At 42.9% G+C, this 288,358-nt stretch overlaps 1 protein-coding gene and 1 non-coding gene across 2 annotated transcripts; one reads left to right on the forward strand and one right to left on the reverse strand.

Annotated features, from left to right (window-relative positions):
• Positions 1-12,702: 12,702 nt before the first annotated feature.
• On the reverse strand, positions 12,703-156,264 carry SFMBT1 (Scm like with four mbt domains 1). The gene is made up of 21 exons (XM_054978469.1): positions 156,205-156,264; positions 76,612-76,765; positions 71,017-71,111; positions 63,101-63,341; positions 62,677-62,765; positions 61,412-61,658; positions 59,938-60,035; positions 57,777-57,878; positions 52,157-52,307; positions 51,420-51,502; positions 49,542-49,668; positions 36,190-36,303; positions 34,773-34,815; positions 31,084-31,148; positions 29,302-29,441; positions 25,157-25,266; positions 24,878-25,053; positions 21,002-21,180; positions 20,671-20,916; positions 17,953-18,081; positions 12,703-17,318 (listed from the first exon to the last, which is right to left on the reverse strand). The coding sequence occupies exons 2-21, from the start codon at positions 76,637-76,639 to the stop codon at positions 17,178-17,180; spliced, it is 2,604 nt and encodes an 867-aa protein (XP_054834444.1). The 5' UTR covers positions 76,640-76,765; positions 156,205-156,264; the 3' UTR covers positions 12,703-17,177.
• A 29,663-nt stretch (positions 156,265-185,927) lies between these two features.
• LOC129329486 (U6 spliceosomal RNA) lies at positions 185,928-186,029 on the forward strand. The gene has a single exon (XR_008596979.1). It is a non-coding gene; the product is annotated as a U6 spliceosomal RNA (small nuclear RNA).
• Positions 186,030-288,358: the final 102,329 nt, after the last annotated feature.

Here is a 288,358-nt window from a genome sequence, read left to right on the forward strand (position 1 = left end):
ATGAAGAGAACTTGATTCTCGAAAGCTTATGCTATAATAAAATTGGTTAGTCTTAAAGGTGCTACTGGACTCTTTTTGATTTCTAAGGTAAGACAATATTTCTACCTGGTAGATCAGGGGGAAGCAAATCTCAAGCTCTTGCATGTATTATCTCACTACTACAGAAAAGGCTGAGCTAACACATCAGGCACAATCTGGCTTTCTGAATCTACTATCTGACCTTAAGTTGAAAGGAGGTGTGCTGTGTATGTTTACAAATAGTATATCCAGATAAACCCAACATTGTCATGGACCAGATAATGGTTTCTTCCTGGGTAAAAGTTGCATGAACTTAGGCTTTGTTCCTCTTTTCTGTACTAACAAATGAACTGTAAGCCCAAGGCAGGATACAGAATATATAAAGAAAGAATCTGTTAGGAATTCAGTTTTAATTTAAGCTTCAGCACTGAGATATTTCTGCACAGGAAGAGTAGGGAGAATGGAAGATGCCCATGAGCCTGAGAATAGTTCTCTATTCAGAAATAAGGGCCTGGTTAGAATACCTTTGTCCCAAAACCGCAGACTAGTATAACAGTCATTACAGAACATGCTCATTGTCCTTGGACAATTAAAAGGCTTAGTTTAATTGATAAGTAATGGTGTACAGGTTTTTATATATAACCATTCCATTTTCAGGCACTTTTTTTGGTTCCCCACCCCCCCTCCAAAAAGCCAGAAGGCTGAACCTACTTGAGAGTACAACAGCCATTTAACCAGAGGCTGTTAAGAACAAGCAATGGTATTTAATGTTAGTGCTTCCATTTTGTAAGTCACTGTGAGAACTTCTAAAGCTGAAAATATATTAAAAAGCCCAATATATAAACAAGATAATTGGCAATTTGTGGTGCTGTAATATCTGTCTGGGGAGGGGGGAATTGCAAGTTGAAAATGTTGATATTCACAAAAATACCCACCATCCAATAAATGCAGCCTGATCACAGTGTGACTCTGGTAAAATTAAACATGTTGCGCAGGCTCAGAATCTCATATAAACAGTGCTGCAACCCTTGCAAAGTAGCTATTCTTGCTTAGTTTGCATACCAGAGATCTATAGCCTTTGCAGGGATGTACTAAAATGAATGACAGGATTGCCCATTGAAAATAATGGGAGAGGCTTGAATGCCCATTGGAAATAAAGGGAACCTGGAATGCCCATTGACTTGCATGGGCCCCATTGAAACACATTTGAGCAAAAAAAAGGTGCAAAGAAAACGTGGAATGGATTTTGAAGGAAAGTCTCTCGGCCCAGATAGACTGTTCAGGGACTGGATTGACAGTCCCTGAGTGCCATGATGACCCCTGGGTGTGACAGAAGGGGTCTAGGACTGGAATGACAGGCCCCTGACTGAAATGACGGACCCTGGGTGTGACAGAAGGGCCCAGGGACTGGAATGACGGCCCCTGGGTGTGACAGAAGGGCCCTGGGACTGGAATGACAGGCCCCAAACTGGAATGACAGCCCCTGGGTGTGACAGAAGGGCCTTGGGACTGGAATGACAGGCCCCTGACTGGAATAACGGCCCCTGGCTGTGACAGAAGGGCTCAGGGACTGGAATGACCGGCCCCTGACTGGAATGACGGCCCCTGGGTGTGACAGAAGGGCCCTGGGACTGGAATGATAGGTCCCTGACTGGAATGACGGCCCCTGTGTGTGACAGAATGGCCCTGGGACTGGAGTGACAGGCCCCTGACTGGAATGACGCACCCTCGGTGTGACAGAAGGGCCCAGGGACTGGAATGACACCCCCTGGCTGTGACAGAAGGGCCCTGGGACTGGAATGATGGCCCCTGGGGGTGATAGTGTCAGACTATGGCATTTCAGTTGGCTAGAGTCTACCTTCCTCCCTTCTGCAAGAAGACAAGGTCTTTTTGATTTCAAAATGTTTTATTAGAAAGATAGCATTCAGGCCCAGGTGTCCACATTCCAGGACCAAGCAGATCCTGGCTGAGCAAAGCTTTGTTAGGAATGAGATACAAAATGAAAGTTGTTACACATCAAACCCTCAGAGCCCAGCCTCCCCCCCAGAGTTCACATAGCAGGAAACTTCTCGGTGAGAACTCAGGGGCCCTTGGGTGTGACAGAAGGGCTCGGGGACAGGAATGACCAGCTCCTGACTGGATTGTTCTGGGAGTGGAATGACATGCCCCTGAGTGGAATAATGGTCTCTTGTCAGTCATTCCAGTCTCACTGAGACACAGTATGAGGTTAATACAATCAGTATTAATTAAGTACATTTCAGTACAATACCCAGGGCTCATTTTGAGGAGGAATGCACCGGAACGCCATTCCGGTAGTTCCCCCAAGTAAGGTGACCTCGCCCACGTGAATTTATAAGGTTTTGGGCCATTTAGGCCTCGATTGGGGCCAAAACGGCCACAATCGGGGCCAAACTAGCCCTGATCGGGTCGGTGCCAGGTGGAGGAAGCATCCCCCACTCGGCACCAACCCGGTCTGGTCTGTTTCAGTCCCGAAACGGGCCGAAATGGGCCCAAAATGGCCTTTGTCAGCCATTTGGGGCAGTTTTGGTCTGGATTGGTTCCGTTCCAGCCCAGATCGGGGCCGAAATGGCCAGGACTGGGTCAGAGTCGGGCGAGGGAAGTCTCCCCTGCCGGAACGGGTAAAAAATGGTCATTTTGGGCCCGTTTGGGCCCGGATTGGGGCCAAAATGGCCAGGATTGAGTCGGTGCCGGGTGAGGGAAGCCTCCCCCACCCTGCACCGACCCTGTCCCAGTCATTTCGGCCCCGATCCGGGCCAAAACGGGCCCAAAATGGCCATTGTCGGCCATTTGGAGCAATTTCTGCCTGGATTGGGGCCAGAACAGCCTAGATCGAGGCCAAGACAGCCCTGATCGGGACATTGCCAGGTGAAGGAAGTTTCCTACGCCCGGTATGGACATGGTCCTGGCCATTTTGGCCCCAGTCCTGGCCGAAACGGACCCAAAATGGCAATTTTTTTGATGTTTTGGGCTCGTTTTGGCCCTGGATTGGGGCCAAGGGGGCCTGGACTGGGTCAGTGCTGGGCAGGGGAGGGTTCCCCCACTTGACTCCAACCAGATTCTGTCCTTTCCGGCCCTGATCCTGGTCCAAAAGGCCCAAAATGGCCACTTTCAGCCAATTGGGCTATTTTCTGCCGGGATCAGGGCCAGAACTGCCGGGATCTGGTCAGGGCCAGGTGGGGGTACCCTCCCCTGGTCAGCACTGATCTGGTACAGGCTGTTTCGGCTGTGATCTGGGCCCAAAAGGAGCCCAAAATGCAATTTATGGCCCTTTGGGGCCCTTTTTAGCTGGGGTCAGGACCAAAACTGCCAGGATTGGGTTGGTGCCTGTTGGGGGACCCCTCCTCTCCTGGCATCAATCCATTCTGAGCCATTTTGGGTCTGATCCAGCCAAAACATGCCCCAAATGTGGGCAAAACGGCCCTGATCGGGCCACTGCCAGCTGGGGGAACACTTCCCCATCTGGCAGCAGCCGAATCCTGGCCATTTTGGCCCGATCAAGGGGTGTGGGATATGTTAATGAGTTATGCTAATGAGTTCCTGCAGTTCTTTTTCTACAGATGGTTCCCCGACAATACCATAAGGCTAACATATACATGTTTAAAGACATAGCATTAGTAAGGCTCCAAGACATAGTCTGGCACACCAGGGGCCATCATTCCAGTCAGGGGCCTGTCATTCCAGTCCCAGAGCCCTTCTGGCACATCCAGGGGCCATCATTCCAGTCAGGGGCCTGTCATTCCAGTCCAAGACCCCTTCCGGCACACCCAGGGGCCTGTTATTCCAGTCTGAGACCCCTTCTGTCACACCCAGGGGCTGTCATTCCAGTCAGGGGCCTGTCATTCCAGTCCTAGACCCCTTCTGGCACACCCAGGGGCCGTCATTCCAGCGTGGGGCCTGTCATTCCAGTCCCAGGGCCCTTCTGTCACACCCGAGGGTCGTCATTCCAGTCAGGGGCCTGTCATTCCAGTCCCCGAGCCCTCCTGTCACACCCAGGGGCCGTCATTCCAGTCAGGGGCCTGTCATTCCAGTCCCAGACCCCTTCTGTCACACCCAGGGGCCGTCATTCCAGTCAGGGGCCTGTCATTCCAGGCCCAGACCCCTTCTGGCACACCCAGGGGCCGTCATTCCAGCGTGGGGCCTGTCATTCCAGTCCCAGGGCCCTTCTGTCACACCCAGGGGCTGTCATTCCAGTCAGGGGCCTGTCATTCTAGGCCCAGACCCCTTCTGGCACACCCAGTGGCCGTCATTCCAGCGTGGGGCCTGTCATTCCAGTCCCAGACCCCTTTTGTCACACCGAAGGGCCGTCATTCCAGTGTGGGGCCTGTCTTTCCAGTCCTAGACCCCTTCTGTCACACCCAGGGGCCGTCAATGCACTCAGGGGCCTGTCAATCCAGTCTCAGAACAGTATATCTGGGCCCAGACACTTTCCTTTAAAATCCATTCCACGTTTTCTTTGCACCTTTTTTTTGCTCTAATGTGTTTCAATGGAGCCCATGCAAGTCAATGGGCATTCCAGGTTCCCATTATTTCCAATGGGCGTTCAAGCCTCTCCCATTATTTTCAATGGGCAATCCTGTCATTCGTTTTAGTATATCCTGCCCTTGCAGTCTCCCTAAGCATGCAAAACTCAGGTTTTAGGATAGTTTAAACAAGATGCTGATTTCATGCATAGTTACATAGGGAAATTTTGCCTTACCAGCATCATGTTTAAGTTAGGCCTAACTGAAACAACCTATCTCCCAAAAAAACTGGAAAAATCAAAAAGAATCCAGCAGCACCTTTAAGACTAACCAATTTTATTGTAGCAATTTTTTTTTTGATTTTGCTACTACAGACTAACACGGCAAACTCCTTTGAAACTTTACACAAGCAAACTGATCCCCACATCAAAAGGAGCTGTTTGCATCTCCATATCAAAGGAGTTGTTTACATCCCTCCTCTCCTCCTCCCCTCCCCTCCCCTCCTCTATATTTGACCAGTTTCTTTCTGCCCTCCGTGCATCTGACGAAGAGAACTGTGATTCTCGAAAGCTTATGCTACAATAAAATTGGTTAGTCTTAAAGGTGCTGCTGGACTGTTTTTGATTTTGGTACTACAGACTAACACGGCTAACTCCTCTGGATCCAAAAAACTGGGTAATCCACCTCGAGACTCATTGCGAATGGTGGGACTGTAAATAAATTCTTTACTGCACATTCAAGGTATTGCCATATCAGATTCTTTGTCAACCCTGCTGCTATGGCTTCAAGAAGATCCTTCTCCTAGTGCTTGGAAGCAGTTCGTAGACTGCCCCCCAGCCCCATGCTCATATGGACTTCTCTCTGATTAATTTAACAGCACTGGTCCTAATAAAGTCTTTCAGTGATCGGGATGCTTGAAGAACTTGATTGCCAACATCTTTTAGTTGATGCTAACCGTGTTTGTTTTCCTGTGTATTTGGGCTTCATGCTTTCATCTCCATTTAACTTTAGTAATCACTTATTTTCTCTTATGGTTCCCATCTATTGAAGGCTTTTCTCATTGGCTCATTTTAATGTGCTCCCTTTGGGAAAGGTTCATGGCAAGTGTGCAAAGATCCCCTGGGAGCAGAGACAATGCATAAGTGGAGCCCAGATACTGGCATCAATATTTTACTACTTTTTCATGTGAGTCTTACACTAAACACAGTTTCTTTGCTGTTCTGTGGATCTCCCCCCTTTTAAACATTCTTTAGGATAACTATAGAAAGGTTATGGAACCTGTTGCTAAATATGTTTAGTGGTTCTGAGCATTCGTGCAAAAGTACAGTAATGGCTAGGATAGATTTCAGTTTTAGTCTCATTTTTAACATACCAAATGTTTAAACGTGGTTTTGTATGTATTAACTCTTTTTCTATTAATATATTTTAAATTATACACAACTTTATAGTCTCCTTGTGTAATAGAGACTTGGTGGCTACATTTTGAGAGTCCAATGACAAATGGACTTTTTGGAAATTTTTCTTGAATAAACTGAGCTGAACTTAAATCTTTACCACATTCAGTAAAGAGACTCCAACTGTTGCCAATCAACAACTCATCTTACTATCCACACATCAGCATAAATTAGCAACATTCTGAGCTGTCATCTAGTAATGGACAGACAAGAATGGCTGTGCATGCCTATAAACTCTTGTCTGCCAGTGAATTTTCATGGTTCACGAAAGCCTGTGGTTGATGGAAACTCTCTTGCAGCTTTGACATAAAAGAAGAGCCCACATCTTTCTAGAATTAATATAGCATGTAAGGTCAAGGGAACACCTAACTAAAAGTCTGAACTGTAAGACAAGATTAGACAAGATATGTAACCAGAATGGGGTTCATGGAGAGGGCCTTCTCCTTAATAGCTTTATGAAACATAATGGGAAACCAGTAAAAGGCATGGTGTACTTGCCAGTGAAAGGAACCTGCCATATTGATGATGTAATGGTGCAAAACATGCAGCTATAAGCCTGCTTCTGAACACGTTTTTATCAACAATACTGATACTCTGACAGCTATTAAAAGAGATTGTCTCAGTCTAGGGTGGGGAAGAAACCAAAATCTTGTTTTCATTAGCAAATGTTGAATTGTGCTATGGCAGCACTCCCAGCAAATTGAACCCACAACTTAAAAGAGTTTATGCATCTTGGAGTTTTTCCAGCCTTTGCTGTGCAAACACAAAGGCTCCTGATGACATTACACCTGCTAGAAAATCGTGAACTTGACATCTCACCTTGTTTTCACCATATGGTAAACATTCCGTTCTAGTGACTTATATACACATTTTACAGTCTGCAAGGTGTTGGATTTTTTAAATAGAGAATGTTAAAAGTGAGAGACAGAAACATACAAGAGTGAATACAACCTACACATGTATGATTTAGTATTTACCTTTGCACTCTGCTGATGATAAAATATTTGCTGCAATGTCCAACTCAGTTAAGGCATATAAATCTGTGAGCTAATATTTGGCTTGCTGATTGATACGAGGCAAAAGCTTACCAGATGGTTCTGTATCAGTTATGTGGAAATCAACTCGGAGTCAGTGGCTTTTTGAGTGGCTGAGTTACAAAGTAAAAGGTGAAGACATACATGATGAAATAACACAGGAAAAGAGCATCTGGGGGAGATGGCATTTGGCAGATACGGAGATTGAGGGTCCAACTAGAATCTTTCAGTCTACATCTGGGTTGGGAAACTGGTCTGAAACTCTGGATGGCTACTGTTTACAGGCAGGTGTGAAAACATCACCATGTCTTTGATTTGTTAACAGCTTTCTATGGGACCATGGAGTGGCAGCCTCTGGAGGTTCAGAACCCTAAACTTGGATTGTTTAATCTACCTTGGGGTCCACATGGGTGAACCCTGAAGAAGTGCAATCCCGGTGTGGTGTGTGTGTGTTAAGTGAGATGGGAGACCGTGTGTGACTCACACAAGGAGCTATGTCAAAAAGAGTCCAGTAGCACCTTTAAGACTAACCAATTTTATTTTATTGTAGCATAAGCTTTCGAGAATCAAGTTCTCTTCATCAGATGCCTGATCCGAATCTGATCCGAATCTTCATCTGATGAAGAGAACTTGATTCTCAAAAGCTTATGCTACAATAAAATAAAATTGGTTAGTCTTAAAGGTGCTACTGGACTCTTTTTGATTTTGCTACTACAGACTAACACGGCTAACTCCTCTGGATCTATGAACAAGGAGCTATGTACTCTCCCACCCCTCTCAGCTGGAACCAGAAGCCACGGAACCTATAAGACACTTTTAGCTAGCAGATGTTTCCCATTTCCCATTTCCTTCTCTTAGATTGCATGCTTCATTGTATTCCTGTATTTTGCATTAGGGATTGTGCCTAGTAGATAATAATTTAGTTGTAGAAGCTGTATTTTGATTCCTGCTACAACATGCCCTAAATATTCATGATGCTACTGAGAGTAAAAAAAAAAACCCTGCATGGCTATTTCCTCCCAGGCAGTTACAGACCAGATAGCAGAGATCCCAGAGGCTGTGGTGGCACTTGCAAGGTAATCTCGTGTAAATGACAACAAGGTTTTTAATGTATGGAGGACATTGTATCAACACACATTTGCAGCATTTGGAGGTATTTGTTTTCGGGCCAGAAAACAAGTTGTTAAGACTATGGAAAATGTACGTATGTAGAATTATAGGCCTTTCAGGACTACTTTAATGTATGACATGTCAGGCCCTTTTTAAAAATGCCTGTCTCAGTCGCTTGGATGAGAATTTTGTCTTTTATCTGATTACCAAATGACCTGTCATATTTGTCTGGGCAAAGATCCCAGAATAAGACAATGCTTTTCTAGAGGCTTGAGCAGAGCCTGGGGTGCTGGGATGGTCAAAAAATCAGTAAGCAAGAGGATTTCCAAACTGTGCCCACCTCTAGTCAGGAGACAAGGTCTATTATGTCTCCCTCTCTCTCTGCTCTATGTTCTTTTCTAAATGAGTTTAAGGAACGGTGGTATAAAATCTCTCAGCTGACTGTTCCAATTAAATAATAAGTGGCCAACTCATTCTTTTATTATAGTGCTCTTGAGAACTGGTGAGTTTATTGCAATCTGATATTGTAAAAAGTTAGCATTGAGATTAAGTATCAAAATAAGATGCGTTAGAATTTCGAGTTTCTGGAGAATTTATTTTCTTGGGTTGAGGAATCTGTGGCATTGCTGAAATAAAATTGTTAAATAGTACTTGAACTGTGTCTTCTTCCTTTTACATGGGATTTTGTATCTTTTAGGCTAAGGATAAAAGATCTCCTTTAAATGTAAGTTAACATACCAGTTAACAAAGTCATGTAACCACTTCCACATCAATTAGAATGTTTGTCTTCACTAAACAATATTTTCCCGCATACAGAAAATACAAAAGTGAACATAAGAAGAGACCTGCTGGATCAGACCAGTAGTCCATCTAGTCCATCATCTTGTTTCACACAGGGAGGGCCAACAACAGGGCATGGAGTCTGAGACCTTCCCCTGATGTCTCCTGACACTGGTACTCAGAGGTTTACTGCCTCTGAATATGGTTGTTCCCTTTAGTCATCAAGGCTAGTAGCCACACTTGTTGAGCAAAGAAGTAGCAAATGAGGTGTTATTAACTTTTCATCACTAGTGACGGCAATTAGATACAAAGATTCACAAAACGTATTTGCTAAATAATTTGAGCATTGAATGAAATGACAAGACTCGAGAGTATAAGTGAATATATACAGTCAGATCATCTAGTTTTGTCTCAGCTGAATGTTTGAAGTGGCTCTCCAGTCTTTCCGAGCCTTGTGTTATGAATATAACTAGAACTGTAGAAGAACAGTTGCTGGATTTGACCAAAAAGATCATAGAAGATGTTCTTGCACATAGAAACAGGGCTAGCCCAGCCCTATCACTAGATATGCCATGAAGGGAAACGAGAGTCCCAGAATAGAACAACCTTGGAGAGGGGCACAAAACAGAGAAGGAACACAGTAGTATGGCCTTGTATAGATTAGAGAAGCCATCTAACCCATATCAATATATACAACTATCAACAATGTCCATGGGAAAAAATACAACAGGCTCTAGAAAAGTGATTCGGAGGGCCCCTTCCCGGTGGCAAGCAGGCACTTCTCAGCAGCCTGGAGCCAGAATGAGAGGGCACTGAGGGGAGGCGTGGGGAGGAATGCTCAGGCTGTGGATTTGGCAGGCCCCCTCCTGGCAATGTGCCTGCGCCTCCTCTCAAGTCCTCACCTCAGCGCCTTCCCACTCTGGTCTCCAGGCTGCTGCGAAGTGCCTGCTTGCTGCCGGGAGGAGTGCTCAGGCCGTCGATTTGCTGGCCCGTCTTGCAGAAGCAAGTGGGCACTTCGTGGTGTCCCTCAGACCAGAGCGGGGGGGGCACTGAGGGGAGGAGTGCTAAGGCCGTCTATTTTGTGCACCCCCTCCTGGCAGCAAGCAGGCGCTTCGTAGCGGCCTCAAGGCCAGACTGTGCTTACGCCAGGATAAAGAGCGAGTCATTGCCAATATGGCTAGCCTTTTCTATATAAAAGATGTGTGGAAGCTCAGGTGCAGATAGAGTCTGAGAATGGTAGGAATGTCTAACTTCACAGAGGTTATAATTCAAGGATGGGTGTATTTGTGGGTGGCCAAAAGATATTTATGATGTTTGAGAAACTTGTAATCATTAATTTTTCATAGACTTTGTTAAGATAAAATGTAGCAATAACTAAGTTTTTATATACTATGAGAAGATTTTCAAATAGAAATAGCCTTGTCTGGTGTTTGAAGTTATAAGATAATGAGTTAGCCAAATCAAAGAGAGTCCAGTAGCACCTTTAAGACTAACCAACTTTATTGTATCATAAGCTTTTGAGAATCACAGTTCTCTTCGTCAGATGCATCTGACAAAGAGAACTGTGGTTCTATACTGAGTAGCAAACATAAAAGACTATGGTGAACCTCTTGCCAGGAATTAAATTATTTGATATAAAAAAGCTAAATAGATTCTTGGAGCTTCTTAAGTGCATGCCTATATCTGAATCAGGCCTCACCAGAGACATCCAGGACACTTGGCTGCCTGAGCCTCCTAGAAGTGGAGATGCCAAGGACTGAAGGAAGGTTTTTCAGCATGTGCTGTACCTTGGGCCCAGTGGCATGAAGGATGGGGGGAAGGTAGGAATAATATACTCTACTATGGTACAAAGAAAAGCCTTCAACTTTAAGGTGTTTACAAATAAAAACTGTGATTTCTGCAAGTTGCAAGCTCTAAAGAAATACATGTCACTACAGCTCTAATTTTCTGTTTTGTGGGGCACTGATGGTAAATTCTGTCTCCCCCACTTGATTACTAGTGGCTGCCATCAAGGAAAATGATTGCTTTGAAGTCAAACTGATGCTTTATCTATGATGCTGTTTTACATATGGAAGTCATCAGCCACTTGCTGCAGTCATAAATAAAGCAGCTTTGATCATTCCGCCTTGAGTGACACTGACTTTTCTAAGAGTAACTGCAAAAAATGGAGCTCTGTTCTCTTTGCTAAAACAAGACCAAGAGTTCCTTGTGATAGACCACGAATTGTTAGTATCTAAAATTAGAATAAAACTGAAGACAAATGAGGTTCCACTCCCCCTAAAGGATCAGATTTGTAGCTTGAAGGTGCTGCTGGACCTGGGCCTCTTGTTGGATAAAGAGGTGGCAGTGGTTGCCAGGGTACTTTTTACCAGCTTCAGCTGGTGTAGTACATGCCCTGGTAACATCTAGATTAGATTACTGCAATGTGTTGTATGTGGGGATGCCCTTGAAGACTGTCTTGAAGCTACAGTTGGTACAGAATGCTGCAGGCTAAATACTGGCTGGAGTGGGTTGTAGGGACCATTTCAGTCCAATCTTGTTCCATCTACACGGGCTCCCAATTTCATTCCATGCCCAATTAAAGGTGCTGGTATTGAGCTTTAAATTCCTATACAGCCTGGGACCAGCATACTTTGAGGACTGCCTTCTCCCATATGAAACTACCAATTCAATCTTTAGAGGCCCTGCTTCAGGTGCCCCCATCATGTGAAGCTAAATAGGTGGCAATCCAAGAAAGGACCTTCTGTCTTGGCAGCAAAACACTGGAACTCCCTCCCCAGAGAGATTAGTCTGTTCCCCTCTATTCCTATCTTCCACCAGCAAGTGAAAACTTTTTTATTTTCTTTGGCATACCCCCAATAACTGTTATTGCCTCTCCTCCCTATTCTTCATGTTATGTCTTTATTGAATTGTTTTAATACTATTTTAAATGTCGTTTTAAATTGTTTTTAGTGTTTAAATATTTGTTGCCTTGGGGTATGGTTAGAAAGATGGCATACAAATGTTTTTTAAAAACAAAAACACTAAAAATCATAGTGCCAAAATATAATTAAATACTATTCCTGAAGATTTTAAAGACCATGTAAAGTACAGGTGTGCATTACTGAAGTTCAATTGAATGTGAACCAGAAAAAACTAGATTGAAACCAAAGATATTATCAAGGAAGAATGCACTAAGACTGTAGCAAAAAACAAACACACAACCCCCCAAAGCCTCGATGACTAATGAAACTTCTTAAAATTGCTAAATGCAGATAAGAAGCAAAAGTAAAAGATGACAGAATCAGAATTCTAAATGCAGCTTTTCAGTGACTTGCACAGAGACAAAGAGCACAATTATCATAACCAGTGCAAAGAGACAGAAGACAACCAAAGAAGAACAGCAGACCTGTTCCACAAGACTGAAGAAATCAAAGGAAATTCAAACCACAGCTAGGAATGTTGAAAGATAAACACAGAAACACACTATCTGATCAGGACAACATATTTACATGGAAATACAGTGAATGATAGTTTTGTTTTTCTGCCAAAAGTTATGACTGCCTTTAGATAAACTGAATATTTGTGGTTTTCAATAACCAAAGTAAAATTCTAACCATCAGTGGTTAATTTGCAAGCAAATATTTGGGCATAAGTAGTCTGTAAGCATAGTTACCTGTCTGAGGCTTATTTTACATTGGATGCTTGTTGCTGAAGATGGGACAATTTTAAAATATTTGGAGCTTCCATCTTTGGACACGCAGGTACTTATTTGTGACTACAGTAGTCCACTCTTTCTCACTCACAAACAACAATATTCAACTTATTGACACAAAAGGAAGCCGGTAGCAATTTGAGTGTTTTTAATTTTCTTACAACCACTTAAAACGGTCATGAAGTACCACAAAATTATGTACATTTTTACAGAAAAAACCAAGCAAAATAATGTAAGATATTTTAAAACCTTTTGATACACCTATCCAGCAAAAGAGCAAGTTTGCATGTGCATATTCCTCCTTTTTTTATATTTTACTTTTTAAAGCACGCATCTCTCTCTCTCTCTCTCTCTCTCTCTCAAAATCAAGGAAAAATACAGCAAGCAAGAGGGGCAACACAATATACATTTTAAAATTCTTTTTTAAAAAAGAACAAAGCAGGGAAAGTGCATGTCCAATGAGCTATTACAACAAGCAGATCTACATATATGCTGGCAGTATCTGCCCTAGGGGCTCTTCCAAGAGATTTCTGATTGTCTGTAAAACATCAACAGAATTGATTTAGAGGAGGATGGAAAAAATGGGTGATGTGTGTATATGACAGTGAAACAGGATTGTAGCAGATGACGGCAGATATGAAGACTCAACAGATATATTAAAAGAAACTGTTCCAGGAGCTTTTCCAGGTGATGGCTAAAGTGACAACCTCTTTACTGAAACTCATTTTTAAATTAATTCTACCCAGTCACTCAGTCCCAGCTGTCCCATACTACTGTGCATTTGATGCCATGACTCTTGGGGGGGTCAGGAAGAAGCAACTTGTGGCCTTCTATAACATTTGGCTCCTTATTGCTGATGTTTGATTAATCAAATAGACTGCAGTATGAGGACTGTCAGTGTTTTCTGATGAGCAGGTAGGTACAATGGAATAGCTACTGTACTAACAGCCTCACCTGTTTTGGTAGTTTTTAGATAGGATATAGAAAGCAATTGATGCTAGTGGTATTCACTAAACAACCTCTCTGCCATAAACAGAACCAGTGTGTGTGTGTGTGTGTATGAGGGAGGGATAACTGCATGCATACAGTTAGCACCACTGCTCAAAATCCATCCTAATCTTTCCCCCATGATGCTGCCTCAAAAACAAGATCTCATTGAATGATTTGATAAAAGTTAAAATGTCAGCACAAGTTCCTAGCAAGCAAGCTGATAAGGTTTTCAGGCAAAGGCAATTCCTTTGTGCTTAGCAAATCTTGGGTATTTTGAAAACTTTCACAGTAGACAACAATCCTAGACAAAGTTGAAAATTGCTAAGATCTGCTTTATATAAAACGCTGATCTCTGGTAGATTGACATTTGGCAACACATCTTGTGTGAAATTAATAAAACTTCATCGTATTTATAGAGAGGCAGAGGCAAATACGCACACTGCCTGTTCTGCAGTTAAACGTTTCAATTTGGCATATTTATGAAATATTCTTCTCATGTACTATTAAACTCCTTTGAGCTCATTAGCCTTTGGTGAATAATGCATACAAAATCTCTGCACATTGTATGAAAAAGGTGTGCTAGATTCAGTAAGTAAATGATACAATATATTGCTATTCATTTAGTAATTAACTATTTCTATCTTCTTGCAAAGCATTTATGTAATGGGGGCAGTTAAGGCTCCCTTTGATGGCTCAATCATCATACTAGGATTTAAATATGACATAGAAAGTTTAACAATGTCAAATTCTTTCCCCAAGAACCATCTTCTTCAAATCCAGAATTTGGTACAAGCTCTACAAGTTAGTTACTTATTTTCTTCCCCATCTGGTCTTTGAATATTTACTAAGCATTATAAAAGTGGTAACTATACCCAGAGAGGTAAGTCCAGGATCATATTAATTTTTATTAGTAATGTGAAACACTCTATGTTGCTTTAATATGGACCAATTTTATATGTTAATATTTTTCTAGCTGCTCAAGCAAATTGCAGTTTTCCAAAAAAAGCCAATCCTAAGGAAAACCTGCTTTATTGCCTATAAGTTACAGCAGTACGTAAGTATTTATTTTAATGGAGGTCTTCGTGTAGCAGGTAGGCCACAGAGACATGAAAATTATGTTTACCTTTCCCTGCTCTCTTCTTTGGGGGAAGGTATATTGCAGACCTTAAAGCCAATGGGGTGTGCAGGCACTCTCTCAGCGGGAGAATATCATTGGCACAGTAAAAATATACAATGTTATCTAACTTTGCAGACTTTCCCCCACTCCTCTACAATAATGCAAGAACCTTTTAAATGTCGTATCAGTACTAAGTCAGGTAAGACTCCAATTGAAACTATTTGGGCAATAAATGGAAAGAGATGAAGGGTTTGGTAGATGAAGTTACATTTTTACTGAAGTATGAGAATATTTCAAAAGTACTTAGGAACTGAATGCTTTGTAGATTGTGTCAAACCCTTTACACTCCAGCCCACAAGAATTGCCTCAAGAAATGCAGTATACAAGTACCCGTGTGTTGCATAGAAATGACTTATTAAAAGTAACAATGGAAAGCATCTCTCTTTTTGAAACTCCCTAAATGGATCCCACTGGGACCAAACTGCTAAAGCAAGACAGAAATATCAGCTTATAAATATATCCTGCATAGCCAGCTCCTACTCCACTGGCCTCAAAAACAGTTGACTTATTTACAGCAATGCATGAAGTATGAAAATTTTACTTAAAAAACTCTGAAAAATCTTTGACATAAAAGTTTCTACATATGGGCTTCTTATGATTTCTTTCAGATTATTTTTTGTCAAAAGATACCCAACAACTGCCCACTGAACAGAGCAAACGATACACTAAAGTTGAATGATGGGGAAAATTGATTTTTTTCCCTGTGCCAAATAGAGATGCTCAGAAACCAACCCACCTACCCATACACAAAGTGCATTTTTTATAATAAACCAACCAGCTGAATAGTACTAACTTCAATATACAAATACAGCTGCAAACTCAGCTTATGAGTTAATTTACATAGCCTTCCATGTACTAAATCTACTTTGGTTGAAACTTGGAAGTATGAAAGCTCTGGAGAATCATTCTGCAGCCACACTCTAGGATCTCATACTGATAGGAAAGTTCATTTTAAGGAAGGTTCTTTTAAGACACCTTCCTAAAGATAAGTATTTATGTATGTCCCCAGACAATCCCCAGAAACACAAGTTCCAACCTGTGAATCCCAAATATCCAGAGATCAAAGTGACCAGATATATTTCAAAGTTAGCATACATATAATAGGCAGAAGGGATAGCCCAGCAGAGAAAATGCAAAAACCTGGATCCTAATCAGTTTGAACCACTCTACGGAATTTGAAACCTACAATTCTTCATTAGTATGCAACAACCAAGAGTTGTTACAGTGGCAGGACGCTGTTTTATGGACAAAAAATTGCTGGGTTCTCTAAGAGCTACTCCAGTTTAAGTCCAATGATTTCAATGGGCTTAGACTGGAGTAATGCTTCTTAGGATTGCACTGTAAGAAGTCATGTGAATATTCATGGAACCCTATCTCCCAATGTGGACCCACAGTCATATGTATTGCATGAACTGTGCCACAATGGACATCACAAGTTATGTTCCATTATATCCTTAACTAGATAAGGGAAGAACCACTCTATCCATGCTTTTACAGGCCAACCATAATTATATGGAGAAACCCATAATATTTGACAATTGATATGAGCTCCACCTTTCTATTTATCCCTCCTCAACATATGCAAGGTCAGTTTTCAAACAAATGATTACAAGACAGAAAACTTAATCCCCGCATCGTTTCATTTTCCCTACAAAAACGTTAAAAATCTTTCCAAGGAGAACAAATTGCATTAATGAAGTTGTGTTTTTCTGCAGCTTTTTAGTTAAAAGCAGAACCATATGCTAACATTTAAATCCCCCCCCACACCTTTCATTCTGTGTCTTTAACAGCAGTGTGACTGGTAAAAATTCCGAGTATGACTGTCTCCACCACAGGAAAAACCATGCCCATAGCAGAGGCACAGAGCCTCTATCACAAGAAACAGAGTTGGTGTCCTGACTTCAGCAAAGCAGCTGTTGCATAGCCACACAGGTCCTTTTCCCTTGTAGTGCTTTCAGGCTGCAAAAGTAGAAAGCAACTTCCAAAGCCCGAATGTGGTTTTTCATATCAAAGCTTTTGGCCACCCCACTTACCTTGACAATAAGCTTTCCTTTTAAAGTCTCTTTAAGACAAAACTACAACAGTTCTATGACTGCTAAGGAAAAGGAGATTTCCACCAATTTTTATCTTCTTGCACATGCTATCAGTTTGGCTCTTTCCAGACCATTACTAAAAATAATATTTCTCCCCTCAGAGGAGAGATGTCAAACCACCTTTATTTCTTAAAAGAAAAAGCTCTGGAACAAGCAACATTTGTGAAGATAGATAGGATTGCATTAACATCCAGGAGTCTTTTTCCTTCTCTCAAAGTGCAAGGCTCCAAATGTCAGTTTATAAACAGTTTCCATGAGATCTTTCTTGGCTTCCCCTGCTGAAACAAGAGCAGGAGACTGCAGTTGTGCTTCAAAAAATGGATTTCAACTTGCTGCCTCTCCATCCTTAGTTAGCAAACTGCTGGTAAAAGGCAAATTTGACTCTTTCAATGTGATGGCAAAGTTTAATTGCTGGGCCAAGCTTCAAGTCCATGCACTCCTGAACAGTAGGAAGAGTAAGTAGTAGAAGTGCCTGCCCATCTATTTCCTGCCGACAAATACAAAGAGAGTCAGAATTAGTTGTATTTCTCTAATTTACTGTTCTGTTTTCAACCTCTAGTATACTGTATTTTCTCAAACTTTAAAAAAAAAAGTACAGTACCAGTCTGAACTGAACTGGAAATACATTCTTCATGATGCACTGAGCAATGTTAAATCAAAAAGAGTCCAGTAGCACCTTTAAGACTAACCAATTTTATTGTAGCATAAGCTTTCAAGAATCAAGTTCTCTTCGTCAGATGCATGGTACAGAAACGAAGAGAACTTGATTCTCGAAAGCTTATGCTACAATAAAATTGGTTAGTCGTAAAGGTGCTACTGGACTCTTTTTGATTTTGCTACCACAGACTAACATGGCTAACTCCTCTGCATCTATGAGCAATGTTAAATTTGTCATGCAACTGAAACTTAACAAACCAGCTTTCAAAATATTGAGCAATGTAAAAAATATTGAGCGATATAATATATATAAATTAGCATAAATGTAGGAATCATAAAGGTCAGATATTTGCCATGATAGAATATCACTGGGATAGATACTATTCCCTTTCTTTTCAGCAAGAGAACCTCGTTTCATCTGCTTAAATGGCAATTATCATTAATGAACATAGATAACATACTACCTGATCAAGAAATATTCTAGCTAATGGAGCACAGTCTGTGGATTTGAGGAACCGCACAACATCAGCCACGCTCCATTCCAAAGGATTGCTATCCAGTTGCAGCTTTTCACCAACTTCTATCTTGATTTCCTGTCACACAAACCCCAAACACAAAGTAAAAATATTACATATACCCTGCTCTTTGTTCCACCACAAACCATATGTATTACTGTGTCCCACACCACGAATCAAGATTTTCTGTTCCTAGTGCCAACAGTTTTGAACACAGAGGTAAGAACACTGACTAAACTCAGACAAGAAATGTGGTCCATGTACTCCAATACAAAATTCTAAAGAATTTCGGCTTTTACAAGAGTAAGAAAGATGTATATCTTGTTCTTGCAGCACAAAATTGTACGACAAATCAATATTATTTTGAGGACCACCACAAAACCAAGCAACTAGAAGCAGTTCACAGGAATGTTCCTATTTTTTGCACTTAGCAAAATCTTTTAACTTTCCAGTATCACACATCCTACTCATCACAATATTGTGTGCACTGCTTAGTGTTTCTCATCCACTTTTGCAGAATCAAGATTCTTTCCCTAGTTTATCTTTTTTTCTGGTGCTTGGTAATATATTGCAAGGTGTGTGACTTTATTTCTGCTTATTGATACTTTACTTGTATGGGAAAGCAAGCATATAATAATAATAATAATAATAATAATAATAATAATAATAATAATAATAATAATAATAATAATAATAATAATAATAATAATAATATCCTCTTTTTATTCTAGTAACTGTATATACCATACTGGTCAGATTATTGAACTAGGTGAACATTTACATATAGAAATTAGACATTGTACCATACTAGGGGTGTGCATTTCAAGTTTCCGATTCAGATAAAATACTCAAATTGGACTCCATTTGTAAAGATTTGGAAATCCCGAAACAAAGCTCCCCCGAAGCATTTGGGTTGCTTCGGGGCTGAGTTTAAAGGGCCTTTTCCCTGCCTCTTGCAAGTGGCAGGTCCCTTTAAACTATCAGCTGGCAGGCAGGGGGGGAATCACCCTGCCTGACAGCTTAAGTTTAAAGGGCCCCTTTCCTGCCGCTTGCAACTGTTAGGACCCTTTAAACACCCCAAACCCACAACCCCCAGCCCCCCTTACCTTGGCTCTGCTGCTGTGGTGGTGGAGGCGGTGGTGTGGCAGCGGCAGCTCCGGCCTTCCCAGCTGCCCAGCAGACCACGGAGGCAGCGGGGCGGTAGCGGCGGCTCTGGCCTGCCCTGTGGGGCAGCGCACTGCCGGATCCAGCCTTCTCAGCTGCCCTGTGGGCCACTGTGGACCTGGAGGACGTGGAGCGGCGGCTCCAGCCCTCCCCACTGCTCTGCTGGGCCGCACAGTGGCGGAGGATATGGAGAAGGCCCTTCCTGCCCCTCAAATGGCCACTGCGGTGGCCATTTGAGGGACAGGAGGGCTGGAGGAGGTGGCTCCAGCCTTCCCCGCTGCCCTGTGAGGTGGCTGTGTGCCCAGAGGAGGCGGCGCGGTGGCGGAGGCAACGGCTCCGGCCCACCCCACTGCCCTGCGGGGCTGTGCAGCAGCAGAAGAAGAGGTGGCGTAGCGGCTCCAGCCCTCCCCACTGCTCTGCAGGGCTGCACGGCGGTGGAGGATATGGAGAAGACCTTTCCTGCCCCTCAAATGGCCACTGTGGGTGCCATTTGAGGGGCAGGAAGGGCTGGAGGAGGAGGCTCCGGCCTTCCCCGCCACCTTGTGGGGCCGCTGCAGGCCCGGAGGCAGCGGCGCGGGTCCTGCAGGAGCCAGCTCCATGCTTCCCCGCTGCCCAGCTGATCGGCCTCCCCTCTCCCTGCCTGCCAGGTAAGTGGCGTGGGTGGGTGGGGTTTGCTCCAGGGGGGTGGGGGGTTTGCTCCTCCTCACTTCAGTATGCTCCAAATCTTTACGGAGCATACCGAAGCAAGCTAAATACCAGAATCCCAAAGTGGCGTGCCCACCCCTATGCCATACACACTGAAACAACGTTTGGGTTATGTACTATAAGCTGCAAGCTATTACTTTTAACCCTGCACAACAAATCACATTAAAGTGGTATCAAAATTCTTAGAATTTCTTATACATTATAAAAAAAGATTTAATATGGCTTTAATATTTTTAGAACATTTTAATATTAGCTGGAAGCTCAATTTCCCAGAAATGATTTTAAATAATCACCTATTCATTGTAAGCAAGAGAATTTAGGACAAGCACATTTAGATCTAACCTAATGCTCAGAGTCTTGCAATGAAGCAAGTGCCTCTAAGCGGGTACCAAGTATGCACGGCTACATGCAGCATGCACGCCTACGACACCCATGGAAAGTTCCCATTTCCATGGCACCCCTAGGGGAGACCAATCACAGAAAGTGGATGCGTGTGCATGTGTCCATCTTCAAAAGCAGTCTTAATATATAAGCAGAATACAGGCAAACAGTTGCGTTTATTTTGTTTCAAAAGACACCCTTAAACAGTTTTAATAATTCTACCTTGTCAGGAGAAATTATTTTGTACTTTTTGCTTCCACTATTATAACTAGAACTACATAAGTGTATATTGCCATTTCAAAATAAATGTTCAAGAAACCTCAACAGCAGAATGATCCAGTGAACAAACCCTATCTTTTTTAAAAATTAAAAAATGCACGTTGGTAAGGATTTTTTCTTTTTAAATGCCAGACATACCTTTGGTGTGGGAGGCTTATTTTCATCATCTGAGAAAGAGAAAGTACGTAGTTTCCTTTTCCGTCTATCCCGGTCCTGAGTCACAAAATGAGACCGCTCACTCTGTGTGGGTGAGGAGGATTGTGATTTCTTCTCTGAAAGTTCGGATTCTTCAAGCAGTTCATCTTGGTGATCCGAGACACTGTCTTCTGTTAAGGATTCTTCATCCACCTCTTCCTGGTCATCGTCCTCTTCACCTCCACTGCCCTGAAATAGTACATAAAACACATTCTGTTTTCAGCAAACCTATCCAGAAGACAATGTATTAAAATTCTCTCTTATGATGGCATACTTGGGGTGAGCCAGTTGGTGTGTTCTCCACAGATGTAGAGGATCGTTTCTTTTTATGAACAAAGAAATTTTTCCGCTTCTTTCTTTTCTTGCTTGACTTCTTCATGCTTGCTTCTGTGTTGCTGTGGAGTCCTGGTGGCCGGCCAATCCTTTTGTTTCTTCTTTTCCCATAGTAATGGGCTAAAAGAATTTAAAAGAAGAGATTCTTGCCATAAAACTTAGAAGTCATAATCAGGTCTTAGTCCATAGCATTAAGAGAGTTTAGAGACTTTGTTTACAAATAGGAATTATTTTAGCTATTTATATGTCCAGGCAATTTGATATTTAGAGGATAGTATCATCTCCTTTTAAAAAGGTATGACCAATAGCACAGTATATATTTAGCAATAATTTCACTAGCACAGTCATTCTTGGGGGAAGAGAGGGGATGCGAACCATTTTGATGTCAGTATTGGTACTTGGCATACAACAGTCAAGATGCAGGCTCCTTTTTCTGTGGGTTATGAACCCTGTGGAAGCGATGGAAGGGAGGAATAGGTCTGTGGTTGCTATGGTCTAGTCAGTTAAGCATAAAGATGAAGTAACACAACAGAGAAGGAGTGTGTAGAAGTAATGATGGAAAGACAGAGAGGGAGAAGGAAAAGAGGAGAGCAAGAGTGTGAGCATAGATAATACAGAAATAAAACTTGTCTGCTAGCAGAACAGGAAAGAAAAGACCTAGCATAGTGTAACACCAATGAAGCTTTTATCCTTTACAGCAGAGACAAAGGGAAGATCTAGTAAAGTTTGGCAGGGAGCATAGTTTCATAAATGCTTCACATATGCTTAACTAGAAATTGTAAATAGTATGGCTTTTCTTTTTAAATCAAGGGACCAGTTACTGTAATCTGGAAGGAGGCCTAAGCAGTCTATATATATAAAGACAAGTGTCCTGACTGACTCATCAATGCCCAGCCCAAACCCCTAGACCTAGAAACGTGAAATTTGGGGAGAACATTCCTTTTGTGATGTAGAGGCTCACTAAGAAGGGATTTTAAGAAATTCGCCCCCTAAGGGGGTAAAATGTGTTTTCCCATAGGGATACAGCTTCCCTGTGTGGCTGGCAGGCTGCAGCCTGCTTCTCCCCAACTCCCAACTGCCAGCTCGGCCACTCTTCCCTGATTGGGCTGGCTTTTCAAGGTCATTTGCATATGCGGCCTGATTGGGGGTCAGCCCAACATTCTAAACAGTTGCTAAGGGAGTCATTAAATGTGTCCTGAGCAGTGTTCCCGCTAATGTGAGCACGTGAGCAATTGCTCACAGATTCTGACTCCTCCGCTCACAGCTTCTCAGATGTAGCTCACAGATACTAACCCTCAGGCGGCCCCACCCTCCCAGTCAGCCAGCATCTGCAGGTGGGCCCTATAGGGATGGAGCAGGGATGGAGCCTCATCCCACTTCTCTCCTCCCTTCTGGCTGTGGCTGGTTTGGCCCCCAGGGTGTTGCCAGAGAGCGCCTCCAGCCACTGCTGGCTCTCTAGCTGGGGAACAGAGCAGAGTGATCGGGTCTGGTCTGACCCGTGCAGCCTGAAATCGCTAAGATCCCCTCAGCCCCAGAGAGCTGAGGAGAGGAGGTAGCACCTCAGCGGCCACCATGGTGAAGGCGTCATTTAACTTGGCCTTGGCGCAGAAGGAGGCTGAAGAAGTAAGCACTGACTCACAAAAGCTCATCTTGAAATAAATGTGCTAGTCTTTAAGGTGCCATTGCATGTCTGCTTTATTTTGCAGCAGCAGACTAATATAACTACCCCTTTGTAATCAACATGGACATATCCATTTTTATACAGAAGTATACTCTGATTTTTGTGGCCCTTTCACCTAATGGCTTTTATTGTTAAATTGTTTTGATTGTAATCAAAGCAATTTGATTGTAATTTTTTTTTTAAAGGAGGTGCACTCAAAACTTTAATGAAAGTTGTTGTTTCGGCTCACAAAGTAGATTTTTAGCTCACAACATTGCAAAGCTTAGAGGGAACATTGGTCCTGAGGTAAAATGCACCTCCCAGTCTTCCCTTAAAAGTTCACTAGGGTTGCCAATCTCCCTGTAGTGAGATTGGCAAGACCAGTTCTCCTGGAGAAAATGGCTGCTCTGAAGTGCGAATTCTATGGCATCATACCCCACTGAGGCCCCTCCCCTTCCTCAATCCACACCCTCTCCAGGCTCCACCCCCCAAATATTCAGGACTTTCCCAACTTGGACCTGGCAACCCTACCACCGCACCACCCCTCCCTCAGTCCAACTCCACCTCACACCTCTCACAGCCATCCTCTCTTACTGCCCCCAAGAAGCCTCCCAGCAGACGTTGTGCAAGATATATCGATGCTAAAAGGAGGAAGCAACTTAGAGATGCGGCAAAGAAATATGCACATCATACTCCTGTGGTGCACTGAGCAGCAGCGGCTAAGTACCAGCAAGTCCCGAGTCCAAGGGAAAGGTGACCATCTCTGCAGGCCTGGTCACAGTAATGACGACCCTAGCAGACATAACAGCCAAGATATACCCTGATATCACCACTATCACGGAGAAGTCCATGGACTGGCTGTGCAAGCATGCCATTCTGACTTCCAAGAACGACAAGGTTGCCATCATTAATGAAACACAACTTAACTGCCTCGAATGGGCAGAAATGGAGTACAGATCTGTGGACTAAGTGGTGCAAATGGATGACGCGGTCCACTACCCTGTGGAGTTCCTTAAAATGCTCAACCTTCCTGGCTTCCCAGACCACAAGCTTCTCCGCAAAGTGGGGATGCTGCTCCGGAACCTCAAACCAGTTCACAAGAAACATGAATAATCTATACTGGTATTCAGGCTATCTGAGCCCGTACACTCTAATTCAAACGCCCAGTACGCTTCCCTTCTCAACAGTTCTTTATTAAAGTCCACAGATCTATCTGCTTGCAAAACTTCTATAACTGAAAACCTGAACTGTCTCTCATTATCATTATGGTCCATAAAGTGCTGAGTTAGAGGTGCCTTAAGAGATCTAGTCCTAATCCTAGAGATGTGTTCTTGAATGCAGATCTTGACTGCGCGGCTAGTACTGCCTATATAAATACGGGGGCAGCTGTATATGTTGGATCTTGTCCTTGTAGGGAATGTTTCCCAACTAATACTGTATTTGTTAGAGGCATGTAACAGGCAGGGGCACTCTGTACCTTTAAATGTGTCTACGGGGAGTAGCTCCAGTTAGTTATAAGGGTTCAGTGTGAAGGTGACCAAGCATTATTTGCAGATGTGAATCTGAGTGCTGGGACGCAGTGAGTACATGAGGTGTGCGCGTGTGCGTGAGTGCGCATGTGCCCCGCCACAGGTGCCGGAAACCCTGGCGCCGCCTCTGCTAGTGAATATATAAAATCATCTTCAGCACATTCTCCCCCACAAGACATGAGAAACAAATTTTTATGATTGTAAAGAAACTGGGTGTTATTCTCAACTGCCCCATTCTTTCCCACAAAGATTGCTGATACATTCTTTTGGAGCAAATAATGAATTCCAACACTGAGATTAATGCAGCTCTTATGAAAGAATAGTAAGGACAATCATACTTCACAAGTGCTCTGTGCTACTAGTCTTAACTTTCTACAAACTCTTTGGATGAATATTGGACACAGGATCTTAAGGAATACTATTATAATCCTAGCATACTGCTTCTTCTGAAAAAATAAACTAAGGGGGATATGACTAAACCTAAGGACACACTGTATTTATTGCAAAATAAGTTTTGCAACCAGAATCAATGCACTTCTCAGTAGTTAAACCAAATTCCATTCATGGGATTTTCATGTGGATTTTTTTGGATCAATCAACAGATACAATAATCAATACTGTTACTCACTGTATTTGGTTTTAGTCAGAACAGAGCAGTTCTCTGAACACTTGTCTAGCACCATTTGGGGACCAAAGAGATTTGGACAACACTCCAGTTTGATACAGGTCTGCCTACAGAATTCTGCCACCCGATCAGCTGTTCTTACAACTTCCACTGTGGCACGATAACTCTTCCCTTTGTATCTGTAGCAAGAACAATATAAATATCATCAAGTGGATTCCTGGATCAATAAATCAATTAAAATAGATATTACAGAAGCATCAAGCTTTATAAACTTTAATTTACTTTGCTTTCAGGGTTTCTCCATATCCATGCCACGTAGCCTCCTCATCTAATTGTATTTCTCTAAGAACACGGCTGGGTTTATAAGCAGCGTTGATCAAGAGAGAGAGAACCTGAACAATGTAAAGGTAGAGAAAAACATAAAATGACTAGCCCAGAAAAAGATGCTTTTTAACATGGTTTAATATCTTAATTGATGAATTCTGCAAAATTAATGCTAACTACAGTCAGGAAAAAGAGGGCCACACCAGTAAGGTTCAGTAAGAAAAAAAGAAGAGCAGGGTGCAGTTGTAGAGCTGTTTATTAATTCTTTCAGATCCCTAATGCATTTTGCAAATAACTTCATCAGGGGAAACTAGTAAAGTAAAATTAAAAATTTTAGATAATAGAACCTCTGTTATATATACAACTCATACATCATACACAAGTACATACATAAAATACAAGAGCAATTTTAAAAAAACAAAATATTGGACAGACCTCAGTGTAATTTAACAGAAGCACCCGTGGTATCTCATTTCCTTGAACGTAATCACACTTCTACAGACATTTTAATTAATTTTAATTTTTGAAATGTGAACGTTTTATTATCTATTATTTTTAATTTTACTTTATTAGATACCGCAATGAAGCTATCTGCAAAACACATTGGGATATAAAAGGATAAATAAATAAGTTTTTAAGCATCACAATATTACGTTTATCTAGAAAACACTTTTGCCTTCTTTTAATCTCACGCATGTGCACTGGAAATATAAGAACCACGTTTCATTCCTTTTAGTTGCTAAAGCAAGAATAGTTGTGCAAAAGGTCTCTTCCAACACTACACAGTTAACTTCTTCTAGAACTAAATCCAACTTTAATTTCAAGCTAAAGTTGAACCTGATAGCAGAAGTAAGAAAAATAGCAATCCTACAGATTCTTGGTTTGATAGGGAATGTAGAGCTTTGAAAACTTGGCTACTTTATGTATATAGCTGACATCATTGTAAGATTTTGGCACTGCAAAATCTAAATACTGAATATACCATATGTAAATTGTGGCATGTTGCTACTCTTCTTCCTTCTGAGGAAATTTTGGTCCTCCCAATTTGTTGCTACTGCTTCTTGCTAAGGAAAAAACAGGGTAGCACTTACCTGTTGTAACTGTTGTTCACCAAGTGGTATTCTGTGCAGGCCCACATGGGCACTGTGCATGTACAGGCCCCACCATGGATGTTCCAAAGCTCCTAGAGGTGCGAGTCACGCTTTTTCGCACTTTCCCCACAGGCATGGCTATAAAAGATGGGGCAAGCATCTCCCTCCAGTTCTCTAAGCTACTGGTGTAGAAGAAAGGTAAGAAAAAGAGCACACAGTGGGAAAGGAGGGAGGGATGTGTGCCTGCACAGAAGACCACTAGATGAACAACAGTTACAGGTAAGTGCAATCCTGTTTTCATTGCCGTGTCTTCTGTGCAGTCCCACATGGGAGATTAACAAGCTAACTACCTGGGCATGAAGCTGTTTAATGGAAGAGACTCTTTAGGATGGCCTTGCCCATAGCTGTGTCCCTTCTGGAGTCTACATCAATGGCATAATGCTAGATGAATGTGGACAGCATAGACCAGATGGCCATCTTACACAATTCCACTCAAAGGATGCCCAAGTTGAAGGCTGATGAGGTGGACTGAGTCCTTGTAGAGTGAGCTCTTACATGAAATGGGCATGGTTGTTTAGATTGGTTATAACAATCCTTAATGAGCCAAGCTATCCAATTTGAAACGGTCCATGCAGTGGCCTTCAGTTCAGACCCTTTCTGGGCCCTTTTGGAAAGGAGCATTCCTTTTGGAAAGGTTCAGCCACTTCTGAGTGCAGAACCTTGAAGACTGGATCTGAAGAGATCAGAGCAGAGCAGGTCACCTCAATGTCCAGAGATCTCATCATCAGGACTAACTGCTCAGTGTACAAGTGTAGATCCTCACTTGAGGATACAGTAGAATTGTCAATAAGAAATTTCAATGGATAAGGTTCTAATGCAAGATCCTAGCTGACACTGGAATCATCATCAGAATGCATAGTGGCATTGAAGGCCCTAACTCGCATCTTATAGTGATGGAACCGAGGATCAGAGAGAAGACATGTCTTTCTTCAGTGGCAGCAAAGGAAGAACTTGGGGAGGGAACTGCTCACTCTGCCTTTTATAGCCGCACCTGGAGGGAAAAACATGCAAAAAGACTAGGCGAGCACCTCACGCCTCAAGAAGTTTTGGAACGCCTGTGGCTGGCCTGTGCATGCGCAGTTCCCATGTGGGACTACACAGAAGACATGACAATGAACTATCAGTATTTTTAAGAAGTATGTTCTTGGAATCCCAAGGCTTGAGCTGACAGTGAGATTTAGGGGCAGGCTACATGTATTATGCTTATGCCATAAACACTGGCTGGTATGATTAAGGGTTGCTTCACACATTTCCCCTACACAATTATTGCTCCCAGATAATTAAAATGGCAACATATTATCTATTTCTCCATGTGTACAGAAGATAAAACATGCAATTGTGTGTTGTGACAGCATGTACATTATTGCTACACAGAATGAATATCTGTATAGGAAAATAGTATGTTATGTGATCTATATAAAGAATTTTCTGAGGTAATCTGACATTAATCAACTGAATTCTTTCTCATATGATGTTTTGCTCAGAGATTTAATGGAATTCACATTGAGAAATCCACTTCAGGAAAACCTTTCTCCAACACAATCAAGATTATTTGTAGTTTTGGATCCCGAGGCTGAAAATTTAATTTAATTTAATGGATTTATACTCCGCCCTCCCCACATCAGCAGGCTCAGGGTGGAAATATAGCAAGCAATTTGTTTCTGCTACCCTCACCTGATTTTAATTTTTTAACATCCTTTAACCTAACACAGGCACATGAGAACATTTTATCACAAGTCAATACACGTTTTTGTACTTCCTTTGAATGCTGTATTGATTTACTTCTCATCTGTTGTTATCCAGATAAGAAGTGTTAAACAGAGAAAGGCAACTATGATAGTGCTTCATGTCAGGGCTTGTTGCTGCCGCTGCTGGGCGGGGCGCCAGCTGGGCTGGCCCTGATGTCAGAGGGGCACCAGGGATGCTGCAGGACCCTGCTCTGTGGAAGGAGGGGCGGTATACATCACCCAGACTCCCTCTTAGTCCACTCGCTGGCCTGCTCAACCTGGCCTGCTCACCCCCTGCGTCTTCCATCATCTCCTCCTCCCAGAACTCTCCTCCAGGCCTCCACTCTCGCACTGCTCTGCTCTCACTCCACACCATCACTCCTTACTCACACCTACCACCTCAGAGCTCTTCCTAGCCACCCTTTATAGGGTTTCCTTTCTCCGCCCCGCCCTCCTTCCAGGCTTGTTCCCTCTCCTGACTTGGCCCAGCTGTGCCTTCCCTCAGGTGTTTCCCTCCTATCACTAATCCCTTCTAGGCTTCCTTGCCTTGCTGGCAGGGTGGGGTTGAATGTTAGCCCTCCCCAGCTGAGGTCTCCTTGGCCTTGCTCACGAGGAGCTGCCCCAGTAGGCCTTTGAGCTGCTGAGCTTGCCTGGCCTTGCTCGCGAGGAGCTGCCCCAGCTGGCTTCTGCGCTGCTGAGCTTGCCTGGCATTGCTCGCGAGGAATTGCCCTGGCCAGCTTCTGGGCTGCCTGCTCATTGATGCTGGGCGGGGCTACCCATCTCCTCCCCCAGAATGCCTGTGGCAGCTCCACCTGGAGGGGCTTGGCTCCTAGCAACTCCTGAGCCAGGCTACTGTCCTCTAGCCGGGGTGTGGCTCTGGGCTGTAGTGGTTGCTTCTCCTCCTTGGCTGGTAAGGGCTCTGTTTGGGCTGCTGCTGGGTCCCTATTCCCCCTGCCTTGGCCCTTTTCCTCTGGCCTGCTTAGCCCCCTCTCTTCCCCCTGGAGGGTGGGACTAGCTGGTCTCTCCCTGCTCCCCCCAGCCCTCTGAGGCTTTGGCCTTTCGCCCCTATCCCCTGGAGTAGGCAGGTTCTGGACCTGGTTGCTGGCTGGGGTGGCAGGGCCGCTGCCTCCCAGTTGCCTCCCACTGTTCCCTCCTGGCAAGTCTGGGGGCTGGGACTCAGACCCCGGACACTTCAGACATAATTTTTTCCCCCAAATGCTCTTACCTCTTTAAGAACAAGGACACAATTCCCAGGTCCCACAGACTGTGGCAGTTCTGCGATTCTACCTTTATTAAGGTATGGCCCTGAGAAGCAGCGATGATTGAAGTAGATCTTTGGGCAGCAGTATTTACCATTAGTTACAACTGGAAAAGCAAAATTATATCAGAATCCCTTGTGTATACAAACAGTTTTGAGTATTAGCTTTTGAAGGTCATTCAAACCATATAAGGGAGAGTAACACACAGCAGCTTTTACACATATGCATCCTTATTACTGACAATTTCAAACCCATATTACACAGACCATAATACACGGTTTGGTGAATCATGGTTACTTCCACATGAGTGTTCTGATCTGGCCTGGGTCTGAAAGCATAGTGTGGTTTTGTTTCTTTTTGAGCTTCCATACAGCATCGTGGTGTACTTGTGTACCTTCCAACTTTCCCCTTGTTTTGCTGCAATCTTTCTTAAGCCTGTTTTACCACTATGTTTTTAGAAAGATCACAGTCAAAGTGCAACATGAGTATCATGTAGACAGGGAAGTATAGTGTTTTCCAAATCTCACCTTTATTGGTGTCATTTTCTCTGCTACAGCCCCCAGCCTCATGGCAAGCACTGCATGCCACCACACCCATTGGAGGGATTTAAGGAAGGGTCTTAAGCAGCAATCAGCAATTATCAATCAAGGGCGAAAAAAATGCAAAGCCCTCTGCTAGCACAGGCAGAACTATGAAAAGGAAATATGCCATGTGATTGCTCCACTGATGCATTCACAGCAGCAGTGAGAGCCCCATAGGTGTGCTGAAGCAGCCTGTTTTTGGCTTGGTGGTTTAAAAGTCATAAATGCCTGATCTTAAATATTGGTAACTTCATCTCTGCCTTGAAAACCAGTTATCTCACTGCAACATATATAGGTTAATGTTGAAGTAAAGCTTATAATTATATATTACTCTGTTTACAAAATAAGTCAGCATCCCTTGTAATGCAAGACAGTTATGGATACAGCAATAGTCATTTTATTCTAACTATGTTTGGGCCAACATGACTTTTTCTACCTCAATCCAGAGGTTTATAACTTGCATATAAAGAGACAGGATTAAATTGTCATCATGCTTCTCCATTTAAAAACCAATTAAATCTAAGAACGAGCAGCTCCCATTTGCGCAAAGCTTCCATTAGGCAGTGCCTCAGACACACATTTTTGCTGCATTGTAAACCATGCAATAAGCTGTTAGAAAGTGCAGAGATTGGTGTAGCTATTTCACCAGCAGTTGTACTTATTCAACATCCATTCAATGAACAGTTAAGCAAATGATTAGATTTCACCATCTGGCACAAATGGAATTCTACTGTCAAAGACTCTTATTTATAGAGTTGCCACAGTTATCTCCAAAACAGAAAGCAGTACCTCAATGAGAACTGAAAAAGTTCGTATTACAAGCAGGGAATGTGTGTTATGGAACAATCTATCCTAAACATAATGAAATCTCAGGAAGTGATGGAAGTGGATTAGATTAGATATATTTTTGTCTGGATCTACCATATTCTGAAAGCTTAAGCTCAGTTCCAGGGGGAAAAACCCCCAGTCTATTTCATTCACTTGCATCTACTGCTGCCCCATCTTTCATTACTGATCTTTAATGCTAAGTTATCTTCCTTTATAATGTGTGAAAAGTACTGCATTCCTAGATAAGATTTCAGGTCTATCCTTTCCCATTTGTAGACAGACAATTAGGCTATAATATACACTTCTTTTTTAGAAAAACACAGAATACACACTTCTTACCTGTGTCAGCTGAGTTCAATTCCTGGCTCTTTAGGCCCTCATGGACAGTCCTTGAAGACAATATTCTGACAAACAAGGAAATGGAAAGAAAAAGAGATGGTAGTGTTCACACTTGTGGCTTCATACTTTTCCCATACCTTTTTTGAAGCCACTGACACTGATATCTAACACACATACCTAATACACGAATTAATGCTCTCAAGGAATAACCTGAGAAATTGGGGTGGGGGAAGCAATGATCAAGCAAGCAAATATACAACAGAAATAGCAAGGTCAAAGCCTGCCATTGGTTCCTGCAAAAACTGAAGAAGATTAACAACTTAGATGCTCTACCACAGCCTATTTGTGCTCCAGGTACTTGCATTTCGACCCCAAACCATATGAGGCACAAGACTTGCTTATTTTAAAGATACACGTCTATGCAAGTATGCTTAGCACTGCAGCCAGAGAAAAGATCACACACTTGGGACGAAGTCATCCCAGAAGAGCAGGTGATTTCAACAAGACCACAGTACTTTGAAAGAGGGTTAACCTTCCATGGTTTTCACCAGACTTGTGAAATAGAATGGCATCTTCCAAATGAGTTAGACCTCAGTCTTTATTTTTCTCATACTTCTAGTTCTTCTGATCACAGTTTAATAACAGTTTCAAAGGCAACCCCCCCCCATATCTCTCTTGGGCATTTGGGACTTGAAAAAGGTATTAAATGAGAATATCCTCCCCTGTACAACTTCTAAACAACATATTGAAAATGTGCTCCCAGTCTGAGCTCTCCTTAAGACAGGAGGGCATTCGCACTGAAAAAAAGACTGAGAAATCCCGCTCCTCCTTCCTCTAGTTGAGCTACCAAGCAGCAAATAGAGATAGTACTGATTGTGTTCACTGCAGCTGACCTCCCAGCCAACCAAAGCCAGGGCAGTGTAGCAGAATGCCTTGCTGTGTATGGAACCATTTCTCTCATTTCTTTTCTAATGTCAATCTCACCAAAAAAGGTGCATCTTGAAATACCAGAACAATTGCACAAATATTTATGAGTAGAGATACCAGTTCAGCTTGGTGTAGTGGTTAAGAGTGCGGGACTCTAACCTGGAGACTCTAACCAAACTGGGTTTGGTTCCCCACTCCTTCACTTGAAGCCAGCTGGATGACCTTGTTGTTGCTGTTGTTATTCACAAAGAGAACTGAGGCTATCATACTTTGGTCACAAGTACGATAAGACAAGACTCTCTGGAAAAGTCAATAATGCTAGGAAAAGTAGAAGGCAGTAGGTAAAGAGAAAGACCTAAAACAAGATGGCTTGACTCAATAAGAGAAGCCACGTCCTCCAGTTTGCAGGATCTGAGCAAGTCTGTTAATAGGACATTTTGGAGGTCTTTCATTCATAGGGTTGCCATAGGTCAGAGGCAACTTGACAGCACATAATGCACACATCAATTCACAGGATAACTTCTTGATCTTCTTTGCTTAACAGCAGTAATGATACTTGCAGTATCATTCAGATATTAACAAAAATACTCCATTGATACATGTTGAAGTAAAGGTGGGAGCACCTAAGGCTGAATAACACCAAGCTTTTGTGTTCTGTCCGTTTCCCCAGCCATTACCAAATTATTATTGAGCATGGTGCTCCGTGGTATAAAATATGAGTGAAGCAGTGGAAACAAGATGTTGGCCCCATGCAAAGTGAAACCTGCTGTGTTTTATTTTTAATGACAGGCTTGCTTTCTTGTGGAGAACTGGAGAAAGGTCTGAGAAATCACATCAGTCTGATACACAGATTCCATTCCCCCAAATTCAAGTGCCAATTTGGGGTATACATTTTTCAAAGACTGACTACACTTAATAAAGTTTGCCTACTCCAAGAATTAGGAGTGTACAATTCAGTTTGGTATTTGGAATGAAAAAATGAATTTTAACTGATTCGGGAAAATCCAGATATTCTGGATCAAAATAATGAATACCAAATCAGTTTGGAATACCAAACTCTTGTTTTGCCAAATTAATTCCATAAAATTCGATAATAGGCTGGGCTGTTTCTTTGCAAAGAGACAGCAGTTCCTGCCTTTTTTGCAGAGGGTGTGTCATTTTTCATCCGAACTTCACCAAATTTTCAGGGGACCTACTCCTAACTGTCCTCTAAAGACCCCCTAAGGTACAGGAATACTGGATACCCAGGGACCAATTCTATGGGCTTCCAAAGAAGGTGCCTCCAGCCACTCCATTATTTCCTATAGGAAAAAAGTTAAAGATGACTCCCACTCCAGAAACACACTGAGGCAAGACTGCTATGGCCAAAGGACACTTCCAAATGCAACTTGAGCTCATCTCAGAAAAGGCCTAACAGAAGCAAACTGAAGCACAGGAATGGAATCTCTCCAGAACTAATGTGAAGCAAGAGGACTAATATCACAAAAGAGAAACACATCCTTTCCGCCCAAACCAAATTGAAGCAAGGGACGCTGCTGAAACTTACCCCAAAAGGCCCAGTGTTATTCACAGCAGCTAGGTACTGGGTTCAGCCAGAGGGGGCATACCACAGAACATAACCAAGTAGTACCCAGCCACAAGTACAAGGCATTCCTTTGCTTCAGTTTGCTTCCGTTAGGCTAAGTTGTAACAATGTCCCTTGCTTCAGTTTGGTTTGGGTGGAATGGCTGTGATTCTCTGGTCCCCTTGTTTCACTTTGATTCTGGAAGAATAGTTTTCCCCATAGGGAACAATGGAGAATGGCTGGGGGCACCTTTGGGGAACCCATAAAATTGGCCCCCAGGGTCCAATCTTTACGAAACGTGGGGGGGGGGGGGGGTCTTTAGAGGACGGTAGGTTCCCTGCAATTTGGTGAAGACTGGTTGAAAAATGACCCCCCACTCCCACTTATAGCTCCCAGACTGAGTTTCCCATAGGAAACAACGGCTGAATTTTACCAAATTTCTGCTATATTACCGAACCAATTGTTTTCCTCTGGTTCAGTATTCCCAGTTTGAATTTACTGATTTTTTTGGGAGGGGGTGCACACTGCTGCCTAGAATGTCAATCAGTTAACAGAAGCCTGTATTTGCCTCTGCTATGAGCATTAATAGGAGGAGCTCCACATTCTTGCCAACCTATGTTACACTCTGTCTATTCCACCCATGCACAAAAACTTGGAAGAACAGAGCTGATGTAGAACTAAACACACACATGTAGATGACCTTAGAGATTATGGTATTTCCCCTTCAAAAGAAAAAATTAAATGTAACTTCTCTTGCCAGTGCAGCAAATGTGTTTTCTCAACCTTTCCAACTCAAGATGCTTCTACAGGGGAGTGGAAGCTGGTAAAAGGCCCATCAGTGGTAATAATGGCGGGGAATTGGCACTGGATATGAGTGGGGAGATTCAGAAATTCGGATGTTCCTGCCCATACTGAGAGGAAATTCATTTTAACTCTGATATTTCCAGAAACGTCAGAGAAAACTAGGTTCTGGAAATATTGGAGCAAACCCTTGGAAATGATGGAAGGTGACAGAAGGAGCTCAGATGGAAGACAATGTTATGGGGATGCTCTGAAAAACCTTGCTTCTTTCTGAGAGCCAAAGCAGAGCACATCCACGGACTGAAAGCAGTCTAAATGTAACTGAACTCTTGAAAACTGACACTGATTTCAAGGTTTTCAAAAATGTGTAATAATAAGTGATAAGGTTAATGCTTACTGCTTTTCTGGTTGGACCACTGCAATTTTCTTCTCCTTGTTAACTGTAAACCAAGATAATCCATAATGAATAAATAAAACTAAGTTTATGACAGCTTTTACAGGACAACATTCTCTAAGAAAAAAAAATCACAGTATTTACTTGAGTGGGCTACACAGATCACAGACATGTTTGGCAATTGCCAAGAACATCCAAGAAGAACTGAGTGCCCCATCCCCACACTCATTTCATTCTGAGTGCACAAGATCTTCTTCTTGACCTATAACATGCACCTCTTTCAATTTCACTCCTAAAATGTACTACAATAATAGCTACAGTTTAAATGCACATGTTTATACACTGCACATCAAATGCTGCTGTTCTCTAAGCCAAAACAGTCTTTTGGTTTTGTTTTTACTTTCCTATTGTTGAGAAACTACTCCATCTTTTGGTTAGATTTGTATTACCACTTGAAATATCAAGGATTTTTCAGCCAAATCTTTGAGAAAAGTACAAGCAGTCATAATTTATTTTAACTGGTCTGGAATACCAACCTGTATACTAGTTTGTAGCACTCTGAACTCTTTCTTCAGTTCAGAATAGTTTCTGGAACAAACAGGCTAGCTTGTAAGAGCATGCACGTGAGTTTTTAATATGAAGTTCTTATTCTCTCACTATGGATCTATTTGATTGTGATGAAATTATACAGTCCACAAAGCGAGGAACTTTGCAAGTGCATGTGCAGAAGTTTTCTCTTAATCCTTTGTTTGCAAAACTCTTGTTATTCACAGTGCGAGGCTGACCAAGCTAAAATAATCTCTTTAATGTCAATCCCTTACTAATCTATGAATTCTCTTGAAATTCTTTGAGAATTTTGCTGCAACTGATCAAGCCGTCTTTTGTTTGTGAGCCTCTACTCTCTTTGGGAAAATGCTCTTCATCATGTTATGTTGCTCTTGTCCAATTCCAAAACACTACCTTGTACTGTTGTTGTTCTGAGAAGAGAGGGGAAAGCTGAATTCTACAATCCTAGTGGCATTGCCAACAGTTGCATGCGTACAGCGCTATCAGCATATATGTTACAATTTTATGAGCTGGAAGAGAACTCAAGGGAAAGGGTAACCTCCCCCCGCCCCCCAGCACTTCAAGAAAGCTCATAAATGCCAAACTGATTTCAAATCCATATGGCAAATTCACCTCAACACTAGTCTTTAGGGAGTTCCAGATTACCAACTAAAAATGTCCTGCAAACCAGCTTGCCGCACCTGCCTCCCTAAAAGCTTGCTCTTGTGTTATGATGTAGGGCTACACTATTTTTATCGCCATCAATACTTTGACTTACTAACATGTTCTCACAGTACTCTGAAGCACTATATCCTGATCAGTTCCATAATACATTCTATCCCATCTTGTATTAGAGTAATCATATTATTCATACCTACTCCTCTGCGAGGGGGAGTGAGCTGATATCCATTAGTTTCACACCAACCTACTGGAAATATATTCATAGATTCTACACTCACTATGCAGTCACGGGTTGGTGCTTTAGAACCTGTTAAAATAAAGAGCAAAATGTTACAAGAGCAGGGCTACCCAAATCTACTGATTATTGGGATTGGACACACATCAAAACATACAGCTGACTTAACATGTTATTTGTTATCTATTTCTTCATTGTATTGTCGAAGGCTTTCACGGCCGGAGAACGATGGTTGTTGTGGGTTTTCCGGGCTGTATAGCCGTGGTCTTGGCATTGTAGTTCCTGACGTTTCGCCAGCAGCTGTGGCTGGCATCTTCAGAGGTGTAGCACCAAAAAACAGAGATCTCTCAGTGTCACAGTGTGGAAAAGATGTTGGCAGGTCATTTATATCTACTCAGGAGGGGTGGGGTTGAGCTATATAATATAAATGACCTGCCAACATCTTTTCCACACTGTGACACTGAGAGATCTCTGTCTTTTGGTGCTACACCTCTGAAGATGCCAGCCACAGCTGCTGGCGAAACGTCAGGAACTACAATGCCAAGACCACGGCTATACAGCCCGGAAAACTCACAACAACCATATTTCTTCATTGTCTGTGACTGATCTTATTTTTTTTTCAATTTACACACACACACACACAAGTTGGCTGTATGTTCTGATGCAAGTCCAATCCTAACAATTTCCCAATATTTCATGTATAGTATGTAGACATAACATATTCCTATTATGGTATTACTGTTATACTAATTCTATATTAAATGTATCATAAATACATAATTAAGATTTATATAATGCTATCAGGACTCCAAACATGTCACATAAACTGGCTTATGGTACATTCATGGAAAGATTTCTGCTCTCAGAGCTGACTTTCTCACCTCCACTTTCCCACTGCGGCCCCAAATGCCCCCTCCACTCTGCAGTGTCTCAATGTTTACAACACTCCTGCAAATGCAACCATATTGCAGATGGGAGGGAGAAGGCTGAGGTCAAGAGAGAATGGCTTGCCTCAGGCCAATGATCAATGCTATTGAAAACCACAGAGACATTCAGGAGAATCAACAGAGTCATACTCCCTCTTTTCACTTCCTTTCACAGGTCATTCACCAGGGTGATCAAGGCCATTTCAATTCCATAACCAGGCCTAAAACAAGAATGGAAAGGATCTAAACACTTTGCTTCATCCAGGAAAGCTTGAAAGTGTCCAGCCACCACCTGTTCCATCGCCTTGCTTAAAAATGGAACATTAGAGACTGGTTGATAAAACAGAGTTGTGCTTACCGTAACTACTGTTCATTGACGTCTTCTGTGCAGACACACATGGGACTGCGCCTGCGCAGGCCTGCCGACCGGATTTTTCTTTTCTAGCAAACGTCCACTAGGGGGCGCACGTCCGACCCAATGCGCATGCGCGGCCGTTTCCCGCCCGAGCGACATTGGGCGACGTCGCCCCGTTTCCCCTCAGTTTCTCCTTTGCCGCCGAATGCCTTCACATTATCTGGAAGAACACAGCGGGGTAGGAGGGAGGGTTGTGTGTCTGCACAGAAGACGTCAATGAACAGTAGTTACGGTAAGCGCAACTCTGTTTTCACTGTCCGTCTTCTGTGCAGCCCCACATGGGAGACTCACAAGCCACTTACCCAGGAGGCGGGCATGTGTTCTCACTGAAAAAGAGACTGAAGCACTGCTTGACCCACAGCAGCCTCTTTCCTTTCCCACACATCTAGTGCGTAATGTTTAGCGAATGTGTCCGAAGACGACCACGTTGCAGCCCTGCAGATGTCTTGCAAGGGTACGCCCCTAAGGAAGGCCGCAGAAGCAGCCTGCGCTCTGGTGGAATGAGCTTTTAGTTCCAAAGGGCAAGGTAACTTAGCATGCGAGTAGCAGGCCCTAACAGTCTGAGTAACCCAGCGAGAAATTGACTGGGCTGTAGCAGCCTTTCCCTTTCTGGGCCCATAATAGCACACAAACAGTTGTTTGGCACTCTGAAACTGTGATGTACGTTGTAGGTAAAATAAAATAGCCCTTCTCACATCCAAGGAGTGTAAGGCCCTGTCAGGGCCACTGGAAGGGTCAGGAAAAAATATAGGTAGGACAATGTCCTGCGAGGTATGGAACTGAGTGGAGACTTTAGGCCTAAAACGAAGGTCCGGCCTGAGAACCACCTTATTTTGATGGACCTTCAAAAAGGGAGGATCCCACCTCAGGGCAGCAAGCTCGCTAACCCTGCGGGCAGAAGTAATGGCAATCAGGAAGGCCACTTTACAGGATAACCATTTTAAATCACAGGTAGCCAGTGGTTCGAAGGGTGATTTCATAAGCCCTGCCAACACTACCTGCAGTGACCATTGGGGAACAATTTCCTTGACTTGTGGAAACATATTATACAACCCTTTCAAAAAAGACTTCGACAAACTGTGGGAGAACACCGTCTTCCCATCTATTTTAGGGTGAAAGGCTGAAATGGCAGCCAAATAGACTTTAATAGAAGAATTAGAGAGTCCCCCGTCCTTTAGGGACAGGAGGAACTCAAACACAGAAGACAACTGGCAATCCCAAACATTAACTTCGTTGTCAGCAGCCCAGGCCTCAAAACGCTTCCATTTAGCTGCGTATGACCTGCGAGTGGTGTCCCTACGGGCATTCAGCAAAATTTCAGCTACCCTGACAGACATCCCCTCCGTCCCCGAATGTGCCAAGCAGTGAGGTTGAGTTTGGGTAGGTCGTGATACCAAACCCCCTCGTCGGACAGAAGGTCCGGGTTCAGTGTGAACCGATAATATAACCCCTGTGAAAGCTGCATGACATGTTGGAACCATGCTTGTCGGGGCCAGAAGGGCGCCACTAGAATTAAGTGCGGCCCATCCCTCTGGATCTTGCTGACGACCCGAGACAATAGTGGGAACGGGGGGAAGGCATAAAACAGGTGCCCTGTCCAGCGTATCTGGAACGCGTCCCCTAGGGAATGGCGGCCTAGCCCTCCCCTGGAGCAGAATTGCGGGGCCTTCTTGTTGGCCTCTGCCGCAAAGAGGTCCACGTCTGGAAACCCCCAGTCCGAAAAGATGGCGTTCAGGTAATTGTCTGCTACGGTCCATTCGTAGCTGTCGAATCGCATCCGACTCAGCTTGTCCGCGACGACATTGGTGGTGCCAGGGATATGGACCGCATGAATGGATATGCCCTTGTCCACGGCCCACTCCCAAATCCGAACGGCCTCTTCGCAAAGGGCCTTGGAAGTAGTGCCCCCTTGCTTGTTCAGGTAGAACATTGTGGTGCAATTGTCCGTGAGCACCTGAACGGGCTTCTGCTGCAGCATGTCTGCGAAGGCGATAAGGGCATAACGGACTGCTCTCAATTCTAGCAGGTTAATGTGATCTTCCCTCTCATGGGAAGACCAGACCCCATGTGCCCTAAGGGCACCACACTGGGCTCCCCATCCTATCGTGGAGGCATCAGTGGAGATTGTGATCTCGGTTTGGATGGACCCAAACGCAACACCCCCAAGGAGGTTAGTCTCATCAAGCCACCATCGTAAGGACCGGATAATCCCCCTGGGGATGGAATACCGCTTATTCTGGGAATCATGCTCAAAATCATGGACCGAGAGGAACCACAGCTGGAGAGGTCGCATGTGCAACCTGGCCATAGGGGTGACAGCTGTAGAAGAGGCCATGTGGCCCAGTAGCCTCTGGATAGCTGTTACGGATTGGAACCTGCATTTAGAAAAAAGGGTCACCATCCTGCCAATCTTTAAAGCACGCTCCCTGGGCAGAAAACCTCTGTTTACGTCACCATCCAATTCCATACTGATAAACAGTATTCTCCTGGACGGGGTAAGGTTAGACTTTTGTAAGTTAACCAAAAGTCATAATCTGGAGCAGGTGAGCATCACCGTATGAATCTGGGCCAGGAGTGCATTAGCAGAGGGTGCTGCTAGAAGCCAATCATCAAGGTAGGGATAGATGGTACAACCCTGTTCCCTCAAATAAGCCACTACAACAGCCATACATTTAGAAAAAACTCGTGGGGCTGTTGAGAGACCAAAGGGAAGCACCTGGTAATGGTAGGCTTTATTGTTACATAGAAACCTAAGGTACTTCCTATGATCAGGATGGATGGCAATATGGAAATATGCATCCTTGAGGTCCAGGACAGCGAACCACATGTCCTTGGGCATTAACTGGAGGACTGTGTTCAAGGTAAGCATCCTGAACCGCTTAACGAGAATGAATTTATTCAGTTCCCGTAGGTCCAAGATGGGTCGTACCCCTCCATCTTTCTTGTCTACCAGGAACATCCTGGAGTAAAAACCTAAGAGGGGGTCCTGAGGGAGAACCTCCTTCACAGCCCCCTTCTCTAGTAGTGCCACAACCTCAGCCTGTAAGTTATCAGAAGAGGATTGTACTGAGAGGTCAGGAAGAGACAACACTGGGTAAACATCAAACTGAATTTTATAGCCAACTTTAACGATATTAAGAACCCAACTATCAGAGGTAATCTCTGCCCATGCTGATGCAAACTGAACCAATCTGTTTCCAAACACGACAGACTGTTCGAATTCCAGTCAGAACTGCTTTGGTTGCGTTGCTGACTCTTTGGCATCGTGGGCTTGTTGACTGCGACGAGGGCGGTAGCTAGGCCTCCGGCGCTGAAAGGAACTTGCAGGAGGCTGGAATTGCCTGTAGGACCCATAACGTGGATACGGCTGGTATCGCTGTTGCCGTCCACGATAGCCCTGTGAAGAGCGATACTGAAAACGATTCTCGGATGGCCTGGTCGGGAGAATGCCGTAGGAACGGGCCGTCAGCCGATCTTTGCGCTTCTGCGAAAGGTAGTCATCCGTCTTAGACGAAAACAGGGACTGGCCTTCAAAGGGCAGATTCTCCACCTTATTTCGCGTCTCGACGGGTAGAGCAGTCGTGCGGAGCCACGAGTGCCTGCGGAGGACGATTGAGGAGGCCAATGTTCTCGCAGAGGCGTCGACGGTGTCGCGCCCAGCATTTATTTGCTGCCGAGACAGGCGCAAGGCTTCATCAAGAACCACCTTAGCCAACACCCTCTGGTCTGCAGGGAGCTTTTCCATAAAGGCCGCCATGCGGTTCCAAAGGAAAATTTGATATGCCCCCATGATGGCTGAATAGTTGGAGATTTTCAGCGTCAGGGCAGCAGAGGAATACAATTTTTTTCCCAACGAATCGAGCTTCCTGCTCTCCTTGTCAATGGGCACAGCATAAGACCCTTGTCGCTGACGGGTCTGCATCTCTTCCGTAATGAGAGAAGAAGGAGGTGGATGCGCAAAAAGGTATGCACAGACGTCATCCCGTGTCTTGTACAGAGCTTCCAGTTTGCGGGATGTCGGGTACACCGAAGCCGGCTTCTCACAGACGTTGTTAATGATTTCCACCAAGCCTTCGGTGAATGGGAAAGCAATGGTCGGAGGGTTCCCAGACTGGACATATTGTAAGATTTTATCCTTTGGCTTAGGGTCGACAGCCGATATCTCGATGTCGAGAGAACGGGCCATTCTGACCATCTGCTCAGAATAGAGCCGGTAGTCCTCAGAGGGCGATACCCGACCGGTCCCAATGATGATGTCATCTGGCGATGGGTCAGATGGAGGGCTGGGACTCGGGCCTTGGTAAGGTTCTGGATATTGGTAAGGCGACACGTGCCTGGGAGAACCATAGTGGGAGAACTCACTCCGAGTGTCACCCCAGTACTCCCTGCCAAACCATGGAGAGCTGGCATACAAGGAACCCTCTCTGTCATATCCACTCCGAGGGAGGTGATAAGGGCGGTCTTCCCTGTCCGCACAGTCACCAGCACGCCACGGCTGGGCAGCCCTTGGCGGAGCGTCGGGCAGGTCACCATCGTCATCACTGGAGTGGTGCAGTGGAGGCGACAGATGCGGCGACGGAGTCAAAGGCCTCTCCCAGAGGACCTCATCCGTTTGGACCGAAGCCGATTGACTGTGCTTCGATTTTTTCTTGGACTTCTTCTCGCCCTTGGCAGATGAAGCCTGATCCGCGCTTCGGTTCCGGTCCATCGGAGCCGGCGATGTGGGTAACGGATCCGATGTCTTCGGATCCGATCGGGCACTCGTCTTCGGAGCGAGGCTGGTGCGCGCCGACCCAACAATTTTTGGAGCCGATGACGTCGGAGCCGATGTCGGATCCGACGACTTAGGAACCGATCCAGCCGGGATGTTCGGTTCCGACGAAGTTCTCGGCACCTTCGGAGCCGGCGTGGCAGTCGGTTCCGACCTTGACGGGGACCTGGAACGGTGACGCTTCCAAGTCGGATCCGACTTCGAAGCCAAGTGCTTGCGACCCGACGTGGAACCCGTAGCTTCCCTCGGATCCGGGGTCTGGGGCCGGGCTTGTTGGGGTCTTTCTGGCGAGCGGGAACGCGAGGTGGCAGCGGTGCTTCGGACAGATCCCATCGCAGAGGGGGTTTCAGCCGTCCCACCAGCCGGTGATGGCCCCCCTGGGGTACCAGGGGCCCCCGACGCCCGCATAGCCCTTCTCCACAGCAGGGCGTTCAGCCTGTTCGCCCTCTCAGCCCTGGCCTTCGGGGTGAACCGTTGGCAGTGCTCACATTTTTCGATGATGTGCCCCTCTCCTAGGCACTCGAGACAAACGGAGTGACCATCCGTCCTTGTCATCTTCGTCGAACAGGTAGAACAACGCTTAAACAGCGACTTCTCCGACATTCTCTCACCGATAAAACAAGTTTCCTCACAGAGTTTCCTCACGAGCGGACAGCTAGATCTTTACCGGTCGGCGGCAAAGAAGAAACTGAGGGGAAAGGGGGCGACGTCGCCCAATGTCGCTCGGGCGGGAAACGGCCGCGCATGCGCATTGGGTCGGACGTGCGCCCCCTAGTGGACGTTTGCTAGAAAAGAAAAATCCGGTCGGCAGGCCTGCGCAGGCGCAGTCCCATGTGGGGCTGCACAGAAGACGGACAGTGAACTATTGAGATCTTCTGTGTCCAGGACAAGCTTCTTTAGAAATTGACATATCATAGCTTGTTTCAAGGCTGGAGCAACCACCCCCTCTCTCAATAGGCATTTACCTCTCAGATGCAGTTAGCCAACCCTATCCTTGCTGATTTAAGTAGCTGGAAGGACAAAGGTCATACACACAGGGGGTAGGCTTCAAACCGCCAATGATTCTGTCCACATCTCCAGACTAAATAAACTGTAAGGTATCCCAAACAACTGGACACACAAACACCATGTAATCCTGTCACTGCTAATATAGGTCCAAGTCTGAATGGATGAAAGAGATTTTATCTGCAAACTGCTGAGCAAAATGGCCACAGTGGGCCATCAAACAATCCATCTCCTCCTGCAGGCTAGATCTCAACACGGCTCTTATCACCTGGAACAGCTCCACTGACCTACACTATGCAGATGCAATGGTGGCAGAAAAGTGTTATTAGATATGTCATCAAACATTAATTTAATAAATTAACATTAACATCCCTTCAATCAATTTATTATTGAATACCTGTTTACATTTAATTCCAGTCAAAATATCACTATTTCCAAAGGGATTATTAAACCAATAACGGGTGCCAGTGTTTGTAGTACTTGTGTATATTTTTGGACTTTACATTACTTCATGGAATCTTACCAAATGTGCAAGTTATTTTTATCTAGTCTACAAAACAGGGACTTTCAATCCTTTCCATTTGAGAGCTAATCCTAGCTGTAGTTAAAAACTCATAATAATTTTTTTGACGTTTTGTAATTACTAGATCTTCTGCATATGGATCAGAAATTTTACTGGTGAAATAGATAAGCAGTGAGCAGCCATGGCTCAGATGCCAAGCATGCACAAGTCCCAGGTTCAATCCTTGGCATCTCCATTTAAAAACAACAGGTAGGAAGCGATGTTCTACCTGAAACCCTGGAAAGCTGCTGCCAGTTCTTGTGGGTCCCGTTTGCCTTACAACTAATTCTTAACAATGCAACTTCTCTAGGATTTATTTCCACTGTCCTCTTCCCATTAATAACAGTTGGATAGGAAAAACAAAGAGAACTGATCCCCTTAACATCCACTAAACAAAGAAACTTGGTTACTACCAATCTCTAATACTGCCCATAGATTTAACAGGGGAAGCATTAGAAGAGAACTCTCACTTATCCTGAAAGATTTAAGGACAATTCCAATGTACTGTCTGATGTTAAGCATGCCCCAAATATCTTTAACCGTACAATGTGAAGCATGTTTTATCCAAAGATTTACTTGTCCACCATCAGTTCCTGGGAAGCTATGGAGTAAGACTTCTTGAGCTCACAGGGCAAGATGGAGCATTTGTCCAGGGGCCTGCAACAGTGGTGAAGCTTCTGCTGTCTGTTGCTGTTGTACTATGTTAATTAGGGTAACTCACTTCCTGATGAGAGCAGCAGCAGCCTTGCAACATGTCTACATTCTCACCCTGCAATAACTCTTTCCATCACTGTGGGTCTAGCATCAGCAGCTATGCCTAGGGAACAGATTCTGGCAGCACATGGAACATACCAACCCAGACCACAGCCCCGGATCAGGGAACACAGATCTAGTCTGAGCTGCAAAAGGAGCACTGCTGTCTTCCTAAGGCAGCTGTAAAAATGCTTTCTACAACCTCAGTCTAGCCTAGAAGATGGCCCCCTACCCTGACACGGCCAATCTGGCTACTTAGATCCATACCATGGCAACATCAAGATCTGACTACTATAATGGACTGTACACAGGTTTCCCTCAAAGATAATTCGGAGATTCCAGTTGGTGCAGAATGCTGCAGCTTGTTTATTATCGGGAACTAGGAGAAGCATGAATATTACTCTCATTGTGCAGTCATGCCACTGGCTGCCTATTAGCTACAGCACTCAATTCAAGGTATTGGCTATCACATACAAAGCTCTTCATGGTCTTGATCCTGCATATCTACAGGACTGCCTCTCTCCCTCTGTTCCTCCATGGCAGCTCTGCTCATCTGAACAGGGCCTTCTGCAGGTGCTTCATTCCACATTAGCAAAATCAGCAACTGCTTGCACACATGCTTTCTCCTCACTCTATGGAACTGCTTACCTGAAGACATTAGGAAAGCTTTCACTCTCCTAGCTATACACAAATCATGCAAAACTGAATTATGCAAGAGGGCTTTTTACTCAGAAAGGAGGGATGTACTTTAGGGAGGTAGTCCCAAAGAGATGCATAAGTAAAGGGATATGGATTATAGATTTTATTTCTATGTACTCTCTGTTGCTGTAAGTATCATCTTACTGGCTAGTTTACACGTTGTTTAATATGTCAGTCTTAGAACTGCTTATGAGCTGTTTAGCATTTCTTCAACTTTGTTTTGGATACTTGCTACTTTTAAAACTTTGCAAATTTGCATTTATATATCAAATTCCATTGTTTATTGATATGTCTTTGAAACTGACTGTATTGACTCAAACTGCTTAATCCGCCTCAAGCCTCAGAGAGAAAGGCAGACTATAAATAATGCAAATAAATAAATAAAAAGGCAACATTAATCATTCCATTCTGCATATGGTATTGTATATGGAAATATTTATTTACATTAGTATAGTTTGTAAAGTGTAAGCAAACAATTTTATTTTATAATTTTGATTTATAAACCGCCAAACCCAAGTACACATAGCTCAGGGCAGTGAACAACATAATAATAAAAACATTCATAAAAAGGAAACAATTTAAATAATCCATGAGGTAGTGAACAAGGCTTTATAACTTTGGGTGTTTTTTTTCATTTTTGTGGTGTACACAGTATCTGCCATTACTCCACGAAAGTAGCTACTAGAAAAGAAACCTAAGGAAAGATAAAGCAATAGAGGAAGATAAGATTTGACATGCAGTATTTCAAAATTGTGTCTACATTTATTGTTTGCTATGTTTCCAAAGGAGTACCTTGTTCCCAAAATCCTCACAAAAATTTCACTAGTTGGATCCTAGCCTGGGTGAAACCAGTTGGGAGCTTTTCGGTTGCTGCCCATCCACCCCTCAGATTTTTGCCTGATTGGTTTCAAGTTTCAGGGTGGGCGGTATGTGGATAAGGCCATGCCCATGAGGTGTTCTGTTGCTTCTACAGCAGTTGAAACCTTCAGCACCTTCTTAGAATGGGCTGCTAAGGACCGCATGGGCGCTCTCACATTACTCATTACCTGGATGATTTCCTGATCACAAGACCCCCTGGGGGTTCAGCTTGTGCTGACCACATACACATTTTTCAGGGTTTAACTAATGATCTGGGCATCCCACTGGCCCAGGAAAAGACGGAGGGCCCTGCCACCTGTCTCATTTACCTGGGCATTGAGCTGGATTCTATGGCTGGGCTATCCCGCTTGACAAGCTGGACTGTCTGATAACATGCTTTCTGCCACGCTGTCCCGCCAAAAATGCATGCTCAGGGAGTTGCAGGCCATCATCGGCCATCTCAACTTCGCCTGCAGGGTTGTCTCCCTGGGGCAGGCTTTCTGTGCGAGGCTGGCACGCGCCACAGGGGGACCTCTCCCCCCATCATCACATCTACCTCACAAAGGGTATTAAAGAAGACCTCAGGGTGTGGCTCAACTTCCTCGCAGGTTTCAATGGGGTCTCCGTTTGGCAGGGTTCCTGGGACTTGGGGTCTGACCTTCAGGTTCACTCAGATGCTTCAGGCAGCCTTGGTTTTGAAGTGTATTTCAAAGGGCATTAGTGCGCTCAGCGATAGCCCTCCTCCTGGGCCGGGGCAGACATCCTCAGGGATCTCACCTTCCTTGAGCTATTCCCTATCTTACGTATGGCGGGAGCAACTAAAGGACAAGCGTGATTACCTTCTGGTGCGATAATCAGGCAGTGGTCCGGGTGCTCAACAGGCAGTCCTCTCGCTCTGAGCGGGTCATGCATCTTGTACACCATTTTGTTTTGGCTTGTCTCTCTGCTAACATTGTTTTCAGCCTGGCATGTAGCAGGTGTGGATAATGGAACTGCAGACACCTTGTCTCAATTCCAGATGGTGAGGTTCTTCAACCTGGTGCTGGCCGCTCAGCGCAACCTAGAAGACTTCCCAGAGGATCTTGGGCTCATTGGCAATACTCAGCAATGCATGGAGTACTTAAACTCTGTCGACCTGTTGACCCTTCGGGCCTACTCAGTGGTGGCTGAGTGCTTCCTGGCCTTAGCTTCCAGGGCTGGGGCTCCGCCACATGGCCTGCTTCACAGAATATGGTGCTGTGCTACTTGGCGCACCTATGGGAACTGGGGCGGGCTCCCAGAACTATGCGGTAGGATCTCACAGCCATTTCCTTCTTCCCTGATTCTTGTGACTGCTTCATGGCCAGGTGGGCCATTGAAGGCTGGAGGTAACTGGCACCCCTCCCACTGGACAAACAGCAGCCCATCACGCTGGCTATCCTATGAAACATCATGGGCCTAACCCTCAGAGTTTGCTGGTCCAACTTGGAGGCCCAGCTCTTTCACGTGGCCTTTTCACTGGCCTTCTTTGGAGCCCTCTGCATGGTGGAGCTAGTTGTGGGGTCTTGCCTGGACTTTTCTGGGTGGGCCTTGCAGAGGAGCGATGTCACCCTCTCATCCTGGGGGGTGCACATCAGGATCCACCGCACCAAGACTGGCCAACTGGGGCGAGGGACCCGTGTCTTTCTTCGCCCCTCCTCTGACTCTACCCTTTGCTGAGTAAAGGCCATCAAGGACTGGCTGTTCTCCGCCCCCATAGGGGCCCCCTCCTCCATGCTGATGCCTCCCGTCTTGCATTTTCAGTTCACGGCAGTTTTGCAGGCTTGCCTGTCAGCTGCTGGCCTCACTCCCTGGGATTTTGGCACCCACTACTTCAGGATTGGGGCAGCCACCGTGGCTGCAGATTGGGGCCTCCAGGCCTCACAGATTCAGGCCATTGGGCAATGGAGGTCAGGGCCTATCTCTCCTATGTGCACTTGGCGCCTGGTGGTGCTCACTAACGGTTCTTTTTTACTGTTCGGTTCTGGCAGGTCAGCATAAAGAAGTTTGGATCTGCAGGCACAGCATCGTCCACTGGGCTGGGGTCTACGCGGTGGCGTCTGTTTGGGGCAGGCATCTTGGCCTTGATGACCGCATCAGAATCACTTGGATCGGCATGCGGGGAATGCTGTGGGATTCGTTGTGCCCGATTGTCCTCTGCCATGTTCACCAACTGGGCCCCCCGATGAATTTGTCATCCAGCTTGGGGAGAACAACTTGGGCAAACGTGAGGGACCAGATTTAACGCACTCCATGATGGCGGACCTGGATCAATTGAAAGGACTCTTTCCTAAAATGTATTTCCTGTGCTCCGGAGGTGCTGTTGTCGTGGGGCACTGTGCCCAGAGAAGGTGGATGGGGGTCAGACAGAGACTTGCCAGGGCAATGGGACACTATATCCGAGCGGCAGGAGGCTCGCTGATTATGCACTCAGACATTTCCTTTCGAATTGAGGCATTGTTTCGCCCCGATGGTGTGCACCTGTCCAGCTGGGAACAAGACATTTGGCTGCAGAACATTTGCGACGGCCAACTGGATTGGCTAGTGTTAGGAGATTTGGCGGGAGCCATTTTGTGGCTCTTGTGGCAGTGTTACATTGGGATCCGATCTTTCTGGGGGGAGATGGGGCCTGCCTGCTCCGTCTCCCCAATTTTAGGGGATTCCCATAAGGGATCTTGGGAGTGAGTCATGCGGGCAGACCCAGCTCGTGGGGCTGCCAGGGCAGACTCACTCCCAGGTGGCAGGGGGACACTCAGGGGTGTGCATCCACGTGATACCCCTCAAACTGCCACTCCTGGGTTCCCCCCCACAGCAGGTATCTGTGGGGGCTGGAGTCATTGGCAGGCAGGCAGGTCAGCTGATGTTGGGATCCGATCCCTATGTGTCGCCAATGCTCTTATTACTGTAATCAACAAAGCTGTGGTCTTCCTTTAACTCCACCCATGGTGTCTGTGGTTTTTGTTCCGTCGCTGTGTTCTCCTCCCCTCCGCCGCCCCTCAACGCTGGTCAGCAAACTGCAACACTGGAATCAGCTCTAAGTAGTATGACAGGACCCCACAAATAGAACATAGACAGGTATATGGCAGAGTTCAAATATTCAATTGTCTTTTGTATGGATTTTACCAACACTGTTGATAGCAAATGGAGTCTAAGCACATGTGTTAATTCATATTCAATTTTACACATATTTCAGGACATGCACTTTACAGGTGATGATTTATGACAAACAAGGCAGTCGTGTTTACATGTCACTAAGGGAAGGCAAGCCGAATGTAAAATGTTTGTCCTCCTATAACAACTTACTTTCTAGCTGTAGCCAGAGATAGGAATCCTTCACCTTTGTAACAGTAGCAACACAAATTTCTTCTGGATCTTGTGAATTTACAGCTTCCAGTTTCATGTTCTCCTTAAAACCATGGTCGGAATTTAGCTACAAGAAGCAAAACGGGAGAACTTTAGGCAGAAAATGTGCTTTTATGAGCAGCTGACTCAAACGCTACTTCAAAAATTGGTCAGGATGACTTCAGTGTTATGTTCTAATAGGGTACTTACAGAATAATTAAAGATTAATATCTAAATTTCAATAACAGCACCTATCAAGAAGTGTGATCTAGAAGAGAATTTCAACTATGCTACCATATGACTTTGAAAAAATAGACACATTTTCAACAGGTTGCATGAGATACTGTGGATGAAAATTTAAAGATCATAGTATTTAAAATAAAAAATAGACAAAGGGATACACCATGTATAAGATGGCATAATATAGCATAACATGCTATAGGTGTAAAGACAGCCTATTTCTCACAGATAACCTTCAAGCTAAAAAAAAAAGTTTTCTATGTATAAAGCTCCAAGCTTTACAATTAAAATCGCTGAAGGCAAGAGCTCTCAGTCTACATTCCTGCCTTGATGCTATTTTAGAATTAAATAAATAAATAAAGATTCCCCATGACAGTCTCACTGTGTTCCTCCTCTGGGGTGAGTATGTATAGTGAAGTATAGGTCCCATTTGATTCAATAGATTTCTTAGAAAATGGATTTAGGAATGCTGCCTTCAATAAGCATTTACATCGGTTCCAGGTCTTCCAATCTAACAGCTCATTAGTTAGCTGTTTGCTGCATATAATCCAGCCACCTGTACATGCTTTTTTCATCTTGGTTATTTATTTTCAGTAGCACAACTGCTCTTTAATGACAATAATAAAGTAACCGAGGCACCAATCCCTGAGGATAGATAGGTCTCCCCAAGTTTTCCCTCTATGCAGCTTGACTCTTGCCTATAACTCTTGCGAGTGATCCCTGCTCTCCTATAGTCACTTGTGCCTGGCAGCGGGTCTTTCAGGCTTCTCTGGCATTACTTTGTGTCACCTCCAGTAGAATGCCTCTCTCCCTCTGGGCAGCTGTGCTCCTGTCTTCCTCCTCATTGCTTTGGGCTGGTTTTTGGAGGGGAGAGTACCAAATGCAAGACGCTGCCACCAATGAGCAGAGCAGTCTGGCCAAGATGGAGCCAGTCCCACTTCCATGCTATAGGGAGGGAAGGAAGGACGATTGACTTGTCCATTCCTCAGTCACCCTTTCTCTTCTGCTTCTTCCACTGCTGAAGCTACAAGAAGGAAGATATTTCATGAGGGCATGTGAACACACTGAGAGGAAAGGTGGCATGGTATATCTCAGTCTTATCATGCCTTAGAAACTAAACAGGGTTGGAACTTGGATGGGAGACTACCAAGAAAGACTCTGCAGAGGAAGGCAACAGCAAACCACCTCTGCTTCTCCTTTGCATTGAAAGTCCCTTGTTGGGGTCACTACAAGTCGACTGCGACTTGATGGCACATATACATACATATATGAATTCACCAGTGATTTAGTACAAAATTATATTTAAGAAGGAAAAGGCATTTTTTAATTTATGGAGGGGCAAAGGAAACTGAGTTTTCACCAACTGTATCATCAACAGTTTTACAGTCTTTTTTCCCCCAGCTGATTGCTTCAATAGCACACTGGACAAGGCTGCAATTGAAATGAAAACCAAAGAGGGAAAGTCATAAATCACAATATAAAAAAAGATGAGAAGACAATATACAGAACCCTAGAATAATAACTGAGTCAAAAAATTATGTCACTTTCAGGGAAAAAAACAACTACAGTAGAAACAACCATCACATGCTGAATGCTCACCAAGGGAAAACAGCTCTGGGGAGCAGCCTCAGCTCCACACTGCTTGAGATAGTCTGCCCAGTCAAAGTCTTGCCCAGGGTAGCCTATGAACAAACAAGCAAAATTATTCTTGAAGTGTAGCTTAAGTCCTCAAGACATCTTAACACCTTTATTTTCAAACTAGGTTTTTACTTAAAATCCAAACACACTACACAAAAGCACTTCAGATGATACATGTAGGGTAAAAAGAACGATTGCAAGAGGAGGAAGAAGCAAGCATACTGGTTCTGCCCCCTCCCCGTAGAACCCATGTGCATATAATCCATATTTACTCAGTCTCGGTCCTTTTGCATGGGAACACTATTTTTTTCAAATGTTCCTCATAATGGGGATGGAATGTATGCACATACACCATATATATTTGTGGGTGCCACATTCACATTCTGGCAATTTCATATGGGTTGGGCCAAACTAACTATTCCTGCTTTCACTCTACTCTCATTGTCACCCCCTGGTATGCATTATTTGGAGAGGGTTACAATGGTTTTATATGGTCTATGTGTACTATGTACACAATTTTATACGTACTAGGAAAAATACTATTATACAGTCTAGCGATTTAATACGGGTTGGATAGTATCTGCAACAGGGCAAGCAAGACAGAGATTTATCTTACAGGATATAGCATTTTTATGTATAAAGTGGATAATTTAAATGAGATCTGCTAATATGAGTACAGAAAGACTGCAGGTACATACCAGGTGGAGGACTGAGATGCAACCCATTCTTTAAACTCCATTGCACAGGAAAAATACCAGCACTGTTGACATGACAGATGTAAGACTGGCTTGTGGTACAATCAGGTCGCAAATCATCTATTTCTATCATAAAATATTTATCATTGAATACCTGCAAGAAAAAAAGAGAGATGATCTAGACAGTTTTATATAGGAGCAAGATAAATTTGCTATACTGGGGATCTGATCGAGCGACTCACAGAAACTAGGTTCTTGGATCTCACCCTACTCCAGTAATCTTTTCTGAAAGTTTATTCCCAGGATCCCAGGATCTGTGTGGACAAATAATATATAGGTCGAGAGAAGGGGGGAAATTGTTGTGCAGATGGAAGAGGCAGAACAGACTATTTGGTCCCATCTTGCAGGGGATGGGAACACAGAAAAATCCATGATCATCAGCTCCTTCCACTGATGGTTCTCTCTAGGTTCAACTCTAAGTTTGCTAAAGTTTTTATTTATTGCCCCAGAATCCAAAACACTCCTCTCAAAGTCTTGAGTTTGTACAACTGGATTTTTGACTTAAAACAACAACTACAGGTGGACTCCATGCCATACTACAGTCTTCTGTTGAAACTCTAGTCGCTTTCTAAAACATGTTGCTATGAGGGATGCGAGATGCTGTTAAAACATATGCTGAAATACTTGGAAGGGTGGTGGAATTCATTGTGCAGTTCTTTGTGCCCAACACTCAGCACTTGAAACATATTTTTCATTTTAAAAAAGGGAAGTCAAGAGGTCAAAACCATTTTACATTCTAAATATAGACAGAAGACAAAAGAAGTAAAAAACAAAAACTAAAGGCAAGCAAAATGTATGAACAATGTGATATTCAAGACAGTAAAAACACAGGATTATCAAATATAATTAAGTTTTAAAAACAAATGAAAAATTAAAGTAAGAAAAAATGAGAGGCAAGAACAGTGGAAAAATTTAAACACTTCATAGGAGAGGAAAAAGGGAAAGAATAGTGGCATGTTCAGGAGGTACATTCCAGGAGCTTGGAGAGAGAAAGTGAAAAAGAATGCTTGATGGCACAAGAGATCTTAGGCTTATCCAGAAGAGGAGTGAAGAAGAATAAAGAGGCCGGACTGGATCAATGAATCAAGGACAAAAGATAAGGACATGTCAAACCACTGAGAACCTTAAAAGGTTATGCTGAATAAAAAATTAGGAACCAGCAAAAAGATTTCTAGAGTCAAACTCTTACTACAAAATTGACTATAAAAATGCACAATTAAAATAAATTTCTATCAAAGTAAAAATTTTCCCTATGACTAGACAAAACCTAATTATGCAAAAATAAAGAGTAGGCACACTACACTAAATTTTTACATGACACATATTAATAATTCCATGGATTCCCACTACAACAACTGTACCTTTTCCTTTCAGAAATCAAGACAATTATAACAATTAACTGCTGGGGTTGATTGGCCTGAGGCCAGAAATGAATTACCTTCTTCACGATGGAGAAGGAAAGTTCAAAAAGATAGAGGCAGAAAATCAGAAAAAATCTGACAGATAAAATAACAGATACGTTATTTTATGTCAAAACAATAATATTGCAGAAGAAATAAGACAAAGAAAGAAGAGACCAGATAAAATAGAGCTTTGGCTAGGCAACCAGAATGGATTAACATTATTGACTACAGAATTCCTAGCTGCTACAGTGGTTTATTGCCAAGAAAATGATGTAAGAACTGTACATTTCTTCCGCACATACAATCATGATGATATTTACAGAGAAGTTAGATGACAGTTATTTTTATTTTTTAAAAGAGGAAAAGATATTTGGATACAATTTAAATTATGGTGAATGGTGCCCTCTTCTTTCTTGACACTTCTTGAGACTCTGAGGCATTTGTCTTCAAATCATCCCTGCTTTAAGAGGGAAACTACACGAGACACCCAGGCCTGTGTTGGGTCCCACAAGGTTCCCTGGGTAGTGTAGTCTTACAAAGAACAGCTGCTCAATGCAATTTGCCACCAGGGGAAGAGTGATGGGAGGGATTCACTCTCTGGCAAAAAGCCTTGACTCAGGTTTTCCTCCAGGAGCTTGGGATCGGGGGAGGGGGAAATGGGGATGTAACAGGAGACAAGGAATCCAGGGCGGCTTTTTTTCAAAAGAGAGAGAGAGGGAGAGAGAGAGAGAGAGAGAGAGAGAGAGAGAATCTGCAGTGTAATTCTCCACCGGGAAGAAGAGCAGTGGGGCCGGGATTCTCTCTCTCAAACAGCCACCCTGGATTTCCTGCCTCTTGTTATGTCTCCCCACCCCATCCCGAGCTTCCAGAGGAAAATCCGAGCCAAGTCTTTTTGCAAAAGAGAGAATCCCATTGCTCTTCCCCTGGCGGAGAATCCCATCAAGCAGCTGTTCTTTGTAAGATTACACTACCTAGGGAACATTGCAGGACCTGACACATGAATAACATGTGTCTGGCATCTTGTATAGTTTGGCTCTAAGTCTCAACTCACTTGCTCTATCTCCCACACTGCTGATCCCCAAATCTTTCTCATTTCCTCTATAGTTATCTCTGTTCATGCTCTTGTACAAAAGAAGAAACTGGAGCACAGAAAAAAGAGCTGATATGTCATCCTCTCCTCCTCCTTACCCACTTTATATCTGGTTTAGAAACACTACAACACCACCTCAACCCACACCAACTCTAGGAATCCTCAGTGCCCCTTCTCCACCTCTGATAACCATTAAGGTCTACCAGAATCCTTTCCCGCTCTTGCTTTCTTGCTTAAAATTCTGCCTCCTTCTTCAATGATAAAAACTGAAAATCATTCTCACCACCACAGTTTCCTGCTCCTCTAGCTCTCCCTTCTTCCTCTTCTAATCCTTTACTTCCCTGCCATCTCAACTTGATGAGCTGACTACCATACTAACCTTATCTCAGTATTTCCACAAGGAGAGGTTTTTCCTATGGTTCTCTCTCTCTACTGGGATCTCCCCGAGATCTTGGCCCTCTTATTTTTTCTCCACACTTCATCTTTAGATGACTTCATCAAATCCCACAGCTTTTACTATGGTATGTATGCTAAAGACACCTAGCTTTAGCTCATGCTGTAGCATAGTGATTAAGTGGCTAGGTTCCAAGCCAGTACTCTGCTGGTTTGACTCCCACTACTTGTTTACAAAACAAAAGAGGCTTCTTAAAGAGAGAGTAACTGTTCTCCGACACCCTACCACAAGCTCTCTCCAAGGTCAATATACTTTCATAAACTTGTTCTAGGTTTTTACTTTATAAACTATTTAATGTAAAGTGTTCTGTGCTCTTATTGTGCAATGCAAACAAGTTAATATATGCACTGAGCAGCAATTAGCAGTCTGCCCATACAGAAAAGCAACTGACCGAAATTCTTTACTTCACTATACATCCCACCATCCTAAACATCTCAAAAAGAATATCCCATATGGCCAATTCCTGTGGATCCGCAGGAATGCCACGTCTGAAATGGACTTTACAGAAGAGAGCAGGACTTTAATCAAAAACTTTCAAGTGAGGGGATATCCGCTGGACATAATTGAGAGAGCAAGGTGGAGAGCCACTGAAGTAAATAGAAGGGAATTATTGATGGTAAAAGAGAAAAAAGTTGAGTCAGTAATTCACTGGTCATTGGATTACACCCATATGGCTTCTAAAATCTCTCAGATTGTAAAATGACATTGGCACTTAATTTCACATTTACCTGGATGTCAGAGCCCTCCCAGGATAGGTTACAGAAAGACCAGAAGTTTAAGAGACAGACTAGTACATTCAGATATGAGAACAGAGAAAATGCAGAGAGAACTCCCAAGAGGTCACCATGAGTGTGGGCACTGCAGTGTATGCAGTTTGACACTCACTGGCAATACTATCACTTTAGAACAAGGGAGAATAGTAGTGACACTGAAGGCATTCTTCACGTGCAGCACACCAGGGGTGGTTTATTTAATTAAATGCCCCTGTGACTTGATTTATATAGGCAGCACGAATACAGTGGTCAGGATAAGAATCCAAGAACATCAATCCAAGGTAAGAAGAAAAGTAGAGGAGGCACCCTTGACTGCACACTTTTCACAGTGTAAACATACAGAGAAAGACTTAAGATTTATGATATTGGAAGTAGTAAGGGACAGAGAGTGAAGGATACCACCAAGACAGTTACCAAGGCATGAAATGTGGTGGATTAGCATTAGCACCAGAGGGGCTGAATCAGGAATGGGACCTCTCTTGTTATACTGGATAACATGGAATTGGCAAATTTACAAACAGCAACCAGGGCCCTTTTCACACTACATACCTGCTTCCGGAACATCACGTAACGTAGCGCAAAAACCGTGGAAGACAGCGTCTTCTCGCGAGAGTTTTGCGCAACATCGTGCAAAACTCTCGCAAGAAGACACTATCTTCTGCATTTTTTGCGTGATATTTCACAACATTCCAGGAGCAGGTAAGTAGTGTGAAAAGGGCACAGTAAAAAGATAAGTATAATTGAATGGCATGGCCCCTTTAAATGTGTGTATATATGTATTGCTGGTAGACACCTCCATTTTGTGGCAGTAGCAACAGTTTGAAAAGGAAGACAATTTGTCCAGTCATTAGAGAATGTGAACTCTGTACTGTGAGTAAAAACTTTGTAACAGGCTAAGAGCCTGTTTTTGCAGTTAATTGTCCTTGAAAAAGCTTGCGTGTGGGCACAGGTGAAAATCCCCAAAAAGCTAGCAGTTTGTCAGGCAGATTTTGCATCCCTCCCCCCCCCCACCCCTGCCCCGGGAGAGAGGGCTGGAAGAGGAAATTTAAAGCAACGAAGCTCTGTTTGTTTAATCCAGCAACTCTCAAGAGAAGGAAATCACTGGCAAGTGCAATTAGCAAAATGTGTGTTGGAACTGTTTGAAATTAACAAGCACCATATTGAAGGGAACTGTAGTTCAAAAGACTGCACTTTGAAAGAATTACCGGACTTCTTAGAAATTGATATTACTTACATGTTTATGGTTGCATATTTATTTGAATGTTATTGTGACAAGTGACATATATAAGAGGATTGTAACTTTGTGATTTGGTTGTAACTATTTCTGTAAACTATATTGAAATGTGATATTTATTAACTTGTTTGCATTGCACAATAAGAGCACAGAGCACTTTACATTAAACAGTTTATAAAAAGTATATTGATCTTGGAGAGAGCTTGTGGTAGGGCGTTGACTCCCACTACTGCCAGTAACACTGCAGGTGGCCTTCAAATTCAATGTATTCAAGATTGAATTCCTCGTCTTCCCTTCCCCCACATACTCCATTGACATTTCCACCACCCAACCTGGAGAACAAGATAATAGATCCAGCTTTATTTGAGATGTTTCTCTCTCTCTTGTTCCCCATATTCAGTCTGCCACCAAGTAAAGTAGTTTTTATCTTTATATCATAGCAAAAGTACTACCCTTTTCCTCTGCCTCCTCAGTGCAAATTCTTGCTCTAGCCATCCCTCACCTTGATTATGGTAACCTTCCCTTCTCAGGTCTCCCTTTGTCACACTTCTATAATTTCTACACTTCCTCTCTGTTCCTAGATTGAGTACGACTCATCCCTACTAGTACCTTTGTAACAGTAGCAGGTGCGATGATAAAAGGTGCTTCTGGGTCAATAGCCTCTAGCTTCATGTTCACAGAGAATGAGTGGATGCCAACAACAGGTTTGTCCTACAAATGACAAAGTATTAATTAGTCCTGATGTTTACTATATGGCTGTCAATAGCCTGGATAAAAAAATGTACTGCCCCTTTAATAAAGATTTAATGGGGGGAATTGACCAATTGGAAATGATTCAGGGCATGGAGATACTTAACATCACCTGGTAAATAACATCCCATTAAGTGTCTATTAAAGGGGCAGGACATTTTTTTCTCCAGGCCAGTTGGCAAGCCTAATTACCTAAAGTTTATTCCTCTTTTCAATGAAAGTTGTTCATAATAAAAAAAATCTCTGCTCAATGTATCTTCCACTGGTACAACAACAACAGCATGGTATTATCATTTAATAGTACAATAAGAGATTGACTAGTAATCTAGGAATATTTAAACTACTCCCCATTTATGTCAGTGGGCTTAAAAGTGTGTCATTCTGTTTAGGATTACACTGTCAGCAAATCACTGACAGGATTTATTTTCTTAATAAACTGGGAATGATATTCTGTTTTCATTTCAGTGGAACTGGAATGAATACCATGCTTTTTTATGTAGAATAATTTATCTAGAAATTTTCTCATCTAAAGTACAATAAGGACAATAGAAGCCCCTCAAAACGTTTGTCTTCCTCCAGGAAAGACAATTTAGTATTTTTTTCCAAATCCAGGAAGAAACTCCAGGCATTTGAAGATGGACAAAAACTGATGAGCTCTAAATCTCTAGCACTGAAATTACAAGTGTAGTGCCATTGCAGTCAACCTTCCTTTGTGATTCTGTCTCCTGCTTAAATTCCATTCTCATAGGGCTTCCCCTAATAACTATCTAGAAACTTCAGAATGTGGAGAGCAACTTATGACAAAATATGGGTTAATGGAAAACACATTATATTCATGCCACAGATTCGGTACTGGCCCCATTCTTGGTAAAAGTTAAGAAACAATTCTTTAAAGCAGTGGTGGGCAGAAGGTCAATCACTCTAAAAGTAGCTCTCTGCAATTCCTCCAGTGCTTCTATAACCAGTTTCTTATCCCTCCCTTTAAAGCTACCACAGCACCTTCTCTCATCTTTCTCTTTGGTGCATAGGAGGAATACACACACATATGCACACCTTTGTTCTAGGTGGGGAAATGATAGCTCCAGTATCCTTTCCCATTTGCAAAAGCATCTTTGCTAAGGATGGGGAAAGAGCATGCTATAGACTATTCCCCCCTGCATCAAAGCTGCTATTTGTCTCTTTCATTGAAAATGTAAGAGAGTTAACTGTACACTTTATCCCTACTGTACACTTTATCTGTACACTTTATCCCAGCAAGTTACAATTTGTGGTGGTGGTGGTGGTGGTGGTGGTGGTTTGTTTTGGGAAAACAGAAGAGGAAAGGCTTCCCTACCAGAATCATGCAGACTTGCTCTGACGTGCTGTACTTTTTGTACAAGTCACCATTTTGTGACTAGCTCCACCCACCAACCTGCCATTTTGTGACCAGTAATTTCTCAGTCTTTCCTAGAAATATAAAGCCTGCCCTTCCCTACATTACAGTATAGTAATGTATACTGGGGATTTATAGTTAGGCTACCATCTCCTGTGTCTCAGAACAATCTATTAGATTCACCAAGAGTGAACCTAACAGGACACTAACAGTGCAATCCTAACCAGAGTTACACCCTTTTAAGCCCACTGACTTCAATGGACTTGGAAAGATGTAACCCCACTTAGAATTATATTGTAAAAGTATGAAAGAAAAGCATTCTTGGTGGTTCCAATACTTTCTTACAGGCAAGGCATCTTTTGAAAGTGTTGTAAGTTGGTCTAGAGTTTGGTGAGTAGGCGGCACAGTTAATGTTTTTTTCTTTTTTGCTGATATTAATATATTATTTAATGTATATTTCAGGTAGTTACCCTTTGAGATTTAGTGGGCTAAATGGCCAATTAAATGAGCTTATATGATTACCTTTATTATTACTCAATGTTATTATTTTTTATTACTCAATTATTACTTTTTTGTATTTATTTAACTGTATAATTTGTTGTAAACGCTCACCCAAAATACTCCATTGAGAAGCACCAGGGGTCATACCTTAAATAAATCAGTGGGCACTAAAGATTCTTCTTCCTCCTCTTTTACTGTGGCTAGGATCTTCTGCCATTCTGCCTCAGTCTTGAAGTGCCTAAAAGCTTTAATGAAAGAACGGTATCTGTGTGAATGAAGGCAGGCCCCTAAACGATCAAATCTATCAACTGGTTATCACGTTAACATGGAAAGCAGAGCACTTTAGTAAGTGAATTAATTACACTCTTACACCACAGCTAAATCAATAGGCTGCAAATTGTTAGCAATGTTAAAAGTTATTCTATGCATGAGAAGACTTAAAGGTGTGAATTTCCTCCTCATCAATTTCCACTAGTTGCATTTTGGATAACTTTTAAATTGCAGACATATTGTGTTTTCCATTGTGATTCCCTTTTGCCAGTGCTTATGCTCAAACCTTCAATATATTTTTAAGCTTAGGAAAAATTAAGAACTAATTTTGAGATATTGGTTGCTCAGAATGGGTTAGGGTTGCGATGAGCAAAAAAGAATTGCTGTAAAGAAACCTTATGAAGAATCTCACGTGCACTGCTTCTGTAAAGCTTCAGATTGTTTCTTTAAGAGTATACACGTCCCAAGTGTTCTCAGAACATGTCAATCTGTATTCCAAATTATTCATAGGACAACAAAAGAACTGATCAATCCTGAGCATGAAGTATACTGATTTGCCTCAGTTCTCATGGTGGTGGTATAAAGGTAGAACCTTAAGTAAGCCTTGCATGAATTTCATTTGGTGTCCTACAAAGAAAGGGTGTCATAACCCCAAGACAGAAGATATATTAAGTTTTGACTGGACTGAGGGATTCTTGCAACTGAGATAATAAAACTGCTACTCAAGGCTTCCAAAAGGGGCGGGGGGACCATCAACACAAAGTCAAGGAAGTGGCTAGTACAAGTTACCTTTTAATGGTTCAGAGAACTTTGGCTTTAATTCAGAAAAGTTTAATCTATGTGTTTTGGGCCCTTCATGCTACTTTTCAAGTTTGTGGCTACCATACCCTATTGTATTCCATTTCTCATTGAATGTTCAAACTGCTGACCATATTATATTCTTGCTGTGATGTCCTAGTTACTGAAACATCCTAGTTATTGATTATATTGTATTCACTTGCATTACTTAATATGCCTTGGATCTCAGTCAGAAAGGCAGACTATTAATGAATTATAATAATAATAAACAATAATGCTTCTCTGCTCACCATTTTTCTCATAGTGAAAGATTTTGCATTATAGCACACTAAACACATAATCCCTTAAATCCTTTATTTGGATGTCAATATGCCTCAGTTCTAAGGCAAGGCATAATTTGATAAATTTACATGTTAAATCTGTTTTTGCTCCAAGCAAGTAACTCCTGTTAGCAAGGTTTGCAAAATAATTAGTATAAAAGCATTTAAAAATATAAAACTTCTCTCTTTAAAACTTGCAATTCTAATATTTGGCTGAAAATGTTGCTTTGTACCTAATGGAGGTTCAAGGATGTAACCCTGTTGAGTTGCCCAACCCACAGGATGGAGAAAGGGATCCAAATAGAACATCCACAAGTCATACTGATCCAAATCTCCAAGTCCTTCATAACGCAGTTTAAGCCTTCCACCAATATTTTCTACTACATTGACTATCCAAGCTCCTAGGGAATCCTTTAAGTGCTGACATTCTAGTCTTGAACCAGGTGCAATTAAATCCAAGGGATTCTTCCCTCTGTGGAGCTGTAGAGAAAAAAAGAAGTTACATCCTAGGTGTCCATACACCAGGCCTCAAGAGACAGTAAGACAAATATTCATCCCCATATTTCTTACTGAATTCTATGCAAACCTCTACCATAACTACTACTAGATCAGTTAAAACAGGTCAGTGGGAATTACAGCAAGGTATACTTTGTAGCAAGGAATCATTTTCTTTTTCATGATTCACAATACTGTAGCTTCCGCTCAAAAGCGTAAAAAGAAGTTCAGCCAAAGTGATGGTAAGTAACCTGTAATTCACATTGCATTAAGAATCCTCAGCTCTCTCCTTGTTTTCTTTTCAAGGAACTTTTCCCCAATTAAGGGCCAAGACAAATAAAAAATCTAAATCTATTTTGTCTGTAATGGAAAAAATATTTTCCCCACAATTTTTAAGGACCCATCCCCATGAGCATTATATGTACTTTGTAAGCTGTTACATCTTGCATTAATTCACATCAAGGTTAAAATTTCCCTTCTTTCCATCTTTTTGTTGCCGCAACCTACTGCAAATAAGGATATTGCTTCCACACAGTTTTGCACCAAAACTGGAACATCACCCCTGATCATCTACTTTCTAGATTTTCCCCTGCTTTGCTGCCATCTTTTTCCAAACTTGGCTTGACATGAACTTTTTTGAAAGAATGCAGTCAAAGTAGATGCGAAAGTGAGTATTTCTGAGGGTCCTTCCCACATTGGCTTACCTCAGTCTCCAGCAGCTATTTCCCCACCCCATTCCACTGGAAGCCTTTTTAAAAACTGGCAGTTGCTAGATTACTATAGCATAACAACATTATAATGAATTATTGCCAGAATCTACTGACTTCTCTGAATATTTGGCTTTCATTTTTTTAAAAAACCCAATCTTTTTGCTGCAGAAAGGTTGCATTTTCTTAATTTCTTATACCAATTCTATGTGTTGCATTATGCAATGACAAATGTAAAGTATAATATGAACAAAGATTTTTTTTACTGCTGCCAGCCGTTTATGCAAAACATTTACCCCTTCTAGAAGGTTGACAGGGGCACTACAAGCTCCCTTCAGAGTCTGCTGCAGAAATTCTTCTGGGTTAGAAATTTTATCCTTGATGCCTAAAATAAAGAAGAAAAAAATCAGCTATATTCTAATGATGCAGAAAAAAGGATGAGGTATATTTATCTTAAGAAGGTCAATAGCAGAGCTCATGTGTCTGTTCCCCATTCAAGTTAGTAATATCTGCACCGTTCAACGCAGGAAAGCAGCTGGGAACTGACAGAAGACATACAGATACTGCAGCAAAGTGACATTTGTGGAATCATGAGTGAGGTTTATGAGGAATGGAAGATAAAAGATTCTGAAAGAACTCTGAATAAGCTTAGATTCAATCAAAAGGTTTACCAAAAAGTTGTTTCATGGGCTTCTCTTATTCCTAAGGTAGGCTTTTTACCTTCAGGCACTCTGAGAGCCTTCTTGTTCTGCTCACACCAACCAATTGGGTGCAAGTCAGCTGTCATGATGTCACACCAGAAGTCAGCTTTGCGGTCCTCTCCATAACCATCATACCGTAGTAGCAGTAACTGCCCACAAGTCGTAATGATGGTGGCTACCCAGTATGTATCAGGGTCTGGCTTGACAGCAACCTCCAGTTTCATGCCAGGTGCAAAGCCATTTTGTAGGCTAGTATCAACCTATGAAAAGGGAACTCTCGTTACAATCTGAGCATCTTTGGACAGCACAGCAATATATGCTTAAAATACTAGACATGTATCATAAACAACTTTAGTTTTAAACAGGATGAACATGAACTAAGGATCAGTGTCTCTGGATCTAATTACAGTTAATGTCAACTCAACTCACAATGAGGTATCTTGGGATAAAATGATCACAAGTTTTGTATACAGTTGTTAGGAAACAAAGGTAATAGAAGAACCCAGTGAGTTTACTTCAGAAGAGCTGCTGTCAGCAAATTCAAGCAACGTTATCAGAAAGCACTAAATGAGAATCCAGAAGGATAACAAATGAAGATGCAAAAGAAACTTTTTTATAAACTGGTAACTAAAAGAGAATTATATAAATAGTAGAGTGGAAGAAAAAACATATAATAATGGGCTATGGCTTCCAAGTCAAAGTGAAAAAGACAAAAGTAAAGAGTGAGGGAAACCAGCAGTTTCAATCCTATTTCTAGACAGATGTGATTACTATATCCTTATAGCAGATTATTCCAGAATAAAGCAAACATAACTGATCACTGCCCATTATTTTTTTGGCCTCCACCAATTACACAGCCATGGCTAGGAAAACTAGTGAAGTCAGCAGCAGACCATGACAATAACCCTTCAGTTTCCCCCCCAGATGTTTATAGAAAGCAGAGGAGTCTGGAAAACATGGAAAAAATCAGCTCCATTCCTCATAAAAGAGGCCACTGTGTGTAGAAAACTGTACCCAGTCTACAATACCAGGCATACTAGAACAGATCACAAAATTCAATTTGTAAGCATCTAAAAAGATTGTGCTACTAAAAGCCAACAAGAATTTATTTGAAATGATATCACACTATTTATTACCTACTTTCAGATGACATTAACAAAGCCAATCAACCATATGTACATAAGTAACCAGACCATTTTAACCACATTTGTTTGCTTGGGGGTGGGGAAGAGGTAGAAGTAGTATAAATGTTTTCTACTTAAAAAGTTTTATCTTTGTGTAAAACATAAATAGTAAGCTTTAAAAACCTGAAAAACATTACTAACTCACACTCATTCTAATAATGAATTAGAGGATTGTGTGAATATCAGTAGAGCCGTGAAAGAGGGTTTCTAACAGACAGTGTAGGCATTTTAGAATATACATATGATTTGCAAGATGTGCAGAAAAGTATATTTAAGTTTTAAAAAGCAAATAGCTAATTAGATGCCCTGATAAGGACTGAACAGACAGATGGCTCCTGAAGAAGTGCAGAATTTTGAGCACCAGGTTAAAAAGAAAACCCTAAAAAGAAAAAAGGGGTGTGACGGATTGGTGTAATAGAGCCTCTAATAGCATCCTGGGAGTGTGAATCATGGTCACAAGATGTATGTACAAGATATATAAGATGTAAATCAAGAAGACCATAAACTCTGAAGGGCTTTGACATTGAAGTTAAAAAGATTTGAGGGGAGGGGATTATTGGAGTAGAAAGTATTTTCTCCAATCCTAATCAATTGTATCTTCTCCCGCTCTAGAAAAGTTTCTGAAGGTGTCAAGCTAACAGAGCCTCTAATTGTTTATCATATTCTAGAATGACTGAGAAATGGTAGGTGAAATTAGTGTTAGGTAGGATGCATGTCCAATTACTATTCTCCTCTAACTTTTTTGTATCCGTTCTCTATCCTCAGGTACTATAAGCAATTAGAGGCACTTTAAGAGAAAGTCCTCGGAGTACAGGAACAAATAATTAATTATGATTGGTGGGATTGGACAAAAAGCATTTCTGAGTGCTACATCATGACAGGAATGCACTTTTATCCCTCCCTCCTCTTGGGGTAAATCTGTTCAGATATGGAACCAGATTAATACACTATTGTTCAGCAGTTGATATTATAGCAAGAAGCTACTTCTTTTGTCCCAGAGCACAGAGGGAGGAGTGCCATTTTCAAATCTATTATTCCCTTCTGCAAATTCTCACAGGCCTCCAATATGTTCTAATTTTGACTTACCAAAACAAGTATTCCAATGTCACCAAAGCTTAACAGGAAAAACTTCCTGTTTGGTGAGTCTTTGGTGTAGTTTGCTGTAGTGGTTAAGAACGCGGGACTCTAATCTGGAGAGCCAGGTTTGATTCCCCACTCCTCCACTTGAAACCAGCTGGGTGACCTTGGGCTAGTAACAGTTCTCTGGAGCTTTCTCAGCCCCACCCACCTCACAGGGTGTTTTGTTGTGGGGATAATAATGGCATACTTTGTAAACCGCTCTGAGTGGGCATTAAGTTGTCCTGAAGGGTGGTATATAAATCGAATGTTATTATTATTATTTAAAAAAAACATAACACAGTAAATGCTTTATCCAGCACTTGATTATTCAGAACATTCAATTACCTAGTATCATGCAGACAGCAAGTGCCTCTCCTCAGCCACCTATATGGACAGGACTGATTCCAGCTCCACCTCTCCTAAGAGACAGCCAATGGGAATGGGCAGAATGCTGGGTCAACAACAGGCTCTAAATCTCATTGAGTGGAAAAAAGGAGGTTTCCAAAGTGCAGCAAAATCAAAGAACTGAAAGGATAAGGGTTAACTATTTTCGGGAATGGAGAGTTTGAGTGATAGGCTGCTTCCTCTTCTGTGATTGGTCAGTTCGAACCAGTCTGAAGGCAGTCAGTTGCTTTCTGACAGTTTTTGGAGTCAGGGAGTCTGACAAAAACCTTTAGAGTGAAAGGAGAAGACTCCTTTGCATTTACTGTAGTATTATTGTCCTGAAGAAGAATTCTATCTAAGAATTCAAAGTCTCTAAGTGTCAGCATAAGCTGAAGTATGCTTTACATAGACACCAGAGAACTGGGACTGTGTTTTTGCAAGAGTAATTGGGTAGTGGGTTGAGACTCCCATTGAAGCAAAAAAGAAGAGGGGTTGTATCTTCTGAGGAGAAGATTAATTCTGGCCCAGTTTTTTTGGGGGGGGGGAGGTTGGCTCTGAAGAGGACCCTGGGCCTGTTGTGAAGGGGAAAAGTTTTAGCCTACTCAGGTGCACAAAGGAAATGACTACTTCTGGAAAACCTGAACTGTTGTAGGAATTTTCCTGAAGAAACATTGTTGCTGTACCTAAATTACTAAGTAAAACACCTCTCACTGTTAAGAACCAAGAATATATGAAAATAAACTTCAAGGATACTATTTTGCCTTGTTACACGAAGTGTATTCTGTAATACCAGCAACATTTTATCTTTGCATTTCCATCCCCTGACTACACTTACTCAATCTCTGCCTGTTAAAAAAAGTTATTTCTTTTTTAATGTTATACAGTCTCTAGTGTCATTTCCAACAAAAAGGAAGAGGGCTTCTGCTTTTCTCAACAAGTTCCTGGACTGGGCTAAAAGCCAAAATTATATCTGCATGTCAGGGTGGGACAAACAGACTTTCTAAACCATAAATATTAACATGCTACTTGGGGCAGCTCAGTCAAAGCAGGGAGACCGAATTTTGGAGGGAAAATTTGCCCACATTTGATTTTCCAGAGCAGCATGAAAAGAGAGGTCAGACTACATTACAGTTTGTTCCTGAGAGAAAGGAGAAGGGGCCAAAGGAAACAACCACACAGAACCAAAGAGATGGTATGACAAGCGTGTGCAACATCAAATGTTCAAGGAAGGAAACGAGGAAACGAGGTCCTTACGCTATGACCAGTGATAGGGAACAAGCTCCAATCTCCTTGGGAAGGATTAAGATCAAAAAAAGACTAAGTGACGTGAACTATTTAATCTATACCAACAAGGAACAAGACAAGTGCAGAGTAATACATGCAAAATAAGTTAAAGAACTATTTTAACAGAGAGAGGTGGATGCTATATGCATGTGTAGAAAAGGGGGAGGAAGAAGAGGTAATCCCCATGTGGGATATACCAAACTCACCTGCGGAGGGAGTTATAAGAATGAAACCACATGTTATTCCATTGGAGCCTTATGCTCCAGATCTTAACTGTGACCAGAGAATAATATAGTCCATGTAACTGCTGAGATCTTGTCCAGGGGAAAAGAGGGGAAAGTCTTGGGAAATATGGGAAAGTTGTGATTCATGTGTTAATGTGATTATTTTATAGGAAAATTAAATGTGGTAATTATTGATGTATTGTCGAAGGCTTTCACGGCCGGAGAACGATGGTTGTTGTGGGTTTTCCGGGCTGTATTGCCGTGGTCTTGAAGACCACGGCAATACAGCCCGGAAAACCCACAACAACCATCGTGGTAATTATTGTAGGTAGAAATCTAAGGTAGAGAAATTTTTATACAGTGTGTGTTTATTGTGGTGTGTGTGTGTGTGTGTGTCTGCCTCAGCAGTTGCTGGATTTCTGACAACTCATGCTGCCAGCTGGTGCCATCCTTAGGACAGGGGGCCCACTTGTCTGCCTGCTGCATAGGATGGCTTTGTGATTGGAGGGGAGGGTCCCACCAGACATGGAAGCTGTTGCTATGGTGTTCCCAATAGGGTGGGGTTTGGTCCCTGTAGATTCCTCTGGGCAGAGGGCAGGACAGCTTGAGCATCTTGCACATTAGCTTACCAGCAATCTCCATTCCTCATTAGAGTAAAATATCAATGCTTTTACTGTGTCCCATTTCTGATATAGTCGTTCTTTCTCATGCATCATATTGCCACATGACTGGATGGTCCCAACTCAAATTAAAAAAATTCACTTCATGCCTAACCACTTGTTAATTCCTACCTAAAAACTACCTCTTCTTAGGAAAGAGTTCCATAAGAAGTACTCCTTGAAAGGGAAGTGTAGACCATTGAATGCAAAGGAAATCATAAAGAAGTTAAGAGTATGCAAATCTCTCTTCAAAGCATAAGCTAGGCTGGCATGCCTTTTTATTAGATTATTAGCTGGAAATACTTTTAATACATCTGCATACTGTCTACTAGTTTTCTTATTCCTTACTGGTAATTAGCGTGAAAGACTGGCTGACTTTTAAACTAATTATCAAATATGAATTATATATACATGTTTTACACTAAGACCATCACAAAAAAAGCAAGGATAGAAGTTCTTAATTACTGAATGTCTTTTTTACTTAAACCATCAGATTTGGGCACAGACATTCAACTGTTTCTTTAACATGGCATTAGCCATATCTCACTAACCTCTACCCTGTCACCATGGCCTTAGACATATTAATCATAAGGGAACTACATACTATTCAGACAGGACCCATACCTTTCAAAGCAGCATAGATGGTCAAAGTCAAATTTAACCTAAATTGACCACAAGGTAGTATACTTTAATTTTAGAGCACTAATAAAGGACATGGTGAAATATAAGGGAGAGGGAGAGAACTTATCTTTTGTAGCGTAAGCAAGTAAGGCTGGAATACTCAGATACAACATTCTTTCTTGTGCACAAATAGCACCCTCTTATGGTAGTTTGGCAAGCCTGCAACCGTATGAGGCTCTTTAGTTTTGTACCAATATATGTTTTCTTTTTTATTTGCTAGGACATCCACTGTGAAATTGTGGTTTAGTTGAAAAAATCCTAAATGATCAGGCACCCGAAATATGATTTCAGATCTGTTTCCAGTAATTATACGACATAATCATAAAACCAGCTTATTTAATTGATAAAAGTCTACATCAGAGGATTCTTATCCTCTTTTCCTGGGGTACATATGGCCGCACCGTTCAGCCCTAAGGTCAGCTGTGGGAACTATTTAAAATGTGGTGATAAAAGCAAACATTTATACAACTGCCTGATTCATTCTAATGTCATAGCATAATATAGTACAGAGAATTTTTTAGTAATAGGAAAAATAAACTGATTATTAAAAAAAAATTCAGAAAAAATCATTTTTAGGACTACAGTTGCATTAAAAGTTTTGGAAAATGTTAGCTTCCTCTGGTTAATTACATGCAAAGTGCAGTTTATATGGTACAACAAAAAGCGCTGATTTGTCCACATGGGAGAATCTTCTATACTTCTATATATATATATATATATAGAAGTATTGTGTACTTCTATAAGTACACAATAGACAAGTGCAGAAATAGATACTGAATAATTTGTGAGTACACAGAAATAATGCTCCAATTTGCTTAAATCTTTGAAGTGGCAGTTTAGCTGAGGAAAACTGCTAGTACATCTCCACAAGGACTTCACCCACTTTAATTTTTTTAAGCCCTATCCTGTTTCAGTAGCTCAGTGCCAGATATGCAGCTTTTTAAAAAAGCAAGCACAACGAACTGCCCAAATATTACCATTTCAATAACAATAAGATATAATCCAACAAGTTTGCAACATAATTCTAATAACTGTCCACTTCAAGAAAGTCCCATCTATTTGGTGTGGAATGCACATACCGCAGTGCATTATCGGTAGAGCTATAATCATCCATCTCATTTAAGATTGAGGCTTGTGGGAAGAATATTTTTGCTTCTTAAGCATAAGCTACTCTGACCTGGACAGCCCAGAATGGTCCAGGCTAGCCCAATCTTGTCAGAAGCTAATCAGGGTCAGCCCTGGTTAGTACTTGAAATGGAGACCACCAAGAAAGTCCAGGGCTGTGGCACAGAAGCAGGCAATGGCAAACCACCTCTGAACATCTCTTGCCTTCAAAACCCTACGAGGTCACCATAAGTTGGCTGCAACTTGATGGCACCTTACACAACTATGAGAGAAATGGTTCAGAAAACAAAGGCTAGGAAGAAACTTCAGAAAATATAATATAAGCCACAGCAAAACTATCAGTAACTTGGGTGGGAATTTCTACAGTACAATCAGATAAGCTGAGGGACAGCCCAGCTTCCTGGGTGTAACTACTCAAAGCCTGAAATTCAATCTGTGGGGACCAAAAAAAACCCCAGACAGACAGAAAGAACATTCTGTTTATGTGCAGAAGCTTATTCTACATTCTAAGCTACAGAAGATCTTTTTAAAGAAGCAACATTCAATTTGAGATGCATCCAAGCTTTATGAGCTAGGAAAATTCATATACCAAACTAGCTAATTACAAATTTTGGCATCATCCCTACACTTTGTTACATTATTAAAATCAATGCATCACCATGGAAACCCTAGAGCTATACTAACCACTAATCTAAGCAACAACAGTAGTATAATATCTTTATTAGGACTAAGAAAGTCACAAGCTAGCTTTGCTTCACAGCCCTCAGGCTAGACGCTAAACCAAAAAGGTGGGGGAGGGGGGCAGAAATCAGAGAGAAAGATGTTGCTGGTAAAGTGCATGATGAAAGCTCCATCCAAAATACATAATAATCTTAAAGTGTGCTCTGGAAAGCTCTTTGACTAATTAAGTTTATACCCAAAGCAAAAGATTTTAGGTTGCATCAAAGCATACTAGTGTAAGAAAAGCAACAGCCTTTCTCTCTTTTATATTTTCAAAGTCCATAGTTATGTGGTCTGTCTCTAGAACCAATAGTAACACAAGGATCCATTGCAAAGCAAACAGCAGAAGTAAATGTGCTCCACTAATGCTATTTCCTAGCAGCACATTTGATGACATTAAAGTCCAAAAGTAGAGTTGTGCTGCCCCCCACCAAGTGTTAGGGTTCTGAAGTGTTTGAAGTCAAAAGACTGTTTTGACAATATGGCTCCGTAGAGATGAGAGCTCAAAGGATGTATAAAAGAGAAATGGATGACTCTGATCAAATGCTTACTTACATGTTTAAATGAGCTATGAGGTGCTGCTAGTGCTCCCGTATCTTCCAAATACTCATCCCAACCGAATTCGGTTTCATCCACACCAGATCCTGCATCTACAATAAACCAAAACCAGGATAACATTCTTTAGTGAAGAAATGTATTTGAAATCCCTTAGATGTGAGGGAATTTTTCCACATTGTTTCTGAAGAACCAGAGAGCATATTAAGAATCAGTACATTAAGAAACCGTAGTAAATCTGACTCAACGATTCAACAAGATAAAATACACCCCCTCAAAAAATAAATAAAGACAAGTATATGCAGTAACAGCATTGTGTTAGGGAAGAAAAAGAGGTGCTTTTACAATACAGATGCTGATTAGGACTATGGATTGGATTTATACAAACTTGCTGAGTCATGGTTTGGCAATACAAAGAGTGTCTAATTTTTCTGTACTCCCTTCTTCCCACATGATGACAAATATCAGTTTCTTCTGCTTTAGCTGGTCACAGTTTTCTGACTCATCTAAACTGGCAAACTATAACTTGTCCCCAGCAAATGAGAATTACAATCCATGAGTTAGTTCTTATAGAACAGAGAACTGAGCAAGTTCATAAAACGGACTTTTGTTGCTTCTGCTTTCCCTCTACACCCTCCCCACCCCAACACTCCTGACAATCAGGAGCACTCACGAACAGCGTTGGATGCAGTATATGTGGCTGCAGACAGAAGACTGAATTAAAAGAAACTGTATCTTATGTAAGAAGTGTGGGTGGGTGGGACATATGTGAATTCCTTTCTGGCTGCAAGCTTTGTGCCACATCCCAGACTTTCAGGGATAACTTTGAGAAAGGGACACTGGAGGGTGACATAGCACAGGGGAAGGCCACAAAAATCACTTCCATGAAATTCCTAGATCAAGAGGGGCTGCAATAGTTAAAATCTTGTTTTAGAAAGTGAGCACAAACCATACTTTGCTAGTGTACATGTCAGAACAAGCTGTGATTTGTGCTGAAGATAAAATAACTACTTGAATCACAGCATGCAAGGGGCAGAGAAAAGAGCATGCAAGCATGAGACTCATTCTTGTAGTGTCAACCAAAGACAGTAGAAAGTCCAGTACCACCTTTAAGACTAACCAACTTTATTGTAGCATAAGCTTTCGAGAACCACAGCTCTCTTCCTCAGATGCAGTGATTCTCGAAAGCTTATGCCACAATGAAGTTGGTTAGTCTTAAAGGTGCTACTGGACTCTTTACTATTTTGCAACTACAGACTAATATGGCTAACTCCTCTGGAACCACAGACTGGGATCCACTGAAAATTGGCACTGATAGAAGAGATTTCTGTCAGGGAAGTACGACTGTCTCACCTCCCCCCTCCCACTGCAGCCCCAAATGCTGTCAAATTGCTGCCCGGGGGGGGGGGCAATACCCCCAGGAACAGCCTGAGTAGTGAGTGGGAGGGAACTGGCAAAAATACTCCCCTTTCACCTGTGTAAATCTGCTGAATCCAAACCGTGGTCTGGCTTAATGCCTGAACAAACTCTATGCCACCTGTACCAATACTACCAGTCAGCAGAAAGGTGAAATCTTGAATGCTGCTTCAGTGTGCTTAGCACCCAAGGGGACTTCTTCAGGGAAGGTTATTTAATGAGACAAAACACATGTCCCCACTACTCCACTTGAAGCCAGCTGGGTGACCTTGGGTGAGTCACAGCTCTTCTAGAGCTCTCTCAGCCCTACCCACCTCACAGGGTGTTTTGTTGTGGGGATAATAATGACATACTTTGTAAACCGCTCTGAGTGGGCATTAAGTTGTCTTGAAGGGTGGTATATAAATCGAATGTTGTTGTTGTTGTTATTATTCTCTCCATTGTTATACGGTCCTAAATGCTGTATAAAACCACAGAAAACTGACTCCAATTTCATCCAATTTAAAAAGATAGCATGAGACAACAGCAAAATGGACAGAAGAAATAGGAACATTCATATGAAGTTTGAGGTGGCAGACACTATGTAATTTCCAGATACATGAAGCTCCTAATTCTTCTCATTCACATTTAATTTGCAGCATATATCTATTACCAGTATGATACTGATTTAATGCCATACTGAATCAATCTTTGAAACAGAAATACAGCTCACTATACTCAATTGTGCTTTTTACTTTTTTTCTTTAATTATTTTATTAAAACAGAAAATAGCATTGAACTGTAGAAAGAATATCAAAAGCAGAATATATAACAGAATATTAAAACTACATAATATAACAGAAAGTTACATTAGAGATTAGATATATAACAGAATATTAAAACCACATATTTCTCCTCTCCATCTCCCAACTTATGTTAAAATACATTATACTCGACATTTTATGTTCAGTATTTTTTTAAAAAACTTTTCTTATCTTTCAGTCACATAGTCAAAAAAAACTTTTAAATTTTTCCTAAAATTTGCCTATTATACATATAATAGAGATCCAGTTTGGTGTAGTGGTCAAGAGCAGCAGGACTTTAATCTGGAGAACTGGGTTTGATTCCTCACTCCTCCACTTGAATCCAGCTGGGTGACCTTGGGTCAGTCACAGCTTTTCAGAGCTCTCTCAGCCTCATCCACTTCACAGGGTCATTGTTGTGAGGATTATAATAACACACTTTGTAAACCGCTCTGAGTGGGCGTTAAGTTGTCCTGAAGGGCAGTATATAAATCAAATGTTGTTGATAATTTAGCCACTGACACATAAACATACAATTTGTTCATCCATTCAGTCACGTCAGGACAAAGTTCAGCTTTCCATTTTGTTGCATATACTACTCTCGCTACTGTCACCATATATTTAAACAGTTCACTGTGTACTTTTGTAATATTACCTGGCATAATATCTACCAACCTATTTTTTGGATCTAGCAAAAAGAAAAGCTTTAATATCTTTTGTATCTCCATGTATTTTTATCCAATATTTTCTTGCTTTCTTGAAAGTCCACTGCATACGATAGAATGTTGTGTTCTTTACTTTCAAAGGCAGCAAGCAATGCTCTTAACTCCAATAATGTAACCTCCCAGCTGGGCTTCATGAGTCTGAGTCCCTGGGCAGTTTTATCCAGCTCAGATCCACTATTCAGATGTTCCAGTTACAATTTCAATTTGGTTATATAGTTTGTTTTTACAAATGACTGTATTCTTCTCTGTCACTCACATACTGTACTTACATAGTGCCTGGAGTGTGTTGAAGCATTATATGGGAAAGATGGAAGGTATTTTAGTTTATTATTTTTACAATATAACCAATCCACAGCCACTTAGGTAAGCCACAACTTTAGAAAAAATAAGATTCTTGCAAAATATTTTTGTAAAAAGAAATTAATATTTTTTTAAACACAGAGACAATTTAAAATGCCATGCTTATAAGTAACCTTTCCTTATCCTCAACTCCCAGATACTGCCTAATCAAAAGGTCTTACACAAACATTTTGACAGACCTCAGGAAAAAAGGAAGTTATGAACACTGTAACCTCCAAGAGGACAAAAGATGATAAAAGAGAAATATTCTCAACACACACTATTTTATTTCAGTTTATATGTCTTCATATAGAAGGATATGGGCAGAGTAGGTTCTCGTTACACACTTACAAACCCGAACTCTTATTTAAAAATATTTCTTCCAGCTCAAATGGTTTTGAGAGAGGCATAAAAATATGATGTAACAAATATTAAAGAATCACTAAGAGGAGATGGTCAGATTCTATGAAGGGATTTGTTGTTCTAGAAAACAAATTTAATATTCAAAGCAACCAAAATGTGAGAGAAACACATTATTAGAAAACCATGTTGCACTGTGCTTAGGAGATGTGAATTAATATATAATCAGGTCAACACATTTAATTCTGCACACAGTTTTCTGTTCTCCATGTCTGCATTTGTTATACTGCTTTGATAAATATATACATGTCTAGATGAGTATCAGGAAATTTAGTGTCAAGTATAAAACTCTATAGTAAGAAACTAAACTGCATCTTACTATGAGTAATATCTGACAAATAAATACTGGGTGGAGCTAGTTATTAAGCATGGTAGAACCATGAACAGCATGGTGTACTCAACTGTTTAAGGATGAACACTCTGTACTGTCGAAGGCTTTCACGGCCGGAGAACGATGGTTGTTGTGGGTTTTCCAGGCTGTATTGCCGTGGTCTTGGCATTGTAGTTTCTGACGTTTCGCCAGAAGCTGTGGCTGGCATCTTCAGAGGTGTAGCACCAAAAGACAGAGATCTCTCAGTGTCATTCACTGAGTGACACTGAGAGATCTCTGTCTTTTGGTGCTACACCTCTGAAGATGCCAGCCACAGCTGCTGGCGAAACGTCAGGAACTACAATGCCAAGACCACGGCAATACAGCCTGGAAAACCCACAACAACCATCGATGAACACTCTCTTTCATAAGAACAGAAGTAGACAGAAGTAGACAGAATGAAAGTCAAAATCCACCATTAATGAAACATCTTAATGCTTAGTGTGTCTAATTACAGCAGATTACATCACTCATATTAAATATATTGTAGTGTTACTTTTCTGCCAGCATATTTATTCCTTGAAAGAAACAGCTACATATGCTCACAATGAATAATTTTCATCAACTTTTCAGGTCACAGAATATGAAGTCACAATAAGCTTCAGCTACTTTTTATATGCTGAACTGAAGGTGTGCTTGTAGTCATAACAGAGGCATCACAAAATTTTAAGCTGTTAGGTACAATGCATCATCTATGCTGCATTCAATCAAAGATCTGTGATTAAGATTACATGTGTACAATGTACAAATTTTATTCCGAAAGTGATGCTACATATAAAGTGTGGACTTTAAAGAAGTGTATACAAATAAATGAAAGAGGGAACATATCGGGTCAAAACAATCTAGAATAGGCCTGCCCTTCGGACTGGTTAAAAGTTTAGTCAATTGATGAGCCAAATATATGAAAACGTATTTTTAAACCATTAACTTTATTAGAATAAAAAGATAAAATTGCTATGAGTTACTATAACTCTTTAACAATGTTAAGCAACATTTACATGTGAACTATTCGCTGAATTGATCTTGTCTTTGGCTCTTATCCTGGAATTCCAAGATCAGCTTACTATTACAAAATTTAAAAAATTAAAACAGAAATAAATCAAAGTTAATAGCTATTATTAAAATATTATAATACTGTTAAAAGGAGCCAGTTTCTAATGACAGTTGTGGCAGACAATCAACACAGTGGCCTTCTTGCCTTGACAATATTAACCAGCAAAACAATTGGTTAGACAAAACTGACACTAGAGGGGAAAGGATGGGGAAAGGTGGGAAACTTTGGATTCACTGCTAGCTAGTTGAATGGTGGTTTTGGGGGGCAGGGGGGAAGCTGTATGCATTACTGAGTGTACATGTAATGTAAGCAGCCATAAAGGATGAACATTCATCAAGAGAAATATCAGTAATAAACTGCCTGTATATGTAGTTCATTTTATCTTATGTACTTTTCACCAGTGGTTTATTCATGCCAAATTCACTTGTCCAGAATATATGAATAGCAGAGAAGATATTTGTTGAACCCCAGGCTCCATAACTGCAATACCTGTCTCCTGCTGCGGTTCTCCATTCATTTCCACAGCAATCTGGCTGTAATCCTTGGTAGTAGGAAGTTGCTGGAGCCGACTCAGTCACTGCCTTGATCTCATCTGTTCTCCACTCTTTGTTTCTATACGCTTCCAGTATACTTAAGAGAAAAACTGCCAAAAAAAATGCAACCATGTCATCTTCCATAAAACAAGATCCAGGAGAAAATAATGGCAAATATTTGACTAATTTTCCATTTTACTTACAGAAAATGTACCACTTTAACACAGTCTGGGAATATTGCTATATGAGGGCTTTGTTTAAAAAGTTGATGATTGCTTTATCATTCTCTTCTCTTGCCCTCCATTTAAAATTATCTTGCTTTATGGCACTCAAACAGGTTAACAATTAATTATCTCCTGTGCTATAAAAGTACCATAAGTCTGAGACATTATTTACAATAGTTATTATTTATAATAGCTTTAAGAAAAAATTAAGAAAAATGGCAACTTCCTTGATGTAGAGAATTTGCCTTCAGTGTTGTGTGTCAGACTGCATTTTTCTGTAACTGGGCTACAGTTACTGAGTGAACCAAACCACCGTAGGCCATAGCATTTGACTGTCCACTCATAATTTTCATTCAGCAAGATCTTTTAAAGCATCATGATCAACTAGTTTTAGGGGTATCATGGAATGGAGCCCCCCTCCCAAACTACTTGCTAAGATTGGGCAGCACATCATGTACTTGCCTATTAGGGTTACCAGCCTCCAGGTAATAGCTGGAGATCCCCCAGAAGTACAACTGGTCTCCTGGCCACAGAGATCAGTTCACCTGGAGAAAATGGCTACTTTGGGGGATGGACTCTATGGAATTATGCCATGCCAAGGTCCTTTCCCTCCCCAAACCCCTCTTTCTCCAGGTTTCTCCAGGTTTCACCCCCCATATCTCCAGGAATTTCCCAACTTGGAGCTGGAAACCCTACTGTTTATGTAGTGTGACTATCCAACATATGCCCTTGCCACTATAAAACACACAGTGTGCCTAATTAGGTAAGGCTAATGAGTATGCAGCTTTTCAGTTTAGAAAAAAATGCAGCTAAACGGGGGGACATGATAATAGTTAATAAAATTTACTCATGGGGCGTGGATAGAGAGAACTTTTTCTTCCTCACTTATAATACTAGAGGTACAATAAAGTTGATGGGCAATAGTCTGAGGACAGAATAAAGATAATACTTTGTTACTTAGTGAATAATTAAATTGTGGAATTCACCAGTGGACACAGTGATGGCCACAAGCATAGACAGCTTTAAAGGGGGATCAGACATATTTGTGGAGGATAGTGTCAGGAGGTTGGCATCTACCTTCCTCCCCCTGCCCCTTCCAGGGGAATGAGACAGCTGCAGTTTCTTTTCCCTTTCAGAGGATGTTTAGCCTGGAGTGCTGACAAATCGACCTTGAGTGCCTAGGTTCTCACAGGCCGAATGTCCAACCCCCAAGAAGAGGGGCCAGTACTTTAAACTACATGTACTACTGTTTGTTGATAATGTGTCATTCCTAACAACATCTTCATTATACCTTGAACTGGATTTTTATAAAAAATCTTCATTAAACCAACCAGTGGAGTATTTTGTAAAATATCTTGGCAGAGTCCTTACAGAGTTCCATCAAAAGCTAATAGTCAGGAATCGGATAACTAAAGGGAATCTCCACATCTAGAGGCCATAAACCTAGCCAATGCTAAGAAGCAATGTCAAGGAAGACCTCAATCTCTATGCCCCTTGTTGGCCCTCCAAAGACCAAAACTACATCCAAAACTACTGGATCAGATGGGACATTGGTCTGATCTGGGAGAGCTGCTCTTATGTTCTTACTGGGGCTTGGTTCTGAGCTAATTAGTTGTAAGCAAGCACAGGGTGCCATATTGTATAGTATCTGTGCTGTTCCCCAGTATGGAAGTTACGGTGAATTTGTAAGTACCTTAACTCTAGTATACTGTCCCTGCTTTTTCAAAAAAGAAAATCACTGAATTACATTCACCCTCTATGTTGTGATGGTGGCAAAACTTCATTTATTAAATTGTTGCCTTTCTATAGAAAGTACAACAGCAGAATATCTCTCTCGTTCAACATAAGAACTACAGTGAAAACGACCTTCAGAACTATTTGGGTGCTGAAAGACATCTTTTCCTAACACACAATGAGCTAATTTTAAAGGGTTTTAAGAAACTCTTATGGTGACAGTGCACCAATAAACCACTGGAACAGTTTTAAAAAACAAACCAAAAGAAAAATAACCTTTAAAAATAATCATATCCTCCAAACAGACTTTCCCCCTTACCACAGAGCTTCTCTTTGCTTTACTCACTAGTACTGTGCCTCTTCCATGCTGAATCAAGTATAGTTGTACTATAATTCAGGTGTGGTCATCTAAATACTTAAGCACAGGCACTCAAAAGCACAAGAAACAAATAACAATGCTGGATGCTGCTGACTGGCTGGGCACAAGACAGCTCTTGCTGGAATCAAAACTTAGTTTTTAAGGCGCTGCTAGACTTCTGTCTTATAGGGCATCCACTGGAAAAACTGGGAGAATGTTGCTCTAGACCTCCTGCTGACTAGTAGGAAATATATATGTCACAATATATTTTTAAAAATCAATATATTTAGGATTCTTCTCCTACAGATACACATGACCAGCAGCACTATCCTAAGCAAAATACACCCTTCTAAGTCCACTGAAGTCAATAAACTCAGAAAGGTATAACTCCGTGTAGGACTAAACTGCAGCAGTCCAAAATTGTTTCTCATCTGTTGCAGCACTGCTTGCACCTAAAAATATGATACTAATACCTTGAAATCAAAACACGTCTGAAATCTTGGACACAAGCAGCTCTTTGTATCACTTCAGCTACATTTTTCTATACAGGGCTGGGGTATCACTTTGCCTTGAATTTTTTTTCTGAGATAATTTAACTACCTAATTATCAACATAGTCAGTGATAACTGAATTCACACTTCAGGAAACTCGCTCCAGAGATCTGGCTGAATAGAGGGTAAATATGCAAAGTAAATACTTTAGTATTCATAAAAATTAACCTATCCCTCTTCAACAGCTAATTAACAGAAACCATACAGGATTCACAAGTGCCCAACAGTTGAATGAATGTTTTATTTTTGTTCTAAGACTCAATACAAACAATAAATTCACCTTGTCACCTATTTATGAATAACTATGATCACAAACAACTGAATGAAATTACAGGTTTCTTCATGAAAATATATCACACTGTGACAAGTTTATGGAATGATAATTAACCCCAATAAAATTGACTATATATGCCAAGACAGGTTAAAAAACCTCATATATTTATTCAGTGTTCATGCTAGTGTGCATATTCTTGTTGGGTAACAAATTAATTGCCAATTAATCAACTATAACAGGTAGAAACTTCAGCCTAGTGGAATTCATAGTGAGTATCAGATGGTTCCTGCAAGGATGTTAATATTCTCAAACCCAAAGGAATGGTTCCAGTGATCCACAGAAACAATGACCGTAGATTTTCCCCAAAGCCCCCCAACCCCCAGCTGTGCTTTCTAAGATGGTGCAGCTCCTAGCCCACTACTACTCAAAGCCGGTCTATGGTCCGGCTCCCTCAGCTGCCAGTCTGAACCGAGTTTGAGAAACAATAGTATAATTTAAAACTGAGACCAGAATTCCACAAAGAATAATTATCAGTTGATAAAGTCGACAGTAACATGTTTTCAGCCACACATCATATAATATTGATAATTATTCTATATACGTTTCACTTTAAACCTCCCCCCCCCCAAAAGCCCTAACTAAAGCATTTTCTGTGCATGAACAGCAAATACACCCTTTCCTTTTCACCTAGCACTGCAGCACAGCCACTGAGGCCAGAGTGGGCAGCACCATGGCAGGGCAAGCAACCACAGAACTACTCAGCACAGCAGCTCAGCAAGCCAAGCGGAGCCATCCTGAGCCACCCAGCACCATGGTGATGCCCGGGCACAGGGTGGATTTGATTTAAATCAAACTGATTTAAATCACGATTTAAATCACTAGTCATTAAGGCTTGATTTAAATCATAGTTTTCTACATAAAGACTAATTCTTGCTGGTATAACTTTAATATGCAAGTAGATGCCTGCCTTACCGATAGGTAAAGGAACTTCATTAAAGTATTCCCAAACTGGGTCTCTTTTACAGCCTGCTGCCATTATAGGTTTTTTCCTCCAAGGAAAGAATGTGATAAACCTCAGGTCATACATACAAAAGATCCAAAGACTTGTGCAGGATTGTGCTCAAAAAGTTTCACTTTCATTTTGTACTGCTTGCCCTTCCCTCCTCACACTTAGTTTCTTCTTGTGCAGATCTATTCCACTCCAAACAATCAGAAAAATATTGTTTCTATTCACTGAACTTCTTGAAACTTAGCACTGGAGGGGTTGATTCTGTCTTCATAGGTTTGTAGAACAATAGGATTAAGGTCTTTTTCTCAACTCTGTTCATGTTATAACATTTTTGCTGTGAAGAAGAGGCATGTGATCTCTGCTGAGCTGACACAAATTCAGTTTTGAGAACTGCAAAACCAAGCATCTGTGATAATATCTTGTAGGCAGAGAAACTGCCCAATAATCTTACAAAAACCTCTGGAAGAGCATGACATTGTGAATGGATTAATGGAATTTATTTACCAAAAAAATTAAACATATACAGCCTTATTCTACATAATTAAAAACTAATCTTTATTTCATGATGGAATAACCTTTGGATGGTAATATATTTTCCTCAAAAAGCATTATATTTAAAAAAATCCAATTTAAATCAAAAAAATCTGATTTAAATAAAAAATCCGATTTAAATTTTTAAAAAATCCAGTTTTTTAAAAAAATTTTTAAAAAATCATTGATTTTTATCCACCCTGCCCGGGCAGTATGAGCCATGACAGAACCACTCAAAGAAAGGTAAGGAATGGGGGATGTTTTGAAGGGAGGGAGGGAAAGGGTAGGAAGGGGGAAAGGGGGAGGGGAGAAAGGGTAGGAAAAGGTAAGTGTCTTTGAAAGGGAGGGGGTAAAGGGTCTTTGGGAGGTAACAAGAGAAACAGTGAAGGGGGCCTGAAGGGGCACAAGCAACAAGGAAGCATGGATGTGAGGACAGTAATAGGGAAGGGTAGAAGGGACAACTGAGGACACAATTATCTCTGCAATTTTGTTGTGGGGGCCCGCTGAATTTATACATGTTTATCATTTGGGACTCTGTCTGAACACCCACTGATCTGAGAATGTAAGTACTAATATTATAAATTTTAATGATTACTTTCTTTCCTACCCTGCTATATCCTTTAGAGACGAATGAGCACCCACACCTATACCCAAATAGACAATCTCAGCTTGCTCCATATCTATATATCAGTCCCTGGCATACTGGGGGAAAATGCCAGTCTGCCACATCATATAGTTTGAGAAGCAGTGTCCTAGCCAATGTAAAGGGGGCAAAAAGAAAAGGGAGAAAGCGTGGAAGATCCTGCTGACTTACTGGCATTAATCTAGCAGCAGCTGAAACCCATCAATGCTAACTTTCCAGCCCTCTCCTTCCTGCAGGTATTTAGGCTGGGTGGGGTCATAACCATGGGCCTTTGGAAATCTTTCCAGGGGGCTGAAAGGGCTACTTGTCAAGCAAACTACACCAAAATTGCAGAAAGCTGAGCCCTGCCTGTCTATCAAAGACCCCCAAGTTTTAAGTTAATTGGACTAAAGGGTACAGTTCTACAGGCCCCTGAACAAGCTTCCCTCAGCCGCTCTCCATTGTTTCCTATGGGGGAAAAAAATCCAAGTTTTTTTCCAGGACACAGGAAGCAAAACACAATAGCAAACAATGACCAACACCCCCCCCCTCCAATGAAAATAGAGTCAACAAAGACCAACAGAACCAATGTCAAGCCAGAGAATCCCACCACAACTAAACTGAAACAAGGGACACTGTTAAAAGCCCAACAGAACCAGTGTCATTCAAAGATCCCAGGCAAAACTAAGGGGCAATGCAAGCCCAATAGAACCAATATCAAACCAGAGAATCCCAAGCATCCCATCTAGTAAACTGGTAATACCAAGGCAGCAGCCAGACTTGGCAATGGCATATGGCAAACAAGAAATGCTGAAACAGACACATGCACAGTAATGCTGCCTCCATACCCCTCCTCTTGGGAAACCTTGCAAGGGCAGTGGTGGAGAATAGAACAAGCTGCTGTAGCCTTTAAAATGAGATACCTGGATATTCCCAAACATATCAGGATTATTTGGGACTAGCAACAAAGCCCGTTGTGGGAAAAAATACAACAGGGAAGGCGGGCAGGCAGGCATTCTCTCATCCTCCTCCGTCACTAATCCTGGCTGGATAAAGGTGGGGGGGGGGGGAGCAGGCATGGCCACCTCCTACGCACTTGATCCCAGCCAAGTGAAGGGGGGGATGAGCATTGCCACCTGCTCTGAGTCTGATCTCAGCTGAGTGAAAAAGGGGAGAGCATTGCCTCCTGCTTCACACCTGTTCCCAGCTGGGTGAAGAAGGGGTGGGCATTGCCTCCTGGTCTATGCATGAAGTGGTGAAGTGTGGGGGGGATTACTGCCTGCTCTGTGCCTGATTCCAGCAGTTTGAACAGGGGGAGGGCACTGCCTCTTGCTCCGCAACTGATTCTGGCTGGGGGAAGGCAGGGGGTAGGAACTGCTGCCACCTGCTCCGATCCTGATCCCTGCTGGGTGAAGTCGGGGCGGGGCAGGCATAACCTCCTGCTCTGCACCTGATCCAGGCTGGGAAAAGGGGGGACAAGCATTGCCTCATGTTCCGCACCTGATCCCAGCTGGGTGAGGGGGGGGGCGGGCACTGCCACCTACTCCGCTCCTAATTCCAGCAAGCAGAGGGCAAGCATTGCCACCTGCTCTGCTCCCGATCCTGGCTGGTGAAGGCAAGGGGCAGGCAATGCCACCTGCTCCATGCCTTACCCCGACCTGGTCTTCCCGCTGTGGCATGCTCTCTGGAGGTCTGGCTGCCTTGTCTGGGCTTCCCTCCACAGCAGTGCCCTCTGGAGGTGCACCAGGGTAGGAAGTGAGTTGTCTTGAATATGCTTAGCCTTTTATATAGTAGGATTGTAAATACCAGTTTATCCAGATATACCCGAATAAACCAGATATGCCCAAATAATACCAAATAGGTATTTGTGGAGTATATATTCAGCTTGGGAAAACCAAATGGCACACTCCTAGATACTTGCCTCCTCTGGGTGAGAAATTAAGTGATTCAAAAATTAGAGCATGGGTTTTTCCCCCATCCAGGGTACAGCTAAAGTAATCTATAGTGTTTTTCTATACATTGCGTATCTTTATAGAGCCAACCCCTCTCACAGCAAATAACTTAATTTCTTTGCAGAAAGTTACAACTTTATGTGTTTACCAAAATTTAGGGCACTAAATACAATAATATATACAGAAAATTCATACCACAATACTTTACTTCAATCTACTCAATTTTGCTCCATGTATTTTCAATGACACATGATGGGAATGATAACATAACCTCTAGATGGAAAGTTATATAATTATTGAACATTCCACAGAGACTAGAAAATGGAGTTTATTTTAGGTTCATTGGCTTGTTTTGTTTTTGAAAGTACAAAATGTATGAGACTGATAAATCTTAGTATTATTATATAGTTGTGCACTAAAAGTTAACATAAAAAAGCTGCTAACCAGAAAAAAAATTCAAATTGCTATTTAAACTGAGATCGGACTAGAGTCTGGAAAGAAGCCTGAAATGACAATTATTATGGTATCTATTCCCCAAACAGTCTGAATTTGTTCTACTAAATCACCTGTCTATGCCCTATTTGAATACTGCTTTTACAAAACAAAATAATATGCATTAGTAAAAAGAACTCCACTTGCTTGTAGAAGGGATATTTTAATGTTAGGCTATCATCTGGGAATCCCTTTGACTTGTTTAATTATTTAGAGAAGTTGACTCCTAGGCAAGAGAATAGAGTAAGAGACCTGGAAAATCTCTCTCTGCCTAGGTCAGTCTCTCTGCCTAGGACTGACTGGGGCACACATTGGCAACAGTACTATGTGTACTAAATATGAACAAACAAAACATTTATTCAAGTTAAGACTTTCCACTGCTGCAAAATACTTCTATTTATTGAAGATATGCATGTTACTTAGAAGTAAGTCCTATTGATTTCAATTTGTTACTCATTGACTTGGGAGTAAGTCCTATTGAGTTCAGTAGTTACTTCTGAGTAACATATATAATACTAGTGTGATACCCGTATTCGCTATGGTATTTAACTACTTTAAATCCAGTTATAATATAATAAAGTGGAGCATGTTGATGCCGAAAACCAATGAAGTGAATTTTGAAATGTAACATTTATTGAAGAGATTTTAAAAGAAAAGATTGTAGTGCAATAAATAAAGTGAAAAATATGTACAACCAGGTATGTTTTTCTACTGAAGGACCTCTTTGTAGACCACATCAGTGATTTTCCCCTCAGGTGATAGGATTCCCGGGCTGCTGGGTGAGATCACTCTGGAGCAGGCCATGTAGAACTGCCCACGTGAGAAGCAGTCCTCCCTCAAGTCAAACGACGTGCGTATTTCTTTGCCACATCTCTAAGTTACTTGCTCCTTTTAGCGTCGAGGTATCTTGCACGTCAGCCAGGAGGCTTCTTGGGGGCAGTAAGAAATGACGGCTCCAAGAGGAATGAGATGGAGTTGGACTGAGGGAGGGGTGGTGTGATGGGCACTTTGGCAGGTTCATGTGAGAGGTTTGCATCGAAATGGCCCCTAGAAAGGTCATGCAATATCTCCACATGGACATTTAAAAACTCAGTTGCCGTACTGACTTTTATATAAAATCCCTACTCAGGAGTCTGGTGCTGTCTTTCTTCAACTGTCGGCAATGTCCTTTACCTGATTTTTACCTCAGAAAACAGAGATCCTGACCAATCAGAGAGAGGGGGGTCCAAGCAGGCAGGAGCCTGCCAGCCACATAGAAAAGCCAGGCCCCACAGGGAGATTATGCTGTCAAGGAAGTGGAGTGGGATAGCAGATCTCGCATAAGTTGAAGGTCTTATGTTCACCTCTCCCCATGCATTCAGCTGCTGTACCTGCATATGCTACACACAGCTCAAACCAAAAAAAACCCTGCAAGACACCCGGTCTGACGCTTTCCTTTCCACTGCCTATCAAGGCGCAATGCATGCAAGGATTTCATCTTGTCTCATCAAGATGAGAAACAGCTGCTGCTGGGGTAGCGCAAGTGATTTTTATGGAAGAAATAGCAAAAGATGCCTTTAAAAGCCTCTCTGTCTCTCATGTCTTGAATAAACTTACTAAATCCCAATTTTTACCAAAAGACTAATGGCTTTTCATGTAGTACATACCAGTCTGGCCCCTTTCATGCTAATAGAACAGGGATTAACCAACAGAATGGTGACAAGGCAGCAAGATTCAAGAGTGCTGATTGGTTCATGTATTTATGATGTTAGAATTGCAAAGAGAGGAGGAGCCAGAATGTTCTGTGGCAGTTGACAAAGGCCCAGCAGTGGGAGAGGGAACAGAACAGCATGAATAAAAGTTTGCTATTTGGGAAAAGAACGTGTCCTAGTAAATGGGGCCGGACTGTAAACTGAGCTTTATCTGGGAACAAATCTCATGATATTTTTAATTTAAACCTTGTTTATTTATAAAATAAATATAAAACATGGAACCAATAGAGATCGTCCGAAAACTGTTTACTTAATAGTTCAGATGGTGATGCAATTTTACACTCCCTCTTAAAAATGATATTGAAAATATTTCATTAAAATTTTGGACTATGGAAAACACTGCAATAAATAATATAAATAGGACTGGTCAATTAACCAGAAAAAGATTAGCTTGGTTGGTGTTTTTAACAGCAGCTTGGCATGGAAGATGAAACTTTTCAGACAATGGAAATTAACATTATCATTTGTGAATGGCAGCAAATCAAGATACTGTTAAAAGTTCAAGTCTAAAGGCTGGTTGAAATGTTGGTAACACTAAGTGGTATTAAAAAGAAAAACTGGTGTTGGGGATAGCTCTTAAAACAGACCACAAAATAATCTAGCAAAAAACACACAGCTCATACAAGCACAAAATATTGCACCACAACCAAGAATTCTATTACTTTTAACTATTCAGCCCTGTGTTGTATTCTTTGAGTTCTGAGCAAACTGTTGTTGCAGAAAATACTTATTAGCATAATGGAAGATTTGTATTAACTTATCGTGAAGCTTCCTTTCTCGGTGGTCCGGGAGTGGAGCAGTCCTTACTTTTGGGATATAGCTCCTCCTCTCCAAAGGCAGGGTCAGTCAGCTGATTTTGATCCCAGAGGGGAGGGGCTTGTCCCTGGAATCACCAGTCTGTTCCCAAGCCCTGACTCCCCATCACGATACCAGACGGGAAAATAATAACTCCCCTCATTTTTTTTAATAGAAAGATCCTTCCCTTGAATCCACTGGGAGGAAGACTAACGTCCTAACTCTTCATCCAATCCTAGAAGCCACCCCGCAAGAAACTCAGGTGGGCAGGACTGCCCCACTCCTGGACCACCGAGAAAGGAAGCTTCACGGTAAGTGAATACAAATCTTCCATTCTCCGGTGATCCTAGGAGTGGGGCAGTCCTTACTTTTGGGAGATACAAGAGCAGTGTACCCCAGGGTGGGTAGTCCAGCTTCCAGGCCTAGAGGGTTTGTAGTAGTATCCTCCTGCTAAAGGTTGTCTCTGGGGAAGACAACTTATCTATCCTATATTTCTTGATGAGAGAATATACTGATTTCCATGTGACCACCTTATTGATCGTTTCTAACGACTAAAGGATTTATAGGCTGCCTGTGTCGCTGTTTCCCTTAGTGAGTGACATCTATGGGCATCTCCAGAACTCTGGCTTGACATGCCAGAATTATGTACCTTCTGTTTCACCTACTTAGCCAAGAAAAGGACACTCTGGGTCCCAAGAAGGACCTCCTGCAAACATACAACTAGCGTCCCAGACTTCTGGAACACTGTTTAGTCCTGCCCAAGTGGAATCTCACATCTCTACATATATCAAGGTAGTGAGATTTATTTATTTATTTATTCATTTTCTTGCCATGCTTTGGATTAGATTAGAAGGAGGGAAGTACTATCTTTCCTGTCCTATGAAAACATGAAGTTCACCTTTGGAAGAAAGTTGCTTTTGTTCATAATTTGCTCTACCATATTGGAGGAAAGGGCATGGCTCTCTATCTACTGCCAGTGCCATGCTTGAAAGATTCTTCAGGTTTTGAGACCATGTCTTTCTGGACCTGAAGGTTGCTATTAGCATCACTTCTGCACTTTACTGTGTGATCTTCTGAACAGCTCTATGCAATAGCTGTACTGTGGAAGACATACAGGATGTGTGAAGGCAGCTTGCTGCTCACATCATCTATCCCTATGGTTTGAGGGTTTCTTCTCCTTATGCCTTGTTGAAAACTGTGGTAGACCAGTTGGGGAATCTCTCTGGATAGCATCCATTCTGCTTGATTCATCACTCTCTGGCTTAGCCAGTCCACCTCAGAGTTGTCCTCTGTATAAACATATAGTGACCTGTGGGAAGATTCTGAGATTCCATCACACCATGTCTGAGTTCCAAAAGGTTTACACTGTTGATTATTTGTCCTTCAGCCAGATGTCCTATGCCATTCTTCCTTGGGATCCTTGGGTGTGGGAAAAGGCACCAGGTGGCACAGAATTGAATTCCACTGATCACATTATCCAACACCCACCTGTTTCTTACTACCAGTTGCCAAGGGTTTGCCAAACATTGTAAGTATCCCCCAAACACCATTGCACCTGCTGCCTTGGTGTGTATACACATTGAGTTCCCTTCTTTGGCCCTTTAGTATTCTGATTGGATTTGTTGAAGGAGAAGGTATTACTCTCCTCTCGATGGCTGGTCTACTTTCCTTTATTCAGAGTTTCTCCAGACAGGCTGATATCTTTGAAAAGAACCGCAGTTACTTTGGCTTTGGGGCAAATGGTCCATGTTCCAATTTCTAAGCTAAGTGTCATGTCTGGTTGCCTGAAAACCATGGTCCTTGTTGACCACAGCATAGCATATTGCCAGGGCTATTTTCCTAGTTTTGCTCTTTGGCAGGAGTTTACTGCTCACTGCAGCCAGGTCTGAGACACGAGAGAATGTGACTCTAGGAAGGAGTGGAGCTGTCACCAATGCTCTGAAGGATGTAGCAGAAACTTCCAATTTTCTGCGCATAGCCAGTTCAAACCACTTGATGCTGGAACCCTAGGTAGTCCGTCCTTGTCACCGGGCAGCACAGGATTAGACGGCAGGCTGGTTACCAGATCATCCACCAATGGCAGCTTGATCCTCTCAGTAACCCCTGGAACTAATGTATAAGACTTGGGGCGGGGGGGGGGGGGAATAAGAGTAGTTAGTTTTGCTAGAGTTTCCCTCTTAGACTTCTACAAGTATGAGAGACTACTGGAAGGGAATCCCTGATGGGGTTATTCCTGATTCTAGGGAAGAATCTCTCCAACCCCTTAGTCCTTAAGGGAGAAGACTCCAGGATCCTCATCAACTATGGGAACCTTCTAGGATACGGCTCCTAAGGAAGACCTGCTAGGGAATTTTCCCTTCTTTTAACAGCTCCCCTTTCTACTTGGCTGAGGGAGAAAAGTGGTAACTCAGGGTCTTCAGGTTTAAGGCTTAACCGAGATATGTGCTCTTAATAGCCCTTGCCTCCTCTTTAATCTGGGAAGGGGCACCCCTTTACCTATCTGGAGTCAGACCCCCATACTGGAATGCCTCCCTTGCCCATCTGAGAGTCTAGCCACTAGACTATTTATTGGTGTGCCCTCTTTAAATTCCTTATTTCCATCCTGGGCCATGCCAGTTCATTTGTTAAATAGTAACTATGGCTGAGACTGTGTAAATAGGGGACATGTAATTTCTTTCCCCTTAGAGGTGGAAAATGTAATCCAGTCATAGTTGCCTCTGCAACACTGGTCTTTTAGGGAGGTCTCTCATCCAATTGCTAACCAAGGCCAACCCTGCTGAGGTACTGAGATCTGATGAGATCTGGCTTGCCTGGACTGTGATATCACAGTCAGGGGCTGCGATAAGGTCAGAATCATCATTATTTCCCCAGAACTGCTAAGTAATTGAGACTTTTACCCAAGGTCAGCCACCGAGTTCAAGTAATTATGGGACTTGAACCAGCAGGGTAATGATTCATGGCCCAGCACTTAACCACAACATTACAGCAACTCATTTCAGGCTTCCTTGCCTGGTAGATGCAAACCCCAGACCTTCTCCCTTTCACTAGTCTCTTGAGACGCCTGGGAGTAGGCCAAGGCCTGGGAGTTGGGCAAGTTTAGGCTGCAGGCTTGTACTCTCTGAGGCCTGGAAGGAGGCTAGCCCTGCCTTTGCTGACTTACCACCAGCAGAAAATTTTCAAGGCATTCTTGCCTGACGGGTCCATGCCCTTGGGCTTTTTCTCTTTCACTGGCCTGTTGAGAGGCCCAGGAGGGACTGAGGCCTGGGAGTCTAGGCCACAGGCTTATGCTCTTTGAGGCCTGTGAGGTGGCTAGGCCTGCCTTTGCTGACGTTCTGCCAACAGAAATTTTCCCACCAAAAGGAGAAATGAAAGTGAAAGGGCACCTCACAAGTCCCGGCAGAAAGGAAAGAGAAATAAAGGAGGGCTCCCTTTTATTTAGGGCGAGCTGGCTCTGAGGCTTCTGCTACTCTTTTCTCCTCCCTCCTTCCTTTCGCTGCCCCCGTTACCCGCAGGTTCAGTCTTACTGCGGTTCAGTTGAGGCTGCCAGGGTTGGAGCAGGTCCTCTGCTGCTGCTGGAGGCTGCTCCTTCCAAGCCTGAGTGAGTTCCTGATAATATTGGTCTCTACAACAGGCTAACGGGGACTCAAACACCACACCCTCTGGCCGTCTGAGGGGGGGGTTCCTCACAACCCGAAGGTGGGGAACCTCGATGGAGTTTTGTGGTTGTGGCCGTGGAACCTAGGAGCAATCGAGGGCCATCGGCTCTAATGCTTGCCATCGATCTGAGCGAAATGGGGGTGGGATAGGCGGTAGGGCCTTTCCTTTCCCCTGTGAGCTCCACACTGCCTGCGGCCTCGGCCTCCCTGAGTACTGGGATCGCTGCACTCTGCAGAGTGTTGTCGAAGACGTCCTGCTTGGATGGCAGGGCCAGAAAGACTGGTGATTCCAGGGACAAGCCCCTCCCCTCTGGGATCAAAATCAGCTGACTGACCCTGCTTTCAGAGGAGGAGGAGCTATATCCCAAAAGTAAGGACTGCCCCACTCCTAGGACCATCGGAGAATGTATACATTATTAGCATAATGTATGGAAACTATCTGCTAACAGAGTTGTAAATTTGTTGGAAATTTTGAAGCCATCGGGCGGAGTGGGGGGAGGGAGTTCTTTTTAAACAACCCAGAAAATGGGAAGAAATTTAAATATGTACAATTTTCTTATCGATCCTAAACCTTATTCCTTTAACAACATAAAATGCATCATTTATAACTTACTCAGCATCTAAAATTGTACTATTTTGCATGTTTATAAAATGCCAAAATACAAATGTGTTAGTTTCCTACAAGCAAAACTGCAAATATAACAATACTAAAGTGAGAGCGCACATGTGTACACACACCAAACTGCTGCACTCCATGCAATCTTAGTTTTTACACTGAAGCGGCAGAGGAAAACTGGTTAATGTGTATTATTATTCACACTCATTATGGCATATTTATTAATTGTGGACAAAATTAGTCACATTTAAACAATGAACATATCCACGAAAATACTTGTATTGCCTTCTAAAGCTGATTGTTTTCCAGTCTGTGGGTGTTTGTATCACAGTCCTTTGAGCTGCAAACCGGGCTTTTTTTGAGCCGGAATGCACCAGAACACCGTTTTGGCACCTCCAGCAAACAGTCACGTGACTATTGGCCCCACCTCAGCTCCCAAAGACTCCTACTCCCCAGCCGCCTCATTAACCGATCTCTTCCCTGGCCTTTCTCTCCCTCTTTCCATTTCCTTCCTTCCTTCCTTCCTTCCTTCCTTCCTTCCTTCCTTCCTTCCTTCCTTCCTTCCTTAGTTCTTCCTCCCCGCAGCCGCCACTCAGCTGTTTGGTAGGCTCAGCGCTCTGGCCATGATGCGGGGCTACTCAGGGCATCTGGTTCCTCTCCCTCTTCCATGTCATCCTTCGTTCCTTTCTTTCCCTTCCTCCCCCCTTTCCATGTTTCTCCTTCCTTCGTTCCTTTCTTCCTCCTTTTTCCTTCCAGCAGCTGCCGCTCAGCTGTTTGGGGGGGGGGGTCTGCGCAGGGGCAGCGGGGCTACTCCGGGTGCTTGGTTCCCTCCTCCCACTTCTCTCCTCCTTTCGCACCCACTGTGGAACAGTGGGTCCATGGGCACATCGAGCAGCGCTGCTGTCCCTGCTTTCATCCCCCTCACCTAGCCCAGCCTGCCCTGGCCCTGACCCCCAGCCATAGACCCCAACACCATCATCAAGGCCCTGCGGGGCATAATGGATCCAGTGCCGCAGGAGGCAGCTGAGAGGCAGCTCAATGAGGTGGGAGTGACAGCAGCCTGGTCCAGCCTGGGAGCACAGCAATGGGTGTAGCTCCCGCTAGGAGGCTGGCCACGTGTTGTGAGAGCTGGTCTTAGACCTGAGAAGAGGGCAGGGGACTGGGAGGTAGCCTTGCCCGGGGGTGGCCATGTGGGGCTGGGGGGACAGCACGTGTGCAGTCAATCGTGTGAGGGGAGGGGACTAGAGTGGCATGGAGGGGATGATGGATGTCACCTCCAGGCTGGGAAAGCGCTTGGGGAGGGAAGGTGGAGAGAGGATGCTCCCGTTTCCTCCTCACCTTCCTTCTCACGGAAAGGGGGAAGACAAAGCGCCGTTGAAGTGACTTGGCTTTGTTTTTATTTATTTTGGTGGGGCGGGGAAAGAGGTAATTGTTGTTTTCTGAAGTTGCTGGAGTTTTGGGAGCTGAGGCTTAATGGCTGGCTAAGGAGGACATAATCAAATCATTAAAATGAGGAAAAGGAAAGTGGGAAGAAAGTCAAAGCCGGGGTGAGACAATGAGCTTCCCTCTCCTCTGCTTTGCATGGGATCCTTTCATCCCTTGCTTGCTTGTCATCTGCCTCACATGTTGGGGGGGGGCAGCTGCTTCTGTATGCACATGCACACTTCGGTGTGTTGACCTGAAGGTTGGTCAGTGTGACCGTTGGGAGCACCGGTTGGTGCCTAGCCTGTGTGTCTCTGGCAGCGGCATGTCCTGCTCAAATGGACGAGCCCTGGGCAAGGCTTTGCTGGGCTGCCCTTGCCGCCCTCAGTGCTTTGAATGAGGTGGAGAGCCTTCCGGGTGGAGGGCAGTCACTGGCCCTGCTGGACGCCTGTGGGAGGTGTGAGCCATGCCTCCATGACTAGATAACCTTGGACACAACCCTATGATTCTAATAAAGAGTTCACTCTCCAGTGTTACTTAACACTGAAATCTAGTCCAGTTGCATTGCTCATTGGTTGTCTTATGCTGTCTGATTATCTTGAAATCTGCCTTGAGTCTCAGTGAGAAAGTAAAGTAAATCAGCTGCATAAAGCATGTGGGGAGTGTCTATGGGCTACAGAAACATGGGCTGAGGTGAAACAGGGAGCAACAGATGGAAAGGCAGCAGGTATGCATAGATCACAGTCTGAGAGCTCAACTATGGGGGGGGGGAAGTGTTTGGGTCCTGTCTCAATGTCTCCATGATCTTAAAACTCTCCAGTGTGAAAAAACCTGTGAAAATAAGGCTGTCTCTCTGCAGAGCAGGAATACCATACAAGAAACTTGTGGGACTTTAAATATGGGATGTTGAGATTTTGTGTACTGCAAGGAAACTAGGATTGACAGCCATAGTTTAAGCATCCTGTGTTGGAATAAGCATCAAGCAGGAAATTTTAGCAATGTTTGGATTTTGAGCTACAGATCTTAATGATTCTTGGTCCGGTGTTAATTCTTACTTCACTTCTGAGCTATGCTGTTATCTACAGTACTGCTTCTGAAGCTGCTGGGGATGCTAGATCAGTATTCCAAAAGTAAAACCAGAATGGTGGTGTTTGTAGGCTGTGCCTCTGTTTTAAGGGATTACTGGAGAAAACTGTTGCATTTGGTGAGGTGCACAAAGGAACATCCCAGTAAATCATTCACAGGTATCTTAGGGGACCCTTGTGTCACCAACATATTAATGGCACCCAGTACCAATGCCTCAGACAATCTCATTCAAAAGCCTTTTAATAAAAGGGATTCTGTTTTTGGAAAAGGCATGCTAAAAACTTGCAAGTTGCTGCTCACAAAGCAAATTTCTGGCTCAATATATTGCACTACTTAGAGGGAACATTGCTGCCAGGTAAGGGGTAGGAAGGTGAGCAGGCCCAAATCGAGGGAGCGCTCGGAGGTAGCTGCGCCCTGCATGATGACACCACTTCCGGGAAGCGATGTCACTTCCGGGAAGCGATGTCACTTCCGGAAGTGACGCCATTGTTTGTTTCCAGGGGCGCGCAAGCTTTGCACGCCCAGGTAATAATAGAGTTCCACCACCTCTTTTCCCAGAAAAAAAGCCCTGGCTGCAAATAGTGGCCGAAGAGGCCAGGTCAAGAGGATAACAGATTCAGGACAGTGGCTTCTATATCAACCAAGTTAAAACACAGTCACCAGAGGAAGGTAAATCCACAAGCAAAGGCAGTGTGATGCGCCCCTCCGGAAAATGGCCAGCACCCTCTTGGTGCAGAAATGCACCTAGGATTTTAGGTGTTATCTATGTCTACAGGATACAAAGGAATTATTCTCCAATCTGGCAGATGGTCCTAACCTAAAATCTTCATATTATTTATTTTATTTGACTTATATCCCGCCCTCCCCACGAATGGGCTCAGGGCGGCTCACATCATAATTAAAACACAAACATAAACAGTACACATAGACTACAATAACTAACACATTTGGTATAAAAACAACAAACAGCAGCAAAGCAAGCAGTGCAAGCAGTCCCCTGGCAGCAGCCTTGTAGGCTGGAGCAGGCAAGGGGTGGGGCCGGGCAGATGGAAAAGCCCAGCCTTTGATTGAAGAAGCTCCCTTGGCAGCAGCAGCACCAGCAGTGCAGGCAGACCTCTGGCAGCAGCCTTTGTAGGCTGGAGCAGGCAAGGGGCGGGGTGGGGCAGATGGAAAAGCCCAGCCCTTGATGGAAGAAGCTCCCTTGGCAGCAGCAGCAGCAGCAGCAGTGCAGGCAGACCTCTGGCAACAGCCTTTGTAGGCTGGAGCAGGCAAGGGGCGGGGTGGGGCAGATGGAAAAGCCCAGCCCTTGATGGAAGAAGCTCCCTTGGCGGCAGCGGCAGCGGTATATATTTGAGCAATTCAAACCTTGCCTCAATAAGCATTTCATTCATTCCAAAAAAAAGAAAATATTCCCTAGAATTTTTTTCAGTGTCCCCCAATACTTCCAGTGGAAACTTTTACAAAATTTTTATTAAAATACAATACATAATCAGAACCAGTATACAGAGCAAATACCATGTCTACTTCACAATTTAAAAATGTATAGTTATAATTATTCCTTTCTTATCCATTCATTCTAACAGCATAGATATTTTAAAAAATTCAGCCAAATCTGTTGCCATATTTTGCCATCTAAATATTCTTAGGATTTTGAAGTGATTGATGATTGATAACAATTCTCACATCTTTAAGAACCACTCTAATTTGCCAAACAATGTCAGCTTTTTCCAATAATATGCAAATACCATTCTCACAAAGGTCAAAGCACATAGTACTGCTCTGGAATTTGTTGTTATGGTACTGACACCATTTAAGAAATAAATTTCAGGTTTCAAATTAAGGATCAATCCCCGTATCTCAAAAATAGTCTTTTTTATTGTTTTCCAATAAACTTGACCTCTTTCACCCCTCCCCCCGCCTCCCAGACCTTCACATCACTAGTTCTATAGCAGAAAATGATTATTCAACCTCAGGCAAATTCTCCAGGAAATGCTCATTTCCTATTATGCTTTTTCTGTTAAAGTATTTACAAATACAGTTTTAATACATGAACCTATATATGGAACCCTCCCTTTTAAAGTGTGCTTCAATTATTTTTTATACTGTTGTGATGGACTGCACTTTCCCCCCATCTGTGTTAAATAAACTATTTCATTATTTTTTAATTTAAAAATGCCTCCAATGCCATTTAAGTTGTTTAAGTCAAAAAGAGTGTCATAACGTAACTGTAATATGTGTAGGTTTGGCTATAGCCCCTTAGTTCTCAAAGTGTGAAGTGAAGGAACCGTGAGCTCCTCAACTAATAAAGTAGCTATGTTCAAAAAATATATCTCCAGCACTCAGATACATTTCAAAGGTTTCCATCATTATCATAGCAACATTATAAATCTGTCAGCTGTTCATGTAAATGTGAACTGCTTTGAGAAACCAGTACAATTATATATAAATATTGTAAATAAACTATTCATCAGTTCTGAAAGTATTTCTCCTTTTTTGGGCCAGGGTCTGAAAGCTGTTATTTATAAACTTTTCAATTAAGCAACAGTGGTTATCTCCATTATTATCAGCTGCCTCAAATGGAGGTGGGGGTGGGGTGGGAATCAGAAATAGATAAAACTGATAAAATACCTATCATGAATATTACTAAACCACCAACAGTACCCTTTTTTCTCATAGGCTCTTCACTTATAGGAAGTTCCCTTTGCCAGGCCTTTATTTGTTTATTTATTTAAGGCATTTAACTCACCTTTCTCTAGTGAAAAACAGCAATTGACTTTGGGCTCTCTGACCCTCCTCTTCCAACTACCTGAGATCTACTTCTTAATATATTTGTACTGTTCCCCAGAGTATATTCATGGTATAGTGTTCGTAAAGCCCTTCAAGATCATATCTATTCAGATTTCAAAAGAAATTCAAAGTCACCTACTAGCCAACTGCCAAGCACATGATACAACTGACAAACAGATAAGCATATTCTGTTCAAATAATTCAATGCTCAAGCTCAGGAAGAACAAGTCCTGAATTTATAGGAGGGGTACAGTATGCTAACTGGCTGATAGCTGTAACATCAAGGAGCTCCCCATGGGAAGGAAAAGGTGCACTTTACAGCAAGGGCCCGGCTCAGACTGCAATCCCCATTACCATGAAAAAGTTGAGGATAAACAGAAGATTATGTATGATGGCAACAGAAATTTATTTCCATATATCTATGCATCTATATGCCAGATCTCGTGAGATTTGCTGGAACCAATCAGAAGCAGTGTAACAGCAACAATCTCAAACAAAAGTGACTGGGGAAGAAACTGAAAGACGTTCCAGTGAGTGAGCACTTACCAAAAATATCAGGTGTTCTACAATAGGGCAAGCATGGTTAAGTCATGTAGCACTTTTGTCTATTGAGCGTGAATTTGCAAAAGAAATTGACTTTGAGGGACTCGTTCATGATTCTGCAATGAAAAAGGCCCGGAAAATAAAGTTTTAAGTTAATCGGCCTAATCTCTGCAGGCACATTGATCCATTAGAACTTTTTTTTAAAAAAAGTGATAAGACAATCCTTTTTTAGTGACCAAAAATTTTACTAAATGTAATTTAATTTATTGCATTTCTTCTAGCCCACCCTCCCTGCGAGCGGGCTCAGGGCGGGTAACAACATGAATATTAGAATAACATAAAATACAATATAAAATCAATATATAAAAATTAAAACCAAATCCAAGTGGCAATGTGTGATGTTAATACACCTCATCAGAAATTCATTATGGTAGAGAGGGCAGGTTGCAGATGTCTCAGCTAGTTAGCAAACCTGTAGTACTTTCAGGCTGGCTGTTATTATTAAACAAAAGTTGCACATGCAGGCATTTTCTAGAAATACAGAATATGTAACAGTAATTTCATAACTTAAAAAAAACTTTTTTCATGGCTCACGAGTGTGTTTGTGTAAACTGAAGGACTGTAGTATTTATTTACTTGTTTGTTTACTAGATTTATATCCTTCCCTCCCCACAAGTGGGCTCAGGGCGAGTCACAGTATCATAAATATTAATAAATGTAGCAATCCATAAAACATTAATAAAATATTATAAAATACAGTATAAAAACAATAAACACAATCCACAAAGACCTCCAAGATGCAGCTCTCAACCCACAATTTCAGTCACAAACTTGCTGTGGGGCAGGTACGGTAGATCTGATTAAGACGGTGAAAGTGAAGCAGACCAGGCGAGGGATCAGAAGGCAAAGCTCTTCATGGCCTTGGCCCGACATACCTACAGGAACGCCTCCCTCCCTATGTCCCTCTACAGCAGCTTCACTCATCCGAACAAGGTCTCTTGCAGGTGCCAGCCTGCACATGGGCAAAATCAACTGCAGGCCATACACGGGCCTTCTCTATGGTGGCCCCTACCATATGGAACAGCCTGCCTGAGGAGGTCAGGAGAGCTCCCACACTCTTGGCTTTCCGCAAACAATGCAAAACTGAATTATTCAAAAAGGCTTTTTTACTCAGATAGGAGAGCGGTATTGTAGGGAGGGGGTCTTGGATGTTTCGCCAATGAGTTGGGAACCATGGGCTCCACCATTATGTTGCTTTACATATTATCTGTTGCTTTGAATATGTACTCGTATATACTGCTTGTGCTTCATGTTGTCTAATGTCAATCCTAGAATGGATGATGTTCCGTTTCAGCAATCCTTCAACCCTGTATTGGATCCTTGCTAATGCTATGTCTCTATAAACTTGTATTCATCTACCCTATGACATTGTCCTTGACACTGTGCCTACCCTTGTCCTTGCTACTGATTGTACTGATCTCACACTATGAGAGTCCCAGTGAGAAAGATGGACTATAAATGACATTAACAACTACAACAACAACAATAATACAACAACCTGGTGGAACATCTCCATTTTGCAGGCCCCGCAGAACTGTAATGGGTCCTGCAGGACCCGGATCTCAACTGGGACAGCATTCCACCAAGACAGTGCCAGAGCCAAAAAGGCTGTGGCCCTGGTTGAGGCCAGGCAAACACCCTTGGGGTCAGGGATCACCAGTAGATGTTGATCTGCTGAGCATAATGTCCCCTGGGGAACATACAGGGAGAGACGGTCCCACAGAAATGCAAGTCTCAGTCCGCAAAGGGCTTTAAAGGTCAAAACCAGAACCTTGAACTTGACTCATAATTCAACTGGGAGCCAGTGTAGCTGGCGCAGCACAAGTTGAATATGTGCCCTGAACGGAGTCTCTGTAAGGACCCACACTGCCACATTCTGGACCAGCTGCAGTTTCTGGTAGCCCTGCATAGAGTGAGTTACAGTAGTCTAATCTGGAGGCGACCATCGCATAGATCACTGTAGCTACATCATGGGTAGGGAGGTAGGGAGTAAGTTGCCTGAACTGCCGGAGATTGAAGAACACAGATCTGGCAATTGATGAGATCTGGACCTCCACTGATAGGGAAACATCCAGAATCACACCTAGACTCCTCACACTCGATATAGGCATCAAAGGCACCGTCAAGGGCTGGGAACCATATTCCCAATCTTGATGACCCACAGCCCAGATACAGGACCTCTGTCTTCATAGGGTTCAACCTAAGTCAACTCTGTTTCATCCACAGTCACAGCATCCCAGACCCCAGGCAGAACTTCCAGGGTGGCATCTGGCCGGCCGTCCATCAACAGATATACCTGGATGTTATTAACATACTGATGACAACCCAGTCCAAAGCTTCAGGCCATCTGGGCAAGGGGATGCATGTAGGTGTTAAATAACATAGGGGAGAGAATCACCCCCTGAAGGATCGCCCCTTGAGGAACACCGCATACCAGTGGGTACTATCGCAACATCTGCTCCCCAAGCTTCACATATGGTGGTGGTAAGTGTTTTACAAGCTTGTACTGGGCCCGAAAAAATGTTTGGGCTCTAGTAATATCATAAACTTGCCTTACATCTTCCCTATTTTTTAAAAAAAGAAGACAAAATATGCTAAAATGTATGTGTATTTTATGCACTTTAAATGATGAAATCTATTTTCAAATTATTTAAGATATTTCTGTCGAGAGCTCTACTCTTTTGAAATTCTGAGTGTTCATTTAGGTGCTCAAATACTAATCTGCAATATTCCTATTTCTGAACACATGAAATGCAACACTGGGGGAGGAGGGGAGATACTAAGCACATTTATGACCCATTTCTGCAGTTTTGCTGTTTATTTCAAATTGATGCTCATGAACAGAAAATGCTCTCCAAATTATATCCTCATCGTATTCTACTATTTAGTCATACTAAGACAGCAGTCAGGTGTAACCATGCTGCAATGCTGCAACACTGCAAAACTGATTGAGGGGAAAAATCACCAAGAAGAACTCATTAGGCAAGCAATTCTATTACTCATAACTAAAATGAATTCAGGAAGAACAAGTGTTAGACAAACCTCTTGCAATAGAAGTGTTTAAGAGGAGATGTTCTTTCAAAGCTTAATGGATGTGGTAACTGAACAGACAATGGTTGCTGTATTTATGATCAAATACACACACTTTTTATACAAGATAGGTTCCAGGTCACAATAACGTATTTCAACAGAAACATAAATATTTAAAAATCAAAACTGCAAAGATAAGGAGATAGCAGTCTATAATTCACAAGTAAATTATAACAGCATCTAAAGTAGGTGAGGGGATTGACATTGTGAAAGGTCAGAAACAGCTAGTTCTTTTAAAATGTGAAAGGCTGTGTTGGTTTAACCCACAAATGGAAGTAAAAGCAAGACTGGAGGAAAAGAATAAACACTTGAAAAATAGTCAGTCTGTCGTAGGATTATAATTTCATAGTTCCCAAGAACTCGAACCCTGTTTGATGTCATTTGACATGAGAAGTGTCAAAATTTCGGAAACCCAAAACTAAATGCTGGCCTTTACATTTTTCCTGCAGTTGATGAAATACTGTGGGAAATATGTTCTGCTTGCAACATTCTATCATTTCCTCAATCTTGAATTTTAACAGTTGTTATATAACTTTTTTCATTCCAACATGCAACTAGACCTTAGCCCAGCAACTAAGATACTCTATAGACATGCTTAATAAATAACATGTGGAAATAACTGCTGAGTAGACATGAAAAGAATATTCTGACATGGCGAACAGAGCACATTTTATAATAATAAGGGAATCAAACCTGGTTCTCCAGATTAGAGGCCCATGCTCTTAACCACTACACCAAACTGTATCACCAAATGATATAATAATACTAAAATATAGGAAGAGGATAGTTCATCGTCGTGTCTTCTGTGCAGGCACACATGGGAACTGCATATGCACAGGGCAGCCACAGACGTATCAAAGCTCCAAAAGGTGTGATATGATCGCCCGGCCTTTTTGCACACTTTTTGAATGGACACAACTATAAAAGGCAGGATAAGCAGATTCCTCCCTCAGTTCTTCTTTAGCTGCTGCTGAAGAAGGATGTTGTTTGAGCTCCTCCTCAAATTCAAGCAAGAAGAAAGGAAGTGAGAAGAAGAAATCATAGAAGGTGCTCTTCAAGAAGTGCCTCAGGTGCGATTCCATGATGGCTCAATTCAATGGGTACAACAAATGCCTAGCAGAAGCAGGTATCGCACCTGAAAACAGCTCTTCGGGAGTCAACCCTCCGATTCTTAAGTGCCTAAAGCTGCTAAGAAAGGACCGCAGTGTCCAGTATGGGCCTTCTCGGTTCCTCCTACTTTGGCTGCAAGTGCCGATAATAAGAACCAGATGGATCCCTCTGCTTCAGCTCCAAGTGCCGATAATACGAACCAGTTGGTTCTCTCTACTTTGTCTCCAACTGCCAATAATACGAACCAGTCGGTTCCTCCTACTTTGGCTCCAAGCGCCGTTAATACAAATCAGTCTGTTCCTACTACTTTGGCTTCAAGTGCTGATAATATGAACCAGTTGGTTCATATTAAAGATTCTGGGCCACCCTGGTCTTCTTCTGAGCCGCCGTGAGAAAAAGCCAAGCTCAAGTTGAAGCATACTGATAAGCACCTGGCTCCAAGACTAGAAGAAAAAACGATCCTCACCTTCAGGTCCATCCGCCTCAGTGGCATCCAGTCCACCTGCAGTTCCAAGAACTCGTTTACCAATTTTGAGGCGTTGATTGGCTTCAGTTCCTGCCATTCTAAATGACGAAATGCCAGACTTCCTTGAATTAGGAACAGCTTTATCTCGATTACCACCTTCCCTAGTGCAACCTGCACAGAAAGGAGCGGCTTCTTTGGATCCAACTGACACCAAGAGTTGTCTAGAGGTAATCAAGAGTCATAGATGTCCACCAACCTCTTCAGATCCACTCTAAATTTTTGTCCGAGGCAATGAGCCAGGTGGTGTTCCCCATCATACAGGGAATAATAGACGTCACAAAATAAATTTGGTCAACTCTGGAATCCCCGCCAGCAACTTTAAAGAAGTTAGACAACCTTTATAAAACTAAACAAAAACAGGGCTGGGTTCTTATTCAACCACCCTCCTGCTAATTCTGTAGTCACGGAAACTCTCCAAATCAAGGGTCTTCCACAGAGTGCTGGTCATTCTGTCCCCACAGATAAGGGATATTTTAGGAAGAAAGATTTATGCCTCTTTGGCCCTTAACTTAATATGCAGCTTCATGCTTTTTCAATATAAGAGAAAGCAAATACATAAAACTCTTTCTGTACTTCTTTCTGTACTTACCTGAATAAGTGTAAAAAACTAATAAACACTAAAACAAGTCAAAAGAATACAGTATACCATTAGTTTTATGTCACCAACTGTTTCTCAGCCTCCCAAAAGAAGGCTAAAGGTAGAGACATGACATCCAGTCAATGATCAGTGCAATTTTAACTTGTGAAACCATGTAATCAGAATCATAATGCCGGCCAATTATGCATAAGCTTCATAATCACATACAATCGAGTTTTTCAAACAGTGCAGTTCAGAGTCATGCCACTGCTATACCAGTGTGAACACTGGAATCATTCCACACCATACCTTTTTAGGTTTTAGAGATTTATTTGTCACGATTTAGTTTCTTCCTCCTCCTAGCTGGATCAGAGCTGCAGCATCAGCAGACTGCACGCATAAGCCAATGGTTATATTCATACCATAATGACCTGATGCATTTCATTTCTTTTTAACCTTGTTCTTTTTTTCCTTTATTGTCCATTGGCGCTTTGCAATATACATGCACAAAATATTACTACAAGATTGACCCATGTTCATACTAATGAAGCTTGCAAGGCTGAAACACTTTCATGATCATGTTGAAACATACCTCAAATCTACGGAAAGTTGGGTAGAAAATGAGCAGCCACTAGATGCTTTCACATTAACACTGGGCACTCTTACAAAGGTCTCCCCTCAAAATCTGTTGGCAGAGTATCTACACAACAATAGTTACATGAGTCAACAATAGTCAACAATAGTTACATGAACTGATTAAAGAGTTAAGAAAGTTTATTTAGGAACTAGTAGTAGTAGTAGTAGTAGTAGAAGGTTTTTTGTATTCAGCCATAGGCCATTACAAGTCACAACAACATATTTAGGAACTAAAATACTTGATAGTAACATGGAGAGAGAGAGACTTCTAGCTAACTAGCTGACTGAGAGAGAGGGGTTCTGAGAAGCAGCAGGATATTGCCCTGAGAGTATCAATCTGGAGACAAGACGAGGAAATGACACTCAATAAAAAGAGAGGTTCTGCTGACCTCACATTCCTATCTGACTATCCCTTGCTGCCCCTTGTAGGGTCTTCTCTTTGTACACCAGACACTACTTCTTCCAACCCCCCTTCTCAAGGTCTAGTGTACAAAGTCTACAAGATTCGTCTTCTTATGAATGTTTTAGGTTGGTGAAAACATCTGCAATAATTTCTTCTGTAGAATAATACTGTGACTCAACAAGCCTTTCTTGCATGATTCTTACTATGTGATGCTTTATATCTATGTGCTTAGTTTTTGAGTTGATCTTCTGCATCTTTGCAAGATTTATACATCCTTGATTGTCTTCAAAGATTAGTATGGGTCTTGGTTCATCTATCCCGAAGTCTGGTGTAGTGGTTAAGAGTGTGGGACTCTAATCTGGAGAACCAGGTTTGATTCCCCACGCCTCCATTGAAACCAGCCGGGTGACCTTGGGTCAGTCACAGCTTTTAGAAGCTCTCTCAGCCCCACCCACCTCACAGGGTGATTATTGTTGTGGGGATAATTATGACATACTTTGTAAACTGCTCTGAGTGGGCATTAAGTTGTCCTGAAGGGCAGTATATAAATCGAATGTTGTTGTTGTTGTTGTTGTTGCTGTTATTCCATTAGTTGTAGCATCCACTGTGTGCTTTCAATGCCAATATATATTCAGCTTCAGTAGAAGATGCAGCTACAGTTTGTTTCCTGCTTGCCCAGCTGACAGCTCCTCCACCACAGAAAAACAACTGTCCACTGGTAGACCTTCTATCTTAGTGTCTTCTGCATGTATCCCACTAATCTGGGATTATCACTTGCTAGTAACTTGAGTTTCAGGTGAGCAGTGCCACTGAAGTATCTTGCTAGTCTGCTGACTGCGTTACAGTCACTTTTGTTTGGTGGTTCACTTTTCATGCATAGTATTCACTGCTGCAATGTCAGGCCGTGTTACCATATTTATGTATAACAGTTTTCCAATTGCTTCCCTGTACTGTTTGTTGTTCAGTAGAGGTTCACTGTTTCCATGTTGTTGCAGGCAGTTTGTTTCCATAGGAGTGCCTATTGGTCTGACTTCTTTCACGTTCATGTGGTCCAGAAATTCTAGAATTTTCTGCTTCTGGTTAAGAAGATAGCTCCCATATTCCTCTCACTCTATTTGTATTCCAAGATAGTAAATTATATTTCCCAGCTGTTTCATCTACTTCTTGGTTAACCTGTTGAACTATTTCATCACAGTCCTTCTTGCTTTCATAGCAAGTGATCAAGTCATCCACATAAATCAGAAAATATGTCTATTTGTTTTCTCTGTTTCTTGAATACAGGCAACATTCTTCCCCACCTTGTTTGAATCCTTCCTTGATAAGCATTTGGTTCAGTTTCTGATTCAAGGCCCATGCAGCCTGTTTCAGCACATATATGCTCTTTTGAAGTTTACATAGGAGTTGTTTGTCTTTGAGGTGTTAAAAACTTGGTGGCTGTTCCATGTAGACAGCTTCCTTCAGTTCTCCATGTAGAAAAGAAGTCTTCACATCCAGATGATCCACATGCATCTTCTTTCTGCTATGCTCAGAAGTATTCTTACTGATGTGTCTCACCACTGGTGCAAAGGTTTCATCATAGTCTTCTCCATATATATTATCTGTCTGGATTACTAGTGGCTTTCTTTGGAATCTATTGCTCACTATAGCCAAATAAGACTTGAATTTTTCCAGTACTTGGTTTTTCACTCTGATCAGGTAGATAACAGTGTATTTTAAACAATCATCAATGAAGGTTAACACATACTTATTTCCATTTGCTGGTGTTTTCATAGATCCACAGATATCACTATGAATCACCTCTAGGAGTCAATTGGTTTGGCTTGTGCTGTGCTTGATAAAGCTTGGTCTAGTCCCCTTTGCTTTTATAGAGCGCACACACTTCTCTGTATCAGCACATTTGGTCATTAGCCTGCCTTTCGTTAGGTTCTTCCTTTCAAGTTGGCTTATCGCCTCATTATCTCTATGTGTAAATCTCTTATGCCAAAACTTGGTCCAACCCTTGTGATTACATTACCTGGTAAAATTAACTTTCACCTTGTGACACTCAAGCGTGTATATGTCATCATTCACAGTATCTTTTGCAATAAAATCCGTCTCGTCTCTGTTAAAACATTTCTCTCCATTTTTACTCCTTTTGTCCCCATGGCTCTCGCAGAGAGTAAGTTATTTTCCAGCCTTAAAACATACAAGCATTTTGTGATAAGAATATCCCTCATTTCACCACTTGGAAGCTTGCAGTAAAGCATCCCATTCCCGACTCCTTCAGAAGAGATTGTTCCTCCATTTGCTAGGTACAAGTTCCCTCTTTTCTTCATTCAGCCTTTCAAAGAAACTCTTATCTTTGCACATGTGGTTCATGGAACCCAAATCCTCATAATAGTCAGAGCTGTGTGCATGCCCTTGGGATACTTTTCTTTGTTGGCCTTTCATTAGTTTTAAATGAGGTTCTTCCCCTGGCTTTAAATGGAGCCCTTTTGCTTCCCTCTGGTTTAAAGGCCTTTCTTAGTGAATTACTTAAGGGACAGTTTCGCTGAATGTGCCCCTGGTCTCCACATGAATGGCAAGTAAATTCTCCTTTATCAGTAATTTTTAAAGTTGTTTTATTGTAGCATAAGCTTTCGAGAATCAAGTTCTCTTCATCAGATGCCTGATCCGAACTGGTCAAATTCTGTATTTGACCAGTTCGGATCAGGCATCTGATGAAGAGAACTTGATTCTTGAAAGCTTATGCTACAATAAAATAAAATTGGTTAGTCTTAAAGGTGCTACTGGACTCTTTGATTTTGCTACTACAGACTAACACGGCTAACTCCTCTGATTTTAAAGTTGTTTCATTCTATTCAACTTTCTTATGATCTCTGCATGATTTCTCCTTTTCCAACATTCCTATAACTTCTTTCAGGGACAGATAATCTTTAGATTCTATTGCATGGATCACATTTTCAAAGTTCTCTGGCAAACTTATTCAAATTAAGACAATTATATCCTGGGCTGGAACTTCCTTGCCTACCGTTCTTAGCTGATGAGCTAAATTGAGCATTTCATCCAGATGAGATCTCAGATCATCTGTTTCTTTCATTCTTAAACTGAACAAGTGTTTTTGAAGATAAATTTGGCATTTCAAAGATTTTCACATCCTTAATTCCTCCCAAATCTCTTTAGCCATTTGCGTATCTATGACTCTTAAAAAGCTGATGATCTCTCAGTGCTGAGACAAAAGCCACCTGTGTCTTACTGTTTACAGAGACCCAAGCCGCTTGTCATTCTGCTCCATTTACAGGTCTCCCCGTTTGAGTTACATGCCAAAGATCATGGTCAATCAGATGAGTCTTCATTCTTTCTCTCCAAATCTAATAATTATTATCGATCAGCCTATGTATCCAATGTCTATGCTGTGTACCACAGGAGGTTGGCATGGTTGATTCTTTTTTCTCTGCCTTGCTCACCTTATCCTGCTGGCACTTAAAGAGCCTATGGAGGTTTTCTAAATCAGTATGTGTGTGGACTGGAGCCCATGACCCTGTCTGCAGAGTATCTACACAACAGCAGTCACACGGACTGATTAAAGAGTAAAGAAAGTTTATTTAGGAACTAGCATACTTGATAGTAATGTGGAGAGACAGAGTTAGACTTCTAGCTATCTAGATTACTGAGAGAGAGAGGTTCCGAGAAGAAGCAGGATACTGCCCTGAGAGTACCAATCTGGAGACAAGGAAATGACACTCAATAGAAAGAGAGCTGACTTCACATTCCTATCTGACTATCCCTTGCTGCTCCCTGTAGGGTCTTATTCTCTTTCTCTTTGTACACCAGACATTGCTTCTTCCAACAAAATCAATTTGCAGATTGCAGCTGGTACAGAAAGCCATGGCTCAGTTATTATTGGGAGCTAGATGGAGTATGCATATCACTTCCATTCTGCAGTCACTCCACTGGCTGCAATTACTAGGCTTAATTTATAGTATTAGCTATCACATACACAAAGCCCTTCATGGCAGTGATTCATCATATCTGCAGGACCACCTCTCCACCTGTGCTCCACCACAACAGCTTCACTCATCTGAGCAGGGCCTTCTGCAGGTACCGCTCTTCAAATGGGCAAGATCAACAACTGCCTGTGGAAGTGCTTTCTCCATTGCGGTCACTGGCTTATGGAATGGCTTGGCTGATGATGTTAGGAATGGTCCCACTCTCCTGGCTTTCCGCAAACTGTGCAAAACTGAATTATTCAAGAGGGCTTTTTTACACGGGTAATAGGACTGTACTGCACAGAATGGTCTAGAAAGCTAACTGAGTAAAGGTTGAAAGACTGTGGTTTATACTACTGTGTAGAGTTCATACTGCCTGTTGTTGTAAGCAGGATCCTACTATGTAATTCCTTCATTGTTTAATACATTGTGTTAATATTTTATGCTTTGCTTCAGTTCTGTTTTCACATTTCTGGTTGGTTCTAGGTTTCTATAATACAAATCTTAATGCATTGTTTATTGGATATCTCATCTGTTGAGTCTGTTGACTTGCTCTGAGTAATCCACCTTGAATTCCAGTGAGAAAGGCCAACTATAAATAATGTAAGTAAAATAAATAAAATAAAACACAAATTGCTTCAACATCTGGTAGCCATAAGATCTTATGAGATGTGGTTCTTACACATGAACAAATTAAAGTTATGGTGTCATACTGTATCATGAACTATTCTGCAAAAATAATATACAAAGCCAGAAAAGAACTGGCAACAAAGTTATAGTCCACAGACCAGGCGGCTGTAGGTAGCATGGCATCTGCTGATAGGTTTCCTGGTGCCTGTTAGCTTCTTCTCCATAGTATACAGCCAGTCCTGGCTTTCCTTTACCTCCGGAGTACAGGATATTCTTTAGAAGAATTCATGAGCAGTCCTTTGTATCTGCAGGGAGAACCAATTCAGAAACTCCTGTTTCCATCCTAAGAGGAGTTCAGGACCCAGTATGCAATTGCCACAATTTTGTGAAAAGCTCCTGCCCACGTAGCAGCCATTCTGTAGTGGTGCCCATTCTCCATTCTCAAAATTTTAAAAGTGCTCATAGACTCATCAAGATTGGGATCCGATTATTAAATTCCAGTTATTAAACTCAGCTAAATATAGTTCCTCCAGTAGGGAGTGATGTGGGTCATAGAACTCAAAGAATTTACTGTTTTTCTTTGTATTTAAATTCAATCCAGCCAAGTTTCATAGATCCCTTTGAACAAAAGGAGCTACACTATCCTTCCTTTTTAGTCTCTATTAGCATCAAATCCCATTATGTAATTCCAAAGCTCTACATGAGATTAAAGTATGGCATTCCAATGTAATGGAACCCTGAAAAAAATGTTTCAATCATGATATAACATGAACATGACGACAAAGAGAAAGAATAATGATGCCTGATACTTCAGATGAATGATTAACCAATAGTAAATGGAAGAAAATAAAAGCCACTAAAATGTGCATTATTGACTATGTAAAGGCTTTTTAAAAAGTGATGCTGAATAACCATGAAAACAAAATGGGAATATGCACTGGTAAAATGTGACTGAGTGTAATAAAATCTGAGGCTGGCTGGCTGGCAAAATGATCTGCCTATTGCATAAAAATAATTCAAAGATAATTTCTCCTAGTCTCCATCTCGATAAGATGAGATTCAACATGAGGACCTATAGTTCATGATTTGCAAGCATAAGGACCCCCGTTTTCAACCCCATCAAAACAATTTTGGCTAACAGGCCTTGGAGACCTCTGAGATTCTAGGAGTGCTACTTTTCAAGGAGAAGAAGATACTTGGTGAAACAGAGTAATTATCCAATTCCCTAAAAAGCAGCTTCGTGTCAGTACTTTTGGACATAAGTTTTCCCATTACATCTTTCCCTTCCTCATCTCATTGCAATTCCTGTCAACTGAATAAGGATCCATCCTTTGTATGGGCATACACGCATATAAAAAGCATACTGCGCAGCAGATGGAAAAAAAGTATATCTTTATCAAATAGTATGAATAAATGATGTTCTACTGTCCTCAAGTGCAAAGTGTTTTTACTGACAGTTAGAAACAGTATGTTTACTGATATCAATTGTAGCTTTTTAAGTTCTGTATCATTCAAATGCCAGCAGTTTCATTTTCTAGGACATTCCAAGTCCATGGAAATCAGAGAGATTTTTTTAAAAAGTCACTATAGAAATTGCCACCAACACTATGCTACTATTTTCCTAACAGAAGTTAATAGCACTTGTTGCACTCCAACATTGAGCATCTAATGTCAGAATATGGTTATTCACATGTAGCCAAACAATAGTGTTCTACAACTGTTCATAATAATCTTCCTTGGATAAGCAGAAAACCTCCTTTGTGAACTAATGCAGAATTCACTCTGCATTAGATCAGTACTCATCACAGACAATAGTCAAAGGGAACCGTAAGTGAAATTCTAGAAAACTTGTAACAATTTTACCTAGCATTTCATTAATGTTGAGATAGAAAACAGCACATGAATTCCTTGCTACTTCCACCAAATGGTTTGACAAAAAATTGTGCCATCTAGGTAGGGCAGTCCACAAGCTAAAGAAATTTTCATGGCTCATTCACATGATTAACACTGTACTGTAGCAGTGCCTTGTGTATTCTGTTCTTTTAGACAAATAGTTTAAAGAGCTAATGCTCTATATGATACAACAGTTAACTGAATAACAGCAGCAATTCAAGGTATTTGGATATTATTGATAGCAAACCTGAAAACGACATGCAGACAATTACTATGAGAACTAGCCAGGCAGAAACTAGACTGTGGTTGTATGAAAGCTTTTCTCTAATGCCCTTTAATTGACCCACAAAATCCAAACAAGTGACATTTACTTGATCTTATATTACTTTAGTTTGTAATTTTAACATTTAGCATGGTATCTAATGTAGCCTCTCTAGTGCTGAATGTCCTTTGCAGTCCTTACTCGTAGCCTGTGAGGTAGCCCATTCTATCTTAAAGTGAACTAAGGCAGAGATTTAATATGCAGCGACCCTGAACCTGCTACCAAATGAACTCTCACCAACTTTCAGTCCACAGGAAGAGCTTCTCATCCCTCAAAGCACTAGAAATTGCCAGAAATTGCCAGATTCTCCTCAGTGAGAGGAGAGATTGTGGAGAAATAGTACTCGAAGACAGTCTGCCAAAGTTCTGATCTCTTGCACATTATGTGTACATGTTACCTGTCAACTGTCCATTCGCTTGTTCAAACACCAAGTGAGTGATTCACAGCTTGCAGACTCCAGTTCCCATTCACAGACTAAGAAAAGTCACTTGTGTATTCCTAGTGATATTCTGCAGAGTTGATCTGACAAGAATAAATGCCAGAAGTCTCAGTTTCAGTTAAATGAAATCTGTTACTAAAAAACTCAATAAAGGCTTCCCACTATAAGTTTACACAGAAAGTGACAAATTCTGGCATGATCAATTGCATACAAAACTTTAAAAGAGAAAGTTTTGGGGTTTTTGTACAAACATGGCTTCATGCATGGGTATTTGTAACCTAGGTGCATTAAGTCTGGAAAATGTAATTGAAAAATGAAATATTGCCAAAGCGGTAAGTGGCTCTGAGCGACAGACTACGGTTTGTTTAAAGTTGTGACTAAAATAAGTCTTCTGGTCTATAAACTAAAGCTAACAGCTATAGAACCGCTTTAGAATTGGAACCTTTTAGATGTGCAAGAGCCAAGAAATAAAGCTGCAGCTCAGTATGACAAAGCTGGAGCGGTTCCCAATCACACCAATTAATAAACTAGAGTGGCTTTGGTGGAGGACTGCTATTGAAAATCTGAACGGAAGTGATATAATACTATTCCCAGTTTATTCTGCACTTTGGGAAATAGAGGTGAAGAATGAGGGAGATGACTGAAAGCAGAGGGACACAGAGTCCAACTGACAATGAATTAGTCAAATGTTTGGTCACTTACACAGGGAAAAGGACAATGGGCAGAGCGGGGTGGGGGAGAGATAGGAAACAACTGATTTTACTACTGAAAGAGCTTCTAACATACTGTCCACCTTTGGCAAAAGGCCAGCTTGAAAATTCAATCAATCGATCAATCAATCGCTTTCCACTGCCTCCTTAAAGCAGGCTTTCAGTAGCAATAGCTGCAAATCAGGGAAAGCCCAACGCATTTTCCCTCCCCAAAGGACTCTGCTCCAATGATACCCAATTGCGGAGGCACTCTTCAGCCACTGCTGGGCCCAGCAGCTGTGTCCTGTGTAGTGCTCCTCTAGTCCAGCTCCATCGCCATATATTTCATCGTATATTGTAATATAGCAGTAACAAACCCATCCAAATATCTAATTATGAACAAGTCAACACAAACACACAGTTTCTAATTAAAATATTCAATCAGATTCGTGGCTCACAGAACAACTTCACTCAACACAACAGCATCTGCTGGCTATCCCAAGTACTGTGAGGGTGAGTTCTGTTCTTGCCCCCTTGTGAGGCTCTCTCTGTAGCAGCTCCAGCCCTGAGGAACTGCTTTCCAGAAAAAATAAGGCAGCATCTCTCCTGTAATTTTGCAAGGGCTGTAAAATAGAGTTTTACAGAGTCTCCTGATGGTTTCGGTAGTCTGTTAGTTCTTAGGGGGAGAGATCTATAATGGATCATAAGAATCAGGTTTCTGCTGGCTAGTTTATGGTTTGATGACATTTTAAATTTTGTGATTTATATAGATTTTATCCATTATCTGCCTTGGGTACCAGTTGCCTGAAGACAAGACAGGTTTTATAAAAGCTTAAAATAAATAAGATTAACCACCTCACTAGGATTCCACACCAGTATAATCACAGGTTGTTAATTCACTTGAACCAATTACTTCAAATACTAAAGACCATTTATTTCATATCACTAAAGAAGTCCGTAATACACATATACTCACAAAGTGTGAGTCTGGTAGCAATTCTGAAAGTTCTACAATTCCAAATAAACTGTGCCAGGGTGCAAACTCTACAGCCATGTGATAATAAAATGTTTCATATTCCTATTATAAGAAATTGGAATTGTATTCCAAAGGCTCAAAAGGAAAAAAAACTGATCAAAAGAAAGGCTGGATGTAGCCTTTGGCACTTAATAAAACCAAAACAAGTTGAGGCCATCGAGGAGCTGTTCAAGGACCACTATTATACAGTACCTCAGTTCTATTCACTGGAATTTGAACATAATCCTGAGTTCACTGTCAGGAGATTTTCTTCAGTATGTTAACGCACAGTGGAAAACTAAGGTGTTATAATGCATTTGGTTCTAACTATTCCTGGAGATCTTGGTGATTAAGAATGAAATAGAACGGCGCAGGATAGAATCATAGAGTTGGAAGGGATCTCCAGGGTCATTTAGTCTAACCCCCTGCATAATGCAGAAAATTCACAACTACCTCCCCCATACACACCCAGTGACCCCTGCTCCATGCCCAGAAGATGGCAAAGCACCATTAGGATCCCTAGCCAAACTCGCCTGGGGAAAATTGCTTCCTGACCCAAAAACGGAGATAGGTATTACCCTGGACATGAAAGAAGGGCCACAAGAACTAAGCACTGATGTATCCCTTCCTGCCCTCCCTCTCATGATCTGCCTAGGTTCAGATGGCCATCTAGCCTTTGCTTAAAAACCTCCAAAGGAGACCCCACCACCTCCTGAGGAAGCCTGTTCCACTGAGGAACCACTCTTTCAGGAAATTCTTCTTGAAAACTGATTTAATTTCAACCCGTTGGTTCTGAATTTGGTATTGATATGCATAGTTCAAGTAAATTTTAGAGACAGATACTACTATATCTTTGCAACTCCGACATTATTTTTGCTGAAGGAGCAGATATCCATTTGAAAGGTAGCCTCTATCTACTGTAACAACATAAGAAGACCGCTGTTGGATCAGACCAGTAATCCACCCAGTCTATCATCCTGTCTCATACAGAGGCCAATCCAGTTACTCTAGAGGGCCAACAAGAGGGCATAGTGGCTGAGGCTTTCCCCTGATGTTGGCTCCTGGCCCTGGTATTCAGAAATTTCACCCCTCTGAATATGGAAGTTCCCAAAGGAACTATCAGCCACTGGTAGACTGATCCTCCATGAATCAGTCTAATCCCCCTTTAAAGCCATCTATACTGTGGCCATCACTATATCCTCAGGCAGTGAATCAATCACCCACTGAATAATGTTGCATTTCCCTTTGTCCATCCTGAATTTATTGTCCACCAACTTCACTGGATGTCCCCAAGTTCTACTATTTTAGGAGATGGAGAAAAATTCTCTCTGTTCACATTCTCTCTACCCTATACATAATTTTAAAAACCTCTATCATGCCTCCCATTTTGTGGTCTTTTTTTTCTAAACTGAGAACGGCTCTTTGGCCTTTCCTCATACAGTCACCATGGTATCTTGGCTAGAGTGACGGACTAAGATCTGGGTGACTCTGGTTTGATTCCCCCTCTACCAAGGAAGTTTGCTGGGTGACTTTGGAGCAGTCACATACTCTCAGCCATGTACCTCACAGGATTATTGTGAGGATGAAATGGAGGAGAATGACACACACTTTGGGTACTCAGTGGGGAGAAAGACAGGGTATAAATGAACTAAAATAAGCAAACAGGAAAGGTACTCCAACCCTTTAATCATCTTGGTTGCCCTCTCCTGTACTTTTTCCAGCTCTGCAAAGTTCTTTTTGAGACACAGTAACCAAAACTACATATAGTATTCCAAATGAGGCCACATCATAGATCTATACAGGCACATTATAATATTGACTGTCTCACTTTCAATCCCTTTTCAAATAATCCCCAGCATAGAGTTTGCTTTTTTCACCACTGTGGCATGCTGGGCCGACATTTTCATTGAGCTATTGACTACAACCCTAAGGGGTTGGAAGAAGTCTTTCTCCCTTGAAAACACACTTACAATAAAGTCACAGGATCCAAGTCATAGCATTAAAGAACATATCTCCTCCCTTCTTTCCAGTACTTTGTGAGCTTTCTCCAGTAATATGACTTTCTGTCACTGTATGTACACACACCCAAATATATATGAATGAATAAACTGAGGACAAAATCAAAATCTACTCCTTCCAACACCCTTATTGTGCTTTCATGAATAGTTTCCACTTCTTCAGGAGCTTGAAGCAGTTCACATCAACTCATAATCTAAAACCCACATAATCCAAAAACAAACACTAAAGTAAACCCAGTGGCAACCATTTTAAAAATACATATATTTAAACCCATGCCCATTTTTCTTCAAACTTAAACAGATCCATGTATCCAAGTACAGAACGTAAAGTGAAAAATGTCTTTTAGAAGTAGAATATTTATGGATATAGCTAGAGCAAATAGAGCAAACAGCTTCAGAAGCACCTCTAACAATAGTGACACAATGGAAGGAAAGACATTGTTATCTGTGAAAATTTAATATCAAAGAGCAATTGAACTTGATTACATTCAGCTGTAAGAACTGCAGATACCTTTTCTTGGTCTAAGGCATGATTCAGACATTAATAGCAAACAACGGTTTGTTACTATACAAATGAGTATCAGAACCATGCCCATAGGTCCCCAACGTGGTTCTCACCAGTCCTTCCCCTGGTGCCTGCCAGGCTTTTCAGAAAGTGGGTGGCACCACTGTAAGGTAGGGCTTGTTATTGGCCACCATTTGTGAAATAAAAGAGGTTTCCAGTAGCAGTCCAGGAGGACTGGTGATAAGCACCTAGGCTGTTCTTAGTGTGTTGTTTCATTCCTCTTTCAGGGTTTCCTTCTTCCAAGATGAGGAGCGAGGCATTTTATTTGGCTCCACCTCCTGTGGCAGTCATTTTACGTGGTGTTCATCACTCTTTCTCAAAATCCCAAAGGTGCCTATAGTCATTTAAGAATTCCGTATGTATTCCAGATCCTTAAAATCGCATCCCCTGCGTTCTGAATAAATTACAGTATTTACTCAAATGCAAGATTAGCCACCCCCCCCCCCCGCCAACACAGGTATACCAAAAAAAGAGGGTCATCTTTACATACGCGCACACATACATACCATTGGCAGTTTATCTTCTGTATTTACTTCATGATAGTGTTATTTATTGGCAAGAACAGGAGTGAAGGCTGATAGCCCATAGCCTATACCAGTTAGGATCAAAGCTTTGCCCGATGGCTACCTGTCTGGGCCATTTCCAGGTTCTGGGAGGCCCCAAGCAGAGAGTGCAGGCAGTGGAGAGTGCACTCAGCCCGTCTCCACTGCCTGCCATCACACCCTCTGCTCATGTCCCTCTTCCCACCCTCCTAGCCCTCCCCCATCTGCCTGTCTATGCAACCTTCTCAGCCACCTCAGTCACCTGTAAGTCCCCCTATCAGTGACAATGGTGCTGCAGCCAAGAGTGTGGGTGATGGGAGATCTTGAATCTTTTCAACCAGTCTAATGGTCAATGTTGCAATGGTGAAAATGGTATACAAAGGAGCTGGGCAGAAGAATGCAGACAGAGGGTTTAAAGGAGGAAGGTAAATACACTAAATGCATTTTCCAAACCAGATTACACACAGTCCAACAAATTTCTCATTTTTTCCTAAACATTGGGTAATATCAATCCCACATTAAGAGTGAAATCACTTTAAAAAATATCCTATTTTAAGTAAACAAACTCTTAAAGAAACTGAGATGGATCCAGCAGTCCATCAATGGAGGGCACTGAGGATCATGGGCCTTTCCTAACTTTACCTTACAACTCTTCCCAACCAACTCATTCTGACCCTGGTTACATCTGGGGGTTGCTGGGACTCACATGAAGTAACAGCCACATGGGTTGGTAGGCTGCAGTGAGGGGCAATCTTTGCATGAGTCAGTCACTAGACCAACCAACAATAACTTTGAGGTGTTACAGCCCTTTTGTTCTCATAGAATCATAGAGTTGGAAGGGGCCATACAGACCATCTAGTCCAACCCCCTGCCCAGTGCAGGATCAGCCTAAAGCATCTCTGACAAGTATTCATCCAGCCTCTTCTTGAAAACTGCCAGTGAGGGGGAGCTCACCACCTCCCTAGGCAGCTGATTCCACTTTTGAACTACTCTGACCGTGAAGAAGTTTTTCCTAATATCCAGCCGGTACCCTTCTGCATGTAGTTTTAGCCCATTGCTTCGCGTCCTACTCTCTGCTGCCAACTGGAACAGCTCTTTGCCCTCCTCCAAATGACAGCCTTTCAAATATTTAAAGAGAGTAATCATGTCCCCCCTCAACCTCCTCTTCTCCAAACTAAACATTCCCAAGGCCCTCAACCTTTCCTCGTAGGGCTCAGTCTCCAGACCCCTGATCATTCTCATCGCTCTCCTCTGCACCATCTCGATTTTGTCCACATCCTTTTTGAAGTGAGGCCTCCAGAACTGCACACAATACTCCAGGTGTGGCCTGACCAAGGCAGTATAGAGAGGGGCTATGACCTCCTGCGATTTCGACGCTATGGCCCCTTTGATACAACCCAGGATTGAATTAGCATTTTTTGCCACCGCATCACAGTGACTGCTCAGTTTACAGTCCACTCTTACCCCAAGATCCCTTTCACATGTACTACTGCCCAGAAGTGTATCCCCCATCCAGTATTTGTGCTTCTCATTTTTGTGGCCCAGATATAATACTGTGCACTTGTCTTTGTTGAATTGCATCCTATTCACAGCTGCCCACTTCTCCAGAGTATTCAGGTCCTGTTGAATTTTAATTCTATCTTCTTGGGTGTTTGCTACCGCTCCCAATTTAGTCTCATCAGCAAATTTAATGAGCAGCCCTTCCACTCCTTCATCCAGATCATTGATAAAAATATTGAAATTGACATTTTTTCACTTTTGGTTTTCAGTTGTCCCAAGGAAGGCTGGCAAAGAGATTACCAGCTAAAGACTAGCATGTTCACAGCTGAGAGGCAGCAAATGTTGCTGACAAAGTAAAGCTCACAGCAAAGAGGCAGAAGAGTTATGATCCTTTCATATCCAACAAAGCCACAGTCTGCCCTCTTTCCAACTTCCTTCTGCAGAGGTTCACAATTGTATTTGACAGGGCATGATCAGATATTTATACTTGTGAAAAGTCTGGAGAAGGGACTCCTTAGAGAAAGGACTGTAAGAGAAGGGACTCCTTAGAGATTTGAGCATTTGTCCCTCTCCTCCTCTCAGATACTTGTGAAACGTCACCAGAGGTACAAGCCAAATACCCCCCAGCTTTTGGCTCTGTTAAATGCTCCAGCAGGAGACAGCAACATCCAGAACAGACCTCTTAGACCAGTGGTCCCCAACCTTTTTGGCACCAGGGACTGGTTTTGTGGAAGACAATTTTTCCACGGACCGGGGGGGGGGGGGGGCTGATGGTTTTGGGATGATACAATTGGGCACTTTATTTCTATTATTACACTATATAATGAAATAATAATAATATTTGATTTATATACTGTCCTTTAGGACAACCTAATGCCCACTCAGAGTGGTTTACAAAGTTATAATTATACAAGTCACCCAGAGGCATGATGGCAGTCAGTTGGGGAGCGTCCCTTTGCCACTGCCGCCTGCCTCAGCACCCAGCGAGCCAGGGGCTCCAGTGGCGCAGCAGGCGGGGAAGCGGGGAGGCAAGTGGGGAAGCTGGCTGCCTTGCTGCTCGCCTTCCTGCCCCTTTGCCGGCGCTGCCAGGCTCCCCAGCGGGGAAGCAGGGAGGCAAGTGGGGAAGCGGGCTGCCTCGCCGCTCAAGTTTCTACCCGTCAGTGCTGCTGGGCACCCTGGCGGTGCAGAAAGCAGGGAAGCGGGTTGCCTCGCTGCTCGCCTTCCCGCCCTTCGCTGGCACTGGTGCGGCCCGGTTGCTAACAGGCCACAGACCGGTACCGGTCTGCGGTACGGGGGTTTGGAACCACTGTCTTAGACTGACCAGACTAAAGTCGTTGCTTCTGGCTGAAATAGACAGCCATAAAGAGAGAAAATCAACCTGCCTCTCATGCCTTGAAGAGGAATGATCTCCAGGCTAAGATGGGCATTAGCTTTTATGGCAGTCTGAGTCTGGGCAAAAGGGTATGTTTTCCTGGCTGTAAACAGGATGTTTCACACAGGTTATTTTAATATAGATTGTTTAAAATTTAAACAGTTTAAACATCTTCAACATTTATTCTTATCTGCCTCTGATCCTATGCTGTCAGGAGAAAAGTGAATACATACATATTTTAAACTGCATAAACAAACAAACTGAGGATAGTTTCAGGTAGGTAGCCATGTTGTTCTACAGAAGAACACCAGGATCTGAGTCCAGTGGCACTTTAGAGACAAACAAGATTTCCAGGGTCAGAGTCTGTTCTTCAGATACAGGGAGGAGTGGAGATCCCTGAGCCTTTATATCACAGTCAGGAGTTGGGTAGAGTGAAGCAAATAAGGAAGTCAGGATATAAAGGTACAATGCAACTTTTTTTTAAATAAAATTTGTTATTAGTGAGTGGTAAAACAAAGAAAATTTTGCAAATTTGACACAAATAATCCCATTTTGCCCCCTGCTCTAACCCCCACCCTTTTCCTCCCCCCTCCCTATTGACTTCCAACAGCTTTCCAACCCCTAACCCTTCTTATTACTTAAATCTATTTCATTTATATTTCCCTACCAACACTAATTCAATATCTCTTATTCTAAGCACATTCTTATTTATACATAACCTCTATCAAACCTACTATCAATATAGTATATCTCAACTCAATATAACATACTAATATGATATAATATATAACAAAGATCACCCTATCTCTTACTTTAAACTTATTCTATTTCTTTTCTTTTCAACATATACTCTATCAAATACACTATCAATATAGTATATATCACAGTAATATATTATATATATGTTGTATGCTATGCCACCAATGTAGCACAGCACACATCACCACACAACACAGCCACATATCATATTATATAGTCTGATCTACTAACCCGTTGTTTTATGTCATATATCATGTATAGTATACCTCATCAAGATATCTGTTTACCCCTTCTCATTATCCCATATATTCAATGTAAAATCCCCTTAAACATTATATAAGCTTAGATTATAATTACATTCCCCCTAAATGGTAAGATCCCTTCTCTCGTCATTACAACACTATTCTTTAAAAATTTTCAAACTGCCACAGTTCTCCTTTTACATCCCATTTTTTTTCCAGAAATTGTTTCAGTTTCCCCCAATCAACAATATATTGCCCTAGGTCAAGATCTTTAAGTTTCCTTGTCATTTTGTCCATTTCTGCCATGTACAGCAATTTGTAAATCCAGTCTTCTACAGTTGGTATTTCTTGTGTCTTCCATTTCTGCGCATATAAAAGTCTTGCCGCTGCTGTCATGTAAAATAACAATGTTCTGTGCTGCATTGGAACTGTCTCCATCCCAAGTTCAGTAGCAACAGTTCTGGGTTCTTATTTATTTGTATTTGTAAAATCTCATTTATTACTTCAATTATTTCTCCCCAGTACTGTTTAGTTACTTCACATGTCTACCACATGTGATATAATGATCCTTCATGTTTTTTATATTTCCAGCACTTGTCTGACATGTTGGTATTTCCTAGCGCAATTTTCTTTGGTGTTAAATACCATCTGTATATCATTTTGTACACATTCTCTTTAATGTTCGTACAGGCTGAGATCTTCACTGTATTTTTCCATAGGTATTCCCATGCTTCCATTGTTATTTCTTTATGAAAATTTATTGCCCACTTCACCATCTGAACTTTTACTGTTTCATCCGCCGTAAACCATTTTAAAAGAATTTGTAAATCTTGGATATTTCTTTCTTGCCTTCCTGTAGTAACACTTCCTCTAACTCCGAATTTTCCAATCTTATTCCTCCTCTCTGGCAGTCCGCATTATAAAGGTCTCTGATCTGTCTATACTGGAACCATCCATAACAAGGAGACAATTCTAGGTACAATGCAACTTGAATACAGTAGAAATTAGCATCTGTAGAGAGAGAAAAATCAAAAAGAGTCCAGTAGCACCTTTAAGACTAACCAATTTTATTGTAGCATAAGCTTTCGAGAATCACGTTCTCTTCATCAGATGCATGGAGGGCAGAAGGAAACTGGCCAAATATAAAGGAGGAGAGGGGGGGGGAAGGGGGGAAGGAGGAGGGGGGATGTAAACAACTCCTTTGATATGGAGATGCAGACAGCTCGTTTTGGTGTGGGGATCAGTTTGCTTGTGTAAAGATTCAAAGGAGTTTGCCCTGTTAGTCTGTAGTAGCAAAATCAAAAAGAGTTCAGCAGCACTGCAGCGCAAGCCCTCGATAACCACAGTCCTCCCCGCCAGATGCATCTGACAAAGAGAACCGCGGTCCTCGAAAGCCCACGCCAGGTGCCACTGGACTCCCCCTGACCCCGCCTCTGTAAAGGAAATCAGTTACCTGTGATAATGTGATAACCATTCATAGTCCCTATTCAGTCCCAGCTTGACAGTCAAATTTGCATATGAATTCCAATTCAGCAGCTTCCCGTTGGATTTTGTTTTTGAAAGGTTTCTGTTGAACTCCTGCGACCTTTAAGTCTTTGATGGAATGTCCTGGTAGATTGAAGTGTTCTCCCACTGGTTTCTGGACGTTGCCATTTCTAATGTCAGATTTCTGTCCATTTATTCTTTTGCGTAGAGGTTGGCTGGTTTGTCCAATGTACAGAGCAGAAAGACATTGTTGGCACATGAGGGCATATATCAGATTGGAGGATGAGCAGCTGTAAGAGCCAGAGACAGTGTAGTTGATGCCATTGGGTCCTGTAATTGTATTCCCTGGGTAGATATAGGGACAGAGCTGGCATCTGGGTCTGTTGCAGGGCCTGGTACCTGTGCTGGTGACTCTGCTAGCCGCTTCATGATTGTAAGTGAGAAGTTGTTTAAGATGTATTGTCGAAGGCTTTCACGGCCGGAGAACTATGGTTGTTGTGGGTTTTCCGGGCTGTATTGCCGTGGTCTTGGCATTGTAGTTCCTGACGTTTCGCCAGCAGCTGTGGCTGGCATCTTCAGAGGTGTAGCACCAAAAGACAGAGATCTCTCAGTGTCACAGTGTGGAAAAGATGTTGGCAGGTCATTTATATCTACTCAGGAGGGGTGGGGTTGAGCTGAGTCATTCTGTAAGAGTTTCCCAGGGTGTGGAATGCTAATGGCGGGAGGCTTCACTGTATCCTGAGGAGGTTCTTTTGCATATGGATTGGTGCTTGCTGTGCTAATCTTCTCTGCAGGGCTATTGTCGGGTATAGAGTGTTTTGTTAGCCTGGTGTTTTTCAGAACTGGAAACCATGCTCTGTTCATTCTTAAGGTTTCTTCTTTCCTGTTGAAGTTTTGCTTATGCTTTTGAATTTCAATGGCTTCCCTGTGCAGTCTGACAAAGTAGTTGGAAATGTTGTCCAGTATTTTGGTGTCCTGGAATAAGATACTGTGCCCTGTTTGAGTTAGCATCCAGACAAGAATAAAAGAACATGAAAGACACTGTAGACTTGGACAACCTGAAAAATCAGCAGTGGCTGAACATAGCCTAACTCAAACAGGGCACAGTATTTTATTCCAGGACACCAAAATACTGGACAACACTTCCAACTACTTCATTTGGTGGGTACTGTAGCCCCAAAAATGCTTGTTGTAAATCTCTTAAGTGGGAGTCTCGATCAAGAGCATTGGAGCAGATACGGTTGTAACGTAAGGCTTGGCTTTAGACAATAGACCGAGTGGTATGTTTAGGTTGGTAGCTGGAGGCATGTAGATATGAGTATCGGCCTGTTGGTTTCCGGTATAAGGTGGTATTTATCCGTCCATTATGTAGTTGTACAGTGGTGTCCAGGAAGTGTACCTGTTGTGTAGAGTGGTCCAGGCTTAGGTTGATTGTAGGGTGAAAGTTGTTGAAGTCCTGATGAAAAGAATCCTATGTCTTTATTCAGCCCTGGGAGTTTCATTGTTCTGAACTTGTAAAGGAACTCAGGTTCAACAATCTCACTTTGTAATCTGTCCTTGAAGCTTCATTTGAGAACAGCCACTTTTATGTCAGCCATGAATGTCCTGGAAGATTAAAATGGTTTTGAGTGTTGTGATTCTTAATGTCAGCTTTATGTCCATTTACTCTCTTGTGTAGGGATTGACCTGTTTGTCCAATATAGAGAGTAGCAGGACATTGCTGATACTTGATAGCATATATAACATTGGAAGATGAACAAGTGAACGAACCTGAGATAGTATAACTGGTGTAGTTAGGTCCCCTGACTGTGCGGAGTGAATATGGAGGCAGAGTTGGTATCTTGGTTAACTGCAGGCCCTGGTCCCAGAGTCCGTGTTAGGAAGTGCATGGGAGTGAGTTGTTTAAGATTAGGGGACTGTCCGTAGGCAAGAAAAGGTTCACCTTCCAAAGTCTGTGAGAGAAGAGTATCATTGTTTAGCATAGGTTGCAAGTCATTAAAACGGAGCTGACAAGTCTTGAGAAGGCGACGGCAGAAGGTATTATTCCTCTGGTCTGTCTCTGTAGCATGGGTTTCTGGCTGTGGCCTGGTGTGTCTCTTTGTTAAGAGGATGTGTGAAATACAGCAGTGTACATCTGTGCTTGTGCACAGCATTTATGTTTTTTTTAAGGTTAGCTGCTTTTAAATATGTTGCCCTCTTCTTGGGAACTGCATGAGGGATATTAGTGAGATGGCTGTTCATAATAGCAGGCCACTATACTGAGTAGAAAGATGTGGCAGTGGAAGAAGAGGGGGAGGGTATGAGACATTCATTAAGACATAGGCACACTGTCCATCTAATTTCCATGATGGGGATGTTTTAATGTCAGTTTGGGGAAGGATAATGGGTTGGATCTAGCAATGCATAAGCAGAAAGGAAAATTTACTTAGCATAGTTCTGCTTATGCTAGTAACAGAGCAGGGGCAGCAGTGACACACAGCACTTCTATATAAGCTTGACAAAATAACAATGTGTATATGGAGCAATTAAATGTACAACAGATGGTTTGAATGATTTTTCTTAATTTGCTTCTGTAATTCTATCTGAGGAAATACCTTGTGCTACGTCTTACGCCCAGGGAAATGATATTTATTTATTTAAAATATTTATATGCCCTCTTGAACATCTCAGAACACAAGGTGGGTAAGAACAATTATGAAAACAATTTGATCAAACAAACCATTAAACTAAAATATTAAAAAACGTAAGGGAAAACACTCTAAAAACACCTTACGCCTCTAGCAGCATGGCACTCTCCTTTGCTCAGGCTGTCCCAAAAGCTCTCTGGAAGAACTTTGTTTTTCATTCTTGCTGAAAAGCCGTATCAGACACACAGGGCAGCCACTGAAAAGGCTTGAGCCTAACCTGTTGCCTAACATGCCTTAGACAAGGGGAGGGGTGTTACTGACAGTAGTTCTTGCTGGAAAGAATTAAGCTGCTGCATAGGATTATGGAGGGAAAGGTGATCCTTCAAGAGTGTGCATCCCAATTCATGAAGAGCTTGAAAGACAACGAACTCCTTGAACTGGAAACAAAGTGGCAGCCATTGAAGGGACCTCAGAATAGAGCTGACATGGTCCCACTGGTTAGCCACAGATAACAAACAAGCTGTCACATTTTACAGTAGCTTAGAAGGACCATGTTTCCTGCTACCCTCACGGCTGCACAGTGCAGCAGTTGGAAAAATGAGGAGGGGGAGGAGCTGCAGTTGCACTGATACCACATCTTCATGTGTTATCACAATGCTCTAACAATCCCCCGAATTTTGATGGTACAACCATTGCTAGTGTGGTAGCAACAAGTGATGTCACTTTGATTAAATCCAAAGAAGTGAAGTTGCAGCACCATGCACCACCTAGCCCCATCCCCAAGCTGCAGTTTCCAAATTGTCTTTAAGGGTGGCCCTACGTACAGTGTGTTACAGTAATCTAGTTTTGAGGTTAGTGAAGCATGGACCAGCATGGACAGAGCAGGTACCTGCAAATTGTGGGATATAATTACTTTCACTTAGTTCAAATAAAATACAACAAGTTATTGGATGTGAGGGTGATCTGGCTGCAACATCTGTCACCCCATTGATCGCCAGGGTTGATTCGGCTGATCTGGCTGGCTAGGCGGGTGTCCCCTTCCTCCCTCACCACTCCATGTGCATCCCTCCCAAAGCTGCGTGCTCGGTGGAAGAGGACGACAATCCCAGATAGGTGTGTACCGTTCTTTGGTCAAGGGTATACGATAGCTGCGCTCCTCTGCTAGAACCTCCAAACAAGTTATTTTATTACTTCTACTTGCACACAGAGTTTTGTACATGCAGAAATCTTCCATGATACCCAACCCATTGTCTTTGTTTTGTATGGCTCAAATCTTAAGAGGGAACATCTGACATGGTTTGCTTGACTGAACTGTATCTGGATGATGATGCTTATAATAATGTCATTCTTTCAAAACTTCCTGCAGTTGGATTTGCAGTCCTTCATCAACCACCAACTGGGGGACCAGGGGTTGCCATTCTTCTCCATAAGTCTTGGTTGGTTCAGAGCAGTTGATCACTGCCACTGATCTTGTATCTTGCACTGGGTACCAGAGACAGACAGTGTATTCTGGTTTACTGGCCATCTTGCCAACAGGTACACTGTCTAAGCTAGTGGAGATGGTCTATGGTATAGCACTGAAGACCCTCAGGATTATAGTTTTGAAGCACTTCAGCATGTATGAATGCTACGTCTATCTGCTTTAAGATGTGAATACAATCACAGCATTCTCTCCTTTGGCAGCCAGACCCAAATTTTGTTCTAATTTAATGTGGAGTTCCCTTCTTCCTGAACACTCACTTTCTTTACCCAAAGTACAACTTGCTGATAGGTAACTATCCATTTTCTCTCGTCTTATAACTGTCTTGAAAACCAATGACTCAATGACATCTACTGGCTGCAGCTATGTATATTACAGAACCATTCCATTTGTCATTTTGTAAGCTATTGGTTCTATAAGCAAATAGAGCAATCCACACTGTGACTTTGCTCACACCTCAATACTTAATCTCAGCTTTAAAAATCAGAAGTGTGCTGTGCAAAGATTTTCCTTACTAGTGAGTATCTGTGCAGTGATAGACTTTTGCTATGTAGAGAAAACAAGACCTCCGAACCATTTGAGTAACACCACCATCTCCCACTGCTTCTCAAAACACAGCTCTTTTAGGACTGAGGCATAAGTTCTTTATTTCAAATGCTCATAACTCCACAAAATAACCACAATAGATCCTGTTTGTTTTTTCACCTGCCAAATATATATTGCTTAAAAAAATACTGAGGTCCAATAAAATGTCATTTTCTATGAGTGTGTATACTATGATGCATTTTAGTTTAACATAGGTTGTCAAATGTGAAACTAGGCCGTTATCAGGCAGTACCACATTCCACAGAAATAACTGAACTTTCTTCAGGGCAAGAAAGTTAATATCAATAGGACAAATGCACTAACTTGCTAATAGCTACTATTTTATGCTACTGAATTCCAATCTTTCATGCCTTCTAAATAAAATCTGTGTAGACAGAAAGGGTGGTATTAAGCAAAGGAATGGACATTTTCAGAGAAAAAATTATGGCTGTGACCACTCAAATCTACTAGGTAGGAACTGGGCTTCCAAACCACGTAATGATTCTCTCTCTTACAGTATTAAAGCATGTCCTTATGTTTAAACAGCTTCACAAAATTAAGTGCTTACTGCTGCTTAAATAAGTATAATATGGCATATTTAATTCAGCCTGTAGCTTCTTAATAATTCCAAGGCCTTACAAAAAGCAACTTGCAATTTTTAGTAGAAGACAGTATTTTAATGTTATGTTTGCTTTTCCAAATTGTTTGGGCTCTTGATAAAAGTCATTTCTGACTCATAAACTCCCTACTGGCCATCCTTGTTTTTAGATCAGCTAGGGATGAGGAAGAGCCCAAGATCAGTTTGGGTAAACACCAGCTGCGCCAAGGCTCTTTGGGGGCCAACTACCATTGTCTACAACTGGAAAAGTGAAATACAAATATTACATTAATGAATTATATTACCTTATCAAATCAGTTCTGCACAGAAAAGAAAAACAAGACTGGCCTTCCTGGTACAGGAATAGGTCACAAAAAAGGTGGAGGGAGTCCAGAAGGCAAAGCAAAGATAAACAAGTAGGTCTTCAAGTGATCCTGTTTGAAGGAGTGGTCCATATACCTGGGGCAAGGCAATACAAAAATGGTACACACATTTAACACAAAACTAAACTGTTGACCGGGGAATAAAAAGACATCTCTGGATTGAGTAAAAACAAGTTCTGTTCTACTCTGTGATAAAGCATTTGACTTTTCTGCCTACAGCAGTTCTGACCAAAAAGCAAAAAATGAACTGTATAGAAACTTTCCCTCTCAGCTGCAGCTCTGGCAGAAGCAATAAACCTAGATTAGGTTCTTGTGCAGAGGATCTGAACATGTAACTAGACAACATAGATGGTGATCTTACCCCTACATCCCTTCAATTCAAATTTGCACATTCATTTTTTTTAGAAGTTGAAGCAACCACAAGGTGTCTTTTCTGTTATTTTCTCATGAATCCTTCTTCTCAGTGCAGTGCCTCACAGAACAATGTGGTATTTTCAAGAATGACCAGTATAATGGTTTTGCTTTTTTATTTATTTTAACTCTTTAAACCTTCTTAAACTTTTGACCTTTAGCTCAGCTCTTCTTTACATTACCTTAAGGAGGGCCCTGGTCACGACCAACACTCCTTATGTTTCCACACTTACAGAGCTTCAGGTGTTCTCTACTTTCTACAAGCTAATACTTTGAGAACACCTTCCTTTATTTGTTTGTGTGACCTATATATTGCTGTGCTTTTCACTCCCTCAAATAAGTTTTTGTTGCCACCAAAGGCTTTTGCCTTAGACCTCCCTGGTTTAACTTGTAATATAGAGTGAATATGGAGGCAGAGTTGGTATCTTGGTTAACTGCAGGCCCTGGTCCCAGAGTCCGTGTTAGGAAGTGCATGGGAGTGAGTTGTTTAAGATTAGGGGACTGTCCGTAGGCAAGAAAAGGTTCACCTTCCAAAGTCTGTGAGAGAAGAGTATCATTGTTTAGCATAGGTTGCAAGTCATTAAAACGGAGCTGACAAGTCTTGAGAAGGCGACGGCAGAAGGTATTATTCCTCTGGTCTGTCTCTGTAGCATGGGTTTCTGGCTGTGGCCTGGTGTGTCTCTTTGTTAAGAGGATGTGTGAAATACAGCAGTGTACATCTGTGCTTGTGCACAGCATTTATGTTTTTTTTAAGGTTAGCTGCTTTTAAATATGTTGCCCTCTTCTTGGGAACTGCATGAGGGATATTAGTGAGATGGCTGTTCATAATAGCAGGCCACTATACTGAGTAGAAAGATGTGGCAGTGGAAGAAGAGGGGGAGGGTATGAGACATTCATTAAGACATAGGCACACTGTCCATCTAATTTCCATGATGGGGATGTTTTAATGTCAGTTTGGGGAAGGATAATGGGTTGGATCTAGCAATGCATAAGCAGAAAGGAAAATTTACTTAGCATAGTTCTGCTTATGCTAGTAACAGAGCAGGGGCAGCAGTGACACACAGCACTTCTATATAAGCTTGACAAAATAACAATGTGTATATGGAGCAATTAAATGTACAACAGATGGTTTGAATGATTTTTCTTAATTTGCTTCTGTAATTCTATCTGAGGAAATACCTTGTGCTACGTCTTACGCCCAGGGAAATGATATTTATTTATTTAAAATATTTATATGCCCTCTTGAACATCTCAGAACACAAGGTGGGTAAGAACAATTATGAAAACAATTTGATCAAACAAACCATTAAACTAAAATATTAAAAAACGTAAGGGAAAACACTCTAAAAACACCTTACGCCTCTAGCAGCATGGCACTCTCCTTTGCTCAGGCTGTCCCAAAAGCTCTCTGGAAGAACTTTGTTTTTCATTCTTGCTGAAAAGCCGTATCAGACACACAGGGCAGCCACTGAAAAGGCTTGAGCCTAACCTGTTGCCTAACATGCCTTAGACAAGGGGAGGGGTGTTACTGACAGTAGTTCTTGCTGGAAAGAATTAAGCTGCTGCATAGGATTATGGAGGGAAAGGTGATCCTTCAAGAGTGTGCATCCCAATTCATGAAGAGCTTGAAAGACAACGAACTCCTTGAACTGGAAACAAAGTGGCAGCCATTGAAGGGACCTCAGAATAGAGCTGACATGGTCCCACTGGTTAGCCACAGATAACAAACAAGCTGTCACATTTTACAGTAGCTTAGAAGGACCATGTTTCCTGCTACCCTCACGGCTGCACAGTGCAGCAGTTGGAAAAATGAGGAGGGGGAGGAGCTGCAGTTGCACTGATACCACATCTTCATGTGTTATCACAATGCTCTAACAATCCCCCGAATTTTGATGGTACAACCATTGCTAGTGTGGTAGCAACAAGTGATGTCACTTTGATTAAATCCAAAGAAGTGAAGTTGCAGCACCATGCACCACCTAGCCCCATCCCCAAGCTGCAGTTTCCAAATTGTCTTTAAGGGTGGCCCTACGTACAGTGTGTTACAGTAATCTAGTTTTGAGGTTAGTGAAGCATGGACCAGCATGGACAGAGCAGGTACCTGCAAATTGTGGGATATAATTACTTTCACTTAGTTCAAATAAAATACAACAAGTTATTGGATGTGAGGGTGATCTGGCTGCAACATCTGTCACCCCATTGATCGCCAGGGTTGATTCGGCTGATCTGGCTGGCTAGGCGGGTGTCCCCTTCCTCCCTCACCACTCCATGTGCATCCCTCCCAAAGCTGCGTGCTCGGTGGAAGAGGACGACAATCCCAGATAGGTGTGTACCGTTCTTTGGTCAAGGGTATACGATAGCTGCGCTCCTCTGCTAGAACCTCCAAACAAGTTATTTTATTACTTCTACTTGCACACAGAGTTTTGTACATGCAGAAATCTTCCATGATACCCAACCCATTGTCTTTGTTTTGTATGGCTCAAATCTTAAGAGGGAACATCTGACATGGTTTGCTTGACTGAACTGTATCTGGATGATGATGCTTATAATAATGTCATTCTTTCAAAACTTCCTGCAGTTGGATTTGCAGTCCTTCATCAACCACCAACTGGGGGACCAGGGGTTGCCATTCTTCTCCATAAGTCTTGGTTGGTTCAGAGCAGTTGATCACTGCCACTGATCTTGTATCTTGCACTGGGTACCAGAGACAGACAGTGTATTCTGGTTTACTGGCCATCTTGCCAACAGGTACACTGTCTAAGCTAGTGGAGATGGTCTATGGTATAGCACTGAAGACCCTCAGGATTATAGTTTTGAAGCACTTCAGCATGTATGAATGCTACGTCTATCTGCTTTAAGATGTGAATACAATCACAGCATTCTCTCCTTTGGCAGCCAGACCCAAATTTTGTTCTAATTTAATGTGGAGTTCCCTTCTTCCTGAACACTCACTTTCTTTACCCAAAGTACAACTTGCTGATAGGTAACTATCCATTTTCTCTCGTCTTATAACTGTCTTGAAAACCAATGACTCAATGACATCTACTGGCTGCAGCTATGTATATTACAGAACCATTCCATTTGTCATTTTGTAAGCTATTGGTTCTATAAGCAAATAGAGCAATCCACACTGTGACTTTGCTCACACCTCAATACTTAATCTCAGCTTTAAAAATCAGAAGTGTGCTGTGCAAAGATTTTCCTTACTAGTGAGTATCTGTGCAGTGATAGACTTTTGCTATGTAGAGAAAACAAGACCTCCGAACCATTTGAGTAACACCACCATCTCCCACTGCTTCTCAAAACACAGCTCTTTTAGGACTGAGGCATAAGTTCTTTATTTCAAATGCTCATAACTCCACAAAATAACCACAATAGATCCTGTTTGTTTTTTCACCTGCCAAATATATATTGCTTAAAAAAATACTGAGGTCCAATAAAATGTCATTTTCTATGAGTGTGTATACTATGATGCATTTTAGTTTAACATAGGTTGTCAAATGTGAAACTAGGCCGTTATCAGGCAGTACCACATTCCACAGAAATAACTGAACTTTCTTCAGGGCAAGAAAGTTAATATCAATAGGACAAATGCACTAACTTGCTAATAGCTACTATTTTATGCTACTGAATTCCAATCTTTCATGCCTTCTAAATAAAATCTGTGTAGACAGAAAGGGTGGTATTAAGCAAAGGAATGGACATTTTCAGAGAAAAAATTATGGCTGTGACCACTCAAATCTACTAGGTAGGAACTGGGCTTCCAAACCACGTAATGATTCTCTCTCTTACAGTATTAAAGCATGTCCTTATGTTTAAACAGCTTCACAAAATTAAGTGCTTACTGCTGCTTAAATAAGTATAATATGGCATATTTAATTCAGCCTGTAGCTTCTTAATAATTCCAAGGCCTTACAAAAAGCAACTTGCAATTTTTAGTAGAAGACAGTATTTTAATGTTATGTTTGCTTTTCCAAATTGTTTGGGCTCTTGATAAAAGTCATTTCTGACTCATAAACTCCCTACTGGCCATCCTTGTTTTTAGATCAGCTAGGGATGAGGAAGAGCCCAAGATCAGTTTGGGTAAACACCAGCTGCGCCAAGGCTCTTTGGGGGCCAACTACCATTGTCTACAACTGGAAAAGTGAAATACAAATATTACATTAATGAATTATATTACCTTATCAAATCAGTTCTGCACAGAAAAGAAAAACAAGACTGGCCTTCCTGGTACAGGAATAGGTCACAAAAAAGGTGGAGGGAGTCCAGAAGGCAAAGCAAAGATAAACAAGTAGGTCTTCAAGTGATCCTGTTTGAAGGAGTGGTCCATATACCTGGGGCAAGGCAATACAAAAATGGTACACACATTTAACACAAAACTAAACTGTTGACCGGGGAATAAAAAGACATCTCTGGATTGAGTAAAAACAAGTTCTGTTCTACTCTGTGATAAAGCATTTGACTTTTCTGCCTACAGCAGTTCTGACCAAAAAGCAAAAAATGAACTGTATAGAAACTTTCCCTCTCAGCTGCAGCTCTGGCAGAAGCAATAAACCTAGATTAGGTTCTTGTGCAGAGGATCTGAACATGTAACTAGACAACATAGATGGTGATCTTACCCCTACATCCCTTCAATTCAAATTTGCACATTCATTTTTTTTAGAAGTTGAAGCAACCACAAGGTGTCTTTTCTGTTATTTTCTCATGAATCCTTCTTCTCAGTGCAGTGCCTCACAGAACAATGTGGTATTTTCAAGAATGACCAGTATAATGGTTTTGCTTTTTTATTTATTTTAACTCTTTAAACCTTCTTAAACTTTTGACCTTTAGCTCAGCTCTTCTTTACATTACCTTAAGGAGGGCCCTGGTCACGACCAACACTCCTTATGTTTCCACACTTACAGAGCTTCAGGTGTTCTCTACTTTCTACAAGCTAATACTTTGAGAACACCTTCCTTTATTTGTTTGTGTGACCTATATATTGCTGTGCTTTTCACTCCCTCAAATAAGTTTTTGTTGCCACCAAAGGCTTTTGCCTTAGACCTCCCTGGTTTAACTTGTAATATAGAAAGGCTTGTTATAGATGGTAGTTTCACAGAATGGTCAGCACGTGAGAGTGGTTGTGAGGTAAAAAAAATGATCTTTTTTTCTTAAAGGAAAATAGAATTTATTTACAAGTATGAAGTGTAATGGTTGCAGAGCTCTGATAAGCATATTGATTTCAGAATAGTTTTTAAACTTGGTAATTTCACAAATCATTACCTCTTCTTAAAGATATATTCTCAGTCTCACAGTCTAATTTTCCACACAGATCATCACTATCCAACTAAATTCTCTTCTCATCCACACAGACAGATTCATTCAGGCCTCTCCTCACAGCTTGCCTGATCTACATACATTAATCTCTCTCTCACAAACTGACCCAGACACACATTCAGGTTTCCTGCCTTTAGACAGGATTAGGCTCTCAGGCTTCCACATAGTTTCCTTGATTTAGCCAGAATCCTCTCTCTTAGGTATACAAAGGCTGACTTAACCAGGATCTCCTGGATGATTAACTTTCTTTCAGAAGCACAGACATAGACTCTCTCTCTCTCTCTCAGGCTCCACACAGTTTGCCTGACCCAACTAGAATGAATATTTTCTCTCAGAAATACAGAGACTCTCTCTGGCTCCACAGAGTTTGCCTGTTTTGACCAGAATAAACGCTTTCTTCCAGTATGCTGGCTAAAAATTGCAGTTTACTCCACCTCTTAGGGTACAGCTACTGTCCAAACAGAGCAGACTCCATTCACCCATCTAGCCCCCCTTTCTTCTTTTAAACTCACAGCAACTATTTTAAAAACCTCACGTTAGCAAGCAGAAATAAAATCCAAATTAAATAAATTACATGCACAACATTACAATCAGAACTTAAAAATTTCAAAAGAGATAGTAAGTACCAGCAACAAGGCCCATATGGAGCAAGTGGTAATAGCTGTAATAGCCTAATTCTACCTGACTTACTCATTTTGCTTGATTAAATTTGCCGGACCATTGAATCACTTGCTTTTATGAGGATATAGATAATATACCTGGATGACCAGCTTTCCGAACATGATGGGTACCCTCCAATATCCAACCACAAGCACAAAAGACTTTTGATATCCAATGCAACACTAAAGCTTCTCAAGCAGAATCCAATTAACTGAACTTTCAAGTTTCCACACAAGCACTGTACATGTCACTAAAGTAGTATTCCATTGCATACCAAATTTAAGGCAATGACAAATTGTGTTCATACTAGCTACTACTGCCGACCTTTTGGCAACATTTACTGTGGGTCACACTTCTGCTCAGGATCTGCTTACATCGGTCCTGCAACAGATTGCCCAGTGGAGCATTTTAAATGCCAGAACAGTTTAAAATGCTTCCCATTTCATACCTAGTGCAAAAGCACCAATAAATGCATTTGCCAGACTATCCATAAATTTTATGGTAATGGGATATTACCTGGATTTGTAGACTAGAACTAGGTCCCTTCTACTTTATTATGAAAATCATATACCTTAAAAGCAGACAGAAGAAAAAGCTTCTTCTGTAAAAATAATGCATAAATAGATATTATTGAAGAATTTGCTTGTTCCAAATTATCTTAGATTTTTTAAAAGAGCTCTCAAAGAGGCAGGGTACAGCATTACATTTCTACAGACATACTAAAGCCATAATAAAATTAACAGAAAAAAAGCTTATTAAAAATTTACCCTTTCTCCACATGTCAAACCGAAAAGGTGAGAACAGGTAGAAGGCTGGGTGTCATTAAACAGAGACATCGAGTTGGAAGGGGTCCTTTGGGATATTTAGTTCAACCCCTGCTCAATGCAAGCAATCCAAACTAGAAGGTTGCACAGTCTCAGCTTGAAGACCTCCACACAAGGAAGAGTTTCCTACCCAGTAACTGATTCCATTGCCAAACTGCTGTTACCATCAGAAAGTTCCTCCTAATGTCCAACTGAAATCTACCTCGTAATCCTCTAGTCTTACCCTCTACATCAGCAGGGAACAAATGTTTGCCTTTTTCCCTTTCCGGTATTTGAAGAGTAGAATCATGTCTCCCCTCAGAGTATCTTAACACAATACTTTTGACCCATGTTCTTCATGTGTCAGAAGATGCAATGTTAGCCAGGAAGTGTAGTTTTAAATGACAGAGCTGGTGGAGATCACTCCAGAGGGGACAGATTCTCTCAGCCCTCCATTGCCTCTGGCATCTCCCCTTCCAGAACCTTGGCCCTGCTGATTCTTGGTTAATTCAAAGTTTTAAGCAGCAAGAGCAGCAGGGTAAAAGCTTTGGAAGGGGAGACAGTCTGTCATGCCAGAGAAGGTGGAGAGCTATGAGAGAATCTGTCTCCTCTGGAGCGATCTCTGCTGGCTCTGTTTTTCAAAACTAAGCTTCCCGGCTAACAGTGTGTCTTCCGACACAATGGAGAGAGACAATGTGTTGAGAGACTCTGTTTTCTTTATTCTAAACTAACCCATTGTTTCAGCCTTTTCCTATGGTACTTGTTTTCCAGACCGTGAACCATTTTTGCTGAACCTTTTGGTTTATCTGCATCATTCTTCATGTGTAGTGTTAGAAGTAGATAGGGTATTCCTGGTGAAGTTGAAATACAGGAGAATAGAGTGGAACTATTACTTCTCATCACTTGGATATGGGGGTGGATCCAGTTACCCTTGCTCAGTTAAGTTTGAAGCCTTCCTGCAGTCTCAAAAGCCTTCCTCTAACTTAAATAGCTCTTCTACTGAGAAATTTTGCTTGTTCCATTTATGATTAACTGTAATCATGAGATCTTTTTCTCTACTATTAAGCCAGGTACCCTGCATCCTTTACTCGTGTTTTCTTTTCGCCTAACAAAGAGGTTTGCATTTGTCTCTGCTGAATTTCAATTTGTGCGCTTCTGGCTTTCTACCCTCTATCAGGCCCAGGCCAGAGTCTTGCAGAACTCCACTCAACTCTCTCCCTCCAGATTGATTGACACACCCTATTAAAATAAATTTCCATACACTCAGAGGGTGGATGAACTGCACCTGTACATTTTCTTCTCATGCAGACTCAAGAAAACCAGGGTGTCGTTTGGTAATGTTCTGTGAATAATAATCTGAATCTTCCATTTTTACATGATCAGAAACTAGACATTTATGCCTCTGTGCAAAAGTTGTGAGAAATGTTTAAAGGTAAAAGGGGGAGCCAGCAGTTGCAATCCTGATCCTTTCTTTATGTGTGCATTTCTAGCCCACTTGTCGTTCTGTAAAGGACTACTTCTTCCTCAGACCCTGTTTTCTTTCCCTCACACATAAATATCCACACTGACTCCTCATTTGGTACCAAATATAAATACAAAACCTGCTCTTAAGATCAAAAGAGAAAGCATTAGTCATCTACACACACTTATCTTACTATATAATTGAGTAAGCGTATTCAAGACAACTCATTTCCTACCCTGGTGCACCACCAGAGGGCGCTGCCACAGAGGGAAGCCCAGGCAAGGTACCAGGTCCCTTCAGAAAACGTGCCATGGCGGGAAGCCCAGGCTGGGATGAGGATGGGAGCAGGTGGCAATGCCCGCCCCCCCACCTTCACCCAGGTGGTATTAGGAACGGAGCAGGTAGCAATGCTCACCCCCCACCTTCACCCAGCTGGTATTAGGAACGGAGCAGAGGGCAATGCCCACCACCCACCTTAACCCAGCTGGGATCAGGAGCGGAGCAGGTGGCAATGTCCACCCTTGTGCCTTATTTCAGGTGGTATTAGGAGTGGAGCAGGTGGCAATGCCCACCCCCACCTTAACACAGCTGGTATTACGAGCGAAGCAGGTGGCAATGCCAACCCCCCTTCACCCAGCTGGGATCAAGAGCAGAAGAGATGGCAATGCCTGCCCCCCTTCAGCCGGCTGGGATCAGGAGCAGAGCAGGTGGCAATGCCCGCCCCCGCCATCACCCAGTTGGGATCAGGTGGCAGTGCCCACCCACGCCTTCACCTGGCTGGGATCAGGTGCAGAGCAGGAGGCAATGCCCTTCACCCAGCTGGGATAAGAAGCAGAGCAGGTGGCAATGCCCGCCCCCCCTTCAACCTACTGGAATCAGGCGCCATGCAGGCAGCAATGCCCGCCCTTCTTCAACCTGCCAGAAACAGGAGCAGAACAGGTGGCAATGCTCACACCCCCTTCACCCAGCTGGGATCAGGAGTGGAGCAGGTAGCAAAGCCTACCACCCACCTTCGTCTGTTGGGATCAGGCACAGAACAGGAGGCAATGCCCGCCCCTGCCTCCATGCAGCTGGGATCAGGCTCGGAGCAGGCAGCAATGCCTGCCCCTCTTCAGCCAGGGCGCAAAGCAGGAGTCAATGCTCATTCTCCCTTCACTCAGCTGGGATCAGGAGCAGAGCAGGTGGCAATGCCCGCCCCCCCTTTACCGGCCTGTATCAGGCGTGGAGCAGGTAGCAAAGCCCACCCACCCCTCCTTCACCAGCCAGGATCAGTGACTGAGGAGGAAGGAATGCCTGCCTGTCCACTATCCCCTTTCTAGAGCCCATTGTATTTTTTCCCACAAAGGGCTTTGTTGCTAGTATCAAGTATATTTGATATGGTCATTACGTTTTTATATTTTTGGTCCAAAGCTACTAAAATGCAACACTTTTGCAAAGAATAAAAACCCTAGTTCATATGCCACAACAATGAACTTTTCCTTCCTATATCTGTATCTTTTAAACAGCTTTGAAAGTAATAAAAGATTTTAACTAGTGTGGACAACAAACAAAATCTAATAAAGCAGTACAGCAGATTTTGGGTCCAAGTGTAACTTTTGGGTCCAAGTGTAACAAAATCTTATAAAGCAGTACAGCAGATTTTAGGTCCAAGTGTAACCAAGTGTAACTCCAGTATTGGTACAAACATGCAGTATTATCTATGTTCAAGCTATAAGAAGCAATTATTGTAATAAGCTAAATGAAATCCTTAGATAAGTATATTTAAATAGTTCAGTTCTTTACTTGACAGTGACAATGAAAAGCACTTGTAAGTATCTACCAAGGTCTGTTAATCTTGCTCTCTTCTAGCAAAATATTGTGTTACATCACTTTTTTATTGTTTAATATCTAACTTTATTACTGAACAGTGGAAAATAGTGAATAATTAAGACACATGTAATCCTTGGAGTTTAGCAGTGTTTTCAGAGAACACTAGAAAAAAAGCTGAACCAGTTCTCCATCAAGGAACATGAATTAGGACAGAGTCATACACAAACGGTCTTATGCAAGCACAATATCAACAGTCATGACCTTTCACTAATGCAACTATGCAGCTCTGGGATTACACCTATACAATGGGTTAGTTGGCATGGTTGACACATCAAAGTTATGCAGATGTAAGTGAGCCACACAAAAGTGGGGCAGGGGGAGTTTACAAATGGGCAGAAATTTAGCATGGTGTGGGAACTGTAATGTTATTTATTTATATCATTTATAGTCTGCCTTTAGGCTGATTAAAATGTGTAGCACCTTATACCTAGATCAGGGTCTCTTTTTATGAACAGTGAAATATTGCACTCCAAAAACGTGAATTAGTAGCACAGTTCACTAAGGCTCATTCAGATACCACTTCCAACCAGGTTTCACCACTGGGAATGTCCTCTGGGCTGATGTGTTCCTTCTTCCTGTTGCAGGCAGAGGTTTCTTCCTCCACTTCTTCCTGGTTTAGTGACATACAAATCAAGTAAGTATTTGCCTCCAAAACAGAATTCGAAACCATAGTTTTCAGGGAGATTCTGATTCTGGTTTCCCTATTTCAGATGTCACGAAAAATCTGGAGTATCATGAATCAGAAAATAGAGAATGGAATCAATGTTAGGGAGAGGAGCAAATGTGCAAAACATCATCATGGTAATTTTGTTGTGTTGTCTGAACCATGTATAACTGACTTGTGTACTGTACTTGTGCTAAGACAGGCCCATTCTGGCCTGTCTTATGCCCATTCTATTGCAGCTCCCACTCCAAGGTGTGGAGAGCACCATCTCTAGAAATGTTTAGGACGTGCTGCAATGCCACTCAATTTATCAGTGCTTTGATGGGGTATAGCCTGCAGGTATCTTTCAGGGGGAGGGGAATTATTTAGGGTTCTATTCTGTATGTTTTAAACTGTGACTTGTAAGCCACCTTGAACCACAAGGAAAGGCAAGATTAAAAGCATTAAACAGATATAGGTAGGAAGGATTCAAAGAAATGTACTCACCCATGAAAAAGTTTCCAGAGAGAGAGAACATAAAACACACACAACACTTACGGCAAACGGTATATATACAAACAACAGAGAAGGTGTGTGTGTGTGTACACACACACACACACACACACACACATACTTCTGCCAGTAATAGGCAGGGTAGATTAAAAACAAAACAGTAATTTCCCACTTTATTTTTCATAAAAATCCTTTTTTAAAAAAAATTATTGATGCATTAAAAATTACTGGTTTAAAATGAAATTTGAATATAATAGAAGAATGTTACAGCCTACTATTATAATATCTTAAAAAGAAAATTGCCCTTTATGCTTGACAAACAATGGGTCATTCATTATATGTCAACTGAAGCTTCTCCTCCCCATGCTTGCTTTTAAAGGCTGCACACAAGTCTGATAAGGGCCCACCCTTCCAGTGACAGCAGCTGCCCACTGATACAGGAAAGCCCACTTCCAAGCACATCCCACAGAGCCAGACTGCCCTGGCCCATCCTCTACTCCTCTTTCTCGTAGGGGGAAGGAGCTGCCCAGGACTACCAACCTTCCATCCCTTCTGAACAGCTGTGAGTCAGTCAGGATGCATGACTGCCTCCCTCTGCAGCCTGATGGCTGTCATGACAACAGGTGTGTAGTGTAGCCCAGGACTATTTGCTCCCCCTTCCTTACCCTCCTTCTCAGCTGTAAAGCAGGAGGGCACTTAAAGATCTTGAGAAATAGGACAGCTCTGATATTCCTACTCACCACACATCTGTCAGATCCCTACTGCAGCTGCTGTTAGGCAGTGTGGTTCTTGGGACAGCACCCACTCCCACCTCCCCGTTTAATGCTGGCAAGGAAGGGGATTGTCCCACCTTGCTCTGATGGGCTGCCCCTCTACAGCAGCTACCAGTCAGGAAAGCTGTCAGCAGCATCTCCCCAACAGTCAATAAATTTGCCAGATACTGTTAAATAGTGTTGAAGAATTAATTTTATCTTACAATAAAATGTTAATTAACAGGTTTGATTATTAGCTAATTTAATGTTGTAATCAGCATGAAACAATGAAGTTAACTTCTTATTTAAAAAACCCTGTAAATTCATGTGCACTGAAACTTTTATCTATAAATGTAAACAATCCGATGAATAATTCTTCTTGTTGCCTTTTATTGTAGAACACCAGAATTATCCTACCTACAGTCACATTTTTTTAATTACATGGAACAGATGATAAAGCAACATCAGCAATCATTAATAAACAAGCCCAATTTAAAGACAGCTGTTGCTTCCACGTGACCACAATGCAGTGGCATTCCAGGCTTCACAGAATATTTGACTTGGTCAAGTAACTGCCAATCAGCTGATAATATCTGGTTGGAGTGTCATCCCTAATTGTATTTATTATTGCACTATGCACATAAGTGTCTGGACATTTTCCATCTCATAGAAAATGATTGTTTTGCTAGTAGCTGCCAGCTCTTATTTCTAAGAAATTCAGTAAAATTAAATGGGGATCCAAAAGCCTACTGAAGTTGACCCAAGGAGGTTGCATCAGCTCAGAAAACACTCTTTTTCTTTAAATAACTCATCGCAAGATAAATCATAACCTGCTTTAAAGTTCCCCTCAGTTTAAGAAGCGTCAGTGTGTGGCATGGTGGTGGCTACTGTTAGAAAACGGACCTTTGGACACTTACTGTGAAGGGTCCCTTCTCCTCTGAAGAAAGGAGGACATCTTGGGTGATTCCCACTATCCAATCAGGGAGGCAGGAACTAATTTTCTTCCTCTTCCTGTCTGGCATGTGGGACACCCTCGCTCTTCAGTTCAGGTGACTCCACAAAGTAGTAACATTGAATTTATCATTCAGCAACTGTCAATACTGAGAGAAAAAACACCGGTTGTGTTAACATGTACTGTAAATAAAGCATAACCCGGAGGAGGTAGAAGAATGAGACAGCAGGGTAGAGGAGGACGAAGACCCAGGGAGGGCAAGATGTCCTCCTTTCCTCAGAGGAGAAGGACCCTTCACGTTAAGTGTCCAAAGGTCCATTCTCCCTCTGAGGCGGAGGACATCTTGGGTGCTTCCAAAGCAGTTTCTACTTTCTGGGTGGGATGTAGTCTTTATCCGGGATCATGCACTGCAGTACTTTTCTACCACAGGTGGTATTCTCAGAATAATATAGATTTAATTTCTAGCTTCTCACCAAGGTCGAGATCGATGACCATGTTGCTGCCTTGCAGACTTCTTCTACAGAAGTGTTCCTCTGTAATGCTGCATTGGTAGCAGCGCTCCTCACAGAGTGAGCTGTTATTCCGTTAGGAACCTCTACAATGAGAGCTTTGTGAGCTTCAATAGTGTATGTTCTGTTATTGGCACCTACGGCTGCTGAAGGCATTTTCTTCCCCAAATTGAGGGGAGATATACTGATGAACAGTTAAGTCCGACTTTCTGATTTGAACTGTTTGGGTCAGATAGGCCTTGAGCTTCCTTCTGACGTCTAGGTTGTGTCAGAGCCTCTCCCTGGTATATTTAGGGTACAGCTAGAAATATGGTAGCCTTATCTCTTGCAACTTATGGAATTTGGAATAGACTTTTGGAAGAAAGGTGGGGACAGTATGAAGCTTATCGTTGTGAAAGAGAGTTCAGGTCTGACTGATGGTATGCTTAGGTCTGAGATTCTTCTGGCAGTTGTGACCACAATAAGGAAGACGGTTGTCATTCTCAGCCTTCTCAGGGGAACATCCTTGACGAGTCCAAATGGATGTTTGGTCAGGGCTGTGTAAAATGTCCAGTGCTTTCTTCCTGCCCCTCTAAGTGAGGGCTTTCCAAGAGGAATTGAAAATTCTGACCATGAACTGTTTTCTGGATGCTAGGAGAGTGTCGGCCACCTCTCCGGAATATCCCTATCTTAGGAAGATTTTCCTTTCTATTTCCGCACAGTTAAGCAGAGCGAGTCTAAATGAGAGTGCCAAATCATTTCCTGCTGTAACATGACCGGAGAGGTAGGTAGGATGAGGGGTGGAGATATCACCGTTGGAGTGTGGAAAAGCACAGTCTGTGGGGCCACCAAGAGGCAATCACTAGCACTTCGCTCCCTGTTACTTGATCCTTCTCAGGAGTTTGGGTATTACTGATAAGGATGGTAATGCGTAGAGGAGGCCTAATGGCCACTGAGATGTCAGGGCATCTGCTTGCGAGTGGAACAAACCTTGTCATGTACCTTGGTAGTTGATGGTTGTGTTGGGATGCAAACAGGTCCATGAAAGGTGTTGCGAGCTGCGATGTTATCCATTAGATGAGATCTTTCTTAAGGGACTATTCCACTTGCTGAATGGTCTATCTGCTCAGCCAGTCTGCCTGGACATTGGATATGCCTTTGATTGAGACTAGGTAACTTTCCTCCCAAGTAAATATCCTTGTCGCCTCCTTGTGCCACCTTGAGGTCTTGTATCCCCCCTGCTTGTTTACATATGTCTTGTCTGCAACCTTGTCCATACAGATCAGGATGTGCGAGTTCACTATCTGATCTCTGAACTGGAACAAGGCCAGACAAATAGCTCACATTTCCAAGACATTGATAGGAAGACGTGCCTAACCTGTGATGCTTGCATCTGTATTTGTTGTTCTCAAGGGGTCATGGATCTTTTGATCTGAAGTGGTACCTGAATGAGAAGATCTGTCTTCTCCATGATCTGTTGTTAACAAGTTCTGAGAAAGGTCTGAAGCAGTCTTGCATGTAGATGACCCCACAGTATCGCCTTGTTGCTGGCCACTAGCAAACCCATCAGTTTGGGTAGTGTCGTGAGATATGATTTTCACTCTGATGACAGTCTCGGCCAGCTGTTTGGTCTTCCTGACCTCTTCTTTGGTGAGGGATAGACAACACTCTTTTGAGGATCATACCCAGGTGTTCCAGCTTATAGGAACTGAATGGTGAACTGAGTGTCGCGGTGAGATTTTTCTTTTGAACGTGATCTGATTAGGAGATCGTCTGGGTGCAAATGAACATGAATACCCCCTCTCTGAGACATACGATGGGGTTGATCAGGAGCTTTGTGAACACTCTTGGCACAGTGGACAGACTGAAAGGGATGGATCAGAACTGCCAACTGATTTTTTTTCTGTGCAAAATCTTAGGTATTGTTGATGGGCTGTCAGAATCAGTACAGGGAGGTATGCTTCTGTGAGATCTGTACATGTCATGTATTCTTCTGGTTGAATGGCCTCTGTGACTGAGCACAGAGTTTCCATTCAGAAGTGATGCAACTTGTTCAAAAAGTTGAGGTCTAACAACGCCCTCCAGTCCCCATTCTTTTTAGGGACTATGAAGAAGGTTGAGTAGACTCCCCCGTCCTCTTTCGTTGTGGGGAACATGCTCCACAGCTTGAATGCTCGGGTGTTAGGATTATTAAGATTTCACATAGGGGAGAGATGACAAAATATTCTAGTGGGTAGTTTTCAAATTGTATGGAATAGCCTTGTGAGACTATTTCTAAGATCCAGCTGCCTGTCTGCGTGTCGACCCAGGCTTGATAATAAGGAGTACTTGGCCTCTCACAGGGATGTCTTGTGAGTCCTTAGAGAGCTTGGTATCAAGGTCAGATCTCTTTCCACGTGTGAAGAACTGTCTGTTTGATCTTGGGACAAAGTAAGCATTATCCTCACAATACAGCTGGGGAACTGGGCCTGAGAGGAATGGTTTACCCAAGGCCATGTGGTAAGTTCATGGAAGTAGTGAGATTTGAACCAGTAGAGTACTGCAACACAGTTTAGTTACTTAACCACTATACTACAAGTGGGTTCTTGAAAGGACCCCCCCTTATTAAAGGGATATCTAGATTAACCCCAGGATGGTCGCTTGGAATCCTGTCTGGATGTTAGTGGAGTGTGTTGTAAATAAAATGGCCGAGGGCCAAGGCATCGCCTCTCAGATTGATTGTTTTTTGGCAACACTTTCTTTTGTCCAGGGTCTCAACCCAGATCTTTCCCAGAGCATCCCCAAATAGCTTGTATCTCTGAAAGTGGTAAGCCAGGACAATATTTTTAGAGTGTAAAACTGCTGGCCAAGATCTTAGTAAAGGGTGCCTACTTGTTACTGCTGCCGAGACCGTAGTCCTGGAAGAAAAGGTAACTGCATCCAGGATGGTGTCTGCCTTGAAAGTACTGGCCTTTAAAATTCTGTTTGCCCCTTCAAGGAGGGTATCTATTGTTGTATGGGAGAAGTGAGATCAGTTTTCTGATCCATACTCCTGATGCTCTGGAGGCAATGGCTGTAGCCTTTATAGTCATAACCATAGCCTTGTGAGCTCTCTTCAGCATGACCTCTCTCTAAGATGCCTCTAACTGATCCTTGCTCATTCTCTGACAAGAGCCCAGATGACTGAAGTATAGCCACTGGAGTGTCGATCGCAGGTACCTGCAACATCTCATAGCAAAGAAAGTTAGTGAGTACATTTTTTTTTACTTTAGGGAATTGCTTATTGGCTGATGGTTTAGACCACTCAGCCCTGAGCTGTCTCCTAAAATATTCTGAAAATGGGAGGACCTTTTCTGGGGAACCTTCTCTACGAAGAGACTCTTGTTTTCCTGGGGTCTGGATTAGTATTCCCTGTCTAAGAGTCCTCCTACCCCGAGGGTAATTCCTGCAGCCCTAAGGCTGAGAATGTCTAGGTAGTAAATACTGGTAGACCTCAAATTAAGACAGCTGGGCTGACTGTTCTGGCAGGGATATTTCCTCCTCCTCCACATCTGAAGGAATTCTTCCTTCTCCTTGCCATTATAGATGCTCTCTGAGGACAATCCCCCAACTCAGAGGGGATCACTGTCTGTTAAACATTACAAGCTGCCTTATTCTGACTCAGACCATCAGTCCATCAACGTCAGTGTTGTCTACTCAGACTGGCAGCAGGTCTCTAGGGTCTCAGGAAGAAGTTTTTTCCATCACCTACCTGATCTATTTAACTAGAGTTAATGGGGAACAAACCTGGATCCTTCTGCAGGTAAAGCAGAAGTTCTTTCAGTGAGCCTCAGCCTCACCCATGGAGGAAGGAGGAGGAGGAAGACATCACACCACTATTAACAGAGGTTTCAGCCTGGCAGAGATTATATATTTCTTCCCTCATGGTTAGTCTTAGGAAGTTAAAAGGTTCAAAGACACAGGCAAGTTTGTGTCCTTCATACATTACCCATCTGATGGGAAGAGTCCTATTGTAAAGGCAGGGCTAGATCTGAAGAGAAAAAGCCTGCAGTGGAATCTCCAGCCAGGAGGTTCACATGGACACATTCACTGTGGCGCAAGAGCTGAGGAGATTCCTGGTGTCTTTTCCCGCCAAAAGCCTAGGCTGAAGTAACACACCAACTCCAGCTGCAGAACAGGAGTGCGCAGATGCATCCATCTTCCTATCAGTGGGATGAGCCTTTTGAAACTCTGAGGTCGACTTGTAGCTGGGAGACTGCACAAGCTGCAGAGGCATGTCGGTGCCGACTCGTTGCTGGGAGCACATACAAGCGGGAGGCACGTCAGCACCAGATTCATCAATCCCCATCGCGTTCAATGTGAATACTGGGGAGCATTCCTCTCCATTGTCTAGGAAGCTGTCCTCAGAATCCCTGGCATCCATCTTGTAGGCGGCTGCCCCAAATGGCTGCCGTGATCCTCTCAGTCAGCCAGGGAAAGTAGTAAGAGACAGGAGAGGACAGCAAAAGGATAAGGAAGAACTATGAAAATTTTAAGTCGACAGAGTTGGAAAGACAAAGGAAAGATTAAAGGAAGAGAAGAGCAAAGGAGTAGGAATGGGAAAGTGAAAGTGAAACTGAAGTCTTAATAAGATAGTAGCAGAGCTAGTCTGCTACTAGACTGCTCTCCCTGGAGGCAGGAACAGAACTGAGGAGAGAGGGTGTCCCACATGCCAGACAGGAAGAGGAAGAAATTTAGTTCCTGCCTCCCTGATTGGTCGGTGGGAATCACCCAAGATGTCCTCTGCCTCAGAGGGAGAACAGTCCTAAAGCCACACTAGACTCACAGTACTAGCAGTGTTCCTTTGGATCCTGAACTCAATCTTCAAAAGTGACTGTGCTTAGCTTCATTGTATATGTGCAAAAAGAAGTCCATCAAATTCACAATAGCTCCCTTGCCCAAACAGACATAATTTTGTACTGGAAAGGACACGGACTGCATAGCCAATGGTTTTGGAGGATTAACCTAAGTACCTCTGTTTAAGGGCACAATTCACACTAGAAGGAGCACAATCCAAACTAGCACATACATCACACACATACATACATACATGTTCAATAAAGCCGTACACTCCCCACCCCCCGGCGGCATGTGCACACACCCTCTATGCTATTACAGGGAACTGGGATGTCTATCTAGGATTCCAAAATCTTTAGCCAGCTCTCCCTCCTCAGTGCAAATTACTCATTCTTTGACAGGAATAGGACAAGTAGAAAAACAGTTGACCCTACCCAACTGAACAATAAATGGCAAGCAAGGAGTTATTTATTCACTACTCCTTAGCTTCATTATTTGCTAAGCAATTATCTGTAACCTTTTGGTAGTTCTTTATTATATGCCAAATCTAGTTACCTCTAAAGGAAATGCTCCACTGATGATGATTTTTTTCTACTGAAACTTACATAATGTTGCCACATACTAATTTCTAAAGCTGAGCAAACTAAACATGTTTAAATTGTCACTCAAGTTACAAATACTTAATACTTGTTTTTATATACTATGTTGTATCATGCAAAGTGTTTTTCTGCAAGCATATTTAACATTGTGTATCAATAATTTAGTTTTAAGTACCATGAATGGCAGAACCACTCCCTTTCTTCACTGAAAGTCCTTCACTCAAAGTAATGGACTTTCCACAGTGAATAATAGAGCCAGACTATGATAACTATTTTTCTACCAAAGCTTTGTTTCTCAATTCAGTTAAACGGAGAGAACACTGATCCAAGATTCTTACTTTACACATGAATTTCTACCACGGGAGAACAATAAATTTGCATATTATGCTATAAAGATAGCAGTGCTATCCTTCCCTAAGGATGTGTTCACATATGCACACACACAATACGTTATTCCTCACTTCGCCAAGCATAATTTTCTTTTTCTTTTTGGTTTGTAATATGTTTTATTTGAAAAACAAGTAATAAGAAAACATAGTGATAAGAAATGATATTGAAAAAGAAATCCATAACATGGTTATATAAATCAAAGATGACTATAAATAACAGAATATATAAACTACAAAATATTTCTCCCCTCCATCTACTTACTTACTTATATTAGAATTCATTGATAACTAATTTGAAAACTAATCAATTTTGCTGATAATTGTTCTTAGTTTTTCTTAATATTCAGCTACATAATAAATTTTTCCCCATTTTTTCTGAAATTCTAAGATTGGTCTATTATATATATATAAGATGTTAGTTTTGCTATTGATGCATATTCATACAGTTTATTTGTCCATTCTGTCAAATCTGGACAGGATTCCGCCTTCCATTTTGTTGCATTTACCACTTTGCTGCTTTCATAATATATTTAAAACTTTAAAAAACATATATTTAAACAGTTCACTATATGTTCCACTTAGCAGGTGTGGCAGAAACACGTCATTGTTGTGGGGTTTATTATTGTCTTCTGAAGGCATCAAACCCTACCATTTTACGTCCCAGCTGAATTGTTTAGATGATCAGTGCTCTGAGAGTACCTACACTTCTTAGAGATTTCAACAGAAATAGACCAACTGATGTGTTCAAAAAGAAAAAAAATAAAGCTCCTATAATAATGACAGCATAAAAGGAAGGTAATTTTTTCCTAAGACAGAGATGAAACTGGATATGCAACATCACTTATGAACAGCAGCCTAAAGCAAGTTCAGTAAAGCAAACAATAATATTTGGGCTCACATGCTTCCTCCTCTGGACAGCCAGAGAGTTATTACTTTTTCCACAGCAAGCCACAGTTCACCGTTACATCTCATCCAGAAAACTATGGATTGCATTTTCCATGAAAAACGGAATCCTGAACCACAGTTTAATCCTTGTTCAGAAAACTAGTCTTCAGGGAAAACACAAACTATAATTTGCCTGTAAGTATTATCAAACTATGGTCTGCTGCAAAACCATTAAAACTCATTAGCTAGCCATGCTTGGCGTGAGTGTGGGGAATGCATGTAAGCCAATGGATACCTCAGACTCATTCACATAGCTGCAAACCTTAATTTACATCTGAACTAGGTAGTTAAACGGGTTCCTGGTTTTAGACAGAAAAATGGGGCATACATTAATTAATAATAAAGTTGGAAAACTTCCATGTAATTCTGATTGCAAAAAATTTAACTCATTCTAGATAATTCCCTAAGGGAACACCACAGAAGCTGCTACGTTTCTTCGGTCTGTGATACTGGAAAAGGATGCTGAAAGATCAATCCTGAAAAAATTTGAGCACCTGCGCCTCCAATTCTCCAAGATACTAGTTAAGGCTTGCTCAGCATTGTACAGTGTTTCATTAGAACATCAAGAATTCATCTCCTCTATCTTTCATCACCCAAACACAAAGAGAGTATCAAAGCATTTTTAATAGCCACATCATTTTGAGATACCATCGTTTCAGCTATTTGCTATCATGGGTAATTCCTTGAAACTGATTTTGCTAATGAAAAAATGGTTTGTTCAGCTTCATAAAGGAAAAGGAGTCTCCTAAAGATTAACAGCAAATGAATGAAAACAGATTAAGTGAACAAGCACCAACTATTAATCTTCAGCACCAGATAGGTGTTGTCAAGGATGACCCAGAGTGCAAAGGAATGATCCATTCCACCACAATAAACTGCTAATCTTAAGTCTAGGACTGACCATTAGTAATTAAGGAATCAACCTACCAGCTATCACTGCTGTTCAATCTCTATTTGTTTAAGTATATAGAACTTATAAACAAGCTCTGCAAGTATAAATGGAGGCTGAGAAGGAGCAGCATGTGGTAGATTCAAGGGAATAATCCTGGACCTAGTATGTTCACTGAAATGCAAGTGTTTGCAGGTTTATAGTTGAACAGTCTAATCAAGGTAATCTTAACCTGTAAGTCTCCCTACAGGGGTTGTTTGCATTCACAGCTGTCAATTACACTAAGCAGTTATGTTGATATAAGAAAAAGAACTCCAATTCTACCTTATATCACTTGTGCATGTACAGTAGTTATACTACCTTTGAATCTGAAAAGTAACATTAGTGCATTTATACTTCATGAATCAAATTTAATTTAATCTGACCCGAGTTTATTTCCAACTTCATGCATTCCAGATGGCAGTTTTGCTTCCCTAACCTAGTCTTCCTAATAAAATCCTGTAATATCATTTCTTCCCTGTGCATATGTTTAGGACTGCAGACTTATAATGCAGATTTACTCTAATCTATGCCCATAGAAATCAATGGGTTTAGACTGGAGTCTAAACACAGGACCAACTGCAAAACTTTTACATTCTTCTAACATACTTAAGAATAAAGAGTTGAAAATGAAAGGCTACGAGTTGACCAAAGTTACCTAAAATTGCCCATATTATACAGGGATTCAAACCTATATCTCTTTGAAATATACTACCATATACTATATGCATTCTTCATCAGCATAATATTTGAACATACCCTATGGCTTTAGCACTGTATTTGGCAGTAATTTTCCCCCTTAATTGTTAATGTAATTTAATTTCATGGAAGATAACATTGAACTTCCCCCACAATTTATCACCTACAAAGAAAGATTAGTATACTCAAATACTGCAAGTCAGAATTGTAGTATACAATTCAAAAGCTACAGTTATGTCTTAAGTATCAATCTTTGTCAAAACCTGAAGTGCAGAATCCTGAAACTGAAATATATCTTAAAGAAATAGCAAAGCTTTGTTTCCTAATATTCTCTATCACTTTGCAGGGGAAAACACATATGTAAATTATAGCAGCCCTCAGGTTCCCAGGGCCTAAAAAGACAGTGTGAACTGATCTGCAAATCTGGATGATATTCTTACCAAAGACTTTGCTAGTACTAAATTGACAGATACTACAGTCTTCTATTCTCTCTCATTTCAGTAAAGGAAACACTTAAGTAAATGAGTGTGCTCTGAAGTTGCACACTATTCAACAGATCAGCACCAACAGTGTCATGTACAACCAACACTTGCGCTGGAAACCTTTTTGCCTGTCCTTGTGCACGTAGACCTCCTATTGCAAGCATAAAGTGCCTTAGAGGCAGATGAAGAAGAGCTCCAGTAAAGAAAGAGTCAGATTCAGACAGGGGATTTTTGTGCTAGTATAATTGCCTGAAGGGCCTGGGGGAGTTGGTACACGCTGTAGTAAACACGATCCAAGGACCCTGAAGACTTTCACATTACATCCCCTTTTTCATTTGACAGAGATACATATGAAGCAGTTTTAACACCCTTACAAAGAAGTCTTCATACATAAAGATTGCACTGGCAATACCCAAGGATTAGGAAGACAACATAATTATACAGGTTGATTGTAAGATTGAATAGTTAAGACATTTGATCTATCAAGTCCGATCTTTAGCAAGGTCAACATACATGAGAGCTTCCTAGCATTCAGATGCACACACTGAAAGCAGTTTCCCAAATTTATTTATCTTCTTTCCTTTGTGAGCACAGCCTATCTAAATAAGGTCCCCATGAGTTGGTGCTCCTTATTCTTATTACAAGGGGATGCTAAGTCTCCATGATGGTGGATCAACCAGTTGTAAAAGTAACTGGTTAGCCACCATATGAAACAGGATGCTAGGATAGAGGGACCACTGGTCTGATCTAGCAGGGGGGCTCTTACGTTCTTAAGATATAAGACTTCTAAATCAACAGTGAACCTCTTTTGCAATTTACAAAAAAAAAAGTCTGTTTCAGTGTTAAATAACTAAAGTTAAATAATTTTTTTATCCCTGGATTTGCTATGGAGTTGCTATTCTCAAAACATAGCTATACCTGGGAGGCAAACAAGAATTATGAACATTAATTACATGCAAAAGCTTTGAGAATTCTAAACAAAAGGAGCTTTGAAAAGATAATGAACACAAACATCAAAACAACCTGCAAGTGACAGTTAAGACTAGGTTTCCCTTGCTCTTTAGTTTATCTTCCCCACGCACTGGAACTATATGGACAATCGTTCAGTAAGGAATCAAAGAGCAGCAGGATCCAAACGGAATGCAAAAGGGAAAAAAGTGCGACGGATCAATGACTAAGTCGACTGGCCATGTTCACTCAGCTCATCATTCTAAGCATCTCCCACCCCATGGAGAAATCCAGCATGGCAGCCTCAAAGACCCTCAGAGTTGTTTGGTTACAGAAAAATAAAGTGAACCTACAGATATATAAACAAAACCAGCACAAACAAACTCAGTTATTTTACACTTTTTAATTTATGTGGAAATAACCAATCCACCACAATAAGTGTGAAACTGCCCTCTCCATTTCAATTCATTTTATCAACCAAGTTTGTTATTTCCCAACTCAAAACATGAATTTATCCAGATAGTGTTTTGAATTGAGCATCATCTTCCCAAGAGATCTTCCTGGCTTGGAATGTAAAATGAGCATTTGGACAGATAAAAATGCTTTGCAGGTAGTAGGAACGTAAGTTTTGTACTGTTAACCCCTTTCCAGGAAGCAGGGGGATTTTTACGTTTTTAAAATTGTTTACAGTGGGACACAGTTTCAGAAGAGTGGGGACAACTATTACATACACAAGGAGAAAGTTTAATTCTTCAAGGTAAGAATGGATTTCTGATGTGTTTAAAAAAACCCGAAATATATTCTAAATAAATGAGGCTGGGGAGGTTTTTCTCTTTTTAAATTCTTCATCAGAGTACAGCAGCACTCCAAAGAACATTCAGAACACAAGAATTTCTTTTTAAAAAACCGTAACAGTTTTAAAAAGTAAATAACTTCAAAGTTTAAAAACAACATGATGCGTTATATGCTATGAGCCTGGCATTGTAAAACAGGGGAAAGGAGCAGCTTTTAACCACTGAAAAGATTATACTGGAAATGCTGGGACCCATATGGACAAAAACTATGTAAGACTGGATCTGCAGTGAACAAGGGAATAGTACAAGATTAAGTGAGAAAGGTGATAGGATATAACCTGATTTAAAAAGGAAGAGAGCACTCAGGGAAAAAAAGACTACATGTTTTCTAAGCATTCTCCCAGAAAAATAATTCTAGGCCTCTTCCAAATTGAATGGGGAGGGGCTTTACTTATCATTAATATCACTTTGGCTGCATCCAGACAAGCTACAATTAAACTCCAGTTGGGCACCACTACAGTTTGTGGATGAGCTCACGCTTACCTCTTGCCCTCCCAGCTTCTCTTGATTAAATACTTCTGGCTTAACCAAGCTCCAATTCACTGTGACATCAGAATGCAGGTGTCTTAGTGAACTGAAGTTTGTTTATGCTCCACAAAGCAGGATGGAAACCCAGCCAGTGTGGAAAAAAACAAACTGCATTTCATTGAGGCACCTGCAATCCAGAGGCAGAATGATTTGGAGCTTGATCATCCATGTGCTAAAGGTGGTAAGAGCACGTGTGAGCATAAACAAACTGGGTTCATGCCTGATTACAGTTTAATTGCAGCTTGTTATGATGTCTGAATGTAGCCTTCCAATGGAACAGAAGTTGCTTTGTTCATCATCGAAGATCATTGTTCTGTTGTTCTGAGAAATGCTGAGAAGTGAGAAATAAAGATACAGGCTTAATACTCAGCTTCAATTGCAACAACCATCATAAAATGTGAATATGAGATTAACGAGGACTCAAGCCGAGAAGTATAGATAAGACTGTTTGAGCACTACATGTTTGTATATTTTAAAATGTTTTCCTTAAAACAAAACTCTAAAATCTGAAATTATTAAAAGAAATCTGCATTATATATATGCCTGTTTCAAGGTACTACTACTACACAGCTTTAAGAAATGGTTTAGAAGTGGCATATGTTATAGCCCTTCCTGGAGGTGAGGAACGGTCATCTATTAAGCAATCTGAACTAGTCCTGCAAGGAGGAATCAATTCTAAACTCAGTCATGTGCCCATGCATTCTATGACACCCTATTCAGAACAGAACCAAATGTCCATGAAATAATGTGTGATACAACCTTTCCCAGTCTGTAACACACTGCAATAAGTGGGGGAAAGTTTTCCTTCCAAATTAAAAAGAAAACAAAAATAACCCTGTATATGGGTCAAATTAAAAACCCTTTTCCCAACATGAAACATATGCAGGGAGTTTGGGGTTTTTTTGTGTTTGGAAAAAAAAGGAAAACATTTGGTTTCCCCCCACTGTGGTCTAATGTGATACAATTGAGGAAGAGCTATACCACAGCTATTTCTTCATGTCAGAATTGGTTCTATGTCTGGTCTCATGGTACATTCAGTCATATAGGAATGAGGCCTAAGACAAAGGATCCTACTGCCAGAGACATACACTTTATTTTAATGGGCTTTAACTGTACGTGCAGGACAAGAAAACAGTGCTGTTGGAATCCAAGCTTGATTACAGCCTCTCCTTTAGTCCCAGCAAATAGAGACTATAATTAATGACTCAGTCCTGCCCAAAGAACCAGACTAAACTTTTCTCTTCTTATACCTTAGCCTAAACACAGTATGGAGGGAAAACTTCCTTTCAAAACCAATGGACAACTTCCATGTCACATATCTAGAATGAAGGTGTTATGGACTCTCCACATTTATTCATGTATTTTTTATTTTACTTCATTTATAATCCACCTTCCTCCTGAATGGGAATGGCTTACACTGTTCTGCTCTCCTCCATTTTATCCTCCCAACAACTGTGTGAGGTAGGGTAGGCTGAGAGTGTATGATTGGCCCAAGATCACTCAGCAAGCTTCCATTACATGTTAAGTGTTACATATGGCCATATCTACTCCCCTCCGAGGTGGTCTACTCCCTTCTGTGTATGTGTACTATGAAGCTAAGACTAGTTTTGGATTCCAACTTAATGTACAGTGTGCATATATGCAACTAAATACATGCATACCAACTTCAAACAGTGTACATTCTTGGAACATACATGGGCAACCTGTTAAGCTAACTATGAACCAGAAAAGTTACAACAAACTGTAGCTGCCTGTTTCTTACTTCCAGATGGGCATGTTAGAATAAAAGAGGAATACAGTGGCATCTTAAAGACTAACAAAATTAAACTAGACATTAAAATTAGCAATCCCTGAACACCCAAAGGCTGATCTAAAAGTTACAGTTCTCTTACAAAAGAACTTCAAAAGAAGGATCCAATGAAAACATCACTGAATTATAATTAACACATTAAAGATGATTTACCTCCCTGCCTGCTTAACAGGGACCTATATTCCTAACTCATTATAGATGCTAATATCTTGCATATCCCATACCTTTCAGATGTCAATTACTTCAGGAATACCATTGCAGCTTCCTATTGTATCTGCTTATCCCATTTCATGGTGCACTAGGTTTTACACTTTGCCTTATCAAACAACAGTTGGGAGTGTCTCACACTCATGCTGGGAGAACTGATTACTCTTGTGGGACTGGCCACTCTTTGTAACATTTCTACCACCGCCTTTTCTCATGTATGTATACATTGATCTGATGGATGATACTCTTAAGCATCTGATGAAATGAGCACTGGCCCACAAAATACTGGGCTAAGTTTTTAAAGCCACTGTCCTCCTGTTTTATTCTGTTGTTTCTTAACAGCTCACCATATGTATTTTTGATACAGGGGAAAAAAGTGATGAAACCACTATCTACTAGAAGCAGCTAGAGCAATAACAAAATTATCATGCGCAGAGATGTCCTGCAGCAATAAATGTATTCAAGAAAATATGCTTAGAATTAAGGTGTCCTATATAGTCAGAGAGCTTGCACTGCTCTCACTAGATAACCATCAAATCTTATTTATTTATTTAACTTCTAAACCGTTTCTCCACCACATTTAGTGCTCAAGGCAGTTTACAGCATATTTTACCTGTTGCTCAAGAACTATATTTTAATAGTTTGTTAGGCAGAAAATAGCAGTGCTTGACTTTTGCATCTTATTTTTTACATTACCAAAATGTTTGCTATGATAAACTATCTTGCTCCTGTTGGCAGCCTGTCTTGTGAAAGAATTGACAGCAGAAAGAACCATACAGGCCACTCTGTAGAAGTGTAGAATAGTACATTAGATTGCTGCTTTCCAAGTGGTTACGGTACTGAGACAAAGCTATCAGCCCTAAGTGTTACAGACTTTGAAACACCTTTTACGATGACAGCAAATTTCTCCAAAGCAGATATAATCATTCTACTAAAACCCACATGGGACCATTAAACAGACATCCCTCTGGCCTATTACACAGACTAGGAGAGGCCTAGTAACAGCACTGTTTTTAAAGAACTGATTAACTGCCAGCTCTTACTCCTTCAACAAAGAATGCCTCAGTTCTAGACTCTTCTTCCCATTCGTTCACTTGTTTGCAGCAGCCATTAATGTCATGCACAGAACCACCTCTAAATGATGCACTTCTCAAAGTGCATGCAAAAGATGTTCCATCCCACTTTTACATGCATGGGTCACTAATTGCCTGATAAAGACAAGGACTTTTACTTCTCTTCACAAGACCTGCTGCTGCTGCTAGCTTATGCACCAGTCTGAAATCAAATATAGCATTATTCTAGTTTCTCTAAAACAAACTGAAGCACCTCAAGATCATTATTTACAGCTTCAGGTGCATCCTCCCCTAGAAGGGCAGATGAACTCCCAAGGCAACAAAGCTCCTGGATCCTTGAGTGGAACAAGGAGAGAGACAAGGCAAAATGACAACTGAAAGAATACATCAAAGTGTGGAAGAGCAGAGTTGTTCTTAACTGAAAGCAAAAGCTCCCTCTCTCCCAAAGGAAGCTTCAGCGGCATTTGTAAGACGGGTGAGAAAGAGCTGGGCCATGGCACCTTAAAGCCAAAACAACAGTGGGCAGCAGGCGCGGGCACATCCCTCACCACCAAAAGGGTGGAGGGTCTTTACGGGTCAGACTGCGATGAGGCGCTGCTTAGACCAGACTGGAAACCGACATAAACATCCCAGAGCGACGGCCAAAATGCGTCGCACACTAGAGAGAGCAAGGGTGCGCGCGCGGTGCAGTCCCCGCAGTGGAGGTTTAAAGATCACTTCCCCCGCCATTTCTCTGGGGCAGGGGAGAAACGCAGCCAACTTGGTTGGAGGCCTCATCGTTTGAAAGGAAACACTTTATGGGGGGGGGGGACAATATGCCAAGCCACCGCCCCGCTCAGGAAGCCACATGGCCATAGAAGTTCACGGGAACTTTTCAGGAGAACCTTGAAATGACTTTTCTTCTGACCTGCCCGTTCACTCCCAAGGCAGAAAGAGAAAGTGCATCCACTACTGCTGCAGGAAACCCAACATCTAAGGGGCAGGAGGAAGGAAAGCGCGTAGTCTTTCACAGACACACAACCGGCGGGCGGGGAGGAAAGAGCAGCCCCCGCGCCCCATGCTCCGAAACTTTTCGAGAAGGCAGCCCTGCGTAGACAGTACCAGACAACCCAGCCGGCGCCCCCTCTCGGGCCCCGACTCGCCCGCCGCGGCGCGCCTCTCCCGGCCCGCGGGGACTTGCGCGAGGAGCGCCAACTGCGCGCGGAGTTGGCAGCGCCACCGCAGCCGCAGCGACTCCGGCTCGTCCATCTGAGCGAAGCGCTCGCCGCTCGCTCTCGCCCCCTCCCCAGCGCTGCGCTCCGCCTGCTCGCCTGCCTGCCTGGCTGCCGCTGTTTCCACTGCTGCCGCCCTCCCTCGCCGTCTCCCGCATCAAACTTCGGGAGCCGAAAAAAGCCTCTCAGGCTGCCGGGCAGGCGGCAAAACGCGCCCAGCAGCTGCGCCGGGCGCCGCCCTCCCCAGAAGGGCACACATCCCGCGCCCGCCTTACCTGCGGGGAGTTTTTCCAGCCCTGCGCCGCTGCCGGGGCTCAGGCTAGGCTCGCCGGCGCTCCGCTCACCGCCTCATTCCAATATGGCACGGCCGGCCGAGCGCATGCGCCCGCCGTCACTCTCCCCGTCCCCTCCCCTCGCTCCTGGCTTTTTGGGCGCTCGCACACACTCCCTCGCGCTCGGACGCGCTGAGCCCTGGCACCGGCAGGGGACGGGCACCTGGCGCGGGCCTCGCACTCGGCCCCCGCGGGACGGCAGGGCGACGGCCCAGCTCGCCCCTCCAGCGCTCGGAGGCGGCGCGCGCCCCCGCCCGTCGCAGCGCCACCCTTTCCCCGAGGAGTTACCGCGGGGCGCGCACCTGCCTCAAGTTCTTACGCGCGCAATTGGGGAGGGTGCTCAGCCGCTCAGCTCCAGCCGGGCACGGGGATGTGCGGAGGCAGCGGGTGCGGAGAGAGAGGGAGAACGCACACCACCCTCCTGTGTGTTGGAATGAATCGGGAGCGAGGCGCTGGAGGACTTGAGGGAGAGGCAGGCGGCGTTCAGCTCTCCATCCAATGCGCCTGCCGGCCTTGGAAAACCGGGAACAACTTGAGCCTCTTTACTTGCAAGAAGGACAGGCTACCGCCAGGACTAGACCAACTAAAGCGCAATTAACATCGAGCCACGCTGTCTCCCTCGATTGCCAACTTGATTTTCTGAAAGAACTCCGACTTCCTCTCTTCTTCCGCCGCCCCCCCCCCGCGGAGTGCTTGGTGGGTCATCCTACAGAAAGCTACACCCCCTCCCCACTTGGCTTAGCCAGCTTCCCGCGACCTGGCTCGGATCCTGCAGCCCACTCCGCCCTCCCCCGCCTTGCCTTGCTTGCCTTTTCCCCTCCCCCCCAGCAAAAGATGTAGGACGGAAACGCGGCCCAAGTGCATGCAGACTGGAGGGGATGGCGGCAAAAGAGGCGGCTGCCACGGTTATGCCTTTACAGGCGGGATGAATTAAAACACCCTGAGCCCACATTAATATATATTGAAAAAAATAGATGGGGAAAGAAAGGGAAAGGATTGTGCAACACCAAGAACCTCATGACCGTGCGCCTGTGCAATCAGAGAAGAGTAATAAAAGCCGGCGAGTTCCACGCAGCTTAAAGGCGACAGGAGGGGAATGGGGGGGGGGCACCGCTCCATTTAGCCAGGAGCCAAAGGGATGCTTGCAAGAAAATAACCTGGCTTTGTGGTGGGGAAACCAATCTGATTTCCAAAGGCCTCCCTCCACGGGTGATCGCTCCCTTCCTGAGCAAGGCGTAGCCATGCACCACGACGCCGGGTTTTCGAAAAGGCTCCAGACCTATTTACTGTAGACCTCTGGCATACATCTACACTCGGTTTTGTTGGTGGTGTTAACCCGTTCCGTCCACGGAAACGTCCCCGTTGGTATGTCAGGATTTCAATGTCTACCAAACACTGCTCGGCTTATTCCTCGTGTTGCAGACACCAGTTGCTAGCGTATGGAAATAAAGCGGTCAGCGTGCAGAAAAGTCAGATGGAACTCGACAAACAATCGTCCTGGGTCTTGGACGGAAGCAAAGGGATGCGCCGAGGAATACATGTAGATCAAATGCTACGAGATCTCCAGCCTGGAAGGACGGGTGTGCAAAGCAAAAGCGACTCCTAAATCGGACTCTGTCAAATTGTCGCCCTGTGGGTCGGATCGGGGCAGCTGAGCCCGTCCAAACAGGCGGGGATCAGGTCGAACAACCAACTGACTTCCCCCGGTTCCAAGGCACGTGCTGACCAACTGAGCGGCCGCGCCTGGCAAATGTAACGGGAGACTTTGTTGGGTTGGGGATCGCTTTGGAAACTTGAAAAAAAAAACGCAGATCGCTCGACCAAGGCATGGCTGCATTATTTCGATCGTGTAAATTTTATTGCTCATTTGAAATTATGCTTAATAGGCATAAAATCCCTTCGATGTGAAAATAATAATTGACAGAGCGCCGAGGAATACATGGGGCATCTCCTATTCTCACGCTGACCAACGTTGTAAGGCATTCTTATTGAAGAAGGAAGAGGATACTGCCTTACAAGGATTAAGGAATAATCTCCTTCCCAGTCTGCTTTCTTCTTAGCAAAAAAAGAAAAGCTAAAAGTGAGGTGCAGTCTGCATACAGTGAATTTCTCTGCCTAAAATGAAAAGACCAATAAGCAACTTTGGAAAGCAAAATGTCTCGTCAGACCACTAGAGGGCGGTCCCTTCATGTGCTTTGCAGAGGGAAGTAATAAACGAAACATCCTGGAATGCAGTTTCTAAGGCTGCAGCCCTGTGCAGGCACTTCCCCAGGACTGAGCCCAGCGAACTAAGTGGGATTTACTTCCGAGTAAACATGGATATAATTGGGCTGTAGCGTGTCTGCTATCCCGTAAACTGATTTGTCAGCCCTTGACGTCCTAAGAAAAAGCACTCTGAGCAAAACATTAAAAAAATACAAAAACAGAACCACAAGTGGAAACTTAACCAATTAAAAATATGAAATTTAAATGTTAGAGATGTAACACTGTAAAGACTGCTTGTCTCATTATCTTTGATTCAAAATATCTTAACAAAAAGTATTTTGCATCATTGTAGTTAGAAAGTTGATAATTGAGGGTTGACTTGCAAATCATCGTTATGTAGTAAATTGTGAACGTGTAATTATTTCAATGTGTTGTTAGTTTTTCATTGGTATGTAATTTTTAAAATAATTTCTTCAAACTAATTTCAATGAATTTTTCTTTCAGTTAAGCTTACAGTCTTAAAATCTTTATTTGAACACAATGAGCATTGCTTCTAACTTTCATATGGTAAGGATTGGGCTAAACTCTTATTTATGCAGATTAAATTAATATTTTTAAAAATCTAATATCCTTGATATTTTATTTCCTCTCTCTGGGCAGACTTCCCTCCTATTTTTATACTACATATGCTCATTTGGCATTTTCATTCCCTTTTCCTTCATTAATGATAACAAGTTGTAATCTCTTCAGTAAAAATGAATGTGCAGACTTCTCTAGAAATGCGCCAAATGTTCTTCTTCCAAGGCTGTGAAGAACATATTTAGCAGAAACTGATTAGCAGAGCTAATTATTTTAAGTGACTAGAAAGTGTCTCATTTCTCTTAACTCTGCAGGCCTGAAGTACGTTAGATAACAGAACATCCACAGAAGCTTTGGTCTTTCTCTTATATTAATGCTCTTTCTTGGAGATAACATGCTTATTGCTTTTCAGGGCACAGGCATCATTTTGGGCTGTAGGCTGACATAAACATTTTGAGCAATCCTCAGTTGTGTTCAGGTATCTGCAGGTCTCACTTTGAGAAGGTCTTGTGGTGGTTGGTGGTGTTGGAGCTCGTCCAGGGCTGCTGGAGCTGTTCCTTCTAGTGCTGCTAGGGTACCATAAGAAACCACAAACCACATGGGAGAAGCCCATTCTACCACTTTTCTCTAGGCCAGCTGAACTAACATTGGTGTGGATATGTGCTGGTGGGGTGTGTGCAAAGGAGCAGAGCTGCTACATTTCCCACACAGCTGGAGTAATGGACCTAAGACAGTTCTGCACCCTAGATAAGCAGGGCAGGCTCGCGTAAGAAACCATTGTACAACCTCTGCTCCTTTTCCATGTGGACTCTGTACTCACTGCGTCCTTCAAGTGCATGGCATCCTGCATCTTGGAGTCTAAATCCTCTAATGCAGAAATTCTAATGGATGGGCATGCTGCCATGCAGCACATTCAGCACAAAAACTGCATCTGAGTGTGGCGTTATCACTGTGGCGGGAGGGTGTGTGTGTTAGAGCTTGCTGGTTTATGAGAGGTTGCTCCATACCTTAGGCTGTCTTTCAGGGCACAAGATTGCAAGCAAAAGTGTTTTAGACATGATACACAAAATGAGATATAATGGTTCCTGAGAGCCAGGGTGGGGTATAGGTTACAGTGTCAGACAGGGACCGAGGAGGTGCAGCTTCATATCTCCATTCAGCCATGGAGCTAATTGGGTGACCTTAAGCTAGGTGACACTCTTGGCCTTGCTACTACATGAGGTCATCAAATGGAGAAGGGGAGAACCATGAATACCACCTTGGAGGACGGGTAAGATAAGAATGTAACATAAGCTCTAAGCTATTGTGGAAGTCCTCAGGATTAAAGAAGATGATGCTCCTTCAGAAGAATATAAGCAACAGGACATAGATGGAACCTAATCCTAGCTAAAAAGTAGAACCAGATAACACAATAGTCCAACTGAAAGCCTGATTTAAGATTGCCATTCTCGATGGGGACAGGCGACTAATGCAGGTATTAAGCAACAAGGTTTGGAGTGTGGGACAGGATTTAGAACTGAAAGGCTATGTCATGCCTACTAGGCTCTGGTTATACTCTTTTAGCCATGGTTTGTGCCGCCACAGCTAATTCAGGGACACACGTGCAGAGCAATAAGATAGTACAATAAGATAGATTGTACTGCTTGAGACTGCAGGCAGTGAACTCCAGTTTGGAAAGTTCCTGCAACAACAACAAAACCCCCAGATACATTCAAATAGAAAACTAGCATTGCAGAGAGAAAGATGCTTTCCTCTTTCTTAGCTTGCTGGGCTGCTTTTCATTTTGTAGGGAGTTCTTAATGTAGGGAAGCATTCCACAATGTGGCTCTCCATGGCCCTTCGCCTGCCATCTGATATAATAGAGTTCATTCTATCACCTCAGGTGTCTGCTGCCTCATTATAGAAGTGAGCAGTTGCAACTGCATTCTTAAAGCTAGTGATGCAGTGATGGAAGTCAGTGGGACTCCTGCTCTGAGGAGTGGGTTGTTCATTGAATTGTTAAAATGCCTATACACATGTAGTCCCTCTGCTAAAATTCTTTCTTTGATGCTGATAACATCTCACTGGAAAATCAACAATTTCCCTATTTAATCAAAGTTAGATTGCCCAGTAGTAGAGTAAAGCTAGTCACGCACGTACTTTTGTATGGCGTACTTTAGACGCTTGTGTTCAGTATGTTGCTGTGAAAAATCTAATGTGTCATTTAAATGTATTTATTCAATACACTCTATCCTAAAGCCCTTGGTAAGGGTTTTTAATATGCAGTTTCCCTCTCCTGTCATAGCACTTGATTTAAAATCTCCATCTCTCTTTGTTTCTGTTAGATATTGCTTAAATCATCTAATGCTACAGGGATGTGTGTCTTGCTGGCTAGTTTAATTCCAGATAACAACAGGTTCTGGGGGCTACCAAGTGACCTTTTCATTCTGTTCCTTCACTCTTCTTATTATCTTGAAGGTTTTATAAACTAGGGAAGTTGCTATAATCAGTGGCATACAAGCCACTTCATATTTCTGATATATTCCCCAGTAAGATGGAAATAAGTCCCACTGAAACCAATAGAACAAATTAGTGATGGATCAAGATGGGTAGCCATGTTAGTCTGTCTGTAGCAGTAGAAAAGGGCAAGAGTCCAGTTGCACTTATAAGACTAACAAAATTTGTGGAAGGGTATGAGCTTTTATGAGTCACAGCTCACTTCTTCAAATTAGTGATGGCAGACTGAAGTATGTATATGCAGGTCTAGATCCTGACTGCATGTATCTCAGGTGCCACAGTGTAGTGGGGCAGTCTTAGTGATTCTAGGATCCTGGGCAAAAGTCAAGGATGGGGTCCCACGATCACGGAATGTGGTAGGTGGAGCAACTTCAGGGCAGGGGCAATCAGCTATAGGATGGTCAGAGGGGGACCCTCACTACCATACAGCTGATTGCCTGCTGTATCCTGAGTGAAGCTGCCACCTGTCTTGACTCCAGAGGTGACAAAGGTCCATCCCTCTCCATCACCTCTGAAGTCACAGACATTGCAGCTTCAGGGCAGGAGCTGATGGCAGTCAGCTGTAGGGCAGTTGGAAGGGGTCCCTCTCACTTACCTCTTCTGTTTTGTCTAGGATTGAGCATGATGCCCCTCAGACTTTGCAGGACCCACCTCAAAGAGGGAGAGGAACTCAATGACCCATTGGCCTCCTGCTGCTGCTCTTGTCTGTCCTTCCTTTTCCAGAGCGCAACAGCAAAGGGTGGATGGCTGGGGACATTGAGTGTGCTTCCAGGTCAACCAGAAATGATGAAGGCCCAGTACAAGGTGTGTCTGCCAGCTTATGGGCAGGGGCCTCTGTTTTCAGGCAGAGGCAGACGTGGGTGGCCAAGACAGGCAGCCGTGCCCTCTTTCAGCCTCTCACAGGGAGGGTTTCTTTGTGAAAGGCTGTCAAGCCATACTGAGCAGGTGCTGTCTGGGATGGCCCTCACCATCAGCAGCTGCAGAAAGGCCAGCAGGGGCAGGCCATTGCAGCTGGGTGGTTGGAACCCTAATTGCCCCAGTTGCCCCATAGCTAAAACCGCCCTAGCATTTTATTCAATTGGGCTCACTCCCAGTCAAGTCTACTTAGGCTTGCAATTGTGGTCATGACTAGGTAGTTGGTTCAGGGCTACAGCAGGCCTGTACACATGACATAGCTGTGTATACTACCAATATCACCCATTCACAAGCTTACAGTGCATTCACATACAATTTGTGTACAGCATAAACTTGATTTTCTGTATGTGTGCACTTAATAATTATGTTACCTTCAACACATGTACAGCTGAAGTTGTCGTTGGAACTGCATAGTTATCCAGGTACTGCTCTCCGGTTTGATTTGTAAAGTGAATATGTGATGGCTCTTTCTTACCTTCCTAAGTACTTCTACCAAAAAGCCTTCTCCACTATTCCCTCTTACAAAGGAAACCCATACTGCTAAGGCTTCCCTAAACATTCCAATGACTGTGAAACAATAGAAAAGTACACATAAAAGTTTGCAGGATTCCTCTCCTCCAAAAAATGATGACAAAAGTGAACAATTATCAGTACTCAAAATTATTAGGATCCTTATCCAATTATAAAATTATATATCTGAAATTAAAAATATGACTTCGTCGTGGACAAGTAGGATTGCCAGCCTCCAGCTGGGGCCAGGAAATCTTCCGGAATTACAGGTGATCTCGAAGCACTAGACATGAGTTCCCTTGGAAAAAATGGCTGCTTTGGAAGCAGCCATGGCATTATATCCCACTGAGGTCCCTTCCCTCCTCAAACCCTGCCCTCCCCTGGCTGCAACCCCCAAATCTCCAAGAATTCCCCAGCCTACATTTGGCAAACCTAAGTGGAGAACTGTGGCCAGGCTCAGATCACATGCTTTTTAGTGGTGATTCAGTCTTTTAAATATCTTTTTATATCTTAATCAGCATTCACTACAAAAGGATTTTATTTTTCAGTTAAAGGGTGGGGGGAAATTATTAGCTCAGTCAATAAATGGTGTGAAAAAGTTCCAAAAACAGAGAAAGGAAGGGTGAGGCTCTTCAGCAGTCAGAGAACAGGATGTTTTTACCCCCTAATGCTCCCTCTCTCTTTCCACAAGCCAGCCCACCACTGCCTTCCTGTCTGCACATGCGTCGATTGTCCCACATAGAAATCCCCGTTTCTTTTTCACTTTAGCCAACCAAGGCACAAAATAAATTAAACACTTTCAGCAAATCACTGGCAGTTTTCAATAAAAGGCTGGATGAATATTTGTCAGGGATGCTTTAGGCTCCTCCTGCATTGGGCAAAACAGCAAAATAAATAGCAAAAGCTGACTTTATCATTTAAGGTAGTAAGTTTTAGTGTGTGGCAGGGAGGATGGAGGGTAGAGGCAGAACTCAGGATCTTCCATTAGCTGGAACTCACTGTGTCAGCTTAAGAACAGTTAAGAGAAGGTGTATTTAAGGGAACAGCAGAACATGTCTTTCTCCATCCAAGCCTGGTCTTTGATTTGAGCATCCCCCACCCCGGTAACCTAAAACCTCCCTTTTAGTGTGCCATATATCATCTCCCTCACTGTATGAAAGTATGTGATTCCAGCTGACCACAAAATAGATGCTACTTTGAGAAGCAAGGAACTTGGCTTTTTGGCAGCTTTTTGCAAGCAGGCACATGCAAGAGGGGATAGCCCTCTGGGAAATCTAGCATTAGTTTAACATTTGCAATATAATAATGAGGAAAGGTCTGCTTCTCTTCAGCTGTGAAGTGAGCAGATGTCTTCTGCCAGAATCAGAATACTTGGGTGTACCTGAAGGCAGTGAAGGTTCAGAAAGGCCAGTTCTCAATTGCCTGGAGAGGACACCTTCAGTGATGTCACACTATTTATACTGAAATCCTCCAAAGAGGAACTCCAGTCTAAGCCCACTGATTTCTATATTCTTAGACTGGAATAACTCTGCTTAGAATTTCACTGTCAGAACCTCACTGAAAAAGTTGCATATAGTCATATCCCACTCTCAGGGACTCTAGGTACTAAATTAGGTACTTAACAGCCTGAAGCTTGGACCCGTGCTGATGTGCTTCCATGAATTGAGCGTGCTAAGGCCTCCAAGTAGTCTTCAGACATAGAAAGAGGTAAGGACGAGTTGTATGAAGCCCAGCAACCAACTAGCAATACGGAGTTCAGGCTGCCATGTATGAAGTTCTTCAAAAATCCTGCTCTCTCCTTCCAGCAGGGGTGAGGTGGATGGCAACCAGAGACAGGGCTTTTCCAGCAGTGGCACCTCCCCTGCAGAATCCTTTCTTCCTTGAGGCCTACTGTATTCTCTTTTAGGCACCAGGCCAAAACATATATTTTAACCTGGGCTTTTAATTAAGGGATTGATATTTCAAAATTGTTTTTATAGCCTGCTTCTGGCCTAAGAACTGTTTTACTAGGATCAGTTTAGACTGTTAAATGTTTTATGCTGTTTCATGCCTTTTCTGGCTTTGTTATGGTTTGTTAAACCAAATGACTTTAAGTTGGTTTTTTTTGTTTTGTTTTTTTAAATTTTACCATACTTTGAGCAGATCTCTGGAGAGGTGGCATATAAATAAGTAAAATAAATAAATAAATAAATAAATAAATAAGGCTGTCCCTCAATTAACGAAGCTTAGTATAAATGTTAGGCAAACACTGAACTACTATCTTTGACTCATCAAGAGAAGAATCAGACTGTTGCTGCCCAGTAACTGATCTCATCCTGACCTGGATGGCCCAGACTAGCCTGATCTCATCAGATCTCAGAAGCTAGGTAGGGTTGGCACTTGTTAGTGCTTGAATAATAGACCACCAAGGAAATCCAGGGTTGCTATGCAGAGGCAGGCAATGGCAAACCACCTCTGAATGTCTCTGGCCTTGAAAATCCTATGAGCTTGCCATAAATTGATTGTAACTTGATGGCACTTTACACACACAACTGATCTTAGGAAAGCATAGCTTGAAAATGCACACTTCCCATCTAGATTTGGTACAGCTGTCCATGATTCTGGCCTGACTAAAGCTGCATCAAAAGGACACTTTCAGTAATGAGAAACAAAGATAAGCATATCTTAATTGTAATCCCATTGCATAACCTAGTGAAACTTCTGCCACAAGCTCAATTACAGAAGATGGTTTCCCCCACTGGCACCTTTTTCTTTGTTGCTGAAGTTGTTTAAGCATTCTGATAGCTTGCTGGTTTATTGCTATGAGCAGCAGCATTACATAACAAAGCCATGCACAGTGTAATGCAGCACAGATAGCATCAAGCTCCAAGAATCTTACTTTAATAGCCTGCTTATTTACTCCTAGGCCAGCATGCTGAAATGTAACAAGAGATTTGACTGTGGTTAAAACAGATGAGGGATTTTTTTTTCCTTCTTGGATTTGGACCTTGTTACTGGAAATACAGAGGAAAGAAGAGGACATGTTCCCCTCTGCCCCAAGAGCTTCAGCAGCAGTCATGCATGCAGGCATGGCGGCTGTGTTGCTACTTATCTAACGAGCATGTGGAGTAGCTCAAAATGGTTACTGTGTGCACTGGAGATAGAGGGATGCTGTTAAGTCGTCACTGCACGTACAGTGTATGAGCAGCAGAGTACAGGCAGTGCCTGTGCTGCAGAATAAGCAATTCTGAGGGAGGAGCAATCAGCCCAGCATGATCATTGTCTTCAGCCGCTGATATTATTCTGACCCTACAGCAGTCACACCTCAGCATTCTCCCTGACTTTGCAGGCCTTTCAGACCAACCATTTGATAAACAGAAATGAAGAGACTTGTCATTTCATTTGGTTGAAGCAACGAGGTTCTAATTAGTTGTTTTCATAGTCAGATTTTTGAGCTCTGAGTTTATTTGCTCCATGATGATGGCAAGGCTAGAATTTTAATGCTAGTTCCATGTTATATCATCCCACCAAATAGTAACCATACTTTCCTTTTTTATTTTAAAATAAATACTGGAGAAATAAAATGAGAAATTTTCCTGACAGGGCTGCCATTTTCTTGCTTTTTAGGACATTTGTTACTGCTTAATTTTCTTGTAGGATCTTGAAAATATCCAAAGACTCAGGAGATGAATGTGGTCTTTCTATTACGTTTCACACAGAGAGAGAGAGAGAGAGAGAGAGAGGGAGGGAGGGAGGGAGGGAGGGAGGGTTAAGGAATGAGGATAACTAGGCACTTTCACAAATGATGAAATTCTCTAAAGTTGCAAAGGGCTCCACAAAAGGAACATACATAAGGAAGATAAAGAATAAAATTCTTTTAACTCTCTGGAGTAGCACAACAGTCCTACTACAGCAGTAACTTTTGTTCTTATGCCTTGCTCACACTGCAGGAGAGTTTGTGGGAATGAAATTGACTGAGCCCAATGGAGACAAAGGGGGTGTGTCACTCGTAGCAAATAGTCATATCTGTGAGCCAACCCCTGAGATATGGATGCTCCTGTGAAGCTGTTAAGACCAGAACTTCACACAGCAAAGCCAGATTTTACAAATCTAAATGCAAATTCTGTAGCAGGGCAAATTGTGCAAATAAAAAAACCCCAAATAACTTCCTTGCATTATACACCTGCTAAGTATTCACATGTAATAAATATAACTTTGCAATCCCTGGTGACATTGAAATTAATTAGCTAGTATACTTCATGGTTTAACAAACAAACCTCTTAACCATCCCCATACTAGGAATTTTTCCTTATGTTTCCTTATGTTTCAGCAAGATTGTATCAAGGCTATTCCATTTTTCTGTTTGCACCAACCTTGCAACATCAGCATTAGCATTAACTAGCTCATAAACCTCTTTCCAAAAGACATTCAGTGGAATAGCTCACGAAGCTAGCCTGAATATTGATTTAACAGCCAAAGTGAATAGCTAATTAACTACAGTTCTTAATAAGTCATGATATATAATATAACAGATTATGTATTCAGACCTGTTTATCAGGTTGCAAGTGTAGAGAATGACTTCTGTAGCCTAAATGCTGTTTTGCAAATCACTTTCAATAGAAGGACCTTGGATATACTTTCAAAAACAACAAGCATTCTTTTTGCTCCATATAGATAGAATATATGGTGTTTACCACCTGAAATTACTGGGAGAGATTGTCAAAAGACTTGTACACTGTCATCAGCATGGCTATACCATAATGTAATGGTTCAGAAAGAAGCTTTAATAGAGGGGAAAGCACTGTAGACTATATGAACATGTACAATATGAACTATCTGTTGCTGTATGTATTATCCTTTGTAGTTTCTGCCTTATGTAATATGTCATATTAATACTTATACTTCGTTTCAGCTTTATTTCAGATTTATACTTGATTTTAGATTTTTGCAATCCTACTCTTATTACATTGTTTATTGGATATCCCATCCTGTTGATTGCATTAACTTGCTCTGTGCAGTCTTCATTGAGTCTCAGCGACAAAGGTGGCCTATAAAAAAATAAATAACATTAAAATTATGTGATCTATCTATGTTGCTTTTTAACATTTTAAATATATAGTTTTGTTGCTATTTTTATTCCTGCTTTTATTCTCATGATGATTATTGTAACTCTGCTTAGGATGGCACTGTTACTCTCAGTAAGTATGGTTCAGGTTGCTGCCTTAGGCTGGATTTACTAACCCTTAGTCTCCAGAGTTACAAAGTGGGGTTATTCCAAAAGGACTGGGAATCTAATTGGCAGAAGATTTAGGAAATTAATACCTTTTCTTGTTCTTCTTGATTGGAAAATGGACGGAGAGTATTTTAGGTATGGAGATTAAGATTCTCAGGTTCATCAAACGATGTGAAACCCAAGAGTCACACAGAGCTAATATTTTATGCAAGTATTTCAAGCTGAAGCATAAGATCACCTCATATAGTTCCGGAATTGGGAGTTCATGGCTGAAATAGATTTAATGTCAGGATAACACCTTTTAAACCATTAACTAAAGGGTTTGCATGATGAAGTGTGTCGAAGGCGCACAGATCTCAGTAAAAAGAAGTTGGCAACTTGGGGAACAAATAATGCTCCAGAGTAGATAATAGGACTAGGGCTAGGCTAAAGATACAGGAGTCCTGCTAGGAAATTAGAGCAACCTGGCTTGCTCTAGGTAATCATGGGCTCAATAAATGTAAAATGGATTAAATGCCCAAAGCACATTTCCTGTCTATAATTTTCAAATAGATCATAATTCTAAACTAGACTTCCCCTTTCTTTCTTAAAACAGCTTCATTCACAAGAACACGGCCATTGCGTTGCTCCCACAGGAGGGCTGTGCTATTATGTCAGGTAGCGAAGATCTGTGTAAAGCTTCAGCTCTCCATGGGATGCTTCTTCTGCTGGCTAAGAATTCTGCCCTTTGAGTGGGGAAAATAAGGGATTACTCCCTTCTCCTGTTTGGCAGAAACTGTATATACAGATAAGTAAGGCTTTTCTTTCAGTTGTTATATTTTGTACATGTAGGAGAAAATGCAGCTGTATAAATCTAGTCCACGGATGCTAAAGGACCTCTGAGTCAAATGCTGATGTGATTAAAGATTGTTCTGACAATACAGCTGGTACAGCATGTGAGCCAAAGAGGAAATGGACTTATATAGTACAATAATTTTGTGCATACTGATTGCTAACTCCATTGGTTTATGTAGGTGTTATTTAACTGGTATTTGAGTACTTAGCCATACTGGTGCTCTTTTTAATTAAAAGAGGAAAACGAAGGTTTTGTTCATGCCATTTAAAATGTATTTAAGAAAAGTGGACTAAAGTTAAGTAATTGGATTTAGTCATCAGCTCTGAAAGGTTGACTGCAAAGGGGGAGTACAAAGCAACAGGGATCCAACAAAGGTCAAATGAAGTCTCTCTTTCAATAAGGCTTCTGGGAGAGAGCAAATAATTGGTGGTAGGAAAACAATCAGGGTTTGCATCCATTGGAAGAAAATCAGCTGGAAAAAAAAGAATAGGAAACATGAGTTTCGGGGGTGTAATTCTTCAGTGCTCGGCATAAATGGGTAGATTTCGTTCACAGTCTACTTAAGTCAAAACTTTTAGATCTGCCCAGTTCTGTTTCATTGACTAAACTGAGATGAGCCTACCTACTTTTGACTTAATTAATAACAGCAGCACAAATGGAGTGTCCAATTCTGTCCTTTATAATATACAGAGTGTAGGCCATAGACAGACACCTTTAAACAGATGTCTTTTCCATTATGCTCACCATAGTAACCCGAACTTAAGAAAGTATTAAGGACTGTGTGAACCTCTTAGCATAGTGACTGACAATGCAACCCTAAAGAGTTGGGGGAAATAGGTCTCCCACTATAGTGGGAAACCTTCTGGCACAGGCCCCCTGTTTCTTGCTGCTGTTTCACAGGCTGGTAGGGGGAAATGAAGGGGTCTCATGTCACTTCCAGCATGAAACTGGAAGTGACATCATTGCATTGGGGAAAGCTCTGGGATTCACCCCCAAACTCCTGCCTGGGACAAATCCTAGATCTTTGCTCAATGCAATGACATCACTCCTCTCTGGTGCAAATCCTAGAGCACTGCCTGATGCAAAGATATCACTTCCAGTTTTGCACCAGTAATGATACTATGCATTGGCACAACACCAGTAAGCCAGCTGCAGCTGCCAACCCTGCTAGAGAGAGTTATACCCTTCTAGAGTTATACCCTTCTAAGTTCAGTGGACTTAGAAGGGTGTAATTCTGCTTAGGATTGCATTATAAACGTGTCATTAAGCATATACTACATACAGCACAATCCCAAGCATGTTTACTTAAGAATCGAATATCACTTACATACTAGACTTGTGCATTTGAACTTGTTTCATATTTTTTTAATTAACTCCAAAAAGGACAGTTTCATTACTGGATTAATAATAATATAATAATAACATTCGATTTATATACCATCATTCAGGACAACTTAATGCCCATTCAGAGCGGTTTACAAAGTATGCCATTATTATCCCCACAATAAACACCCTGTGAGGTGGGTGGGGCTGAGAGAGCTCCTAGAAGCTGTGACTGACCCAAGGTCACCCAGCTGGCTTCAAGTGGAGGGTTAGTGAATCAAACCCGGCTCTCCAGATTAGAGTCCCATGCTCTTAGCCACTACACCAAACTGGCTTGTTTCGTATGAGTTTTATAGGATTTTATAGGATTGTTTCCTATGGTTTTTTTCCTTGATTCTTTCATTATTCTTGTTTCATTTTCCTAAAATGAGACACTGCAGGATAATAGCCCAAGGAAGAGGCAGACTGAAAAGACAAGGTGGCTTAAGGAGGACAAGGCATCTGGGCAGGCAGGCAGCAGACAGACTTACTTGGACAGGGGATAAGGTCGAAAAGCAGCAAGGAAGTAGAAGGATGCAGACTGCAAGGAGAAATTTGGCACAGTAGGGCAACCCTGGGAACTTGCCTTTGCTCTGCTGGGGATTTACATATACTAAAGGGCTATGTGTATTAATGACTACATGTTAAATTTCCCCAAAGAGCAAAGAGCAGAAACATAGCCTTTAGTCTTGTGTGTCACAATAAATGTTTGTTGTTATAAATTAATTGTATATCTAATAGATAAACAATATTTACAAAACAAAACAGAACATCTAAGGAAAACAAAACAAATAAATTACTGAAATACCTGTTTCCAGTTTGTCTTTTTTAGGTCTACTGTGTCCGTCACAGAAACAAAAAGCAGTCTGTCTCTTCTCTGATACTGTGGTGCAAAATTGTTGTAAAGCTGCCATAATGTACACTGCTGCCATAAGCATACTGCTGGAAAAAGTGATAAGACACAACAATGATTCTTCCTGCAGTTTCAAGTAGCACAGCCCAGGCATCTTGGTGAAAATGAGGCCTCTAGTATCTTGAATGGCTCTATTCTGAATCCGCGTATTTAAGAAATATAGTAAGGAGTGGTGTGTGGATGAAGAGGGTTGTTCATGTGATTTCTCACGAAACATTCTTGTTCTGTTATTTTAAGTTCTGGGCAACTTCCTGTCTTTCTTTCACTTTGTATTCTTTCACTCTGCTTCTATTCATTTATTTCAAATGCATCTTGCTGAAAGCTTTAGAGTTGTGCAATGTGCACTGGTCCACAGAGGTTTCTGTGTGTTCCCATCCATACAGTATGGCTGCAAGGGTCTGAGAAAGAATGCACATTGCACACCACACAGTGGCTTTGATCCCTTCAAACAGACCTGTGTACAAAAGAGGTGTGTGTGTGGGGGGGGGGGAGGGTCCACCAATGCCCTCTCGCAGCAGCCTTCCAATTTCCCTATCATACTGTTCCTGAGGTTTCCCTGTCCCTCAGGAACAGCATTTAAGAGGGAATTTTTGGCAACAGTGTGAGGGGGTTGGGGGGGGGAGGTGTGAAGAAAGTAACATTCCACTAGTGGAAATCCTACCATCTGTAGTAAATTTCAAAGGCATCCAAGCCATAACCCTGTATTGCTGCCATTATTACATTACAGAGTGCTAACTCTTGAGCTGTACCAAGTTTTTGTGGATGCAAAAAGTTACAGGGCTCTGATTTATGGAAACCCCAAAGTGTTTGTCACATAGCACAGCAGAGTAGCAAAATGAGTGATGTAACTTCTGCCAAGAAGTCAAGCTCCATGCTTGGAAATCCCAGAAAATGTTCATTTAAACAGCATGTTCTATTTGGACCAGGAGCATGGCACAAATGAAGGAAATATTTAGTCTTCCCTCCACACATTTTCCTAACTTGGAACTTTAAAGTGGAGCTGGTATTTGCCCCTACAAATAATCACAAATAGCCCTGCCTGCCATTTTCATGATTTATTTACTCAATTGAAAAGATTTTCTTTCCATACAATTGTCTAAGGCGTCTAATACCGCTCAGAACAGTAACATATGCTATAATAAATATATTACATAAAATCAAATAAAGTTAAAACTAGAACCCATAGAATTCAGCATACTAATTAAGTGCTAAATTAATATCTTAACCTGGTGTCAAAATGATAACAAGAACTATACCGTGTGAGCTTCTTGGGGAAAATTGTTACATGGATGTGACCTCATCATTGAGAATGCCCTTTCTCAACTAGCCACCTGACAGGATAACCAGAGCAAGGCTTCCAAAGCAGATCTTAAATTACTGGTAGGATTATAGACAGTATTTAAAGCAAAAATGTTGGGAGTTTTAAGGGTTGCCAGCTCTAGTTTGAGAAATTCCTGGAGATTATGGGGCAGTACCTGCAAAAGGTGAAGTTTAGGGAGGAGAGGGAGCTCAGCAGGAATATGATACCATAGACTCTGCCCTCCAGTCTTGCCATTTCCTCCAGGAAAACTCATCACTGTGTTCTGGAGGCAAGATAATACTAGAAGAATTCCAGGCCCCACCTGGAGATTGGCAACCCTAAGTGATATGTCTGGTTTGAGCCTCAAGAGGTGAGTTTAGACAAGCCGCAGTCTTTCAGCCTCCAACTATAGTACTGCAATACTAACACTGATCTACCTTACAGAGTTGTTCTAAGGATTACTGTGGTAATGAGTGTGAAGAACATTAAGGCCCTCAGAACATTCTGTTACTCAGGAAGGGCACCAAAAATGTGAACGAGCTCTCTGTGATCCATTTCACATCTACCAGAGTAAAACCAACATCAATACAAAATTAAAATATTATTTATTTATTTAACCTTATTTATAGTCTGCCTTTCTCTCTGAGATTCTAGATCTCAGAATCTGCTGAGATAGATTCTAATATGCAATATTTGAAAATGGATGTTTAAGTATGCATTAAATATGCATTTGATAATCATAATTTGATAGTAATTAGGAGTTGAGCGTCTGATCTCATACAGCCTCATGATAAATATTCTCAATGGTTTGAAGACATTGGTTACCTGACAGACACAGCAGCATGTATATCCCAAATAACTAGACCTGAACTTCCATTGTCTTTCAGACTTTACGCCTCATGATAAATATCAGAGAACTTCTACTCATCCATCTCCCATGAGAAAGAGACAGGAATGCATACTGTTGGAATGGGACCAAAAGATCTGGGTAAGTAAACCCATTCTGGCATTAGGTGAATGTATTCTTTTCTTGCCTGTTTTATGACCCGAAACCTTGCGTATTACACATAATTCTACATCTGTGATATCACTTATCAGAGAACCTCAAGTCACTACATGAAAAAAGAAGAGTTCTAAATGATGACATGAAATATATTAGGTTTCCATTTGACAGGAAGATATGTACCATCAAACTAAAAACCAATAGTGGTTAAAATGGAAAGCAGCAGCAGGCATGCTGATATGTACCAATTCCATTCACTGCAGAAAAGAAAAAAGCAATAATCCTATAAGAACCAACTAAATTGTATACATGTATTAAACTGTATATAGTATAGATAAGGGAGATGGAGCAATGTTGATACAAAAATAAATAGGTGGGTCAAATGCAAAGGACAAAGGAGAACTATATTTTCTTGAATGGCAATGTGCTAGGAAGAGCTTGTCCGAAACTAACTTGTACAGAAGTGGAAAAGGGTTATTTTTCAAAATACTCACTGAGGAAAACATTTTATGCTGTTGTCCTAATATATATATATATATATATATATATATATATATATATATATATATATATATATATATATATCAATCACGTTCTGTAGAAAGCAGAAGAGGAGATAGTCAGACAGACTTTTTAAAACTGACTGAAATTTGTAAATGACCCCAAAAATAAGCCAACTGAAAAAGTCAAATTGGATGGCTAGAATTACTACCTTACTAGGCAAATCTCTTCCTGGTTGTTCCCTGGAGAAGATATCTGGAACTTGCAGTGCAACTCTAAGCAGAGTTCCATCCTCCAAAGCCTATTAATTTAAATGGCCTTAGAAAAGTGTAAGTCTGCATTGGATTGCTCTGTTAGTGTCGTACTAGAACGGCTGACACAAAGTGGACTCAAATAGCTTGGCTCTTGTGAAAACACGGTTGGGGAGCCAAAAGTAAACAGTTCCATGTTGTTGTGACAACATGGTTGGGGAAGTAAGATCCTATTTCCCTCTTTATGCACCCTAATCTAGATTGATCTATGGTTAGAAGAGGTGTGTGTGTGTGTGTGTGTGTGTGTGTGTGTGTGTGTGTGTGTGTGTGTGTGTGTGCGCGTGCATGTGTACATGGGCAGGGCAGCAAAAGTCATTACTCCAAAGTATCATTTTTTTTTAACTTATTGACCCATTAATTGAGGAAGGAGAAAGGGACCAAGAGGCTAACATTATCTGGGATGCAGGGTGAAATAATAGGGTGGAAGTAGAGAACATAACATACTTCAGATCAAGCACAAAAATTATTCCTTAATACCTATTAATCACCTTGACCTTCAATATGGCCTGTTAAAGTAATGTGCCTTTCAATAGTTTTTTATAAATAAGTTTTTGGAAGCATGACGTTTAAGTAAGAAAGTCTGTACTTTTCTGGAATTTAATGATAAATCAATATGTAAGCCTTCTAATACATTTGATAATTGGAAAAAAGAGACAACACTGCCCTCTAGAGGGAAGGTTTTTTACAGAGAGGCTAAGGAGTGGTTGCCTACCAAGGGGACAGTTTGAGGATGGCAGGTGGAAGTCCTGAGGGGAAGGAGTGAAGGATCTGAGGGAGGGAGATCCAAGAGGAGAGAGCCTGGAGAGTAGGAATGAAAAGGGAGGGGGGGTGAACCCTAAGAGACAGAGGGAAAGTGGTTGAGGTGTTTTCTCCCAAGGAAAATGATTTTAAAGAATCTCGAGAAAGGACAATCTGTAGTTCAGTGAGAAGGGCAGTTGGCAGAAAAGTGGCTATCTTCTGGCACAGACCTTTGATCCACAGTGTTTATAGGACTTCTGCTGCTGTTAGGAAAGGTTGTTTCACATAATCTATAAAAACAGACACCTTGCCAAACATCCAGACCTTCCTGGACTTCATGAGTAAGAGCCTGAAGATTAAAGAGACTTCTCCTTCCACCTCAACTTTGGGACTACTTAAGATATTTTATTATTAACAGTTTTGTTCAAAATTCTCAGTTCTAAGCCTCTTTTTCGCCACCTTTAAATAAATGCTATTTGTTTAAGTGCAGTTCGGGGTTGAGGGGGCATCCACACTCCTCTGACCAGTGACCTGGCCCTTTTTAGGCTATAAAAAAGGGTTACAAATACATGAAAGGTAAGAACAAATTCAGCGTAAAGTGTAAGCATATATTCATTGACAGTGTTACAAGCAGTAAAGAAAACTATGTGGAATTTTTTAAAGGGGGAAGGAAATGACCACTGATTACTTTAAAGGAAGAAATGTGCTACCTGTTAGTCAAAACAGAATTTTTTACAAGTCCTTTTCTTTGCAACATCCTAGTCATCTTGTGGAATCTGGTTCATGTTTTATTCATGACTTTCTGGATTCTTTGACCAAATTACAATGCTTAACTAAATTGGCACAGTGTTAACAGACCTCTTTAAAAATCCTCATGAACTCTTTTACAGGGAAAGATAACACAAAATGATATTGAAAAATAGCTTTTTTACATACTCAAGAGAAGCTATTTAATAACTGCAATAACACACTCAACTGTAATAACACACTCCAGTGATTTGATTATCACCAGATAAACACACTGCTTGGTTGGCTGAGTGCATCAGGTATAATGTACACAGTTGCAATGAACATGGTTATTTTAGGGCAAAGTATCTGCCTGTGTTGTGACAACATTACTTTGAGTATCAAAGGCTGTAAGAGAACAAACCTATTTGTTCAGTAATCACTGGTGTGTGCAATTCTCCCCCGCCCTTCTTGAACAGCCACAATAAAGGATTTAAAACATTAAAATCTCCTCAGTAAATCTTTTTCTCAAAATTCCTTTCCATAAATTGTCTTTAGTTTAATTTTGTCATGGCCTGCTATTTAAAGCATTTTCCTAAAATGTAACAAAGGGTAAGATTTTCTCAACATGGAAATGCAGTGATAGAGGAAAGTTTCAACTACTAACACAAAGGTGACAATCCTAGGCCTACTTTGGTTCTCCAGTACCTACTTATTTCCCTGACATTGCTTATATGATTTCACACACCAGAGCTACCAATAACTGAAAAGGCTGAATGAAAGATGAAATAATGAAAATTAAAATTAATGTAATTTCCTGAATCTTGTTTCAAATGTATTGAAAATAAATATTCTATTATAGAAACAAGAAGTTACAGCCCAATTGAATCTGGTACCCATATGGCCAAAGAAAATCAAATATCACCAGCTGCTTGTTATCTTGATCTACATGCTAAACCAACCAATGTATTGTCGAAGGCTTTCACGGCCGGAGAACGATGGTTGTTGTGGGTTTTCCGGGCTGTATTGCCGTGGTCTTGGCATTGTAGTTCCTGACGTTTCGCCAGCAGCTGTGGCTGGCATCTTCAGAGGTGTAGCACCAAAAGACAGAGATCTCTCAGTGTCACAGTGTGGAAAAGATGTTGGCAGGTCATTTGTATCTACTCAGGAGGGGTGGGGTTGAGCTGAGTCATCCTGTAAGAGTTTTCCCAGGGTGTGGAATGCTAATGGCGGGAGGCTTCACTGTATCCTGAGGAGGTTCTTTTGCATATGGATTGGTACTTGATGTGCTAATCTTCTCTGCAGGGCTATTGTCGGGTATTGTTAGCCTGGTGTTTTTCAGAACTGGAAACCATGCTCTGTTCATTCTTAAGGTTTCTTCTTTCCTGTTGAAGTTTTGCTTATGCTTGTGAATTTCAATGGCTTCCCTGTGCAGTCTGACAAAGTAGTTGGAAGTGTTGTCCAGTATTTTGGTGTCCTGGAATAAGATACTGTGCTGTTTGAGTTAGCATCCAGACAAGAATAAAAGAACATGAAAGACACTGCAGACTTGGACAATCTGAAAAATCAGCAGTGGCTGAACATAGCCTAACTCAAACAGGGCACAGTATCTTATTCCAGGACACCAAAATACTGGACAACACTTCCAACTACTTTGTCAGACTGCACAGGGAAGCCATTGAAATTCACAAGCATAAGCAAAACTTTAACAGGAAAGAAGAAACCTTAAGAATGAACAGAGCATGGTTTCCAGTTCTGAAAAACACCAGGCTAACAAAACACTCTATACTCGACAATAGCCCTGCAGAGAAGATTAGCACATCAAGCACCAATCCATATGCAAAAGAACCTCCTCAGGATACAGTGAAGCCTCCCGCCATTAGCATTCCACACCCTGAGAAACTCTTACAGGATGACTCAGCTCAACCCCACCCCTCCTGAGTAGATACAAATGACCTGCCAACATCTTTTCCACACTGTGACACTGAGAGATCTCTGTCTTTTGGTGCTACACCTCTGAAGATGCCAGCCACAGCTGCTGGCGAAACGTCAGGAACTACAAAGACCACGGCAATACAGCCCGGAAAACCCACAACAACCATAAACCAACCAAGTTGGTAATGAGACTTAATTAGAGCCAAGTTTTGATATAACCACAAATATTGCGGTTGAGCTACTCTAAATAGCAGGTAGGGAAACATTATTATACGTGCTAAATTGCCAGCATCAAAGTGAGACTGGTATTTCCATAGCTGCGTGACTATTGGACACACCAATCATGCACTGTAACTATGACAATTTGAAAGGGGTGCAGATTTTGCAAACCTTTGTCAGGGTCAGAAACTTTCCTCTCTTTTTGGTGATATTTCAAGGATTATTGAAAAAGGAATGCCTGTTTCCTGCTTAGAAAGCATTGCCCTGAATAGGCTTAGTTTGCCCTCAACTTCTTGATTGGTTCGGATCACCAATCTGACCACTGCAACAACTGTCCTAGGTCAAAGTTAGCTTCTTTTGCTCTCAGTGGTGTTAGAATGTAGCAGCCAGATCTGTTTGGCCACGTAATGTTATGCTGTCATGTTCCGTATATGCTCCATGTTTACCTAGGTTCATGAATTAATAATAGTATAATAATAACAACTGTGCTTATATACAATTCTTTTAGGCAATGTCCCACTCAGAGTGGTGAATGAAGGCAGTGTTATGATTATCCCCACAATACCATTGGAGAGCTGGGGCTAAGAGGAGTGGCTTTCTGAAGGCCACCTGCTGAGCTCATGGCAGTAGTGGGATTCAAACCAGCAGAGTCCTCCTGAGTCTGACTCACAGCCCAACCACTTAACCACTATTCTACACAGCAGTGAGGGAGAAATGGTGCTGGAGCAAGTAGATTAGGGGAACAGATTGCAAACAGGAGTGAAAAATCTCATCAGCATGCAAATCTCATCAGCAGGGTTTTCTGGGAACAATCCCCCACCCTGCCACCAAGGTGTAAGTATCAGAACTGAAACAGGAAAACGTTTGGTGCTGCATGGACTGCAATAAGTACTGGGGCCTTGAAGGGGATAAAAATTACAATTAATGAATTAATCAGACCTATTCATGAATTTCAGCTTGAGTTTTTGTGTAGACTGCAGATTCTTAACCTAAGCAAACAATTATCTATGACTAACTTATTTAATTTTGGCTATGATTCTAAGCACATTTACTTGGAAATTAATTCAAATAGAATTATTTGAGTCTTGCTTCCTTCCATGTTCAAATCATGCTCTACAAGAACAGATCAATACTATACCACTTTGAGCTATTTCTCTGAGAAATTAAAATTTGTACCTAATGTATAGAATATGAGGAACGAAAGTTCAAGATTTTCCTCAAAAGGAATTTAGTAAGAATAAAAATTCTTTGAGCTTGCAAAGCTCTTACAGCATCTGTATCTGGAAATTCCCCCTATTAAAGATAATAGCCAGTTCTACATACTCTTTCACTTCATTACATTCCCCCAGTAGTCATTCACAAAATACTATGATCAAGAAGTGGGACCCAGAGTGGAGCTATGCACAAGGACCACATAGATTGGGACTGGCTTAGTTCTTAGTGGTTCTCATTGAGTAAACACGAATCAAGAATCAAAACCTGGTTTGCATTCTAGAGTAGGAGGTTGCCATGGCTCACTGGCACTGCAGCAGCTGTCAGGAGAAAGAAAAAATAAACAAAAATCACAATGACTAACAATGTGACACCACTTCTAATAAAATGTGATCTTTAGGATTTGACAGAAACTCTGTGGTAAAACCATAGTGTTATTGGTGATTCCTAGAGAAGTGAGACATCACTTCTGGGTTACCCTGGAATTGATGTCATGCTGTCACTGATGGCCACTCCCATGTCCTTACCCCACTCAGTCCCCCACTGGATGCCCAGCCTGGCAACCCTACTCTAAATTCTGGAATATCCTCTAGACTAGGAACTCATGTAGCCCCCACATTTTCATGACCCTTTTTTGTCTATTCATGACCTTTTTTCATCATTATGGTAGTTTTTCTTCATTTTCTTTAAGACAATCCATGAAAAGCTGATCACTTAGGTCCTGTACTCACAAACAGTATATGATATAAATGATTTAATGCATTTCCAACATCCCCTACACATTCAGTTACTCATTTAGAGATTTGTACCCTGCTTTCCTCCCACACAGGGTCTCAAATTGACTTACAACATTGTGCTCCTGTCTTCCATTTTATCCTCAAAACCACCCTGTAAACAAGGTTAGAATAAAGTAGAGTGGTTGATCCAAGGGCACCTAGAAGGCTTCCATGGCAGAGTGGGGATTCAAAAATTAAAAAACAAATCAAAATAGCATATTAGGCAAAACACCAAGCTAGATTTTTTTTTATCCTGACACATTAATTTTCTATGGGCAGGACTTTAAAAAAAAATCAGAGACACATTCAACCATGCAAGTCTGCACTTACAGTCTGAAGCAGTGTAGGCCAGACATATTTGCCATGTCACGTGCTGTTTGTAAGAGCTAAATCTGAGAGAAAAGGAACAGTTGTAATTGATCTTCAGATGACAGATCAGTTCTCCCAAAGAAAATGGCTGCTTTGGAGGATGGACTCTATGGCATCACATCCCTGATGAAGTCTCTTCTCTCCCCAAACCCTGTCCTGCCAGGCTGCACTCCCAACCCTCCAGGAATTTACCAACCTGGAGTAGACAACTGTATGTGAAGGACTGACTGGCAAGCAGCTAAAGAAGTGACTGTTAAAGAGTACAGAACTGACCTCTCAGCTCTGATTTTTTCGTGAGGCTTAAGTCACTATGGAACTATCAATTGGTTGCCATGTTTGTTCTCCAGAGGGCTCATGTGCCTTTAAAATCGTCACTATAGGAAAATATTTCACATGTGAAGCTCTTCATGTCATTGCTTTTCCATACAACAAAAAAATATATCTGCTGAATTTCTGCCTATCATGCAGCTATTCAAGACAGAGCAGCTCTGCCAGGAAAAAAATCACCACCCTAGGTAATCTGATAGCCACAAATGATCACCTACAATTTCACCCAAATTCACTCAAAAATATGGTAACAAATTCCAGTCGGGTAGAGTTGCCAATCTCCAGGTAGGGTCTGGAGATCTCCTGGAATTACTACAGATCTCCAGACTACAGAAATCAGTTCCTCTAGAGAAAATAGCTGCTTTGGAGGGTGGGCTCTATGGAATTATGCCCTGCTGAAGTCCCTCTCTTTCCAAACTTCTCCTTCCCAGGCTCCATCCTCAAATGTCCAGGAATTTCCAAACATAGAGTTGGTAATCCTAGATACCAGCAGGAAACAAACAAAAAACCACAAGAAGTCTTGTGACCTTAAAGACTAAAAGATTTAATGCCACATAATGTTATTTTGAACACGGATGGGATCTAGCCCATAAGCATATACTATAATATTTATTAGTGCCACAAGACATTTTTGGTTTAAAATGTAGAGAAGTATACTTCTGGCCACATGGGGGCACCTTCACAAGGGAAATGAGGCAGGAGAATGGAGAGAAAAATCTGAGTTATGTTTCCTTGATAGCTTTAAAGCTTAAACAAAAAGTCATTCTTTGAAAGGTATAGTGGATGAATAATGAGTGCTTTAGGATGTAACCCTACACATGCTTACTCAGAAGTAAGTATGTTGAACTCAGTGATGCTTATGTCTTAGTGAACATGCTGCAACTGGGCTGCAAGTAAGGTTGCCAGTTGGACAGGGCGGAAGGGGAATTTCCTGTCTCTTTAATAGAGGCTTAATGAGTGAAAATGGGCATTTAAAGCTTTTCTCCACACAAAGTTAGATAACATCACCTGGTAATTGTTTGCAGATCAAATAGATATTAAAGAGCAACTAGAAGGAGGGACCAGTTTAAAGGTGGCAACACTAGTTGCAAGCCTTCCAGGTTTTAATATGGCTTGCTAAGCATTCTTTCTAGAATACAGAGTGGAACTGGTTAAAAGGATGTAAATCAACATGTTTCATTTCAGCATAAATCACTCATTATTTTGCAGATCTCCTTGAATGATGGTCATGTTTTCATAAACACAGAAATGTCAACATCTTTGAATGCAAGCTATTATTTATTTACTAGATTGGTAATGATTATCTATCAAGGATTCTAACAGATTTTATACAGTAATTCCTTTTGTCATCAAAAGCACAATTGAATCAGAAGGGGCAAATGCTGCCTAATTTGCAATGGCTAGATGAGGAAGTATTACCAGGCTTTGATGAGAGAGCCTGAAAAGATGCAAGCAATTTTACTACCCTCACCTCTCGCTCAAACTATAGCTTGCCTCAACTATACTATAGCCAGCATGTTCCATTTGCTTCCCTCTTCTGCATCAGCTGAATGACATCCTTCTGCAGCTCTGCATCCCCATAATTTCTCAGTGGACCTGATCCAGCTGCAGTCACAGACAATTACTCATGTGTAATAACTGGTAGCCCTGAATGTGGATGTTCATCAGCAGTCATCGCATAAGACCAAAGGAATCAACAAACTCTGTGACAACTATGGTTCACCTCAGCAGGCCACCCCACTCTCATTTATTTTTTTTAAACAATGCAACATTGCAATGTTGGATCATCACAACAACACCCAATCTGTAGCCAAATAATTGTACGGTTTAATAATCAAATGTGTTTAGAAACAAATTTCTACAAGCCCCCCCTCATTTGGATTCCACTACGATTCTCCATTTTACTGTGCTTCTTGCCACCCGTTTCCTAAAAAAAAAAAAATGAACAGTGCAATATTGCAGCATTGGAATAGGACAATGTCACATGATCTGCAAAAAAAGGGTGCTTCAGCCAATCAACACAGATCACAATTGGTGCTCTAATAAGCAGCCAATCAGTGCACAGAAAAGCAAAGGGTGACGCAGACCACCTTCTCTTCTGAAGTTACAATGTTGCAATGCTGAAACATGTCTATTTTTTTTTAAACAGTGATAAGAATGCTGGCCTTTATCTTTCCTTGGAAGGCCTGCAGCAGAAATTGGGCATTTTTAAAAAGTGTGGACAAGTGCTAGGAAGAAAAACAAATTAGGTTGGAGTATGAAAACTGCAGACATACAGAAGGCCAAATCAGATTTGATCCTTGCGGGTCGACTACTCAGAAAACCTGCTTTAAGGTGAGCGTGCAAAAATAGCCCTACTCTAAACCATTGATCCACCGAGTTTTTCCTTAAGTACAATAACAAACAGATACAACAATAGGCCTGTACAAGGCGAGTATCAACAGGTGGAATAGCAGAGCATCCCAAGCAGGAGAGCACGCCAACAACTGCAGTCCAGCAACATTAAAAACAAGCCTGCTTCATGTTGGTTTTTTTCTATACTGTCAATATCTTATTACCTTTGCATCCTGCTGTTGCCTGTTGGTTTCATGTTTCCTTGTGCTTTGTTTCCACAATGAAGGGCAAATCCAAATCCTTCCTTTGGATGCTCAGTGTTCTGCTGCAACATGGAGCATTCTTGTTGCCAATCTTCTGCATTGCTCAAGTGCAGGCGGGCAGAAAGATTGGCTGAATCCCACCCCCTTGCCCCCGCAACAGATCTGTGTTTTCCTCCTCAGTTTCTCTTTTGCGGTGGGGGAGGCAGGATTGTTTTTGAAAGGGGAGAGCAGATACACATTTAGCATTTGACTCAGAAAAAGAGAGAGCCCTGGAAGACTATGGAAGCAATCTTAAACAGATCTACTCAGATGTAAGTTCCATGTTATTCAATAGTGCTTACTCCCAGGGAAGTGTCTTAAATTGTAGTATATGATTGACGTCTCTCTTCCAGATATTTCCAAAGAAGGAGAGGGGTTTCCTTTTATGAGGACAGTATTGGCAAGGAAGCAGAGAATGCCATTTCCCAGGTAGCTACAGGGTGGGAGGTAGGAAGATACACTCACACTCAGTCCCCCTTCCCACCAACAGAGTTAATTAATAACAAAGTCTGTTTCCTCTTGGGATCTGATTGTCACTGTTGAGAAAAACAAGCTGCTGCCCTGCCAGGTGATCCCAGTGTCTCCTTGCTGCTGGAAGGAATGAACTGAAATGAAGCACACACATTTTTTTGACGGGAGAAACTCGTTACAATTTAGTTTCCCAGATTTGTTTCAGCATAGCGGAAACTGCTTTAATAAACAGAACAAATGAGTGTGTGTGTAATTTCGACTTGCTTTTTCCGTTATGCATACCCCTACTATTAATCAGTAAACCAATAATAAAATATGATAACATTTGAATGATAATAACATATGTATTTAATAGTAGAGATTCCTAGTAAAACAAAGCTATTTAGTGAATCAGCAAGTAGATTGCAAAATACACTAACAACATTTGAGTCTAACAGCAAGGATTCCTAATAAAACAAATAATGCAGTGGAGCTGGGGTTGAAGAACTGGAAGTAAAATATATGTATATTATCCCTAATAGAGGTCACTCCAGAGGTGATCCAATACACCACAGCTCTACCTTCCTCCACAAGAGTGCCATTCTGAATAATTCTGTTCTGCACATTGGATGAAACAACAGAAGCATGGGGGTCTCAGGCAGAGTGGTCCATAATGTTGTAGCCACAATATAGAATGCATGTGAATGGGCAGTTGCCAGTTTTACTTGTTTGTAGGGTGGCAACTTCAGAATGCTTTGCTCTGGTGGTCCTGCAGGAATGTGGGTCCAATAGTTTTATATATGATTACTGGAACCTTGAATTGAACCAGATAACCAATCGGTAAGCAATTGAGTTTCTGCAGAGTGGGAGTGATATACAGATTTTACTTAATACCTGATAGTAGCTGGGCTACAGCATTCTGGACCAACTGGAGTTTCTGAATTGTCCTTAAGGGCAGACCCATGTAGAGTGCATAACAGAAGTCTAGCCTTGACGTAACTATAGCATGGGTCTAGGTGGCCATGTCAGCTGAGTAAAGGTAAGGGGTCATTTACCAAGTTTAGTGAAGTTGGTTGAACACCTTTTTTAGCAACTCTGTCACTTTGCTTCTCCAGCAATAAAGCTGGACCCAGAATCACCCCAGGTTCTAAATCAAGAGACAATTGGACCCCATCAAAAGTGGGGAGTTCTATGTCCTTCAAAGCCTCAGCCTTCCCAATCAACATTAACTCTGTCTTTTCAGGATTCAGTTTTAGCTTGTTTTCCCTTAGTCATTCAACTACAGCAGTCAGGCATTGGTTCAGAAACTCTATAGCATTACCAGGCAATTTGGAAAAAGAAATGTAAAGTTACATATTAACAGCATATTGATGACACCTTACTCCAAAACCACAAATGATTTCTCCAAAGGGCTTTACATATAGATTAATAACTTGGGAGATAAGCCCAAGCCTTGTGGAACTGTACACGACAAATCCCACACTGATATATCTGGTATCCCACAGCAACTTTCTGAGTTCTGCCCATAACAGACCATTTAAACCAATCTAAAGCATATCCTTTAATCCCTACTGCTACTTCTTAATGTGTCAACAGGATGGCATGGTCCACTGTATCAGATAAGTCTGCTGATAAGTCTAGTAAAAGCTGTCTACATTTAAACAGAGGTCATCTACGAGGGTCACCAGCACCATCTTCATCCCATAGCGTGGCTTAACACTGGACTGAAAGGGGTCTAGGGCAAATTCAATTCAATTCAATTTATTCAAATTCTAGCCTGCCCTCCCCGTGAACAGGCTGGGGGCAGGTTACGCCCCTCCGCTTTTGCCTCCACGATCCACAATCCACAATCCACGATTTAATATCATGATTTAATATCATTCAGGAATATCTGGTAATCTTATTTTAAAGATTGCAGCAGCTTGATTTCCCCCATGCAGGCTCCTTGGACTTCCCAGGCAACAGGAGGAAGGGGGAGGGAGGAACCATTACTATGTTCCTACAACCACTGTCTTTGTCAGTGTTGCTAGCTTGCCATATACCATTGCCAGGTCTTGCAGCTGCCTTGATCTTATTGGCTTGCTAGGTTGGGTGCTGAGATTCTCTGGTCTGATGTTGGGTTTGCATGGGCTCTCAGTTCTGCCTGACAGGAGCACATATACTAAAACTGGAATGATACAGAGAAGATTAGCATGGCCCCTGTGCAAGGATGACATCTTTGAGTAACACTGGTTCTTTTGGTCTTGCAACACTGTCCTTTGTTTCAGTTTTGTTCTGGTGGGATTCTCTGGTTTGACATTGGTTCTGGTGGGATTGTCTGGTTTGATGTTGGTTCTGGTGGGATTCTCTGGTTTGACATTGGTTCTGGTGGGATTCTCTGGTTTGATGTTGGTTCTGTTGGTCTTCATGGGTTCCGTTTGCATTGGGAAACTTTTGGTCATTGGTTGCTGTTGTGTGTTTTGTTAAGGCTTCCTGTGTACTGGAGAAAGCCTTGGATCCCCCCACCCTTAGGAAACCATGGAGAATGGCTGGCGGCAGCTTGTTTAGGGGCCTGTAGAATTGGATCCTTTGGTCGAATTCACTAACAATTTGGGTGTATTTAATGGACAAGCAGGACTAGGTTCTCTGCATCTTTGCTTGAAAAATAACCCCTTCAGCCCTTTGGAAAGATTTTCCCATAGAGAATAATGGAGTAGAATGTATTCAAAATTCTGAATAAAACCTGAACGCAAATACTATACCAGTATTTTTGGATCTGAATGTTGGGAATACCAACTATATATGGTATTCCAGATATTTGAATAATAATACTATTTTTTTTAGCACACCACCCTGCTAAGCAGATGTGGGAGAAGTCCATCAGCAGGGAAGGCTGATTAATATTTCTCTCTATATATCTGGGTCAAGTATGCAAACATTTTTAAAAATTGTTTTCTGTATTTCAAAATGTGTTTCCTCCTTCCCTTATTTTCTCCAGTCTTTCATTCTGAGTTCATACAATCTGTTACTAAATGGTTGTTAGCCATCTGAGCTATGGAACCAGAGAGTTACAGAAAAATCTTAATTTTGTTTCAAAAAAGCTCATTTGAGGGTATAACCCCTCTCCAAAGTAAGAAAAAAGTTTAAAAAAACCAAAAACCTGTGAGTGTCTAGGCATATGAAAATGTGGTTGTGCCCACTTCTCTCCACAACCCGCGCTGCTCTGGGGAGGGAAGTTGGGGTGGGCAGGCTGGTGGGTAGTGAGAGGCAAGCTGGAGCCAGTGTGGCAAAGAAGTGGATGAGAGAGATAAGCCAGAGGTGGAGATGGGAGGAAAGCCAGAGGTTACAAGGATAAGGCAGAAGGGCTTTCCCCTACCTGTGTTCCTCACAGGTGCTCTTGTGTGCTTCTGTGCATATACATATAAATACACATACGCACATATGCCTACATACAACAAATAGGCACATGCAGATAGTCTTAGGGTAAGAATTAAGATGCATGAAATGTCAACATGTCAACATTTCTAGTGAGCAGCTCCATAACTATGAGTAAAGGCTAGGAATAATTCTTTAAAATAATAAGGCTACATTCATCATTCTAGTGGATAATTCAGGGAAGTCTGAGTTAGTTCAATATAAATAATTATATGGAAAGATGTACCACGCAGTCAAGCTGAGCATTGTAGCCTCTCATTAATTACCTAACACATGTCCATGCTTAGTCAAATAAGTGTGATATTTACATTAATTTCTGTATTGAGAATTAAACTTTCCCAGTGGGTTTGCAACAGTCAATTTGTCCTTTGATATACTTTATGGTTTAATTAATTCATCCTATATACTAGGGAATTTCTTAAGAAAATGTCTAACTGCACAATTGTATGTGACCCTCATTTGTTCCAGTAATGTATGCCTCTACAACAGACTCGCACATGCTTTATTGCTTAGAGTCATAGTACATGAAATCTAGAAGCAGTGGCCTGCATGGACAGAGTTGGAGAAAATCCTCAGAAATAGGAATTATGGACACAGGAAAATTCAGTTGCAAATGATTGCTATAGTGCATTGAGAGTGCATTATCCAATGATGCGTGAAAGCACCCTTCATCTCACCTGTCCCCTCCTGCTTCTGGTAGGGTACATGAAACTAGGGATGATGCAGACTTCTAGCAATTATGTTCAGTAGGTGAATATACCATGTTTGACAGCTGCAATTATTCATGAGCCAAGCCTCAGATCTGTTCACCTCGCTGCCAAACTGAACACCTACCAACCAGCTTTGCAGCTGCATGATAGCTATGATGGTGGAGTTTTTTCCCCTTGTCTTGCAGGCACATTTGCACCTGCAAAATAGGTGAAAATGTTGGTTTTTTCCCAGGGTCATGTATGGTTAGGTCACTTAACTGAATGACATTGGGAGGGACTACATCTCCCATAAGATTGTGAAAAAACGCATGAAATATCCTCAGTAACACAGATTTCAACACCAAATGACGAGACTTCCTTTTTTAAAAAAGTGTATATTTATAATCACTATCTGACTGATTTATTTGCTATTTATGCATACAATTGGTTGCTGAGTAATGTAGCAGGTCTGTGGGGTAGGGTGAAAACTAGAATTCTCATGGGGCTGTGTGAGAAAATCTCTGTGTAAAAACACTGCTGAATGCACTGTAATGTCTGAATATGCAAAAAATAACCTGAACAGGCTGCAGTTGCTCCTAAACAGCTGATCTAATCGATGAAAATAAGTTATCTGCTCATGACCTGTGAATAGAACTTGAGCCAAACTACCAGGTATTCAAGCACCCCTACAATTCACTGGACTGGAGAAGTCATGCAATTGGGGCAGACAGCTAAAATGTTTCATTCAGAAGGGAAAAGGGATCCTTCTCCAAAGAGACACAGGGCCAAACTCCTTTGAACAATGCCACATGGAGGCCAATTCTGGTCAGCAGTAGAAGGGGCTCCTTGCTTCCCCTCCTGTGCCTTTTTACCAACCTGTTGGGAGTCATGTCAGCAAATAATGATGCCGTGTGCTGGATTGGAAAAATGGCACAGGAGGGAAGGTACAAGCTTCTCCTTCCCCTACACCACAGTGGTCCTGGCCAGATTTGGGCCCCCACAGCACTGTTTAAAGGAGTTCCCCAGTGGGAACTACAAACTGGTGGTGCATCCCCTGGGCAAACTTGGGGATGCCACTTCGTCTAGTTTGGCCCACAGAACATTCTTCTATGATAGAAGATCCCTTCTGGGAACTTGGCAGTGTCATTCTAAGCAGAGTCAAACCTTTTAATTTCAATGGATTTAGAAGAGTGTGCAGTGCCAAGGAGTGCATTGTTAGTTGTATAACCATGATTGCCTATTGATTGGGGTTGGAGAGGGAGAATAATATGTGGGAATTTAGCTTTGCTAGGAAGTTAAGAAAAGATATTCTCATTGCTGTCAGAAAAATACTAGGTACTGTCAATGTAGCTGCTGTTACGGTGAATAAGACCTTGAAGGGAATAGAATTTGGATTATTAGAAAAGAACTCTGCTGATGCTTAGGGACTCTGACAGCCAGAAAATCTCAGAACTTATGTATTTTTATTTTTATTGTCACTTTTATTGCCATTTTTTACACTGCCCTCAAACTTTTTAAAGGTGAAAAGGGATGGGGGTCTCTCATGTTGGTCACAGAGGCCACTACAAAAACAAAAACAAAAAAACAGAGCTGCTGTGGAAAGGGAGACTTTCAATAACATAATTTAAGGAAATATTTGATTTACAGAAATTATGGAGTTCCTAGCACCCCCCAGTAACCTCAGCCAGTGGCCTAGAAAAAGATCTCTGAGAATATTTCTAGTTAGAAAATAGAAACTGCAGGCCCAGGCTAGCCCAGAATCTCTGTTCTGGAAAGGGCTTATTTCATTTCACTGATTAAAATAAGGGTCTACTTGGCTTATAAAGGTGTTAAAAGATTTGTGACACCCTTATTCTTACAGATTCAAAATGAACTTTACCAATAGACTATGTACTATATGCCGCCTTTTACATTCATACTTTGCTGAGAGATTAAATTTTTACATTCTCTGGGGAAGGAGCTGTTTAATCCTCAACTGGTAAACTGTACTAACAGCATTTTAATAAGATAATCTCTAAGAGCCAAAACAGGGGACAGTGATTCAATAGAGATGGGCAACAGTAAATAGGTACTGCCCCTAGTAAATAGGGTTGCTTGTGTGGCATAGGGGTTAGAATGTTGGCCTAAAAGCAGAGAGAGTAAGGTTCAGATTCCCAGTTGCCATAGAATTGGCTGGGTGGCCTTGGGCCATTCATTTGCTCTCAGATTAGCCTGCCTTACAGAGTTGTTATGAAGATAAAATAAAATAGGATAGAATCATGCGTGTCACCCAGAGCTCCAAGTAGGAAAGGCAGAGTAAACTAGGGTTGCCAGCTTCAGGTTGGGAAATTCCTGGAGATTTGAAGATGGAGCTTGGTGAGGATGACAAAGGGAATTATCTCAGCATGGTATAATGCCATAAAGTCCACTCTCCATTTTCTCCAGGGAAACTGATCTCTGTTGTCTGGAGATCAGTTGTAATCCCAGGAGATCTCCATGCCCCACTTGGAGGTCAACAACCTTAAGAATACACATGCACTAAATCTGGAATGTTGCTTGTTCTGCATCTTTTGAGGGGGTTCCTGATTGGCTCCAGCAAATTTTCATACTCTCTTCTTTGTACTAATAAATAAGTTTGCATAAGCATCCTTGGTTCCCTCACCCCCAGCTAAATAATGATCTTGACTCCCTTTTTTGAGAGGGACGGACAACAGCAGGTAGGATCAGTACAATTTGTTGTTGAATTCTAGTCCCAGGGATGTTGGATACTACCTCTTCCCCTTTATGGTCACCCATGTAAAGCCCTGCTCTGAACTGATACAAAATGAGACTCATTTGCTGATGGAATCTGAGATAGGGTCTCTTGATGTGATCATAGGTCAAGTAAATGAGTAACTGACAGAGTGAACAGCGAGAAGCAATATGTTTCAGTGGTGTCTTCCCTTATACTAAAAGTCAATTCTCAGAAGCTGAACTTGAGACTTCTGAAAATTAGGCTAGAGGGAACCCCAAACCCAAGCTGAAAGACAAGACATTTGAGAATTTCTAGTACTACAGGAACAAAAACATAATGATGTGTGTTGCAACAAGCTGGCTGAATAAAAAACTGGTTTGTCTTTATTTTCTTTCTTTATTGATTCAGAACTGCAGAAAATTCCCATTAGACCTCCACGAATCTGGTTTAATACTGCACATTTGGTACTGAATTGTACATTAGGAAGTACTTAGATATACATTCAAATGCATATTCATCCATTTTTTCAAGTTCTTCTTGGCCTGGTGAAATTTAGCATTGATTGGCTTGGCTCACATATTTTGCATTTTTGAAATTTGATGCCACAATATAGCAGATATGATCAGTGCAATCCTGTGCAATTTACTCCAGTCTTAAGTCAATTGAATATGAGAGTAATTCTATATTCAAGTTAATATTATAGGACAACAGAATTGTATATATATTTTCAGAATATTTCATTTTTATTTTTATTTTTAGAATATTTATGTCCCACCATTCTACTGAAAATAAATACTTCAGGCAGCTACTAAAAATATTTTAACACACCACATAAAACTCAATTTAAAACATAACTAAAAACAATTAGTAGCATCTAAAATATTTAAAACGCCAGGAAAAGCTTAACTAAAATGGGACTTCCAGATTAAAAACAAATTCAGCTGATATAGGAAGGCCTCTGATGAAATGATCATTTCCAGGTAAAAATACATACATTGAAAACATTCATAATTGTCCGATTTGCAGGGGGGAAAGGCAAGAGAGCAATAATGAGAGTGCAGCTACACAGTTACTCATAACCATGTTGACTGATGAGCTGAAGACTTTAACATACTCCAGTATTTACACAAGGATGCTCAAGTGTAGAGAGACATAATGTTAGCCAGGAAGCATAGTTTAAAAAGCCAAAGCCAAAGGCCCTGTCAATTTCATTTCTCTACAGGAGCTGGTGGAGATTGCTCCTCAAAAGGTTTGCTAATTTCATCTCCGCTTCCCCAAAAGGAGGTGAAACTGCCAGAGCCTTAGGGAGGAATAGGGGACAGTAAATTAGACAACTGATCCTCTACCTTATAGTATCAACAACAATATTTTATTAGATGGTCTTTGGAAATACTTTCAAGTTTCCTTAAGAAGTTGTTCTGGATAATTTCAAGCTGGTCAAGCATTTTCTCATTCTACCCCCCGTATTTCAGCTTCATACAAAAGCTGCATAATAACTTTGCCCTGGAATACTTAAAGGGCTGGGGCTATTAGCTGACCACCCTTTAAAAAGAAGAATTTTAGGATGACTCCCAATGTACAGTGGACAGTTGATAAATTGGCATTAAGATTTGGGTGCCTAAAGCTATCAGTTCCCAAAATCTCTTATCATATTTTTGTGTGATGGAAAGACCCAACTCTTCCCACTGTGTATTGTCGAAGGCTTTCACAGACGAAGAATGATGGTTGTTGTGGATTTTCCGGGCTGTATAGCCGTGGTCTTGGCATTGTAGTTCCTGATGTTTCAATCTTCCCACTGTGATTTGCAATAGGAGAGGGTTTATTTTCCTTTTCAGGACCTGCTTATATTGAGAACAAAATTGAGACAAAAGTTGAACTGAATTATCAGATCTGGCTATTCTGACTCTATTTTGGAGTGTATGTAAAATTTGCATCATGAGATTACATTCCTGGTTGAACCAAGTCTTTCTTATATGGTCCTGTTTAGTTTGTCTAATTGTGGTTAAATAAGGATTCAACAAGGAAATAACATTTGCAGATCTCAAAAATATCTAGGTCAAGTGAGTTCATATGATTTCTCAACTCCATTAATTACTGAGATTTGAGAAGAACTTTAATTTTATTGTTTAAATTAACACTTCATTTAAGATATACCTTGTCTAAATTAGGACCCACAATATTATAACATAGCATGTTATAGCATGGGTGAAAGTTTAATGAGTGCAGGAAAAGTATAAACTGGGGCATATGATCACTCTAGTCTATTGTGAATGTCAAAATGCTGAATCCTAGGTAAAAGAGATGAGGAAACTAGGGTATAATCAATGGTGCTAGTGCCATTAGAGCTTTAAAAGGTTTAAAACCCATTAGAGTTATCATAGTCAGCAGCAGGAAGGCTATATAAACCAACTCTAAAGCCAGGTTCAAAAGATAAACACACACTTGTTCAAAACCCCATCCAAGGAAGACCACAGGAAATACCATGTCCTCCAGGTTGATTTGTTCCTTTCTGATAAAGCTGTTAATATCCTGGCCCACTCTGGCATTAAAGTCTCCCACTAGCAGGACATCAGCACTAGAGAATAATTCCTCTGCTTTCTCCAATGTCTGTTGTAGAGAGGGCCAAACTTGGTCCCATAAGATAGAGTTCTTACATGGATATATATAAACATTGATGCAGAGAATATATCCCAGTGTTTACTAGAAATGTGGATTACTTCGAGGTACTTACAATCAGACCAAAGCAGTGGCTATATTCTTCCTCTATATCAGAAGATATAAAGGCCACCAGACCCCAGCTGGCCCTCCCAAATGGGCCAGATTTAATAGATGGTAAGGCAAAAGAATGAAAGCCCTGTAAAGAAGGTGACAAAGAGTTCAGACACCATGTTTCCTGGAGGAAGATGACATTAAATTTTCTTAAATAATTTTCAAAACCAAAGGGACCAAAGGGTCAAAGGGACCAACATCAAACCTGAGAATTATTTTGTCCTGGGCCTAGGACTGCCTCCCACCCGGGAGCTGGCATCAGCAAAGTCCCACCACCCCCAAACCCTGGGAATGACAGCATCCAGTGACCAAGGAGCAGCAGGTACTCACTGCCCCACTGCTGGGTGGAGCTCCATCATGATGGACAACCCCTGACCGGAGCCACAGGGCAGCAGGAATGATTCAAGAGGAGGGCAGTAACCATCCCCTGGCCAATGACAGGCAAAGGGGAGGAGCCTGGCAGGCTGGCAGCCAATGGTCTAGAGGTTGGGTGGCATCCTACAGGTGGGACCCTGGAGGTGATGGTGAAGGAAATAGGGAATAAAAACAGGATCCAGAACCTGGGCTGGGGAGGAGAGGCTGGAGAGGAGTTGATCTGAGGTGCAAAAGGCAACCCTCTCTGGGAGGGGTGATGCAGACTGGTGAAGTAACCAGGCTTTTCCTACCTCTAATTCCGAGGTCCAGAGAGCCCCTTTGAAAAGGGAAGAAATGAGATGCCAGAACGATGGAGGGCCTGCAGGCAGCCCTGGTGCAAGAGGGGCATGAGACATGTCAAAACAGAGAATTCTACCCAAACCAAACTGAAGCAAGAAGAACCAAAGTGAATCAAGGGGACCAACATCAAACCAGAAAATCATGTTAAAAAAGAGAATTCCGCCCAAACCAAACTGTTGCAACTTAGCCCAACTGTACCAGTGTCATTCACCAGAAGCCAGGCAGACACTGAGAGCTCCTGCATTCACACACCCCTCCCTGCCTCCCTCCTCCTCCCTCCTCCCCTCTTGGATAAAAAGGAGCAAGTGAGAGGCTGAAACCATGTTTTCCAGATTTACCTGGATTTACCCAGGGGTCTGGATCCAGATTCCTGGATCAGATCCCAGATTCTTATTTGGTTCAGGAAAGCAGGATTTAGATGGATGTCCAAAAAATCTGTCTTTCCCCCAAATCCTGGATTCGGATTGCACACCCCTATCAGTATTTTCCCTTTGTGTTGGGGTAATTACCTGACCTGTTTTCAGTACATGTCTGGAGCAGCACAGCTCCTCACAATTCATCTCATGGTTTCTGTGGGCTTTCCTCCAATATTATGTATTTTTCTTGTATCAAACATTACACAGCTTCTTAGTCTTGGCCAGGTCTTTGTCATGTGGGAATGATGTGGGAATTTCAATTCTAGAGCTCCCAATAATTTTTAAAAATTGTTTGGTGTGCAAGGGTCTGATTTGGATCAGGAGTGTTGGAAATACAACGTTTTGTGTACGAAGAAGGCAGAAGACACAGAATACCTGCAAGGGCGGGGGTGGGCACCAAGTCTGACAGTTGGATACATAGCAGGATGGGATCCTTCTTTCCTCCTGTCCTTCTTGCATGTCTCCAGATTGGTATTCTTAGGTGACTTCCTGTTTCTTCCCGGAAGTCCCTCCTCTCTGTTTAGTGAGGTAGTTAGTATCCATTCTGTTTCTCTACTGTCTGTCAAAGTTGTAGTTTCTGAATAAACTCTCTTCATTCACTCCTTAATCAGACTCGAGCTCATTCCTAAGATATACCAGAGCCTACAAGGAGGACAGGGACATGCAGACGCAGGGAGCTTAAGGCCTTCCATTTACTGTTTTCCCAACATGAAATGGCTTGAGCAGCTGCTTTTTAACCACATTATTTCTGGTCAGGAAATGGAGTTGGGGAAGCCTTAAGGTTCTTCTCTTCATATATTGCATTCCAAATCATAAAAATCAAATTTTTAGAATTCAATTTCAAAAAATCACTGGGAGATCCAAAACCACAGGTGTTTGGTTTGACACAAACTGGGGTGGCCTCAGAAACAGTTTAACATGGTTTGCCCATCTGAGTGTCTGTTGGTTAACAGTGACATGCAATGCATTTAACCCATGTGGTGTATTGAACCGCTATTTCAATGCAGATGAAGTGTGCCATCAAAAGCACAGCTGTCCTCTGAAACAAAATATGCAGATTGCTAAGATATCAGGAAGGATGTGCCATACAAGAGAGTCAGTTTGGTGTAGTGGTTAAGAGCAGCGGGACTCTAATCTGGAGAACCAGGTTTGATTCCCCACTCCTCTGCTTGAAGCCAGCTGGGTGACAGCTCTTCCAGAGTTTGCTCAGTCCCACCCACCTCACAGAATGATTGTTATGGGGATGCTGATACTTTGTAAACAGCTCTTGAGTCAATGTTAAGTTGTCTTGAAGGGCGGTATATAAATCAAATGTTATCATCATCATCATTAATAGCTCATAGAAACCACAGAATTAACATGCAGTATGTAATCAGCCTTGAGTCTCAGTGAGAAAGGCGGGCTATAAATGACATAAATAAATAAAATTAAATAACCAAATGAAAGTAATTAAACAATGAACCATTACATTCTGTTTTTTAAATTCTTATAACAGCCAGATTTAGGGAAAGGGTAGGGCCAAAGAAGACTGAAACATATTTTTTATTGTAATTCAAACAACTTACAGGAAATATTTCAGAAAGGGAATTTTTATAAAGGGGAATTAGAGTCATCATTATTTTAGCTAGCTTTCACTGTTTTTCTCGTTGTATATATTGTACTGTTGTCCTGTTTCTCAAATTTTGAAATCCAGTTTATGGCATTGTTCCTCACTGTTTTATTTTAGGTATTATACAATTTTTGGTGTGCCATTATCTAAGTTTGTAATGTAGTTTCATTACACTGTTGATTTTACATATTATACTGTTCTTATGGCATTGTATTTAATCCATGTGATCTGCTTTGTATCTCCGTGAGAAAGGTAGACTATGAATGAAGTATGTAAATAAGTAAAATTAATGTTTAATTATACATTATTCTAAAGGGATACATCTTGAAAAGTGTGATTTATTAGTAGAAACAGCTTTATTTATCTTTCTAAAAGTCAGTGGATGAATTTTTGGTCAACTATTTTTCCTCCACTTGAGTCACTAGTCCTTGCCTTTATAATCTTTGAAAACTTCTTTCGAAGCAGAATAAGCAATGAGCCTTTAGAAAAACCAGATACACATCCCAAATTCAGAATTTACTGCAGGTGTCAATAGCTGCCTTTTTTATGATGCTATTTGATGTTAGATGGAAATTGGTGAAAGCTAGAATTTTATCTTATTCAACATTCTTTCCTTTTAAAGGTTTCAAAAGTAGGTTTCTTAGAAGCAGATATGCATTGGTATTGGATAAAGAAAGTAAGCTACCAAAATATGCATTTTTTAAAACAAATTTAACGTTGAATCAAATTTCTTCAGAATAGGAGAGAAAGTGCTAGGCCATCTTTCTGTCAGCTTTGCATTACTGAAAAGATCTGGAGAAAAATGACTTTACAAATGAATCAAAAGAAAAATGCAGGAAATTCACAACTCCCCTCCCCACACCCCCAGTAACCTCTGCTCTGGGCCCAGAAGATGGCAAAAAATCAGGAGGGAGTGCCACATGGGAGGAAGAGGCAGGCATGCCCTTGCTCCTTCTGCGGTTGACACACAGCTCCAACTAAGTCTTTACAGCCTACTTTGAAGCTGTTAGGAATAGTTAGAGAGCAGCTCTGCACTCCTTCCCCATGCTTACCCCTGCTGCTTGATCCCAATGTTGTCAGAGTCCTTACACAGCAATAGCCAGGCGTTACTGCTTAAGTGTAAAGAAAAGTTTATTTAGGAACTTACATGCTTAGATAGTGAAGAGGAGAGATAGTCAGTGTCTAGCTATCTGGTGACTAAGAGAGAGAGAGAGAAGAAGCAGGATATCTCTCTGAGAGTACCAATTCAGGAGACAAGACAAGGACGTCACATGACACTAAAAGAAAAAGAGGTGCTGTCCTAACACTCCTCCTTGCTGCCTCCTGGAGGGTCTTCTCAACAATATACAATCAACAGCATACAACTGGGTGCTTCCAATGCTGGACGGGAGAGGCTATAATAGGAGAGTGGGTAAAGTGTAGAATTGGCAGGGTGTGTGAATGGATTCATTTAAGTACTTCTGGAGACCTCTATTGTTCTATGTTTATGCACAAACTGTGGGGTGTGGGGCTTGTCAGAACTGTGGCTAAATAATAGTTGTATCCAGACTACCTTCTGCAATCAGACAAGAGTCCGTTGTTTTCAAAAGATTTACTGAAAAAAGCAACCATTATAGTCCACTGGCCCAGATGCAATATTTGGCTGGTACACGTGCATTGTTACGAATGAGAGGCAAAGAATAAAGTACAAAGTATCAAGACCCAGTAGGCCCAGCCTCCCCCCATAGTTCTCAAAACAATCCCTTTGAAGCTGAGAAAGTGAAAGTTTCCCAGGGCTGGAAAAGCTGTAGTCAAAACATTCCTCTTCTGAGAGATAGCTGCTAGGGAACATCTTGGCACCTGTGAAGAAAGCCCTCAGAACACTAAAAGAATTAAAATGGAGTCTCTTTGGTTACAACATACAGGGAAGCATTCTGAACCTGATATTTCTGCCCCCCTTAAAACGCTCCTCCCCCTGGTTTATGCGGATAGCGGGTATGGAATGCTTTCACTAATCTAGGAGCATGAACATGCACAGAGTTCACCCATTCATCAAACCCAGAGTCAAAGTCTTTCCATCTGATAAGATAAAACAGTTGATTTCCTTTAAGTTTAGAGTCCAAAATTTGTTGCACTTCATAATGGGTCTGAACATCAATCAAAGTTGGGATAGGAGGGGCACGGGTGTGCCATTGATTTGCTGGGGGAACCTTTTTTAAGAGGCTGACATGGAATGTATCATGTACGTGGCGTAAATCCAGGGCTACAGTCACTTTATTGATTACTTTACGAATAGGAAAAGGTCCCAGACATTTCAATGCTAGTTTTCGGCTGGTTTGAGTAACTTTCAAATTTTTTGTAGATAGATAAACAAGGTCTCCAGGTTGTAAGTCCCATTCGGCCACACGATGGCGATCAGCATATTTTTTGTAGTCCTGTTTGGCTTTGTCGAGATGCTTTTTAATTAGAGTCCATTGCTGAGCTGCTTCCCCCCACCATTCTGAAACATCTCTGGACGCTGAAGTAGGAGGGGGGAGCACTTCAAACGGGAAGGGTTTGAAGTGGAAGCCATATACTACTTTGAAGGGAGTTTCTCCAGTGGAGGCGTGTACGCTGTTATTGTACGAAAATTCCGCTAAGGGAAGCAAATCGATCCAGTTGTCTTGTTGAAAATTCATATAACAGCGGAGGAACTGTTCCAATATTTGATTAGTTTTTTCGGACTGCCCGTCGGTTTGAGGATGATGGCTGGAAATTAAACCTTGCTCAATTCCCATAATTTGTAGAAGCTCCCGCCAGAAGTTGGCAACAAACTGTCCGCCGCGATCCGAAATTACCTTTGACGGAAAAGAATGCAGTTTAACAATGTGTTTTAGGAAGATATCTGTTAGTTTTCGGGCCGAAGGTATAGTGGTGCAAGGTATGAAATGAGCTTGCTTGGAGAACAAATCCACTACAACCACAATGCAAGTGTGGCCCTTGGAGGGGGGAGGGCTTGCACACGATAGACTCGGGCTGCTCTAGAGACATTATTGCACCAGCCTTAGTAAATGGATTAGTACTCCCTGTAAAAGAACTGGATACTCCAGTCATTTTTGAACAAATGGATGGCACTAATATGAATCCTGTCACTACCGAAACTATACCTGTCATTACAGGTATGGGACAACATTGGGAGACGAGATCATTCGTAATTAGTACTACAGCAAAGTACCCTTTAATCTTGGGAAGCAGATGGTTGTGGGATCACAACCCCTATATAGACTGGACAGTAGGAAGAATTACCTTTTCCCATGATAAATGTGAAAATCATCATTGGAATCAAAACTGGGGTAACAACCCTACCCTCATTGAACAAGCCCTGTTAACTCAAGAGGAACTTAACCAAATACCTAAACAGTACAGAGCCTATGTCCAAGCCTTCACCGAAGAAGAAGCCAACTCCTTACCTCCCCACCGGAGGACAGACTGTGCTGTAGAAATTTTACCAGGTGCATCTTTACCCAAAGACAGACTGTATCCCATGAGCCCAAATGAGCGGGAGGAGCTCCGCAAATTCATTGACACTAATCTTCAAAGAGGATTCATCTGACCCGCAAATAGCCCGCATGCTGCTCCAATGCTATTTGTCAAAAAAAAGGATGGGGGATTGAGACTTTGCACAGACTTTAGAGGACTTAATGCAGTCTCCTCCAGCAACGCCTACCCCATCCCACTCATCCGGGATCTACTCAACGTCGTGGCACAAGGTAAGATCTTTACGAAATTGGATTTAAAAGATGCTTATTTCCACGTTCGTATAAGGGAAGGCGATGAATGGAAAACCGCATTCAATACGCCCCTCGGCCAATACGAATACTTAGTTATGCCTTTTGGCCTGGCCGGGGCACCTTCAGTTTTCATGTCCATGATCAATGAAGTATTGCATGACTTTTTGTACAAAGGAGTAGTGGTGTATCTAGATGACGTTTTAATTTATTCAGAATCTGAAGAAGAACACGTAGATCTTGTGAAAAAAGTCTTAACTACTCTGATATGTAACAAATTGTCCATTAAACTGTCCAAATGTGAGTTTCATAAGACGGAACTGGGATATTGCATCTCCAAAGATGGTCTAAAAATGGACCCGAGCAAAGTGCAAGCTGTCCAGGAATGGCAAACGCCCACTACTCGCAAAGAACTACAATCCTTTCTAGGGTTTGCCAACTTTTAGAGAGAATTTATAGCAAACTTTGCTCAAATAACACTTCCCCTGACTGAACTGTTAAAAACCAAAGACAAAGGGGAACAAGCTAAGAAACCAAGCGCTAAATTGTCATGGACGCCCCAGTGCCAAGCAGCATTCGATCAGCTCAAAACCCAATTTATTTCCAAACCAGTTCTGCAACACCCTGACGAAAATCGCCCATTTGTAGTACAAGTAGACGCCAGCGATACTGCTATTGGAGGCGTCCTTTTGCAGCGAGGGGAGGACGATGTGCTTAAACCCTGTGCCTTCCTATCCCGCAAATTTTCTGAACCTGAAAGAAATTGGAATGTTTGGGAAAAGGAAGCTTTTGCTGTAAAAGCGGCACTCTCCACCTGGAGACATTGGCTAGAGGGAGCCCGCCATCCGTTTGAGGTATGGACGGATCACAAAAATTTAGAAGCCCTACGCAGTCCCAGAAGGCTGAATGCCAAACAATTGCGATGGGCGGAATACTTTTCTAAATTCAACTTCACTTTGAACTTTTTGCCCGGCAAAACTAACTTCCTTGCCGACGCCCTATCGCGCATGCCTCAACATAAGAGCAAGCGGGAGAAGACAATCTCAGAGAGATATCCTGCTTCTTCTCTCTCTCTCTTAGTCACCAGATAGCTAGACACTGACTACCTCTCCTCTTCACTATCTAAGCATGTCTGATTGCAGAAGGTAGTCTGGATACAACTATTATTTAGCCACAGATCTGACATTTTCTGACATTTTGTTACGAATCATATCTGTTCCAATGCCTAAGCTGGGGCAGCCGGATACCAAAGCCGTTCCCGACAGGGACCCTTTGTTCGATCCCTATGCTTCCCCCAGTTTGGAAGGACTGGAACCTCAAGGACCCGTTCAAAAGGGAACAGGGTCTTCTGTTACTACGATATATACCCTCGCTCCTAGCAGAACGGATACTCGGCCCACAGCAGCAGCTGACCCACTGATATCCTTACCAATGCCGACACAGTGGGGATCGAGACCTACAGACGCGAGGGAAAGGAGAGCGAGTACTGTGTTCACGCAACCCCCAATGGAAGGCCGATGGAACTGGCGCAATTTCACGTGAGAAGACGCTGTCTTCCAGGTCTTTCATGTGATGTTCCGCAGGCAGGTAAGTCGTATGGAAATGGCCATCTTCTTTGAGAGAAGCAGCCTGTATGAAAATGGCAACCAAATATTGCCTCTAGTTCCTTAGAACTCACATTTTCCTGACTTTTCCATCTGAGCTCCAAATCTACAAGTCTGTCAAAGCCTCCAGCACCAAATACCCTTCAGTTCATGACACAAAGTAATGTGCAGATGGTTACATGAACATGGGAGGAGGCTGAATGCCATCTGCTTGAGAGAACTTGACTGTGAGGAGGTGGGCCAGCTCTAGAGGAATGAAGAGAAGGCTGGGCAACAATCAGTGGCTGGCAAGTCATTGAGCAAATGTGTTGCACATCTGTCTCCTTAAAGATGAAGCCACCAGAAAGCATACTGAGTTCACTCTCCATCTCTGCAGAGGGTTCAGAGTGGGACAGGGAAGATACTGGATTTTTACTCTGATCCAGCTCTTCCAGTCTGGACTCTCCTGCTGTTCTTCATCAGCTGGCTCTGTAGAAACAGTAGTAACCTTAACCATGTCCTCTTTGAGTTGGAGAAGCTTAAATAGCTCCTCCAACTGTCCCTGCAAGTCCCTTCTCATTACTACGGTTTGTGGGGAACCAGCCAATTTCAGGTGTTTCCTCCCATCCCTGGAAAAGATTTGGGAATGGTCTGTGCCCCTTTGTGGCCAACTGTGTTCTGGCCTGTTCCCTTGCCTGACCACATCAGACCACCCTGGGGCTATGGGAGTGTGGCTTTGGTTTCTGACATGCCAGGGTTTAAAGGCAAAACATTGCCAGTTCACTACCTCCTTCTGCTGCCCAGAGGAAGTCTGGCCCCACAGCTATATTGACCAGCTATGGAGCCATAGGTGAGCTCTGTTTTCTCCTCTTATTTCCACTGAGGGCTTGCAGCCTCACCTTCCAATCCTACCTTTCTGGTGGTTGCAGAACTGGTGTCAGAGCCCCCATTTGACTCTGGCTTGACATTGACAGTGGTTCTATTTTTCTTGCTGATTATAATCACAGAGAGCCTCATAGAATTCTGTCAGCGCTTTTCACCATGGCATTGTTTTTTTATTACACATGCTAGATCACTAACAGTGCCATTCTAAGTGGAGTTACACCCTTCTAAGACCATTAACTTCAATGGCCTTCGAAGGGTGTCACTCTGTATATCTCCTCTCTGTAGGGGTTGTTACCTTCCAATAAAATAACAAAAAGAGCAGGGAACCCAACAGGAGTTGTGAGGACATCTATTTTGCCTTCCCCACTATTTCTTCTTCCCCAAAAGCCTTTGTAGTCTTTCTCTTTTCCTGGTTTCTTTTGTTCTTCCCACATACTAGTCAACCTACTTTATCTGTTCCATCCTTCAGCTTTACTTCCTTCTTTCCTTCTGGCAGCCTCTGCCTGGGAAAACTATGGCCCAGTTGTGTGATGCCTGCCACCAGGGCAGGCCAAGTGGTATGGTGGGGAACCCCCAAGTTAGAGATTGGGAGGATGGGGAGGCGGGGGTTAGCATTACTTACTGCCTTAACCACTGTGCATGCCTTAGCCACAAATTTAGAATTTGAGGCTGATTCTTAAAGAATTGCCCCAGCATGAAGCATGCACATGCTCCTGCCCCGACATGACGACATCACTTCCATTTACCTGGAATGCCTGCCAGTGGCAGATGATTGCTGGGCAACTTGTCTCCTCCTGATGATCTCCAGCAATCATCAGGTAAAGGGGCAAACTGCCCAGACTGCCTGCCACCAGAGCCAGTTTGGTGTAGTGGTTAAGAGTGCGGGACTCTAATCTGGAGGGCCAGGTTTGATTCCCCACTCCTCCACTTGAAGACAGCTGGATGACCTTGAGCTAGTCACAGCTCTCTGGAGCTCTCTCAGCCCCACCCACCTCACAGGGTGTTTTGTTGTGGGGATAATCATGACATACTTTGTAAACCGCTCTGAGTGGGCATTAAGTTGTCCTGAAGGGCGGTATATAAATCGAATGTTGTTGTTGTTGTTGTTGTTGTTACTAGTGGACAGGAACCTGGCAACCCTACTGCAAGGACTTGAGGGAAGCATCTCACTTACTCCTGTATCCACCTTCTTACACTATTTCCCTCATGACAACTCCCAGATCCTCATCTTTCTCTGTTTCCTTCTCTCCTTCCCACCAACCAACCTCCCTTTTATCTGTCCCTCATTTTCTGCTATATTCTATTTTATTTACTTCCTTTATAGACCACCTTTCTCCAGAATCAGGATCCAAAGGACTTACACCATTTTCTTATCCTCTGCTTTATCCTCATAACAACCTGTGAGGTATGTTAGGCTGAAAATGTGTGATTGATCCAAAGTCATCCGGAGAGATTCCACAACAGAGAAGGGATTCAAACCTGAGCATCCCAGATCCTAGTATGAATCTCTAACCACTACACCACATTGGCTTTTGTGGGGTCGCCATTGGGAGAGTCCATTTTATCCCCACAACAACCATGTATGTTAGGCCGGGAATGTATACCTGGCCTAGGGTTGCCAACTTCAGGCTGGGAAATTCCTGGAGATTGGGAGTAGAGCCAAGGAAGGGTCAGGTTTGAAGGAAGGACCTCAGTGGGGTATAACAGCATAGAGTCCAGCCTCCAAAGCACTCATGTTCTCCAGGGCAACTGATCTGTGTAGTATAGAGATCAGTTGAAATGCTGTGAGAGCTCCAGGACCCACATGGAGGTTGGAAACCCTAGCCACTGACCTAATAAAGCTTTCACAGTAGAGTGGAGGATGGAAGAACTCGAGCCCATCTAGAGATGGTAGAAGACATGACAGGACACCTGGGTGGCTACTTGACATTGACAGAGAGGTTGTGGAGACACACCTGGCTGCACTGGATGAATACAAATCCCCTGGGCTGGATGGTGTGCACCCAAGAGTGCTCAAAGAACTTTCTAGAGAACTTGCAGAGCCTCTGCCCATCATCTTCAAGGCATCCTGGAGGAGGAGTGGCAAACACCTGAGAAGATAGAGTTAAAATTCAACAAGACCTGAATACTCTGGAGAAGTGGGCGGTTGTGAACAGGATGCAATTCAACATAGGTAAGTGCACAGTATTACATCTGGGCCACAAAAATGTGAAGCACAAATACAGGATGGGGGATACACTTCTGGGTAGTAGTGTATGCAAAAGAGATCTTGAAGTAAGTGTGGACTGTAAACTAAATATGAGCAGTCAGTGTGATGTGGTGGCAAAGAAGGCAAACTCAGTCTTGGGTTGCATCAAAAGGCCATTGCATCGAAATCACAGGAGGTCATAGTCCCTCTCTATACTGCCCTGGTGGAGTACTGCGTGCAGTTTTGGAGGCCTCACTTCAAAAAGGATGTGGCCAAAATCGAGCGAGTGCAGAGGAGAGCGATGAGAATGATCAGGGGTCTGGAGACTGAGCCCTATGAGGTAAGGCTGAGGGCCTTGGGAATGTTTAGTTTGGAAAAAAAGGAGATTGAGGGGGAACATGATTTCTCTCTTTAAATATTTGAAAGGCTGTCATTTGGAGGAGGGCAAAGAGCTGTTCCAGTTGGCAGCGGAGGATAGGACCCGAAGCAATGGGCTTAAATTACATGCCGAAAGGTATTGGCTGCATATTAGGAAAAAACTTGCACGGTCAGAGTAGTTCAAAGGTGGAATAAACTGCCTAGAGAGGTGGTGAGCTCCCCTTCACTGGCAGTTTTCAAGAAGAGACTGGATGAGTATTTGTCAGGGATGCTTTAGGCTCATCCTGCATAGGGCAGGGGGTTGGACTAGAAGGTCTGTATGGCCCCTTCCAACTCTGTGATTCTGATTCTGTAAATACATCTTTAAATATATCTCATAATCCATATGCAATTCATCCTCAATCCATAAAAAGTAACAAGTAATAAATATACAGTATAGAGAGGTATGGTGCAGCCAAAAAGTCCAATTTTTAAATGCTGATGGTAAGTCCAAAGGCACTTATGAAATGCTCAAACATACAAGGTCCTTCATAGCAACCTTTTTTCTTTTGCAGGTGCGCAGTAGGTCAGCAGAAGCAACTGGTAAGTGATGATTTATTAATCTCTTGTGTTATATTTTTTCAGATAGAAGACAATACATAGCAGGGAGGACCCCAACGACCCGACAAGAGGCCAGCTATGTATCAGCTTGTGTGTATCAGCTTGTTTCATATACCAACTTCCTCAGGGGTCATACAAACAGTCTACCTCTCATCCTCTCAAACACATGAAATATCTAATGTGTCTGTGTCGGCGCCTCTCTGGAATTGGCTGTGCACTATAGTGGCTACTGCAGGAGACATTTTTTTCTTAGAAGTACAGGAATTTCTTCTTCTTCTTCTTCTTCTTCTTCTTCTTCAGATTTCAGTTTTTTTGGAAAACCTGGAGATTTTCTCAGGTTTGTAGACACATCTGTCTATTTTGTTCATGGCTGCAGTCTCCATATTTAAGTATCCACAGATGAGGCCATGTTGAGAATTCAATATTTTAATGCATTTGATGAGGACTGAAAAGAAATGCAGTCTTCAGAAACTTTTTTTGTGTGCAAAAACTACTATTCACCATTTATTATTGCAGAAGTAATGCTGCTGACATAGCACGCAGGGCTTCCCAGTTCTCTAATAACCAACACATTGTGTGATCAGTCCAGAGACAATTAGCACTTAATTCACACGGACATGCCCTTCTGCATTGCACTTTATAACTGTTTTTTTCTGTTCAGGCATTTAACATTTTTACCAGTTTGTGCATTCTTGTCAAGTCTAGATTAGGCAGCACCAGTTTGTTGTATCAGACAGATGGTGCTCTGCGCCACAGATGGTGCTCTGCTCCTGTAGTAGTAAGAAGGATTATGAAGAATAAAAAATGAAAATATTTAAAGTAGCAAAGTAGGAGTTTTGTAGCTCCACAAAAACCAGCCAGCCAGCCAACCAAAACAATAACAACAACAACAACCCCCAAATATCTGCCTCCTCCACCAACATCCAAGCCTGACCTGGAAGTATATATAGACAGACAAGCTCAAGAGAACCCTATGGCATCATTGAGGGAATTCAGTCATATTGAGAAAGCAATAGTACTTCATCCTGTCTCCTCAGGAAATGTCTCTCTACAAGGGACATAAGCATGCCTGCAACTTGGAAGTCATCCATTAAAATCCTAGTCAATCATTCCTGACTGAGGGCCAAGCTACAAGTGACGAATGACACTTGAACGGCAAGTGTATTTCTCCCTGTTCACTTGCACTCCACTCAATCCACTTGCCATTCAAGTGTCATTCGTCACTTGTAGCTTGGCCCTGAAACTTGATAAGCTACTTTTCTAGTAGTTTTTTTCTGGACATATCCAATAGCCATTAATTTGCATAATATGATGAGTGTATATGCATGTGTGTGTGTGAGAGAGAAAGAAAGAGATAGTATAAGAACTGTCTGTCATAAAACCTGTACAAGAGAGAATTCTGGCCTTCCAGTTCAGTAATTAACACTATGTCGTTTGGACATTTGCCTAACTTTTGCACATTCCACTATAGTGCTAGGCACTTGATGGATTAATCTCTCAGGCTTCAAGTTGGATTCAGCAAACTACCACCCTATTGGTCTCTTCTCATCAGGGGAAAAGCTGTATACCTCATATTTATACCACAAATTAAAAGAATTGATAACCTCAAACAATATTCTTGTGTAGGAGCAAATTACCTTCAGGAAGAACTTTGCACCTTAAAATCACTGTTTGATCTTAGCCCATCTAGTTATCTCCCCACCTACAGGTAAACTGTATGTTGCATTTATGGACCTCAAGAGAGCTTTTGACACCATATACAGGAGCAGACTGTAGGAAAAATTGGAGCATACCTCAATCGATAAAAGATTGCTCTGGCAAAAAAAAATCTATTATTTTTATGTGGCTGAAGTCCACTGTGGAGAAAAGGGAGAACTCGTGAAGTGTTTTTGCCTTGACAGAGGAGTGAAGCAAGGACTACCTCTTAGCACCCCAACTCTTCAATTTGTATCTGAATGACCTTACTATTGACCCCTCTTCAGAAGAATTTCATCCTCTGTATTTATCTTCAAAGGTCTAACTTTACTCCTCTATGTGGATGATGCCATTCTTATGTCCTACACTCAGGTTGGACTGAGAAGACTCCGAAGTCGATTCTCAAAATATTGTTAACATGAAGAACTCTGGATCAACTATTCAAAATCAAAGTTTATGGTCTTCTCTACAGACAAGAGAATAACCCCCTCAGTCTGGATAATTGATGTGTTCAATTAGAACAAGTCTCTAAGTTTCTATACCTGGGTGTGGTTTTTGATCCACATCTCAACTGGCAATCCCACTTTACATTTGCAATAAATAAAATCAAACCTGTGTCAGCAATCGAGTACTTCTTCTTCTCTGAGGGAGGCAAATATATCCATGGGGTTTGCATGTGTTCAACATGAAAATCATTCTGCAGCTCCTTTATGGAGTCTGAATATGGATTCTCTGAGTAAATGACAACCTAGATTTCCTACTCTGCCATTTTCTGCGATGTATTACAGGACCCCCAAAATATATAGCTGGGATAGCTTTAAGATTAGAATTGAGCCAGGGCTCTACTGAAGCCAAAGCATGGTTGCTACTTGCAAGTATATAAAACCAGAATAAAGGTATTTTTCTCCATTAAGAATGATGATCTGTTCTATGAGCTAAATCAAGATCAATTCTATTCTCACTGGATGTAAGAAATAGACAAGAAACTATCTAGTCTTGGCCAGCAAATGGTAATATACTGAGACTTGGAAAAAGCAAATCTTTTCTAACTATCAAGAAATTCGCAAAAAAACTAGATTACTCTAGCTCAGTTTTACAAGCTCGAGAAGTATGCTCCACCCAGTTCTTTACCATCCTTCTACCTCCAACCATTCCAAGCTACATTACATACCTAACAGTTCCTCATTATTGTACAGCATTTATACTTGCACGTCTTAACGCTGCCCTCCCTCTGCAGTCCTAAATGGGAGATATTGCAATTTGCCTTATTCGAATAGACTCTACCAATGTGTTTTGAAAAAGGTTGACTCCTTGTCCCATATGATACTGGAATGCCCTAATTATAACTCTTATAATGAATTATGGATTGCCCCAATTTCAACTACATTACCTTCTGCTATACTAAAAGATAATATAGTCCTCTATAGGGCTTTTTTTCTATATAAATAGGTGGGGGAACTATCTTCCGGGTAACTCCTGGCTGGAGGTGGCACCCCTCCCACTACTCGCATGTGAGCTTTGTGTGCGCGCACTCCCAGGACCATGCAATGACATCACTTCTGGGAAGTGATGTCATCGTGCACATGTGCGGCCTCTCCTGGAACACACCCCGCGATTCGTGCCAGCTGGCCTCCCCTTTTCTCGATTACACCAACGGAGGCCAGCCAGGCGAGTGAGCAGGCACACCTGGCCCATTGTGAAGCAGCTGTGGGGGCTGGCGCTCACCACCTATGGAGGTGGTGAGCTCCCCTTAATGGGCAATTTTCAAGAAGAGGCTGGATGAATATTTGTCAGGGATGCTTTAGGCTCATCCTGCATAGGGCAGGGGGTTGGACTAGGAGGTCTGTATGGCCCCTTCCAACTCTGTGATTCTGTGATTCTGTGAATAGGGTTGCCAACCGCCTCCATCCAGTATGGCCTTTGTGAACTGCTTTTAGGAACTATGAGGATGGAGGCTGAGCTATCCCTAACATGACATGCATCTGAGTGAGGTGGATTTGCAAGTCAGAAACTGCCCGAGGCAGGATCCTTCAGGAGCTGGGTTGAAACAGGCACCCCCAACCTCAGTGCTGTCCTGTCCCCCACCTTAAGTGAGGGGGTGCTCTAGCAAGGGAGTGTGCTAATAGCCTGCTAATAGGTTGGTGAGCTTCCCTGCCCCATTGGTGGATCTCCTCAGTACATGTCCCTGGGAGTATGACCCATTGCATGACATGGGGTATGGTGCTGGGAGGGGCTGTCTCTATGCAGGCACACTGCTAGCTTTGGCTGTGGGAGCCAACAGTGTCAAGGTGGCACCCGGGTTCATGTGCGAAAAATTGAGGAGGCAGGTTAGACTCTTGGGCTGAAGCAGCTCGAATCCTGCCCTTGTTCACCTGCTAGAGTGTGGTCAGTCCTTTGGGTTGAGACTTTGGAGATGGGGTTCCTGTTGAGGTTCTGAAATGAGACAAGTTCACCCCATGCCATAGACCTTGGTCCCCCATTTCAGTGTTAGTGCTGAGTGCTTCCTCAGTGGTGCTAACTGACCACTCTGTGCCTCTGTCACTGCTGAAGTGCAATTTTGTGTGCTCTAAGTGTATATGGCTGGGACCTCTGAAACAAGAGTCCTGTGCTATGCACCCTATGTACTAAACTATGGCATGTCCAGGCTGGGGTTTATCTAATGTTGATGGGAGGCTATGATTGGGAGACTGGAAGTGTTTGGCTGCTGCTGGGGAGGAATTGATCGGTTGGGGCTGTAGTTGGCATCCTGAGCTCTGCTGGGACATGTGAGCAGGGCTATTTGTGGGAGGGGGGCACTTGGTCTTTTCCATTGACTGGGTGCCTATGGACTACACTATGGTTGTTGATGGCTTAAATTTCCACTGTTTTTGGCCGGCATTCCTGCTCTTAGGGAGCCAACTAACACTAGCCATGCCCTCTAGCCCACCCCTTCTCATGCTGGCGCAGCAACTTATGCCAGTGGCAGAGCGATACGGCAGCATAATTCCTATGTGGTGCCTAGTTGGCTCCCTGAGCACTTAACCTCCCTCAGGGTTGCACTGTTAGAAATCAAGGTGTAACTCTCTCTCTCTCTCTCTGTATATCTTCTCCCAAATTCAGTGAAATTAAAAAATGTGTAAATTTGATGAGACCCCATCCATTGTTTATTTTTATGATTTAATTATCTAACACGCTTCTACACTGCTTTATGAAGTCTGAGGCAGCTGCTAATGGAAAACAATTAATAAAACAATAAATAATAATAAAAGCAAATTAAAATACTAATCGATCTGTAGCATCCAGTGAGCTGCCATAGACGTTTAATCCTTTCCTAAAAGCCAGAAAAATAGCTGCAAACTATCATTTTCACCAAAAACTTGATGGACGTTTTGGTATATCCTGAATATGAGGAATGTTGATTTTCTTACTGAATATCTAACATGGCAAAAGCTAGGATTTGAATGAGATTCCTTCTGAGGACAATTAAATATTGGAAAAATTGTACATGAGAGCAAAGCTCTCTGGGACAAACACACTTAACAACTTAGGGGAAAATGGAATCCAAAATGTCATGAAATCATGAGTGGCAAACTTCTGTTGCTGCCATTCCCTTTTATATTTTAGTTTTTAAATTATAACTACACTTTTGAGATTGTCTGGCAATATGCCAAGGTGTTGTGCAGACTTCATTACATGCAAGATCAGAAATACAGTCCTCCTACAGTTAATTAACAGAGTGGGGCTCCCCCCCTCATTTACAGCTGCAGGCTGATCACCTGCCAGCGTGGATCTCATTCGATAATGTTTTGTGCACTGAGTTTACCTGGAATATGTTTGAATGGAAGGCTAGAAAACTATTAAAGCAACACTGGTGGCTTCTGTATTAGCACAGTATGTCATTCCACTTGTCTGTCCTCAGTTTCTGTAGGAAAACAGAAGATGAAAGAACAGGAAAAATTATTTTGATAGTGGTGCTTTTTCTACTCAAGCATTAAAATAAATATCTTTCTGTAAAGTACAATTATAAGAAAGTGAAAGGAAAATATACCTTTTCCTTATTTATTAATTTTAGTTTTATACAAGCAGGAACCCATAAAACTCGCTTGGGGGGAGGTATCTTGTTTGTGGCCCCACTTACTGGGCCATACACTTGTTCCTCCCCTGCAGAGCTACCGTCTGCCTGGCAAATGACACTATGGCAGTGGCTCTTCTCTCTTTCCTGCAGCCATTCTAAAGAGACTCACGGAGGGAAATTCCTTCCTTTCCCTCTCAGTGGGCTGGCCAGCCTGCTCAGCTGCACTGTTGCCACCACCTCCACCTGCCTGGCTGATGTGTGGAGGGCTGCAGCAAATCCTGCTCTTCTTCCCTGCCTGCAGGGCCACTGATTCAGTGGTAGAGGGGGGCAGTGGCAGCTTTTGTTCCTCCTTCCCCACCTGCCCATCTGCCTGCCTGAGTCACATAGCAGAATGCAGGGGTGGCAGATCCAACAGCTGCTGCTTCTCTTCCCCACCCACCAACCTGCAATGGGCAGGTGGTGGTGGAGCCTAATTCTGAGCAGGCACCCTTTATGAGTCTGACCAGGCTTGCAGACTCAGCTGGCTCCTCCTCCTCACCCTTGTCTCACTAAAGTTATATACCTTATCTGCACAAGTTCAGACAACTTTCCTCACTTTGGGAGGAATTTAATGCTCCCCAGCCTACTTTTGTGTTTTCACATTTTTCTGTAAAAGTGGAGAGTCTCCCAGGATTGTAGAAAACTTACCCTTATCTTTATCTGGCCTTGTTCTGTGCATCTATCAATCTGCACAGCACCCAGGTTCAGAACTGGGTATAGGACGAGGGCCACGTCAACATCCACTGAAATCAATTATTAATTGTTTTAAGAGGAATGGATTGCACTCTGGGCTTAGCAGGGCATAATCCTCTTTAGGACTGCACTGTAAATCACAGTAAGTTTCAAACACTTAACCTTTCCACAATCCAGTTTTTCTTATACATCAATGAATGTACTGGAAAACTCACATTTTGTTAACAATTCATCACAAAGTTGAAAGCACTTTTGATTTCAGGGGGCACGAACATTCTTGACTGCTGAATGGTGGCCTCAGCATACATCTGATCCCCCCTTGTTATTTCTCAGTCTTTAGAGCATTCTCACACACGACACTTAAGCGCTTTGAGCCTTTTCAGATTTATGTATACACAAGGGATAGCAAGCAGGATGTTTAGTCTAATCAATAATTTTGCATTTGCATCACAGACAAGACAATGGAAAACCAACATCAGGCTTTAAAAATAGTTTAATACCATCTAAAAAGAGCAGAGTTCCCTTTCACTAAAACTTACAAAACAAATCAAGCCACATAAAACACATTTATAATTCAGAATATATACAAAGGCTACTTTATCAATGTACTGCTCTTAGAGAATTAAAGAGCAGTAGAAAGATGATGATCAATAGCATTGTCTCTATAATAAATAGTCCAAAGTCTAACAAATGAAGACTATTTATCATTAAAATCATTGGTATAACCTATCCGTTCATGGAGATACACCAAAGTTGTTAGTTTTTACTGTCTCTGCTATATCCAAAGCTCTCTTTAGTTATTCAGTAACTGATGGTGGGTTTCTAAATTTACAGTGTCTTGCTAAAACACCTTTGGCAGCTAGTGGCAAATTCTTTAAGAGGGATTTATCCTTGAGCACAACCCCATTATTGAACAGAATTCTCAAGGTGCTCCAAAACTAGCTTAAGTTTAGGGAACCAATGATATAGATCAGTCAATTCCATTCAGTAATGGTGCCAAGAACATTTACATGTCCACAAAACATGAATAAAATTTGCATTTGATAGATGACATTTCCAAAAACTAAAGGGTTTAGATATATGTATCTTATCCAGCCTTTCAAGAATTCACAATATAGTTTTTTGTATTGAGCTTCCCTCAAGTTTAAACAGAGAGGTCAGTTTGTATTGAACAAAAAACTGTTTTCCCTTTAGTTGAAGTACTAGTGAATCCTAGATTCTGTTCCCATTTAGCCTTATATTGATCTACCTCACAGAACTCCTCTAACAAGATGTTACATACTTTTAGATAGTAATCCTTTAGATGTATTAACTCCTTCAATTAATTTTTCAACTTCTGTCAAAGTCAGAAAACAAAATCTGCCTTTTAAATCTCTACAATAGAAAGAAGTAGATCTGAAAATACTGGTAATTAGATGGTTACTGACAATGTCTGTTCCTCAGTCCTTCTTCTAACATATTATATAGTCTTGCTGTTGTATTGTACCTTGTTGTATATTAATTTTTTAAGCTAATACACCTTATATTTTCCCCACAGCTCAAAACTTCAAGATTGAAATCAGTATCACCAAAGCCAGAAGGGACATATAAAGAGACAAGTGAGAAACCTATCAACTTACAGGGAGGAAAATCCAATCCCCCCCCCACACAATTGAGCACCAGACCAGCCAGTCATCAGCCCACCTGCCCACAGTGCTTCCACTGCTTCTCTCTTCCCTGGCCTCCCACCTGGCTCATATGGTGGAGATATATCTACCAAACAAGAAGCACTCTGGGGGGAACCAAGGTAAAACCACCACAGCAACAGTTCCCCTCTCTCTAATCACTAAGCAATGCAATGGTTAGCAAAAATAGTAAACAATTTAATCAAGTACAAATACAAGAGATTAACAACTTCTAAAGAATCTAATTCCTATCAATAACCAACCAATCTGTTTTATACAAAATAAAGAAATAACACCAGAATCCAGTATCTAAGTAAGCGATCTCTCAGTAAGCATGTACAATGTATCAGAAACCAATACAATTTTTCAACGTCACACAGTCCAAATAATCCAGCCGAATAATGAGAGCTGGGTCGCAGCCAAACGTTCCCTCTGCAGAAGACCGATGTAGAGTAGTCTGCAGTTCAGACATGGGTCTCTACTTAGTTGGAGGTAGCTGGAGAGTTACCAAGCCCAACACACAGCTAGCAATAGAGTGTTTCGCCACCCAGGCTTTCTTAGGGGCTACCACATAATAATAGAAATATTTTTGTGCACAAGCGGAATTCTGGTCTGGTCTTGTTTCTGGCAGCAATGTCCGTTCATGCCCTCCCCACTGCCTCCCCACCTGGTGGGGGGGGCACAGTTTCCTGAGACAAGAATATGCCTGCTCATATAAATACAACTAGATTCCTGATACAAAGTGTAGTTGGTTCGGCTTCTTTATATAAGAAAGGGTGGGGGGGAGAAGCTATTATGATAAATAAAAGAGAAGAATTCCGAATTTTGTACAACATTTGATTCCTTTTTGAGATTTAAAAATAATAAGAAAAAAAATTAAATAATTTCTAAAGTTTTGATGAAACAGGAAGAGGGAAAAAATTGAGAAAATGACAGGATGCGAGATAGCAATAAATCAAGTGAAATATTTGGGTATTAATTTGACAGGACAAAAAGACACATTATTCAGGGACAAATATGATGTATACTGAAAGAAAATTCAAAGAATACTAGAAAGATGGTCTAAAAATTATCCTGGCTAGGAAGAATTTCTACAATAAAAATGAATATTTTGCCAAAAATTATTTTTTATTTCAAATGATACCAATAAATATACCAGAAAAGACACTGAGAAACTGGCAAAAACAAATAAATGTATTCATTTGGAATGGCAAAAAACGAAAAAGCAGATTCAAGGTGTTACAAGATAAAAAAAGGAGGCCTAGCCGTACAGAATATCAAGTTATATTATCAAGCCACTGGTCTGGTCTGGATTACAGACTGGATTTGAAATCCAAATGATAGATTAATAAGGTTAGAAGCAGTAGATATGACAGAAGGGCTACATAATTACCTCAGGCTAAAGAAAAGGCTGAGAACACAACGCACAAGTTATGTAATCAGAGACAGTTTGCTCAAAATCTGGGATTCTGTGAGAATGAGGATTCGATATCACCAGTAATGTCACCAAGAGATGCCTTCTGTGATAAACATACAAGGAAAACTAATGATTATATAATTTATAAAGATATGATAAATTCTCAAGGAAAAATAAAAACGTGGCAATCAGTTATTGAAGAAAGCAAGAAGATACAATGGCTGGTATATCTTGAGGCAATTTCCAGATTAAAGGAAGCTATGAAAGATCACAGAGGCCAACTATCCAGCTCTCCTGGCCAGTGGCAACAGCCACTTCAGCTGGGGGGCCGCAGTTTGCCTCTTTGAAGGAGGAGGGCAGAGGGTGCGTGACCAGGCATCTGGGTCTTCGCTGGGGGGCGGAGCCGGCAGTCTTATAAGGTTGCTCCGCCCTCACAGTGTCTCAGTTGCATAGGATGCAGATTATGGCAGGTATTAGGGAGGACCTTGAGGTCTGGCACCAGTTCTTGGGCGCCTTCAATGGGGTCTCCTTTTGGAAGCAAGACCTGTTGTTGGAGGGCGAGCTTAAAAATAAAAAAATAAAGAGGAAAAATGCCTAATATATTTCTTAGAAAATTCCAGTGTTTTTCAAATATGAAGCCCCTTTTCAAGAGAGCTTATTTGTCACTCTGAGAAGGTGGTCACACATTTTTTTTAAACAACAAAATATTTTTTTAAAAAAAATCTTATACTAAGGCATACTCAAATATTTATGTCCTGCAAAAATTACCCCATTGAATATATAGGTAGAATTGGAGAAAAAACCAATATCACATCTATAGTTCATTTCTGTTATTTGATAAGCTGACTTTTGTTACTGCCCTCAGCAGGGGTCATTTCGTAGAAAAAGAGCTGGAGGAACTCATTAGCATAACTCATTAGCATATGCCATGCCCCTTGATATCACTGGAAGTGTGTCATTAGCATAACTGATTTGCACATGCCACACCCCCTGACATCACCTATCGTGGCTGTTTTGGACCGAATCCTGGCCATTCAGGGCCGAAATTGGGCCCAAAATGGCAAAAAGGGGCTGAAAATGGCCAAAAAGGGGCCCAAAATGGTCAGGATCAGGCCACTGCTGAGTAGGAGAGTGATCCACCACCCATCAGAGGTCCAATCCAGGCTGTTTCGGTCCCAGTCCAGGCTGAAACGGGCCCAAAATGGCTGAGAGTCAGGTGAGCGGGGCCACCTGACATGTGATCTCTTTGGAGAACAGCCGGAACTACGTTCCTGCGCGTTCCCCCTTGAAATGAGCCCTGGCCCTCAGTCTGCTTCTCCTTAGTATTCACATTCTATGTCATTATTGCTGTTCCTCAGTTTCTTTATAGAGCTCATGGCACTAACTTTTGTTTATAACAAGGTGTAGCTGTGTATCTTTGCTTATGTAAAAGGTCAAGGGTAGTTGCATGCTTTACAAGTTTCCCTCATTAGAAGGGGATAGCTAACTTTAGTCTTCATGATGCTCACATGCTATTCTTTAATGACATCTTTCTTTCCAGGGATTAACATATAGCAGAATGCAAACTCTGGGTTTGATCCCAGCACATGATAGCAGAAAAGAAGTTTTACTCAGTGCAGTTCCATTTGCAGAAGAGCTGATTTTTCATTTTTGATCAGTGTTGCTTTGTACAATAATCAGAAAGCTATTTGAGGCAGTCATTACAGTTCAGTTGAGGAGTTTTTACTGTGATATACCATGCACAGTCTTGTGCAAGTAGGAATGCAAGATGGGATACTAAGTCTAGTTGACTTAGTGCTGTTTGTGATTACTTTTTTGTGTTTCAGTCTACTTAAAAGCTTTTGTACAAGTGCAAATCTTTCATGAGATTCAGCCCTTTGTATAGATTTTGCAAGTCAGATCTGCACATTTATTTATTTTATTTTTATTTATGTTATTTATAATTTGTCTTTTATAGGACACAGTGCAGAATCAAAAGAGCATTGCTTTGGCAGCAACTACCACCACAGCGCAAGGATCTCCACTGCATGACTGAAGATAAGCTGTATGTATGCAAGAAAATATTTTTAAAGAATATGTTCATTGAATGTTGTGATAAACAGAGCTTTTGCCTGAAATGTTGAAGAGTTATTATTAGAGTAATGCTTATTGCTTAACCTCACTCCCTTACATTTCGTGGTTGGCTTCACCTCCTGCAGCCACCGCCGGCGCCAGGGTTTCTGGTGCCTGTGGCCAACTCCTCTGTGCGCTCACCATGTGATGACATCATCATGCAGCAAAGCAGGGCCAATTGGCCGGCGGGTGGCTGGGGCGGCACAGGGAGGCTGCCCGCACTCCTCACGCTGCCCTGGCCGCCTGCCATGCCTGGCCTGCGGTGGCTGCGCCTGGCCAGGAGCATGTGGCGGTGCCGGCGTGGGGCAGGGTGGCTGCAGAAGCTCCGGGCCAGCCACGCCAGCTCTGTGGTGCACGCCTCCACCCCGGCACCCACTCTGCTGTCCCCTTCAGCCCTGCGGCGCCTGTGGCACCCGCCTCACCGCCTCAATGGTGGCGCCGGCCCTGCCTGCAGCAGCCATTTTGTGGTTGCTATTTTATAGTTTCGCCCATTGCCCTGTTTCAGAATTCCAAAGGTTCATGTAGGCTCAAAAAGGTTGGAGACCCCTGGTATATATTCCTAGGAATACTATTTATCATCACACCTATTCTTCTTCAAAGGCACTCATGATGTGTGCATGCAGTCATCCCATTTTAACCTCATGACAACTCTTTGAAAAAGGTTGAGCTGATAGTTGTTGGCCTAAGGATCTCAATGAGATCCATGGCTAAATGGAGATCTGAACTCAAGTCTTTCTGGTTTACTTTATTAACCCACTACTTTTACTTATTAGAAGTGTTTTGCAGAATGATAGTTCACAAATGTTTTCTTGCACAGTCAGAGAAGGAAAATGCTTCCTGCAGAGAAGAAAAATTAATTCTCAAGATCATGCTAACTCAAGTTCCATTTCACTTTTGTATAGGAATTGCAATCTTGCACATGTATAAAGAACTGCTGAATTGAGATAATTTTGTAGTTTAACTGGATTCAAATTACTCTGATTTGTTGTAGGAACTGTTGGGAAGCAATGAGCCAGACAAAGGAATTTATAATAATAACAATGGTCTATTTTACAGCTTCCCCAATTTGTATGCAATGCACTTTCTGCATATTTTTTTTTGCTTAGGCTTCATCGAGATAATCAGGGAAAAGATCAAGTGATGTATTTTAAAAGGCCATGCTTTTAAATAGAAACATGTCATGAGTTTAAAGGGCTAGAACAGGCATAGGGTAGTTAGACAGACTGGCACAGAGAAGTTGCTGATTTTGTTGTTGCATCCTCTACTAGACAGCTGTGGTCTAACAATATTAATGAACTGGAAGACACTAAGATGTGCAGCCCCAATTGTATACATGTTAATTTGGAAGTAATGCTCACTAAATTCAGTGGGACTCTCTAAACTCCCAAGTAAGTGTGTGTATGATTCCAGAACCAAATTTAAACTGTGATAAAATAGATGCGATCATGGGTAATATACTAGACTGCGTATCACTTAATAAGTGAAATATACATACGCTCTAACCAGCCTTGAGCGAAACAACCAGCCATTTATATACATCTCCTGCACATTTTACTGTTAGTAAAACTGGCTTCCGTGATATATGATGTGACAGCGCTAATGAGTTCTGACTCATGCTTTTATATACTGAGTGCTGCTGTTACGCTTTTAAGACAGCGCGGCTGGTTGCCAGCCAGATCTCTTAATTTTCATAGCACACTTTTATAAACTCAAAGAAGCAGATCAATTACTGATGCTGACTTCACCCAGTGTGGCACCTGCTGGAACAGGTATTTCATGCACTGATAAATCACAGTTTCTCATCTACAGATTTCTATCATTTCACTTAAGTGAATGGAAATGAAACAAAACACAAACACGTTCATGCACTCAAGAAATCTAATACCCTCTGGTAAATGGCTATGTTCTGGCTTTCTAAGTGAAAAAATGAATTGAACTGTTCTAATTGGCACCAGTTTAAAAAATGTGATGTACACAAAGACTGAAAGTACTTAATAGTAGACATGGGCATGAACCGATTTGTGATTCATCGCATTCCACAAACCAGAAACCACAAACTTCTACGACCTTTTCCCAGTTCATGAATTGGTTCATGGTTCATGGAATTTCAAACGCTGAGCATTTGAAACAGACAGCCCCCTTCTCCTGCTGCTGGGACTGTCCTGCTGGGAAAATGGGACTGTCACTATCACACCCCCCAAGCCAGCTTCAGCCCATCGGCTGAAGCTGGTGCCAAGTGTGTGAAGCTGACAGCCCTGTCAGCATGAAAACCGGGCTATCAGCTTCACTCACTTCAGCTCATCGGCTGAACCCAGCAAGGGGTCTGTGAAACTGACAGCCCCGTTCTTCTGCCACCCGGGCAGTAGGAGAATGGGGCTGTCAGCTTCACTCACCCACACAGGCTTCAGCCCATGGGCTGAACATGGCATGGGGTGTATGAAACTGACAGCCCATTTTCCTGCCGCTGGGGAGGTAGGAGAAGGGGGCTGATTACTTCACTCACCCCATGCCAGGTTCAGTCCATGGGCTGAAGCCAGCGCGGGGTGAGTGAAGTTGACAGCTCTCATTTTTCTGCTGCACTGGGCAGCAGAAGAACGGAATCTGAGAGTTTGACAGACCCTGTGCTGGCTTCACTCATGGGCTGTGAGCTTCATTCATGGGCTGAGGCTGGCATGGGGTCTGTCAAACTGACAGCCTCTGTTGCCCTGCCACCCAGGGCAGAAGGAGAACAGGAGCTGTCAGCTTCCTTCACCCTGTGCCGGCCTCAGCCCATGGGCTGAACCCAGCATGGGGTCTGTCAAACTGACAGTCCCCGATCTCCTGCCACCCAGGGCTTCAGCAGGGGCTGTCAGCTTCACTCACCCTGCACCAGCTTCAGCCCATCGGCTGAACCCAGCGCGGGGTCTGTGAAACTGACAGCCCCCTTCTCCCGCCACCCAAGCGGCAGGAGAATGGGGCTGTCAGATTCACACACGATCACTGGTGTCAGCGTGTCTAGCTTTACAAACTGCTGACAACTCTCATGAACCAGGTAAAAAAAGTCATGGAATTTGTGGAAAATGTGGTCCCACGAACTGCGTTTTCATGAACCATGAATCGGCCTGGTTCACACGTTTTTTTGTTTCGTATTGTGATTCGTGCCCATTTCTACTTAATACCAATTACTTCCTCCCCTCTAATGTCAATCACAATTTTCCTGTGTTGTATTTGGCAGACTTCACTCACACTTAAAAGACTGAGTCCTACCTTGCCCTTTTGTTGACAGAAACAGTGTTCTTACAGTAGAAGGACTGTTTTACTTTGCAGAAGAGTGCTGTGTTTGGAAAAGTTCATCATGTTGTACAAGATATTGCCAATTCATGTCCAGTATTTAAACGAGATTTGCATTAAGTCTTTCACTAGCATCTTGGTGGGAGTTACAGAACAGTTTTGGTTACAATTGCACTCTACTAGCAGTTTGTAGTATCCAACCCAGTTGTAGGGGGAAAGGCAGCAGCTCCTCCCTGGATCCCAGCAGGGACTGTCATTTTCCCTTAGGTGTTAAAGAAGCAAAATTCAAAAGAACTGGTACATAAATCCTCACCAGCCAGGATAGCATGCCACCACCAGACTGTCTCTAACCTACATCTCAAGACCAAGAGGCAAGCCTCAAGCCCTCTGGGTATTGACAAACAAAACCAACCTTACAAGGTAGGCTCTTGCAAGCTGAATTTAGAAAACAATTAATTGGGTAACTTATGGCAAATAGGCCAAGGTACTGATTCAGATTGAAGCTGTAACAGCACAATAACTCCACACAAATATATTTAAATGAAATTTATTAAAGAAAGGGCAAAATGCAAATAAATGGCATAGAACTTGTAATTTTATTCCAGATGTTACCTTCACGCAGGTCTCAAAATGGGAGCTTTAGGCTCTTAAGTTGAGAAGTCCAAAGAACAAAGACAAGTTGGATGCTAGCTACAAGACTCTACCCATGGCATGGCTTTCAGAAGCAAGAGTTTGATCCTTCAGACAGAAGTGTTCTCAAGAAGGACAAAAGGTCAGCTAGGGTTGCCAGGTCCCCCAGAGCCCAAACCGTGGATGGAGGGTGGGGCACACACATCAAATCAGCCTCACATGGGGGGGTCTTCACTTCCTTGTCACACTGGGAATGATATGTTGTGATGCTCCTGGGCCCATTCACCTGTGCCTTTTCCTCCACCAGCCAGGAGAAAGGTGGCAGGGGGTGGGTGCCGGGAGTGGGGAATCCCCTGCCTCCACAGGGGGACTGGTAGCCCTAAGGTAGACTAATAGACAGCTTTTTAAGGCCAACTGACAGCAGTATGGCCTAAACAACCTAGCCAATCAGAAAGGGTTTAACCTCTGATATGACAGGCTCTGCAGTTGTTTGCCTTCACAGGTGGGGGAAGAACTAATCACCTTATTCCCATAATGTCACACAATAATGAGATGGAATACCAGTGCAAGCCTCCCTAAAGCTTTGTCCTTGGGAATTATTAAGATTTAGCATCTCTGGCACCAAGGCCTCTCCTTATCTGGCTGGGAAATGACAGTACCATCCAGCCTCAGTCTCCCAAAAGAAAAACTTCTCCTTCCCCAGGGCTAATCAATCCACGTTCATCTTTGTCAGGTCCCAGGTTAATAAATCCATCTGTATCTTAACTAGGCCAAAAGCCTGAACCAAAATCTTTGAATTGAACAAGAAATGAGCTAAGAAAGTGAGTTTTTTGACACCAGGGATCCTAGAAATGTAATAAAAATATAATTCATAATTAGGGTTGCCAGTTGTCTAGTATTGTACCAGGCAGTTATTTCCATGGATTGTCTGGGAAAACATTTACAAAATAGTGTACATTTAAACGTTCAGCATTTTAGTGGTATCAGATGCAAAAAGCAGCAAATGTGCTGGGGACCAATGACTGGGCCTGCAAAAGCAGTCAATAGAGAAGCGTGGGACTCCACCTTTCCACTCAGCTTGCAAGTTGTGACTTACAAGTGAAGAGGAGCCAGACTGCACTTGCTGCTGTGTGCTTGGAAGCGCATGAACGTACCCCACACAATCTCCTTAGGTTGTCTAGGCAGGTGGCTGGTGATAGCTTCAGTTATATCTCCTGACTGCCCTCTTTCCTGAGCCCTGTTGTTCCTGGCTGCAACAGTAAGTAGCAGCATCTGCTTTTCACACATTTTCACATGTTCCCCACAGCCAGCAGGGGGGACAGTTTGTAAAAAAGCCAGCTGCTGAGTGCCTGGGAGTGCTTGGCGGGCAAACTGGGTAGGAACTGGGAGAGGAAGGGTCCTGCCTCTCCCCCAGGAGTTTTCTCATGCAAAACCTTCATGAGGGGTGAGTACTCCCCCCCCCCGCCAAAAGCACTGAGAGTCTTTGGCCGCTTCCACACGTCCTTAATGGGACGGCCTACCAAGAGAACTCTGGCGGATTATTTCACTCATTACACACATTTTCATTTTCCATGAATGAGCAGGTTGTGATGATACCAGTTTTTAAGCATTTTTTTCTGAGACTGCTCTTGGTCCATGTTTATTTTTAATGCAGGGTTTTCACGTGATTATCCTACCATATCAATGTATGCAGAGGCTTTTTTGTACTTCAGAAGAGCCCTCCCACAAATCTCCAACCCCTTCTCTCGACATTGCCCCTCCTTTAACCATCACACATGCATCTGGCTCACATGCATGACTAATTCCCCTCTTTTTTATTTTTTAACAGTCGTTGCACTATTATGATTCTATGTATACAAAGGCAATCATAATGAAGTGCTTGCAACATTGGATCACACAGTAATCGGAATATGTCCAGGAACAACATTGAGAACAGAACACCATTTCTGATTTTAAGTATGGAACCATGCAATAGCGCTAATCTGCTGTTTGCATATTTATTAAACAGTTTTGACTTTGAAACTTTGAGCGGGAAATCAACAGTAGAGAATGGATTACTATGCATGCACAGGTTCTACTGAAGATAAATGACCCGACAATGGTATCCCGCATGCATTAAAAAAAAAAAAGGGAAAGTTGGGTGGGAATTCGCCAATGTCATTTGTGACAATAAAGAATGCATTTTCTGTTTTAGAACCTTTTTTTCACAACAAACGCTCACAAAACACGCATGAGGCCAATGCATGTGAAAGGTGAATTCTTGAAGCAGATTGGGCTTCACGGCAGGGAAAAACTGAATAAATTAGAACTCGTGGAGTGTTTTTTGCAACTGTATAAGAAATGTGTTTTTTCTTGATCCAAAGGCTGCAGTGATTTAAAAACAAACTGAGGCCGTTTTCACACGGCCACGCACCTGCAAGATGGCGTGAAACTCATGGCATAAAGGCAACTTCCTAGTGCAATTTCCCGGCACGATCCCACTTAATGGCACTTTTTCTGACGTCACCAGGCCATTAAAGGGGATCGTGCCGGGAGATCGTGCTAGGAAGACGCTTCATGCCATGAGTTTGCGCGATCTCCCGGGGTGTGTTTGAAAACGGCCTGAATTGTCACACAGCAATGAAGAGCACAGGACGGAGCACCCACCATAGCCAGGCTTTGGCAACCATCTCCATTGCTCCCCTTTAGGGCATTTTGATCTGGCACTCAGAAATGGGTGCTTCTTTTGGAGAGGGGAAAAAACTGGATCTACATGGATCCTCTGTTTTTTTGTATCGGTCAGCTCTTGTTGCAGCTCTCAATCGAGTGCTGAACCATGAATCACAGAAGAGATCAATGTGATTGTCTCTCAATGAGCATCCTTAATCCACCAGGTGCAAAAGCAGCCCAAGAGAGTGTATGCATGCATGCTGTGCCAAATACCCCATGGGGAAAAACACGCCCCCTCCTTTGCTTTTCTTGCTTTGCTGATCAGTTCTCTAGCTGAGGAAGGAATAAGAAATAAGAAATAACATGCTGCTTTTTACCTGCCCAAGCCTATGCATGTTTACTCAGAAGTAAACCCTGTCAAGTCCAATGGAACTTGCTTGCAAGAAAATGTGTGCAAGCTTGCAGCCCACCTGATGAGGCTGCTGCTTTACAAAGGAGATAGAGCAGACTCTTGATGAGGCCTGGCTCTGTAGCCCTTAGGAAAGGCAGGATTTGGTGGGAGGGAGAAGAGCTGATGATAGAAAGTTATGTGGAAACCAGTTTGAGACCACACAATGTGCTTCTTTGATAGATTTAAAGATGCCTTTGCTCTGCTCAGAAAGCAGTGCTATCTTTTCTCCTACACCCTCCATGCTGTGTAAACCAGATCAGTGACTTTTCATTCTTTATTCCTTTTTAAAAACCATGTCTCTTAATTGCATGCTGTAACTTTGTAGATTAGTGCAACTACTACAGGTGCCTGAAACAGCAGCACCCGGTCTTTTCCTTAGGAGCCATTCAGTTCCCTTTCCTCCCTATCACTGCAATCTTGCTTCATAGTCTGCTTGTCTTGCTGAATCTTTTCATTTGCAGACTACTTATCTTACTGAACTAATTTGTTATGTTTTAGTCAGGTAAGAAGTCCAGGTATGGTAAAAAAAATAGGACCAGTTCTATGTGTACTGGTTTATTTCATCGACAGGGTTTATATGTCTATGTTGAAATATTTGGTTGTGATCTGTTATTCATTAATAAAGAAAAATATAAAATGTAATGTAGAATGTTGTCAATAAACTTCCCGTACTTAGAGGGGGGAAGGGCCATTTTAGACCATCTTGCACCAGGGCACTTCACAAGAAAAGGGAAATTAAATCATAACATTTATAACAATTAGTCAGTCTTAATTGTTAAACAATGCAAGTTTTTAAAAGCCAGGTTGCACTAGACCTCTGAGGAATGACTGCTTTTCTTTTGGATCTCATGGCTCCCTCCTGCTAAGCAAGGAATCTTCCTCCAGTGGAAGAAGCCTTGCTCTGGTGAAATGAGCTCTGCTCCATTGGAAGAATGTTGGCTCCAACTCATGCAAACTAACATTATTCTGATCCATCTGCTATGGGCCCTTTATAACGCATAAGGTGCATATCATAAGATGTTCTCCTGCTTGTGCTGGCAAAAACATTGCTGTAAAATCAATATATCTAATTCTCAATGTGGCTATATCAATGGTTATTTAAATCTGAAGACTGGACCAGTGAACAGACTCCCTACACACTTGAGAAAAGGTTTGCATAAAAATCTCAAATCTTTAAAAAAAACAAACCAGGGGTGTTAATCACCCAATAATAAAAGCAGTACCTGTGGCTTTAAGAAACTAATACCCTCAGTGGCCATTGCTAGGCAACCACAACAGTATTGCCAGTTGAAGCCTCAGTTTCTGTCTGTAAAAGGGCCCATTTCAGCGCTTTTTTTGGCCTGAGGAGAAGCTTGACAGCAGTCACCAGGTGTCTTGATACCACAAGACTTGCTTCACTCACCCAAGACTGATTGTTTGCTACAGTTCAACAGCAGCCACTTCATGAAAGCCTTGGCGGTTTTTTTTTTGGTTCTAGTTCTAAGCTTCATTCAAGCAACAGTTGGATCATAGTTTCATACAAACCAGTTTATTGACCCTAACAAGGAACTTTACCTATAGAGATTACAGAGAAGAGTTAAGAAGCCAGAGTTCTGTGATTCAATCTGGTCACAGTCCCAAGAGCATCCTTTTGTTATTCTGTGAAATGTATGACATAGAGCAACCAGCTCTTTTAACACGAATGTACACAAAATGAAAAGCTGCAACAGAGACCTCCTTTTATTACCTAATCATTCCTGTATGTGAGCCAAGATCCATGCCAAGAAGGGGGTGAGCAAGTGAGGCATAAGGAGAAAACACTGACAGAATCTGTTGTTTTTCACATTGAAGGAGGAGGTGAAAAAGCCGCTGGTTTGTGTCTCATTTCCTGTGCATGAGTCATTGATCTCAATGGCCCAGTAGAATTTGCTCAGAACAAAATATAGCCCTCTATGAAAATGAGCTACAAGCCAGAGTTCTAGATGCTTGTACAGAATTGCCAGTGCAGTCCTACCCTTCTAAACCTATTGACTTCAATCTGTTTAGGATAGCACTGGAAGGGAAGGGAACAAAAAACAGACCATTTGTGAAACAGGTATGACTAATGAGTCAGTTTAACAGTTTAACGAAACTAAGTCAGTTTAACGAAACAAAACTGTGTGATGTAGCAAGAAAATAGCAGAATAAGTTAAAAAAAATAACCAAGATAAAGCTAAGGTTGTCAGGATCCGAGTGCTCTCTTGTGTACTTTTGCTTAACCGACTCCATATTTAATCCTTTCAGTGTTTAGTGCTTTCTTCCCCAGGTGCAGAGGTTCCCAGGCAGCTATCTCACAGACCTGCATTGTTTTGGCTACCGACGTCCCACCAAGAACCGGCCTTGGGGAAGCTTTCACTCTCGCAGCTTCAAAGGGAATGTTTTGAGAACTATGGGGGGAGGATGGGTCAGCTATGGTATTTACTATGTATCTCTTGCTTTGCCTGGCATTGGTAACAATGCATATGTACCAACCTGGATATTGCATTCAGGCCAGTGGACTATAATAATCTTTTTCTTCATTAAATGCTTTTTGGAAACAATGGACTTTTGTCTAATTGCAGAAGGCAGACTGGGATAAGGATTTTATCTAGCCACAGTTCTGACATTTTGTTACCAATCACTTCTCCAATGCCTCAACCGGATCAAACGGACTCCAAAGCTGTCCCACCTCGGGACCCTTTGTTCGACCCGTATGCCTCTCCCGGTCCTCGAGGCTCGGAATCTTCTCAAGTTGTACCAAGGGGACAAGGATCCACGGTGACAACCATTTTTACCCTCGCTCCCAGTTCTGAGAGAACGAGGCCCAGCGCGTCAACCGTTCCACTATTCAGCTTGCCGATCCCGACGCAGTGGGGGGCCCGGCCCAGAGAGACGAGGGAGCGGAGGATCAGCGCAATGTTTACCCAAATACAGTTGGATAGCCAGCGTAGTCTGGGGTCTATACCGGAGCAAGCTGAGGGCCGTCCGTGGCTGTTCTGGAATCGGATGGCCGAACAGACGGAAGGGGACATTTCCCAGCGAGGGGCTCTGAGCTGGGACTATGCCGAAGTCACCCCGAGGGTGGGGGAACCCGATGTTGGAGAGCATCATTGGACACAGCTCCAGAGCAGGACAATTGCCATTGATTCTGGAATTTCAGCAATCACTGGATTAACCAAAGGAGTACTTGCTGCGCGGTCGCAGGAAGAACAAGGGATGGAAGCACCCCTGCCGTGGCAACAGACGCTGAGCACGGACCACCCGCCAACCCCTCCAACTACCGGGGATACGGGGGATCAGCAGCAGTCTACAGACACAGTACAGAGGTTGGAGAATAGACTACAGAGTATGGAAGAGAGTCTAGCCAACGCAGTACATCTGCTTTCAGTTTTAGTGGCGGGGGACAAAGACAGGGCCCCGCCAACGGGCCTGCCTGGCATCAGCCAGAGTCTGGCTAACTTGCAGGACCAGATATGGCCGCAGCAACCGTCGGAAATGGGTGAGGAGATTGGGGCCACTGGAGGGGGGTCCCTCATGGCGGGAGAAGGAGGAGGACCATGTCCGGGGGACCTGTACCCAGACCAGCCCGCAACCACAGATACCAGCAGCAGCGAGGAAACGGAGGAGGAGGAGGAAGAACCGCCGGCCCAACCACGCGGACCAGCTTCCCCTATGATTCCTCCACCAACCACCCAAGCGAGCCAGCCAACCACACCGAGGGTGGTTCCAGGAACTTTGCCGGCACAACCACCAGGGCCGCCCTCCCCTATAATTCAACCGCCGACAACTCAAGTGACCCATCCAATTACGCCGCGGGTGGTTCAAGGGACTCAGACCTCGCCGAGGGAACCTCGCCCCACCCAACCAGCGCCAACCCGGCCGACACCGAGACAGCCGACGCCGAGGGGACCCCTGCCGATTCCTGGGTCGATACCGTCAATGGGGCCGGCGGCCCCTCCACCCCTGCAACCTCTACACCCGCAGCCGACGCCGAGACGACCTGTCCCCCAACCTCAACCGCATTCCCATCCGCTTCAGCCACCGCTTCAACTGGGGCCCCTGGACGCCTATCCCATGCCAGTCCAGACCCCCAGACAGGATCTACCCATGGGATGGGTCAAACTGGACGCGACTTTTGATGGAGACCCGTCCAAGTTGGGATTTTTCCTGGTACAAGTGGTGCAATTTTTTAATCGTTGGGGACACCTGTTTGGAAGCGAAGCCAGCCAGATAGAGCATCTGGGATCGCATCTCCAAGGTAAAGCGGCTGACTGGTATGTGGGACTTTATAATGTGGGGGCCCCCGAGCTGGAAACTCTTCAGGGGTTAATGGATGCTATCCGGGCGCAATATGAGGATCCCTTGGAGGAAACCAGGGCTAGAACAGAGTTGCAAGCGATTAGACAAGGCAGTATGTCGGCTAGAGACTATGCTACACAATTCCGACAGCTTGCTGCCAAATGCCCGCGGTGCGAGGAGTCCACCAAGATCATTTTGTATAAACAAGGGTTGAACCCGAAATTACTAGACCGAGCGCTCATGCAAGACAACCCGCCTACACTGCTAGGATGGATACAATTGACTTGCGAAGTCGAAAATCGACTCCTAGAAGTTCGCCTAGCGGAACAACATCAACAACCCCCGAGCCAAAGACGCTCCTCCACACCTTTGTCTTTGAGAGGGAGCAGGGGAACTGGGTATGCCACCCATGGAGCGAGAGATGCTAGATGGCAACAGGGATTGTGCTTACAGTGTGGCCAGGGTGGCCATTTCGCAGCGCAATGCCCATATCGGCCTGTGCAAAGACCTCCGCTCCAATTACGACGCCCAGCTCCCCTAACCAGCCCAGCGCTGCCGCGCCCTACTCCTGTACCCAGAGCTGCCCCGAGAAGTAGGGGGGCGCCAAGAAGAAGCTTCCCAGAGAGAGGACTGGAGTTGGAGGAGATCACTGAAGACGATCAAACAGCCCTGATTGGGGGAGGGAATCCCGAGAGCCCGGAATCGGGAAACGAAATGGATCTGTCGTAAAAGGACCCAAATGGCAGATCGCACGTCAGTCTGGTCCGGTGTTAAACCGACCCCCGGGGTCCATACTGTTCATTCCTGTAACGTTAGTAAACCCTGACAAGAAGATGCACATCCGTGTGCAAGCCCTGATTGATTCGGGCTGCTCTAGAGACATTATTGCACCTGCCTTAGTCAATGGGCTAGTGCTTCCAGTTAAAGATTTGGATATACCTGTCATTTTTGAACAAATGGATGGCACTAATATGAATCCGGTTACCACAGAAACTGCTCCGATCATAACCGGCATGGGGTCACATTGGGAAACCAGATCCTTCGTCATTAGTGCCACGGCCAAATATCCCCTGATACTGGGAAGCCGATGGTTGTGCGATCACAACCCCCACATTGACTGGGCAGAAGGCAGTATTACTTTCACCCATGAATCCTGCAAAAATCATCGTTGGGATCAGAACTGGGGAAGAAATCCCACTATGTCGGAGTCAGCTCTACTCACCCAAGAAGAAATTAACCAAATACCGAAACAATACAGGGCATTCACTCAAGCCTTCACAGAAGAGGAGGCCAATACCCTCCCTCCGCATAGGAGGACGGACTGTGCTGTGGAGATTTTACCCGGGGCCACACTGCCCAAGGGTCGGTTATACCCTATGAGCCCCAACGAAAGAGACGAACTTCGGAAGTTCATCGATCTCAATTTGCAAAGGGGGTTCATCCGCCCAGCTAATAGTCCCCATGCAGCCCCAGTACTATTTGTGAAAAAGAAGGATGGGGGCTTAAGACTGTGTACCGATTTTCGGGGACTAAACGTGGTGTCCGCTAGCAATGCCTACCCCATTCCACTCATCAAAGATCTACTCAACGTCGTGGCCCAAGGTAAGATCTTTACAAAATTGGATTTAAAAGATGCTTACTTCCATGTTCGTATTCGAGAAGGGGATGAATGGAAAACCGTGTTCAATACCCCACTCGGACAGTATGAATATTTAGTAATGCCTTTCGGCTTGACTGGCGCCCCCTCGGTTTTTATGTCCATGATCAATGAAGTCCTGCATGAATTTCTGTACCAGGGGGTAGTGGTGTATCTTGATGATGTGTTAATTTACTCAGAAACAGAGGAAGAACATGTGGAACTTGTACAAAAGGTCCTAACCACACTCATGAATAACAAACTACCTATTAAACTTTCGAAATGTGAGTTCCACAAACCTAAACTCACCTATCTGGGCTATTGTATATCGTCAGAGGGTTTAAAAATGGACCCAGAAAAAATACAAGCAGTGTTAAATTGGCAGGTCCCCTCAACTCGTAAAGAATTGCAATCGTTTCTAGGATTTGCCAATTTCTATAGAGAATTCATTGCTAATTTCGCCCAGACCACGCTCCCCTTGACTGAATTGTTAAAAACAAAAGACAAGGGGGAGCAAGCAAAGAAACCTGGTGCGAAGCTATCATGGACACCCGAATGCGAGGCAGCATTCAACCAGCTAAAAGAGCAGTTTGTCTCAGAACCCGTGCTACAACACCCCGATGAAAACCGCCCATTCATAGTACAGGTCGATGCCAGCGATACGGCAATTGGGGGTGTGTTATTGCAGCGGGGGGAGGACGGAAATCTCAAACCTTGCGCCTTCCTTTCCAGAAAGTTTTCGGAGGCAGAGAGGAATTGGAATGTGTGGGAAAAGGAGGCTTTCGCTGTTAAGGCGGCGCTCACAAATTGGAGGCATTGGCTAGAAGGAGCCAGACATCCGTTCGAAGTATGGACGGATCACAAAAATGTGGAGGCCCTCCGCAGCCCTCGCAGACTAAACGCCAAGCAATTGCGGTGGGCGGAGTTCTTCTCGAAATTCGATTTTACCTTAAACTTCCTCCCAGGCAAAACTAATTTCCTCGCTGACGCTCTATCACGCATGCCTCAACATAAGAGCAAACGGGAGGAGACCATCGACACAGTGTTTTCGCCTACGCAATTAGGGGGTGTGATGACTACGCGCAGCCGCGTTAAGCCCTCCCCTTCACCCGATCAGGGGTGGAGGGAAAAACTGAAAGCCGAAGTGGAGAAGGAAGGGGCGGCGGCGCCCAAAGACAAACTGCAACAATCCGCCAACGGGGAATGGCTTTGGGGAGACCGGTTTTATGTGCCTAAGTGTATGCGGAAGGAAGTTTTACAACGTTGTCATGATGCCCCCACAGCGGGACACTACGGCTACTTAAAAACGCTCCACCTAGTGCAACGCCAATTTTGGTGGCCAGGCATGCGCAAGGACATCTCCCAATACGTAGCTTCTTGCCCCATCTGTCTCAGCGCCAAATCCAGAAAGGGCAAACCTCCAGGGCTCTTGCAACCATTAGAAATGCCAAGTCGACCGTGGGAGATTATTTCTATGGACTTTATTACCGACTTACCCCTCTCTAAGGGACATAACTGTATTTTGGTTGTGGTTGATCTGTTTTCCAAACAAGCGCACTTCATACCGTGCACCACTATCCCCTCCGCTAGAAAGCTAGCTGATATTTTTATGAAAAACACTGTGAAAATACATTCTTTTCCATCCAAGGTGATTTCGGATCGCGGCGGGCAATTCGTTGCCAACTTCTGGCGGGAGCTTTTACACCTACTGGGGATTGAACAAGGGCTCAGTTCAAGCCACCACCCCGAAACAGATGGACAGTCTGAAAAAACTAACCAGATATTAGAACAATTTCTACGCTGTTACATCAACTTCCAACAGGACAATTGGGTTGACTTGCTTCCGTTAGCAGAGTTCTCCTATAATAACAGTGTACATGCGTCGACAGGAGAAACCCCTTTCAAAATAGTTTATGGCTTCCACTTCAAGCCGTTCCCGTTTGAAGCGATCCCCCCTCCAACGACAGCTTCTCAAGACGTCACTGAGTGGTGGGGGGAAGCAGCTCACCAATGGACTCAAATCAAAAAGCATCTCGACAAAGCCAAACAAGATTACAAGAAGTACGCCGACCGCCACCGTGCGGCAGAATGGGATTTACAGCCTGGCGATCTTGTCTATCTGTCTACAAAAAATCTGAAAATATCCCAAACTAGCCGGAAACTAGCCTTAAAATTTTGGGGACCTTTCCCAGTGCGCAAAGTAGTCAACAAAGTGACTGTTGCTTTAAATTTGCCAAAAAACCTACGTTATGTGCATGATACTTTCCATGTCAGCCTCCTAAAAAAGGCTCCAAAAGACAACCAATGGCATATCAAAGGCCCCCCAATTCCTACATTAATCGATGACCAGACCCATTATGAAGTACAACAAATACTGGATTCGAAAGTTAAACGTAATCAGCTGTTTTACCTAATTAGATGGAAGGACTTTGATTCTGGGTTTGATGAGTGGGTCAGTGCAGTGCACGTCCATGCCCCTAGACTGGTAAAAGTGTTCCACTCTCGCTACCCACACAAACCGGGGGGGGGGGCTTCTTAGGGGGGGCAGAATGTCAGGATCCGAGTGCTCTCTTGTGTACTTTTGCTTAACCGACTCCATATTTAATCCTTTCAGTGTTTAGTGCTTTCTTCCCCAGGTGCAGAGGTTCCCAGGCAGCTATCTCACAGACCTGCATTGTTTTGGCTACCGACGTCCCACCAAGAACCGGCCTTGGGGAAGCTTTCGCTCTCGCAGCTTCAAAGGGAATGTTTTGAGAACTATGGGGGGAGGATGGGTCAGCTATGGTATTTACTATGTATCTCTTGCTTTGCCTGGCATTGGTAACAATGCATATGTACCAACCTGGATATTGCATTCAGGCCAGTGGACTATAATAATCTTTTTCTTCATTAAATGCTTTTTGGAAACAATGGACTTTTGTCTAATTGCAGAAGGCAGACTGGGATAAGGATTTTATCTAGCCACAGTTCTGACAAAGGTGATGTTTGAATTGTTTTCTGTATTTTGTTTTCTATATTTTGTAATCAGGCAGGCTCTAAATGAAGTATGCTGTGTGACTGGCCCAAGATCACCAATAAAGCTTCCATGGCAGAGCAGGGATTCAAACCTGGGTCTCTTAGAGCCTAGTTCAGCACTCTAACCACTAGAAAACACTGCGTTTTGTACTTTGTGAATTATATTGTATTATGTTTTTGTATTTTGTATACTGGACTTTGTATTTTTTTTAAAAAAAATGTTAGTTCTTCAATACAAATTTTTGGGTTTGAGTCAAAGAACAGTGAGCAGAATTTAGCTCAAAGATGAGCTGTCTTCTGCAGAGCTTCCATGCTACCTGAAAAGCTAATCCTAAGGGTCTAACTATTCATTACATTTTCCACAAGCTCAAGAGATATGTTTTAATGTTCTGTGCTTCTCAGTTGGATCAAAACTGGTGTGTGGAAAGACCGGGCTTAGGCCTCTCACTTGTGCCAATCTGAAATTGCGTGGGGAGTGTGATTTGCCCTGTTGTAAACTGTAGTATGTAGCTCATAAGTACACATGTTGCCTCTAATGGGGCAAATAACCTCCCTTTGCATTGTTTCAGGTTGTAAATGTAGTGCAGATGAAAGTCTAAACCCCCTCTCCCTCTCCCTCACAGTCCCAATCCAAATCAGGCCCACAATATGCCTCTCCCTCTGACACAAGGAAATCTGCAGGAAAAACATAAATGTGTAGTTAGGAAGGGTCATCATGGAACACTCATTAAACAGTTTAGGATGCAGTATGTAGGACGGCAGTTCAATGCTCCTCCTTGCACAAATGTGCCTTCTTTGCACAAAGAAACTTTTGGATCCTACTGTTGCTGGAAATACCTGCAGAAGCTTTTGTTAATGAACAATACAGACATGTGGTTCTTAGATTTTCTTGCCGTGTAGAAACAGGCTTAGAAAGAGTGCATCATGAAGTTCAATGGCTAATGTATTTGTGAGATCTTTGCTCCTCTGCTGTTGAAGAAACTTGGCTGAAGGCTGCAACCAAGGGCCAAAGAAGATACAAATTTACTATGCTGCCAGACTACAGAAAGCCTTTGGCTAGTGTTACATTTTTTATGTGAGACTCAAAGTTATGTCTTCTTGCTGTATCTTATTGCAAACATTTTTTCAGCAGTAAAATTCGTATGGCAGAATCCTAGTGACAGGAAAACCTCAGGGGACAGAATTCTCCAATTTACTGAACATGCTTAATATTTGAGAACATCAGTTGAACTTAAAAAAGAGTGTGACCCTGATGAAAGTATACATTGGCTAGCCCTGAGAATAGTTTGAATTTGGTCAGATTTTTTAGGGCAGAAGAACAAGATATGTTCTTTCATCCATGTTTGCTAAGAAAATTGGATTGTGGGCACTTCAACCCACCTTGTGGCCAAAAACCTAACCCTCATCCATCTGCCACCATTTACTCCTTAGTCCTAGTGTTAGAGCCTGCATGGTAAAGAAAATTAATTGAAATGGCTTCAGGGTCAGATGCAGGGGAGAACTGGTGGAGGGAAGGTTAAGCACCTCTTTTTCTCTAGCTTAATGTCTCAAAAATGTGAAGCACACTTTTTGTTCGAAATTAGCATAGACAGCAAACAATCAGAACACATCATTAGAGACAGACAATTTAAAAGTCAGATGAAACTGTCAGGGGAGTCGTTGTACATCCCTTTGGCTTTTTTTACTCCCATACTGTACTGATAGAATGTTGGGGGCAGGGGAGGGGGCAGGAGAGTTTATAATTGTTAGTATAATTTATAAGTACTTTGCAGAGGGACAGGGTATAAATGCAGTAAATATGTCATTCTTCTCATCAGGGAGTTTACAGGGATGAGAAGATCCTGTGGCTCAGTGAAGTAGTGGGACTGCCAACTTTGGGTCCTCCTGAGCCACTCTATTCACTGTAGCCATGGAATGCTTTGTCTTGGGCTGGTAAGGACAACAAAAAGGGGAGAAAAACAACAACTCTGCAAACCAAAGGTAACCAAAGAGGTTGGAACAAAAGAAAAAAAATAAAATTGTGGAAAATAACTAGTTACTAGTTGGTTGTTGTGGGTTTTCCGGGCTGTATTGCTGTGGTCTTGGCATTGTAGTTCCTGACGTTTCGCCAGCAGCTGTGGCTGGCATCTTCAGAGGTGTAGCACCAAATGACAGAGATCTCTCAGTGTCACAGTGTGGAAAAGATGTAGGTCATTTGTATCTACTCAGGAGGGGTGGGGTTGAGCTGAGTCATCCTGTGAGAGTTTCCCAGGGTATGGAATGCTAATGGCGGGAGGCTTCACTGTATCCTGAGGAGGTTCTTTTGCATATGGATTGGTACTTGATGTGCTAATCTTCTCTGCAGGGCTATTGTCGGGGATAGAATGTTTTGTTAGCCTGGTGTTTTTCAGAACTGGAAACCATGCTCTGTTCATTCTTAAGGTTTCTTCTTTCCTGTTGAAGTTTTGCTTATGCTTGTGAATTTCAATGGCTTCCCTGTGCAGTCTGACAAAGTAGTTGGAAGTGTTGTCCAGTATTTTGGTGTCCTGGAATAAGATACTGTGCCCTGTTTGAGTTAGGCTATGTTCAGCCACTGCTGATTTTTCAGGTTGTCCAAGTCTGCAGTGTCTTTCATGTTCTTTTATTCTTGTCTGGATGCTATGCTTTGTGGTCCCGATGTAAACTTGTCCACAGCTGCAGGGTATACGGTATACTCCTGCAGAGGTGAGGGGGTCTCTACTGTCTTTTGCTGATCGTAGCATCTGTTGTATTTTTCGGGTGGGTCTGAATACTGCTTGAAGGTTATGCTTTTTCATAAGCTTTCCCATCTGATCAGTAATTCCTTTGATATATGGCAAAAACACTTTTCCTGTAGGAGACTGTTTTTCCTTGGTTGTTTGATTCATCCTGGGTTTGATTGCTCTTCGGATTTCATTTCTGGAGTAGCCATTTGCCTGAAGTGCGTGGTTTAGATGGTTAATTTCCTCATTGAGAAAGTGTGGCTCACATATCCGTCTTGCACGATCCACTAATGTTTTCATTATGCCTCTTTTCTGTCGGGGGTGGTGATTGGAGTTTTTGTGTAAGTACCGATCAGTGTGAGTTGGTTTCCTGTAGACCTTGTGACCTAACTGAAAGTTTGCTTTGCGGATGACCAAGGTATCCAGGAATGGGAGTTTTCCCTCGATTTCTTTCTCCATTGTGAATTGTATGTTCAGGTGGATGTTGTTGAGATGATTCAAAAACCCCATCAATTCTTCATCCCCATGGCTCCAAATGATAAATGTATCATCCACAAACCGGAACCATACACTAGGTTTGTGGGGTGCTGATTCTAGAGCTGTTTTTTCAAAATGTTCCATGTAGAAGTTTGCTATAACTGGGCTGAGTGGGCTCCCCATGGCCACCCCATCCATCTGTTCATAGAATTCGTTGTCCCATTGGAAGTAACTGGTTGTCAGACAATGGTGGAATAAGGCTGTTACATCCTCTGGGAAAATCTGATTAATAAGTGCAATAGTGTCTTTTACTGGAACCTTGGTAAACAGGGATACTACATCAAAACTGACAAGTATGTCTTGTGGATTGAGTTTCAGAGAACTGATTTTGTTGATGAAATCTGCTGAATCTGTCGCGCACAGGGCTGGGCTCAGCAGGCAGGAGGCCCACTGGTACTGCAGGGCAGAACACAACAGGCAGGAAGTCAGTAGTCCAGGAGTCAGGTCAGGTGTCAGAGCCAATATGTCAGTCAGAGAGAGGAGCAGGCAGAAGAGTAGTCAGAAAGCAGGCCGGGGTCAAAATCCAATCCAACAGCAGGGCAGGGCACAAGGCAGGGCAAGAGCGTCCAGGCGTAGAGCTCTGGTAGCAGGGAGTGGCGAGCTGAGTTGCTTCCACGCTTGGTTTCCTCGGCGTCTTCCTTTTATGCTGTCCTAATGAGGAACAGCTGTTGCCTCTCTCTCTAACAATTCAGTTTGGTGTTGCGCCTGTAAACGGGTGCTCCTTCGCCTATCCAACAGAGCTGACTTATCTCTATGTTTCCTCCTTTCAGCTGGCCCCAGGTGCTCAGGTTTCGCTTTTGCCCTGTGGGAGTCTTTGTCTCTTACAGCCTCTGTGGAGGTTTCTGGCTGTTCCTCCTCCCTGACAGTCTCTGCAGAAGCTCCAGGCTGTTCTTGCTGAATTCCTCCTGGAGCAGCAGCAGTGGTTTCTGACTGCTCTTCCTCTCCAATAGCTTCTGCAGGGGCTTCTGGCTCTAGAGAAGACCCTTCTGGCCCTTCCTGCTCATCTTCTGAGGAGGACTCTGAAGCAATAGGTAAGGTGGCCAGCCGGGGCTGGGGCTGACTCATGACAGAATCTTTGATGTAAGACGAGGTTTTCCCGATGTGCTCCTGCAGGAGATCTGCCAGATGTCTAGCTAATTCATATGTCGGTGAACCAATGGCACTCACAATGGGTCAGAGTGGGACTGAATCCTTATGTATTTTGGGGAGTCCATATAGTCTAGGTGGCTGTGCTTCGGTCTTGCATAGTTTTCTGTGCGTGTCGGGATGTAGTGAGGAATTCTTGATCAGCGCATTTGTTAGCCTGGTGATTTTGCAAGTGGGATCTCACTACATCCCGACCTTCCACGGAAGCCAACAGGACTGTTACAACCGCTGCCCACACCCGAGGGGCCCTGGGAAACCGTTTCCATGGATTTTGTCACGGACCTGCCACCCTCTAAAGGGCATACATGCAGTGCGGTGTTTGTTGACCTGTTCACCAAGCTGGCCCACTTCGTACCTTGCCCATCGCTGCCTTCAGCCAAAGATTTGGCATACCAGTACGTCCAAAACGTGTTCCGGCACCATGGGATTCCCCGGCACCTGGTTTCAGATCGGGGGGTGCAATTTACTTCGCGTTTCTGGAAGGCCCTCCAGACACTGCTCGGAACCCAGGTTCATCTGTCCTCGGCCCATCATCCACAGTCCGATGGGCAGACGGAGCGGACCAATGCCACGTTGGAGCAATACCTGCGCTGCTACATAAACTACCAGCAGGATGACTGGGCAGACCTTCTAGCCATGGCCGAGTTCGCGTATAACAATTCAGTGCACGCCTCCACACGCCAGACCCCGTTCCTGGCCACCTACGGACGCCACCCACGTTACTTTCCCAGAGCAACGCCAAACTCATCAGTACCATCAGCAGATGACTTCATCCAGGAGCTGCAGGCCCTACACCTGGTTCTGCGAGAACAGTTGGACCGAGCCAAATGGGCCTACAAAGCAACCGCAGACCGGCGATGGCGGGAAGGGGACCCTTTGAAGGTGGGGGACTCAGTGTGGCTTTCCACTCAGCACATTCGGTCACAGCGGCCCTCCCAGAAATTGGACCACCGGTTCATCGGGCCCTACCGAATTACCGCCCAGATCAATCCTGTGGCCTACCGATTGGAGCTCCCACCAACACTCCGGATCCACCCCATGTTCCATCGCTCCCTGCTCACCCCGGTAGTACCTCCACACCCCCTCCGTGAACCTGTACCACCGCCTCCCCCGGTCCTGGTGGACGGACAGGAGGAGTACGAAGTAGAATGGCTCGTGGACTCTCGCTGGCACCGGGGCCGTCTGCAGTACCTGGTGGAATGGAAGGGCTATGGACCCGAGGATAGATCATGGGAACCGGCCGAGAACCTCCATGCACCCCGCTTCATCCGCCAGTTCCATCGGACCTACCCCAGCAAGCCCGGACCCTCGGGTGGAGGGGGCCTTGGGAGGGGGGATGGTGTCATGAGTCAGCCCCAGCCCCAACTGGCCACCTTACCTAGTGCCTCAGAGTCCCCCTCAGAGTCCTCCTCAGAAGATGAGCAGGAAGGGCCAGCAGGATCTCTTCTGGAGTTGGAAGCCCCTGCAGAAGCTATGGGAGAGGAGGAGCAGCCAGAAACTACTGCTGCTGCTCCAGAGGGAATTCAGCAGGAACAGCCTGGAGCTTCTGCAGAGACTGTCAGGGACGAGGAACAGCCAGAAACCTCCACAGAGGCTGTAAGAGACAAAGACTCCCCCAGGGCAAGAGCGAAATCCGAGCCTCTGGGGCCAGCTGAAAGGAGGAAACTTAGAGATAAGGCAGCGTTCCTGGAAAGGCGGAGGAGTGGCCGGCTACTAGCACAACACCGGGCTGGGCTGTTCGAGGGAGAGGCAACAGCTGCCCCTCATTAGGACAGCAATAAAGGAAGACGCTGGGAAGACCGAAGCGTGGAAGCAACTCAGCTCGCCACTCCCTGCTACCTGGACGTTCGTGTACCCTGCTCTGCTGCTTGCTTGGACTTTGACCTTGGCCTGCCTATTGACTACTCTTCTGCCTGCCCCTCTCTCTCTCTGACTGATAGCCTGATCCTGACACCTGGCCTGACTCCTGGACCCCGGTTTGCTGTCTGGTAATCCTGAACTCCTGCCTGCTGTGTTCAGCCCTGCAGTACCAGTGAGCCTCCTGCCTGCTGTGCCCAGCCCTGTGCGCGACAGTTACTAGTTATTTTCCACAATTTTATTTTTTAATCATGCACTGGGCCTTGAATGATCCCTAAGGGACACCTGCTGACCCATATCTGTATATAAACCCATTATATAACTGAAACATATATAACTGAAATGTCTGAAGACTGGGCATGACCCTCTGGGTAGCTGTAGATGATGAAATTGTTTTGCCCATTATTTAATGAAATCATCAATATATGTTTGGCTCTTTAATTTCATTATGTTGTAGAATAGTAAGCTTTTAAAGATACATTTTCCTTCACCTTATATTGTCATTAAAAATAATCTATGAAATTGGCTGATCTCTTCCAATTGTCTGTGCCAAGATACAAAATAAAGAATTGCAGAAGTAGAAATTCAGGCTTTATTGTATTCACACATAGATGGTATGGGGTGAGGTCTATAGAGTGAGGGCCAGGGCCAATGCATTTGCCTCTTTCCCTTCCACTTGTCAGGTTCAGAATGCTTTCCTTTATGTTATAACCAAAGAGACTCCATTTTAATTCTTTCAGTACTCTGAGTGCTTTTTTCACAGGTGCCAAGACGTTCCCTAGCAGCTATCTCACAGAAGAGGAATGTTTTGACTACAGCTTTGCCAGCCTTGGGAAACTTTCACTTTCTCAGCTTCAAGCGGCTTGTTTTGAGAACTATGGGGGGAGGTTGGGCCTGCTGGGGTTTGATACTCTGTACCTTGTTCTTTGCCTATCATTCGTAACAATACACGTGTACCAGCCCAGATATTGCATCTGGGCCAGTGGACTATAATGATTGCTTTTTTCAGTAAATCTTTTGAAAACAACGGACTCTTGTCTGATTGCAGAAGGTAGTCTGGATTACAATTATTATTTAGCCACAGGTCTGACACCACTAAGCATGTTGACCCTGAGTACAGGGCTACAGGAAAATCCAAATGCTTATTTTACTAATGATATAGTGATTCCAGTTTCTGTTAAATCTTAATGTTAGCCATGGAGTCTCACCAATTTAGGTTTTCGTGCTTAATTTTCGTGGTATATAACTGGCCATCTATGCCTGATGTTATTCTGGCTTCTTGGCTCTTTCCAACTACAAGCATGTAATGGATTTCCCATCATTACCAATCCACACACACTCATTTTATATACCAATCTGGATATTCACAAAAGACCAGCTACTCTCTAAATATTCATGGAGCAAAAACCTGTTCCTATTAATTGTACTGTCAAACTAAACAGACATCCAACTAAGCATTTGCAAACTGACTGCTGTATTTAATCAGTCTTCTTGTTTCAAGGTTCAGCATTCATTTTATTTTTACATTCCTGTGACAGTATTGAAATTCATCAGAACTCCTTATCTAGATGGGGATTCCATTCCTTTTAAAAAGTATTAGAGCATTTAAAATATACATACTGGAAAATATAATGGGGGGGGGAGGCATCACTTCACCTGGCAAAGATGGCAGCTTAATTCCTAAATTCTGCTTGTAACCTCAGTGGAAAAGGCAATTAAGATCACTGTGTGCTTGGAACGTCTCAGAGCAGACTTCATTGCAGCCTGAAGCTTCTTCTGTCAAAACCAGAGAATTTGAGATGTATTGAAATGCTAAGGAAGGATGAAGATGTGGTCCTAGCTGACTAGCCTTAAAAAATGGTGTGGAGGAGGCTACTGAGAGACATTTCTCTAGAACCCTTGCTAAAGAAATGATAGTAGTATTTGAGAGCAGTTATACTCCTTTAAGAAATTATAACAGATTCTGTGACTGTGCTGTCCTTACTCAAACATCACTGAGACAAAGTGTATACCAAAATTAACAAAGTGGTTGATGTGACATTTCAAATTTTCAATTACATGTCTATCTGCTTAAAATTGACGGAAAAGAAGCTTTCAGACTCCCTGCGGGCTTTGTTGCTGACGAGAACAGGCTGTGCCAAGGCGAAGGATAACGGCTGTGGAAGAGGAGGAGCCAAGAAAAGGATCACTCTTCCTAGAATCACCTCACGGTCATCCTGATTCGAAGGTGACCGTGGCATGAACGAACAAAGATCTGAAATGAAGGCATGATGATCTGGGGAACAGCAGTGTCATCCTAAGCAGAATCTTACCTCCTAAGGCTACTGACATTCTTCTTAAGATCATTCATGTATGCCAAAAAGACATGGAAAGGCCTTGAGACATGGCTAAAGGCAGAAATATGACCGATTTTTTTTTCTGGGCAGAGTGGGAAAATGGTCACCTCTTTGCAGCTGAATGGCATAGACACAGAGCAGACCCATATACTGATTTATTGTTTCCAAAGAGGGAGCAACCTACAGACTTAAAAAAAAAGATTCTTGGTACAGAAAAAGGGGTTAAGTTATGAGAAAAAAACAGAAGAGATTATCAAGACCCATCTTCAGAAGGTGAAGATAATTTTTGCTCTTAGTACCATCAGTGACTGGAAAAGATTTACTTTTTGTGCACATGATGATTGAAGGCCATTTGGAAAACTTCCACAGTTTTACTGTTACAATTCAGATGTTAAAAGTTTTGTTTTCATTACAGTTATTAAGTACACACAAAGACCATGACAGGAACATGTTTTATTGCTGCAAAGCCAAGACAGATCTGTGGCCCTTATCAAACAAGCTGATACAATAAAAAGCAGAATGCAGCAACTTGCAAGATTTGGAGAAAAAGTAATGGTATTGTAAGAGGAAATCAAGATAAAGGCTTAATATTACTATTTTCCTGATCTGTCTCCACATCAGACTAATTTGTGTATTAATGACTGATTTCCATACCTTTCTCTTTTATTTCTTTTCTCCTCCTTTTACATTATTTATTTATTTATTTATTCATGTATTTGAACAGAACATGTTGTATAGAACAAAGCTTCCATATTATAGGGTTTGGGCTGAGTGAGGACCTCTCTCTGCCTCAGTCTCAGGTTTCTACTGATCAGCCACAATGTGACCATCTATCTAACAGAGATCAAACCCAGGAACTAGCTCCTGCTGCATACCCCATCTCTTTCCCTATACCTGTTCCTACAACATTTATCAAGGGTATATTCAGTCTTGTTCCTTTTAATGTGATCTGTATCATCACCTGCAAATGCCCCTTTGCCATTTACTTGGGCCAACCAAGTCAATCTCTATGTACAAGAATAAATAGACACAAAGCAGATTTATAAAATGCCAACAATGGTTAACAGATGACCATTTCAATCACCCAAGTGACCTTAAAATTGTCACAAATGTGGACTGTAAAAAATAAATGAGCTATGTTCCAAAAATGCTTATGTACTAAAAAGCATCTTGTGAGTAATTTTTCCGAGGAAGACACATAAAGCAGAAACATAAACACAAATATGAAGTTAATAGCCAGTTGCTGAAGGGTCCAAAAGGCATTTGCTTCCAGTTTGGAAGCATCATTGGTAACTGCATGGCTGGTGGCAAAGAGTATGAATAGCCCAAGCTCACACTTATGGCTGTGTGGTGATTAGAACCCAGGTATTGCATCCAACTGAGTGCTTCCATTTATGGAATGATGTCTGCCTGTGTGATATGGCTGTGTCACCTACCTACTCCTGCTGCAACCCAAATGCCTCCCTGTCCTGCTCCTTGGGGACAGGGGACCTCCAGGAACAGCATGGGGGGTATTTAGAAACATAGAAACATAGAGCTGGAAGGATCATCTAGTCCAGCCCCAGCACAATGCAGGAAGTTCACAGCAATCCCACCCCCTTCCTTCAGTGACCCCTGCTCTATGCCCAGTGGAAGGCAAAAATCTTCCTGACCCCATAGTGGTGATCGACATTACCCTGGCCATATAAGAAAGCCAGGAAAGCCAAGCACTGGCTCATCCCTTCATGTACTCCCTCTCCTGATCTTTGTACATTTATATGAAGTCAGAGAAACATCATACCTACCAGGTGACCATTTAGCCTCTTCTTAAATACCTGGGGCTTTGGGGAGAGGGGGGTAGATGAGAAAGTTGTATTCTACAGTTAGAAATTGTTTCATTCACAGAATTTTTCCTTTGGAGATAAGCCTAGGTCTCTTGAGTTCTAGCACAGCACTTTCACCATAATGTATTATAATGCTCCTCTTCCCCCTACTTCACAGTCAGATTCAGAGAAAACTGAAAGAATATGAAACAGCTTTTTCAGAGTTAAAAGCAAAACATTCCTGTTACTAACTTCTAATCCAGCTACCAATATATATGTGTGTTAGTGACCATCATCAGGCGCAGCATTTATGGGTGTATTGTATTAGGGGTGTGCATAATAGAAAAATGAGTCAAAACTACACCCAGAAATATTTGTTTTGTTAAAGCAGTTTCCAGAACACTGAACCAAATTCAGGAAACTAGACTGTAACAAGTCCCTCCCACCAAAAAGTTTTCATGTTTTGTTTTGGTTTATACCTTTGCAGCAGCAACAAGCAGACAGGCAGGCACTGGGCTCCTCTCTTAGGTCAGCATCTTGCTTTTCTGAACAGCATTCACCAATCAGATCCCAAGGGGAGAGAGCCCTTATGTTATTAAATAACTCTGTTGATGGGAAGGGGGTATTGAATACAATGTGCTGAGGACTTCCCCCAATCAAGTCCATGCAAGGAGAGACCCCCCCCTCCCCCCTATCAGCTTTGGAAATGTTTGGAAGGGAAATTTCAATCATAGGCTGCAATTCCAAAGACACTTCCATGGGATAAAGCACAAGGAAGCATGGTACCAATGGTAATAATTTTTGGCACTATAGAAAAAGAAAGAAGTGAATAGAAAGCAGGATTGTTTTAATGCCACCCTCTCTTTCCTTTAGCCAAACAGTTTCTCATCATGTGCAGCTGCTGACACTTGCCTTCTGTTGTTGTTGTTGTGTGGGTATGTGTGTAAATGTAATTTAGAAACAACTCGGCCAGTTATGGTTTAGAGGGAGGACCTGTTCGATTTTGGTGCTGTTTAGTGCAAAAACAGCTGCCCTCAAAAGCCTGGAAGTCTGCATTGCAAAGAACAGGGCCAAAACTCATGATACTAGAAAAAACTCAAACAGATTATATCGAAGCTGAGAATGCCCCAACCAGAAAAATATAGTAACCATGCATAGTTGGTTGAGAACCCCTGGATCTGAAATGGAAATGGAAATGTTTTCAGTGCCAAAATGCTTGAGCTCCCCTTGCCAAGCTCTCTCTCTATGTCTCCCCCCCCTGCCCCAAACAGGGCCTAAACTTTGAGGAGGGCGAAGAAGGGAGGCTCATTCATTGTCACTCCTTCTGACTCCCTGTGCCTGGAAGCCTTTAAATTTTAGTAAACCTTAGCTAAATCACCAGATACCCTCTCCTGGGTTCCAAGGATGGGATACTTACAAGTAAATAACTACATTTAGAAAAATAAGACTTTTATTAATCAATCAATTTAAGAATTCAATTAAAATCAATCTAGTTCAGGTCTCAGTAGTCTTCTGAATATTGCAAAATAATAAAGCTATCTTAGCTAGATGTAACAATAGTTACCTGGAACTGAGCTGGAACTTTAGCTCCCATGTACAGAAAGTTTGAGTAGCAGCCGGACAATAAGCATGCAAGATACAAACATCAAGCAGCACAGCATGAGGTCCGAAGATAATGTGTTACTACATAGATGTGATAACCAGAGACTAAGGCTCTAGGCAAGTCATAGGTTTCCAAAGAATGTTGACCAATCAGAAGGCCAATTTCTGGTAATTTTCCAGAACTGTGTTCTGAGTGTTCATTACTCCCTACTCCTAGCACTGAAATCAGTTTTTATCATTCTGTCAGGGTGTGGAGGCCTTCCCCAGCCCCGACTTACCTGGGCAACCCAGCAAGGGAGCCGTGCCAAGGGCCAAGCCAGAGGAGGCGAGCGGTGCCAGGCTGGGAAAGACCCCAGTCGCCTTCATGATGGTGAGCAATGGCGGGGCCCAGGACAAAGGAGGACACAGCGCAACAGAGGCAGCGGAGTGAGGCGCAACCCTCCGGCGGTGGCTGCCTCCGCCACCAGTGGGACTGGGCTGATGCTGGGTGCTGGGTCTGAGCCGCAGTGATGGAGGGGCCTGGTGCATGCCAGTGGGATGTGGGGTGGTGCTGTGCCCAAGCTGGGCAATGAGGCTCAGGCCTGACAATGGGAATGCCTGCATTGGGCTGGGCCAGCCAGCCCCGCACTGCGTCAGGGCAGGGCGGGGCCAGCGAGGAGCCCTGAATGCCAGGACAGGGCGGACAGTCCCCAGACTGGCTGGGAGGGCTGTCCATCATGGAGGGGTGGGGGTGGGGAAGATGGGCATAGGGGAAAGCAAAAGGGAAGGCGGGGAGAATGAGAAGGGCTGCCCCATAAAAGCAGGTGAGATGAGGAGGGTGGGGTGGCGTAGTTGAGAAAGGAGAAGGAGAGCGAGCGAGAGGGAGAGAGAGGAATTGAAAGCAGTAGGGTGAGAGAAAGGAGAGGGAGAGTGAGCGAGAGGGAGGGAGAGGATTTGAAAGCAGCAGGGCAAGGGAAAGGTTCAGAAGGCATTGGCTAGGCAGGGAGGGAGAGGGAACAGGGTGCTGTAAACCCCCTTGCCTCCCAACAGTGGCAGCAGAGAGAGAACAGAGTGCTGTATAACTCTGATGGATATAGATTTGAAGAATCTATAAAAAGAATCTATAAGATTCCAAAAGGAACCAGTTCCAGAGAGCCTTTTGTAGAAAACTGATTTGATGCAGCAAACTGGTTTTGGCTTCCTGTGGCCTATTTTCCTTAAGGCCGAGAAGGAACTGGAGGAAAGGGCACAGAGAGAGAAAAAAAGAAAACATCCCTTCTTACCAACAGACCTCAGTTATCACAGGGTACCAAGGTTGCCAGATTGAGACGCATTGGCGCTATTATGCCCAGAAGAAAGTAGGTGAGAGGTTAGAGGATGTCCTTCTAAATTGAGGACAAGATAAGGGGATTGCAGGATTTGGAATTCTCCTAAGTAGAAGCGCCAACCCAGAATTGCATCTTCAAATCAGAACTAACCCTAGATACTTTACGAGCCAATAAGATAACAGATATTAGAATATTGTAATATTGTTATGATTATCTGAAAGTATTAATTGTTTGACGCCTCTATTGTAAGGGGTTGTAGCCTTTACACACAAGGAGACTGTCTACTTCTGTGTAAGAAAAAGGGCTCATCCACTGGGTAAATAAAAACCATCTGTTTTGCTTCATTTCAAGAAGGACTCCTGGATTTTATTTTAACTTTTATTGTGGTTGGTCAGAAAAGGGAAAATGACCCACAAAGGTGCAAATTTTGTACGTAACAACCCCTTCCTGCCACTTCCCCCACACCCCCTTCTGAACCCCTCCAACGAGACGGCCAACTGTAGGGGCAAAACTGGCGACAGCGCCACCCTCTGGCCCTGATGCCCCAGCAGGCGACACCCACACACTCTCCAGCATTTGTCTTTAGTCTTCTTCCAGGGATCATTTTGAACACATGATCCCAATCCATATCTTCTTTTTGGTATGCTTGACTTTGGACTAGGAATGAGACTGCGTGTCTGCTAAACCACCTATCTTTGTTTTAGTCCTTTGCTTTAGTACTTAAATAATTAATAGAATTTTTCATCATATTATAGAAAGCTCACTCTGTCAAAGTCTGAGATCTTTTGCAAAAACGAAATATTAGTTCTGCCCCAGTTTACCCTATGTTCTTGAGTAAGAGTAAGCCATTTGTTTATCTAGACTAACTGAAAGAAAAATAAACCAACTAATTATTTCCAGATGGTGGTTTGAGGAAGAGGTAGCTAACTGAGATAAAAAAAAAAGTCACACTCTGGAGAGAAATAATATGTTCTGTAGCCTCTTGAAACCTGAAGAACAGTCAGATTGTTCCATGGAGAGTTTACAACAACTGGGATTTGACTGCAAATAATAGCATGGCTTATCCAGTGACAGAGTTTACTCTAAAGAGTGGTCCCAGAGAAGCTCCATAGAGGCATCATCTTGAGGTGTGTATAGCTAGATGATATACTTCATTGTTTATTTTTCCCTCATGTTTTTCCCAGGTGCTAACTGGTTTATTTCTGTCTGCAATCAAGGTATTATTAGTGGCAGACTAACTGGAAAATGGTGGATCTTATTATATTAGGTTAAGTATATTTCAAGATTCAGTCCAATCCATGTGCCTATCATATGGAGTTACATTCTTGTAATTAAAAACTTTTGGGAGGAGGTACATTGGATAAACCTAAATTTCTGGCTTGCTCCATCCCAAAGGCTTGGGGCAAGAAACAATATGTAAAACAAGGATGTATATAAAATAGCCTCCAAAGAATTGAGACAGGAGTGAATATTTGATAGGATGGCATCCTGATTTATGTGCCCAAGATTGGACTGGGTTGTTTATAATCTCAAATTTATATGACTTCCTCTAATTGATGGTTGACTTCCTATCACAGTGGAAGTGAATTAGTGACATCCACAGACATGGTAAGGGTTTCTACATAGTCAAAGAATTCCCAGGTATTCAATTTTTTTCCAAATTAAAAAGGAAGACCATCTCACCATGAAACAGTCTGATAAAGACTGAGCTTACCTATTGCCTTTTAAGAGACATGGAATATTGAAGGCAGATGAATGGAGGGAAAGAGGGAAATGGAAGAGACAGATGGAGGGGGAAATGGATCTGTGTCTAACATAGTAACCTGGAATGGGAAATTAGGGAATGGGGAAACATGTCACGAGCACCACTTCCAGCTTAATGGCTTTCATCACTTAGACCACTTTAAGAACATAAGAGCCCTGATGGATCAGACCAGTGACTCATCTAGTCTAACATCCAGTGCACAACCATTTACTATGGAGGGCCACAACAAGGCACAGATGCTGAGGCCTTTTTCTGATGTTGCCTTCTAGCACTGGTATATTGTCTCTAAATGTGAAGGTTCCCGTTAGTCACCATGGCTAGTAGTCACTGATAGATATATTCTCCACAAATCAGTCTAATCCCTTTTAAAGCTGTCTATGCCTGTGGCCATCATTACATCCTCTGGCAGAGAATTCCACACTTTAATCATTGGTTGTGTAAGAAGTATTTCCTTTTGTATATCCTGACTCTATTGCCCATCAATTTCATTGGACTCCCCCAAGTTCTTGTATTTTAGGGAAGTTTTCTCTGTCCACTCTCTCTGCCCCATACATCCTACTATATAAAAGGCTAAGCGTATTCAAGACAACTCACTAGTACAGGTGATCTAGGATCCAGAGCGGAGCAGGTGGCAATGCCCACCCCCATGTTTACCCAGCTGGGATCAGGAGCATAGCAGGTGGCAATGCCTGCTCCCCATCTTCACCCAGCTGCTCCCCATGACTCTCTTAGCAACTGCATACTGTTTAGAATGTTCGGCTGAGCCCCAGTCAGGCCACATATGCAAATAACCTTGAAAGCTAGCCCAATCAGGGAAGAGTGGCCAAGTTGGCGGTTGTAGGGGAGAGCAGGCAACCACCTGCCAGCCACACAAGGAAGCTGTATCTCTATGGGAAAACACATTTTATCCCTTTTTACCCCCTTAGGGGGGGAATTTCTTAAAATCCCTTCTTAGTGAGCCTCTATATCACAAAAGGAACATTCTCCCCAAATTTCATGTTTCTAGGTCCAGGAGTTTGCGCTGGGCATTGATGAGTCAGTCAGGACACTTGTCTTTATATATATATAGATAAAGGAGAAAGGCTAATTATGACACTGAAGGATTAACTGTTGTTATATTAAATCCTTCCCAGATATCAGCCCAGGCTAGGAAATGTTACTTCATCTTTTTGAGTTGTTTACCTCAGACTTCTTCTCTCAGTAGAAATGAGAAAAAAATGTGAGAACTGAAGAAAGGAGACAGAGAGAAACAAATTAAATGTTTTAAATGTTGGTTGTTTACCCTTTGTTTTTATTACCAAGCTTGAAACTAGGACTAGTTATCCAATGAAGTCATCCATTCATAATCTAAACCCATTCATAAATTTCAAATTTTCACTTTCTTGGGAGTGAGGGGTGGATTATTGTGGTGATGGTGGGTCATTGTGCAACTTTATAGTCAACACAAAAGGTGAGAGGTTGGACTTGGTGGTGGTGGTGTTGGTGGTGGTGGGAACTGCACATATGGAAACAATGGTTTAATACCCTTAACTGGGTTTATTGTGTGCAATCTGATTCTCCCAATCAAGCTTCTTAAGCTGATGGCTGTAACTGGTGTCTTTCTAACATGCTTTTTTGATATAAGCCATGGTTGCTTCATTTTCACTTTCTTGGGAATGAGGGGTGGATTATTGTGGTGATGGTGGGTCATTGTGCAACTTTATAGTCAACACAAAAGGTGAGAGGTTGGACTTGCTGCTGCTGCTGCTGGTGGTGGTGGGAACAGCACATATGGAAACAATGGTTTAATACCCTTAACTGGGTTTATTGTGTGCAATCTGATTCTCCCAATCAAGCTTCTTAAGCTGATGGCTGTAACTGGTGTCTTTCTAACATGTTTTTTTTATATAAGCCATGGTTGTTTCATATGTGCACAACTGGACTGGGACCAGTGTCTTTAAAGTTAATTTTTCTAAATCAGCAAACTTCATGTCATTATCAGCAAATTAGGCAATCTTCCTCTACATTCACCAGACTGCAACCTCAACACCAACCAGGTCAGTGGAATTCAATGAACATTTGCAGTACAAGGGTAGATAGAACAGCAAAATAGTAAGACTGATCCCCCCCTGCCCTGTGGGGGATTCACTGTGATCCCCCCCTGACCTGGGAACAGTATTCATTGGCCGTTTCCACATGACTTGCTGGCCTCTGGAGCGTTGTGCAAAACACATGGAAGATAGCGTCTTCTTGTGTGAAATTGCACCAGGAAGACACGATGTCATGCAAAACTCCCAGATGATAGCATCTTCCTGGCGCGATTTCATGTGAGAAGACGCTATCTTCTGCGTGTTTTGTGCAACACTCCGGAGGCTGATAAGTCGTGTGGAAATGGCCATTGTCTATGCTGGCAGAGTGCTCATAAACCAAGCTATGAAATTTACTCAGATAGCTGTGAGACTTGTTGCCTTGAGGGGCCATCTCCAAGTCTCAAATTGCTTCAGTTGCTATGAGGCTTCCTAGGCTGTATGTCCTTTGCAATCCCTTGGGGGTAGTATTTGTCTTTGTTTAGTTTTTAAGTTAGGAAAGTCATGTAATATCATATGTTTGGGAATAGGTCCCTAAACGCTGTCTCTAATCATGCTATATGCATTATTCATGGTGTAGTTTTGTTACAATTAAAAAAAACACTGTGGTCTCTTATTCTCTATCATTGTGGAATGGCTATTTAGATTGGAGTTCTGAAATCATGTACTCACAATTTCATGGGTTAATATATATGTTACTAATATATATGTTACATATGGAACATATATATTAGTAACATACATTTCGGTGATGCAATTTGAATGTTCATTTTAAAAGCAACAAAAATGATAGATTTTGTTGTTTTTGTTATTATTCTGCATCCAAATTAATTTTTTGTCATTAATTTGCAGCTGTCTTATGGCACCTCCATAGGGTTTTGTAGGCAAGCAACATTCAGAGGTGGTTTGCCGTTGATGCACAGCAACCCTAGACTTCTTTGGTGGTTCATATCCAAGTACTAACTAGGGCTGACCCTGCTTAACTTCTGAGATTGGGCTAGCCTGAATTATTTAGGGCAAAGTAACTATAAGACCCACTAATTCAAGAGGATGAAAAATGTGTAAGGACCACCAATGAGTTGAAAGATACTGTATAGGTCAAATTTTCACAGCATCAGTCATTTTGCAGAATTTGGACCCTGTTGCTCAGAGACTAGGTTTGAATCTAAACTCAGTTCTGATTCCAAATGGCAAGCAATATTTCAGCATCTTGTAATGAACACTGCACATTATAAAGTTCAATTGTTTGCTCCATGACCATGCTGTAGCATAGTGGTTAGGTGGCTGGGCTGCAAATCAGCGCTCTGCTAGTTTGATTCCCACTACTGCCTTGAAGTCTGCAGGTGGCCTTGGGTAAGCCACTAGGGGTATGCATAATGGCAAAAAAAAAACTGAGCCGAAAATACACATAGAAATAGCTGGTTTGGCTCTTTAAAGCGACATCTGGAGTGGCTGAACAAATTTGGGAAATGGTGCGGTAACGCCCCCCCCCCCCCCCGGCCGCCAAATTTTGCTTGTTTCATTTTTGCTCTTACCATGCAAAGGTCTCACAGGCAGGCCAGGCCAGGCACAGGGGGGATGTTTGGCAGCAACTTGTTTTCCTTAACAGTAGGTTTGTCTGCACTCATCAGTGATGTAACCAATTAGATCCAAAGGAGAGATATTAAGCCCTTAGTGTTAAGTCTGTTGGCAGGAAGGGGATGTGTGTTATGCACATGTGAATTTTTTCTTCAGCGCTTCATGGGCAATGGCATTGAGTGACTCATAGGAATCAAATTGCAAAAGGTATGCTTTGCACCAGGGAGTGGAGGAGCAGACAACACAGTGTTGCCAGCGCTAGTGCCGCCAGTGCTAGTGCCACTGGCACCATCCCTTTCTGTGTGTTTTTATACACAATACAAGAAAAGGCTGGCAACATCCACATGGACATGAGGAGGGAGGGATCTCCTTCAGTGTTCAAGCCTCCAGCTGCTGCCAAGGCTCATGTTACGCAGATCAGGGTGAAAATTGAGAAGGATAAACAATTATTAAAGGAGAGCTGCACTGTGGAGGTCCTTGGCATGTGGAGCTGGTTCATACCCATTCAGTGCCCTTCTCCTGCAGCCATCCTTCACTTAGGTGCCAGGGTGCCAGGGCCATTCACTGTGACTGAAAATGTCCTACAAAGATAATGAGTCAAAAGGCACCAGGAAGAATTTTATCAGCACAAAAAATCTGATTTTTTTTTGGACTTTTCTGATTAAAACAGTTAACCCAGTGTTAAATGATGGAGAGGAAGCAGGCACATACTCCAAAATCTTTCCAGATTAGTATTCCACATGGAAGGACCAATCTGGTCAGATTTTTTATTTTCTGGCATAGCAATGGGACTCTCTCTTTCAGCTGTTCTCGCCATTGTTTCTTCTTCCTTTTCATTCAACTTTGGGTGGTTAATGGTTTTAGTCGGAAAGGGAGACTGTCACCAGCAACTTATCCAGTCTCCTACTTTTACGAGTTAAAAAATAGAGGGGAAAGAGGGCCATCCTCCCTCTACTATCCTTCACTTCCTGAAAGCAGATATTATCATATTCTTCAAATCTTTCAAAGATCTTTAATCTTGAAGGGGAGTGTTGTAATGTGTACAAGCAGCCATCAGGGGACAGCTTTCTGCTTTGCATATTTTTCAATCTTGGCCTGCTGAGGCTTGACTGAGAGGCTGACTAAAAAATGCAGGCTGAGACAGAATGAGAGCTGAATAAAAATCTGTTTATTGTATAGAAAGCTGGTGTGTCATGGTGTTCAAGATACAACATTAGATGTAAACAACAAGAAGGTATCCTTTGAACTGGACACAGGTTGCAATGTGACTCCTAGGAGCCAACCTCAATTGAGGCATTATGGCAGGAGGGGGAGGCACCCTTGTTGTTCCGAGTTTATTGTGTATAGCCATAGACTGTCACAAAGTTACAAAGACCCCATTAAATAAGATAAAAATGAGGTAAAATACAACTATATACAATACAGATTTACCAAAATTCCATTAAAGCAAATGTTGATTAAAACTATTAATCAAAGTTAACTGCGAGTTCAAGTAACACCCTCTTTCTTTGCTGTAGTTGTAAGTGGTCATACTTGCCCTCATGATATTAAGGCTTAAGAATATGGCAATATCATAAGCCCCTCTGCTCATGTGTTTAAAACACAGACAAGCTGCCTGGGTAGGTAGGAGATGGAAAAGTACTGGAATGTGAGAAGAGAAGTAAGACTAACTTAGCCCCACACCCGCTGCTAGCTTCCCTGCCACTTTGTTTCCAAAGGGCTGTGCAAACTGCTTGGTTTTTATTCCCTTTGGCAAAGCCTGAAACATGCCTGGGAGGGAGGAAAAAGCAGCTATTTAATCCTTTCCTGGCTTTTAAAGCCAGGAGGAAAGTGCAGTAATGTTACAATGTTGTGATGTTGCCATGTTACAATGTTACAACATTGCAACACTTTCTTGCCTTGTTTTTTTTTTAAAGAGTGTGTGCATACCCCAAAGGAGGAAAGAAAACCAGCCGTTTCCTGGCTTTTAGCCCTTTCCTGGCTTTTAAAGCCAGTAGGGAATAAGCAAACTCCAGCAAACATGGGAAGCAGAACAGCTGGCAGGCAGCAACAGGGAAAGGGGCATTTATACCCCGAATCAGCTGCTTGTTGGGGATCTCCCTGACAATCAGCTGATCCAAGCCTGCAGGGGTGAAATGCAGCTTTCTGTGCCACTGTGAAGAGGCAGGGAAAGGGGCATTTCAACCCCCATCAGCTGCTTGTGGAGGATCTCCCTGACAAGCAGCTGATCCAAGCCCATCTCCGGTTGCCTAGAAAACTGATTTATGGGTGCCAGGCTGTCTGCAGTGATGAACCGAAAATGAACCAAACAAACCAGCCAAAAGTTCATCCCGGTTCATCAGAAATGGGCTCTGATGAACTGCTAGTTCCCGAACTAGGAACCAGCCCAGTTCATGATGAACTTTGGTTTGCATTCCAGTTCATGCCCATCTCTAGTCAATAGTTCCTAGGTCCTTTCTAAAATCTGCTTGGACTGGGTAAATAATTTGTTTCTCATCCACCCAGTCCTCTAGTCTAGAAAGCAAGTGATTGCTATATAGTTTGGCCACAATAACAAGCAAACTTATTGGTCTGTAATTTTGTGGAACTGATCTGTCCCCTTTTTTATGAATGCGGACAATAATACATGGCTTCCAACTGCCAGTGTCATTGATTTGTGTAGGCATCCTTATTGTAGCCTTGCACAATTAAATCAATAACATATACAGAAGAAACACTTAAGTTACTAGATGTTGATGTCACTGTGTCCTACAAAGGTAAAGAAAAATGTTACCACTGGTAGTGGTTTCATGCAGTGGCCCAAATTTTTAGGGGGGGGGGTGATTAACTGATTTGGGTTTAAGCTTTGTTGAACTGTTTCAGGTTTCCAACCTGGAGAAGGGGTTTTTCCTGGAAGATGTTTTATCTATGCACCAAGAGGTTTTCCAGGAAGATGCTATGAAAGGTTTGATGGCAAGAATATATATAAAACCAAACAGCACCTTGTTAATTTAAATCTACATCAGTTCCTTTTGCAATGAAACAAAAAGTAGAAATGGAATTGGAAAGATTATTAAAAGCTGGTGTTATAGAGCAGGTAAAGTTTTCAGAATGGGCAGCTCCAATAGTACCCATGCTAAAACTGAATGGCTCAGTGTGTAAATGTGGAGATTACAAATTTACTGTTAACAGGGTAGCACATCTGGAACAATACCGTATTCCAAAAAGAGAAGATCTTTTTACACATTAACAGGAGGTTTGTTGTTTACAAAATTAAATATAAATGCCTTTCAACAACTAGTTCTAGATGAAGACTCGAAAGAATATGTTGAGATCAATATGCACAAAGGTCTCTTCAGGTATCGTCACTTACCTTTTGGAGTCTCTTCTGCCCCAGTGATCTTTCAAAGGACCATGGAAGGATTACTTCAAGGGATTCCTCCTATAGTCATTTACTTGGACGACATATTAATTACAGGGACCACCACATGTGAATATTAACAAAATTTGGCAGAAGTTTTAAACAGAACGAAGGGGACAGGATTGCACCTTAAGAGAAGCAAATGTTTCTTTTTAAAGCCAGAGATTATCTATTTAGGATATAAAGTAGATGCTCATGGGCTACACCATGTGATGGACAAAATCTAAACAATTCAAAATGCTTACAGACCAAAGAATGTTTCTGAGCTAAAAGCTTACTTAGGATTGCTTAATTATTATAGTTAATTTTTACCTAACTTATCAACACTTTTCTGGCCTCTTTACACATTGCTTAAGAAAAGGGTCACGTGGCATTGGGGAGCATCTCAAGAACAGGCATTTGAGAAATCAAGATACCTCCTGCAAATTTCAGATGTACTGGCCCATTATCAACCAGATAAAGTCTTATTTTTAACATGTGATGCTTCACCTTATGGAATTGGGGCATTTCTGGCTTATCAGATGGAGGATGGGTCTGAGAAACCGACAAGATTTATGTCACAAACTTGGTCCTCTGCTGAGCACAATTATTTACAGCTGGATCGGAAAGGATTAGCTGTTACATTTGGAGTTCAAAAGTTCCACAAATATATTTATGGACAAAATTTTACAATTTGCCAGACCATAAACCTCTGATTTCCTTATTTAATGAGATGAAAGCAGTACCACAGATGGCTTTACCAAAGATCCAGAGATGGGGTCTCATTTTGCAAGCCTATAACATTGTGTATAGAGCTGAAAAAGAACTCGGTCATGCAGATGCTTTGAGCTGCCTACCATTACCTGAAGTGCCTACAACTGTAAACAATGACAATCATGTCTTACTTATAGATTGCCTTGCCTCTTTGCCAGTGACACAGACAGATAAGGGCATGGACTGATACAGATCCCATATTAGACAAAGTTGTGGAATTTATTTAGAGGGGATGGCCATATATTTCGAAAGACAAAAAACTTGTATTATTCTATCAAGATTGGTGTGAATTGAGTGTCTATGGTGGATGTGTATTGTGGGGTGCCTGTGTAGTAATTCCAAAACAGGCAAGGGAGACCATATTACAAGGTCTGCACCAAGCTCACCCTGGAATCATGAAAATGAAAAGTTTAGCTAGAAGTTACCAGTGGTGGCCAGGAATGGATCAAGAAATTGGGCATAGGGTACAGAAAGCCATAAAATTCCTACTGTGGCTCCCCTCCATCCTTGGGAGCTGCCAGATCAACCCTGGAGGTGATTACATATAGACTATGCTGCTACCATTCATGGTAAGGTTTTCCTTATATTGGTGAATGCATATTCTAAATGGGTGAAGATTTATCCTATGTCTATGTCAACTAGCAAAGCTACCACTGACCAGTTAGGGATGTATGGACTACCTGAAATGCTTGTGATGGATAAAGCAAGTTCCTTTACTAGTCAACAATTCAAGGTGGCGTCGGCACCGAGAGGAATGGACGCCTGAAGCCGGCGCTCCGCTTCACTCCCGCCTCAAAACCCCATTAACCGCTTCAAAAAACGTTCTACACACCTTAGCATGAAGGGTAAGCACGACTTATCCTCAAAGAAGCAGAGTAATAAGGCAGTGAAAAGTTTGCAGAGCTACTTTCCAACATCGCAGTCTGAAGGCGCGGAGGGAGAGGGGGAAGGAGCAAGCAATAACATGGCGGCCGCGGTGACTAACGCTGAGGCGCGAAAAACACAAATAATCTCATACGACCCAGCGTTGAAAGCCCTACTGCAAGAGCTTGAACTGAGCTTTTCTGACAAAATTTCTCATCTGATGGAGCCATTATCTCAGCAGATAAGTGACCTTAAGATAGTTATGGACTCTGCCGTCTTAAAATCAGACCAGGCTCTTAACCAAAATGCTGCCTTGAGGGAGGAGGTCCGCTCCCTGCAATCAGAAAATGACTGTATCCAAAACAAGATCCTAGACATGGAAATCCAAATGCGGGGTTCTAACTTGAAATTTAGGGGGATAGAGGAGAATGCCGCCATAGATACGGACCTCCCTAACTTTTTGGCGGGCTGGCTGGCGGCAGAGCTGCAACTGAAGGAATTCCCTGCAATATCTCTAACCAAAGCCTATAGAGTGGGCCCCAGAAATCCGGAAAAAAGAAAAGGTCCCAGGGACGTTGTGGCTGTCTTTGCAGACTGGAGGCTAAGGAAGACGACGCTTGAGACGGCAAGGGCGCGAAAATTCCTATCTTACAGGGGAGGGCGGATAAGCGTTTACACAGATCTGCCGACGGAGATCCTAGAACGGAGAAGGCAGTTCAAGCGCGTAACTGAAGAACTTAGAAATGCCCGTATAGAGTACGGTTGGACCCGATATTCGATGCTGCGACTCAAGGTGAATGACAAGCAACAGTTGATCTCCTCTCCTGAGGACGGCCTTCGCCTCCTTCATGATCTGGGCATAGAGGTTGTCATGGAGACAGATACCGGCTCTCAAAAGAGAAAGCGGAGCCCTCCGATGTCTCCTCAGAAAAACAGCAAAATACCCGTTCGGGACATCTGACTCCACATATGAGATAGGTGGCTTAGTTTACTGTGTTAGAACGTCCCTATCTTATTGTTCTCCAAACAGATGGGGGTGGTTGAGGTGGGATTGAAAGGGCTGCTTCCCCATTTGCCCTTTCCACAGACAGTCCTCCTTACTGTGTTATTGCAGCAGCCTCGTTACAGAATCCATCTGCGAGGCTGCTGAGGACTGTTTAGCTCTTATTTGTTCTCAATACGTTGAAGAACTACCTACTTGATTAGTGCAAACTTGTTATACTTGTATATATATACAATTTTCTTCTTTCTCAAAATCCTTTAGGAAAACAAATACAATAGTAAAGTGCTAGGTGCTTGTTATATATAGTTAATATACACGGCTAAGGCAAGTTAGTGGTTAGATATTAGAAATAAATTCATTAGGTCGGTTCGCTCCTACTCAGGCTAATATAACAGAGATTCTTGATTAATTTCTAATCAATTGAATAATCTATTGAATACCCAAGATTTCTTGAAACCCAGTGCATCTCTTGTCAGGCAAGCTTGTTATACTTGTATATAGATATATATATATAAATTTTCTCTTTACAACCCTTTAGAAATATAAATAGTTTAGTAAAGTGCTAGGTGCTTGTTGTATATAGTTGATATAGACGGTTAAGGCAAGTTAGGGGCTGGGAATTAGAGACAAATCCACTGGGTCAGTTCACTCCTAATTGAATTGATAACAGGGAGAAGCTTAATTAATTTCTGATCAACCACATAACTTATTGAAAACCCAGGATTAACTGATATCCAGTACTTTGTTAAGGTAGTTAAGGCTAGTTAGGGATTTAGTGTTAAGAGGTACATCTATTGATTTGATCTACTCCTACATAAGGTAATAAAAAGAAATCATAATTAATTAGTACTCATTGGATTGGCTTATTATATACTTGGAATTAATTGCTGTTTGGTACATCCATAATCGGAGAGGGGAGGTAACATAGCAGACTGCAAGCTCATCACAACTATCAGTATTACCACCTGACAGTCTGCTTGTTTATCACCATACTTTAAAAGGGTAAGGGCGAGAATTGATTAGTTATTTATTGAAAATTACCAACACAGTATATTACCTTACATTTGCTATACACTTCATTGCATCTGTGTTTTGTGATAAGATTTCTCTTTCCTTTCTAATGAATTTATTGCATGATTGACTTCACAGTGATGAAATTTGATTGATTAATTATCTAACTTCAGACAGTGATTTACTTACCTGAATCTTACTGCACTTGTGTATTGACCCTTCAACTGGTGCTTAGATCATTTCAGCCATCCAATTCATATCTATTATCAACTATTGAAGCAGGAGCCATTACACGCCTGCTAGCGGTATATATACTTGCACTTTTGGTCCTGCAATACTATTCCATACCACTTTAAAGGCCAATTCTGATACTCTAATTTTGCCCATTCCATAATGGCCTCACAACCACATGTCCATATTGTCTCGCAAAATGTGAGAGGCTTAAACAACCTGGTGAAGAGAAGGAGAGTTCTGACCAGCCTAGCAAAGCTGAATGTAGATGTAGCCCTGATCCAAGAAACACACCTTCATGCATCCTATGAGGCGGAGCTTAAGACCCCATGGATAAAATTGCAATTCCACGCAAAAGGCTCCTCCAAATCCCGCGGGGTGGCAATCTTACTAGCAAACAGGGTCCAATTTGTACACAAGGCCACCCTAAGGGACCCTAGAGGCAGGTTCTTGTTTATAAAGGGGCACTTCAATGGGCAGTTACTTACACTGGCATCTGTCTATGCGCCCAACATGCAGCAACTGGAGTTCACGGAAGAAGTTCTTCAAAAATTGGAAGCATTCCAGGAGGGATCAGTAGTTGTGAGAGGGGACTTTAATTATGTAGCACACTATGGCCTAGATAAATCCTCATTTCCCCTCAACAATGCACCTCAAGCGCCAAAAAGATCTAAGAACCCTAATCGTGATACACAGATGCTCACACTATTTACTCGGTTCCACTTAGTGGATATATGGAGGGAGATGAACAAACTGGCCAAAGATTATACATACTACTCCCCACGCCATGACGTTTACACCAGGATCGACTATATCCTGGTGTCCCCAGATCTGAGAGACAGAGTGCTACTCTCCAGCATAGGGGACATAAATTATTCAGATCATGCTTGGGTAACGTGCAAATTGTCCCTGGACAGGCCCTACGAAAGAGAGAGGCATTGGACATTTCAGAAAAACCTCATACTAAATGAAAACAATGTCTTACAAATTGAACGAGATATCGCCCAATATCTCAAAGATAACCAAACAGACACGACATCTTCCCAAACAGTGTGGGACGCTCTTAAGGCGGTACTAAGGGGACAACTGATTGCTCTCTCTGCCTCTCTAAATAAGAAGAAAAAACTCCAAAAGCAACTCATAATGGACAAAATCCATCAATTGGAACGCTTGCACAAGGAAAGAGGCAGCAAAAAAACCTATAAACAACTGCTCCATGAGCGCAAAGCTCTGGAGTCACTTGAAACGTCCCAAATTCAAAAGAACATCTTATATTTAAAACAAAACTATTGGAACCACTCTCCTAGGACCCTACGTTATCTATCCTGGAAGGTCAAGGAGAAAAGACTAAATAGGCACGTCAGACTCATAAAAGACGACAAGGGACAAATGTTCACTAAATCTCCCGAAATATTGAATGTATTTACAAAATTCTACACAAATTTATATACTTTATCCAGGCCAGATAAAATGTCAATTAGGAACTATCTATCGAACCATAGGAACATTAAAAAATTGACGGCGGAACACAGCCAATTAATGGATACTCCAATCACCGCCACAGAACTGCTGGAATCCATTAAGAAATTAAAGAGCAATAAAGCCTCTGGGCCGGATGGCTATCCGGCCGAATTCTACAAAACATTCGCTTTGGTGTTAACCCTACCCCTGTTATTGGCCTGTAACGAGGTACACAAATTGGGGACCTTACCTGGAACCTGGGCTGAGGCAGTCATCACCATGATCCCCAAGGAAGGCAAAGACCCCTCTAACCCCGGTTCGTATAGACCGATTTCTTTGCTGAATGTCGATTATAAAATCTTTACCTCAATATATGCATGACGCTTCAATTCTTTCATTGGAAATTATATTTGTACAGACCAGATTGGCTTTATTCCCAATAGGGACATCTCCGACAACATTTATAAGGCATTGAACATTTTGGCATTCAGTAGACACAACAAATTACAAACCACATTCCTCTCCTTGGATGTAGAAAAAGCTTTCGACACCCTGGAGATCCCGTACCTGCAGATGCTCTTTTCCCACATGAAATTCGGCCCCAACTTCCTACAAACAATTAAAGCGATATACGCAGGCCCCAGGGCAAGAATCAAACTTAATGACTTAGCGTCCGATCCCTTCACTCTACACCGAGGCACGCGCCAAGGATGTCCCCTTTCCCCTATCCTTTTCGCCCTCGCGATAGAGCCCTTAGCAGAGGAGATAAGAACCGATGAAAGGATTCAAGGCATTGAAATAGACAAGCGTACTTACAAAATATGCTTATTCGCTGATGACATCTTGCTGTTTCTTACGTGCCCACTGGTTTCCCTAAAGGCTCTGGCAGTTGTTCTTACTCACTTTGGGTGTATATCAGGGTTGAGGATAAATCAAGCCAAATCTACCATCCTATCAGTAAACCTCCCAGAGGAGACATGTAGCGACATAAAACGGCAATTTGAATACCAATGGGCTAAATCACACCTCCGATATCTGGGCATAAATATCCCTCCCAACCCAGCCCAGCTACTCCAGGTGAACCACGTCCAAAAGATGAAAGAAATTAAACACCTCCTGCTCAAATGGAACAAGCAAAACCTGGCATGGTATGAAAGATACCATTTGACAAAATCCTTCGTCCTCCCAAAATTGATATTTTTGTATAGAACGATTCCAATTAAAATCCCTAGCAAAATTCTGAGCAAATGGCAGACGACATTAAACCGATTCTTGTGGCAGAATAAGCGCCCCAGGATAGCCTTCAAAGTTTTGTGTGCCCCTAAAACAGCAGGGGGCTTTAACTACCCAAATATAGGGCTCTATTCTGATGCAGCCAGATTATCGGACATCCTCCAGATACTACTCCCCTCTGGACACTCTGATTGGATAAACATAGTGGGCACCTTTTCCCAGCCAAAAACATTGCGAGAAACGTTCTGGTCTACCCCAAGTTTGCGTCCTTCTTCCATACATCAAAATATGTTCCTTACTGGGGATTCGGTTTCGTTTTCTCCGCCATGTCGGACGCTCCTCTTCGCTGGCTCGAGAGGAAGCGGCCGAGCACCCTGTCCGGGCGGCTGATCTGCGAAGATTAGCCCCCAAAACTCCCAGTGAGGGAGGCTGGGTCCGGGACGCTGCGGGAAGAGCCCTCTGGAATCAATGCGGGGGGTTAATTGCCCGTTTGTCCCTACGGAGGCCGGCGGACGTGCGTGGCGCCTCGAGTGCTGCCGGGCCATGAGAAACGGCAAAGAGCAGAACTAGGCGAGAGCCTACAAGTAAGCGAATTCCTTCTGTTATTACAAGCGTACGTGAAGGAGAGGTGAGATCTGAAGCTAAGAAGGCTCACTCTTCCCCTTTGCTGAGTCTCAAAATTTGGTTGGCGCCCCCCCCCCAAAATGGCAACAAAAAAACAAAGTCCTGCCCTTGGCAAGTCAGTTTCGGCTGCCTTAAAGGGAGAATCGCTGGAGGAAATTGTACGGAGGGCGGTTGGTGAAGCTATAAAACCCTTTGTTGACAAGCTGAATGAAACAGATCAAAGGGTGGGCTTAATTGAGAGCGAAGTGAAAACCATCAAGGAAGCAGCGGGGGGGGGGGGCAGAGAAGTCTGCTCGGGAAAGTGCGTCACTCGTGAAGGCTACGAATAAAGAGCTTAAACTGGTGGAGAATCAGTTGATCGGGCTACAAGTGGAACGAACACAGACAATTTTGCGCCTCCAGAATGTGAAAGAGGAGGAAAACGAGGACTTACGGGGTCTTGTCTCGGAACTATTGGCGACACCCGCGAGGGCAACTAAAGAAGAAGTTAAAAGCGCCATTTTGGAAGCCCGTCGGGCTACTTCAAAGTATGCAATGAAGCGTCAGTTGCCGCGCGAGATCATCATTGATTTTTCATCTAAGAGGATCCGGGACACTATCCTATACAATTCATACAATGCGGATTTGGACTTCTTGGGCAACAAAATTAAGATATTGAAAGACGTCCCATTTCTAGTCCGGAAAAGACGTTTTAAGTATAAAAAGTTCGCAGCTCTTCTGAGAGAACGTGGAATAAAGTAAAAATGGTTATTTCCGGAAGGAATCTGGTTCACCCATAAAGATCAAGCCTTTAAGATATTATCAGAAGATCAACTAAGGGATTTTGAGGACAGGAACCCAGAATTCCAGTGCACCAAGCAAGACAAAAAGTTGAAGTCTGAGGGGGAGGGGGAGGAAACGAGCACTGCGGCTGCAGTTGCACAGAGAGAACTCCGTCCGGGACCCAGGAGGGGAAGAAAAATTTAACTTGAAATTAAATTGTAATTTGCATTTAGTAAGGTCAACCACTCCATCAATATAATATAAAGCTTTAACTTTTGAATAATGGCAGTATGAAGGGAAAACAGAAATGTAGTGTTTAGTGTTTAGTGTTTGTAGGGTACCTTCCCCTTTTTTCCACCCCTCCCTCCCTCTCTCTTTTTTCTCTCCTCTTTCCTATCCCTTGTGTTATTGTAGTCTTTTGTAGTTACTGTTCTGTAGGGTATGTATGTATGTAGTAGTTGTATGTTAGATATTGAAAATAAAAAATTATATATATATAAAAAAATATGTTCCTTACTGCACTGCTAAAGCTTTGGGACAGACATAAGCAGTCTCTTCTTCCGGCTATATCCCGCTTTTCGGTGCTCACATCGCATAAAGGCATGCCTCGCCAGCATAATATAACTGCACTGCGCTCCTGGGATGATCTGAGAGACTTGAGGTTGTTGGACATAGCCACCAAGGATGGTATTATAAGCAGAGTAGACTTGAACAACAACCTAGGCAGGGAAGTCCCCTGGTTTTTCTACCTCCAACTGCGATATCTTCTGAACGAATTAAATATAAAAAGCGTAATGACTAAACCAACAACTAAATTTGAAGCACTTCTGGACTCCCACTCATTTAACCGTAAGGGTCTCCTGTCAAAACTATACCTCGTCTTGCTTGATACCAAACCACTAAACACTGAGGCGCTGCTCAATAGATGGCAGCAAGACTGTGGGATAGAACTCACACGAGAAGATAGAGAGCATGTTTGGACATCTGCATTGCTTAATTCCTCTGTCACCAGTGTGCGTCTCCAAACCTATAAGCTTATCCACAGGTGGTACCTCACTCCCCAAAAGCTGGCGAAAATATATCCCAGCAGATCTCCACTCTGCTGGAAAAAATGCGGGGAGCAGGGTACGTTCCTGCACTGCTGGTGGGAGTGTAAAAGTGTTGCTGCCTTCTGGAAGGCTGTTCTCCAGGAAATTTCCCGTATCACGACTTATGTGATACCCCCAAGCCCGGGACTTGTTTTCTTGGACCTTTGGGGAGATCTAGATATTCCTCATTTGCGGAAGGCATTGGTCAGAACTCTCCTAGTAGCTGCAAAAACCACAATTGCACTCAGGTGGAAATCGCAATACCCACCCACTCTTGACATATGGTATAGAATAGTGTGGGATCACCTTATAATGGAAAAGATAACAGACAGAATTCGAGTATTGCAAAACCCCTCCAAACCTACACAATTTTACGCACAATGGTACCCCTTTCTGGAATTTTTATCTCAGAATGAATGGCTGATCTCTAAGCTACCTCACTACGCGATTATAAACCCCGAAATTTGAACTATGGATTTACTCTGCGACATACTGGATGTGCCTGTACATGCTTCTCCCGATGCTGTTGTAATTAGCTTGCTTAACACTGTATTAGAATCCTGTTGATTATGTATAATATTTGCACACTTGATTATTGCCGACTATTAGTGTTTTGATGTTTATGTATTGTTGTATTGTTGTATCTGAACATTGTTACGTATGATACCACCTTTTTTCTACGCATTTATTGTTGATCTTGTTACTTGTTATACTTTCAATAAAAACTTAAAAAAAAACAATTCAAAAGATTTATGGAACAGAATGACATTCAGCATGTTACATCTGCACCATATTACCCAGCATTTTATTTTATTTTTATTACATTTCTAGACTGCCCTCCCCATCAGACAGGCTCAGGGCAGTTTAACAACAGTTTAAAACAGTAAAAACATTAAAACATTATATCAAAACAATTAAAATTGGTGGGTATAAAATATTAAAATACAGCATTTTCCTGCACGGGTGGTGGAAGGTCTTCAGTGGTATGGCCAGTGAGAGGACAGCCTAGCCCCCACCAAATGCCTGGCATCAATTGGACTATTGGAATGTTCAGTGCAGTCCTTTAAGGAAGGCATTTTCAGAATCCTGGGGGAAAGTCTCAATACGAAGCTTGTTTGTTATTTGTTCAGTTATAGGATTATGCCACATTCTTTGACAAATCTATCTCCAGCTGAAATGTTAATGGGACAGAAATTGTGGTCCAGGTTTGATTTCTTACACCTGTTCCTAACAGGACTAATTCATCACAAACAGCAAAAACAGAAACGACATGACAGGCAAGTGATGGGGCTTTTTTTCTGATAGGACGTGCGGTTTATGTTAAATACTTTGGTTGGATCCATTGTGGATACCTGCTACAGTACAAACTGTAGACTCTGGTATATCTTAGGAATGATCTTGAGTCTGATTAAGGAGTGAATGGAGAGAGTTTATTCAGGAATTACAACTCTGATAGCGAGCAGAGAAACATAACATACTAACTACCTCACTAAACTGGAAGAGAGGGACCTCTAGGAAGAAGCAGGAAATAGCCCAAGAATACTAATCTGGAGTCATGCAAGAAGGACACAAGAAAGGCAGAAGGACACAAGAAGGATCTTATTTTGCTATCTATGCTCTTTTCGCACTTACAGTTTAAACCACAATTTATGAGGTTTCACCCGATCGCTTCAGCATTGTGTTTGTTCATTTCACACTCTCTGTGGCAGTTTCAATTTGGCATCTGGTGTTTCATTTCAGACCTGCTTCGAAGACTCAGTTCAGTTTCGAGCTTTCAGTGCTTCACAGCGCACGTCACTTTTTAAAAAAGTTGAGCATGCGTAGTAACGTTTCAACATTACTACATCTTCTGACTGACAATGCCCCCCATGTCCACCCTTATCTGAACCACCAACCCCCACCCCACTGTTCCCAGTGTTGCTGTCAACTCCACCCTGTTTCCCTCTCTTCCAAGTGTTGGAATAACCTTCTCCCAGATGTCAAACCTCACCTCAGTCCTCCAAATGTTTCCAGCACCTCCACTCTGATGTAAACCCTCCCACCCACTTTTCCAAGTGATGCTTGCACTTCTATCCTGATCCCCCCCACTCTTCCAAGTGCCACTTGCACTTCTGTCTTGATTCCCCCCACTCTTCCAAGTGATGCTTGCACTTTTATCGTGATTCCCCCCCCACTCACTCTTCCAAGTGCCGCTTGCACTTCTGTCCTGATTTCCTGCCCCCACATCCCACTCTTCTAAGTAAGCACCTCTTCCCAAATGTCAGCCCTCCAGTCCATTAGAAAAAAATAACGAGGCTTCTGAATATTCAAATGATTGCAAAATGCTCCGTACAGAACCAAATTCAAGGCTGAACATTAGAGATTCTCTATGGCAGCTTCCCCCCCCCCCCCAAAGTAATGCTGCAGTGTTGCTTCTTCTCCATAATTTTTTTTAAAAAATAGGTGAATGATTGAATTGTTGCTCTGCTGAGTATTTGCTTTTGAAAACATTAAACCCTACCATGAGCACTGACAACGTGCTTGAATCCCATTTGTTTCTTTGGTCTTCTTAAGAACTGCAATCATTTTAAAATGCCAGATCATACTGCTGCAATGTCCATACTGCTGTTATTGTCCTTCGTTAGACCAAAAATAAATTGGTGGAAACAGCGATCGGGGAGCTGAGGAGGGTGGGTGTAGTTATTTCTACACTGACCAATCAGTTCCCAGAGAAAAGGAGAGGAGGGAGAAGAGGGGAGTGGAGAGTTCACACTGACATTAATCACGGCAGCTGTGACTCGGCAGTGGCTTCAAAATAATATCACAGTATGTCCGCGGGGGGGGGGGACTGGGGATTCCTTGGACAAACATCGATTCTGCATCCCATGGCTACATTGGAAGTGTGAAACTCCAGCAAACATGGGAAGCAGAACAGATACTGAAATGCTTTAAAGTCCCAGTGTGAAAAGGACTTATCTAACTGTCAGATTTGCTGCCTTCCAAGTGCAAGCAATGTATTTCCAAGTGCAAGCACTTGGAAGAGTGGGCAGGGGGGAGGGGATATCAGGATAGAAGTGCAATCAGTGACAGGCCCAGTGTCCTATTCTGTCACTTTACAGGATAGACTGTTGGAACAATTGAGGAGGCGAGTTGTCTTGCCTCAATTGTCCCCAACATTGCATCCAAGCAGCAAGCCATGGGCCCAAACTATCCAGTAAGTCTTTTGGAGGTCCAACTACACATCTCTCTGGTAGCCTGTCAACTGAGAATTTGGACAAAACTGTCTCCTCTTGTGCAGAACGAGGAAGACTCTGAACATTTTACACATCAGAGAGTTGCTCCAACACGTTTAAGGGTTTATGTTGTATAAAGCTCTTCATGTTCTTCTTAGTATTGTTAGTGTATTCTGCTTTGGGAGTTCAGTAAAAACTTATGGGGGTGTTATAATGTGTACAAGCAGCCACTAGGGGACAGCTTTCTGCTTTGCATAACTTTAGTCTTGTCCCTTCTTGTCCCTTCAGGGCTCCTATAGCAAATTGGTGGCTGCTGAGGCTTGAATGAGAGGCTGACTAATATGCAGGCTGAGCCAGAGTGAGAGCTGAATAAAAACCTGTTTATTGTGTAGAAAGCTGGCATGTTATAGTGTTGACATACAAGATACAATAGGGAGAAATAGGCACTCCCGGAGCGTGCACGCACGCTTACCCGGGTGCCTGCCTTTGCCCTCATGCACGGAGGGAGAGCGGCAGGCTTTCCCGGGCATCCGGGCGCCTGTTGGGGGCGGGGTTTTGGAGCCGTTATTGGCTCAGCCCGCCTTCCCCTCCGTGCAGTCCGGGCTTGTTCGTTGAAGGAGGAGGACGTGCGGCCGACTCGCTGCTGTTGCGCTTGGGCCGCACCCTTGCCTGGTCGTCAGCGGGGACTGTCTTGGGGGGTTTGCCTAGCAGGGCGGTCTGCCTGCGGCATTCGTGTGCCGCGGCGCCGATTCGCGGCGCTGCCGCTGGGCCCGGTGTTAAGCGGGAGGGTGTCGGTTCGGTCGGCCCTTCTCCCAGGGGTGGGGGAGTTCCCTCTTTCGGCGCAGGCCGTCCGGCGGTGAAGGCCGGTTTTTTGCCGCGCCTTGGGTCGCTCCGCTGCTTGTGGAGGGCGGCTCTTTACCTTTTGCGCCGCGGTTTCAGCGGGCGCTGCATTGCGTGGGGCAGGTAGACAATCGCCCGCAGCGGGCTCTCGAATCCCCCCGCCCACTTCCCCCCCTTCTTTGCCCCCTAGGGTGGGTTTTTGTTTTGAGTCGGAGGCAGGGGTGGCGGCAGCTACGCCTTTGTGCCCCCTGGGGCGGCTCCTGCCCATTTTCTTACCCTCCATATACTCTGGGGCTTTGTTAATTTAAAGAGAGGGGTGGAAAACTGGTTTCGTAGGATTGCCTTTCTGCCGTGACCTGTGGGCTCGCTTTGAGTGCGTACCTGGTAGGGTGCCGAGTGTGGCCTGTGGGCTTGTGGTTTGGTGGTTATCTATCACCCCCCCCCCCATATTCGGCATTATGCCTCCAAAAAAGGGTGGGGGCAATAGCAAAGGCAAGCAGCCTGTTAAGCACCCCAGAATTATTGTGCCTGCCCCTGAGTCGTCCTCTGATGAGGGCGATGCCGGGTCCCTTCGGCAGGAGATTTTGGACAAATTGGCCGCCTTGGAGCGGGCAAAGGGGGTTTCTTCTGGGCATGTAGTGCCTAGTAGGGCAGGTAGAACTTCAAAAAAGGTTTCCCAGGCCACTTTTCAGCGGGATGTCCTCACCCGTCTTTCTGTCCTGGAAAGTTCTGCAGGTAATGTGATGGCTGAAGTAGGCGTGCCTCAGGAGGAACATGCTGGAGCTGGGCCATCTGCACCGGTGGAGGATGACGCGGCAGAGGTGTCGGAAGTTCCCCACGTGGCAGTGGCCGTGGAGCAAGTTGAGTGTGAGGGTAAGTCTGCTTTGCCACAGGCATCTCACACTTGGCCCTGGGGGCCCATAGCGACAGCTGGTGGTCCCGTCAGTTGGGGATCTCAGTTTTCACACCCTTCATCTGCTGGTCCGGCAGCCTGGCCTGGGATTCCCGGGCAGCTGCAATCGGTGGGGGTTGGGCCATGGCAGTCTTGGGGCCACCTGGCCGTTCCAGGTCAGCAAGGGCTTGGGGGTCCTGGTCAGGTTCCTACTGCGCCAGTTGCTGCAGCCTTCGCGGGTTCCGGCTCACAGCTGTTGGGGCAACCTTCGGCCTTCTGGCCTTCTTATTCAGGTGGTCCTTACTATCTGCCGACTGCCCTGGGGGCGTTGCCCTACAGGGCCACTCCGTTTGGGGATGCAGCCCTCCCTTTGGGGGACCACTTGACCCCTGCCACCAGGGATAAGATATTGCGAGGCGAGTTCGTTGACGTCTTTACCCTTCTTTTCCGGGAGCTGGAAAAGAAGGATAAGGAGGACATGGACGAGCGCGATAAGGAGAGGATGAGGCGACGGAAGGTTGACCGATCGTGGGCTAATTGGCTGCCGGGTATGTTGATCTACGCCGGGGTTATCGCCCGTGCGCAGCCTCAGAGGGCGGCCCCCCTGTTTCAATACATTGACATCATTTACAGGGGATATTCGGACTTCGTCGGTGCTGCTTGGATGCAGTACGATGAAGAGTTCCGTATGCGTGCTGCCGCTGATCCCACCTTGCCGTGGGACCGGATTCATCCGCAGCTTTGGCTGCAGTTAATGGCCCCTGCTAAGCCCAATCTGGGTGATAGGGCAGATAGTGGGCACTTGCTGTATAGGCCTGCCGCCGCCTCTGGTACCCGCGCCTCAGCGGGGCAGTCGGTTCAGCCCCGGCTGCTTTGTTGGGATTTTGCCTATCAGGGCGTGTGTTCCAGAAAAGGCTGCGGGTTTAAGCACGAGTGCCCGCGTTGCAGGGGCCCCCACTCATTTTCAGCCTGTCCCCGGCCCAAGCCACGGGGCGGTGGGACCAGGCGGCCGGGAGGGGGCTCCGGGCAGGCTGCCCCTGACAAAGGGCCCTTCTCCCATAAAACTGAGGGCTCTGGCTGATGCCCTGCAGGATTATCCTGATCGTGCTTCTGCACAGTTTTTGTTGGACGGTTTTACGTTTGGTTTCAGGATTCCGTTTCAGGGTCCCAGGTCCCCTTTTATGTCTCGAAATTTGCAGTCGGTTAAGGGTTTGGAGGACGTTGTTAGGCACAAGATTGCCAAGGAATGTGCTGAGGGGCGTGTATTAGGCCCATTTCCGGTTCCTCCGGTGCCAAATTTGAGGGTTTCCCCCCTTGGAGTGGTGCCTAAGAAGGCAGCGGGTGAGTATCGGCTGATACATCACTTGTCTTTTCCAAAAGGAGATTCTGTTAACGATGCCATTCCGGAGCATTTATGCTCCGTCCGGTATACGTCCTTTGACGATGCGGTTCGCATGGTAAGGAGAAATGGCTTTGGTGCGGAAATGGCGAAATGCGACATCAAGTCAGCATTTCGCCTTCTTCCTGTCCACCCGGGAGATTTTGAGTTGTTGGGGTTCTCGTTCGAGGGCCAATTTTACATGGACCGGGCGCTCCCAATGGGGTGCTCTGTGTCTTGTGCGGCCTTTGAGAAATTTAGCTCCTTTTTGGAATGGGCTTTGCGTACACGGCAGCGATGCCGTGACTCCGCCCACTACCTTGATGATTTTATTTTTTGTGGCCCTCAGGGGTCGGGACAATGTTCCCGTTTGTTAGCGGGCTTTATGGCGTTAGCGGAGGAACTAGGTGTGCCTTTGGCACACGAGAAGACTGAGGGACCCACCCAGGTACTGACCTACCTGGGGATTGAGATTGACACGGTGGCGCAGACCTTTCGTCTCCCAGTAGCCAAAGTGTCTGAATTGCGTGAGCGGCTGTCCGCCGTGCAAGGAAAATGCAAGGTGACACTGCGTGAGCTGCAGCAGCTCGTTGGTCACCTGAACTTCGCTTGTAAGGCTGTGGCGCCGGGGCGGGCCTTTTTGCGCCGCCTGTGTGGCGCTATGGCTGGACTCCGTTTGCCCCACCATAAAGTTAGGTTATCTCACGGTGTTAGGGAGGACCTTCGGGTGTGGGAGGAGTTCCTCGCCTCGTTTAATGGAATTACTTTATGGCGGGATGAGTTGCTTCTGGAAGCGGAATTGCGGGTGGCTTCGGACGCTTCTGGGACTTGGGGGTTCGGTGTCTATTTTAGGGGACACTGGTGCGCTGAGCCTTGGCCGGCGGAGTGGCACACTGGGGGCATTACCAGGGATCTCACGTTTTTGGAGTTTTTTCCAATCCTGGTTGCACTTTGGTTGTGGGGGGATGAGCTTGCCAACCATGTTGTCCACTTTTGGTGTGACAACATGGCGGTGGTGCAGGTTATCAATTCCCTCTCTGCCAGGTCTCCCAGGGTCATGGGGCTGGTCAGGCCTTTCACGCTCCGTTGCCTGCGCCTTAACATGCTGTTTAGGGCAAGGCATGTCCCTGGTGTTGACAATGGGGTGGCGGACGCTCTGTCTCGCCAGCAGATGGAGCGCTTTCGCTTGCTCGCCCCCGGAGCCGATCCCTTGCCTTCGTTGATGCCCATGGAGCTGTGGAGTCTTGGAGGGACGAAGTGCGCAGAGCCATCCGTCTAGCCATCGCCCCCAGCACGAGACGGGCGTATGATCGCGCTGTACGTCAGTTTGCAAGCTTCCGGATCGGGGTCAGTTTGGAGCAGAGCTGGCCCATTCCGGTCGAGCATCTTCTGCAGTTTTGTGTGGCAAGGAGATCGGACGGCCTATCGGTTAAGTCCATTCGGGGGCTCTTAGCGGCCTTAGCTTTTGTTAGCAAGGCAAAGGGATTTCCGGAGGTAACTGGCGACTTCAGGATTCGTAAGATGATCGAGGGTTGGTCTAGGGAGGCCGGCGTGCAGCCGGATACCAGGCAACCTATTTCGCCTGCCATCCTGAGGGGCCTGTTTGGCACCTGGCAATTAGTTTGCTCGTCGGATTACGAAGCTGCGCTGTTTCATGCAGCTGCGCTTACAGCTTTCTTTGGGGCCCTAAGGGTAGGTGAGTTGGTGGCTCAGTCTTGCTCAGACCTCTCGCAGCGGGCATTGCTGCTCAGGGATGTGCAGTTTGTGGGGGAGAGAGTCTCTTTATGTATACGGTCATCCAAAACAGACCAACGTCGTAAAGGGTCGATGGTTTGGCTGGGTTCGTGTGCTGACGCTGAACTATGCCCGGTTCGGGGCTTGAGGGCATACCTTAAAAAGAGGGGAGGGGGTGAAGGGCTTCTCTTTCGCCATTGCGATCAGTCCCCTCTTACTAGGTATCAGTTTTGGTCCGTTACTGGGCGGGCCTTGTCTAAGTTGGGCCTTGAGGGTTTCAAGTTTGGTACCCATTCTTTTAGAATTGGGGCGGCTTCTACGGCGGCGGCTATGGGTTACCCTGAAGCTGCTATTCGCAAGGTGGGTCGTTGGCGTTCGGCGGCTTACAAGGGGTATATCCGCCCTCTGCCTGCCTCAAGTTGAGATGTGTCTGACTGTTTTTTCTTTTAGGTGCTGTGGTTCGCCGTGGGAGGTGTCGGATCCTCATCTGCGGACACAGCATGGTTTTCTGGGCTGCCCATCAGGCCAAGAGGACCCACCTTGGTTCCCAGCTTGGCCTCAGTCGTTGGGCCCAGATTGAGTGGCAGGGCCGTCGGAGCCTACGTTGGCCGGGCCTGTTGCCTCTCTTGTTTGAGGGAAGGTCTGCCCCTCCGCCTCATTTTCTAGTTATTCATTTAGGAGGTAATGATTTGGGCTGGATTAAGGGGAAGGCGCTTACACTGCAAGCGCAAGCCGATCTTAAGTTTATCTTAAGCAGGTGGCCTGGCGTCCTCATTATGTGGTCGGCCATCCTCCCCCGGCGGGTGTGGAGGGAGGCCCTGGACCATGACGCTGTTGAGCGGACTAGACGTAAGGCCAATAAGGCCATGTTTAAGGCTTTGGGTGAGGGCCTGGGGGTATATTTGCCCCATCCTCAAATCAGGGACACGTACGCCGACCTCTATAGGGGGGATGGTGTTCACTTGTCTTTTAAAGGTAATGAGATCTTTCTTACTGACCTGCGACAAGGGTTGAGGTTGGCCCTGCAGGAGATGTGGGGCGTTGGGGCCTAAGCAGAGGCTTGACCCCAACGATGGCAGGTTAGCTGGGGTAGGCAGAGCGGGCTGGTGAGCACCCGGTGGCACATCCCCATTGGTGGGGAATGGGGGTCTGTCTCGGATCGGCTGGCGGGCCTTACGGCTGCCAGCTGAGAGGGCAGACTGCCCTTGGGACCCCCTGGAAAAGGCATTACCTCGGGCCTTACGGCTGGGGTGTATGGCGCTTTAAAGGGGGGAACCATTAGCCTGGCCGGCTGGGTTATAGCCATGCAATGGATGGCTTGCGCCTAGGGCAGGGGGTGCTCGCCCATGCAGTACGAGGAGCTGGTCACAGTGACCCCCTTGCTCGAACTGTACCGCTAGTTTCACCCTTGCCGTTAGTTAAATCTTAGTCAAGTTTATGTTGAATGGTCAATAAAAGGCCCTGTTTCACCCATGCCTTTGTGTCCGTCTCTTCTTTCCGAATATGGGGGCAAATAGGCACTCCCGGAGCGTGCACGCACGCTTACCCGGGTGCCTGCCTTTGCCCTCATGCACGGAGGGAGAGCGGCAGGCTTTCCCGGGCATCCGGGCGCCTGTTGGGGGCGGGGTTTCGGAGCCGTTATTGGCTCAGCCCGCCTTCCCCTCCGTGCAGTCCGGGCTTGTTCGTCCCGCCCTCCTCGCCCCTTTTTTGAAGGCAGTACAGGTATAGCCGGTCGCTATTTTGGGCCAGGTAGGAATTTTTTCGCCCCTCACTGATTGGCAGTGTGTGGGGGGTGTTTTTCGCCTACCTTGTACTGCCTGGGTTAGATGCAGTTGGTTGTTGGCAGGTTAGCTGGGGTAGGCAGAGCGGGCTGGTGAGCACCCGGTGGCACATCCCCATTGGTGGGGAATGGGGGTCTGTCTCGGATCGGCTGGCGGGCCTTACGGCTGCCAGCTGAGAGGGCAGACTGCCCTTGGGACCCCCTGGAAAAGGCATTACCTCGGGCCTTACGGCTGGGGTGTATGGCGCTTTAAAGGGGGGAACCATTAGCCTGGCCGGCTGGGTTATAGCCATGCAATGGATGGCTTGCGCCTAGGGCAGGGGGTGCTCGCCCATGCAGTACGAGGAGCTGGTCACAGTGACCCCCTTGCTCGAACTGTACCGCTAGTTTCACCCTTGCCGTTAGTTAAATCTTAGTCAAGTTTATGTTGAATGGTCAATAAAAGGCCCTGTTTCACCCATGCCTTTGTGTCCGTCTCTTCTTTCCGAATATGGGGGCAAAGACTTGTTGTCTGATACTGCAGCAGGCAAGACTAGATCTAACTCAACTGGCTTAAGTTACAGGAGAGGAATGGCGATTTGACAATGGGACTAAATTGAGGGGGTGTGTGTCTCCCTTGTTGGAGATGTTCAGGCTGAATGTGGATAGCCATCTGCCAGGAAAGTTGGATTTTCTGCACTGAGCAGAGGTTTGGATTAGATGTCCTACAAGCCCATTTTCTGTTCTATGACTTTATAAGTACATGTAGTTCTCCCATTCAGTTCTGGTTAGCTTTTACAAGATTGCTACACAGCCTTAAGACCATATTAGGTATGAAATTAAGAAATACCATTAATTTCCTCTTTAATATAGAGTATTCACAGGGGATTTGAAAGGGAACCTCAGTACATGCACAGAATTGTGACTTATGCCTATAAATCCCTTGTTAAAATGCAGGAGTCCCTGGTTGTAATTCTTTAAAAGAGGTGTAAGGAATCAATGCAGCTTCAGTTTCACTTACTACATCTTCTGGTCCCCCTTTTTGCTAGCTTTCTTTACATCTTTAGGCAAGAAATAGAGACTTGCTTGATAGAGCTCACAGAGGCGGAGGCGGGGGGGCGACATGAGAAGGTCTCCTTTAGCTTCTTAAAAGAAACAATGTTTGGATTCCCATCTGGTAGCCTTAAACTTCAAGAAAGGCCTGGATCCTCTTAAATCTATACATCCAACTTATCATACCTATAAGTCAGAAACTTGCTAGAAGCTGTAGTAGAGGAGGCTTTTTCAATTTCGTCACTATTGTTTATTTGCCTTTTAGAAACAACATTTTTGTTTTTCACTAGGAGCATATGTCTTGCTCTGTGAGTTTGAGTACAGCCTATTCCCAGGAGACCTTCTTACAGGCTGAATTGGATATCTACCCTTTGACTACATTCTTGGGATATCTTATTATTGTTGCAGAAAGATTTTATGTGGTGATAAAGCCAAAGCCAAAGGCATTCCTGTGATTGCACTTTGAGGTGAGGTTGAAATGGTTTTCCTTCTGTAATTCGAACACTTTTTGTCTGTGACAAATTTACTAATGACTGTGTATTAAAGTGTTATTTTTTGGTCAGCAGCCTTTCAGATAATATCTCTGTTTAAACTATGTTCTTTCTGCAACTCTGTTTAATTTATTTGGAAAGGAATCTTCCACAGTTGCTCCCTGTAACCAGCTTCAGCACTTTTTGCAGATAACTTCATTCCTCCCTATTTTGAGGCCTGAGCACTCAGACACCATCCCCTCCCCCCATGCTTCTGCTGGAGCCTTCTGCCTGCTACATGCTATTGTCATCTAGTACTAACACCTTTGTTATTGGATCTGATCTGTTCAGCCAATGGGTGGCTTTTGATCAGAAATATCAAAACAAAGTGGCAGCTGTCGGGCAACAAGTTGAAAGAAAATCTACGTCTTCATCTTGATCATTCTTTTACCATTCAAAGGAACATTTGGATGTTTCATCGATCTGTCTCAAATATTTCTTTTTTTTTTTTTTTGAAAAATTTTTATTGGGTTAGAATCCATTATTTCCACATTTACATTCAATTTTCCCCAATTTTTTCATCTCTAACCCCCTCCCTTTCCCCCCCCTTTTTGTTGACTTCCAACAGCTTTCCAACCCTTTGTCCCCTTTCCCTTACTTTTATTAGCTTCCTCTATCTAAAACAAATATATATTCTCCATTATTCTAAGCAGTACATCCTTAACTATTTTTAACATTATATGCCCAAACTGTAAGCCTTTGTTTCCATCTTAGATAAACAATTTATCCCAATTTTTCAATTTCAGGTATTTCTATATATCATAAACCATATAGATCATACATTCGTTTATATCAAACAATTTGACTTATTCTCTATATATATTACTCATTCTATCTTTTTATAATAGTTCTAAATATCTCTCCTCACGTAGTCAATCAATTTGACCCATCTATATCTTCAGACATTCAGTTTGGTACAAAACTTGTCAGAAAAAAAAGAAAATATTGTTAGTTAATCACTCCTTATATTTAGTCCTTATAATTAATTATTTTCTCTATGTTCTGTTTGTTAACCTATATATATCTATATATATGTCAATCTATTAATCTGACTGCTTATTAATTCACATTTATCTCTTCTCCCCCCGGTAAAGTCTCCCCCCTCTACTTCAATACTTCAGTAGTTCTCAAACTGCCACAGTTTTCCTCCCACCTCCCATTTCTTCTCCAGGTATTGTTTCAGCTTCTCCCAGTCTGTGTTGAACTGCCCTGAGTCCAGATCTCTCAATTTTCTTGTCATCTTGTCCATTTCAGCCATATACAGCAATTTGTAAGTCCAATCTTCAATAGTTGGCACTTCTTGTACTTTCCATTTTTGCGCATACAAAAGTCTAGCTGCTGCTGTCATATAAAATATCAACGTCCTGTGTTGGGCTGGAATTCCCTCCATTCCCAAGTTCAGTAGCAGGAGTTCTGGGTTCTTATTAATTTGAAATTGTAAAATTTCACTCATTTCTCTTATTATTTCACCCCAGTACTGCCTGGCTACCTCACACAACCACCACATATGATAGAGGGAGCCCTCATGCTTCTTACATTTCCAGCATTTATTAGAAGTATTCAAATTCCCTAGCGCAATCTTCTTTGGTGTCATGTACCAACGATAGATCATTTTATAAAAGTTCTCTTTGATATTAATACATGTCGTTGTCTTCATTGTAGTTTTCCACAAGTATTCCCATGCCTCCATTGTTATTTCTTTATTAAAGTTTATAGCCCATTTCACCATTTGTGTTTTAACTATCTCATCCTCGGTATACCACTTCAACAGTACTTGGTATACCTTGGATATTCTTTTCTTATCTTCTTTAAGAAGGGTCTGCTCTAGTTCCGAATTCTCTATTCGTATACCTCCCTTTACAGAGTCCGAATTATATAAATCTCTGATCTGTCTATACTGGAACCAATCGTAGTTAGGTGATAGTTCCTCTTGTGTCTTTATTCTAAGTTTGGATGCTTCAGTTTTAGTTATTTCTTTATACGTTAAACATTGTTGTTCATTATCAACAGCTCTCGGGTCTATCACCTCATATGGAACCACCCACAAAGGGGTTCCTTCTTGTAGATAAATTCTGTACTTCTTCCAGATTATGTATAAACTTCTCCGAACAAAGTGATGCAGGAACATCGAGTTGACCTTTACTTTGTCATGCCATAAATATGCGTGCCATCCAAATATTTTTTTATATCCCTCTAGGGCTAATAGTTTCTTGTTCTTTAATGTCATCCATTCTTTCAACCAAACTAGGCAGATTGCATCATGATAAAGTCTCAGATTGGGCAGTTGCATTCCGCCTCTTTCCTTTGCATCTTGTAAAACTTTCACTTTCACTCGAGGCTTCTTGCCTGCCCAAACAAAATCTGATATTTTCCTCTGCCATTTTTCAAATTGTTTGGAGTCTCTGATGATTGGTATTGTCTGTAGCAAAAACATTACTCTTGGTAACACATTCATCTTAACTGCTGCAATCCTGCCCAACCATGACAAATTCAATCTATTCCATTTAATCAAGTCTCTCTCTATCTGAGTCCATAGTTTTTCATAATTGTTTTTGAATAGATCTATGTTCTTTGCAGTTAATTCGACTCCCAAATATTTCACTTTACTTGTTACTTCACAATCCGTTGTTTCCATTAACAATTGTTGTTTCTGCTTAGTCATATTTTTGCATAATATCTTTGACTTCTTTTTGTTAATGAAGAAACCTGCCAAGTCTCCAAACTCCTTGATCTTATCTATCACTCTTGGCATGTTCTCCAATGGGTCCTCTACAATTAACATTATGTCATCCGCAAATGCTCTGACCTTGTATGAATAGTCCTTTATTTTTATTCCACGAATTTCATCATCTTGACGTATTTGTATCATCAGAATCTCCAATACTAAAATGAACAACAATGGAGATAACGGGCAACCTTGTCTTGTTCCTTTACTTATCGTCAATTTCTTGGTCAATTCATCATTCACCACAATTGCTGCAGTCTGGTCTCTATAAATTTCCTTAATTGCTCTGATGAATCTTTCTCCCAATTGTAGCTTTTCCATAGTGGCAAACATAAAGTCCCAGTTTAAATTGTCAAACGCTTTTTCAGCGTCAACAAAGAAGAAACCAACCTCTTTGTCACAACGCTTGTCATAATATTCAATAGCATTGATCACTGTCCTTAAGTTGTCTCTTATTTGTCTGTCTGGCAAAAAGCCTGCTTGTTCCTCCTCTATGACTTCCGAGAGCCACCCCTTCAATCTCTCCGCCAATATCTTCGCAAAAATTTTATAGTCATTGTTGAGTAGCGATATAGGTCTATAATTTTTCACATTAGTCAGGTCTTGGCCCTCTTTTGGGATCAATGATATATTCGCTTCACTCCAAGTTTCTGGAGTCCTTTGATCCCTTAAAACCCCATTCATCACCTCTTTTAGGAATGGTGCCAGTTCATTAGCCATTATCTTATAGAATTTAGCCGTAAGTCCATCTGGCCCTGGCGCCTTTCCTAGATTTGCAGATTGTATTGCCTTACTTATTTCCTCGTCAGTTACTTCACTATTCAACTTATTTCTCCAAGCTTCCGAGATTTCTGGAAGTTTGGTTTTCTCCAAATATGACGCTATTGATTCTTTGTTTACTTCTTTTTTATTATACAGCTTAGCGTAAAATTTATAAAAGGCTCTACTAATGGTAGCCTGCTCCAAATACGTTTTGTTATCTTCGCAAATTTTATTTATTATCTTCTTTTCCCTTTTCTTCTTCAATTGCCATGCCAGGTACTTCCCAGGTTTATTAGCACCCTCAAACGCTTTTTGATTCAGTCTTTTGAGATTCCACTCCAATTCTTTATTGCTCATTGCTGTTAGCTGTTCTTGAAGTATTTTAATTTCCTGGTATACCTTCTTTTTCCCTGGTCTCTTTTTTAGCTGTATTTCTTTGGCTTTTATTTTCTCCTCAATCTCTTGTCTTTTCTCCTCTTTCTTCTTTCTTGCTCTACCATTTAAGTCCATTAGTATGCCCCTTACAACCGCCTTGTAAGCATCCCAAACTTTATTGGTTGGTACTTCTTTATTCACGTTGTATTGTATAAAAAACTTTGTCTCTCTTCTCAGTATTTCCATGTTCTCTCTTTCCTGTAACAAGTCCTCATTTATTCTCCATGCTTTCCTTTTTCTCTTTTTTCCAAATTTCCACATAATTGGGTTGTGATCTGAGCCTACCATAGGCATTATTTCTACCTCCTTAGTCCATAATGCTAAGTCTTTTGAGGCCCAGATCATATCAATTCTTGATAATGTAGAATGCCTTGCAGAATAAAAAGTAAACTGTCTGCTTTTAGGATATTCTCTCCTCCATACATCTTCAAGAGTCTCTTGTTGAATCAACTCAAAAAAAAGCTTTGGTAATAGTCCTCTTTTCTTTTGTGCCGTTGTAGTCTTTTTGTCTAGTTCCAAGTCTGTCACTCCATTGAAGTCTCCAGCAAGAATTATCTGGTCGTATACAAGATCGTCTAAATGCTTCCTTAAATCCTCAAAGAAGCTTTCTTTTGCACCGTTAGGTGCATAAAGTCCGACTACCAACACTCTCTTTAAATTCCAAATACATTCCACTGCTACAAATCTAGCTTCCACATCTCTCATAACAAATTTTGGCTGTAGCTCCTCTTTTATGTACAACACCACTCCTCTTTTTTTCTTGTTGGAGGCCGCTACATATTCTTTGCCCAATTTTCCAGATTTTAAATATTTTACATCCTGCTTTCTGATATGGGTCTCTTGCAAACAAACAATGTCACATTTTTGTTTTAGTAGCCAGTGAAAAGTATTTTTCCTCTTATTCGGTGAGTTTAGTCCATTTACATTCCAAGATAATACTTTACACTCCATACTCATGATCTTGTTGGTAAGTCTTTTTCATTGTCCTTAATAAATCGCTCCATCTCTCGCTCAGATCTGATGCGTTTTTTGGCCCCTTCAAACTCAAAGATCACTCCTTCCGGTAACTCCCATCTGTACCTGATTTTCATGTCCTTCAAAATCTGAATTAGCACTTTATATTTTTTCCGGTCCAGTAACACTGATCTGGGCAGTTCCTTCATTATAATAATCGTCTTGCCATCAATCTCCAATGGATCTTGAAACTGTTTTGTCACAATCCTCTCTTTCATATTTCGTGTTGTAAACTGCACAATCACATCTCTTGGTAGTTTCCTCTGGGTTGCTATTCTCGAATTCACACGGTATGCCACATCTAGGATAGCCACAACTTCCTCCTCCTCCTTCCCCAGGTACTCAGCCAACACCTCAGTCATCTGTTCTTGCGCTGACTTTCCTTCCACTTCTGGCAAGCCACGAAAACGTAGCTGCTTCTCCATATGTTTAGTTTCTGCAACTGACATTCTCCCCTTCACCAATCTCATCTCTGTTTGTTGCGTGTCTGCTAAATTCTCCATCGCGTCTTCTACTGTTTTAACTCTCTGCTGCGTTCCTTGTAATTCACTTCGTATTGTTTCCATACCTTTTTTCACTTCTGACAGCTCCGATTTTACTGTCTGTGTAACCTCTTTAACCTCTTTTATCAGCTCCAATTTCGTGTCCTTAAGTTCTTTAATCATATCTAAAAGTTTTTTGTCCAAGTTTTTATCCAGGTTTTCTATTGCCGATTGCCACTCTTTTTTTGACATCGTGGGGCTTGCTTTAGCTCGCTCCCACGAATCCGCTCTCTTCCTTAACTCCGTGGCGTAAAATTTAACGTTTTTCTATTTTAAATGTCCCGGTCTTCTTATAGAAATTAAATTTTAAAGAGTCCAAAATGTCGGGCGTCTTTTCTCTATGGTTTCTCTATGATTTTGTAATCCAAGATGGCCTACTTCCTCTTCCGCTGAAGCCGCGACCCTTCCCCTTTCAAAAATGGCGATTCCCTACTTCCTGCCCTCCAGCAAGGGCCGCTTCTCTCCAGCCACTCTATTGTTATTACGCACTTCCTGTCTCCCGTCTTCCCACAGCAGATCTCGCGATGGTGTCTTTTTCTCACAGCTCCAAAGCCACAGGTATTCAAAACAATAGTCCCATTTCTTTAATAACTTCTTTAAACTTAGTCTCTTTTTAAATTCGATTCCTGCCGAGTCTTCCCCTCCTTTTCACTAGTCTGTTGCAGTTTAAAAATCTACTTTTTTTCCTCTCTGTTTTTATCAATCTGTCCCGTCTCAGAAGATAATGATCTTTACCTTCTCTTCACTTTTCTCGGGTTGTAATCGCTGTTTCGATTTTAAGTTCTCCTCTCAGCTTCTTCCCCCAATCGATGCTTGGGTATGTAGGTCTTATGCCAGCCGAATTGGCCCCAAAACTGCCGCAGAGATTATAGCCGACCCGTCGCAAGGTGGGACCTCAAGGATCGGGGGGAGACTCGTTGTGTAGAGCCCCCCCTCGTCCGAGATCTAGCTCACCCTAGGGTCTTGAGCGTTCTTTGCCTGCTCCCCGCCTGAGAGCAGTCGGCCGCGGGCTATTTTCACCCCGCCGGCCGGTTAAAACGGCAGTCCGGTCAGCTCCGCAAGTGGAGCTGCGTTAGACCTCCATGGATCCCAAACAGGAAGTCCCTGTCTCAAATATTTCTTAACTGATTCTGACCCATCCGGTTTACACCTATGATATTGCTCCCCATTGCATCATTCCTACAGAGATGTATGTTTTGGCACAGCCCCAACAACTTCTCCCTCTTCCCCAAATCTTGATGGTCTTCAGTCTTTAATGTCTCTTGCATTCCCAAATCTCTGGCGATGATCTGGATACAAGGCAGGGCAGAGAGATGCTGTAAGCAGTCAGTCCGGCCTTCACCATCTTTGATAGCCATTTAACATGACTACTTGTGATATAAAATCACAAGGCCCCTGGATTTAAAATGGCAGTTTGCATTGCAGCCAGGGGAAGTCCAGCTAACAGTTGCTGAGTCCCACATGAATGGAATGCCGCATAGGAATGTGGGGTGATCAGTGGTGATTGGATTTGCAGTTCCTCCAGCTTCAGGAGGAGTCCAGTGCAACAAAGGTCTTGCAGAATCATCCCCACTTAACACATTCCTTTCCCTCCTTCTGTGATCTCCTGTCCTTGATCGAGGAGCTAATCAAAAGGCATTCATAAGTATTTATAATTCATTCCTGGGAAGGAACATTCCCCAATGAAATTCATCAACTTAGCTCCAGTGGACTTCATTAACAAACTGCCCCTTTGTGTAGAGCCAGAACAAATTTTGCAGTCCTTTTTACACGTCCCGGCAGCTACCAATCAAGGTAATCAAACCTTTTGTGACTCCCAGGAACTGGCCATTGGAGTTTTTGTTCCAACTGCTAGGTGGGGTCTCCCACCTCAGGGCATGTTTTACCCTATAAGAGTAGTGCCCTGGCCCCATTCAAATTGTGCATGCTTCCAGGACCCCTGCTTCCAGGACGTTGCTCCCTTAGGGTCGCTTCCCTAAGCCTCTCGCTCTCTGTACACGCTTACTGGATGCAAATGCTGTTCCCTTGAGGTTTGCCCCAAGCCTCTTGCTTTCCTGGCTGAGAATGCTGGTGTTTGAAGCTGCCCTCTTCCACCATGGACTGGACTACTCTTCAGGATAGGTAGATATACTTTGCCCTCCCTCACTCTATTCCAACTTCTGCCTAGCTTCCTAGGACTCTGTGTTTGTGTAACCGTTTTTACTATTTACCCTGTGTGTATGTGCATGCATTTTCCTCTCTCAATAAAATACTGCTCTTTGAAATTTAAGCACCAGCCTCATTTGCTATTTTGGGTAGGGACCCCGTAGACATTGATGAAAAAGATCCCTTAGTTACTGGCCTCTCGCATAGTCATCTTCCTTGCTTGCTAATTCTGCCCACAACTCTCTTACTCACAAGGAGACCAATTCAGGTAACATGCTAGTCTTTCATTCTCATGTTTCTGGACTGGGACCAGTTCCTACACTTGCTTTAGATTCTAACCTGGATTCTGATGGAAGTGTTGCCTTGACATGTATTGTGGCAGCAGGCAGTTGTCATGGGCAAGGCATTTCTTGTGACTGCCAAGTCTCATCATGAGAATACAGCATTAATTAGGGTTGCCAGCCTCCGGAGGCGGGGGCTGGAGTTCTCCTGGAATTACAACTGGTCTTCAGGCCAGAGATCCATTCCTCTGGAGAAAATGGATGCTTTGGAGGGTGAAGTATATGGCATTATTCCCTACTGAGGTCTCTCTCTTCCTCAAACCCCATCCTCCCCAGGCTCCACACCCAAATCTCAGGAATTTCCAGATCTGGAGTTGGCAACCCTAGTTATCATTTGACACTGTGCAGTTTATTCACAAGTAACTTCTAGTGAGTTTGGTGGGACTGTCTTCTTAGCAGGTGTGCATAGGATTGCTTCCTTGTTTGTAGACTTCTAAACAACTTGAATATGAGGTGGACCATTCTTAGTACTTTAGAAATCTTTTAAGTCCTTGACAAGAAGTGGCCAATAGATCTGAAGTCATAATATATTCCAGCTGAAGTCACTAGCAGGAACAACACGTTGAATTTTTAGTCTTCACACAGCACAACTTGCTTCTTATATTAGAGAACACTTTTAAAACAGATGAAGTCAGGTGGGAGCAGACCCCTATAACTCCCTGAACTAATGAAGGAAAAAGTATTAAATTGAAGATTCTTTGTACCAGAGTTAATCCTAATATGCAATTCTGAGTAGTTGCATTTTACATTTAAATAGGTTGGCATTCATTCCTCTAAGGATACTCAACTTAAAATTGTAAACAGCTCTATACAAATTTAGGTTCATCTAAAGCACTGCAACTTCATGAGCTTGCCATATTGTACTCAGTCTTTTCTCAGTGATTTTTTTTTTTACAAAAATGCTTTCCCCAAGTTGGAAAAAAGCACATTGTGATTGCCTTCTTTCCTATATATTAAGTTTTAATTGTGTCCGGAAAGCCATATGGAGACTGTTGCTCTTCTGCTAATTCTACTATGAGTTCATTAACCCTGACTCCAGGAAGTCCAGTGTTGTGGAAAAGGCACAACTCAGTTTGGTCAACAGCAAAAGCAGAAGAAATCTGCTCTTTAAAAGGACAGTGATATAGAGAAAATAAGGATTGTATCTCACAGCTGGGCCGTTTCCACACAGCTTACCTTGTTGTGGAAAATAGCGAAATCTCGTGCGAAATCTCACGAGAAGACGCTGTTATCACGCGAGAAGACGCTGTTATTGCACAAGAAGACGCGATAACAGTGTCTTCTCGCGTGATTTCGTGTGAGATTTCGCTATTTTCCGCAACAAGGTAAGCTGTGTGGAAATGGCCCTGGAAAAAGGAGGGAAGGATGGATATATACTTGCCCTGCTATCATAATGCCAGTTTGAGCTTGAAAAGCCTTTGTTGCATTTGTAGAGAGAAGCTTTGCTATTTCTTGAAGAAAATGGTTTGCATTACCTTGTGGAATGGGGCTGTAGGAGAAGGAGTGTCTGCCCTACCCTCCTCCAACTTTCAGGCTGTCCTCTGTAGTGAGAGGAAAGGGGTTTTGTTATCACCCTTGTTCTTCTCCTCTTCCCAGTCTCTCCCATAACCTAGGAGAGAGCTATGGACTTCTTGCATTGCCACCCCCGCCCCATAGGCCATGAAGAGATGGGAGAGATGTCCTGGCTAGCTGCTTACCTAAACCCTTAGAGCCAGTCTATGGGTATCAGTGGGCTTGATTGTCTCACCATGGATGGATTGGGGACAGCCCTCACTGCAATAACAATCCCCCAACACATTCCATTGTAGCAGCAGCAGCAATAGCAATCAAAGAATTTGACCACAGTACCACACTAGTATCTGATGAAGTAGGTAATAGCCTATGAGAACTCTTTTTAAAAATGAAATTACTACGGTTAGTTCTAAAGGTTAGTTCTCTTTTAAAAATAGTCTAATTTTCTTGAACTGGAACTTCTACTTTAACATGAACATATTTTAAGAAGGAAACTCACAGGCATTACTCTATAGTACTTCTTCAGCAGATCTTACAGTGTGTGTATGTGCCGTCTAGTTGCAAATGACTTATGGTGACCCCAGCAAAGGACTGTCAAGGCAAGTGAAAGGCAGATGTAGTTTGCCAGTGCCTTCTGCTGCAGAGTCATTGTTGGTGGCCATTCATCCAAGAACTGACCCTACTTAGCTTCTGACATCTGACAGGATTGGGCTATACTATTCTGCTTTCCCTCCTGGATCCTACAATAATGTGAGCTTATGAGAGTACTCTTCCCTACATTCCTTTTCTCCAGTAGCCTCCTGCATGCCCTGAAAGACATCTGTTGAGTGTTTTTGTAAACAAAATACACTGCAACATGGGGGATTGCATTGCTAAGAGGGAGAATGAAGCAAAGTCCCATTCTGCTTTTGGAGGAATCAATGGCCAACAGACTTACCTGGGGCCAGGTTGCTGCCGTGAAGGCGAGGAGAGGGATGAAGCATGGCGGCCGCCATGTTGGAGGGCACACCCAGGCGGGGCCTCAGCCAATAGAATTCAAATCCCAGGTCACCCTATCAGAGGCAATTGGAGATGAGCTGGCTGGGGGCAGGGCCAGGCTCTGGAACTCAGGGAGGCAGTTTTCCCTCAGGTCTGGCAGCCAGGTATTTAAATAGCTGCTGGCCCCGCTTCTCCCCACTTTGACTCTTGCCAGTGAATGGGCAGCATTGCAGAGCTTGACAGCATGGCAGGAGCATGAAGAGGCAGAATCACTTGGATGCCTGAAGAACTAGGAGCACAAGGTCAGAGCTGAGCCTCGTGCCCTGGATGTCAGTAACTGGCACACTGAAGGTGGGATCAGCAAGGACCTGTGGCAGAAAAAGAGCGGCAGGGAACACCCGAAGAGCTGGGAGCACGAGGTTGGAGCTGAGCCTCATGCTCCGAGCATCAGTGGAACTGAGGACTGGTGGCAGGAGCAGTGCAGCAGAGCACAGCGGAGGAGCTGGGAGCACGAGGTTGGAGCTGAGCCTCATGCCCCGAGCATCAGTGGAACTGAGAACTGGTGGCAGGAGCAGTGCGGCAGAAGACAGTGGAGGAACCAGGAGCACAAGGTTGGAGCTGTGCCTCATGCTCCTAACATCAGCAGGAGCAACAGAGACTGTCAGGAAGCAGGCAGCTGCTGTGTTCTTTTACAAGGGGTTCCTCAGGACTTCCGTTAGGGAACATGACTCCATCAAAGCAGGCAGGGGCAACCAGGGCTAGGGCCTGGGGGGCAGGCAGGGAAGCTGGGGTTTCAGCCATCTCTGCAGGTGGGGCCAATAAGCCCCCCTCTTCTGGGAGGGGGACCAGAGCAAAAGGGAAACTGGGACCCCTTGGGGGGCAGGCCAGCTGTTGCAGACCATCCTGAACCTGGCCATCCACAAAAAGGCTGGAGGGGGCAGGCTGGGCCTCTGGGGCTAGGAGGCAATATGGGGGCACTGTTGTGTTAGGCCAGCCTCCCTTGGGTGTCAGGTTCAGAATGTTTTCTCCTATGTTGTAACCAAAGAGACTCCATTTTAATTCTTTTAGTGTTCTGAGTGCTTCTTCTACAGGTGCCAAGACGTTCCCTAGCAGCTATCTCACAGAAGAGGAATGTTTTGACTACAGCTTTGCCAGCCTTGGGAAACTTTCACTTTCTCAGCCTCAAGCGGCTTGTTTTGAGAACTATGGGGGGAGGTTGGGCCTGCTGGGGTTTGATACTCTGTACCTTATTCTTTGCCTATCATTCGTAACAATACACGTGTACCAGCCTAGATATTGCATCTGGGCCAGTGGACTATAATGGTTGCCTTTTTCAGTAAATCTTTTGAAAACAACGGACTCTTGTCTGATTGCAGAAGGTAGTCTGGATTACAACTATTATTTAGCCACAGATCTGACATTTTGTTACGAATCACACCTGTTCCAATGCCTAAGCCGGGGCAGACGGATGCCAAAGCCGCTCCTGACAGGGACCCTTTGTTTGATCCTTATGCCTCCCCTGGTTCGGAAGGACTGGAACTTCAAGGACCCGTTCAAAGGGGAACGGGGTCTTCCGTTACTACGATATATACCCTTGCTCCTAGTAGAATGGATACTCGACCCACAGCAGCAGCTGACCCACTGATATCCTTGCCGATGCCGACGCAGTGGGGATCGAGGCCAAGGGACGCAAGGGAAAGGAGAGCGAGTACGATGTTCATGCGGCCCCCAATGGAAGGCCAACGGAGCTTGGGCGTGATAGCAGAGCACCCGAGTAGTCAACCTTGGTATCACTGGAACCGTGAACCGTGGAACTGTCTACAAAGCTCCGCCAAGCACCTTTATGCATGAAAGATGCACTATCTCCTTTCTTATTTAATAGAACTGTGAGTAGAGATTCCTTGCATAGCATGAATAAGTTGAATAAAAGACATTTAAGTTTGTAACCCATGCTTGTGTGTTGACACTTGATGACAAAGGGTTGGAATTCTCTCCTTGTGTCGGAATAAGCACAATTGTGATGTCTGTGGGGACCCCCATTCCCACCCCTCTTGCCCTCACGGTTCCTTGCCCTCCCAGCCCTTTTGAGGGGGCCGGTCCTCCAAACAGCAGTTCCCATAAGGATGGAGGATCTGGCTCCACCACTTCCCAAACCACTGGCAGTGGTAATTAGCCCTGGTTCTGATGTCTGAGTCTTGGCCCACGTCCCTGTCAGGCTTCAGGCCCTCCTTCCCCTCCTCTCAA

This window comes from Eublepharis macularius, chromosome 4 (assembly GCF_028583425.1).
Source record: "Eublepharis macularius isolate TG4126 chromosome 4, MPM_Emac_v1.0, whole genome shotgun sequence".
In the NCBI taxonomy this organism is placed as follows: Eukaryota; Metazoa; Chordata; class Lepidosauria; order Squamata; family Eublepharidae; genus Eublepharis; species Eublepharis macularius.

Bases quoted from the DNA above. Each gene is read 5' to 3' on its own strand.
- SFMBT1 (XM_054978469.1), bottom strand. From the start codon at position 76,639: ATGAATGGAGAACCGCAGCAGGAGACAG. The intron at 49,669-51,419 runs GTGAGCATTCAG...TGCTTCTTGTAG, and splicing joins CCCAGAGCTGTTTTCCCTTG to CTAAATTCCGACCATGGTTT. The intron at 34,816-36,189 runs GTATGAATAATA...CTTGGTTTACAG, and splicing joins TCCCCCTCGCAGAGGAGTAG to TTAACAAGGAGAAGAAAATT.